This window comes from Musa acuminata, chromosome BXJ3-6, assembly GCF_036884655.1.
Source record: "Musa acuminata AAA Group cultivar baxijiao chromosome BXJ3-6, Cavendish_Baxijiao_AAA, whole genome shotgun sequence".
NCBI classification, from domain to species: domain Eukaryota; kingdom Viridiplantae; phylum Streptophyta; class Magnoliopsida; order Zingiberales; family Musaceae; genus Musa; species Musa acuminata.
In genome coordinates, this window is record NC_088354.1 from 9,354,226 (window position 1) to 9,598,675 (window position 244,450).

The 244,450-nt window shown below is 38.9% G+C and overlaps 32 protein-coding genes, 4 long non-coding RNA genes, 1 other non-coding gene and 1 pseudogene across 56 annotated transcripts; 23 read left to right on the forward strand and 15 right to left on the reverse strand.

The window, feature by feature from the left end:
• The first annotated feature begins 3,113 nt into the window (after positions 1 to 3,113).
• On the forward strand, positions 3,114 to 11,221 carry LOC135640254 (uncharacterized). Of its 2 annotated transcripts, none has more exons than XM_065154528.1 (13): positions 3,114 to 3,342; positions 3,582 to 3,691; positions 3,791 to 3,903; positions 4,612 to 4,641; positions 4,720 to 4,862; positions 5,461 to 5,637; positions 5,785 to 5,848; positions 5,950 to 6,057; positions 6,501 to 6,654; positions 8,044 to 8,133; positions 10,025 to 10,080; positions 10,393 to 10,450; positions 10,638 to 11,221. In XM_065154528.1, exons 2-13 carry the CDS (start codon positions 3,610 to 3,612, stop codon positions 10,931 to 10,933), a joined length of 1,371 nt encoding a protein of 456 aa, XP_065010600.1. In that variant the 5' UTR covers positions 3,114 to 3,342; positions 3,582 to 3,609; the 3' UTR covers positions 10,934 to 11,221. The 2 variants fall into 2 exon arrangements, with proteins under 2 accessions (XP_065010600.1, XP_065010601.1); XM_065154529.1 differs by having other exon boundaries at positions 10,695 to 11,221.
• Positions 11,222 to 11,248: 27 nt separating this feature from the next.
• LOC135640252 (AUGMIN subunit 6-like) lies at positions 11,249 to 21,910 on the reverse strand. 2 transcript variants are annotated; one of them, XM_065154525.1, is made up of 13 exons: positions 21,588 to 21,910; positions 21,433 to 21,489; positions 21,243 to 21,337; positions 19,838 to 19,988; positions 18,529 to 18,657; positions 18,237 to 18,396; positions 16,469 to 16,529; positions 16,160 to 16,394; positions 13,442 to 13,567; positions 12,834 to 12,989; positions 12,492 to 12,735; positions 11,874 to 12,341; positions 11,249 to 11,704 (listed from the first exon to the last, which is right to left on the reverse strand). In XM_065154525.1, the coding sequence occupies exons 1-13, from the start codon at positions 21,792 to 21,794 to the stop codon at positions 11,664 to 11,666; spliced, it is 2,130 nt and encodes a 709-aa protein (XP_065010597.1). In that variant the 5' UTR covers positions 21,795 to 21,910; the 3' UTR covers positions 11,249 to 11,663. The 2 variants fall into 2 exon arrangements, with proteins under 2 accessions (XP_065010597.1, XP_065010598.1); XM_065154526.1 differs by having other exon boundaries at positions 18,529 to 18,654; positions 21,588 to 21,879.
• A 669-nt stretch (positions 21,911 to 22,579) lies between these two features.
• On the reverse strand, positions 22,580 to 29,182 carry LOC135640253 (stromal 70 kDa heat shock-related protein, chloroplastic-like). Its single transcript, XM_065154527.1, has 8 exons — positions 28,539 to 29,182; positions 27,559 to 27,811; positions 27,366 to 27,445; positions 25,270 to 25,412; positions 25,063 to 25,161; positions 24,566 to 24,755; positions 23,505 to 23,903; positions 22,580 to 23,290 (listed from the first exon to the last, which is right to left on the reverse strand). Exons 1-8 carry the CDS (start codon positions 29,079 to 29,081, stop codon positions 22,889 to 22,891), a joined length of 2,109 nt encoding a protein of 702 aa, XP_065010599.1. The 5' UTR covers positions 29,082 to 29,182; the 3' UTR covers positions 22,580 to 22,888.
• Positions 29,183 to 38,166: 8,984 nt separating this feature from the next.
• On the forward strand, positions 38,167 to 44,732 carry LOC135641629 (uncharacterized). Its single transcript, XM_065157146.1, has 7 exons — positions 38,167 to 38,565; positions 38,993 to 39,253; positions 39,365 to 39,464; positions 39,757 to 39,877; positions 39,991 to 40,731; positions 41,501 to 43,505; positions 43,853 to 44,732. Exons 2-7 carry the CDS (start codon positions 39,055 to 39,057, stop codon positions 44,269 to 44,271), a joined length of 3,585 nt encoding a protein of 1,194 aa, XP_065013218.1. The 5' UTR covers positions 38,167 to 38,565; positions 38,993 to 39,054; the 3' UTR covers positions 44,272 to 44,732.
• Positions 44,733 to 45,430: 698 nt separating this feature from the next.
• Positions 45,431 to 50,969, forward strand: LOC135586098 (uncharacterized). 3 transcript variants are annotated; one of them, XM_065157614.1, is made up of 8 exons: positions 45,437 to 45,942; positions 46,784 to 46,813; positions 47,851 to 48,023; positions 48,169 to 48,232; positions 48,334 to 48,437; positions 48,885 to 49,045; positions 49,932 to 49,955; positions 50,712 to 50,969. In XM_065157614.1, exons 1-6 carry the CDS (start codon positions 45,856 to 45,858, stop codon positions 48,922 to 48,924), a joined length of 498 nt encoding a protein of 165 aa, XP_065013686.1. In that variant the 5' UTR covers positions 45,437 to 45,855; the 3' UTR covers positions 48,925 to 49,045; positions 49,932 to 49,955; positions 50,712 to 50,969. The 3 variants fall into 3 exon arrangements, with proteins under 3 accessions (XP_065013687.1, XP_065013686.1, XP_065013685.1); XM_065157615.1 differs by having other exon boundaries at positions 45,431 to 45,554; positions 49,932 to 50,969; XM_065157613.1 differs by having other exon boundaries at positions 49,932 to 50,969.
• LOC103987636 (furostanol glycoside 26-O-beta-glucosidase-like) lies at positions 50,784 to 56,260 on the reverse strand. Its single transcript, XM_009405990.3, has 13 exons — positions 55,958 to 56,260; positions 55,806 to 55,875; positions 54,539 to 54,597; positions 54,376 to 54,451; positions 54,184 to 54,261; positions 54,017 to 54,104; positions 53,610 to 53,859; positions 53,185 to 53,300; positions 52,864 to 53,084; positions 52,494 to 52,525; positions 51,822 to 51,921; positions 51,579 to 51,684; positions 50,784 to 51,156 (listed from the first exon to the last, which is right to left on the reverse strand). Exons 1-13 carry the CDS (start codon positions 56,219 to 56,221, stop codon positions 50,988 to 50,990), a joined length of 1,629 nt encoding a protein of 542 aa, XP_009404265.2. The 5' UTR covers positions 56,222 to 56,260; the 3' UTR covers positions 50,784 to 50,987.
• Positions 56,261 to 59,055: 2,795 nt separating this feature from the next.
• Positions 59,056 to 63,684, reverse strand: LOC135583270 (BTB/POZ and TAZ domain-containing protein 1-like). 3 transcript variants are annotated; one of them, XM_065155189.1, is made up of 8 exons: positions 63,564 to 63,684; positions 61,845 to 61,998; positions 61,491 to 61,547; positions 60,776 to 61,142; positions 60,557 to 60,693; positions 59,858 to 60,173; positions 59,441 to 59,757; positions 59,056 to 59,356 (listed from the first exon to the last, which is right to left on the reverse strand). In XM_065155189.1, the coding sequence occupies exons 4-8, from the start codon at positions 60,965 to 60,967 to the stop codon at positions 59,200 to 59,202; spliced, it is 1,119 nt and encodes a 372-aa protein (XP_065011261.1). In that variant the 5' UTR covers positions 60,968 to 61,142; positions 61,491 to 61,547; positions 61,845 to 61,998; positions 63,564 to 63,684; the 3' UTR covers positions 59,056 to 59,199. The 3 variants fall into 3 exon arrangements, with proteins under 3 accessions (XP_065011261.1, XP_065011264.1, XP_065011262.1); XM_065155192.1 differs by lacking the exon at positions 63,564 to 63,684 and adding an exon at positions 63,446 to 63,531; XM_065155190.1 differs by lacking the exon at positions 63,564 to 63,684 and adding an exon at positions 62,203 to 62,463.
• Positions 63,685 to 63,938: 254 nt separating this feature from the next.
• Positions 63,939 to 68,158, forward strand: LOC135641772 (probable aspartyl aminopeptidase). Its single transcript, XM_065157475.1, has 11 exons — positions 63,939 to 64,046; positions 64,142 to 64,277; positions 64,381 to 64,459; positions 64,747 to 64,949; positions 65,250 to 65,319; positions 65,785 to 65,880; positions 66,016 to 66,171; positions 66,347 to 66,523; positions 66,727 to 66,801; positions 67,007 to 67,147; positions 67,747 to 68,158. Exons 1-11 carry the CDS (start codon positions 63,971 to 63,973, stop codon positions 67,966 to 67,968), a joined length of 1,431 nt encoding a protein of 476 aa, XP_065013547.1. The 5' UTR covers positions 63,939 to 63,970; the 3' UTR covers positions 67,969 to 68,158.
• A 745-nt stretch (positions 68,159 to 68,903) lies between these two features.
• LOC135641773 (adenylate kinase 4-like) lies at positions 68,904 to 73,752 on the reverse strand. Its single transcript, XM_065157476.1, has 6 exons — positions 73,520 to 73,752; positions 71,403 to 71,548; positions 71,200 to 71,319; positions 70,905 to 71,072; positions 69,767 to 69,856; positions 68,904 to 69,418 (listed from the first exon to the last, which is right to left on the reverse strand). Exons 1-6 carry the CDS (start codon positions 73,632 to 73,634, stop codon positions 69,320 to 69,322), a joined length of 738 nt encoding a protein of 245 aa, XP_065013548.1. The 5' UTR covers positions 73,635 to 73,752; the 3' UTR covers positions 68,904 to 69,319.
• Positions 73,753 to 74,662: 910 nt separating this feature from the next.
• LOC103987639 (adenylylsulfatase HINT3) lies at positions 74,663 to 80,499 on the forward strand. Of its 2 annotated transcripts, none has more exons than XM_018826839.2 (7): positions 74,663 to 74,997; positions 75,902 to 75,957; positions 77,239 to 77,296; positions 78,602 to 78,668; positions 79,860 to 79,915; positions 80,013 to 80,066; positions 80,121 to 80,499. In XM_018826839.2, exons 1-7 carry the CDS (start codon positions 74,794 to 74,796, stop codon positions 80,274 to 80,276), a joined length of 651 nt encoding a protein of 216 aa, XP_018682384.2. In that variant the 5' UTR covers positions 74,663 to 74,793; the 3' UTR covers positions 80,277 to 80,499. The 2 variants fall into 2 exon arrangements, with proteins under 2 accessions (XP_018682384.2, XP_009404269.2); XM_009405994.3 differs by having other exon boundaries at positions 80,136 to 80,499.
• An 823-nt stretch (positions 80,500 to 81,322) lies between these two features.
• LOC135583275 (uncharacterized) lies at positions 81,323 to 82,735 on the reverse strand. Of its 2 annotated transcripts, none has more exons than XM_018826840.2 (2): positions 82,192 to 82,735; positions 81,323 to 81,593 (listed from the first exon to the last, which is right to left on the reverse strand). In XM_018826840.2, exons 1-2 carry the CDS (start codon positions 82,691 to 82,693, stop codon positions 81,547 to 81,549), a joined length of 549 nt encoding a protein of 182 aa, XP_018682385.1. In that variant the 5' UTR covers positions 82,694 to 82,735; the 3' UTR covers positions 81,323 to 81,546. The 2 variants fall into 2 exon arrangements, with proteins under 2 accessions (XP_018682385.1, XP_065009335.1); XM_065153263.1 differs by having other exon boundaries at positions 81,323 to 81,715; positions 82,192 to 82,732.
• A 1,961-nt stretch (positions 82,736 to 84,696) lies between these two features.
• On the reverse strand, positions 84,697 to 87,541 carry LOC135640013 (nicotinamidase 1-like). The gene is made up of 5 exons (XM_065154086.1): positions 87,344 to 87,541; positions 86,406 to 86,589; positions 86,148 to 86,281; positions 85,826 to 86,011; positions 84,697 to 85,119 (listed from the first exon to the last, which is right to left on the reverse strand). The coding sequence occupies exons 1-5, from the start codon at positions 87,503 to 87,505 to the stop codon at positions 85,042 to 85,044; spliced, it is 744 nt and encodes a 247-aa protein (XP_065010158.1). The 5' UTR covers positions 87,506 to 87,541; the 3' UTR covers positions 84,697 to 85,041.
• A 664-nt stretch (positions 87,542 to 88,205) lies between these two features.
• On the reverse strand, positions 88,206 to 91,901 carry LOC103987643 (uncharacterized). Of its 2 annotated transcripts, none has more exons than XM_009405998.3 (6): positions 91,815 to 91,901; positions 90,508 to 90,581; positions 90,116 to 90,421; positions 89,925 to 90,007; positions 88,563 to 88,647; positions 88,206 to 88,432 (listed from the first exon to the last, which is right to left on the reverse strand). In XM_009405998.3, exons 2-6 carry the CDS (start codon positions 90,560 to 90,562, stop codon positions 88,338 to 88,340), a joined length of 624 nt encoding a protein of 207 aa, XP_009404273.2. In that variant the 5' UTR covers positions 90,563 to 90,581; positions 91,815 to 91,901; the 3' UTR covers positions 88,206 to 88,337. The 2 variants fall into 2 exon arrangements, with proteins under 2 accessions (XP_009404273.2, XP_009404272.2); XM_009405997.3 differs by having other exon boundaries at positions 88,521 to 88,647.
• Positions 91,902 to 92,493: 592 nt separating this feature from the next.
• Positions 92,494 to 99,312, forward strand: LOC135640367 (uncharacterized). The gene is made up of 11 exons (XM_065154724.1): positions 92,494 to 92,623; positions 94,426 to 94,502; positions 94,685 to 94,760; positions 94,845 to 94,917; positions 94,996 to 95,047; positions 95,117 to 95,178; positions 95,709 to 95,772; positions 95,896 to 95,953; positions 96,052 to 96,138; positions 97,235 to 97,328; positions 99,002 to 99,312. Exons 1-11 carry the CDS (start codon positions 92,523 to 92,525, stop codon positions 99,092 to 99,094), a joined length of 837 nt encoding a protein of 278 aa, XP_065010796.1. The 5' UTR covers positions 92,494 to 92,522; the 3' UTR covers positions 99,095 to 99,312.
• A 148-nt stretch (positions 99,313 to 99,460) lies between these two features.
• TRNAT-UGU (transfer RNA threonine (anticodon UGU)) lies at positions 99,461 to 99,532 on the forward strand. Its single transcript has one exon. It is a non-coding gene; the product is annotated as a tRNA-Thr (tRNA).
• Positions 99,533 to 100,789: 1,257 nt separating this feature from the next.
• Positions 100,790 to 102,356, forward strand: LOC103987645 (fructokinase-1). Its single transcript, XM_009406001.3, has 4 exons — positions 100,790 to 101,310; positions 101,434 to 101,766; positions 101,841 to 101,957; positions 102,041 to 102,356. Exons 1-4 carry the CDS (start codon positions 100,924 to 100,926, stop codon positions 102,167 to 102,169), a joined length of 966 nt encoding a protein of 321 aa, XP_009404276.2. The 5' UTR covers positions 100,790 to 100,923; the 3' UTR covers positions 102,170 to 102,356.
• A 1,344-nt stretch (positions 102,357 to 103,700) lies between these two features.
• Positions 103,701 to 105,302, forward strand: LOC135639960 (cytochrome b561 and DOMON domain-containing protein At3g07570-like). The gene is made up of 4 exons (XM_065153996.1): positions 103,701 to 103,971; positions 104,042 to 104,444; positions 104,519 to 104,832; positions 104,918 to 105,302. Exons 1-4 carry the CDS (start codon positions 103,789 to 103,791, stop codon positions 105,149 to 105,151), a joined length of 1,134 nt encoding a protein of 377 aa, XP_065010068.1. The 5' UTR covers positions 103,701 to 103,788; the 3' UTR covers positions 105,152 to 105,302.
• Positions 105,303 to 105,857: 555 nt separating this feature from the next.
• LOC135641279 (uncharacterized) lies at positions 105,858 to 111,025 on the forward strand. Its single transcript, XM_065156572.1, has 8 exons — positions 105,858 to 106,220; positions 106,477 to 106,539; positions 106,635 to 106,730; positions 107,610 to 107,657; positions 108,884 to 108,955; positions 110,262 to 110,320; positions 110,496 to 110,586; positions 110,745 to 111,025. The coding sequence occupies exons 1-8, from the start codon at positions 105,888 to 105,890 to the stop codon at positions 110,904 to 110,906; spliced, it is 924 nt and encodes a 307-aa protein (XP_065012644.1). The 5' UTR covers positions 105,858 to 105,887; the 3' UTR covers positions 110,907 to 111,025.
• Positions 111,010 to 111,772, reverse strand: LOC135641280 (uncharacterized). The gene has a single exon (XM_065156573.1). It carries the CDS (start codon positions 111,684 to 111,686, stop codon positions 111,138 to 111,140), a length of 549 nt encoding a protein of 182 aa, XP_065012645.1. The 5' UTR covers positions 111,687 to 111,772; the 3' UTR covers positions 111,010 to 111,137.
• Positions 111,773 to 114,512: 2,740 nt separating this feature from the next.
• LOC135641233 (acetolactate synthase small subunit 1, chloroplastic-like) lies at positions 114,513 to 125,077 on the forward strand. Of its 3 annotated transcripts, none has more exons than XM_065156458.1 (12): positions 114,513 to 114,832; positions 116,049 to 116,262; positions 117,452 to 117,535; positions 121,226 to 121,294; positions 121,403 to 121,486; positions 121,585 to 121,734; positions 122,483 to 122,569; positions 123,084 to 123,188; positions 123,275 to 123,397; positions 123,523 to 123,621; positions 124,395 to 124,460; positions 124,707 to 125,077. In XM_065156458.1, the coding sequence occupies exons 1-12, from the start codon at positions 114,585 to 114,587 to the stop codon at positions 124,788 to 124,790; spliced, it is 1,413 nt and encodes a 470-aa protein (XP_065012530.1). In that variant the 5' UTR covers positions 114,513 to 114,584; the 3' UTR covers positions 124,791 to 125,077. The 3 variants fall into 3 exon arrangements, with proteins under 3 accessions (XP_065012530.1, XP_065012529.1, XP_065012531.1); XM_065156457.1 differs by having other exon boundaries at positions 114,515 to 114,832; positions 123,469 to 123,621; XM_065156459.1 differs by lacking the exon at positions 117,452 to 117,535 and having other exon boundaries at positions 114,515 to 114,832; positions 123,469 to 123,621.
• A 126-nt stretch (positions 125,078 to 125,203) lies between these two features.
• LOC103988371 (uncharacterized) lies at positions 125,204 to 128,047 on the forward strand. The gene is made up of 3 exons (XM_065156456.1): positions 125,204 to 125,332; positions 125,472 to 127,441; positions 127,988 to 128,047. Exons 2-3 carry the CDS (start codon positions 125,621 to 125,623, stop codon positions 128,009 to 128,011), a joined length of 1,845 nt encoding a protein of 614 aa, XP_065012528.1. The 5' UTR covers positions 125,204 to 125,332; positions 125,472 to 125,620; the 3' UTR covers positions 128,012 to 128,047.
• A 4,151-nt stretch (positions 128,048 to 132,198) lies between these two features.
• LOC135640410 (uncharacterized) lies at positions 132,199 to 133,566 on the forward strand. The gene is made up of 2 exons (XR_010497309.1): positions 132,199 to 132,514; positions 132,989 to 133,566. It is a non-coding gene; the product is annotated as an uncharacterized LOC135640410 (long non-coding RNA).
• Positions 133,567 to 134,494: 928 nt separating this feature from the next.
• On the reverse strand, positions 134,495 to 138,352 carry LOC135640409 (ankyrin repeat protein SKIP35-like). Of its 2 annotated transcripts, none has more exons than XM_065154807.1 (4): positions 138,198 to 138,352; positions 136,796 to 137,803; positions 136,221 to 136,653; positions 134,495 to 135,566 (listed from the first exon to the last, which is right to left on the reverse strand). In XM_065154807.1, exons 2-4 carry the CDS (start codon positions 137,428 to 137,430, stop codon positions 134,748 to 134,750), a joined length of 1,887 nt encoding a protein of 628 aa, XP_065010879.1. In that variant the 5' UTR covers positions 137,431 to 137,803; positions 138,198 to 138,352; the 3' UTR covers positions 134,495 to 134,747. The 2 variants fall into 2 exon arrangements, with proteins under 2 accessions (XP_065010879.1, XP_065010880.1); XM_065154808.1 differs by having other exon boundaries at positions 138,124 to 138,319.
• Positions 138,353 to 144,169: 5,817 nt separating this feature from the next.
• Positions 144,170 to 151,094, forward strand: LOC103987651 (uncharacterized). 2 transcript variants are annotated; one of them, XM_065154432.1, is made up of 9 exons: positions 144,170 to 144,323; positions 144,421 to 144,658; positions 145,015 to 145,173; positions 145,246 to 145,392; positions 145,596 to 145,767; positions 146,371 to 147,297; positions 148,946 to 149,229; positions 149,323 to 149,543; positions 149,796 to 150,092. In XM_065154432.1, the coding sequence occupies exons 1-5, from the start codon at positions 144,256 to 144,258 to the stop codon at positions 145,713 to 145,715; spliced, it is 732 nt and encodes a 243-aa protein (XP_065010504.1). In that variant the 5' UTR covers positions 144,170 to 144,255; the 3' UTR covers positions 145,716 to 145,767; positions 146,371 to 147,297; positions 148,946 to 149,229; positions 149,323 to 149,543; positions 149,796 to 150,092. The 2 variants fall into 2 exon arrangements, with proteins under 2 accessions (XP_065010504.1, XP_009404283.2); XM_009406008.3 differs by having other exon boundaries at positions 149,323 to 151,094.
• Positions 147,202 to 150,127, forward strand: LOC135640816 (protein RDM16-like; annotated as a pseudogene).
• Positions 150,172 to 151,162, forward strand: LOC135640817 (protein RDM16-like; the record flags this gene model as incomplete). The annotated part of the gene is made up of 1 exon (XM_065155583.1): positions 150,172 to 151,162. A coding segment is annotated over one exon (762 nt), but the record flags the coding sequence as incomplete, so codon positions are not given.
• A 736-nt stretch (positions 151,163 to 151,898) lies between these two features.
• On the forward strand, positions 151,899 to 169,941 carry LOC135640199 (E3 ubiquitin-protein ligase UPL7-like). Of its 2 annotated transcripts, XM_065154428.1 has the most exons (14): positions 151,934 to 152,091; positions 152,213 to 152,335; positions 152,974 to 153,211; positions 153,425 to 154,014; positions 154,660 to 155,643; positions 155,739 to 156,070; positions 159,773 to 160,051; positions 160,146 to 160,398; positions 164,642 to 164,812; positions 164,899 to 164,991; positions 165,430 to 165,537; positions 167,401 to 167,517; positions 168,913 to 169,002; positions 169,090 to 169,941. In XM_065154428.1, the coding sequence occupies exons 1-14, from the start codon at positions 151,990 to 151,992 to the stop codon at positions 169,171 to 169,173; spliced, it is 3,564 nt and encodes a 1,187-aa protein (XP_065010500.1). In that variant the 5' UTR covers positions 151,934 to 151,989; the 3' UTR covers positions 169,174 to 169,941. The 2 variants fall into 2 exon arrangements, with proteins under 2 accessions (XP_065010501.1, XP_065010500.1); XM_065154429.1 differs by lacking the exons at positions 164,642 to 164,812; positions 164,899 to 164,991; positions 165,430 to 165,537; ... (1 more) ...; positions 168,913 to 169,002; positions 169,090 to 169,941 and adding an exon at positions 161,508 to 161,926 and having other exon boundaries at positions 151,899 to 152,091.
• Positions 169,942 to 170,814: 873 nt separating this feature from the next.
• LOC135640200 (putative clathrin assembly protein At1g33340) lies at positions 170,815 to 176,542 on the reverse strand. 2 transcript variants are annotated; one of them, XM_065154431.1, is made up of 2 exons: positions 176,290 to 176,542; positions 170,815 to 172,130 (listed from the first exon to the last, which is right to left on the reverse strand). In XM_065154431.1, the coding sequence occupies exon 2, from the start codon at positions 172,036 to 172,038 to the stop codon at positions 171,055 to 171,057; it is 984 nt and encodes a 327-aa protein (XP_065010503.1). In that variant the 5' UTR covers positions 172,039 to 172,130; positions 176,290 to 176,542; the 3' UTR covers positions 170,815 to 171,054. The 2 variants fall into 2 exon arrangements, with proteins under 2 accessions (XP_065010503.1, XP_065010502.1); XM_065154430.1 differs by having other exon boundaries at positions 170,815 to 175,314.
• Positions 176,543 to 176,673: 131 nt separating this feature from the next.
• Positions 176,674 to 177,528, forward strand: LOC135639624 (uncharacterized). The gene is made up of 2 exons (XR_010496997.1): positions 176,674 to 176,862; positions 177,081 to 177,528. It is a non-coding gene; the product is annotated as an uncharacterized LOC135639624 (long non-coding RNA).
• Positions 177,529 to 186,688: 9,160 nt separating this feature from the next.
• On the forward strand, positions 186,689 to 197,620 carry LOC135639623 (CLP protease regulatory subunit CLPX1, mitochondrial-like). The gene is made up of 13 exons (XM_065153466.1): positions 186,689 to 187,595; positions 190,391 to 190,452; positions 190,626 to 190,726; positions 190,855 to 190,934; positions 191,398 to 191,448; positions 194,114 to 194,188; positions 194,267 to 194,344; positions 195,846 to 195,902; positions 196,293 to 196,363; positions 196,454 to 196,553; positions 196,672 to 196,839; positions 196,916 to 197,038; positions 197,143 to 197,620. Exons 1-13 carry the CDS (start codon positions 186,747 to 186,749, stop codon positions 197,374 to 197,376), a joined length of 2,049 nt encoding a protein of 682 aa, XP_065009538.1. The 5' UTR covers positions 186,689 to 186,746; the 3' UTR covers positions 197,377 to 197,620.
• A 141-nt stretch (positions 197,621 to 197,761) lies between these two features.
• LOC108953210 (uncharacterized) lies at positions 197,762 to 199,696 on the reverse strand. Its single transcript, XR_001978778.2, has 3 exons — positions 199,559 to 199,696; positions 199,136 to 199,314; positions 197,762 to 197,956 (listed from the first exon to the last, which is right to left on the reverse strand). It is a non-coding gene; the product is annotated as an uncharacterized LOC108953210 (long non-coding RNA).
• Positions 199,697 to 201,522: 1,826 nt separating this feature from the next.
• Positions 201,523 to 206,689, reverse strand: LOC135640644 (uncharacterized protein ycf45-like). 3 transcript variants are annotated; one of them, XM_065155319.1, is made up of 9 exons: positions 206,270 to 206,681; positions 205,483 to 205,545; positions 205,226 to 205,303; positions 204,714 to 204,934; positions 203,996 to 204,068; positions 203,612 to 203,896; positions 202,587 to 202,730; positions 201,950 to 202,000; positions 201,523 to 201,731 (listed from the first exon to the last, which is right to left on the reverse strand). In XM_065155319.1, the coding sequence occupies exons 1-9, from the start codon at positions 206,477 to 206,479 to the stop codon at positions 201,660 to 201,662; spliced, it is 1,197 nt and encodes a 398-aa protein (XP_065011391.1). In that variant the 5' UTR covers positions 206,480 to 206,681; the 3' UTR covers positions 201,523 to 201,659. The 3 variants fall into 3 exon arrangements, with proteins under 3 accessions (XP_065011391.1, XP_065011392.1, XP_065011393.1); XM_065155320.1 differs by lacking the exon at positions 205,226 to 205,303 and having other exon boundaries at positions 206,270 to 206,689; XM_065155321.1 differs by lacking the exons at positions 205,226 to 205,303; positions 205,483 to 205,545 and having other exon boundaries at positions 206,270 to 206,688.
• A 759-nt stretch (positions 206,690 to 207,448) lies between these two features.
• Positions 207,449 to 211,651, reverse strand: LOC135640646 (uncharacterized). 2 transcript variants are annotated; one of them, XM_065155323.1, is made up of 6 exons: positions 211,380 to 211,651; positions 210,255 to 210,308; positions 209,837 to 209,910; positions 209,376 to 209,493; positions 209,211 to 209,269; positions 207,449 to 207,756 (listed from the first exon to the last, which is right to left on the reverse strand). In XM_065155323.1, exons 1-6 carry the CDS (start codon positions 211,524 to 211,526, stop codon positions 207,750 to 207,752), a joined length of 459 nt encoding a protein of 152 aa, XP_065011395.1. In that variant the 5' UTR covers positions 211,527 to 211,651; the 3' UTR covers positions 207,449 to 207,749. The 2 variants fall into 2 exon arrangements, with proteins under 2 accessions (XP_065011395.1, XP_065011394.1); XM_065155322.1 differs by having other exon boundaries at positions 207,449 to 207,937.
• A 966-nt stretch (positions 211,652 to 212,617) lies between these two features.
• On the forward strand, positions 212,618 to 214,136 carry LOC103987658 (chlorophyll a-b binding protein CP26, chloroplastic). Its single transcript, XM_009406018.3, has 6 exons — positions 212,618 to 212,870; positions 212,952 to 213,036; positions 213,139 to 213,189; positions 213,267 to 213,387; positions 213,482 to 213,616; positions 213,706 to 214,136. The coding sequence occupies exons 1-6, from the start codon at positions 212,684 to 212,686 to the stop codon at positions 213,964 to 213,966; spliced, it is 840 nt and encodes a 279-aa protein (XP_009404293.2). The 5' UTR covers positions 212,618 to 212,683; the 3' UTR covers positions 213,967 to 214,136.
• Positions 214,137 to 217,650: 3,514 nt separating this feature from the next.
• LOC135640674 (peptidyl-prolyl cis-trans isomerase FKBP42-like) lies at positions 217,651 to 222,675 on the forward strand. Its single transcript, XM_065155361.1, has 7 exons — positions 217,651 to 217,807; positions 218,629 to 218,811; positions 220,320 to 220,409; positions 221,202 to 221,386; positions 221,603 to 221,725; positions 221,820 to 221,972; positions 222,203 to 222,675. The coding sequence occupies exons 1-7, from the start codon at positions 217,741 to 217,743 to the stop codon at positions 222,527 to 222,529; spliced, it is 1,128 nt and encodes a 375-aa protein (XP_065011433.1). The 5' UTR covers positions 217,651 to 217,740; the 3' UTR covers positions 222,530 to 222,675.
• A 2,962-nt stretch (positions 222,676 to 225,637) lies between these two features.
• On the forward strand, positions 225,638 to 228,153 carry LOC103988373 (ethylene-responsive transcription factor ERF022-like). Its single transcript, XM_018827487.2, has one exon. The coding sequence runs from the start codon at positions 226,339 to 226,341 to the stop codon at positions 226,816 to 226,818; it is 480 nt and encodes a 159-aa protein (XP_018683032.1). The 5' UTR covers positions 225,638 to 226,338; the 3' UTR covers positions 226,819 to 228,153.
• A 193-nt stretch (positions 228,154 to 228,346) lies between these two features.
• LOC135640870 (uncharacterized) lies at positions 228,347 to 235,061 on the reverse strand. 2 transcript variants are annotated; one of them, XR_010497482.1, is made up of 4 exons: positions 234,873 to 235,061; positions 234,565 to 234,781; positions 234,214 to 234,401; positions 228,348 to 229,731 (listed from the first exon to the last, which is right to left on the reverse strand). It is a non-coding gene; the product is annotated as an uncharacterized LOC135640870 (long non-coding RNA). The 2 variants fall into 2 exon arrangements; XR_010497481.1 differs by having other exon boundaries at positions 228,347 to 229,731; positions 234,214 to 234,781.
• Positions 235,062 to 236,096: 1,035 nt separating this feature from the next.
• On the forward strand, positions 236,097 to 238,201 carry LOC103987660 (probable protein phosphatase 2C 74). The gene is made up of 5 exons (XM_009406020.3): positions 236,097 to 236,610; positions 237,065 to 237,238; positions 237,316 to 237,486; positions 237,588 to 237,767; positions 237,842 to 238,201. The coding sequence occupies exons 1-5, from the start codon at positions 236,146 to 236,148 to the stop codon at positions 237,989 to 237,991; spliced, it is 1,140 nt and encodes a 379-aa protein (XP_009404295.2). The 5' UTR covers positions 236,097 to 236,145; the 3' UTR covers positions 237,992 to 238,201.
• Positions 238,202 to 244,450: the final 6,249 nt, after the last annotated feature.

The window sequence follows — 244,450 nt, forward strand, 5'->3', positions numbered from 1 at the left end:
AGCCACATCGTGCCTTCCGATGGTTCAAGTTAGCAAAGTCTTTATTATTAACTGGCCTTCCTTCAGAGATTGGATGGAGGCTAGCACATTAGCTTCGGTATTTTTTGCATGAGGGACCCACAACATGTTGAGTCAGGAGAATCTTTAAACTAACTATTGCATCTCGATAAGGTACTTGGCCATGGTCTTATCTCGAGTTTCATAGCTCCCGTCTACTTGGTTCACGACCAATTATTAATGATTAAATACTATCAAATTATGCTAGTCATATGTGTCTTGTAAGCCAATCACATGAGTGATGACACGTGTGATAAATAATTTTATATTAGAAGTTTATAGATAGAGACGTAAATGTGAATCTTAAGAAATTGATATGATTTGTCAAAGATTCATATTAAGTTAAAAAAAATATGGAGGACATGTATCACTAGCTAATATAAGTATGGTGCCACTTATGTTTATTCAATTGATGACATATAAGCCCTTTCATGCATGCTTGCCACCTTGTTTGCCAAACCCAAGTAATTAGATAGAGATTAAAGGAAAACTTAAGGATACTTACTGTAGTGTGGGTTTGAAAAAAGAATGGAAGAGGAATTGAAGAAGAAGAAGAAGAAGAAGAAGAAGAAGAAGAAGAAGAAGAAGCTTGACTTAAGGTTTTGCATTAATTTCCTCACATTTGAGAATCAAAATTTTCTAAGACAAGTGTTCTAACCCTATCCCATAGAAATCCTAATATCTATTTTCATTTTAATTCTATATAATTTAAAATATTTCAGCTTAACACCGGACATTTCTTTCATTTTGATACAAAACCATGAATCTATAATTTTTCGGTAATCTGACCTCTATGCATTGTTTTGGACCTAACTTTTAGTACTAAACTCTGATTTAGGCAAAGCCTAATACATTTGAAAGTAGACTCAAAGACCTTTATTATGATATCTAGATTGAATGATTTGGAGTTTAAATGTCTAACTGTAATTTCTGAACTTTTGTTACTTAATTGCTTATAAATTTCTACTACGAACTCAGATTTATGTAAAGTATGATTTATTGGAAACTAGACTCTTTCTATGCTTACCTAATTTGAAATTTTTGGAATACAAATGCAAACTAAAAACATTTATTTTCTTTGACCTTGTGGATTCAGTAAAACAGAGCTAATGTTTTTAGACCTTTTACTATGAAATTATTTGTAACTCCCTATTGTAAACTCCAATTCATGCAAAACTTGATTTACTAAAACTAGATTGACACATATTTCGAATGACACCTATTTTGTATAAATTAGAGCAGAATTGATTATCTAAATAATTCATACAATGTGCCTCTCATATTATACCAGAATTGAGCTTTGGTCGATTTTGCCTCTTCTTGTTTCTTCGCTTTAGGAAATTGATTTCAATAAAAATCAGTTGAGCTTTATATTATTATCTTAAATTTCTATATACTCTTATTCTTTAATTATTTGTATACTTGATTTTATTACATAAAGTTCATGTTTGTATCGCAATGTTTCATATAGGCACATGCATTCCGTTGTTTTGCATGTGTTTATGATATGTCTCAATTTTATTGTTCACTATACTTTTGTACTTCGGTGTTTGCAGGTTAAATATGAACATTTGTCAGAAATAGTAAAATGAGTTATGTTTAGAGCCTGCGATGCTCTACTGGCCCCCTATGACTTCACTCATACATGGGTGGATGGAGCTCCCAAACGTGGAAGACTTATGTTTGATAGTCATTCAGAAATGGATGAACCATATTATATTATAATCATATTTCACTTCTTGACATGATATCCAAAGCTTTGGTTATATGTATTCTATGCATGCTTTGGATAAGAATGAAATGAATGTGACATCATATGTGTCATTTAAGCTTCTATTTCATATTTGTTCTTTGATATGCTTTGAAATATTTTTTATGTCATGGATATGCTCCTTATGCTAATGATATGCTCCAATTAGCCTTACTCTATTGTTATAAATAAAATATGCTTCGAACGATACGACATTATAATTTTGTATTCGACGAGTGGCTATCTTTGAACTCTTGTATCATTGCCTTATATTTTGAAACCATATTTGTTTTAAACCGTTCTCTTTGTCATGGATATGTTAGTTACTTGTTGAGCCTTATATGCTCACTCCGTTGTTATATAATTTTTTTAGGATAGCTTGTTGCTCGCTAAAATGTTTAAATTGGGTTAAGGCAGTGAAAAGCTAGAAGATTTTTGGGCCAAATCTTTCATAGTTGAAAGGTGGTTGATCTATAAATACATTTTGTATGTAATGAAATATTAATAACAAATCTAGATTGATGTATCTTGTAAATGTTTGAAAAGTACCTCTTATATCGAGATTGTTGGGAATGTTAAGTTTAAATTGTGTAATGATATAAACATGTGGTGTATGTTGGTTTTGTGATTGTGTAGATTTCCACAACTATGGATTTATGATGTGATTATGGTTTAGTCGAGCTGGTTTTTTATTTTATGAATCATTAAGTGATATGATGTATGATTATAAACTGTACGGGTTTTATGAATTGTGGATTGTAGAGGTAAATTTTGACTTAGAATATTTTTTTAGTGGCCTCAAATTTATGTTTGGATCCTGGATTGTTTGTTGAATTATAAGATTATCAATTTTGAGTTAGGTTCATGAATAAGAATTAAATTTAGGGACATGATAGAATCAAGCAACAAAGTCAAAGAGTATCTCTTTCTCCCCTTGCTTGAGTCTGGGCAACATCAATGCTAATGGTATCGGGTGTATATTCTCAAGTAGAATTCGAACTCTTTTATAAGTCGAGTGAAGGAGTCGATCTAGAGAAATTTTAAGTTAGTGTACCACTCCCGTGCTAAGCCCTCAATGTTGTCATGAATGTATATCACATCATAATATTTAAATTATCGTAAAAAGACATCCAAATATAGAAATCAGTAATATGTTCAATTGAGTCAGTATTGTTATTAAAAGCTTCCAACGATGGGAGGCGAACGTTAGTTACGCGGATGGAACCAATGCGCGATTGGACCGAGATCAGATTTTAAGCCCGACTCGCACCCGTTAGTGCTCTTTCTATATAAAGCACAGTCCGGCGTCGCACTCGTTAGTCAAGAACCCTAACCGTCAGCCCTCCCGTCGTCCGGCATCTGTGTTTCTTTATGCCGCTGGTTAAGGGGCGCCGAGCGAGCGTAGATCGCCCTGGCCGGACGCCTCCTGAGACCAGCCAAATCTAGTTGTTGATCTCTGACCGAGCGGACTCCTACGTTCTCCCCTCGAGTTCGGCTCTTGTCAAGATCCGGTACTAGATCCCTCCCAAAGATCGGTATGGTCGCCGGCGATATAGATCTTTTGTCTTTTTTTTTCTCCTTCCCATAAGTATGTTTGAAACTTGCAATATTTGGGACATTGATTGATCTTTTTCTACCTACCTCTCTTTGGAGATTCCACAGCACAAGATTTTGCAGCCCCTACACCTTAATTGCTTTGTTATTCTTGTGTGTTCTATTGATCGGTTAATTGTTTTGCTTTTACTTACTGGTGAAATTTATAATTTCGGTGAAGTTTTGAGGCGCTAAAAGGTTTCAAGAAGATGCCACGGACAAGTGCATTGGAGTGCCCCGGATGCCCACCTTTGAGAGCCTTGACGACTGACGTGCTCGGTCTTGTAAAAGGTGGTCGTTGTTGCTTAAACATTACTCTTTCTTGAATGGCCTACATGGCATGCATTTCTTAATTACAACTCATGATGTGATATTGCAATGAGTTTTCAGTTGTTGAAGCTCATGGAAAGACTGGAATTCCAAAGGTGGTAGAAACATGGGGGCAGCCAGATGCTTCATCTTGTGTTCTTGCTGCTTCTTATTCTGATCGCAAAACTGATCCGGTTTGTTATCACATTCTTTGTCGGATATGAGTTATTATACATAAATGAATGCTATGACAATCTTAACTACTTAATGGGAGGTAAACAACCAAATCAAAGCTTATGTTAGTCTCCTTTTGGATCTTCATGGCTTCTTGGTAGTTTTGAAGTAAACCAGAAATCAATCTTATTAGTTTCTCTTGAATATTAATGAAAGCTTCACTAGTTTGAAGCTAATATTCATGTTATGTTCTTCTTTCTTAAATAAGCAGAAACCTATTTTGTGCCTTCACTTTCCAGCTTGAAAGTTTAATATGGATGATTAATGGAGATATGGTGGTTTAACATTACAAAAGAAAAGTGTATGTTCAAAGATTTTAGAGTTTGATTACGGTGGACAGGCATTCCTAAGTATTATACGAACTTTAATGTGATTATTCACGATTAGTTTGAGATCTAGGATCAATTCCTATAAGGAAGTTTTGTAATTCATTGGAACCCTGTTGTGGATTTGCGAATTCTGTTGACTATAATGTCACATTCTATTTCACATTCTTGGATTGGCATGTAATCACTAAAGATGTGTTTCCACCTTTCTTTCATTTGTTTGGAAATTCTTATATGTTACTCTAGTATAATTATATCTTTTATCTCATAACAGTTCGACATGTAAAATATTCTTCTACCTTCTATAGATGACACTTGTAAATTGTTTGCTGTTCTTTGCAGCTTTTGGCTGTTGCTCGCAAGAATGGTTTGGTAAGTTATCATATATGAAACAAGAGAAAACCCTCTTTTTCTAGGTTGTTGAAACATGGGAAATTTTATGAATTCCAGGTTGAGTGTCTAAATCCTATTAATGGAGAGGCTTTGGGCATCACTAAGATCGATCAACCCTTATCACTGGATGGCTCTCTTAATGATGATCGTGTTGTTGGATTGCATCTCTTCAAAACTAAAGGAATTGATGTTCCATCAAGGTAACATAAATAAATGCCATAGTTCATAGCTCATAGCAGATGTAGCAGTTTTTTTGAACTTGTATCCGAACATTTTACCAATCTGCTGTACCTAAGATATATTCTGTAGAAACTTGTTCATGTGAAAGAGTATCACAGATGGTTGAATTAAAATTTTAGCACCTGCCCAATTGGCATTTAGAGGGTCAAACCTATGATACTATCATGTTTAAAAGACTGCTGCAGGCATATGTATCTGCAGGATATTGAATAAAAAAGTTCAGATAGATTATTCTTGCTTTCAGCACATACTCCTATCTTTGACATCCTGAGGTTCCAATGTATATAGATAGTGAAACTTAATACGAAGGTTTATCTAGTGATTCAAGAGCAAAGCTTTGTGGACAAAGAAAGTTATATTAGAACTAGAAGAGAGGAGAACTAGCTGACGTATATTCACAATTATTTTGCATATGCATGCATCGGTATGCAAGAATGGAAATTCTGTACATCTATTGAGTAAAATTTAGTTCATGGTGGTACTGTTACTTATAAACTTTAGTTGTGATCTCGAATTGCATGCACATTCTTATATTCATTCAATCCTTATGTTTTTCAGGTCAGTTTCATTACTTACCTGTCTGGAAAAGGGTAATGCTTGCTTGAGGTCCATTCCCGTCAGTGATGCGCCAGAAAACTCAACTACTGCTTCTCATATTACATGGAATGTATGCTCTTCTGGTAAAATAATATGTTCTTCAGTGGATAAAAGTGAGAATTATGCCTTATTTGGAGGGTAAGTTTCTGTAAGCTGTTAAAGAAACGTATATGAGTTTGTTGCAATTATATTCATGGGTGACAGCCTCTTTAATAAAAATTTGAAAGGTTGTTATATTGCCTAATTTTGGCCTAGTACTTTAATTTGTGTTTTCTTTTCTCTCAGGAAGGGCATTGAATTGAACATGTGGGATCTTGGAAAATGCAGTAAGATCTGGAGTGCAAAATCTGTGAGTCACTTCATTCTTATTAGTGCAATTTAATGAGAGTTTCTGGTCTATTTGTATTTTGATTATGAAGATTCTATCGGTTTGCTCTTTGTCTTTTGTAGCCTCCTTCTAATAGACTTGGTATATTCTCTCCAACTTGGTTTACTGCTGCAACTTTTCTGAGTGAAGATGACCATAGAAAAGTTGTGGCTGGCACGAACAATCATCAGGTATGGCACTATGAAATATGTTTACTAGTTGTAGCTTACAAGCTAGAAAATGCTAATAGTTGGGAGTATAACTTTTATTGTAAGTCTTTCGACAACTTTTGCAATTGTTGCCATGAGATCGAGGATACATTTGAAAGTCTTAAGTTTGATTTTATGATAACAGTGCCTGACCAAACTTTTTTACAAATACTGCTTGCACATTTGGAGTGTTAACCAACTTGTAGTTAATAAATAGGTTTCTTCTGTTTATTGATTAATGTTGAAATATTCTTGACCATATGGTCTATCCTGGTTAATGAATCTTTTGTATATGGTTAATAGTTCTTGACCCATTGCTTTAGAAGTTGAGAAAATGATGTAAACTAATTACTCAGTCCGCATGAGATTCTAATGACCAGTATGCTGTTATTCTCTTATTTGTTAAAAATTATATCTTGTGATAGGTTCGTCTTTATGATACTTCAGCACAGAGGAGACCTGTAATTTCAGTCGACTTTAGAGATTCTCCAATTAAAGCAGTTTGTGAAGATCTAGATGGCTATACAGTCTATGTAGGCAATGGTTCTGGGGATCTTGCTTCATTTGATATGAGAACAGGTAAAAGTCATAGTTCTACATGTACACCACGCGGCTATGCTTTAATTTATTTACCTGATTCATTCATCCTCTTTTGTTTGTTGTTTTTTATGATCATAATTTCATGATTTTGAAATTTCATGTATGTGAACTGGTGAAAGTCATAGTTCTACAAGGTCACTGTGCAACTACATTGTTAATTATATTTAGCTGTTTTGTTTATTTCTCTTTTGTTTTCTTTTTTTGTGGATATAATTTCTTGATCAGATCCTTTCTCTGATTGCCGTTTAGTTATCATCTCATATCTAAGACTCTTTGATTCTTATAGACATTTATCAGATGTCTAGCTACTTGTTCCTACTCCCATAATAAACTAAGTCCTATTACCATAATGGACAAAATTATCTCGGTTTCTTATTTTATTTCATCGATAAAACCTTTTTAGTTTTTGGGCTGTCCGATGAACCTCAACTTGTTATTCCTTTATGGTCAAATTGTTGGAGTTAAACTTTCAGTAGAACAGAAAATTCTTTCAACCAGTTTTATGTCAGACAATATATGTGGCTACATCATAAGCAATTTTAGAAGCAATCAGCTGATGTTGAAGGCCTTTATGAAATCGTAAAAAAAGTTTGACTCAACATGAATTAAGAATATAGAACCAGGAATAGTCAGTTCCAACAAGGAAACTAAAGGTTTGAATGCGACATGTGTTGCAGGTATGGTATGCATAAAGGAAATTATGCTAACTTCTATATTACATAGTTTTCTCAGTTGATTACATGATCTTCTAATTTCTTTTCATTGTCAATGAACTGGCTCAACTATTCTTAACTATGTGCGGTAAGTAGTCATCCTCCTGTTTTTTGTGCAGTAATGCTTTCTGTCATTTCTGAGAAGTTCATGCTTTATGTTTACATTTTTGGTGACCTGTGCTCTTGGATTAAGGATTTGGTCCAAAGAATGTGAATGAAGTGAGCTCATTATCAGAGACGGAACTAGCTTGACTCACCTGGAACTTATATTTTCTGTTATTAACTCAGTTCAAGTAATAATATTTCATCTAATTAACTGAGTAGATTTTTCCAATGTGAGCTTGAAGCTAGGACATGCTTATAGCTGAAAAATCTTATTTAACAATTCAAATTCCTAGTGTTGTTAAAGTATTGGGTAGTACCATTCATTTTAGTTTTTTGAATTGTAGTATTTACCGTTATTCTGATGCTTTTGATTTTGAAATATCTGAGTTTTCTTGTAATGGTTTAACATTTGTATCACCTGTTAGACAATTAATAATTAGCTTCTATCAATGATGAATTGACCCCTGGTGATTCAAGTGATTCAGGGTTACTAATATTTAGAACTAACTCCTGATGTTGACTAGATGGCAGTTGATTTCCTTCTTTTCAGGAAAATTGATGGGATGCTTTATTGGTAAGTGCTCTGGAAGCATCAGATCTATAGCGAGACATCCAGAATTTCCTGTGATAGCATCTTGTGGTAAGAAGTTGTATACTGTTAATTCAACATATTCAGTCAACTTTACTTCTACCATGGCACAAAATAGTGTTTTGTTTCCTCGAAAAAAAGGAAAAAGAATAGTGTTCGATGTTGGAAGTTTTTAGTTTATAACTCAGATATACCAAATTTAATATATTTGCTGGTTTTCATTTAATGTAACTTTTCAAGCTTTCTATTGTTCTTTGATTTATTGAGTAACGATCCTCCATTTCAAGAGAAATCACTGGGTGCATACTGTTTCATCTTGAAGGTCAATGTTTGACACACTTTTCATGGTTTGTTGGAAGTTATTTTACAATCAACTTTGTTAAAGATAAACATCCTTCTGTTTGTGTTTCTAATGAAAACCAGAGTGTTATGTCTAACATACGGCCCTCATCCTGCTCATCTTCGACTCGGGTTTATAAATTTATTACCATCCCTGACCCACACAAAAAATTAATGGTACTAGCTGTCTTACCACTGTATGAATTTCCTATGAGAATACATGTATTATTATTGTCATATGCTTCAGTTATATTTGCAAGATAGTAGGGGGTTCATTTTTTCCATTGGGGTGAGATGGGATGGTGCAGGCAGGCTTGTGGTTGGGTTAGGTGATATCTGTTCTTGTCTTGGACTTAAATCGGTTTTGGAAAATTGTACCCCAATTCAACCGTGATTATGTCTGTTTCCCTGTCAAATCTGTTCAAACCCGACCCAGTTGAATTGGATTGAGCCATGTCCCCTGACCCTGCCTCATCTTTGACTCGGGTTCATAAACTTAGTACCATCTCTGACCCAACAAAGATTGATGTAGCTGTTATCTCATAACTTATGAATACATTTTCTACTATTGATATATTCTTTAATTATATTAACAAGATAGTAGGGAAATTACTTATATGATGTTGCTGGGGTTTTTTTTCTGGTGCGGTCGGATACGTGGAGAAGGATGGGGGAGGCTTGAGATGGGGATGGGGATAGGTGATATTGTTCTTGTCCTGGTCCTCATTAGTTTTGAACAATTATAACCCAACCCTGGGTCTGACATCGACCTTGACCCAATCCCCAATCTGATTGGATTAACCATTGGGGCTGTACACCACAGGCCTAATGTGAAATTCTCATTTCTAGCTATGTCATGTTGACAGATTTTATTGAAGAAAATATATCAATGGTAGCAGTAAGCATCATCAAGTTTTAGGTAGTTCCCACCTCAATAGACTCATCAGATGGACATCATTTGTAATATTTGAATGTGTTGTTTTGGAAGTTCTCTTGTTGGTAATTTAAAAAGATGATACATTCTGAAAAGTGTACTGCCATACTTTGGGATACTTGTTTGTGGTGACTTGTACCTTGCAAATTCAAGTTTACTTTTTACTAAATGTTAACTATAATTTTGAACGTGGAAGACGAAAGAGCATGGTTTGCAGTACCGGTCCGTACTGCCCGGTACGGGCGGTACGTACCGGTCCGACAGGCTTCCTGTACGTGGACCGCCTGTTACCGGTCCGGTACTGTAGCAGTACTGTATATACCGCTCGGTACACCTGGGTGTACCGAGCGGTATACCGTACCGTACCGGTACCGAGCCCATTGCGAACCTTGCGAAAGAGAATCTTTTTCTCTTATTTTGCTGGTCCTAGAGCTTTGACTGAAATTTCTTGTCATGTTTGAAACTGTAATATATATTCTTGCTATGAGTTTTTTTTGGTAAAACTATAGTTAAGCATGAAATATTTTTAATTTCATATGTCATGTCTTCACAAGCAATATGCCAAACTATGCTTTTGTGGAAGCCTTAGTTCTTTACTCGCCACATTATACATTAGTGTTTTGGTCATAGGTTTATATGGTCATGCTTAATGATGATATTGGTTTATAGGATTGGACAGCTATTTGCGTGTGTGGGATGCAAAGACGAGACAACTTCTATCTGCGGTATGCTATAACTACTATCAGTTCATAAATGGATCTTGCTTCAACAAAATTTTCAGTATCCATTGGCTTACATATAATAGAACATTTTTAAAGAAGGGAATTTAAGTTTGGTAGTGTTTTGCAAGTTAGTTCTTCCTCTTGGTTTAGATTCATGTTTCATGTAAAGCCCATTAATTTATAGGTTATACTGGGGTAACTGGATGCATATTGTAGAGGAATGCATAGGTTCAAGAACTTGTGCTTGCAAACAGTTCACCTTTTCTTTTTTGGTTTGTATAAACCTATCATTGAGTATATTTCTTTTTTTAATAGGTTTTCCTCAAGCAACATCTAACAAATGTGGTGATCGATTCACATTTCTCAGACGAAGGTATTACTTATTTAACAATTTGGATTTGACGCTCCAAATTCACATTTACATGCTCTATGGCTCTATACAACTTGATACTTCGGTAGATCCACATTGGAAATGAATGTGATATTAGTACATATAACTTGATTGACCTATTTCAAATTTTTGATAACGTCTCAAAATTCTTGTTAAACATGTTCCGAAGGCAATACTTGTGATCAACAAGCTGATCTACAAGTATGGGATGATACTGAAACTGTAGATAATGATGAATTGCCAATCTCTAGCGGTGAGAAAGCATCTAAAAGGAAGAGAGTTGGCAAAGTCAAGAAGAAAAGGAAGACTAGCGACCAATACGATGATGAAACAAGTGGAGCCCATGTATTAAGTCAAGCTGAATCTGAAGTCAATAGTGTCTTGCCTCCTCTCAAACAGGAAAAATCATCAGATGAGCACAGCAAGAGGCTCAAGCAGAAACAGAGCAAGAAGATTTTGCCATGAAGGAGGCATGGCCATCAAGAAAGTTGCGGTGAAGGATGGGTGAGTCGGTGATAATTCCATAATTTTTTAAAAGAGTGTTTTAGAATTTGAAGAGCTAATCAGATAAAGGCTTATGGATTCTTTGAGAATTTGTTTGTGCTATTGCATCGCACAAAGATGTTAGAATAGTGGTTTCGAAGGTAAAATTAATGTTAAAATAGTTATATGCAATTAGAATTTTGGTAGTTATACCCGAAGACTACCAAGAAAATTGTAATAGTTATATGCAATTAGAAATTTGATTCTCCATGAGTCATTTGTAGGCAAACTGATTGCTTGTGCACAAAACCTGATTCACAAAATACCGAATTATAACTTGCAGTCCATATGTCACCAATATTTACCCATGACGATAACAAAGATCTGACCCACAAATCCAAAACAAGCCATTGAAGGGTAAGGACATTTTGTTAAAGTCGGAAAAGATACAACATAATTACAGCTGCTACACACCGGGTAGAGAAAATGACACCATCATCAAAACAACCAACAACAACAGTGAAATCACATGTAAATTAGACTACATCACACAATTCAAGCTCGAATTAGAAACCCTTACATTTCAGTGGCTTAAGTTAGTCACCATCGCATCGCAAACAAATGTATGATGTTGGCCCTCTGACCAAGACTGCTGCATCTAACCTTTCTCTTCAGCTGCATATAATACCACCACCATGGTGGATATGGAACTCTAGTGTTCCATGAGAGCAGCATCAGTTTCAGATAATGGTGCTGCAGAAGAAAAGAAAAAGGTTGCCACAGTTAGCGGTGTAGTAATCAGGAACAAGAACTATGAGCAATGCACTCAGCCAACAGAGTGGACAGTGAAGACCAAAATCAACACCCACACTAGGCAGTTTGAAAAAATATACCAACACATGCCTGGAAATATTAACCATACCGAGCAAGTCCTCGTATGCATCTTGGAAGAATGATGATTCCAGTAACAATGGAGGTGAGAAAACTTGATCCAGAGTGTCGTTAACTTCAGGATGTGTTCTTTGTATTTTTTCAGTGGATGGTTGGAACAGCCTGGCCAGGTTTTTGTTCTCCTTCAGTCCATTCAATTTATTTAACATATCTGGAATGAAGCTTTGCTGGCTATTGGCATTACAGGAAAGATCTGTCATGTTCATCGGGGCCTGAACTTCTCGTGGCGAGGAGAAAACCAGTTGTTGATTTCTCCAGTTAGGAACATAGTCGATTTCTTTCTGAGAAGCAGCATCTGTTGTTGATAGAGGTATAAAGAAGTGTTCAGAACCATCATCACTGCTTCTTTCCTGCAACAATTCTGAGTTGCTTGATGAGCTTGATAGTGCAGCTTCACGAACAGAACGACGAATGTTGTGAGCATAATAATCATCAGTCTCTGAAAAATTAAACCACATGGAATAGTGAATAGACAAGTAAAATTTGCTCATCTCTATTTATTATGTAAACAAAGTAGAAACTGGATAATAGCTGTTGGTTTTCAACATCTGAAGATCGCCTCAAGTGGGTAATGGCTGAAGGCGCTGACCTTGTGCTTCACCATCTTCATCAATTGTAACTGGAGGTGAAACTGTTTTTGGGGCTGACAAAGTTTCCTGATTGGTTTGACTACCTACAGGATGCTGCTTTGGTGCTTGGTTGCCTTTCCCCAATGAATTTGGAGTTAGATTGAATAAATGAGGGAGTTTCAAAGTTGGACTACTGGAGACTTTCTCAATCTGAGCAGAGGAGAATTTAGAAGTCATCTCAGCAACTTCATCAGTCAACCTTTCCTGTTAATAAAATTTCAAATTCATTAGAAGTACATAGAGGCAAAAAAATTATATAAAGTTCAAATGTATGAAAGCATTAAAACAACTGGAGTTCCTACCAACTGTCTTCCAGCACTTTGGTACTGAACAGTTGTGCTTGATTGCACACTAAACCCATCTACCATGGTTGAAGAAATATTGTTTACTTCTTCAGTGAGATCTGAAATTGACATCTGCATTGCTGGAATGACTTCCTTTAGTTGATCAACAAGTCCCTGAATAGCAGGATAAGTTAATGTAAGACATGCGCAAAATAAAAAACCAGAACACCAGGAGAAAAGGAAAAAAAAAAAAAGCACGATTTTACACAAAAGGAAATGCCCACAATGTGATTAGAACTATTGATATGTTTCCTAATCACAGCCGAGGCATACACCACATACAAGAAAACGTGTCACATGGCCGAGAACCCAATGTAGATGAAATTGAAGGATTAATGTGAAGTTAGGGTTGAAAATATGGCAAAATACAGTTTTTTGAACAAAATTCAATTATGCTTTAAATAAATCCAACCAGATTGCTCACTTAAAATTCAGATAAGAACAGATCAATAATTATAAGAATCAAAATGCAAAAGGATTATCATAAACGTAAAGGGATAAAGGTCTGAAATTTTACAGAGAGGACTAGCCCCTAAATGATTAGTGTTATCCCGGTATCACTAGACCTGTATGCTAACTAAATGTTGGCGATGTTCTGCAAGAGTTGCAGCCAGTGACTCCACATGCCCACTGCTACTGCTGTCAGATGCACTACGAAGTAGTTCCGGGCCCTCCCCTTCATTAGCTTTCACCTTTAGCAGCAAAGGTTGAAAAGCAATCAGCAAAATAAACAAACAGGAAAAAAATCACAAATAAAGAATGAAGTCACTCTCTTAATAAACACATGTTATCAGACACCCAAAAAAACAGCAGCATTAAATAACATTTGAGACATTGACAGGAACAATACTATGGTAATAAGGTAACTATTTATAGAATATGTCAACTTTCAAAGAGAAATCTGAATTAATTGTCAAGATATTCATCAGAAGTTGAATGAATAGAAAATCATAGATAAATTTTGCTGCCTACAAAATAAATATATATTTTCTTACAGTTTCCACTTCACTATATAAAAAACTTACTTTTGGTCCTTGCAACCATTAATTAGCTTGCAAATGCTAAAACATTATTTTAATTGATACATCAAAAAATTATCAAACTGGTATTGAGACGAGTCAAGCTGGGAAAACTGATACAGTCACAAACGGCAACCGTGATCATGAACATACCATTACGTGGGTGTGCAGCAAGTTATTTGCCTGTTGAAATGTGGTTTAAATTTCTGCTAAGAAACTTGACACAAAATTGCCTAATTTTTTGTTTTCTTTTCTGTAACAAAACACTACTTGCCTCTCCTTGAGAAAATGCAACCACAAGAATCCACAAGTTTAGATTTAACAGAAGCCTTAGGGTGTCTTCATGCCACACATAACTAATAGTTTCAGCAGCATCTGATTCTAACTAATCCACAACTTGATTACTCCCATAGAGGTAATGATGCTCTAAAGAAATGTGTTCATCAGGTATATCCAACTCCAAGATGCCCATCAAATAGGCAAACTAGGATTATAGAAATGCTACTGTATCTACTCAAGAAACATCGGAGGATGAATTTCCCTATATCCATATGCAACATAATATGCAGCATGACTACCACATTTTACAATTTTCATCACTAAAGCATTAAACATTACTTAACAAGTATAATCTGTGTGAACTAAAGTAATGAGCACTTATGTGCCACAGCAACCATGGACTAATTATATAAGGTTCCACACCAGGAATCCCGGTGGTCACCAATATGGCCAGTGTGGATTTGCTGAAGTATATGCTGCTGGCTAACAGAATTCTATAACTTCAAAGGAGAATGACTGTATATCAAGTTACTTTTCAAGATGCAGTTATTTGGAAAAGCAGGGTTGCTCTGTATCCAGATTTATGATATATCTTAACTAAATGTAACGGAACATAGATCTACAGCACAGAACAGCTGCTTTAAGTAGAGGCATCAATTTCTAATCACATGCACCAAGTCAAACCAAACCCACTGGACTGTTTAGGATAACTTGTCATGAACATAGTTCAGAGCCTGGTCGAGAACTCTTGACCTGTTGGCTGGTTGGCTATGTTAAGGTCAAGCATACATTTTGCTTATAGCAATGTTTTAATTATATCTTCTTGAATCCCCTTCTGACATGCAAAACCAAATATGATCAACCACTCTGACCATATAGCTATATAGTTTGGGTCCTCAATCCTCATTTAGAAATCTAAACCCACTAGAAAATTGGCTCGATTCACATCAGCCTTACATGTCCCTACTATAACCCATCTCAGCGTGACTGACCCAACTCGTCATCACCTCTAGTTCAAGAATTTGTCATCTCTAAGTTTTGTCTCTTTTGCACAAGTTCATTTCTACATATACTCAACAAATATTATGTATGACCAGTGTGAATATAATTGTATTTATTCTTTGTATACAAAGAGATAATTCTCAAGAAAATTTATTTATGTTTATTCAAATCTCATGGGATGATATTTGATGACACAATGTCCAAGATACATGATACATTAAATGACATAACCGAAATAATAAGAAAAAGATCGAGATGATAAAATACATAAATGTCAAAATAGATAACATGATGTGATTAGTAGTTGGTTCATAATGAAAAGAAAGCAGAACAAAGATTCAGGATCCAGAAAAATATGATCAACCACTCTGACCATATAGCTATATAGTTTGGGTCCTCAATCCTCATTTAGAAATCTAAACCCACTAGAAAATTGGCTCGATTCACATCAGCCTTACATGTCCCTACTATAACCCATCTCAGCGTGACTGACCCAACTCGTCATCACCTCTAGTTCAAGAATTTGTCATCTCTAAGTTTTGTCTCTTTTGCACAAGTTCATTTCTACATATACTCAACAAATATTATGTATGACCAGTGTGAATATAATTGTATTTATTCTTTGTATACAAAGAGATAATTCTCAAGAAAATTTATTTATGTTTATTCAAATCTCATGGGATGATATTTGATGACACAATGTCCAAGATACATGATACATTAAATGACATAACCGAAATAATAAGAAAAAGATCGAGATGATAAAATACATAAATGTCAAAATAGATAACATGATGTGATTAGTAGTTGGTTCATAATGAAAAGAAAGCAGAACAAAGATTCAGGATCCAGAAAAATTATTTGACACATGTCAAACAAACTCGTAATCATTTAGAAATTTCAAAAGACCATGCCAACTAGTGGATAACTTTTGACTGTCAGAACCATACTGCAACTCAGTGTCTACAACAAATATAAACCTACCAAATTAAGCAACTGCTTATGTATACGTTGTAAAGCATGAGTCCAACGTCTAAGAATTTCAGCTACATCAACAGTAGGATAAACTCCTCCACCTTGATCATCCATCCTAGAAAGATCATCACTTTGCTCTTGGAACTGAGATGAGTCTCTTTTTTCCCGAGTATCTAACCCAGGAGAAGAGGTATGTGAATTTAGATCCATGGCTGCAAGCAAAGACGACCCAGAAATGCGGTACCTGGTTCAACATAACAAATTCTAAAGCAATGTTAAACAAAGAACAATGACTAGAAAGGATTTGTAGAGCTTCACCTATGCTCTCGATGAGCTATGAGATCCTCAATTGGGCCAGAAGCTAGAACTTCATGTTGGCCTGTACATTAGAAAAATATTTACAATCTCTAGCAAAGAAAAGAATTATATATGTGAAAACAAATAAAATAAGAGTATTCCATGAAGACAACCAGAGAATTATATTCAGAATGGCAATGACCAACTAACAAAGTGAAAAAAAAGGCAAAACCACCAACATTAGGATCACATGTGAGGTGGTCGTATCAGGACAAAATTAAAAGAAACAAAGAACATTGATGCAATAACAGATTAGTTTCATATAGCATATAAAACTGTCCAATACTCGACAAGTTCTAAAAAAGTTAATGATGGATGTATTGCCCATGGTTAATAAATGATGATGCTAGGGTTCTCTGATTTGAAAAGCAAGCATTAAATATCCCAATAAACAACACCATATTTGAGCACATGGAGAAGTCGGCAGAAAGCACTGCATCTGCCAATGAAATTGCTCCCAAGGGCATGAGAATGAACTATCCAACACAAACAAAAATCTGAATCTCAATTTGGTTTCGGATATTAGCTAGTGTAGTCAAAAACGTTAGGCGCCAAAAAGCACCATAGTCCCAAAATACCCAAGGTGCTAGGCGTTTGCCCAAACGAAACGTGACGCTCCCAAATATTATAATTTAAATTTTATATATCATAATTAATAAAAATAAACTAAAACTAAAATAACACATCAAACAACAGCAATAGAAATAATAATCGACATTTTACTACTGATTCACTAAGCAATGAAGGTAGCTGCTGCGCTCTCAAACATAGACAAACAACAAAGCAGGCAGCTGATCAAAGTTTAAATTGACAAACAACAATGAACTAGCAGCGGTGAACAGGGAAGAAGGCAGCAGGAAAAGGCGAAGAGTGAGGAGCAGAGGGAAGAGCGATTAGGGAAGAGGGAGGGCTACGATGAGGGCAGGAGGGAGACGGGGGGCTGCGGTGAATGGGGTAGAGGTAGGAGAGAGGAGAAGAAAAGGAGAGATAACTGGTTCAATTAAACCAATTGTCTCGTGTTTGGTTCGAATCAAGCTCGACCTGGCCTGAGCTGAACCAGGTAGGTGCCTGACCTACCAAGCGCCTAGGCCATGCCTGAGTGAAGACACCTGCCGAGACCAATAGGCATAGACGAGCACTCGGACCTCGCCTTGCCTCGCTTAGGCGCCTAGCCGAGCACCCGGGCACCTAGTGACTTCACCGGAATTAGCAAATGAAAAAGGTTTGGGTATCACAAAAGTGGTAAAGCTGATACATGAAACTCTACCGTTCATGTCTGATATGGCATTCTATGCTGCAGGTTATCTAATATATCTTTAGAAATTTAATGGTCCTATATTCAATAAATATATGCTGCAAGTTGTCTGATATATCTTTAGAAATTTAATGGTTCTATATTCAATAAATACTATCCAATACCACAACAGAAAAAATGTGATTTATATTTCAGCAAACAAATGTTTGAAATTTAAGCTAGAAGAAGGTGACAAAACTGAAAAATCTTCAGCTAATGTATGAATTTTAAAAAATTATTCTAACTTTATTCCAGAAAATCATTAAAGGACATCAGTAAGAGCAGCACCCATTCAACATTGTGTTAAACCAAAGCGAATCAATATATTACAATGTTAACAGAGAAAAACTTCCTTTGCAAAAATAACCAAAAGAAATCTATCATGCTTAAATCTAAGGTATAAGCACCAAATGGGAGATAGTGATTAGAAATTACTCTGCCGAGCTAATAGTGACTCCCAAAGGCGAGTAGCCTTGGAAACCAAGTGGGAGTTCTGATTGGAAGAACTGGAGATACGATCATCCCACATGTCCCCTTCCAACTTAGCTTTGTTTTTCATATCCTGGAGCTTTTCTAACTCTTGCTGCAAGTAGGCCTGGACGAAGCAAATTTGACACATCAAAAAGGAAAGTCAACAATATTTCTTAGAAAACAGAAAAATGGAAGATAGAAGAGCAAATTGGAGAACATATGCACATTTAAAGAACACATAGAAGGCATCTTCTACCTCTTCAGCACATAGACCACGGAACTCAGCTGTCATCTCATGAGCTAAGTTTGACCATGCAGCTTGCCTATGAACAGCAATGTTAGCATTTTTTAGGAATCTCCTTCGCTCAAGAGCTATTCTAGCCTGCTTAGCATAAAAAAATCATCAACAAAATAAGAGAAATTACAGTGAGGAAATATATTATACTGTTAGACAAACGTAAGTATAGAGGATATAGCAATCCATAGCCACCGATATAGGACTAGAGACGTCAAGTCTTGTAGGACCAAACCAAGTTTTTCAAAGCATGCATGGGCACAGGGCACCCTACAGCGAAAAGTTATGACCGAGTAGAAAGTAGCCCAAACCTGTCATTCAAGAGAAGACACGTTGGAGCATACCTGCCATTCAAGAGAAGACACATTGAGACATGGTCTTAGTGGCTAATATGAGGTGCACAGAAGTAATCATCCTTGACAAATTGGTTAGAAGTCAGGACAACAATGAACAACTCAGTCTGTCTAAGAATGACAAGTACATGCACAAAATTACGAACATGAAATCACAACAAAACAGCTCGGTAGGAGGACAAAGGATGGGTATGAAGTAAAGCATATAGATTTAAAAAGAGAGAGAAGACCTATTATCTAACAAGAGCACAGAAAAAAGGGAAAAAATAGTATGCAAGTTAAGAAGGTATATCAAGATAAAGGAATTAACAACTTTAGTATTAGCACATATCACTTGGGTGAACAAAAGATATGGAAACCATTGGAGCCAAGTAATTGTTTCAAAATTTCAGATATATTTTATCTCCATTTAGAGAAATGGTCGCCAACTTCCACCTTTAGTGTGGTTCCTTGAGAAAGATAATATGATAAGAAAATGCAAAAAACAATGGTCAGGGACTTTATCATTTTATCAACTCATATGCCATCCTCCTAATGTTTATTTACTAGAGCTCTTCTGATCCCTACTGAGTCTGACAACAGACATTATGCGAAGCAGACGACAATAATTGATCCACAACAGGAGGCAGCCTGATACAATTACCGTCAAGAGATAAGTGTTAAGTTCTTCTAGAATTTCAGCAGTCACGAATGAAAAAAACTTCAGATTTGCTTTGCAATCCATTTTCAATTATTATTTTCTTTATTTTCATGTTGCCGCATGCCAAGTTTTAGCACAATTAATGACGACTGCATGTTGCGTTCTAATAATTGGCTGAATTGGATAGTAGTTTAAAAAAAAAAAGTTCTAAATAGTAAGGTAAACCTACTGAACCAGATATTATGGAGCAGCAGAAGACATGAAATTGCTTGATCACCTTAGTCACAGGAAGTAATGCAGCAGCATGTAGGTATGAAACATCCGTCAGTGAAGCTGGCAATGGGTTAGAAGCCACATCAGCAGCAAATGTTCGCTTATGAACCTCCCGTAAGGCATGCACAGAAAGTTGCCACAAAAGCTCAACAAATCTGCACTCAAGTTCAGAAATATTTCAGATGTTTTTCACATACCATTCACGCTTGCTGCAGAACTACATTTCATTTTACTGAAAATAGATGTTTGCATACAAAATATATAGCTAGATAGGCAGTTATAACAGTAAGCAGTAAGTCAGAAGTATTTCAAAAAATATCAGCAAACAGGAAAATAGCAATTGCAAGAAGAAATTAAAATAGCTAACATTGTGCTAAAGTGACAAGTAAAAACTATGATTAGAGACAACAAATAATGTTTTTCATATTATCAGAACCATCCTTGTAAGGCATTCCATGTCAGTGAACAACACTATTTATTGTTTTTACAGGGTAAATCAATACATAAATTGATAAGAATAAGTTTGCAATTTAAGCATGAGAGCATCCTGCAAGCAAACTTCCTTATGATATATTATGAAGCAGATCTGAGTTAACTTGGACCCAAATCAGGCTCATGTTAAAGTCGACCAAGATTTGACTGTAACTTGCCAAGAAAAGGTTCCATTTGAACCAGAAACAGGGACAAAGAACCCTGTTTGGAGCAGTAGTGGATCATCCTGTTCCAGGCTCTTCTAGCTCAAGCACAGGACCTCGAAAGACGCTGATGCCATGTCATCTCGAGATGCATGTATATAGCTTGAGTATCGGTTCTTTATGTAGTTCTTTATATTAGGTCTTTTGAATTGGAGAAATGGTTGTCACAGTTGTCACTACTAACATTTTGGTGTCAGATCAACACTGATCCATCACGACTTGCAACATTTTAACATGTTCCATAATTCCATTGCAACTAGAAACCCTGCGATGGTCGTTCTGCACCATTGCATCGGAAGCTAACATACCAGGAACTTTTCTTGTCCTGATAAACTTGCTGGCAAGTGGCATGCCACGGTGGAGTTTCTTTTTGTTTGTGTATCACGATAACACCAACGAATGGTGCACCTAATAATGTCTACAACTGTGTCATACCAAAGAAGTTCCTACAGTCTATACGGGTTTGCAAGATATCTAAAGGAAACAGGGCATAACTTGGGCATCCCCTGCAACAACACCGCGGCTGGTAGCTTCAACAAGAATCATGTCCAATGAATCAACCACCAAGTCACATGTATCAAAGAAGTTCACCCCCCATGACAATTCAAAAGAATTTCAAACACACCTCACTAGACTAATTAGGGTCAAATCTTACCTCCAGTCTTTTCACAGAGACAAATAGGCAAAACCTTATAAAGGGAGAAGAACACTGACCTCGGTCCACAACAAGTTGCGAGGGAGGAAACCCTAGAATTACTCCTCGGTAGAGCCCCTTGCGACTCTAGCTCGCTTATTATCCCTTGTACAATCTTCAACACCAGGGCAAGAAACAAAATCATCCGCAAAATTAGTACAACAGCGAGACATTATAAAGATCCGCACGAAATAGACATCAACAACCGACCTTTCGGAATTCTCGGGACTGTGCGGAATCGAAGATCGGCCAGACCTTATCGAAATCCTGAGAAATCAAGAAAGTCACAATTAGCACAAACCCACCCGAGCAGATTTGTCCATAATCAAGAACCAGCGCGACGAGGGAGAGGGCGATTTGGTTGCCTTAGCGGACTGGGCGGGGCCACGGAGGGCGGAGAGGAGGAAGTAGAGCAGCTGCTCGCCCAAGCGCGGGTTGGAGTGGCGGAAATGACCCACCCTCGGGCTCCCACCGCCGCCGATGATGGCCGGGTCGAGACCTAGGAGGAGGCAGTTGGTGTACATTGCGCTCTCGAGCTCCGCCTCCCTCTCCTTCTCTCGTTCCGTCGCCATTGCCTCTTCGATCGCCTCGCTCCAAGATCTTGATGGGCTTTTGTTTTTGGTGTAGGTGATGTGAAAGCCCTCAACCCATGAAATTACGTATTTACCCTAGAGAAAAGCGGACATTCCATCAAAATAAAGTATTCATATATTTAACTACGGTAATAATAAGAAACATGAGGGGGTAAATGAGAACTTCCGCAGCGTCCGCAGAGGTGAAAATGACAAATACGGAAAAGTTCAAGCAGTACTCGACAAACGTAGCAGAGCGCAAAAGGGCGGAGTGATGGGAAGGAAATAAGCAAACCTCAGGTTACCTCGATCATGCGGGACCCACGGCAAGGGAAGGAGCGGATTGGTCCGTTCGAATTTTAAGAGCATGACACCGCGACCACCGGTGCGGTCACCGCCGGCTGCGGGCCCTTCGCTGACACTGACCGCAGAATTTTTATTTCATATAATCCAAATAAATTTTCTTTTATTTGGGCATAATTCCAGTTCTCTTCAGGTCATAACAAACGACAATAATGACTGAGAAATTGTAATGTAATCCTTTTGTCAGGAGTGATTACGATTTTTTACTTGCATACCAACCCAACATTTATGGAATCAACAATAAGATCACAAACTAAATGAGTATAGTAGTTATGTATTTTATATGTAACTCTCAGCAAGAACGTTAAATAGAGCAGAGGAGATCCAATCCAATAAATGTACAAACTGCTTTCTAAATTGAGCAGAAAGAGAAAATGGGAGCCCAGATTTACCAGGAACCTTGAATGGCCAGACGGAGAAGATTTGCGGGTGGGAATCTTTATCACACTTTTTTCACTAGTCGTCTCTTACAGATCCATGATTGACTAATGATCAAAATTAGTTTCCTACAAAATCTTGATGCACAAATAATTGCCTTTTGGGAGCTTTACCCTATTTTATGTACCTCATTCTATAATTCCATAACATACAAGGAAAGGTGGGATTAAGTTCCATACAGGCCTAATTCCCTAGTCCTGTGTCTGAATCCCCACCTGACCTGGGGAAACACCATACTCTATGCACAGTTTGTGGAAGTCCTGCTCACCAATATATTTACTGGAGGTGCGGCCTCACTTGCTGTCAGTAAAATCTGCATCAATCACATTACCGTTGTCGGGACCCGTGCCAGGTGATTCTGCAGAAGATCCAGCACCATCCGCAGAAGCAGGTCCAGCTCCAGCAGCACCTGGTTGGTTGTAAAGTGACTGCCCAAGCTGCATCACCTCCTGGTTCAGGGTAGCCATGGCATCCTTCATGCTCTGGGTCGATCCACCGGCAACAGCATCTTTAAGCTCCTTGAGCTTTGCCTCCACCTTTTCCTTGACAGAAGCAGGCACTTTATCTCCAAGCTCCTTCAGTTGTTTTTCGGTCTGGTAGATCACAGATTCAGATTGGTTCTTAGTATCGATGGCTTCCCTTTTCTCCTTGTCCTCTTTGGCATACTTCTCAGCTTCCTTGACCATTCTCTCCACCTGATCGATACAAGGTACATCAGATCCATACAGACAGAATAGAATAAACTTTTGCATTTAAGTTTCAGAATGATTTCTATAAAACAATGAAACGGTTCCAAGACACGAAGGCAGAGAACAAATTTCCTATCTTAAATATGCAGTTGGTGGATTAGATATTGTCACCATGCAGTAAAAGCTAATTTCTGCCTGAAGCGGTGAACAATGAGCATACCTCATCACTGGGCAAAGTACTAGCCCCGGTAATCGTGATGTCTTGTTTCTTCCCAGTGCCCTTGTCCACAGCAGTAACAGAAAGAATGCCATTGGCATCAATGTCAAACTTGACTTCGATCTGTGGGACCCCACGTGGGGCAGGTGGGATACCATCAAGACGGAAGCTGCCAAGTGATTTGTTGTCCCTCACAAACTCTCTTTCGCCCTGAAGAACATTTATCTCGACACTGGTCTGTCCATCAGCTGCTGTAGAAAAGACTTCTGATTTGGCTGTTGGCAATGTTGTGTTCCTGGGAATGATCTTTGTCATCACCCCACCCAATGTCTCCAGCCCAAGAGACAGCGGTGTAACATCTAGAAGAACAATATCACTGACATCGCCAGCCAATACCCCTGCCTGCAGTAAGCAAACAATACAAAGTTGAGCATAGCCTTCTCCAAATAAAGATCTGTAGTTGGTGTGACCTCCTACTTCACACATGTATATTTTCCTTCAGAGTCAATGCTAAACATAGCCTTTGAAATTCCATTACCTTATGAAGATGATTAAACATGTAAAACATCATTAATTAAATATGTAAAACATCACGCCTTCTTTCTCTTCATTAGCAGATTAAAAAGATGAATTTCTTGAACAGTCAAAATTATATACCTAATGGAGCATATCAGACATCAAAGTGAATGACAAGTCTCTTCAGTCTTAGGACAGTAATCCTCACTAACATTTCTTACATAAACTCTTTTTCTTATTCAACCAGCATTAGTTATGCCGACTTCAAGTAGAGTAACATTGTCAACAGAGCCTGTATCTCTCAATATGGCGTCAATGATATAGTACGAATCAAGCTGAGAAGGCTTCATGGGAACACATTGTATGCCAACCTAGGTGTTGAATTCTTAGTAAAAGTGAATCAAGATGCAGAAAAGAGCTACACTCGAAGGAACATGTCTAAAGATTTCAAGTTGAGTACAAAACATAATCGCTAATCTATTAAGCACATTTCTCTTTAAATAAAGATGAATTGCAGAAGTAAAATGACCAAAGTATGAAGGACAAACCTGGACAGCAGCACCAAGAGCGACAACCTCATCTGGATTGACAGTAACATTAGGTTCTTTTCCTGTCATCTTCCGAACAAGCTCCTGAACTGCTGGCATTCGAGTTGATCCACCAACAAGAATTACTTCATCTAAGTCCTTGAATGAAAGTTTTGCATCTTTCAGGGCATTGTCCACAGGAGTCCTAAGCCTGATAATTCCAAGTAGCAATTTGGAAGGGGGGAAATAAGAAAATATAAGTACAAAATCACACCCTAGAGCATGCTGAAAAAGACCAAGTACAACATTTATGCTGATGACACTTATAAATTGTGACCTGGAAAGTAGTTACTGTCAAGCAAAATCAGTTTAAAACAATAGAACAATTATATTAGTAAATTAGTATTAGGAGAAAATAAAGGCACGAGGGGAATGACAACCAGCATGTTACAATATTGGTTTGAAATTAAATATCTCAATCAGTTAACCTCATCCAAACATGGACATGTAGATGATACCTATCAAGAAGGTCGGAACACAATTCCTCAAATTTTGCTCTTGTAAGTGTACCCTCTATATGTTTGGGGCCATCAGCAGTTGCAGTAATAAACGGTAAACTGTAAGAAAAGAAAATATGTGAGTCATACAAAACCTCAAGTAAAAAGGAAAGAGATACTCAGAAGAATGATATTGCAAATGCAAACTTGATAGTAGAAGAACCTAACCTGATATTTGTCTGAGTCAAGGTAGACAATTCCATCTTGGCCTTCTCTGCTGTTTCAGTGAGTCTTTGAAGGGCCTGTTTGTCTTTCAAAAGTTCAATACCTTCTTCTCTCTTAAAGTTTGCAGCAAGCCAGTCAACAATTCTCTGTTCAAAACATAAGTATGTTGTATAAAACTCAATTGCAGAGAGCACAAGACTATCGAGAAAACATATGCACTGACTAGAAAAGAAAACACATGTAACACAGAACAAGAAAACATTTGCATAGAGTAGAAGTTAGACGCATCAACTTGTTTGAAATTCTTCCATTGATGAAAAGAGATTGAAGAAAAAAGGCCTTAATAGAGGCTGCACTTTTTGTAAAAGAAAACAATCAGTAAAGAAATATTTTCAAGAACATTAAATGAAACCTACAGAATCAATAAACTTTAATGGGTTAAGGTCCATCTTAGCCCCTGTCGTTTTGGTTATGGACCACTTAAACTCTTGTAGTTTACTCATGTCTAAAATAACTCATACATTTTCAAAAACGAAACATATAAGCTCTTCCCATCAAGTTTGAGTTAACAGACTTTAGAGTCTGTTTATATGACATGCTAACTCACAATAAACCATTAATATAATGACACATATAATTTAAATTTAAAAAATGATTAAGGTCCATTTTAACCTCTACGATTTTGGCTATGGACCATTTAAACTCTTATGGTTTATTTATGTCTAAAATAACTCCTGTATTTTCAAAAATGTAACATATAAGCCCCTCTCGTCAAGTCTAAGTTAACAGACGTTAGAGCATGCTTACGTGACATACTAACTCAACAATAAACCATTAATATAATGACAAATGTAATTTAAGTTTATAAAAAAAACTGAGACCATCATCAATGGCGAAAGAATGCGTCGTCGTGGAAACGACCATTAGCAATAGCATCGAGCCGCTGCTGCCTAGCAGGGCGATGTACGCATGTATCCTCTCCTGCGATGACGACGAGCTCAGGAGCTTCCGGTCCCGCCTCAGATGGATGAGCGTTGAACAATTCGACGCTAGGCACGCAATGATTTCCTGGTCCCTCTTCGTCCTCCTAAACGTCTTCGTCCCTACCGCCTCCCACTTTGTCCTCTCCTTCGTCCCCACCCGTCGTGCCTACAACGTTGTAGTCCAGCTCTCCCTCACCTCCACCTCTGGCCTCTACTACTTCTGTCTCTTCGCCTTCATCTACCGTTACAGTCTCCATCGCTTCCTCTTCCTCGAAATGATGGACTTTAATCATTTTTTAAACTTAAATTACACATGATATTATATTAACGATTTATTATGAGTCAACATGTCACGTAAGCAAGCTCTAATGTCTGTTAACTCAAACTTGACGTGAGGAGTTTATATGCTACGTTTTTTAAAATATAATGGTTATTTTAGATACGAATAAATCATAAGGGATTAAGTGCTCCATGGCCAAAACCACAAGGGCTAAAATGAACCTTAATATTTTTTAAAACTTAAATTATACATGTCATTATATTAATTTATTTATTGTGAGTCAACATGTCACGTAAGCAGACTCTAACGTCTGTTAACTCAAACTTGACGGGAGGGACTTATATGTTACGTTTTTGAAAACGTACGGGTTATTTTAGATACGAGTAAAGCATAAGAGCTTAAGTGATCCATGGTCAAAACCACAAGGATTAAAATTGAACCTTAACCCAGCTTTAATTAGTACATCATTCAAAGAATCCTTCTTCCCCCAACCTTTTTTTCTTATGTTGTTTCCGTCTTTAAAATGAACTATTTGCTTCACAATTTTGATTTAAACGACCACTTGAATGGGAAGCTTAATGGATAATTGCATAAATAATGAGAAAGTATCAACGTTGTTTTTTCCTGCTCGATCAATGCAATTTCAATATAATGAACAAACATTTTTCAATCCACGACATTCTGCGTGATAAGTAGTTTGTGAATCTAGTGAAACAGATTAGATAAAAACCATCCATCTAGTAAGTGAGACCGAGTAGTTATATGTGATAAATCAAGCTCATAAAAAGGCTTCCTACACAGATAATTGAGGTTCCTTAGAAAGAAATATGGCATACCTTGTCAAAGTCATCACCACCGAGATGGGTATCTCCGGATGTAGAGAGCACCTCAAACACACCATCACCAACCTCAAGAACTGTAAGATGATATTATAGAGATCACTAACTGATATGAGCTAACTTATCTGCACATTACAAAAAAGAGAACCAAAATTATTTAGACCAGTAGTAAACCAAAGAAAAAAAATACCTGAAACATCAAAAGTTCCACCTCCCAAGTCGAACACAAGAATTGTTTCATTATTTTTCTTCTCAAATCCATATGCCAATGATGCAGCTGTTGGCTCATTGATGATACGAAGGACATCCAGACCAGCAATACGCCCAGCATCTTTTGTTGCTGTCCTTTGAGAGTCGTTAAAGTATGCAGGCACTGTAATCACGGCTTTGGTAACCTTGTCATTTAAAAATTTAGATGCATCATCCACAAGCTTTCTCAAGACCTGAAAAGCACAAAATTGCTTTCAACATCGGACCATTAAAGCAACGCATACGTAGCACTGTCATTAGGCCATACAAACTAGCGAAACTAAGATTGCCAACTTGAACGAGAAAGAACTAAGGCTAGTTTCTGATAGAAAAAAAGTGTAAATGCATACACAGTAGACAACTATTTTTGATAATGCCAAGGTTTCTGACATCAAAATGAGACGTATATGCTATTTGTTATAATTCCCACTTATTTCCAATAAGAAAGCTTTACATTACGAATTTAAATGTGACTGTTCTGTCTCCAAAGACCATAAGTAACAATACTGTCAATTTGATAGAGTAGTAAACGTGTAACAATAGACAACTTTATGCAACAAAACTAGAAACAAAAATACAGATAAGACGCTTCAGGAGTGCATGTAGCAATGAAACAATGCTACGCGCTCCAATCATAACAACAAATAGAATAAAACTCCAATCTATCAGTTGGAGTTCAAAGGAAAGGATACGTAGGACGGAGGAACTTACCTAGAAGCCAATCACTGGACTGGAGCAAGTTCATAATAGATAGTATGAGACGAAGCAAAACCAACGGCAAATCGATCAATACAAAGAAAGAGTAAAACTCATGCCAATTACAGGATCCAGCAATGGATCAACCGAGTTGCATATCTTAATGCGAATGTAGACTAATGGCTTAACAGAAGCCAGAGGAGGAATAAGACTAACAAAATATACCTGAGCTGATATCTCTTCAGCTGCGAACTGTTTGCCGATGGCAGGGCAATCAAGCTTTACATTCCCGTTCTCATCCCTCACCACGCGATAGGAGACTTGCTTCGACTCCTCATCCACCTCTGACATCTTCCGCCCGATGAATCGCTTCACCGAGAAGAAGGTGTTCTCCGGGTTCACGACCGCCTGACGCTTGGCGATCTGACCCACAAGCCGGTCCCCGTTCTTGGTGTACGCCACCACGGATGGCGTCGTCCGCTGGCCCTCGGCATTAGTCACGATCGTGGGCTTCCCGCCCTCCATCGCGGCCACGGCCGAGTTGGTGGTTCCCAGGTCGATCCCCACCACCTTTTCGCACACCACGCGGAGAGGAGCGTGGCCGCCGCGGCGACGGCTGCTCCTCCGCATGCTGAGGCGGGCTTCTTTGATGTCGTTCGGACCGAAGAAGAGGAAAGCAGAGGAGGAGAAGGGCTTCTTAGTGGAAGGAAAGGTGGCGGAGGCGGCGGTGGGGGAGCCGAGAGCGTGTATTTGGGCGGAAAACGCCATCGACGATCGACGGAAGAAACCGTAGCCCAAATTAGACGATGAAGACGGAGGCAGAGCTCTGTTCTGGTTTTCGACTTCGGCCAGGGGATAAGGCGAGCAGAGGTGGAGTCGAGGGGTTTAATGGGCGGTTGGTGGAGGCACGTGGCAGGTTCTGGAATGTCCTGGGAAGGTCGAAAAGGTTCAGTGAGGTAGGAAGGCGACAACGGAAATCTCGAAGTCGCAACAAATACTGGCCAGTGTCGCTTAAGCGCATGAAATATTATTGCAGACACGCTGGCTTCGATCACATGAATACCCCAAACAAACAAATACTCACAACTGTCCCTTTTTTTAATATGAAATTTAATTGCCAACAGCTGATGAAGGTAGAGTTTGTGATTTGTTTGTACAACCACCATGCATCTTTTGCGTGGCATATTCGCAGTACAGAGTCTCCCAGTTGTTTCTCTGTTGGGGGCAAAATTAAAAAGAGATAACTAAAAGTATCGCTTTTATGAATCTAAGATAATAGAATTATGAACTTCATGTAAAAGGCTGTCGATTCTAGTAAAAGTGAATTTCATTGAACAATAATCTACAAGGTGATTGAATTCAATAATTCATAGAAACAAATAGCAGAATATATATATATATATATATATATATATATATATGTGTGTGTATATATGTATATATACATATATATACACACACATATATATATATACACATATATACATATACATATATATATATATGTATATATATATATATATATATGTATATATATATGTAACATCAATGTGTGTATACATTTTACATACACGTGATAATCTAACCTGACTTTCCGGGTTGCTATCATCTTCATCATCGCATGGCATGGGATGGACTAGCTAGTGGCGATCACTGAAAGAGGAGTACAAAGTTGAGATGTTCATTGCAAGAAGACAAAAAAAAATCAAAATATATGAGTGTCTTACACCTACCTACGATTAATAGAGCTGTAAATCACACATTCTATGTGTGGTTTCAGGTGACAGACTTTGATTGATTACAAGCAGAAAGCAGGTGCAAAACAATGTTGAAATGATATGGGACCGATCACCTTAATGGGTGGGGGTGGCAGAATCACTAGCGGCACTACCCAGCTATGCATGCGATCTGAACAGGTGTAGATAATGTCATGGTGCTCGTCATCGAAATAATTGCCGCTCCTACACAGCAAGGAGATCAGGGACTGAGGTGCTTGGCACTGAATCAGGGACGTCAGGATCCTTGGGATCGAAGTCATCAGAAGACAGCATCGGAGCGTTCCCATGTTCGTCCAGTCTCCCATCAACGTACACCACGTGAATTTGCACGCCTAGTGGATCCGACAAAGCCTTGATATATTTGTGGAAGCGATTATTCCCGTCACTCGTGGGCCAAATAGTCTGACGACGAATTCCTTATGCCTCAAGTTGTCTAACACGATGCACCTTAAAGAGGGGCAGAACTGCCCAGCAACAGCAGGCTATATTAGAGAACACGGAACGAAGAGAAGCAGCACATGGAATTCAGTAATGCTTATGCTTTAATGTTCCTCACTTGAAGTCAATTGTGTCTGATCACTTGAAGGCTATATTGAACAGCTCAACAAATAGCAAAAGAAAAACTATTCTGGATTGGTTAGCTAAACGATCAGAGGCCGTCGATCTCTTCTGTGTTAAAATGTTTTCTTTTGATAGAAGATAAGATTTTCCCACTATATGAGGAAATCTTATATATTCTGTTGAGGAAAATCCTCTATTCTGTTGAGGAAAATCTTATATATTCTCCCTCTTAATCCTGTAAATAGGAAAGGAACATGTTAATGTATTCAAGCAAGCTCTCTTCTCGCTGCCAATTCATCATTGGTGTTGCTCCCTTCCGCTACGGCATCTCTAGTGCTACTCATCAGCACTGCCCCACCTTTCTTCGTCCTGCCCCACCTTTCTTCGTCGTTGTAGCTATTTTCCTTCCTCTTCTGCTATAGTTTCCTCTTCTACTACAGCTTTCTCCTCTGTTGCAGTTTCCTCCTTTGCTGTAGCAGCATCAATGCAACATTGCTGTAGATTTCTTCTCTACCGTCGCAGCCGTCGTAATCGCAACCACGACCAACGTCGTTGAGAAAAGCGAAGCTTCGCTCTTGCCTTCGGCAAGCGACCAACGTCGCTGAGAAAAGTGAAGCTTCACCCTTCGGCCAGCGACCAACGCCGTTGCATTCCTAAGAGGCTCCGTGGTCAATCCTCATCTTCCTCATCGCGGTAGTCTTCGCTGATCTGTCAACATTCGACAGACTTAAGGAGAATGAAGGGAACGCCTGTGCCATCACAGCAACAGCAATCGCAGCAATAGCAGCAGCGATCTACACTTATCTTACTCACGAAGCCTCATTCTTACCGATCCAAGATTGGTATCCTTGTCAGGAGCACCATCTTGCGGGGGCATGATAGAAGATAAGATTTTCCCACTATATGAGGAAATCTTATATATTCTGTTGAGGAAAATCCTCTATTCTGTTGAGGAAAATTCTCCCTCTTAATCCTATAAATAGGAGAGGAACATGTTAATGTATTCAAGCTAAAGTTTATCTACTTCAATAAAGCTTCTTATATTATATTGTTCTTATCTTCTATTATTTCTATCACTGATCACTTAGAAGGCTATATTGAACAGCTCAACAAATAGCAAAAGAAAAACTATTCTGGATTGGTTAGCTAAACGATCAGAGGCCGTCGATCTCTTCTGTGTTAAAATGTTTTCTTTTGAAATGGTTAATTTCTTAAAGTGTCACTGAAGGCACTAGTATGCAGGGAGAATATGTTGATAACTTAATATAAAATCATAAAGAAAATTATCTAACAATATACTATTTGCATTTCAGAAGGGAAATTAAGATATTACTCACTGATATCATGCTTACCAAGTAAATTTCATTAAAGTTGGTCCGATCCTCACCAAACTGAGAGTTTCTGGTCTTACATTGCTCGAGACTTGCAAAGATATGGTCTATTTCATCTTTGTCTAGCTTTTCCCAGATATGCTGCTGCTTTGAACAACACAATTAAGCATGACACTTTCCTTGATGTTAGCTGAAAAACAAATATAATTTAGGACTACTTAATCATTGACATTGTAGAAAAAGCATATGAAAAAAAATCATTATGTGATCAGATAGGCAAACAGAAATCTCCTATAGAATTTTATCTCATCTTTTTGAACACGTCTGAAGGTAGCATAATCAGTGTCAAGAATCTGCAAAAGTCTCACTAGAAAACAAGATATAGTAAAACAGCATCCATTGAATTAATTGACGCTTATAGTCTGTTTCTAATGCTGAAAGGTTCTCCTGTGATAATGACAATGGGTGACAACAACGATTCCGAGTTTGTAACTAAATTTGACTACACATTACCCTCAACAATTCAAATATATATAAGATGAGCCAGAATACATCAATCAGCTGGACCAACTATGAATTTTCATACTACAAACCCCATTCTCAAAGGTCTCAAGAATCACATGCAAGAAATAACTCAAAAAGGTTACAATTTTTTCAGATGGGCTTGAAGGAATGTAAAGAAGATTAGTGGAAGCATCCAACATGTGGAACAAGGGCACCAGTATAAAACATTTGTACAAGCAAATCTACATGGATTGAAATTAATGTTCTCAGTGCCAGATAACTGAAACCATCAGAAGTCAAGGTTATTAGTTTATTACAATGAATCAAAGATATCACAGGAGGTAACATAAGATGCAGGAATCAGGATCAGAACAACCATAACTTCCAAGGATCAATTGTAGCTATAGCATATAACTGTCATGTTGAAGATTTATATACAAGAAAGAAAAACTTGAATAAAATGTTTGACGAAATTATAAACCAAATTGACTTATAGCTCGGAGATGCAGGCAAAAAGTGTTATGAAATAAAGATCCAGGAAAACAAAGACAGATAAAATGGTACAATTTTATTGTTCAATTCTATTGTAAGAGAAATAATGGCACGAATTTTCCTACAAGGAAAGCATGATGTTGAACTAACCGGATAGCAGACGAGAGAGGGGAAAGAACCAAGGCCAAATAAATAAGTATGTCAATCAAGTGAGAGGCAACCTCCAACGAGCCAAAGATACCAGCAAAAATAACGTATAAAGGCGGGAATAAAAGATCATTCTAGCTAACAACTCGCTGCAAATCTTGTGGGTTCCGATATCCTCATGCTAGAATGACCTTCACGAAAAATATTCCATAAAATTATGACCAGAATATCTGTTATCTTGGTGCTGGTGAAGAATTCTAAGAGACTCAACGAGAAAGATTCAAAACGTTAAAGGAATATTAGGACCCACAGAAACCAAAGATAGTCGAAATGGTATAAATACAGCTTGTAATGGCACAAGTTCTACTGCAAGAGAAGCGCAGTGCTACATCGTCTACATGGCAGTCAATAGAGGGGAACCAAGGCCAAAGAAATAAGATGTTATTTAAGCGAGAAACAACCATCCAGAATCCATCATAACATCAATAAACCAAGTTAAGCTGAAACACAAGATAGAAAGAATCAAGAAAACGTAATGCAAGGGACAATGACAGATCACAGACAACCAGAGGAATCAGGAAGCGAACTATGATAGCTGCAATGCAACTCCATGGCCTCGTCACAGCACCAAGATCTTGACAAAGCAGGACCAAAAGAATCACCATTCAAGATCCACTTACAATAACTCCAGCAAACGACATCAACCCGAACCTTGGGAAACAACAGACACGGGTTGCTGATTCAAGAAACCACCTGAAGCAACAAGGTAAGTGAAGCAAGAAACCTACCGGAGTAAGGCATTCAAGAAACCACCTGACGGACCAGAATCGAGCCAAGAGACGAGCGAATCACCTTATCTCCGTACTCCAGATCCCGCTGCACGTTCTGCTCGTTCCTCTTGGGTTCCACGATCTATTGTTTCGCGGGAACAATAGATGCAAACTCATAAGAGAAAAGCATTCGAGAAACCGTCTCAAGAACCAGATGCAAACTCATAAGAGAAAAGCATTCGAGAAACCGTCTCAAGAACCAGAAGCAACTCAAGAGAAGAGAAGAAGTACGAGATTGAACGCAATGATTGAATTCAGAAGTCGCTTCCAGAACTCGAAGCAAGTGACGAGAAAAGACGATGTATAAGATCAAGAGCATTACCTTAGCTACGTCTTCGAGTTCCTTCTGCCCGTTCTCCTCATCTCTCCCGGGAACCTCGATCTTTGGTTTCAGGGCAACAAGTAATTGAAACAAGTAAGCCCATAAGGAAGAATCGTTCAAGAACACAAAGAAGGCTGAGAGAAGAGGCGAAGTATGAGATCAAGAACATTACCTTGCCTCCAGATTGCAGCTCCTTCCGCTCCTTCTCCTCTTTCCTCTCGGACTCCTTCTTTCGTATCCAGAAGCAAACCCAGAGGAGAGGAACATTCACGAATCCGCTTCAAGAAAGGGAAGCAAATCAACAGAAGAGGCTACAGGATCGACCGCATTACTATCGCTCCATGATGGAGCTCCTCTTGCTTCTCTTCGTCCCTCTCGGGCTCGTCGCTCTCCGGGTTCGCGGAACCTTGGAGGGGACTCGACGTCGCTGCTGCCTCACTCCGCTCTTCGGGGATGAAAAGGAAGACTTGTATAAGCGGGGCAGGGGGGCAAAGGAGAGGCAAGGTCGAGCGATAACCAGCTTACCCTCGTGGTTGGGCTCGGAACCGCAGCACGTGGCTCGACCAATTTCACACGACCGACTTCTAAATATAGCGTGACCGTTTCTCGACTCCATCACAGTCTCACTAGCTATATCAAATATCCGGAGCACAACAGACTGCCAAGTGTAGTTGCACGAATATTAAAGCATCCTTGTCTACGGCAACCTAGTGCTAAGCGCATTTGCACGAGTCATGAAGCATTTTTAATTACAACTTTGGTTGGGCCAGTATCGCACCAAGTGTATTTGTGCGAATTTTAAAGTATTCTCGTTCACCACAGCCGACCTATAAGTGCACTTGCACGAATCTTAAAGCATGACAAGATCAGCGACACATGCCTCGACCGTTTCACACGACCGACTTCTAAAAATAGCGTAACTGTTTCTCGACCCTTGCTAACTATATCAAGCATCCGGAGCACGGTCGAGCGCCAAGCGTCGTTACACGACTATTAAAGCATCGGTGTCTACCGCAACCGAGTTCTAAATGCATTCGCACGAATCTTGAAGCATTTCAGGATCAACTTTCGTTGCTCGGATCAGCAACACATGGCTCGACCAACTCCACACGACGGACTGGTAAGCATGGCGTGACCGTTTTCGACTCTTTCACCAGCTACATCAAAATATCTGGAGCGCCGTAGGACGCCACGTGTATATGCACGAATCTTAGAGCGTCCTTGCCTTGCACTAGGTTCCAAGCGCACCTGCACGAATCACCGCGTGCGAAGTGGATTCGCACGGATCTTAAAGCATTCCAGGAATGTAAGTTGAGTTCAAGAACTCCGCCCTTCATCGCCACGCCGTGGACGGTGTCTTTTCCGGTGACCATCATCATCATCTTGTCGCCAGCGAAAACCGTACACGACAACGGCAACTCGTGATGCATGAGGTAGATATTACCTATCCTTCCTCCGCTGTGACCACACGCCGAAGACAAAGGAATGTCTTACACAGATAAGACACAGTGCTCCTCCTTTTCACAAAGGAATAGCCTTCTTTGTTCGTGGCAGACGAAGAAACAGTTTTGCTTTCACCTCCAACGTAAGCCTTTCCCATCTCCATCAACCTTTTCTTCTGCTGATGTGACTCTTAAATGGAGTATCCCATGTTTTCCGATTTCCTCTCTGGATTATTCTGTCTCTTTGCAAGTGTTGCTGAAGGAAAGAAAGATGCTAGATCTGTTTCCACATTAAATGCCAGTCCTCATGCCTCAAATATTCCTCTTTTGTTCGTATGCCAATAAGTCAAATTCTAAAAGTTAGAATTCACTATTGTCTCTTGAGTCTTTTGCTATCCTCCAAAGTCTCCATGCTTGGGCTTTGGTTTGTGCTCCTTTATTGGTTATTTAAATGGACTTTTATCATCATATTATTTAAGACTCTAAGAATGTGATTTCATGACCTTTGGAATATAGGATACTTAAGTGCTTTGACATTCGATAGTTAGTGTTAGTCTAAAAAGAATAAATTGTTAATTTAAATTATAAAGTCAATTCAATCGTGTTGGATTTTGAATTTTGATCCACTATCTTACGATATAAATGGTTGTCGAAGGATTTCTTATTCATAAATCGACACTTATAATAGGAGAAATATTTTTTGAATTGAAAATGATATGAAGAATATTTTTTATTTTTAATTTGTGTTGGCATGATAGATTTATTCGATCTATTTTATTGTTTTGGATAAAATTAAAATTTTATTTTTTATAGGGTTATAGAGAAACCTAAACATTTTTATACAAGTGGGGTGGGAATAAGAATAAATTACAGGAGTAGGAATCATCACCTCATTGACTCTAATATGCATATAAATATTTCTACCTCTATGATTGTGTTAATGATGTCAAATTCAACTTAAATAGGCAGATGTTTCAAGTTAACTAAGGAATGAGGTGTTGATGGTTTAATTAATCAATTATTTTTTTTGTTCCCATCCTCCTAGACTCAAACTTGTGTTGTTCAACATGTTCATGATTGGAGTTGGAGCTGTCTAACTTTGCTTACTCAAATATCAGAATCATTAGTTGCCATGTCTGCTCAAATCATGCAACATAACATGGTTGGAAGGTCTGCTAGACTCCAACTAGCCTTGCTCTTTGTTACCTCTGCAAATTACTCCACTAAATATGCAAGCTTGTGATGTTACCAATCAACCATGATAATTTGCATTTTGTGGTGGCATAATTACCAGAATGAAAACAGATGAAAGTGACCTAATCCTAGGGCCATATATGACAAAAGACTGGTTGTCATATGCATGCATGTCAAAGAAGTCAATATTAGTACTTTTAATACAAGGTTCTCTCCAATAATTAAATGAGTTGCAGATCCATCTGTCTTGTACACTTATTCTCTTTCAAGGAATGATGATAGCACAAGATTATCTTATCATGGTGGCTTGATAAGAGAAGAATATAGTAAGAAATCAGTGGAGGATGCTTATGGTGTTGACTAAGGAATTAGTTAGCAGTGTCTTCTCACTTTTGTGGGGTCTTCAAAGCTTCAATGGAGACCTTCCACAATAATATATGTATATATTTTTTCTGGTGATGGGGTCTTCAGTTGAGTGTGTTCTAATCAAGTCTTAAGCCACTCTTTATTCTACAACAAGCTTGATTTTTCTTTTTCTTTTTTTGTGTTTTTGGGTTCATATTAGACTATTTTTTATTACTTTTAATATGTATAATAAGTACTTTAAGAGTAGTTCTATGCATTAGATCTTCTACTCCCACTGTGCTTAGATCATATGAAATGGGTTTGAATGATTAAACTGTAACATATTAACCTCAAGCCACAATATTTTTATGTTGAGAGGCCAATGCTAATTTTCCTTTTTTGGAAGATTGAGTTACGTTTGTGATATCATCCATTAAATGAATAGAATATTCACTCTTTAGATTGAAGTCTAATCTTCAAACAAACTAAATCCAACTTAAATTTAAAGAAAAGTAAGTTTAACAACAAAGGAAAAGTAGAAAACATTGATTAGTCAGAACTAATTTCCTTCACATGATATTAATTTCCTATTAATTCACTTTATATTTTTTGACCTCATCTTCTTATAATTATAATTACGTGAAAAATTATGATATTAAATATTTGGTCCGAGTTTGAATCATAAAAACTAAAATTTCCATACCAATATTGTTTTTAATTTAAGTCTTCAAAATATGTAAAAAAAGAGACTAAAATATGAAGTTATTTTTTTTCACATATTATAATTATATTTTTCTCAAGCCTGATAGGGGTATTTTAGTAATTTAAATATTATTATTAAAAAAATAAAGAAAAAGAGGAAAAATAGAGAGAGGTGGTGGAAGTAGTAAGCGGCGGTGAACAGAGAGCGAAAGCGTGCTTCAGAGGAAACACAGCTACTTGGTGGGGGAAAGAACCAAAAAGCTAAAAAGAAAGATCGAAACCCTACGAGATCGGTGAGCTCTCGTCTTCTCCACCCCCCCGGCGTTCCACCCCTTGGAATCCCTTCTACATCTTCCCAATTTCCCTCCTCCCCCGACCCTTAAATCGTGGGAAAGCTGCTCGCTTGCCTCCGCGATCAGCACCGCCGCTCGATCCCGGCGCCGGTCGCTGAATGCGGCCCGTTCATGCCTCGAATTCGTACCGAACGGAGGCGGTAATCGGAAAAGTAGCTGGCTTTTGCGGGTGGCGTCGCCGTTGATGGAGAAACCCTAGGTGGAGGAGGGCTGAGCCGGGAGGAGATCGGAAGCAGTCGGTGTCTTTGGAGGTGAGAAACGATGACCTGTGGGGTTCTCGGTGAGGTGATTCCGTAGCTCGAGTGAGCTTCTCTGTGCTTTCGATAGAAGTTCGCCTGAATTGTTTGTTTTGTCGTGGCTTTGTGCTGAGCTCGAACCAATCATTTCTATTCGACGTATAATTTCTGCGGGCTTCGATCTGAAGTGTGAAAATGTTGATGTGCACCAGCTTGCATAATCTTGCCTTTTATTGCTATGTGGCATTACGCATTTAATGGTAGAAAGTAGTTAACATCACAGCTGAATCTGCCGATGGCTTCAATTTGGTTCTTTAGCGCAACAACAAAAATTGTCTCTTGTATTGCTCGTTTCGAACGTTGTAATTCTCAAGCTTGGTCTACCAGTCTATGTCATTAACGCCACAATTTTGTGTCTTCTTTTTTGGCATATGGCAACTAGCATTAGCGTGTGAGGAGCCGAAAGCAAGCCTGTTTGTAAGACGGGGACTGGGTAGCTGAAAGATGCCTCCTTCACCCTCGTTGAGGCGCTCTCCTGTGAGGGAGCTCAGGATGGAAAGTTCCCACAAGAGGGGGCACAGTTTTGAGAATAGATTTCCTCTCAAAGCCAAGGACGATGATCTGGTCCTGTTCAATGAGATGCAGAACCGTGAGAGAGATAACTTCTTGCTGCACCCATCCGATGATTTTGATGATTCCATATGTAATGTCCTTATTCCCCCCTTGATTTTTGTTCTTTAGCTTTTCTTGTGCTTGGATTTTTATTCATTCTCCTATTGCTGGACCATCAACTGTTTCTTCTCCACATCATCAGCAAAGTTGAGATATATTTCGGATTTCAAGCTCAACATACCAGCTCATGGAGAGAGCAGTGATCTACTTAATGCAGATGGTGAGAAAAATGACTATGACTGGTAAGTGCCCCCATGTAAGAGACTTTGCATATCATCACAAATTCTTAGCCTTTTCATTGTGTCAGTATGAGGCAGTTATTCTCACACAATGTCGAATGGGCTATTGCTATGTAACTAAAGCTAAGTGCTGGTTGTTATGTAGACAATTATTATAACCCCCATTCGTCTGATCTTCCTTTTTGAGTCAATTTTGGTATATTCATGCTGCAGTTAGATAACAAAGTCGTACCACCTGTTGTTGGTAGTTTAGCCATGCGAAGTCATGACAGGTTAATTGTTTGTCACCAAGCAGGCTGCTGACTCCTCCTGATACTCCCCTATTCCCTTCATTGGATGATGATGAGCCTCGACCTGTTAATGTGTCCAGAGGTAGAGCAAGAAGTCAACCCATTTCAATTTCAAGAACATCTATGGTAAGATCCTGTTTCGTGATATAAATCTTGTATGGGATACTTTTTTTTTTTAATCATTTCATCTTTTCTTCTCTTTTGCTGGCACTGTATTTGACATTCTTCTGTGGTTATAGTGTGAAAAGACTCCAAGAACAAACAGAAGCAGTGCGAGTCCACGTCGATCAAGTCCATCTCCAGGATCTAGTTATAATGTTGTTCATTCAAGAACTAGGCCGTCTTCAGCTCCTCGCTCAAGCCCACCTCATGTTCTTCGACCAACAACACCCTCACGAAGACCTTCCACTCCTCCAGCCAAGCCTTCATCACCTGCTCAAAGATCTTTGACTCCCACGTTACGTAGGATGAGCACTGGTTCCAGTGGGCAGGCATTTGCTGGTAAAAGGGGAACATCCCCCATAAAGGTGAACCGAGGAAGTTCTGCCTCCCCAAAGTTGCGAGGATGGCAATCAAGTCTTCATGATTTCTCCACAGATGCACCACCAAACCTTCGAACTTCTCTGACGGATCGGCCAGCATCACATGTGCGGGGTTCGCCTCCAGCATCTGGAAATGGAAGGAATTGTGTGTCAAAATTCGGAAGGCAGTCAATATCACCATCTTCTTCTAGAAGTGCCAGATCGTCACATAATAGTGAAGGAGATCACTTTACCTCTATTTGTAAGCCATCTGCAGCATCTTCCTGCGAAGATGATGTTGAATCACATGCATCCATGGGAGTTTCTCCTAATGCTGCTACAAGAAAATATAGAGATTTTGCAAACACTAGAGCTATGGGATTCTCCAAAAAAAATTCCAGATCTCCTTCTTCATGTTCTGCACCAAAAAGATCTTTTGATTCAGCACTTAGACAGATGGTAAGGTGTCATTTATTGCTTTTATCTGCTGTTCTGGTCATATCTTTGTTATGTTTGGTGCAAGCATTACTTTTCCATGTTGCATTAGCAGCATGTATGATCTCCCTATACTCAATTTCTTTTTTCGGGGGCTTCTGTTGGCCCTTGAACTACACATTATTTTAAATTTCATTTCGTGCTGCAATCAACCTGCCAGAATTCATCTCAACATTCTCATTTATCTATGTCAACTTTTAAAATACATTCTATTTCTGATCATTCTAATGCTTTTTTTGGTCTCGTAGAACACCCCTTGAATTTAAGGCTTGTCCAGCTATTGTGTATGTGGTCACCTTGCATGGATATAATGTTCTTGTCATTGTAATATATAATATATAAACATGAAGGTAAAAAGTCTTATGCATGTTATCACTGTTAAGAAATGGGAAATTCTCACGTGTTTTAAATTGCTTATGAATTTCTTTAAAACTTGTTAGATATTTTTGTGTGTCTTCTGATGGTTTGTTTACTTTGCTGAGGAGTACAACTACTTGTGTGTATGCACTTGGTATTGATCTGTACATTTTTCAAGTTTCTCTGTCCACTGTAGGAGTTTTCTCCATTTCTTAGTCTATTTATTATGCACATCTTTGCTGTTTGATTCAAAGCTTTGGCTATTATGCAACTTCTTGTGTTCTATTCATGCTGTCTCTGTTGTATATGAATGGAGTAAGTGAGAAATGTGCTTGTCTTTGCACTTACTGAATTTCTATATTCTATTTATGCGTAGGATCACCATAAAACTCCTCAAAACATGTTCAGGCCATTGTTATCGAGTGTACCTGCCACCACATTTTATGTTGGAAAAGCAAACAGTACGCATCGGCCCATGTTTTCTAGGAATTCTTCTCATACAAATAGTAGTTATGCAAGTTCTGAGCTTGGCGCTAGTGTTGCTCCTTATTTGGAGGATGGTGACCATGATCAGAGTGAATGGGAGAAGAAAAAGGATGCTGGTTTCCAGGATGAAGTCTTTATGTTTGATAAGTTAGATGAGATAGGCGAAGATACTGGTAATGACACTTGTGCTGCAAATCTTCAAAGTAGTAATGAGTTCTTTGATGGGTGTGTGACCAACAAAGATGGCTCTATTTTGAAGTGTTCTACAGGTGATGGTAATGCAGTAAATACAACAATTGCTTGTCCAGGTTCTTCATGTGCTGCTGAATGTTCTGAGATTGTTTCTGCAGAAAAAATGAGTATTTGCTCAAAATGTGGAAGAAAATTCATGGTCATTTATAAGGATATGGATGTGGATGTTTGTCAAGAATGTTCTGATGCATATGAGTTAATAGAGTCGGAGGAACCTGGGACTATTCAAGTCCCAATGCGAGACGAAGGAAATTACAAAATGGGCCATAAGGTGCAAAGCCAAATGGGAATGTCTGCACACTCTGAGAGTAAAAACGAACTCAGGCCTAGGCAACATGAACGAAGCAGTGAACAAGCAGTAACTAATTTCCCTGCAGATAGTGGATTATATTTGCTGGTGAGCGATAAAAGAGAAGAAATCCCATCTAAAGGAGAAGTATTCGTACCAGGTGAATTAAGTGCTTCAAGATCTAGTGATAAACATGAATATCAACAAAACCTTCCTAAACAGGAAGTATTTGTACCAGGTCAATTAAATGCTCCAGAATCTAGCGATAACTGTGAATCTCTGCAGGCACAGCCAACTCCCAGTATAAGCGACAAGGTTGACAACTCTGAGGGCACAGGCATTGCGGTACTTCTAGCGCATAGGTCAAGCAGCAGAAAGTGGCCTGTCATGCAAGGAAAAATTTTTTCTGCTGCAAATATACCTTTTTCCGAGCCATCTTATAAAAGAGATAATATGACTGCCATGAAGCGCAGTTTTGGAAGGGATAGTTCTTCTGCTTCTTCCTCAATTGATCTGGGATCGTCTGGACAATTGGATGGCCGCATTGGGCGCCAATTAAGCAGCAGGAAGGGTGAGATGGAAAACGTGACAGGTGAAAGTCATACTAGCGCCTGGGGTTGTGGTTCACATTCAGATACTAATAGTACGGTCACAGAAACACTGGTTCACCCTCAAAATGAATCAAAAGAAGTGTCTTGTAGTTTTGTCAAAGTCATTGAGAATGATGCTGTGGTAGAGATATTAGTAGATGCTCGAGAGCCTAGTAATTTCTTTGGAGATGCAGATTTGAATGCATTAGAGCATATATCTAAGGAGCAAGCTGTTACAGATGTATATTCAAATGCATTAGATCACACATCTATCGAGCAAACTGTTGTAGACATAGATGTATCCAACTATACTGGTGCATCTTTGGCATCAAATGACTTGTTACTGCAATCAAAAGAAGAACCTGGTCTTCAATTGCATGATACTACTGTATCAAATAATTTAGGTGAGAGCTGTGACTTGTGTGAAGACACTACCCAAGTACTTTTTAACAACAGCGAAAGCAACATTGAAGACATAGAGGCACCGGTTGCTACAACAGATTCATGTTCTATCGAAGACAATTATATGCTGAATGATACTGGCCATCAAAATGGTTTCTCTGGTGTTGCAACAGATAGCCCTTCTGCCATGATCTCGGAACAGCAAAATGATAAAGTCACTTTGCAGGATGAACAAGATGATTGTACACCTGCTCAAGTGCCAAATTCTGTCGAGAATTTTCAAGAAGGTTCAATTTCCACAACATCTGACAAAGATGTGTTGCTTTCTGAATTAGAATCTATTTCCAAGGATCTTTCTAATGGTACGTAGCTTTACTTGTTATTTCACATCTTGTGATGAGCTTTTCTAGTCAAATTGTGATTGCTTTTTGTGTTTATAAGTCAATATTTTTACTCTCACTATCCTGGAATGTAAAACAAATTTAATGTTTACTCTGTGCTTGATGAATTCTTGTCAGATTCCAGCTGTTGTAGATATGTGTTGTTTTTGCTTTTCCATCTTTTTTTCTATGCAGCTTCTTGGGATTTGTTGAAACTAGGAAATTAATTCTCTCTATATGGTGTTTTTACAGTATGTGCTTTGTCTAGTACACAGGACGAATATCTGATATCATTGTTTTCTTTTGTTACTGACACTTGCTTCTCACAGAACTAGTCATGACGGTCGAAGCTCCAAGGAAACAGATGCAAAGAAGTTTTACCCTGGAAGAAGCAACAGATACAATACTCTTCTGCAGTTCTATCATCCATGATATGGCCTACAAAGCTGCAACAATTGCGATCGAGAAGGAGCTGGCTCTATATGAGTCTTCTCATCAAGCAGTTACATTTGTGGGAAGTTCTGTTTCCAATTGGAAGGATTTGCGAAATATATCCAACAAATATATTCAGAACTCACAAAAGGTTAGACGAAAAAAACCAGAAACTGCTGAAAAGATGCCACTTACGGAGGTGGGAAACAATGTCAGAAACTCAGAGATTCCATCGTGCAATGCTGAAGCTCCGCAAGTGGTTGACAGTGTGAAGCCCCCAAAGCTGGAGTCGAAGTGCAACTGCACAGTGATGTAGGGAGTTTCTACTGCCTTTGGTTGATACGATCAACAATCAACGGGCAAATGCATTATTTGTTGGATTTCCTTCCTTCAGTATAGCATTAGCACCGGTTTCTATATTCTTCGGACGAGGAGGTGTTTATAATTCACGAGTAGCAGCACATGAGCTTCCATCTTGATTCATTCTCGGGAATATGCCACACAAACCTGTAAAGGGAATACCCCTGGCATCAGCTCAAGAGGGATCAGAGGTTTGTGGCATGCTTCCACTTCTTTCTTGCTAGATCGGTTGTATACTCTGATGCTGTTCTCCTGTCTCTTCAGGAGGAATGCGCCTACGGTATTCTTTTGTAAATTTTGTTCTTGGTGTGCTTCTTTATGGCTTTGAATCAGTCAAAAAGATCACGAGTTGAAGTGGCTGTAATGGTTAATGAACATTGAACACCTCTTTCATACCTAGTCTTTGTTCTTCGGAGAGGATTGTGATAGATTTTAGTTTTATCCTCTTATCTAATCGCTTCTTGAACAGCAACAAAACGAAATACAGGAAAAGCTTGCTGGCCAGCTTTTCGGTATCTTGATCCGAGGAAAATTTTCATATTTGTTCGTCAGGGGGATTAAATGTGAGTAACAATTTCTTTGCAAATTGAACTCAACAGCTGGATTGATTTGGTGATTTGAGGCAAATGGTTGATGAGAGGCAAATGTGTTTGTATATCTAAATATTTAAAGGGAGATACATGTTATATTAAAATTTCAGGATAATCCCTTATATTTTTGAACATGACCTTAGTTTGCTATTTATAATTTTTATTAATTCTTTAAAAAATATTATTTTATCATCGACAATCATAATATTATTGATTTTATTTTATTTTATTCTCGCAATCTCTTATTTCATCTTGCTCTTTACCTGTCAACATCATCGAGAATAGTATATTTATGTCGATTTAAATATAAAAAAGTTTTAAAATTAAATTATAAATAATAAAAAAGGGATGATAAATAATAGTAATATCTTAGCGTGACTCGTCCGCTGCAGCCCATTGTGAACTTTATTACCGGTTTTACCCCTCACTACAGCGACGATCGAGATGATTACCGAGACAACGCGGGCCGTCTGATGCGGTAATATATAGCTTATAGCATGGCAAACCAAACCAAAACGAGCCGAACGAGTTCAAGCCATGACCGGCCGTAATCAAACATCAAACCCCGAACCAAACGGCGTTCGGGATTGTAATCTCTGTTCCCTCCGCGAGGTGGTCTCCGAAGGCGGACGGCGAGCGGCCGCGAATGGTAGGTTCCTCCTCCTCCTATGACTCTCGGTCGCCCCTTTTCTCATCGATAGTGCCCGCCATGCTAATGGCGAGGCCCTCGTCCCTCGTCCCATGAGTTTATGGCGGGCTCGTGATGCTGAATCTGCAGCCATTCCGCATGAAAGGCATGCTGGAATTATCAGCTTATATTATGTGGTTTTGATAGTATTCCAGAAAAAGAATGCTAATTGCTCACTCCAAAAAGATACGGAGATGGAGTTAGCAAGAATATCTCTTAAACATGGAGACCGGAATGCTGATTGTTTACCCTAGAAAGAATTATGGAAAAGGCTCACTCTATCTCCTTGCAAACTCGCTCTTTACTGGAGAAAGAATTTTGGAGAAGGCCGATGCGGTTTACTTGCAAGGTCATTCCTTTATCACGACCCATTTATTGGTTTTTAAATATTCACCTTTAAAGTCGTATGCCACCAAGAAGGCTAATTATTCCTCCTGCGGGAGGCCAAAAGGAGGAAACGTTGTTCACCTTTTTCTAACTAACATCAATAAGCGTAGTGCTGCGACTTTGGTGTTAGTTTGATCTTGGCCCTCAGTTTTCTGAGATTTTAAGGACTTGCTTAGGATGATAATTGTTCTATTTAAGGCAGGTCAACTTTTGGTCGTTGATCTTGTGGCTTGTTGGATTTTTATTTGCTTGTACTTCTTTAGTGTATTTTACTTTATTTAATATAAGAATGTTCTGCATGAAAATTACATTAGGGTTGAACACATGGTTGTAAGGATGCTTGCAGAATTAGAATGTGTACCTGTTTAGGTCCAAGTTTGACCAGAGAAGGGTTTTTAATTATTTTTTATCAGATTTTGTTAAAGATGGATTAATGGCAACCATCAGTAATTGTGACAAGGATTTAAGTCGTAGAGCACACTCTACACCGCATCTTTGTCTGCAAGGGCACAACTGTATTCATTGAGTCTCTCCCGATCCCATATTGGCATGAGATCAATTCATTGGAATGCCCTTTTATGGTTATATGAATTCTTTTGACTAGAATATCACGTTGTATTTGTTGAATCTTGGATTATCATGTAAATTGCAAAAGATGTGTTGCCATTCTTTCTCCTGTGTTTGGAGATTCTTACATGTTACTGTAGTATAATTGTCTGTTATAACTCGTAACAGTTTGACACATGTAATATACTTCTACCCTCCCTGGAGAGCAGCTATAACTTGTCTGCTGTGCTTTGCAGCTTTTGGCTGTCGCTCGCAAGAATGGTTTGGTAAGCTATCACTTATCAAATGGCATGACTTTTTTCCTCTTTGCCTCAGCTGTTGAAATATGAGACAGACTACAAATTCCAGGTTGAATTTCTGAATCCTCTAAATGGAGAGGCTTTGGACATCACAAAAATTGATCAATTCAGATCATTAGATAGCTATCTTCAAGATGATCATGTTGTTCAGTTGTTAGTTTGCACGTCTTGAAAACCAAGGAATTGATGTTTCTTCAATGTAAATATAAAATAAATGTCACAGTTTGTAGCTTGTAGCAAATGTAATACTTTCTATGAACTTGCACCCTGTCATTTCACCAATCTGCGGTACCTCTTGCTAAGATAAATTCTGTACAAACTTGTTTATGCACGAGATAAGAAATAAAGGCCTGATTGTACATAATAAAGAAATTAACTCAGCTTTTTCTCTTGTACTTTTGTTGTATTTCACAACAAAAGGCAATTTGAAGAACATTGTCATCAAAGAATTAAAATGAGGTAGCTATGCAAACCAAGAAAGAGAGAGAATTTTGAATCTTAAATGATCGTCAAGTATTCTTAGATCACAAAAAAAAATTCTTTTCATGTCAGTATTAAAAATTGTTGAATTAATAGCCTTAGCACCTGCCCAATTTCCATTTAGAGGGTCAAACATGTGATGCTCGTGTCAAATACTGTTTTCTAGCCATATGATCTGCAGGACAATGACTAAAAGTGTTCAGATGGTAGATCATTCTTGCCTTAAGAACTTTTGTCTTTTTCATCCCAATGCTCCAGTATATAGACTGCTGCAACTTTAACCGAATGGTTTATTTTTGAGATCCAAGAACAATGCTGGTGCGCAGTTTATTTTTGGACAATGGAAGTTGTATGAGAACTAGAAAAGAGCGGAATTTAGCTGTTGCATAGTCACAATTGTTTTGCATATGCATGCATCGATTGAGTAAAATTCAGTTCAGTGGAGGTAGTGCTACTTCTAGATTTTGGTTGCGATCTCAAATTGCATGCATATTTATATTTATTCAATTCTTTATGTTTTCCAGGTCGGTTGCATTACTTGTCTTGAAAAGGGGAATGCTTGCTTGAGGTCTATTTCCTTCGGAGATGCAGCACAAAATTTGAGTATGTTTTCATGTACTACATGGAACATATGCTCTGCTGGTAAAATACTATGTACTTCAGTAGATAGACGCAAGAATTATGCCTTATTTGGAGGGTAAGCTTTCTTGAGCTGTTAGCAAAAATTTGGTTTGTCTTTTTGTTGGTTATATTTATGGATGACAACCCGTCAATAAATGCTTGCAAGGGTGGCATATGGCCAAACTGTTCTAGTAGTTCAATTTTGTTTTCTTTTCTCTCAGGAAGGGTGTTGAATTGAACTTGTGGGATCTTGAAAACTGTAGCAAGATCTGGACTGCAAAGCCTGTGAGTCATTACATTCTTTTTTATGCAACTTAAGAAGTATTTCTGGTCTATCTTTTTTTTATTAATAAGGTTCTATCATTTTTCTCTTGGTTCCTGTGAAGCCTCCCTCCAACAGCCTTGGTATATTCTATCCAACTTGGTTTACTACTGCAACTTTTCTGAGTGAAGACATCGAAAAATTGTGGCTGGGACGAACAATTATCAGGTATGGCATTAGAGGATCTTTTTCCGAGTTGTAGCTTACAAGCAAAAAAAAAAAGCAGATATGTGGAGTCAATCATTTTTACAGGTCTCTTAACATTTTTTCAATTATTGTATGAGATTGAGAAAAATTTTGAAAGCCTTAAGTTTGATTATATACTAAGGATGACTGGCCAATTTTTATTATCAACACTCCATGCATATTTTGCTCGTTAACCAACTTACAGTTATTGGAAAGTTTGCATATGCTTATTGGTTTTTCCTCTTTTTATTGGTTAGTGTTGAATATTTTGTCACCATATGTTCTATCTTTTGTATATGGTTAATACCTCTTACCTCTCTTTGCTCCAGAACTCAAGAAAGCGATGTAATTAATTGCTTATGCACTTAATTCTCTCTGATAATTAGTTTGACATTACTCTTATTTGTTAAAATTTATATTTTGTGATAGGATCGTCTTTATGATACTTCAGCATAAAGGAGACCTGTAATTTCAGTTGACTTTCGAGAGACACCAATTAAGTCAGTTTGTGATGATCCAGATGGCTATACAGTCGATGTAGGAAATGGTTCTGGCTTCTGGGGACCTTGCTTCATTTAATATGAGGACAGGTAAAGTCATAGTTCTACATGTTCGCTGTGTAGCTATGCTGTTAATTACAGTCAGCTGATTTGTTCATTCTCTTTTCTTTGTTGTTTCTGACGGTCATAATTTATGATTATGAAATTTCATGATATAAGAAAGTTTGCTAATTCTATTAAGCTGGGTTCATTTATTTCTCGTGGTTGGCAAGAGCAATGGCTCACGGTTACATGTCGAGAAGGGAGGGGGAACAGGGCTTGCGAACTTGAGCCCTAAATCTGTTCAATTATTTTTTCCTTTTTTTATTGGTCAGACTGGACCACCTGAAACTTGGGGCAGTCTGTGTCCTGATGTACACTCAGAGCGATATGTACGGCCCATTCGTACCGGTTTAGGTGTCTGCCTTGTTGATATCGAACAATATTTTATGACTGTAACGTAAGCAATTATCTGATAGTGAGGGCTTTTATGAAGTTCAAGAAAATTTTGAGATTCATCATGCATTAAGAACATAGAACCAGAACTATACAGTTTGAACACCTGTTATGGCATCTAAGGTTCAGATATGATTTTTAAGCATGTGCAATGTGTTGCACAAACAAGGGAATTCTGCTAACTTCTTATGATATTAGCTTGTTTCTTAATATTAATGAATTGAGTGGATTAATTTCAATGTGAGCTTGAGGTTAGGACTTGCTTATTGCTGAAAAAAAATTCTGAAGACTTCAAAAATTAACTGTGCTTTAGGTAAATCATATTCATAGTGTCGTTAAATTATTCGAGAGTACCAGTCATTTTAGTTTATTGAAATTTAGTAGCAAGCATTACTCTGATGCTTATGGTTTTGAAATATCTGACTTTTGTTATGGTTTCTCATTTATATCCCGTACTGACTGAGTAGATTCTTAATTTCAGGAAAATTGCTGGGATGCTTTATTGGTAAGTGCTCTGGAAGCATCAGATCAATAGCGAGGCATCCAGAATTTCCCATGATAGCATCTTGTGGAAAGACTTGTATCCTATTAATTCAATATATTCAGTTAATTTTACATACTTCTACCATTTTATTAAGTGCTGTTCTGAGTTTCCTCAAAAAATAGTGGTCCATATTGAAGCATTTAGTTCAGTTCAGTTCAGATGTTGATACAAGCAATATGATTGATCACAAACTATCCACATACAAGAAAATCTAGAGTTGATATAAAAGCAAGGTTTTAAAATAACTGGATAGACCAACCAAGCACCAATTAGAAAGGGCTGGGAATATGAGAGTTGGTTTCAGCCTGGGTACCTTGATAGACTTGGCATCTGATGGACATGATATGTAACATTTGGATGTATGGCTTTAGTAGCTTTTCATTGATCAATCAAAGAATGGTAGTTATTCTATAATGTTTGTTCCATAATGGTAGTTATTCTATGAACAGTGTTTTTTAAATGTACATATAATGGTTTTCCATTTCCCTTTTCTGCCTTATGCCTATCAGTCAAAAGTTGATATCCTTTCACAAGAACATGAAATTCTCACATCCACTTGATCAAAGCACTCTTTTCAATGGTATTAGCTTTATCAGGATGTTTTAACTCCTTTTTTATACACCCACCTAGAATGCTTTCATCTTCTGTCGTTGTTGTTTACTTATATGCATCAAATATTGCTTCATATCACTAAAACAGACCTTTTATTTGATCCAGCATGCGGGTACACCAAGATAGTTTCTTGGCAAAACATAAGCTACTCATGAACCACCATCAAATATTGCTTCATATCACTAACACAGACCTTTTATTTGATCCAGCATGCAGGTACACCAAGATAGTTTCTTGGCAAAACATAAGCTACTCATGAACCACCATCAAATATTGCTTCATATCACTAACACAGACTTTTTATTTGATCCAGCATGCGGGTAAACCAAGAGTTTCTTGGCAAAACATAAGCTACTCATGAACCACCACCAAACCAACAGTTCATGTTGTCAGGAACCTGCTGAACCATTTGGTTGATGTTTTGAGATGGCGATCGAAGCCATTGTCGTAGTCGATGTATGCCAGCCCGAACCGCTCGGTGTAGCCTTTGTCCCACTCGAAGTTATCAGTCAGAGACCATGTGAAGTGGCCCTTCACCCGAACTCCCTCTCTGCAATGATCCAAGTTTGAAAAGGTTAGAGTTTATCTAACTCGGTTTAGTGTTCTGCATGCATGATTTATTTGCAATTTAAACATGAGCTAAATTTAGATATATTGTGCAACGAATTCCACCATGGGATATTTATATTGTAAGAATCAAATCGGCCGAGACATCTAAATCCAAACCAGTTTAATCCACTTGTGCATGTGCATAAACCATGATAGTGCTACCAATATGAGTCATCAGTACCGGTCCAATAAATCACCAAAATCAGTATATTTGTATTTATATGATGACATAAATGAAAACATATGTCAACTTGGTCAGTCTAAGAACCAAGTTATTAAATAGTCAATTCCGGTTCTTTTTTATTTCTTATTAATGTGGGACTAATCTTCAGCACATTTTTTATTTCAATGGTATCGACATACCGAATGGCCTCCTGTACTTGAGCAAAATGGACCGCGAGGTAGTCTTGTCGATGTGGATCCTCACGAGCTTGCTCCAATGGCAAATCCTTGTCTATTTCAGCAGTTCCTAAAAAATACATCCACATTCAAATTATTAGTATCATCAGAATCGGTCTCATCTACTGGCAACTATCTGCACAGCTTTATTCTCTGATTATTACTTGGTTTCAAGTTCAAGTTCAACATATCTCAATCGACACTTACCATTCTCAGTGATGTAGATCTTTGGGTTGTTGTATCTCTTCTTTGTGTACAGTAGAAGTTCCTTCATTCCAGGAGGATAAACGTTTACCCAAGAACCATTCTGCATTGAAATCAGTAACAAATAAAATGCAAGGACTATAAACATGTAGGTGAGTATAATTCCTTCAGCTTTCTCATATTTTAAGCATGAGCCAAGAAAAGTAAGTAGTACAAATTTTACTCTTTATCGACCAGTATTTATCCATCTGATAAGATATCGACATTCGGATCAGTTGATTTTGCTCAGCACAATTCAAGATGTTTTGTTTCTTTTTCGGAAGTTTCTGATATCTCCCCACTTCTCAACCTTCTCTCTTTTTATCCTCCCCTCCTCTTCTTTCTCTCTGGCTCGGTTGACCCATACTAGTCCGACCAAGGATCGTTATGGATCCGAGATCAAGACTTAAAACCATGATATGAACAACAAAGAAATAAAGGAGATTTTAAATTTAAGTAATCTAAAAAGGAAAAGACGAGAAAAGAAATATATGCTTTGCTCTTGTGATAATCATAGGAGACCAATGTATTCATTGGATCACCAAGTTGATCACAAAGTGTCAGAATGAACTGGTTGCAGGCTATCATGATGAGACATGTTAGTGAGACATGTTAGTGAGAGAGCAGGATGTGTACCAGTGGACCGATAGGGATGCCATTCTTTGAATCTGCAAGAAGCAAAATAATTCATGATGTTGGGAGGAGTCAACAAGTACATTGCAAGCAAATATAAGACCCTAAGCATCTACATTTGAAGAAGACTATGCTAAAAATTGACTGATTAAAGAATATTTTGGTCAGTTGAACCATATGAGTCATTAGTATACATGGCTAATGCACGTGTTCGTTTTGTCCGATACATCTCTCAATCTTCAAAAAATGCAAATGATTTACCGAGTTATATGAAGAAAAGTAAACCCTAACGAAGAAGAAGAAGAAACAAGAAGAAATTATTTAGACGATATATACATATTAGGAAAAACATGATGAAATTTTATTGGCATACCAAATTGTCGGACGTATTGATCTTCATAGCTACTACCAGGAGAGTGATCTTGAACGATCGGATCATGTTGTGCATATCTTGAAGTATAGTAATTGATCCCAATGAAATCATAAGACCCTTTGATCATTTCGGACTGTGTGTGTGTGAAGTGTGGAAGTCTCTCCCTGACTAATGCTCTCATGATGAATGGGTAGTCACCATAAACCAACGGATCCATGTACCTGAACACAAATCATCTATGCATTTAGTGTATACATATATATGTATATACACACACATACATTATGTTCATAGTGAAAGACAAAATAGGTTTTCACCAACCATCCAAACATGAATTCTATGGCTCTATTGGCTGCCTCCTTGTCATGATGCGACTTGGAATAGGGTTCATACCACATGCTGTTCAAGGTAATGCCTATTTCACCCTTTTGTGTCGCCTGCAATGGAGAATTCATGATTAGTTCTCATCTCTTTCACATCCTAACTTCACGAAGTTTGATATCTTCTGGTCGAACCAGAGAGAACCATTTGTAATCTCCTTGATTCTGATTATTATTTTCCCATAAATGTATTGTCTTATGGTTTGTAGTCTCTACCTTATTATCTTGTTGCTTACTTGGTTGACCCTAATGTTATATAGTTTCTTACCTCTCTTTAGACTTGGTGTTAATATGATGTGAGAATTTATGATGTCAAAGAAGTTATATATGACTAGTAAAATAAGAGAGATTTTTGTTTTAGATTACCTGAAACTTCTCTTTGTATAGTTTGACAACTTCTGCATGAGCCAGAATTTGATTGTGAGTGACAGTGTAGGGTTCTGTGGAGGAATCACCTACGGTGCACCCAAACCAACTGGAGCATCTCCCAGGTGCATGACGGCCAAAAGTATACCCCATGCTGCTAAAGCTCCATGGCTCGTTCAGTGTGATCCAGTGCTTGACTCTGTCTCCGAATTCTTCAAAGCATATGCTTGCAAAATCCTTGAAATCATTCCTGTATGACGATAACAAGAAGAAGATGGAACATGAAGGATATCCTTTTTTTGGGGTAAGATAATTATGTCTTTCATGTATTCTGAGAGAACCATCATTAACATATGCTTGCAAATTCCTTCAAATCTATTAGACAATAACTAAGAGATTATGCTTACACAATCTCATGATCCCGGAAACCTCCGTATGCATCCTCTAATGCTTGTGGCACGTCCCAGTGAAACAAAGTGACAAAGGGTCTTATGCCTACACAACAATCATATGATAAAAACATTATCTAAAAAATACTGAAGTTAGTTATCGAATGGTCATCGGAGACTCGTACCATTTTTAAGTAACTCATTGATTAGATTATTGTAATAGTTGATTCCTTCCGGGTTGACACCACCTAACAATGTGCCCTCTGCAAAACAAGTTTTATAATCTCGATCAAGATATGCAAATTTACTTGGCAAAATAACCTATTCTTGTGTATGGATTTCATGAAGGATAGTAGAGCAGATGGAGAAAAGATTACTTGGCAATATCCTTGACCAGGAAATGGAGAACCTGTAGGAGTCCAAGCCCATTTCTTTCGTCAGTTTCACATCTTCCTGCAGTATGTTGTTGTTACTGTTTGTGTGCAAAGTGAAGAGTGCCATGAAGAGAGCTTGGCCTTCTTGGCTTCAGGAATAACTTACCTTGTACTTGTTGTATGAATCAGTTGCCTTGTCTCCATTGCTCCCGTCTTGGATCTTCCCTGGAAGACACAAAGTGTTACCGACAAGGTTCAATCTCTATCAAACCCTATCTGTCTGTACAATCAATCTTCAAGATGCTAATATTTACGTATGAGTGGAAATGATATCTTGGAGTGTCTAGTAATTGTTATATCATCTCCGGTCGGTTTTTGAAAATTACATTGTGACTTCTTTTATCAATCAGAGCTATCGAATTTAAAGATGTCAGATAAGTTTGACTATCGATAGATCACTATCGATATATCGAATCTTGTCTTCATTATTTATCATTTTACTTTTCAACTACCCAGTCTCATATCTAGTTGGCCTTTTGGAGACCTCATCACTATTTTATCTTTTTACTAGAAATTATTTTTCAAACTAATATGAGACTAATTATGACTTTACCAATATATGCAAAGGAAATAATATTTTTTAGATTATTTTATCTTTTTACTAGAAAATTACTTTTCAACTAACCAACTAATATGAGACTAATTATGACTTTACCAATATATGCAAAGGAAATAATATTTTTTAGACTATTTTATCTTTTTACTAGAAAATTACTTTTCAACTAACCAACTAATATGAGACTAACTACGACTTTACTGATATATGCAAAGGAAATAATATTTTTGAGATCTCATCACTATTTTATCTTTTTACTAGAAAATTACTTTTCAAGTAACCAACTAATACGAGACTAACTAACTGTGACTTTACCAATAAATGCAAAAGAAATAATATATTTTTAACCAAGAAAGGACAAACAAAGTGTAGTTATCATATGGCGAAGGTTTAAAGATCCAGTAGCATCAGAGGAATATGATTAGTGTCAATTGGTCCTCTCACATTTACAGACTATTTTAGCTGGCAAAACTAGTATCTTGTTTTCTCTCTTTTTATTCAATGTAGTATCTAATCCCATGATCTAAAGCGATTAAATTTAAACTACTTTGCTGGGAAAACTAGTTTTAAGACCCCTTGGGATCGATGTTGACACGACAATAAGGTTGCAAGTATCTAACGTACAGATCTTAAATCCTAATATAAAGCTTTTCGACCAAGTTTGCGGTTCTAGAGATTGCTAGGCCAACGTTTGTGCGTGGTAGAACTTGAACCGTACGTGGATTCGTACAAACCAAGTCCATCTTAGTTGGTTTCTTTGGCTTCTTTAGGAGATCTACGTGAAAAGGTGAGACACTGAGGAGTAGAGGTGGGATACCAGGTTGGTTGTGCGTGAAGGTGTCCCAAATGCTCGGTCCTCTCCCTCCTTCGTTCCATGCTCCTTCCACCTACACCATCAACTCATCAGGGCTGTAAACGAGAGAGAAGAGACGAAGAGGAAAGGAATGGGAGACGAACGAACGAACAAACCTGGTAGGCAGCAGAGGCAGCGCCGAAGACGAAGCCCCGAGGGAAGCTGCTCCTTCCCAGTGCAACCTTGGCCGGAACAGCGGTGGGGATCGTCTCCAGCTTCTCCCCCAGAGCAGTGCCATCCACAGCAGCACGCGGTGGCCTCTTCCTGCTTTGGCGAGGTAGATGTTGCTTAGCTACTGCAGGAGCTGTACTTCTTAACCTGACGGATTCAGCGATGGTGGCGTGGTAGCAGGAGCTCAGCGGAAGGCCTAGCAGCGCCATGATCTGTATGCGTTCTTGACGAGCAAAAGGCGACCTTTAGTCCCTCCACACCCCCACCCACCTCCACAACCCACCCCCCCCCCACCCAACCGAGGGTAATCTGGTTAATTACAGATTACCCCCTTAGCCGATTATTTTTAACATTTCGATCCTAATACTTTTAAAAATTATATTATAATTTTTATATTTATAAAAATAAAATATTTAATCTTATTTCTTTTCGTACCGTCGATTTTATTGACGAAAATATATTATATACGTTACTAGAAAATGATACAAACAAAGATACAAGGATAATTTCATAATACTATTTTTATCGATATTTAATTTTTTCATCTATAACTTCTATGAAATAAATAATCAAGAAATTAATAATTATGCAGTAGTCGACGGATGCGGATGAGACAGGATCACAAGAAAGAGATAATATTTTACTTTTCAATAAAACCATCAAATATATAAAGAGAAAGTGGAGCAATTGAATAACACTGATATATATTGGACTTGTGACGACCTAGTGGACCTAAAAGTGACTTGAGCTTGATGAGCAAAAAGTTAACTTTATCCCTCACCCCCACACCCTCGGAGGATAATCTGATTAATTACATATTACCCCCTTAGCCGATTATTTTTAACATTTCGATCCTAATACTTTTAAAATTATATTATAATTTATATATTTATAAAAATAAAAAATATTTAATCTTATTTCTCCTCGTACCGAAGATTTTATTGACGAAAATATATTATATACATTACTAGAAAATGATACGAAAATATATTATATACATTACTAGAAAATGATACAAACAAAGATAAAAGGATAATTTCATAATACGATTTCCAGCAATATTAATTTTTTCATCAATAAGTTTTATGAAAGTAACAATCAAGAAATTAATAATTATGCAAGATCACAAGAAAGAGATGAATATTTTTACTTTTCAATAAAACCGATATAAAGAGAAAGTGGAGTAATTGAATAACACACACATATATATATATATATATATATATATATATATATATATATATATATATATATATATATATATATATATATATTGGACTTGTGACGATGTAGTGGACCCAAAAGTGACATGAGCTTGATGAGCAAAAAGCTAATTTTATCCCTCACCACCACACCTCTGGGGGTAATATGATGAATTACAGATTACTCCCTTAACCGATTATTTTTAATATTTTGATCCTAATATTTTTAAAAATTATATTATAATTTTTATATTTATAAAAAATATTTAATCTTATTTCTTCTAATACCGTAGATTCTAATGATGAAAATATTATATATGTTATTATAAAATGATACAAACAAAAATACAAGGATAATTTCATAATACTATTTTTATCGATATTAAAATTTTCATCTATAAGTTCTATGAAAGTAACAATCAAGAAATTAATAATTCTACGATAGTTGACGGATGAGGATGAGACAGGATCACATGAGAAATGAATGTTTCACTTTTCAACAAAACCTCCAAGAAAGTGGAGCAATTGAATAGCATAGCTATATAATTTTTTTTCCCAACAAAATCTCTCTTATTTTTTTCTTTAGATGATAAAAATAGTTTTATAATATTATTTTTTAATCTTATTTTAATATCATTTATCATATGTGATAATACGCGTGGTACTTTCATCGATAAAATCAACATATAAGAAAAAACAAAATAAAATATTTTATTTTTATAAATATAAAATTTTAATATAATTATTAAAAATATAAAAATCGAGATGTTGAAGATAGACAATTATAAAAATAATGTATAATTAGCTGTCTTTCTTAGTTTATATAGGAATGACCTAAGAGTAGCTGTGACTGTAATCATGGTGGGAATGAAGCTAATACTCATTGAAGCTAATATGACGTTATTTCCTGCATTCATGAAGTCTTGCAACGCGTCGCCATGGATGTGGATGACTTCAATTCTTCACTGCGAACGCTGCTTGCAATTCGTGACAGTCTTCATTGCAGATCTCTTGAGATAATTACGTCCATCGTGATCTGTGCAGTCTTCTGAGATGAGTTCATGAATCCAAGGACATCGAACTAATCGAGTTTTCTCGGGGTAAAAGAAAGTGGCGGACCAACGTGAAACGCGTAGAGCAAAACACGGTCGGCCACGGTAGGTCCTCCGTGACTCCGTTTTGTTCTCTTATCCTTGTCTTCCTTTCCGTCGATAAGTTCATCGCCGTAAGTGCACCTCACGCACTTTTCTGCTGCACACCCCCAGCCCAACACGAGTTGTTTTAGCTGGGGAATTTTGTCGAACACTTGCTGGGCATTCATTGTTGCCATAGGAAGAACAAGATACGGACACTGGGCAAGCTTACTGTATATCAGATTTGGATTAGAACATGTGATGTCTGAAGAGACATGCGATCAAGAACAAGAGAACGTACCGTGAATAGTGCCTTGAGCTGCTCAATCGATGCCGACCTTTGAAGAGGGAGGACGGGGACAAGGCATGCTATACGAGGAGGGAGACAAGCAACCTCACTTACCCCACGACAGAGAGGATATCAAGAGGAAGCACTACTGGTCACCGACCACCGAGAGGAGGACTTCAAGTGCCAGCGGATATGATTCTGATGCACGTCACAATTGCAGCCAGCGAGATACGACGCAGCGGCCCAATTCCATTCGATCAAATTAATTTTGACTAATTTTGATCGAGATTTGAAGACGATTTAGCATATTATGAATCGATTCCAATATCACTTATACCCATCTCGAATCCCCTCCTGTCTCTAACTATTCAAACTCTAAAAACTACTCATGGTTAGATTTTTTTTGTAAAAATTAGTCAAAAAAAAATATTTTTCATATATATATATATATATATATATATACCTGGCTAAATTTACACAAGACAAGGATGGTGAACCGAAGAACAAAGCAACATAAGAGTTGGAGGAGCAACCAAGCGAACTACTCGGCTAAAGCTGCTGTTCTAGTTTGAATCCCCCGGATACAGTACCGGTTGTTTGTGCTTCTTCACCAAGTGGGACACAACTCTAGCTGAGACCACCTTCTTGACCAGCATCCCCCACTTGTCATCACCATCCGCTTCTTCGCCTTCCCTACGCTGCATCCTCCGCTTGAATTGCCTGTGGAATCACCAAGAAACAAAGACGAATGAGCTGGGTTATGTTCTTCTATTAATTTCCCAGCAGCACCAGTTGCACAAGTACATGCAGAGGGGAACTTCGCAGGAGGCGTCGTCGAGCTCGGTGCAGGTGGAAGCGTGGAGGCGGAGGAGCTGCCAGAGACACTTGCACCGACGGCACCAGCGCCTCTTCTCGCTGTCGCAGGCCGCCAAGTGGCGGACGAGCTGCCGTAGGCCGCGGCAGGTGACGGGGTTGGGGCAGCGGGCCCGCTTCTCCTCCCTGCCGGAGTGCCCCATCGCCGCGTATCCATCCTTGAAGATGTGGTGCAAGCACTCGTTGGTCTCGTGCAGCTCCATGTACAGCCTCCGTTCCGCCTTCCTCCTCCCCAGCCGTCGCCGTCTCTGCAGTCACACCATCGAAGCCGGAAACAAACCCATCAATCTCTCTCTCTCTCTCTCAGCTACAGCATCATGCCCTGCAAGAAACATGCGACGTACGCACCAGGTGGGCGTCCTCGAGGAACTGGAGGATGTCGAGCTCCAGCCAGGGGTCGTGGTCCTGGAGGAACCGCCAGGCCTCGGTCTGCTCCACCGTCGCGAAGTCCTCGGCAAGCAGCTGCATGCACCGCAGGTGCAGGCGGGGGGCGTCGCACTGCTGCGCCAGCACCAGCACGTCCACCACGCCCTCGGCGGTCAGCCGCGACGACAGCACCCGCTCACACGCGCGCTTCAGCCACCCGACCCCGTACGCGTGCGACAGCACCATCAGGTGCATCCCGTGCTCCCCGACGATCTCCTCCTCCGCAAGCGTCACGCACCTGCCGTGAATCACAACCGTCCATCAAAATTACTCCTTAAAATAATTTAAAGATAATTATATGTCCAATCTATTAAAAAAACAGCTCGATGAGACACGTCACACGTGTTCGGAGGAGAGATCGCTTGCATGACACGTCCGTCCATGCACAAGTGTTAGCTGCAATTCGACAGCATTTTCTCGAATAAAAAGTGTAAGACATCAGGAGAACGCATCAAAAAACAAAAAAAGCCTGTCCGCGAATAAGCTCTTAGTGATGTCACCTACACAACTCCTGTGCTGTGTATACAGTGTCCTAGACATTAAGAAGAGCGTTGGGGAGACGCAAGGGAGATCGGTGTACTACAAATTGTGTGAAGATTGGACGAAAAGAAGATACGAGACCTGGCGGAGTAGAGCAAACGGAGGAAAGCATGAACAGCATCGCAGGGAACGCCAAGAACGGGGATCTCCATTTCTCGGTTACTGCCACCTTTGCGTGGTCGGTGCAGCATGCTCTCCAGCACGGGAGATGCCGAAGCCTGCGCCCGAAGAAAGAAAGCGAGCATTGAATAGAAGATGATAGACAAGTGCATGTATAGGTGGTGGTGTTTCGTTTATCACCAGAACGGTGGAATGAGCCGGGAGTCGCCGCTGGCCGGACGTCACGATCCGGACATCGGTCGGCGGCGTGTCATCGTTCCCGGCCTCGAGCCACCGCCGGAACCCCGTCGGCGAGACGAGCGTCTCGCCGTGCTGCTGCTCTTCCTCCTTCATGATCCCATGCCAGCGGTAAGCTATGGTGGCGGCGTGCATGTATAAGGAGGCAGGCAGTGGCGGACGTAGGGGATAAGAATAAACGATGAAATGGCGAACATAGCCCCATAGTCTGCGACTCCAAACTCCGCTTGTCCGGCCTCACTGGCTTTTCGAGTGGGGCCCGCAACAACTGTTGAAGAGGTGCAAAATTGACGGTCACCAATTATTAAGCCTACAACAAAAGAAGAAAAAAAAGAATTTATTCGTCGGATCAGACAACACGAGATCATCATACTGATCAATTGGAAACTAATCCAAACTAATTTCAATAAACAAAAAAAAAAGAAAAAATAATCTGAATCAGTAAGCACTCACTGTCCTGGATATTATGAACTTCACGGGGATTTAATTCTACTTTCATTTTATCGTGTATATTTTTTCTCCAAATGAATTGTGATTCCACAGCTTTTAGAAACTTTGGGTGTCGCTTTGAGTTGATATATTTTTCCAAAAAGTATTTTTGAAAGCAAAAAAATTAATATAACTTCTATGAAAATTCTGAAAGCAGTTTATCTGAAACCTGCTCGCCACCGCAGTAGCTGAATTCTTCATCGAAGCTTCAGTGAGACGTTCCATCCTGCAGATAAAAAACGATGAACAGTAAACATCGGACAGAGAAGGAAAAAAGAAAAGCTTTCTTGAAGTTAATTCATCAGAATATTTATGAAGAAACCAAAGTCGAACTTCACAGAGTTGACAAACTGCTCTTCGTAGGTTGTGCGAGTTTTCAGGTCAAGTTGTCTTGCTAAGAAAACAGAGGAAGAAATCCTGCTTTCTCTTGGCTGAGGAAAAGTATCCAAGAACCAACCCTGCACTCATCAATCTACTACCAGTATATTAGGGAGAGGATGACCAAATAAAGGTCCTCGAGTACCTGCAGCTTGTTCCGGAGCTATTTGTCCAATGGCATCCATCATCACAGATTTCTCACATCAGACATTTCTATGATATCTCAGGCAAGCATCTAAAGTTTCCTACTTTTAGACACCGAGAACATGTTTGAGTGAAGCAATAGGCAATCCTTCAATCTACAAAAAAAATATAGTCAGCAAACTCAAACGTAGAAGTATCCTGTAGAAACACTTGAATAAAGAGCTTTAACTATCCATCAACCAAACAACATATCTCATGAAGCAAATGTTCTCTGACACACTACTATCAAAAAATTAAGACGAAAACAGCAACACGTATATATCCCGACTGATAAGTTCAGTGCACGATCAAGCCCTAACCTGACGGCCATCGTTTCTTCTTCATCGTCGGTACTCCCATCTCTCAACTTTTCATCATCGGAAATCCACAGTCCTCTCAGTCACTCTCCGCTGCCAAAGACATCATGATATACCTCTCCTTTGTTTCATTTTAAATAGTTGACCTATAGTCAATAGTTGATCTTCCAAGCACCTTACGTCTCGAGCATTTTACAATATCAAAGCATCTAGCAATTCGGGCTTTTCAAAATCGTCTTTTAACGTCTAGCACTTTTGACTACACTGCCACCTAAAATCGACCCAAATCCACCATCAATAAAACAGTCAATCTAGTTCCACACACAAGTATAGCTGTAAATAAGACCATCAAATATGCACTATCAACAAAACAAATGGTCCAAAACCAAATAATTCCTCAATAAAGAAGTTCACGCTTATGATTAACAGAAGATTTGAAGGTAAAGGATGTTGGTCATAAGAGAAATTTATGATCATCACCAAAGAATATTACCGGTCAACTATCAGGCACAATCAAGCAAACAAGAAAGCTCCATGGAAGTTTCAATGACTAGGATGATTTGCTAAAGATTTAATATCACTGATACATCAAGGATATTCAGCAAGGTGCAAAAAGATAACAAAATCAAGAATTCACTTAACACCATAATAGGGGAAGGAAGCACTCGAGTTTTTCCTTTGGTGAAGAGAAGAATCCATTAGCCGGGGATTGAAGATCTCAATCAGGCTGGTGACCGAGGCTGAGGGAAAAGTGAAGGACCTTTTTCTCTCACAGCTAGTTCGTCCTTCACTGAAAAAGACTCAGTAAGATATGACACTTTTTCCTCTGCAAAGCTGGTCCTATTAGGTCGAGTATTGAATGTAAGTAAACACGGATTGCAGGAAGAGAATCAATACAACTTCTTTACACCTTAGGGTTCTACCCATGTCCACAAGGCATATCACTCCAGCTAAGACGTCATAAATGGAAGATTGGAACAAATCTTGCGATAGAATTAACCCTGTCGAAGAAAGGGTGACCAAAGATTCAACCCAACGGAACTACGATCCTAGAAAACCCTAACCTTTGAACAAAAAACAGATCTCTTACAGCAATACAATCTAAATTGATCCCACAATATGCTAACAAGAACACAAGATGAATTTATAGAGGAAAACCGAAAATAAATTCCAGCAGCACAATCGAATCGAAATTAGAAATTTAACCAGATTAGTTTATGCACTTTGTCTTAAGCAATTCCCGTACCAGATTCGCCGGGGACGAATCAGAAAAAACCTAATCCTCGATCTGCCCACCATACGACGCAAAGAAAAGGAGGGCAATGACGACATCGAAACAAGAAAAGAATTGGAAGGAAAAGTACCTGAACGACGAGCGAGACAACCGCAGACAAGAAGCGAGTGTCGATCGGGTGGCACGTGCAGTTCTTGAAATGCCATTGTTCTCGGGAAGGAGGCGACAGATTTGTCGTCGAAGTATGCGCCAGATTTGTCGTCGAAGTATCAGATCGAGGAGGAAAGGATAAAAATAAGCCGGTCCAGATTCAGAATCGGTTCGATCGTCAAACCGGACCATTAAAAATGTGATTTGAGATTTACTTAAATACTAATTAATACCGTGCTTTGTATGCGTTATCAGATGAGATCGTAACAGTTAAAACCGGTATATTTGCCGATACGATTCCAGAGGAGTTCCTAACGGCTAACATTTCGGACTATAAAGCCGCTACGATTCCTTGCGTGGAGGTTCAACCCAAAGGCAGCGGAAGACATGGCGACTGTGGATCCGATCGCCCTCGACCTCGTCGACTTCCTCAACGCTTCGCCTACTAATTTCCACGCCGTCGGTAATCCAGCCTCATCGCCCGATCTCTCGCTTTGATCTACAAAGATCTGGATTCGTTTTCTTGTATTGATCGGGGGAAGATTTTTGTACTTGTAGATGAGGCGAAGAAGCGCTTGAAACAAGCTGGCTTCGCTCATCTATCGGAGAGAGAGGACTGGGTGTTGGAATCCGGGGGGAAGTACTTCTTCACGAGGAATCACTCCACCATCATCGCCTTCGCCATCGGAAAGAAGTGAGTAGGGTTAATACTTTCCTCTATGGCTTCCTTACCTGGATGCAAAGTCTCTCTTGATAGCTCTATCTGGTGGTATATTATATGCATTTTGGATCAACAGATATGTTGCTGGGAATGGATTCCACATTGTTGGAGCGCATACAGACAGCCCGTGCCTCAAAGTCAAGCCTGTCTCCAAGGTAAGCATTCATCTTGGTTATATACATATCCTTGAAGTTGTTCTTCTTACTGTGGATCAATTTCCTGTTTTTGATTATTGGGCTGGTTGATCAGAAAAATGTAGTAGTTAAAAAGAGTGGATCCAGAAGTTGATTCTTTATCCAATCATGTCTATGATTAGCACCACTGATGAAAGTGAAACAGTTTGGTTTGTAACTAATTTAATGAGAAATAGCTTTCAGGAAATGCAAGTGAGGTTATTGATATTTTTTATTGTACTTGATCATTGTGTAACATATTTGCTTAGGTAACAAAAGGAGGATATCTTGAGGTAGGTGTGCAGACATATGGAGGAGGACTTTGGCACACTTGGTTTGATCGCGACTTAACCCTCGCCGGAAGAGTGATAAAGAAGGAAGTGAAGGAGCATTCAGTAACCTACTCACATACCCTTGTCAGGATCGAGGAGCCCATCCTTCGGATTCCTACCCTAGCTATTCACTTGGACAGGTTAGTGTTACAGTTAACATTAGATATTAAATTGGTATTTTACGTGTTCTTAGTAGCTATGAACTGGACACTATGGTTACTTATGAAGTTATACATGAGTTACTCGCTTGTACATTGTCGGATTTGGACTTTGACTATTTGATGGCATGCTTGTTTCTGTAATTCTTTCTGATCATTTGTTCACTAATTAAGTGTTAGATTAAAGGGTTAATGACAGCTTAGAAGAAAAATTAGATCGGCGGTATGGAATTTGTTGAGGTTAATACCTTATGATATGCTTGTTTTTATTTTTGCTAACAGGAGCGTTACGGAAGGCTTCAAGTTTAACACACATAGTCATCTTGTACCTGTGTTGGCTACATCAATTAAGGTGATTTAATTCGCTAAATTTGACTTTTTGTGAACTTGATCTTGATTTTCTTCATTTGCCTACTATACATATGCTCTAACACTAATCAAACTTGTTTGAAGTAACTGTTGGGCTTTTCTCCTTGATGACACTATTTTAACATCGTTTGAACAAAGATTATTTTGATTGATGAAATATAGGTTACTGTATCTTTGCCATTTGGCTTGCAAACACAAAATTCCTCCAGGACCCTAGGACCATCATGTCCTTTCTCCCATGCGGAATGTCTGTTTATTACCTCAGCTGACCTTACTGGTCATTCAATTATCTGTTCCAGTCTATCTCAAGACTCAAAAATGATATGTATTTGATCAAAAACTTCCTAGAATAATATTTTATTTGCTCAAACATGTTCAAGATGCTGTTTGCTTCAATCTTTTCTGATTGAATAATGGCAGCTAACTATTGTCAACTATATATGTGCAGGGTGAGCTCCAGAAGCTTGTTGATCATAATAGCTCATCTGAGTCAAATGAGAAAACAAATGCTGATAACAAAAAACATCATCCAGTACTACTGCAGGTAAAAGAATGTTCTAAACATGCCTGTTTCTCTAACTGTGTATATTCATAACCTATGTTAGAAATACCTAAAGAGGACTGATGCATGCAAAATTGAATGTTGGAAGCTGACACAATGGTTGGTTGGTTTTCACAGCTGATCGCTGACCACGCTCATTGCCATCCAGATGAAATATGCGACTTCGAGCTGCAAGTATGTGATACTCAACCAAGTGTCGTTGGTGGTGCAACGAAGGAATTCATTTTCTCTGGAAGACTTGACAACCTTTGCATGTCATTTTGTGCACTAAAGGTCAGTTGTGGTGTTACTCATCGTTTGTGTGCAGCAGTGTTTCACACCACAAAAGGTGCACATGATTATTTCGATTTATTGCTGGGTTTTTACCTACAACGTCTGAAACTGATTGATACCGGAAACAGAACTAGAATTCTGTGTATGATTGTGCAAGGTTGCTCCCTGATTTCAGGCATTAATAGACTCCACCTCTGTTGAAAGTTCTCTTGGTGATGAAACTGGCGTAAGGATGGTGGCATTATTTGATCACGAGGAGGTCGGATCAGATTCAGCTCAGGGTGCTGGATCTCCTGCCATGTTGGATGCTCTATCAAGAATAACAAAATACTTTAATTCTTCAGATCCCACGGTACCATTTTCACATTCTACTCATATTTTCTGTTGCTTTTTCTGCTTTTGCAGACATATTCACATTATGCTTTTATATGTTGTATTGCTTGTGCATTACTAAAAATTCTAAACGTGAATTCGTTTGACCACAGTCTACCTAATTGTTGTCGGCATTTTCTGATAGATTAAACTATTTTTTTTATTCATCCAAAAAATTTTCAGTTGCTCGAGAAGTCAATCCATAGGAGTTTTCTCGTATCGGCAGACATGGCACATGCTTTACATCCTAATTTTATGGTATGTTCCTTTTAACTGATTTATATGTACACTCGGCTGCCTGCCGTAAGGCCTGAATGGTTTGCGATAAAGAATGTGACATCAATTTTGTTGTACCTCCTCCGCGATACTCTCGAAATACAATGTCAGTATGCTGTCGAGTTACCGACAGCAGTCGAAAATGTAAACGGCACTGATGGCTTCTTTTTACATGCTCTCCTGCCAGGACAAGCACGAGGAAAATCATCAACCGAAACTACATGGTGGTCTTGTGATTAAACACAATGCCAATCAGCGTTATGCAACAAATGCTGTTACTGCATTCATATTTCGAGAAATTGCGGAGATGCATAACTTACCAATTCAGGTGAGTTGATTCTCAAACTGGCATATTTTTGTATTAATAGTGATTACTTGTACATTTGGCCAAGCTATTTACAGACTTTTATTCAATGCAGTTAAGATATAATCTTTGTGCAAAAGATAATCTCTGTGCTTATTCAAATGCCTTTAAAATTAAAACTAGTGCATGTATAATGATCGATCCTGATCCTGATAGCTGCATGTATAAGTATGTGGAATGTGCCAGATGCCAAATGCGAAATCGATCTATTTAATGGCATTTTTGATAAGTTGGATTTTAATGTGCAAGAAGGAAATATAAATTTTACTCCACAAGTTTCTAACTACCACTTTGATTAACCTACTAATTAATAAGTAATAAGAGGCTGGGTCCATTTTCATCATTTCATGCAAAACTTAAATGTTTGATGTGCTTGTTCAGGCTAATGTTAGATCCACCTTGGTTAACTATTAGGCTATGGCATGATGAACTACAAACTGGCAGTTGATATTCATGAATACAGAAGAAATTCTAGTAAACTTTTCTTTTTTTTTTTTCAGCATAGTTATATGACTCCATGATTTAGATGTTACCACTTAGTTCTACCATTCTTATGACTCCAGGATTTTGTGGTTCGGAACGACATACCATGTGGTTCAACCATCGGTCCCATACTTGCAAGCGGTGTCGGAATCCGAACAGTTGATGTTGGCGCTCCTCAGTTGTCGATGCACAGCATCAGAGAGATGTGTGCAGTCGATGATGCCAAGCACTCTTATGAGCATCTCAAGGCATACTTCGACGAGTTCACAGAGCTGGATAACAAGTTGATCGTGGACTGCTAATCAATTTAAAGGATGATGCAACAGATGATGCCAAGTTCGGTGGTTACCTTTTCCTAAACTAATTATGTCGGGATGACATTCTGGGAACGATTAACTCAATGGGGTTTTGTCTCAAAAACTATCAGCTGTCACATTGAACTCCTATTTGATCATCTAGATGTCAAGAGTATCTCGTTACTACCCACCCTAACCTATGTTGGTTCTCTCTTTTGATCTGTTGGAACCAAATACTTTTGCTGATGTGCAGGGCATGTGGGGAGGAAGTAAACACACTGGTGTTGGTGCTTTGAACCTTCTGCCAGTACTACAAAGATCCTTCACCAGCAAGCCTACATCGAGAAATAAATACACATTTAGAGCAACCCTACAATTATCGTCTAGGTTTCCACAGCATCAAACGACACGACATGAACCCTTCAAGTGTTCCTCTTTTGTTTGATTTATCGTTTCTACTTCAAGTGTTCCTAGTTCGATATCAAGAAACTATAAAGAACGATAGGTTTTCGGTAACCAAATCAAGATTCCCCATTCAGAACTACATGTAAAAGGTTATAAGAAGGGTTTCATTGCCTCGATACAACTGTAAAGATCACAGACACAAAGCGAAAGAAGCACTTGGTCAAGATTCCTATTCATAACTACATGTAAAAAGTTACAAGAAGGGTTTCATTGCCTCAATACAACTGTGAAGATCACAGACACAAAGCAAACGAAGCATGCGAAAAGAAATTCCAATCATCTTTGTCTAGGAGACTAGTTCGACTACTGACAAACGGCAATCATCGAAAAACTTGTCTATAGAAGTGCAAGACTTGTTTATAAAAGTGCAAATTTATTTGGCTTATGGATGCGTACCTCATCTGATCGTATTTAGATTGAGAAAATGCATCCAATTTCCTGTCACAAATGTTAATCAGATTATAGCCCTACAGACATCCAATAAATTTGATATTGATTAACATAACTACGACAACTGTTCACAAACAATTTTCGATCACATAGCAGGTTAAAGAGGAAGATTTTTCTTCAGACAAACTTCCACACAAGGCAGCAATTTTGAAAATTCTTGAATCTCTCTATCCCCAAAAAAATGGGGTCAATGCTAGAGGGTCCGTGTTTCCAATAAATGGTACAATAAAATATTTTTCTTCACTCGGGAAAACCTTATTTCAGACTAAACTTGTACTAACACCATGAAGCACAAAAAAGCTGATGCAAACATTTCAGTGAATATTAAGAGTTATGGGTAGTTTGAAGCTGTGACTGATAGATGTGCGTCATGATTGACAAGGAAAAAACTGACTGATTATTCGTGACATCAAGTTGCAACGAGCCACCGAAAGGTTTGCACTCATGAAAGAGACTTCTGAATCTCAGAAGTAACTTCTTTGGGAGGTTTCTCAGCATGAAGCTGAGACACAACTCCCTTTTTGTTGTAGTAATCAATGACCTGAAATAAACAACAATAGCACACATATAATTCCACATATTAATACTAAAATAACAACCAAGAAGTTTGATGTACTTATCTATGTCATAAATGAATCAATGAAATCATATGTCATAATTAGAACCATCAAAATTATTATTGCCAATAATCCCAGATTGACTACACATGCACATGCAAATAGTCATATATCGGACGGCGGTAAGAATACAAGTACCCGATGACTTCAGTCAAGAAATACCAAGTAAAAATTTATATGCTGCTTACAAAAAGTATCATCCATTATGCAACAGATAAAACAGTTATCAGCAAAAATAATCAAGAAGATAATAAGAAGGAAAATCAACTTACCGGTTCAGTTTGTCTGTGGAAAGCTTCAAGCCTTGACTTGAGGACTTCAGCTGTGTCATCTTTCCTCTGAATCAAAGGTTCTCCTGACACCTTCAGAGCATAATTTTGAAATAACAAAAGAAACATAAGAACTAATTCTCTAGGACCAACCAAATTAGAAAAAGAGTAAATCACATCATGTCTCTTCTCCCAAATCTCATCAAAACTAAAAGATGATATCTAGTAAATATCAAATGCATTAATGTGCTTTGAAATGGATACACAAGGACACAAAAGCTCACAAGGAGATTAGATGTACAACACAGGTGATTAACTACTGAGGCAATTTCAAGAATCTTGCAAGGCTAAAAACTTCTACGATCAGCTTGAAGGCTAATTTGCAAGAATCATAAAATATTAAACACAAACATGATTATGAAAAATAAGAAAATTACACATACCAAATTAACACATATATGTTCAATAGAATATCTGTCTGCAAAAAGATTATCAATCTAGAATCTAAAAGGTCAAAATAATTCTTTTAACAAAGGGTGTCATGGGATTCCTACAAAGCATGTAAAGGTGTGCATAGGAAAGACCACCAAAAGGAGGGTGCAAATGGCCCACCCCCTCTCTCTTCCTCCCTTTTCTATTACCTCCCTCTTCATTCTCCAAATTTGTGACTGAAGTTCAGATTGACCAACCCCATTCATACGAATAAAATCATGAATGGTCAATCCGGTGAACCCATGATCTCTTCACTACACTGCAGTACAGAATAAGGATCCTCAAGAAGCACAGTTTAGGCAAGATCATAATGACATTCCGCAAGCTATGTGCAAACTGGCAGCACACTCTATATGTATATTCAAGCTCTATGCAATCCAGAAGCAGAAGTCATTATACCTTAACCACATACCTACTGTCATTTTGCATTAACCCAACTTTTGCTCGAAGATAAGCAAGAAGGCTCTAACGCAAAATTCTCCAATCCAACCAACCCACAACTAGTTTTTTGCAAGTAGGAAATGCAAATGCAATAAAAGAAATGTCCAACAGTAGCAACACAACATACATGGACCTGTGACAAAAACATTTTACATAACATAAACAGAACATGCTTTAGTAAAACAATAAACTTATTCCATCTGCTTACATCATCGATGCCAAGAACCTTTGGAGGAGCATATTTCGTATGGTAAGTCCTACCACTAGGTGGATGAATCCAACGACCAGTAATTCTCTCCTCCAGTATGGCATCATCAATCGCAAAGTTTAGCACCTTGTCAATCTTAGTACCTTGCTTGGTCAGCATCTCATCAAGCTGCATTTGGAATCAGGTGATGAAGGGGCAAAGTAGGTAAAAGCTCTGAAAATAAAGGACTTGTATTTAACTCATCAAACAATGAATCTAGCATTGGAGTGAAGAGAAAAAAGCATAGAAGACTTGCCTTCTCAGCTTGAACAACTGTCCTTGGAAACCCATCAAGAATGAAACCCTTTTGGCATGATGGTTTTTTGATAGCCTCATCAATAATTCCAACAACCAAGTCATCAGAAACAAGCTCCCCCTGGAATACCAAGAGCCACAGAATTGATCAGTAATGAAAATAACTTTTTTTGGTCCAAATTTCATTTATTTTAAGAGGAATACCTTATCCATAGCTTCTTTAGCCTTAACCCCAAGAGGGGTCTTAGCAGCCACAGCAGCTCTTAACATGTCACCGGTGGCCAAGTGACACAAGCAATATTCATCCTTAATAATAGGAGATTGGGTACCCTTCCCAGAACCAGGTGGACCTGGAATGTTAAAAACCCCATGAAAGTTGAACAGACACTTAGCACTCTTTCTACCCATGCATAAGAAAGTGGAAAGCGTGACGTCACCACGTATTAGCACCATAAAAAGAAAAAAAAAACAGTTCCTATTACCAAATATGCAAATAGGAAATCTGAAAAGATAATTTAGACATAGATGAAGAGAAGACAATAGATAAATCCTCTATAGTAAGGTCCAATACGACTTTGCGAAAAATATACTTTAATCATGCACAACAAAAGTGTTGAAAGTGAAGTCATCATAATGAAATTTTAAAAAAGAAACTAGCAGTTGTATCAGAACATCTGGCTTCTCTAACACTTCAAATAACAAGAAAAATAAGCTCAGACCAAAAACATAGAGTAAGACGCACAAGAAGAAATGAAGAAAGCAAACATTGTATTGGAAACAATGCCAAGCCATTGCCCTTGGATATGCCACATAACAAAAAGAAGAGGTTGCATTTTTCTTTTTGTTGATAAATGAATCAATTTTTTTTCATTCAACTGTATTTATGAAATATGATATTTTTTTAAAATTTTAGCCTAGCATTTGGAATATAAGTTTCAGCTGCTTTAGTTTTGGCTTGAAGTTATGACCAAGAACAAAAATATAGGAAATGCATGACCCCACAATTAGTTCTGATTGATGTGGGGGGGGGGGGGAGGGGAAGGTGGAGGGAATACTGTTAACTGTGTGTTGAGTATTTTAGGCTGGAAATTTTGACTAAGAAACAAAGGATCAAGGATACTAGATTAATATCAATTTCCCGAATGGAATAGTTCATGTCGCCTCTCAGACACAAACAACCATAAATATCCATGCACATCTCTTTCAAAGATTCAAACGAAATAATTTTAAAATTAACAACACCCAACAGTATAACATTGAAGCAAAATTAATCAAAAAACTATACAAGAGTTTTATATTTATATTTCTAATAAAAATATATTTACGATATTGCAACAACATAAACTCCAATGCTTGGTACAACATAGGGCATCCATTGAATAAAAAATAAGTACTACATTCCACTGCAAGTGGTTATTATTCACTTACTCGGTTTCAAACTTCAATTACAATTAACTTCCCAACGAGAGAACTAGAAAGAGAATAAATTGCAAATGGAGATAGTCAGTTTACGTAAAAAATAACTGATTCCGGAAATAAATACTTTTTGACATTCACATGGTCAATAATCCTATATTTTCTGAAAAGATGCATCATATTATCCGATGTATCACTTCCATCTCTCATTTCTTTGACCATGTGCTTGACGAAGTGGGTGATTGGGAGCACTACTTTAAGAAAAGAAGAGGAAAAGAATAGATCAAAGCTTTTGGAGTTCCTATATCTCTCATAACTCTTTGGTTTAATATTGGTCTTAAACAAAATTTACATGTCTCGACAAAACAAAACTTTTTCGAGAACAATATAAGAATCTGTAAATCATTATTTTTCGAGCAACCATGAATTTCGCCATTGGTCCCATCCAATCCATTGGTCATAATTTTGCCTCTCATGTCTACATGACATCTAGGACTAGCCGCATTCATTCCTCCACATAACAGTCAAACAATTTCAGTTTCCTTGTTTCAGTGGCAAAGCAGACATCCACACAACATATTCATCCCAGATGAAGCAGCAATAACGACAATGAACATAGACACCGTTCTAAATGTGCCTCAGAGCCCTCAGGATGAAATCATCCCTTGTCCTAAGTAATCATTGCGCATTTCGAAACCCCATTTAGCTGTTGTCGGGAAGCTAACGGTTGATTTCATCATTTCACACTTATATTCTTCGACTTTTCTTAAACCAATTCGTTGAACATATTCTTCCCGATTTCTCGTATCCACAAAAGGAGGGTAAACTTTGATAAGCGAAAGCGCATACACGCAGAGGGAGAATGCAATCTAACACAAAGAGGTTACGGAGGAAGGAACCGATACCGATGAGGATAAGCCGCTTGTCGGGTTTCGATGCACACTTCATTCGGCGGAGGAGCTCGGTCATCAGATCCAGCGACGGCACGTCCTCCAGATCGACACTCCCGCCGCTCGCCATGTCCGCCAATCCCTTCGCCGCTCCTCCCCCCGACCGATACAATCCCGCTTCGGCGACGACGACGCGGCAAGATCCATCCGAGGCGCCCCTTTTATCGACGACGTGGGAAAGGGAAAGGTCGATTTCTCCGTCGAGGGTTTTGTGCCGTATTCTATCCCGACGGTCCAACGTAAAGTACCCTATACCTTTCATCATAACCGTCCATCATAACAAAGAGAGAGGGTTAGTTCGAGATGGACAGTTGTTCGGTAGGCACACTGCAACGCGGTCGGCTACCAACTTCAACACCTAACCACAAATTTATTTATTTATTATTGACATTAAATAATTTCATGTAATTTTTTAAGCAGAGTTTAAACAGAAAATTGCGATTAGATAATTCATATAAATAAGCAATATACCAAATCAAGGCATTTACCAAAATTAGTACATTTCATAGAATTTGAAGACAAAATGTTGACCTCCACCTCAAAAATTGCTTGCATACATAAATCGAGCATAGGAGGCATCAAAAGGATTCATTATAATAAAAGAGTATGAAAGGATGGTTTAAGAACTCCATAAAGTAGAATGCCAAAAAAAGGAGGGTAGGAACACATGAAGATGGTTTATATCTTATGACTTTGAGGTCATTTACAAATAGAAGCTTCCATTGGTCATCAAGTCAACGGATCCTTTCTGAGTAGAACCTTCCGTTGGTTGTTGAGTCGATGGTCATATCTAATGTGCAAAATTATGTCTGCAAATGACAAAAAAAATATCCATCGCACATGATCTTATGTGCCAATTTATGCTTGAGAAAATAATTGTAAGATATGAACTAAGCTAAATATAGGAAAATTGCAATATATCAATTTCATAGTGAATGGGTGTAAGATTGTTTATTATATATAATATTATAATTAAATTTGCTCCTATATATATATATATATATATATATATATATATATATATATATATATATATATATATATATATATATATATATATATATATATATAAAGCTTATAGCGAGAGAATGAGGAGGTCTTTATAATTAGTTTCTCCGCCTGAGAGTTCTATCGGCCAGTCAGAAGATAGCTGCCTACCGCGAGACCACCACAATCCCATGGCGATAGCAGTCCGCCCGACTACGCTCTCCGCCGCTGATCTCTCCTAGATGGCACAACGCCGCCTCGCCGTCCTCGCCTCCCACCTCACCCAAACCGGCCCTGGCCCTCTCTCGGCCCTCGGCCCGCCTCCGGGAGTCTCCACTTCCCGCTGCTCCGGCGGCGGAGGCGGAAGCGGAGGCGAGACGGAACGGGGCGGGGAGAAGGGGTGCGTCTTTTGTCGGATCATTCGCGGTGAATCCCCGGCATTCAAGGTAGAGCCTTCCCTTTCCTTGATCAGTTCAGGTTCTCTTGACGCCGGATTTAGTTGAAAGGGATAGGGTAGGATAGGCTCTTATGCGATCTACCGCAGACGAGGCGCGGTTTCTTGATGGGTTTTGGTTCCCCATATGCCGACTCACATCCACGTTGTTTATTGGTGTTCTTCTTCTCAAATTTAACTGGAACCATTCGGCTAGTGGAGTCCCTCTATAAGACTCTGGCCTAATCTGAAGTGAACATAAGCTACTAATAATCATTCGTCAGCGGACGTTGGTAACTTAATAAGAGTGGCCTAGTTGGTCTGTTAATGGGGAGGAGTTAGTGTTGGGTGTTTGTTGCCTTCAAACAGGTTGAACAGGAACGGACTAATTCAGGAGAAACACAAGTTTTGGTAATGGAGCTTATACTGTTAGGGAATGGAATGTTAGATCGTAATGGAACAGATGGTTTTTCTTTAGCTTAAGGATGCAATTGGGGGACGAAGAGAGAACATGTTAAAACATTGCATGAACAATGTGAGAGGTGCTGTGGTAGTAGTGTGAGCCTTGAAAAATTTTTGTTCCAGGCACCTAAGAAAAAAAATTGTTGTACAATCTATCTGATAAATTTTGCTCAAACATATATTCAAGGAAGAAAATTAGCAACAATATACCTTAAGATGAAATAAAAGCTACGAATGAAGAAGAGCAAAATGGTTGACATATAATTAGTAGCCTTTTGTTAATCTTTGAATCATTTTTTTTTGTAACTGTGGTACTCGATCTAATATATTCACATGATGGGAATTATACCTCTTCCATTCCAAACACCAATCATAGGCTGGAAATATGCAACTTGGGATCTTTTATTATTTCCATTATTGATCTTGATTGCTTACTCTCTTTTTATTGTTTGCAGCTATATGAGGATGATGTATGCATATGTATATTGGACTCTAGCCCATTGAGCATTGGGTAATGTATATCTACAATTTTATGATTATACTTTCCTTGAGTGCAAATGTGCAATATAATTTTCCAAACTTAATGCTATGACATTCCAAACTTATGCTTTCCTTAAGTTTTGTATCGGTTTTGTAAACATTAAGGTCTAATGTTTGTTCTGAACTCTTCTATTTGCATTTTTTTTCCCTTTCTGTGAATATATCCATAAATCATTGGCTTATGGTGAGATATTCTTTTCCCAGTCCTGAGTAGGTGGAGTTAAAGATGGGTGGCAATCATTAAATTAAGGCTGTTAGCCTGATTAGACTTATTTATTGCTAATTATTGGGTGTATCAGTCAGGTCCTAGTAGAAGAAGGTTGATTTGCTAACATAGATTAAGGTAAAAGTAAAACATTCCTAGATACCATGCTAATCTTTTTCACCCTACAAGTAGCATAAAGCTGGACTTGAGCCACCAAACCAACCAGAGTTAACTTGTTTCAAAATTACATGATCTTGTACTAAGTTGCCTTTCTACGGCAATTGGTGATCTATTTAGAGTTTTGCGTTCTCCTTAAATTGCATTCCTGACTTGAAAATAATCCAAAATAGCCTGGTTGCTATAACTTAATATCATGTTAGCGCATTCGTTAGTGTTTCTTATGCACCTAGATTTTATAGGTTAATGCATTGTGAAAACAATTCTGGAGAGAACAAGTCTCTGCAAGTCTGATTTTTCAAGTTATATTGGGGGTAATAATGATTGACAGAAACAAGCAAAGATACTTAAATATAGCTTGGTTGGAGGCATCACTTATGAGCCAGGATTTGTCTCAGTGGTAGGTTGGATTGAGCTCAGGTGAAGTTCAATTTCCAGGTACACTGAGGATTAATCAGACCTAACTTGATTGTACCGAGAGAGTAATAGGGTAACCAATCTTGTTAAAATGCTTCATCTCCATCAGCCATCCTGACCCTTTTCTATCTGACCCAATTATTATAAAGTTTGGGTTACATGGCTCTGGTTAGGAACTCAACATGTTAGTGGCATGGACCGGTTCTAGTCTTACGACGACCTGAAACCTCATCAATTCATTACCAAACGCTATGTCTAATAAGCCATGCACCTGTCTGTTGCCTTGATGATAATAAGCAAGCTTATCAGAAGATAAAACTTGAAAACAGCTTGATCTTGGCATAGAAGTTTCAAATAATAAAAATGGGATCATACCCTAGTTTTTTTTGTAAATTATATTGTTGGATTTCTTTGGTTTTATATTCACTCTTCAGCGTCCTTTTTCTTGTGTAGGCACTCCCTTATCATTCCAAAGTTGCATGCTCCTTCACTGGAATCAACTCCACCTCCTGTGAGTTTCCTTTTTTATGAAAGATTAAAATGTTGATTCTTAGAGTAGTTTCAAGTGGTAAATTTTACTTATGGATGACACTAACTTTTCATTTGCAAGATGTAGAGTTAGGCTCCTTAACAAATTGTCAAAGCTGGTAGTTGAGACATTTATGATAAAATTACATTTTATAAATTGGTGATATCTCTGGTCTTGTGTGATTATTTTATGTTTTGCCTTGCTGATCTCACATTGTGGAACTACTTAGTTGTTTAATTTGTTTCTTCTGTTGATCTATCGTATTGATATGATAAAAGTTTCCAACTTTGCTAACGGATGTCTTGCAAATTTCTCTGTGTAATCTGCTTGAGGAGCCATACTGATGGTTGTGTTCATTTGGAGTGCAGCCCTTTAAAGCCGTGTATGTAGATGAACATTTAGTTACATATATCATATGAATTAATGAATAAAGTGAAATACAGTTTCATGTGTTATTTGATATCTGTTGACTATGCTAGTTAAAATGTTTTGCCTCTTCTTTCATTAATAAGTCCCTTGGTTTACGAGCTTGAATGGTAATCTTTATACTACTAATGGATAGATACCAAAGCTAAGAAATATTTCTTACCCCAGGTTCATGCCTTGGCGATGCACTAGCTGTGGTAACAGTGCATGCTGCATCACTGCCATTGGTTCAGGCTTGGAAGTGCATGCTCCTTAGAGAATAAATGAATCATTTTCTTATCTTTACTAGCTGTCCTATCAAAGAAAAGCCAGGTCTAAACTTTCAAACATCAAAAAATGTCCAATTCGTATTCTAGCTGTGTAACTGAAAAGGAAAACATGGGAAAACACTCATGGATTAAAGGCATCCATCTAAACATTCTGGACAGCATCGAAAGTCTGCAACTCTCTCTGCAAGATTGAAATCTTGCAATGACATTGGTATATTGTGAACTGACGTGATTCTTCGTCATGTTTTTTTCCCTAAGCTCTATTGATCCCTCGACTTGGTTTCTCATCTAAACACTTGTGCAGTCAGAATTTGCGTATACCTGTAAAATATGCTTTAAAGTTGACAAGCTTGAGAGAAAAGATGGACGGTTGTATCAGTTCAATTCTGAATTTGATACCTCTGGCTGAGCTCATAGTTTAACATCATCCTTTTCTATAACAAGGATTTCTATCCTTCTTACGAAGCTTCTGTTCATCATTTTTACGTACTTATGTCCTCATGGTTAAAGCAACTTGCAATTTGTCATTTAATGGAAAAAAGTGGAGAAGGATGTTTTGCCACCTAATGTTTCCATGTTGTTTTTGATGCAGGTGGTAGCAGCCATGTGTTCCAAGATACCAATTCTTAGCAGTTGTATCATGAAAGCTACTCAGTCTGGTAGGTGGAACATATATAAGAAATCTCTCCTGATTAAGCATCTGTTTTTCTTTTTTTATGTTTTATATATTGATGCCATTTAACTGATAGATGAGATAAATAGTACAACTTCCACTTTTCACCCTGATCAACAAATGCTTTCATTTTTCTTTCTCGGAGAGATGATACTGTGGAATGCCGATTCACCCTGGTCATTGTTGGTGCTTAAAATCAACCTCTGTTCCTTGGTTTTTGATCAAAGGTGTATTTATCAAATACTTGTTATTTATTGTAACAAATGTAGCTTGATTGTGCATCTGCTGGACACCTGAATGTTCCATTAGTTTTATTTGGACTGTTTCTAAATTTTTTGAATCTTAACACTATGGTAAGGTAACACCTACGCAACTCAGTTTATTAGAGTTTAGGTCATGGAGACCACAGATAATGCTACGTAAATTGATTTTTGTTGAACCCCACGTAGAAGCCTTGTGCATTAGGCCGCTCTTTTAACAAGGCAAGTCTTGGCACCATAGTAAGTCTTCCTCTGTGACTTGTGTAGCCAAATTTAAATCATGGAAATAACATCTTGACTGGGAAAATGACGGACATTGGCGCGATCTATACCTTGCACTGGTGGGAGACTCATGTAGTGGGCCCCTTTTTCACTGCTCTGGACCATTCTAATCCACATGGAATTTCTACTTTGAGCTTTCAACTAGGTGATTAGATGTATTTGAAAGCATTTTATTCTTGCTGCTCCAACTCCTGCTTCCATTTCGAGACAAAGACTAATTACCTTACATTTTGTTTTGCCATAGCCGTCATTTTTTTTTCTTTTTGGCTTTATTTTCAAGTTCTTCATCACTATCCTTCCTCACATTGTTTTACTCTCTTTTGATATAACCATGCTCCTGTTTCTTCTTCGTCGTAGTACCTGCTATAGATACTTTTGGCATCTTAACATTCTCAATATCTTCATTTTGATCAAGTTGAATATGAAGTCAAACTGATCTCTCTCTTCGGTTACCCACCACACACAACAGGACACATCATTAGGAAATATTCTGTTCCATATCTCAAGCCACCTGCTTCCGGAAATCATACCGTTTGTTCTGACTGCCCTCTGTTGATAGCACTTTTCTGATCATTTTATACAAGAATTCTTTTTGAAGTGTTTGGTTACATTTGATTTACTCGTGAAATTTGCAGATTCATTCAATTTATTGGTCAACAATGGATTGGCGGCTGGGCAAGTAATATTTCATGTGAGTACCCAATTATAAGTTAGATCAATAGCCTCAACAGATAGCATCATATTGTGATGGCTGTACATTTAACTGATTTAACCTAAATATGCTGCAGACTCATCTCCACGTAATTCCTCGGAAAACAGGAGACAAGCTATGGCCTTCTGAGGTAACACAGTATAACTCCGATCATTTTGCCGATGTTAATTCATTTACAATTCAGACGTATGACATGCAGAGTTTGAGAAGGCAACCCATCGAAGCATACCCAAAAATCGTCGACCTTGTGAATTCAATTCAAGATCTGGTTTGTTCTCTATCCACTGATAGCTGCCTATCTGATGCATGGATTGCTGCCAAGATTAGGAATCACAAGTGAATGGAATTTTGTATATATGCTCTGTGTTGTTATTGTTTATTCAAATTATATTAAACACAGCGATCATTTCTGAAGTCTGTAACGTGGGAATTAAAGATTGACAGCAAGTGCAAGATGGTGGGATTCTCTGAGCTCTTCCATTTCTTTTTCTTCCCACCAAAATACACTCATGTATGAACCGAGTACAGAGGTGACAATAAAACGTACCTATTTGATTTCTACATCAGATTTGTTTTCATTAGGGATTTTCCTATCATTAATTAGTGATGGGTTTAGCTTTATCACATCAAATGCAGAGTTATAATGTCGATTTTAAATTTAGGTTATTAATTCTAAGATTGATTTCTTGACATCATAAACAATAAAACTGGGACATGATGTGCAATTTTCTTACCAAAGCCAACAAGATTGGCAAAAATTGTTACAGAAGAAATGTGAATTCATCTTCTATTTCTTGACTAAAAAAGATCAGATCCCTTTGCAGGTTCCTACTGAGTGATCATTTGGTTGCCCTACATTGGCTACATGACAGGAAGGTTTGAAGGATCACAGTACTAGTGCAGGTAATAATGCCTCAAGCAAATGTCTAGAATTTGTACTGATCAGAGACATCAAAGCTCATGACCATGGGAATATTATATTTTTCACATCAGAAAGACCTGCTTACCACATGTGAACTGAGTCCATCAACAGTGACTACATGGAGACCCTGCCACATACAAACAAAACCCAATCAGACCACAATCTAGAAATTAATTACATAGAAACAAATGGGACCAAACAAGTTTGTCTCCATCCAGTCCACAATTATTCACTGGTTTCTTCTTCTGCTAGTTGCACAGAAGTTGGGATTCCTTTGTCTGATGCAACTGATGCTGACTCCAGTAGTTAATTGCAAGAGTTGGTGAAAAGTACATGTCATCCATCAGTTTAGAATTTAGACAATTCAAAGCATGCTTCTAATGTTGCAGCTCTACAACCAGTATGTACAGATTTGAGAGAGATTTTTCATAATAGAAAACATTCCACAAATGCACAGAAAAAACTTTTGGTAGGAAGCAGAAATGCATTTTAATCTACCATTAACATAATACATGAAACAGTATCGTCTACATGATGCAGGTCATACATGCTAGAAGAAATTATCATTATTCTCAGATTTCAGGACCACTTGTCTTCTTCTTCCTCCTGGATCACTGTGCCTCTGCTTCTTCAGTTGCATCAGATCTGAGCCTGGCTGTGCCAACAGACAGTGTTGGAGAGCATCATCTCAGGCAGCACAGAGTCCAGAATTTGCTCTGCCAAGGCATCGCACCACTGGTTGTTTGATCAACAAGAAATAATTTTGAGGTTACTCCATCAGTTGCATAGTTTGACAGTGCATGCCACTGTTTGGGCCCAATATTTCAGTCTTGCTTTAACATCTTCAGGATGGTCACCTAAAAATATTGAGGAAGAGAAGGGATAATAAAGTCAAGAGGAAACAACAAAGCAGTGTGTAGGTTCACCAAATATGGCATTGGATAGGGCCAATTGCATCTCTGCAAAGGCCAAGCAGATCACCAAAAGAAATTAACCAATATGAGCTAAATCACAACATATTTTTGGCCATGACTATTATTAGCTCATCATGCTATGTATTTTGTTTTTTCTGGAGTTTACAGGTTTTGGTGTTACCTCAAATTGGTCTTGAAAGAATCTTGAAAGATCAGTATTAGCTGATCATATAGAGAACCATGAGGAAAATTGGAGTTATTGCTGGATTCATTAAGTGGAATCATTCGTTACTAATGCATACGACCCTCCATAAAGTTCGGATCTTTTCTTCCGGATCGGAATCTCCCATCAGGGCAATCGAGCGAGATCCTCTGAAAACCAGATCTTTACGCGACAAGAAGAGAAGATGGAATCTTACCCGGACTGGAGATCTTCCAGTTGGCGACGGGAGGCGCAGCGCACGGCTCCGCCGCCACGGACGCTTCGCCCGCCGGCTCCATCAATCGACTCATGGAGTAGCATAACTCCAAGGCGGGGAGCGTGCCGCGGAGCTCCGGGATCTCCTCGTAGCTGAAGCCGAACCCCAGGTCCAAGCACCCCTTGAGCTCGTCCAGGTCGTCATCAGTGAGGCTCCTCGTCCTCCCGACGACGTCCGCGCCGTCCGCGACTTTCGCGCTACGACCCGCTCCCTCAGGCACTTCCACGTAGCCCTCGAGCGTGACTCCTCCGCCGGGGCGGCTCTTCCGCGGCCACGCAGCCTTCCACGCCTCTTCCAATCCCATGTCCTCCACCGCTTCTTCCATCCTCCTCTGAGCCTGCTTCTTCGTCTTCTTTTTCTTGCCGGCCCTCTTAGGACTCACGTTAGGGTTTAGAGTTGGGATCGGCACAGGGCACGCCGCTTCGTCCGATGAACTCCCCATCTCTCTCCGTCTCTTTTGGGGGCGGCGATAGCGTGGTTTTAAATGGGCTAATGAGGGTATGATGCCGACATAATGGTATTATGATATTGATACGGTATTATTATATGAGGTTGGATTTAATGGGTGAGGGAGAACGATAAAAGGATGGATTTTATTTATTTATTTATTTTAAAATTTTAATTTATTTTATTATATCAAATCATATATAGTATGAAGTTTTATTATATAATAATAATATATTAACCAATTTAGATGTTTTAATAAAAATAATGATAGAGTGATTTTAATTTTATAAAAAAGGAAGTGTAAAAATAATATTATTATCATAAAATTATTTATTATTATTATTAAATTATAATTTTTAATTATTTGAATCGATTATATGGATCTCTCGTCGATATTGAAATATATAAAAAAAATCATATGCTTACTTAAGATTATGATATTTAAAAATGTATTTATAATTTTATATTAAAGTTTTAAGGATCTTACTCTACTTTTTTTTACTATGTTCGATATTTGTTTATCCCATTTTAATTGATGTTTTCTCGTATTATCCTTTATTAAAATAATACTTAGTTGTCCATAGATAAAAGTATTTTTTTTCCCTACCTTTCTTTGTAATTTCACATATTTAACTCAATATTCTTAAATCTATTAAGTGCTATTGGTCTTAGAATTATCTTATAATTTTTTTTTAATCTTAATGATATCCGACGATCACATAAGACTCTTGATGTTTCAGTCATTTTAATCGTCACCTTTTTAGTTTATGAATGATATATTCATTGATCTCTGCATTTTGTTGAATAATTTATACAAAATAGATACTCATTGTCATATTATTCTTAAAAATAATTATATTATCATCTTTAAAATTTGATCATTGGAATCAGAACTTTAAGGTCTTTGAGGACAATGCGAAGAGATATGAAACGAATAATAAGTGAGAAATATCAATTGATGAAAAATTTGAGATGGAGATAAAGGAGCTGATAAACATTATTTATTTTCTTGAAGAATAACAAACAAATTATAAACAGGCAGTGTTAATTTCATCACTGCTTAGTAAACCAAGATCAACTTCATTAAGCAAAATTGGCATGCTTAATGATTCTAGAACTACGTGATTGAGATGTGAAACATGAATAAGAAGAACCACAATGCAAAAAAAAAAAAAAAATCCTTCATATCTTTAGGAAACATTTAATGACTCTTCTTTTCATCGAGTGCTCGAGAGGTTATAGCTTATTATCATCGTTGTTATTGTGTTACTACACAAGCAAATAACCCTAAAAAAAGATATCACAACAGTGGAAAGCAGCAAAGGATTGGAAATTTAATTGAGTGGCACGTATAGCCTGTGATATATTTTGTTTTGCCTTTACCATTATCAAGAGAGCATTTTAACGTGGTGCTTGTGACATGCTGCTGGCTTTTTAGTGACAGCTTTCTTGGCCTCCAACCTAACTGGCTCTCTCTCTCTCTCTCAGGCTTTGTCTTCTCTCAACGCCACATACAGCCATGTCCAAGTACAGGACCCGGACATATAAATCGCTGTCACGACGACATTGCTGTTCTGCCGATCTCTCCGGGCCTTGCAGGGAGGAGGAGGGTAGGGCTTGAAAGCCAGAGAAGGAGGTGACCACGATGAGAGAAAGAAATAATAAAATCTCACAGGATGAAAATGATCATCATATCTTACTCACAGGAAGAGGTGGTAGCAATCGATTGTATAAGAGTAATTTCATCTTTTGGATAATCTCATATTTTTATAAAATAACAGATATTAGAATAAAATTAAAAAAGCGACATTCTATAGAAAAATAAAAATAAAAACTGGAGATTTTTTTTTATAAAAATTACCCTATATATATATATATAATATCAAAATCAAAGAAAACAAGGAATCAGGTACTCCTTTTGAGCTGGTAGAAGCACAGCCGTAGTCGACAGCAAGGCCATGTTGACTGAGAGTTGAAAAGCAGGCATGGACACTAGTATAAAGCAAGAACAAAACCGTGCGGCTTTTGGCTAGAAACATGTTCTTCTACAGCAGACAAGTCTGAAACATTTCTCTGGTCTGCGCAAAGTACTTGCTCCTAATTTGGACCTTATGAACACATCATTCAACAATGTCACCATTGTGCTATAAAATGACACCACTAACACAGAAATCACACCGAGAATGAGATTCCAAATAATAAAGGTCATCCTTGATAAGAGTCTGTTGACCTTATTTGGCCTTGATAATAGGTCTTTAAATATATTACTCCACTTTTAATAAACTAGCCAAGCATCATCGAATAAAGTAAGTTCCGGGCACCTCAGGTTGCTGCTGCTGCTTATCAATCAAACGACACCTTGTGCACAATCCTTGCTCCTCTTGATTTTGCCACGTAGAGTCCTATATAATGAAGCACATCCTGCAGGAGCAGTAAGCAGAGCTCTATACTAAATCTCCAGCGTGACACATCATTAGTAGAGACGGGAATTAAAGATCGAAACTGTCACGCAATTCTAAGTAATATTTTGATCCTACCATATAGTATCAAAAGCAAGATGACAAAAAAGCAGGTTATGACATTAACTTTGTCAGTAAAGAAGCAATGCTTACAGAAAAGAGTAGGATTACGGTCCCCCGCGAGGCTAATAATGCTATTAAGATATGCACGCATCCTTTAGATATCAATAAGTCGACTCCAATGAAGGGTGTCTCTATCATGACATGAGCAGTCACTTCCACTACATCTGACTTTTTAGGTCTTAGTTCAATGTAAATCCTTGTGAATGAATCATCATATATGTATGATGTGGAAATACATGATTCTTTCAAGCTATTTCTCTTTCGTTAAGGACTGCAATGACTTGGTAAAATCCTCACTGCAAATTTAGAATTTTATTAGATGGTCATTGCTATTTGTTCTTATATTGGTAGCTGCTGTCAACAACTGTTCATCCTAAATTGCCTAATTATGCTGAGATCAACATCTAAGCAATTATCTTTTGCTGACAAGCTTTTCTTTTGATTACGGAAGAAGTCATAGTAATCTTCCTAAGAGTGTAAAGGTGTGTCGTCTCAGTGGTATGAGTGTAACATTAAACCATCCCTACAAGTTTAGGTGTTCAAACCTGAGGATGGGCCAAAGCTCCCTTGATATTTCTTGCAACATGAATTGGAAGGTCATGTGTTGCACAACCTCGTGCATAAACCACAACATCTTCCAGTGGTGGAACCAGGCCTATATTTCTAGCAGAGAGCGTGGAACATACAAAGTCCAACACGCAGATATCTGTGCATACTCCTACCACCAAAACCTGCACAATGGGATTAACAAACAATATGACTGTCATCCACATCTCCATTCTGGAATAACAAAAAGATCAATCTGCGATTAACCAGGAGTTATTATATATCTCAACAAATGTGTGTGTAGGAAGATCGATCACTTACGACTCTGATTTCATTTCTTTTCACCCAATCAGAGAATGCATTAGAGCCATCCTTCTCCATTGAACCAACGAAGCCATCAATACAATCTTTCCTTCTCACAGTAAAATTTGGATCCTTCTCCAGCCATTTCAGAGCTGCAGAAATACTTAAAAAGGAAATCAGTTGTTTCGAAGCTGTCAATTTAAGCTTAAAACTTGAGGACATGCACAGGTTTGAAAAGAAATAACATTCACGAATGCAAAAGGCAAGGAATAATACCAGGGACTAATCTCTCTTCGCCCGAACCGATGATACAATGAGGTGGATACGGAGGCTCGGGCTTGCCAGGATAATGGCCGTCGAGGAGAGCAAAGATAGGCCAGTTTCTGGCCGAGAACATCTTGGCCAGCTTTGCAGCCTCCTCCACCATCGTTGCTATCTGATCATTGGGCTCAGTTGGAGCCTTATATGGAGAACAGATCACATGAGATCAGAGGTATAAATTGTTCGACAAAATGTTTTCTACTTCAACAAAATAATCAAAACAAATACTTCCTATGCACGTTGAACTGATAAAAAACCTCAAATCGATATCAATTAACCATTAGGCTGAACTTGTATCGAATACTCACAAAAGCATCAGACTTTATAAAATGGAAGCGAAGCAAATTACACTTCAAAGATCACGCCTTTGCTTTTAGTTAGAGCTTAGTCCGGTTGAGTTCAGACCAAAGTTAAACTCTCGCCGAAGAGATAACGAATCAAGAAAAGAAAACTAACGCTAAAAGGACACAGATAAAACTGCTAAAGGGAAACAATTTACTGATACTAAAAAGCTAGACCTTCAGACAAACGAAAAAATTGGGAAGACACAAAACGTTCCAAATTCAACGATTAAAAATGTGTTCCATATATCAATATACATGAATCACAGAGAAGAATATGTTTCTCTTCATAACAACAAAAAATCTCGCTCATATGAACCTTCAATCGGACCAAACCACTCAAAAGTAACGAAATTTCAATGAAAAATAACTAAAATCGAAATCAGAAGATAGAATCTTACGACCCCCTACGCAAAAACGATCGGACCAGAGCACAAAGCGATATCACAACGTAAATCACAACGTATCCGACAACTCTCGCCGCACCTGTCGGCGGAGGGTACCGAGTTCGATGGAACCCTAAGATGGAATCGACTGGAAAAGGGGACGTACGAGATTGCCAGCTCCGACGGTGCAGAAGCCGTTGACGATGTCGACGAGGACGAGGCCGACGGCCCTTCCCTGACCTACCTCCGACGCCAGAACGAGGCTCTCCAAGTCCCCCAGTGGCATCTCCGCCTTCAACGCTGTCAACGCGCTCGTCTCCGAACCCATCGTCTCCGCCTCTCACCCTCACCTCCTTCGATTGCAGCCGATCGCTGCTATTTATCGACGAGGGATGCGGTCACCGCCACGGAGTACCCCAGCACGGGATCCTGTCACTGGTGGGCCGACGCCCGCGGTCGACCCAGCTTCTCACCGTTCGTCCCTCGTCCCCGAACCGAAGGCGGGTCCCCCGGTGGTCCCCGCACGGACCCAACAACTCACCTTCCGTGATGCCGTGTCAACCTACGGGTCTTTGAAGATGGCGTTCTCGATCAATGAGACCGCTCTCGAAGGTCAACGTCTGCACCAAACGGTGGAATCTTACTTGGGAAAATAACAAAGTCTGGAAATTGGTGGTCAAATTTTAAATTATTATTTTATTATAAAGAAATGATGTTATATCAAATAATTTCACATATAAAATACTCCCAGCGAATCAGAATCCAACCATTTAATATGATCAAGCAAAATGAAGGAAGCCATTTGACTCTAACATCCCCTGTTCGAATAAAACCAAATTAGAAATTAGAAATTAGAAGGATACTTCCACAGAAAGTTCGTGGAGAGGAAAAGAGAGAAGAAACCAAAAGCAGGAAACTGCACATACTTCCAAATGACTTGGCTTAGATTTTTTTTGTGAAAAACAATCCTTCTATTGGAAGAGCAAAGGAGAACAACTAATTCGCAGATAGGAGAAAATGATCGATTACGAGGCTGAAATAGTTCAAGCACTCTCAGTGGAACACAACCCTCATAATGGATGATGCATGGGGGCACAAATAATGCATCATCTAATTTTGATAGTATATACAACAAGCGACGTCAATGATTCATCAGAACTTTAGTCCTCCTCTTTCAGTTCAAGCTCAATTGGCCGTTCTAGAAACTGGAGATGATCCACTTCCGACTCAAGGAGATTGCCAACTTCTTCATAACCTGTAAACGCCAAATTCCAAATGTTCAATAAAGTCATGGCTATATCAGAAACATCGTGCTGGAAATTTAGTAAGTCGGAGTAACCTACGGATGTGCATCACTGGATAGGAAGGGAGAAAAGGAAAGAGACCTGGAGATGGAGATTTGGTAATGCAAGGAAGCAGCTCGGTTTCTAACTCCATAGTCTTTACATCTGTGATATCCTTGGAAAGCTCCTGACCAGCACAAGCAAGTATTTTATAATTTATTTATTGGAATAGGTAATCAGATTCAGCACTTACGATTTACACACTATTTAAGGAACTCTTTTATATCAATCCCTGGCTAATATATAGAATCCCAACTACAGTAGCAATGCAATAAAAATCCACTGACAAATATGTGTAGCATTTCTTAACTCAATAAAATTTGTCATACAAAGATGGAAAGGAACATAGTCCAAAGAACAAGTACAGACTGCTAGTGATGCTAAACATGAATGTTAATAAGCAAACCAATCAAGAGTTTCAAAACCAATGCTAAATAATGCTAAATATATGTTCTCATCTTCTGCATAGTTATAAATTTACCTACAGTTCCCTAAAGTGGCTAAAGGAAAAGGCAAATGGAAGTGATAGCCAAGAACATGATATTTGATACCACTATAGTTTCCTATAGTGGCCAAACAAGCCTTTGCATGTGGGTGCATATAAGATCCTTGCCACACAGTTCGTATCTTTGGGGTTAAACTAACTCGAGTGCGCATAATTAAACAAAAACATAATCATCATAAATTATGCATAACATGCAGCATAATGGCTCATGCCAACATAAATTGAAGACAGTTTTCTCTTCAAAATGCACTGTTGATAAATTTTACCAAATCTAAACAGTTTGAGCAGATTCCAGTTACATTTGGAGCATCCCATTGCTTTGTAACACCAACTCACGATTTTAAAATTAAGAAACAAATAATTTGAAGTCCAGAAACACATTCTATATGGGAAAGAACCTAAAAGGTTCTGCAAATTTTAAATAGCTAGTAGCAAATGTATTTAACAATTTTTTTTAGTCATGCACCTCAGAATTTAAACGAAGCATACTTCATTTAAATAAACAACATATAAAAGCACATGATCAGGAGTTATCCAAACTATGTCCTGATAATAATTTTGTGAGAACCAACACAAATTTTTACCACAAGCTTCAAATATTGAATTATAAATTTAGCTCTTATGATATATAAGAAAGAGGAGAATGTGAAGCTATCTACACAAACTGTGCATATAACATTGATATCGACAAAAAAATGATGCGTATATTGGTAGAATTTTACCACAATAAACTGTGGTAAACCCAAATGGTCTGACACTACAACCTCTGCATGTTTCAACTAAGTAAACCAAATGACAGGACTTTCTTGTTTGTTTACCTTGCAGTAATGTTCCATTTCTATCAAACTGCCCCATACATATCTAACATGCAAAACACGAAACATAGCCAAACCACATACCTTCTCTGGCAATCCAAGATCATATGAAGCGCTTAACCATTCATGCAAGTCAGACACGACCTTCAGAACCTTCTTGTTTATACCTATTAAAAAGGATGTGAACCAACTAAAACATTGTCGTTTGCCTAAATTAGTGGATGGAAAATATTTGCAATTCAGAAATAGAACAAAGGATGTGCAGAAAAAATTACGTTCTTCATTAATATCCTTCTCCAGCTTTTGTATATCGTTTCCAGTAAAGTGTGTCTGTTCAATTCCCTCCTTTGCCCACTGATGGCATCTCTTTATTTCCTCATCAGTGAGGGAAGTGCTCTTTGGGGCGTTCTTGATGGTCTCCCGACCACGTGGTGCAGACTTTTCTTTCAGGGCCAACACCTTAACCGGACGAGAAGCTGGAGGTTTGCCAGTATTTGAAAGATCCTTCAAGGCCTTGCGATCTGGACGACCAGATTTTGCTGGCTTTGGCAGGACACCTTTCACCTTATCGACATCTTTGCCTGCAAATTTGGACCTTTAATCAGTACATCATAGCCTTCTCCAATCGAATTTATTTGTTAAGATGTCATTGATATACAGTCAATACCTATATGGATATGAAAATTCTCATTTTGAATGGCAACAGGTGTTCGGTAAGCCATTAGCCCAAATCAATTTTTTCTGCATCCATAAAGTGAATAGAAGAGTTATATAAAGACAGTTAGCACTAACGATAAGAAATTTACACGAGTTACATACGAATCAGATGACAGTTAGCACCAGCGATAAGAAATTTGGTACGTATGAAAGAACTCTACTCCATCAGATTACTTACTTACAGGGACATCATTACATCAACAACCATAAAACTTGCAAGCCCAAGATCCAAATGAAACAACAAAAGTAAATTCAAACCCCTGCTTTTACGATAATTAAGCAAGTCCTAGAAGCTACTTTCACCAAAACATCATCTTCTTTATTCTAATCAGATTTACACATCGAGATAGGAAGAGAAAACCAGTGGCCGCAGCAGAGAAAGCAAACAATAAGGACGGTATCTAGACATCAATCTTTCAAACAGTTCCTGCGATACAATCATTTCCACCAAGATTTCATCTTTTCGAAGCAAAACCACAAGAAGATGAAAGATAGAAGATAACTAAACATAATAAACCAAGAAGGACAACAAGATCACGATCAGGCCCAACAGTTTTGGTCCTGAAAACCACTATATGAGTGAGCATATCCGAGGCACCGTGATCGAACGGACGGCAAGAGAACGAACCGATGGAAAAGGGGAAAGATTGTTTATAAAAGAAACAAGAAATTTCGTGAAACTTCCGTTAAAGAGACGGAGATCGAAATGGCGGCAAGAGAACGAACAGAAAACAAAGTGGAGAAATTATTTAGAATTTTCCTTGCCATGAATCTTCCGTAACATACCAGAGACAGCGATCAGACTGACGGCAAGAGAACGAACCATAAAAAAAAGGGGGCGGAGATTGAACAAAGAAACAAGAAATTTGATGAAATTTGCGTCCGGGAAGATATTTAAGACACGAAGATCGAAGTGGCGACAAAATTATTAGGGAAATAACAGAAAATTTCATGAATCTTCCAAACATATCCGAGACAGAGATCGAACTGACAGCGAGAGAACGAACCGAAGGAAAAGGGGAAATTTTGTTGGGAATAAGAATCAAGAAATTCTTGAAACTTCCGCGCGAGAAGATATCTGATACACAAAAATTGGAGCGGAAACAAGAGAACGCACAGTAGGAAAAGCGGGGAAATGACTCAGGAAAAGAACCAAGAATGTCACGATTCTTCCGTGCGAGAAGATATCTGAGATAATTCGGACTGATGGCGAGAGAATGAACCCAAGTGAAAGAGGAGAGATTTTTCGGACATTACCAGAGACCAGTCCGCCCTAAGTCCGGCCTTTGATCGGTAAACCCTAATTTTGTTCTTTCTCTTTCTGCGGAGACGACAGCCCAACGGTAACCAAAGTGGAGACGAAAGAGGGACGAGCGGCCTATTCAAATACCTATTGCAGGAGCACGTGTTTTGCACGTGTCAGTAAGAGTATTTCTCCCAAATAGGTGACAGTTGAGGGAATAAACCGTAAAAACTCTTCATTTCGTAACGGCTACATCCACCGACTCGATCAGCCCTGAAAACCGTCGGGGCAACGTCACCTCTCCCGAATAGGCCTGATATGTGGCGATAACTGCTGGCGTGGCACACATTGATGGATTCTCGTTCTCTAAATCGTGACTTAATTTTTTTATTAATGATGAGTTATATATATATGTATATTTATTATATATAAAAAATAAAATCACTTCATTTAGAGGAATATATACTTCAAAATATACATTCATTTTGGGCTAAAAATAGGATGTGACAGAAGTGGGCCCAGAGCGATTACCAATCACAAGGCGGGTATGTTGGGCACGCTAACTAAATCGCTTTAAGAAGGTTCTGAAAACGAAGGGTTGACAAGAGCCGCTGGATCTATCGGCTACCCTCGCATCCACCGTTCAAAGAGATCATAAAGATGCCCTCCGAAATGATCGTAAAAGACGGGGAAACCCTTCCAAATCGGTTCGCCCTCGCGAGATGGGGAAGTTTCGCGGTGATCTTCTTCTTCCGAACGCGCTCCATGCGACCCTTTGGATCCTTGTGGCCTTCGGTTTCCCCGCAGTGATATCCGCCATCCGGTAATTGTTCGGATGTCTTCGTCTCTTGATCCCTTACTTGCTTTCTCTGCGGTTTTGGGATCAAATGTTTCAATTCTTGTGGGTTTTCGATTTATCAATTCGGAAATTTTAGTGAATGTTGGGCTATCCGGGAAAGAAAGATTTCTTTGATCGTTTTTTGTTGATTATTAGGCAATATTTGCGTCTTCTTCCATAAGTATTAGGAGATCTAAAATTAAGGGCATATGAGCGTGTTTAGACTCATAGGCGGAGATATCGAAGTGTCAGGATAGGATAGGGACGTGTCGCTGGAGAAGCTAGTTCGATCGTTCATTGTGCATTACAGGTAACACAAAGGTGAAGGCATCAGAAAGGGAACGATGTTCTCGACTTTTCTAGATTTTTGGGCTTGAGAAGGCAATTGAGGAAAATAAGTCTTGATTTTGCTTTATATTAGGTTCCATGTCTATTTTGGGTCTTATTCGTTATGAGCAAAAAATTTTCTGAATACAAGTCAACTAGTCAAACAACTTATCTCATGCATATTATAGGACATGGATGAATTGTAGCCCGTCAGCTGCAGAGCATGTCGAGACAAGCTGACCCTACTTTTGGGTGAGTATAATTAAATGACGCGTATTGGAGACACCATGTATAGCACCTCAATTTGGTCTCACATCGAAAGTGGGAAAAAAACTAAGATTCTTATAAGGTTTTGATGGGTGTGTTATTTAATTTTAACTTAAGCATTTTGGACCATTGATTCAGGTCCAATGAAATTAATAGGTCACTTATCCCATCAGGTTGGATCATGACAATTGGTATTAGAGTCAAACCAGTATTTGGTATGATGAGAGGGTCGAGTAGGAAAGGGCTATTCTAAGTTATGTTGGGCCTTGATGAGGATATCAAACCATTAAATGAAGAAGATTGTAACACTCTGATTTTGTCCCACATTGAAAGTGAGCAAAAACTAAGATTCTTATAAGGGTCTGAGGTGTCTGATAGGTATACTACTCTTAAGTTCAGCTTAAGCATTTTGGTCCAGTGGTTTAGGTTCAATGAAGTGAATAAATCATACTACCCCTCAAGCGAATCGTGAGACCATGAACTCCAAGGTGGTATATATCTATTCAGTTAGCATGAAACAATGCATGAAACTCGGATCAAGATTTGCGGCTACCTTTTTTTTAAATATATATCAATGACTGATACACTGAGAAAGAGAGCAAATGAAGGTCATATCACATGAATATACAACATTTTTCCTTTGTCTTGAACTTCCAGAAAATTGTGTTCTCAATTACAAGTTGATAGTGATTGTCAGCTGCAGAAAATGCCGACTGTATGAATGCATTAGATGGAAACCTTTTTAGAATAACACTAGCACAGAGTTGTTCTTTAACCTTCTCATACATGCTCTAATAAGAAACCAAACATCTTTGTGGGGTGTTCCTATGTTTTCTTTGCAGCCAAAAAGCTTCATGGTGGAAGTTATTCTATTTCATTTACTACAATTTTCTACACAAAATAACTCATTCTTTTTTTTCCCATGCATTTTCTGAATTATCTACCTAAAATTACCTCTTTTTATATAGGTGTTATGCTGTATCTGGTATAAGGTTGTGAGTGTAGGTGGAAGTTTTAGTGGGGTAATCCAAAGAATTGTATGTGTGTATAGATATAAACATTTGTGTATGCAGAATTCCTCAAAACATGGCATGGTGAATAAGTCCCACAATGATGATTATAGGGCAATTTCCTTTGTTTTTCTTATTTCAGAAAGAAATCCTGATGTCAATTTTATCTGATACTTGTTCTAGGAAGGATATTGGCCTTGCAGAGAATCGTGTTTGCAGAAATACTGTTCAGGGGCGGTACTTATTATCAGATGACAATGGTAAGATTATGACTTCTTCAAGTTCTGGTGGGTCTCTGTGGTGTGTTAGTGTCGTACTCTTATCCTTTCACTGTAGTGTGGACAAGTATCTCTTAGTGATCTTTTTTGCTCCATGACTAAAATAGTAGCTTCAATTGTCAGTGACTTATCTATCGCTTAGAAGTAACTTACAAATATTGCAGGTTACGTATGCACTGCCCTTTCAGTTGATTCATGGACCAGATGCTGTCCAGTAAAAGGGGACCAATTTTCTTGTCAGTGAGTTTTCCTCTGCGATTGATATTGATTTGATCATCTGCCCTGAAATAAATAACTTTCTGAATCGATTTTTTCCTGCTCCAGGGGCTGCAACCTCATTTCACAGTGTTGCAACTCATATGAATACTGTGTATCATGCTGCTTAGATCCATCCAGGGTATTTTCTTTATTTCCCAATGTGCATTGCTCTCACTTAAATTGAAGTAGTTGATTCAAATGTATATTATTTTCACAGACTGACAAAGATCTTGCTATGAAGGTGAAAATTGCGAAACCAGTTACTGCAGGTAAAAATACAGACATACATTTGTTGATAACACATTTTACTAGTTCATTTATCTTCTTTCTATTTTTAGGCACTTACAGTAGTGCTTTTGATTTCTGTGCTGGAAGATGTCGACATAATTCTGCAAGTGTGGTATTGTTCTCTCCCATTAGTCTCTTTTCCTTTTGTCATCTCTACCAATCTGAATGGTACTATTTGTAATTTTTACTGATGGTAAATGGTTGTAGCTATTAAATATAGTTTTTAAGATAAGTTTTAGAGTGATGAAACAAACTTTTGCAATGTGAGGTTAGAACTTAGAAGTGAAAATGTTTGTTTTGAATATATGCATACTCATTTTCTTCTGATCGAGAACCCTTTTTGAGCATGACTCTCCACGTTAGCGGTGCATCCTCATGCCTGTTGGGATGTAATTTATCACGTGTGATATCAGGAATTGATATGGGTTCATGCTAGTGTGGTGCCTGTGTAAAGTATTTGGCATGTGGCTGACATAGGCATGACCTGAAACAGGCAATGCACATTGCATGTTATAGCTGCGAAGCAACCAAATTCCAGCATAGTACCATCTTGCACATGACATTCCATGGCTAAGTACAAATTTAATACAAGTTAGTCGAACTTGACTTGGTGTAAAAGTGGAATTGATTTGTTTGATTTAGGTCCATGAGAATGCCTATGCGAGCGACTTCCATCACTGCTTTTCACTACAGTCAAATTATTCAGGTACTAGCATTGTTTTACCATATGTATCTCGATATCCTCACATTCATCTTTTGTCGAAGAAAGATTTTTCTCAGTCAATATCGGTGCTTTCATTCACTTGATTATGATCAATATGTAAATTAGGGAGTACAGAGGTGACTTTTGAAGCAAGATTAGCTGGCATTAACATTGTCACTGGAAGGTGATCTTATCATGTGATTTTAAGACAGTGATGCTTGTTACTGTAATCTTGTTGATAGTTTTTTCAAGTCTTTAATTAGGGCACCATTTGATATATAGGCCGGGGGAATCCTGTACTATAGCTTGCAGCTTGAGGGGACAATCATGTGTTCCGAACAGGCTTTTTCTGCTAAATAGATGCAACTTGTAAGTCTTTTGTTCTGTTAAAATTCATTATAACTTTTTTGCTTTTCCTTTAAAAATTCTTCATTCTGCACTCGACTTGAAAGTAAATTAATTGTTGAAAATTGTAGGAGTTTTCAAAGTCAATAATCAATTAATCATAAATATAATCAATACCTTATATAAGAAGTACAAACGCTTTTCGATAGGCAACTAGTCAAAGTGCAATTCTCTTGCCTATGATGTTATATATTCTGGTCCCAGTGTTATGTATACTGCTGCACAGAACAGGCTCTGTTAATAATTTGGTGCTTTGGTTCTTGGCAAATTAAAGTGATAAACTAGAATATATGTAATAGAATTTGATGCTCTTTGGAAGTATTTGGTGGCATAAGTTAAATTTTAGACCCAAGGCCATGCTTGTACTTGATTGGTTATTTAGGAGTAAAAGAAATGGCATAAAACTTAGTTGGTTTGACTGCAATTTATCATAAGACATGCTAGTACTTGGATTGGTATTTAGGAGTTAAAGAAGTGGCGTAAAACTTGGTCAGTTTGACTGCAATATGATGAAGTCTTAAGACACGATTTCAGAATTCAACTATATGCCTCTTCTCTCTCTTTATCTCTCGTTTACAGTGCTATTTTATGAAATTAATCTGTGAGCTGCAATTCATTTGCACTTTTAGGTTTGTTGGTACCACGAATCATTCCTGACCCTCAGCTTGGTTCTTGGCTCTACCTTCACAATTTTATCTGTCATGTGAAGTATTACAGAATTTTCTTTTTGTGATTTTGTTGCCAATGATCATTTGTTGAAACTGACAAAACGCAGTTCTCACAAACTGCTTTTGTATATGACTCTACCAGGAAATCTTTTATATATTGTGAGTCAAGGATCAACATTCTCGTATATTCTTATTGAGTTACCGTGGTGTTTCTTGTTTCCTGTTTTTCGTATATGTTCTCTAGGACTTCATAAATGATGCGATTACAAAAACTATCATGTGATGAAGCCACTTATAATCCTGATTCATAGTAGTTTAATTTTTGCTTATGAATTTTATGATGGAAAACTCTTTGTATTTGCCATATCAAATGACATCGTGCTTTAAATCAGATTGCAGAAATATATGCTCTGTAAGGGTGGATGTTTCGCGAGCCTTGGGTCAGATCAACCTGCAGAAGTTGAAGAATTTGCTCCCAAGCACATGGTATGCCTTCATTTTTCATCTTTTAATTAACATCCATCAATTTTTATTTCATTGCTATTAAATCATAAGTTCTTTTTGGGAAATTAATTAACTAAAATGTGGTTGATAGTGGTCTACTTAGAAATTTTTGAATTTGAATATATAAATTTAGCATGATCTGCTCAGATATTTTGAACTTAAATATATACTTTTGGTATTCTCATGGATAATACGCCTATGAAGCTATAATGAGTTAAATCTCGATTGTGTATGGGCTTCTGTGAAGCACTGATACAGTTACAAGATATGCAACACAGAACAAATGTGCTGTTAGATCAGTTATCATTTTTACACGTATATAATATCAACACAAAAATCTCTCGATCATCCTGGCAATACCTGATTTTTAATAGTTATTTAAAAGATCAGTTGCTTCCAAAAAGTAATTGTGATTATCATTTTTCATATGTATCTAATACTGTTGCAGCATGCATCTTGAAGTGTTGATGTTTCATAAATAAGATTCTAGGGAATCAACAGAGAGACTATATCCTCAGAATTTAAGATAAACATGCAACATATGGAACAATGTTATACGACCTTGTTCTCTTTAAGAATTTGTTAGTTCCAATGAAATAGCATACTATAGTGCTGCTCTGTTTCACTTACCAAGTACCGGCTAGCTGAGGTAGCCAAATTGGATCCCTGTTTACGATATCTTGGACCATAAAGGTGTCAAGGTGGAATTGAGTTGAGTTACCTACAGAGCTGAGGTGGACTAGTTGAGATATCCTCCGAGCTGAAATCAAGATGTTCCTTAGTTTTTATGACCGCTGCTTTAAGGAAAATCTTGCAAAATAGAGGGGGGCATTGGAATGTGTCAGTTGGGGTCACCCAATGCTCAAGTTAGATTTCACTTTAAAGTGATATGAAATAATGTGAAAGAAATTTAAGAGCACAAATCCCATTAAGTAGGTGAGAGAAATAAGCCCAATTCTTTTACCTGCAGTAGAGGTCCCATTTTGTAGTGTCAAATCCTCACAAAACCGGTCGGTCGTAACACATCATCACCTGAATTAGATTGTTATTCTGCTGCGATGTTGCAGAAGGCATGGCAGATGACTGGACTCCAAGTCAATCGAGGCCTAGGAGGATTTGTTAGGTAGTTGCAACTGCGTTGATGATGTGAAGACTCGTCATTGTGTAGTGGTCCAGGCATCAATGTCTTACCTGTGCAGTTCAGGGGCTCATTAGCGTTCCCACATCACCTACTTTCTCTTCCTTCGATATCAGTCTTCTTCTATTTAACGATCATTTTTCAACAGAGTGAACAAGTCAAGCAGATGCTTTTAGGTAATTATGTATGGTCTTTGATGCAATATGGCTGCCAAAGGTAGCATGAACTCGATTTTTGGTGCTTCGTATGTGCTACTTCCTTTTCAACTGTATTCTGCAATAACCCGAAGAGATTTAAGAGTAAGTACATGGTACACACTCTTATGTTTTAGGTCTATTATGTGCTGTTCTACAAACGATTATGACAAGTGGGGCCAACTAAACCTATCGGTGCTTTATATTTTCTTTCCTTATCGATTTATTCTTTCTTTCCTATGCTTCTTTATTGATTTCATGGTTATTTTTTGATAAATGTGAGTCTGATAACGAGTAAGTGTGATGTTTCTCTTCTTTTGCAGAGCCCAGGAGCTTGCTTGTACACCCAAACAGAAGCTATGCTTTCATGTGATGGCTCACATCAACATACCAAGAGACTCTGCCCCTGTGCATGATCCACCGACAGCCAACATCAGTCTCAGCCATCTGCAAATAGCTGCTGTTAGAGAAGAATCTGGTTGTTTGGGGTTTCATAAGACCTCATCAAATACAAAGTACATGAGGATAAGGTGGCAGAAATGAGGTTTAGGATCCAAGAAAAGTCAGCCTAACACTGTCACTTTATTCAGTCTCCCTGATGTTGTTGTTCAAAATGTGATGGTGACTTCCTTTAGACGTGCAATTTAAAAGCCTCAAGTAAATTATTTTTAAGAAAAAAAATTAAAAAAATTTAGTTTTGTGTGTCATCGTTCAATATTTATTGGAATTAATTCATTAGTATTCCTTTATGTACAGGTATTGTGACAATGAACAGACATGGAGCCCTTATAGCTCAGTGGTAGAGCGTCAGTCTTGTAAACTGAAGGTCCGTAGTTCGATCCTGCGTGAGGGCAATTTTTTGTCTGTTAAATTAATCACAACTATAAATATATTTTAAAAATATATATATAATTGCAGACATCAAATTTTATTTTTATTTTTACATATTTTATGAATGTTTTTATTTTATTTTTAGGATTAGTTTTAAATCAAATCTTTTTTTTTGTTGCAAGATTTCTTCTATTTACTTAGCAATGCAAGTCATGTTTACTTTTAGGTTCTTTCCAAGAAACATCTTCCAATCGGTTGGCCAATACATATCTCTAAGTTAACACACACTATATTTCCAAAAATTAATCTTTTATGCTTTTAGATAATATATTTTTATTTTAATTAATTCAAATGTTTTCCAATATTCCTTTGGATCACTCATCAAAATAGTAGTTCTTCACCATTTTCTTTTCTCCTTTACAACAATTCATTTTCCTTATCCCCTGTTCTTTAACTTTACATCCACTGAATAATTTCGACATATAAATTACAATTTTTGGAGACATTTCTATCAATCTTCTTTTCAAGAACCGCAAGTTGTGCCCATCCAATTTTTGAGCACTTTCTTCCAAGTAACGTTGTTGTGCTTACAACTTCTTCCCCCTGACAGCGGTGCAAACGCCGCTGTAGATCTAGCGATCCATTCAGACATTTTCTGACATGACAACTGTCTCTCAGCAGTGTGCATTAAGTTAGCATTATTACATCCTCTTTTGAGAAAGGTTGATTGATGTGTATGTTTGGCATACATGGTCATGATCGCATTATATATTAGTAACCACATTTGAGTAAAAAATAAAATAAAATTTAAATCTCAATATGTCACTAAAAGATTTTTCTTAACTCTATGGAAAATTCAGATACCATCCAAAATAGGAAGACCATCCATCTTATGCCGCATCATGCATAAAAAATATTGCCTAAAAAGAAGAGATTTGAATCGCCCATGTCACTTTCAATGCCCTAAAGGGTCAAGCATTAATTTTTATATATTGTTGCAGTTTATTTTATCCATGTAATGTATCCATATGGCCTGCAAATTTCTGAAGTCATATGTGAGCAGCACTGTGTGTTTGTCCCCTATGTAATCATTATCCTCTTCCCACCCTCAACGATGGAGAGAGCCGTTTCAAGTGTTGTGGGGAAGAAGACTCATTGGGGCTCCAATTGATATGTTACTTACATGCCAATAAATCTATCAATTTAAGTTGTTGTCATGTTAATCATAAAAATGATTTATGAGATCGATCACAAGTCAAAGGGTGATCTGTACGTATAAAACCAATCACCTTTTCCTTCTTCCCCGTTTCTCTCTCTTTCTATTATATTACGATCACAAGAAGGCTGTTTCCTTGTGTTGCGTCCACTGTGGGTCTCGGTCTTGTCTCTGCTCGCTTCTCTTCAACGCAAAGCAATGGCGAAGGACCTGATCGTGTGCTTCGGTGAGATGCTGATCGACTTCGTGCCGACGGTCTCCGGGGTGTCGCTGGCGGAGGCCCCGGGGTTCATCAAGGCGCCCGGCGGCGCCCCGGCCAACGTGGCCATCGCCGTGGCCAGGCTCGGCGGGCGAGCAGCCTTCGTCGGCAAGCTCGGCGACGACGAGTTCGGGCGGATGCTGGCGGGCATCCTGAGGGACAACGGCGTCGACGACGGCGGGGTCTCGTTCGACACCGGCGCCCGCACCGCGCTCGCCTTCGTCACCCTCAGGGCCGACGGCGAGCGCGAGTTCATGTTCTACCGCAACCCCAGCGCCGACATGCTCCTCACCGAGGGCGAGCTCAACCTCGACGTCATCAAAAGCGTAACCCCGATCGGATCTCTCTCTCTCTCTCTCTCTCTCTCTCTCTCTCTCTCTCTCTCTCTCTCTCTCTCTCTCTATCTCTCGATCCGAAGAGCTCTGATGACGCTTGCTTCGTCTCCACAGGCTGCGGTGTTCCACTACGGATCCATAAGCTTAATAACCGAGCCGTGCCGATCGGCTCATCTGAAGGCCATGGAGGTGGCGAGACAAGCAGGGGCGTTGCTCTCCTACGACCCGAACCTCCGGCTGCCGCTGTGGCCGTCGGCAGAGGAGGCGCGAGAGCAGATCCTGAGCATCTGGGACGAGGCTGACATCATCAAGGTCAGCGACGTCGAGCTGGAGTTCCTGACGGGGCAAGAGTCGGTGGAAGACGACGTGGTGCTGACCCTGTGGAGGCCGGCGTTCAAGCTGCTGGTGGTGACGCTCGGGGAGAAGGGATGCAAGTACTACACCAAGGTATTCGATCACTTGTATGACCGAAGATGATTGCAGCACTACTGATTCTGAGCTCATGGCACGATTCGCTGTAGGATTTCCGGGGCAGCTTGGACGGGTATGCTGTCGACACAGTGGACACGACCGGAGCAGGAGATGCATTCGTGGGCGCCATGCTGAGGAAGATCGTCGACGACCAGTCTGTGTTGCAAGTGAGTGAGTGAAAGATGAGGAGAGGCTCCCTCTCGATGTGTAGTTCTTCATGCCGACTGATCTGTGGGTGGAATGGATGCAGGATGAGGGGAAGCTGAGGGAGGTGCTCAAGTTTTCCAACGCCTGCGGAGCCATCACCACCACCGAGAAGGGGGCAATTCCTGCTTTGCCGAGTGAGACTGCAGCAGTGGAGCTCCTGAAGAGAAACTGAAGCATTCATTCACGAAGCAGCTGCTGCTGCCGCTTCTTCTGAAGAGGCCATTTAAGAGCTTTGGATTAATGGCTACTATGTTTTCTCATATCTAATGTCTTTGAGTGACCTGTGCTTCTTTCTCTCTCTGTTCTGATCATGCATTCCAATAAATCTTGAAATAAAGGAATGTGACCAATCGAATGAAGCCAAAGTTATTTTTGAAATATTAGAAATTAAAGATCATTGTTTGAAAATTCTAAACAATAGCTCAAAACTCTATTAATTTTCTTAGGTGAACCTCTTTTGAAAGCTAAGATGGATTCTATTGCAACTTGGAATACTTATATATATGTCTATGTAAGAGGAAGAGGAAGAGGAAGAGATCGCCCAAAACCACTCAGCCCACAGGAAAAATAAGTAGGCAGGAACATGAGAGATCTCTCACCCACCCCCATTGCTGCAACCTTTCTTGGTTGATGGTGATCTCTTGTGGGAGAAAACATGGCCACTTGAGATTGAAAACTGTTGCTTGATAGACTGACTTTGTACTCACCTCAATCACTTTGTCCATTAAACAAGGAGAGTTGTTGAAATATACACATTATTTAGATATCTAAAAGATGAGGAGAGAGAGAGAGAGAGAGAGTGTGTGTGTCCAAAGAAAACATAAAGGATAATTTATCATATAAATTTTTCATAATTATTTTTTATTATATGGTGTCATTCATAGTCATTTTTATCTAAGAAGTTTTTTTTCTTTTTTTTCATAAATATTAATTTTATAATTATAAAATTCTTGAAAAAGCAAAAGACAGAAAGAGGAATAGATAGAAGGTGAGGAAGATGAGGGTGATGACATAGATGTTGAGAAGACGAATATAATAAAGAAAAAGATGGAAGAGAAAGAAAAGATAATTTAGAAAGCACATGTATAAAATGGATCGATTTAATGATAGAGTAAAGTGAAGAAAAGCTTCTTTCAAGTTTGATCATAGTGTTAAAAAATATTTATATATGAGAAGAAAATAAAAAGATAAAAAAATATATTAATAAATATTGAAAGAATCGAATAACTTAAATTAAATTAAATTGATATTCGCACATCATTTGTAAATGTTAGATTCCAAACACATAAATATTGTAGAGGTCAGTCACCTAAATCGAGCATCTCAAGCTCAGATCTTAAACAACACTCGTCTTATCATATTCACTAGTCGTTTCTGCCACAGACAAAAGTAATTACAACTCCGAGGCAATGGTCACATGCTGTGCACCAGTAAGCCATGTTCCCCAAACTCAAAGTACTCTCTCTCTCTCTCTCTCTCTCTCTCTCTCTCTCTCTCATAACAAAAAAAGCTTGTCATCAGTAAAGGTTTAATGGCAGAACCATATAGAGAAGAAGAAGAAGATGCCAATCCAGCAGTCAATCCACATGGCCGTGACAGGGAGCGCGTGGCCGCCACGCTTGTCATCGATTATACATTTAGATCAAGTGTTAATGGAGTCCGCACATCCCATGCTCATTGAGCTGTTCATGACTCGGAAGAGATGATGTATAAATGGAGTTGCACCATAGTATGTGCCACTTGAGCTGTGTCATGTGAACCTTCCTTCCACTGCATCAGCAGAGATAGAAGATGAAGACCTCTCTCGTTCATGTCCTCCTTATCTCCTTCTCCTTCTTCTGTCTCTTCTTTGTCGAGTCTCAGTCATCTGACTCCTGCGCTTCAAAGCTCACCGTCGCCCGTCTCATCCCTGTCATTAACACCACCTTCCTTAGCTGCCTCACTCCGCTGAGATCAGCCAACTTTGTCTTGAGAGTACGTATCCCCATCCCTGACGTGCTTTGTTCGAAGCAACGCTAACCTTCTCTTGTTCTGACTCCTACAGTATGCCAAGGCTGGTCCGGGCATCTGGAGCTTCGTCCTGTCGGCCGCCGACCCCAAGTCGTACGTCGCGGTCGGCTTCTCCGGCGACGGTAGGATGGTCGGGAGCAGCGCGATCGCCGGGTGGATTACTGGCTCCGGAGCCGGGATCGCCAAGCAGTATAGTCTCGGCGGGAAGAAGTCCAGCGGGTGCCCGCCGGACCAGGGCGACCTGTTGCTGCAAGGGACGCCGGTCGTGGCGCTGCAGTCGTCGCGGTTGTACCTCGCTTTCCAGCTCAACGTCGACCAGCCGCCGCCCTACCTCATCTTCGCGGTCGGCCCCGACAACGGCTTCCCCTCCTCCCCGACCTTTCTCTTGCCGGAGCATCGTGACGAAAACTCCATCTCCGTAAATTACACCGCCCTGGGTGAGTGCGTGCGCGTACTAGCCGGTGGGTGAGGTGCGTTCGCGTTGCAGCTGATCCATTGCATGTGCGGGCAGGGGTGGCGACCTCGGCCAGCGGCGGCAGCGAGGAGGAGGAGGGAGGCGAGGGGGCGTTCGGAGCGGAGAGGAAGCACGCGCTTCTGGTGATGCTGGGGTGGGGTGTGCTGATGCCTATCGGCATCGTGGTGGCGCGCTACTTCAAGAACTGGGATCCGCTGTGGTTCTACTCCCACCTGTCGATCCAAGGGCTTGGGTTCGGACTGGGCCTGGCCGGGGTCATACTTGGGTTCGGCCTCGACGACGACGGCATCAGCGGCGTGGGCGTCCACGAGGGCCTCGGCATTGCCATTCTAGTCGGTGGCTGCCTTCAGGTCAGTACACATCGGTAGTATACCAATTGTTTGACAAAATGCTTACCAGATATACCAATAACAAGCATGGCTCTAAACTCTGCAGGTGACCGCCCTGCTTGCTCGCCCCGGCAAAGCATCCAAGGTGAGGAAGTACTGGAACTGGTACCACCACTACGTCGGCAGGGCCGCCGTGGTGTGTGCGGTGGCGAACGTATTCTACGGCTTCAAGATAGCCGAGGAGACCAAGTCATGGAACATTGGCTATGGCGTTTTCGTGGCGGTGTGGGGGTTCATCGCCATATTTCTGGAGCTCAGAAGGTGCGCGAGCGAGGAGTGAGACGTGTGGAGCTGTTGCTGTCATCACCGAGGAAGAAATAGCTGTGTCGCTCACCGTGTTGGGACTGTGCGGCGTTGGCCTCTCTCTCTGCTTTCTATGTAAAAGAGTAGCGGTGATATGTTAATGTGTGTCCTTCAACGATTTACATCACACATTTTGGAATCTACTTTGGTTTTTGGATAATAAGATGAAATTTTCTAAATATTTAGAATAATTTTACATGAATTTTTATAAAGTTTTCTACAATATATTAGATTTTTTTATACTTTAATAATTTTTATAAGAAAAATATTATGAGGATTAATTACATATTATCCTTTATAATTAGTTTCCTTTAACATTCATATTTTATATATTTTTAAAAACATTAAAATCCTTATACAACGTTAAAAAGATAATTTTATAGGATTAAAAATTTAAAATAATAAGATTAATTTTTTGATAATTATAAGAGGTAATATATAATTAGTCTAAAATATAATAAAATTTTTTATGAATAAACATAAGCAGTGCAATTTTCTTTTTCTATTAATTATTTACTGAGTAGGATTGCAAATAATCAATAAAAATTAAAATTAGGCCAAAATGAGCCGAGCATTTGGGCAGGATGGCTCACCGGTTCATTTTTTGCCGGGTCGAACCGGACCGGCTCGCGTTGCACTATCCAATAAGAGATAGAGATCATGGTTTGGGCAAAGTTGGCATTTTACTTGGGAGCGCACGCGAGATTGCGGAGATGAGCGAGGGTTGGTGTTGCGGACGATCTTTGGCGCTCTTCGCTCTGGTCATCCTCCTCCCGATCTGGATCGCCCGTGGCTTCCAGTCCGACGAGTTGCTGCAGGACGACGAGGAGTTCGGGCTCGAGGGTGGCCGGCCGGCCGCCGGCCCCAAGCCCTCGACGAACCCCGTCCGGTCGCCGATCCGCCGGAGACCCGATCTCGACCCGCCATCCGGCTCTGCGGACTCGAATTCGGTACAATTCTCCCTGGAGCACAACCTTGGAGGTTCTGAATTCTCGCCTGCAGGAACTTTCACGGCCCGCCTTAAATCTTGGAGCCATGGAGGACAGGTCGGTGGTTCTTGACCTCTCCCCCTTCCCGTCTCCCACTCTCCTTTTTTCCGTCTCTCGCTGGGATCTGTTTCTAGCCTTTGCGCTTGGGTGGCAATGTTATTCTTGTCCAGTTGATTTCTTGTCGCGATGATGAGAGTGCTTATGGTGTCTGGGTTGATTGAATTATCGATGGATTTAGTAAATATAGATAGATGCCTTGAATTGACCTATGTTTTCTAAAAGATCCATCAGCTGATGCTGGACTTAATGACAGACTCTAACAAAGCTTCGGTTCTCGAGGAATGCGCTTACGGAAGGAGAAAAGCGAGCTTTTGAAGTAAATATTTTGTAACCTATTCCTTTGTGTTCTATGAGTAGGCATATGTGCTTTAGAATAGGCTTAGTGAAGATATTAAGTTTGTTTTCCTGCAGAGGCTACTGAAAGAAGACGGTCATTATACGATCAGAGTACCATCGAATGTGTTGAATCCTTCCGGAGAAGATTATGTTATTTCATCAGTCAGAGCTGTGAGTTAGCATTGCTTTATTTGCTAATCTTCCTGGTTTTTAAATTGTGTTTGCGTGATTTTCTGTTTTCACACTTTAGAGGAGTATGGATTTACTTGCAACATAGAAATAATTGTTGTTGAACCTAAGAGGCAGCAATAAAATGCAATTTTTTTGTCTGGACAATGAACAGTTATGAAAATACAGGAGTTTAAGATAAGATGAGATCCGTACACTTACATATTACCTTCTCTAGTTTTATTCTCTAGTGTAACTAGCTTTATGATGTTTGTTTTAATTCCTGTGGCATATTGGTAAGGGTGGGTCTAGCTACCCAACATCTTTATGTGGTGAGAATGAAATTTCAGCTATGAAATTTGTATTACCACCAACATTTACATTGTAGTTGCACTTTTTTTGTTTTCTCTGAGATGCCCAATTCATATGACCTGGCACCTAAAATCTTTGTAAAAGAGAAGAAAAACCTTTTGTTAGTAGTCCACCATTGTTCAACTAATATGCTTCAGAGCAGGCAATCATCAAATTTCCAGAATTGAACAGGAAAATCCACTTTATTTGTGTCCAAATTTACTACTAGGGTTGGCGTGTCCATATGAATAATCTATTGTGTCAGAATATGATGAAATTCCAAATTATTTGATTTCTTTATGGTTGTTTGGACTTTGTAGAACCAACTTTTATTAAGGCGCTATAATAGTTTGTAGAACCAACTTTTGTTAAGGTGCTATAAGAAAGCCAAGTTTCTGACTCATGTGGTATTAGTATATTGCACAAGAAGTCATTGTGCTTATTCATCATAGTAGTCTTGATGGATTTTCTTTTACAGAGCCATTTAGCACAATGATTATTATTCATCTAACTCTCAACTTTTTCTTCCAGCGCTGCATTCCCCGGGAGAGTTTGGATGAACACTTTGTTATTCATACGGTAACTGCTCTGAATCCCACTCTTTGTTTTGACATATATTATAAATGCTCAGTTCACTGTGGAACTATAGTTTTGAGTTATTTGTTTTCAGTTAGGTCATTTTCCCAGTTTTGGTGTCTTATATATTCTTAGAAATTTGTATAGTGGAATTAATCATGTTAAATACCAACCTGTAGGACTCCAATGGGGCAAGATTTACTATGGAACCTATGCTTTAGAAAATTTTACGGCAATAAAAAACCTGAATCTTGCTTAGGTCTCTTGTTTAACATTTATATCTCCATATCTTACGGATATCTCTATAATGTTGCTGGAGATGTTCATAAGCTATGAAGTGGCTATCAGATTCAGATTTGATTAGTCTTACTTCTATTGAATATAAAATAATTCTCTTTTGGTGTATTGTTCATTTTTTTTTTCTTTATATTATTGCCATCTGTGCTAGCATTCACTTTTGGGGCAATTCTGTGCCTTGTTTTCTTACTTTTTGCAATTGAAACGCTCCCAAAACGTTAGCTTCTACGGATATATATCGACTTTCTGTGACATGTCTCTAACTTATATTTATGTTTTTTGTTAAAGCGTTGGAGGCTCTGTTTGTAGGCTTCCTACTCATTATTCCTCTATTTAATTTCCCTTTGTGCTAGTTGGAACTCTCCAACATTTAATTTACTCATCACAATAATTTCAGTTCTAGATTTTATTGATTTTCTACAACTGTCACTGAATGATGAAACATATTGATAAATTTAATATTATAACACCTGTATTTTCTTGACCTCCTAAAAGTGTCCTTGTCCATTTTTTGCCTATGGTATCTCATATCCTCAAATTTTTTCTTACTAAATCAGACATTGTTATGGATACAAACCAGAATTCTACTTTATGCGTCCATATAAGAAACTATTAGATTGAGGGTTTGGAGGGATTTATTACCTTGTTGCAACTATACATAGCTACGATACAGAATACTGTTCTGTCTTATTTGTTTGGTGAGAAGAGTTGGTTATATACATTTGCATTGTCACTATTTGGCAATCAGGAAATATGATTGTCAGTATGTATTCAGCTTGTTTCCTGACACAAAGATGCTATCAATTAATCCATCCATTTCCTAATAGTGAAAGAGCTGATCACAACTTTCTAAAGTTCATTTAACTCAAACTTTCTGTTTCTGTAGATGACTGTTGCATCTTGTACATCATGTATTGCAATTTCTTTTACAGGATGGTGTGAACATCATTGCAGTTAATTATGGTTCTGCTGGAGCATGCCGATATCCTCGATTACTGAGATACGTATGTTCTTATCTCTTTTGATAGTTTATGCCCCCAAGTAGCTTTTAGAACTCTAAAATCCAACACTGGCAGTTCATTGTCTGGTAGGAGTGATTTATATTGGGTTTGTCTATTATATGAGATGGATATTATGGCTGTAATTGCTGTCAAGTGCTTTACAGAAAAGTAACACCAAAATCACGTCAAATGCTTTGTTTAACCCCATACCAAATCACAAATTGATAGTCAAATTCCATTATTTCTCTTAGATGAAAGTTTATTTTGGCTTGTCATAGTTGGCTTGATTTGCAGCTTACGCCAATTGTTCAGCATAGTTGTCACACGATAAAAGAACGTTGAATGAAACAATGAGAATAGTGATTTGCTGAGACTGAGTAGTGAACTTATGAAGTGTAATTGAGGCATTTATACTGCTGAAATTAAGATTATTCATAAAACGGAGTGAAATGGATAGTTGCTTTATTTGAAACAATTAGCTCAGTCAAGTTGAACTATCGTCATTGGGTAATAGTAAGAAGCTACAGATATTTAAATGAGAGCTAGATCACTGCTCAAGTTTCACAGAGTTTTTTGTTGACATAGTAAAATGTAGAAGTGAAACTAAAGAAGGGCAGTTATGTCGGTCTCCTGCACATAGCATAATTAGAAGAAAGTAACAACACAAACTGTGTATGTCTTGCTACTCTGTCGAGTAAGATCTGAACAAGTTGATGAGGTTAATCTATGTTATTAGTGCTCTATGTTACACAAAGTTTGATAAATAAATATTTTTCACAAAAAAACTTACTAGAACATTAAATTCTGGATGATAAGCTAGAATTCTTTTGCTATTTTTTCTATAGATACATGGACGAATGATCATTGTGATAATCGATAAGTGTGGTCATTGGCACTTAAATTTCCACGTGCCATAATTTTGAGGATTATGAAGGAGTTATATTCTTGGTGACTGTTTCTAGTTGTTTAGAATATTTTTTCGATCGTTATGATGTATCACTTTGGAAAACCATACGGTTACATGACATAACTCAAAACTTCTGAGTGATTTTACCTTTTCTCATTGCTTTCAGTGTTTCTGGGGATATGAACTATTTTTAAAAGCTTATGCTTGCAAAACATAATTTATCTCTGTTTGCGGGCTGCTCTATAGGTTAAATTAAGAAAATATCCATGAAATCATTATTAGAAGCAGATCTGATTCGCTTGAATCTTTAATTAAACACAGACGGATGTGGTTTCTTCTGCTGATATTGTTTTTGAAGATATTCATAAAGGGATAATCATTTACTTCTCATGTTGCTTTCAGCCTGCAAAATGGTCATTCACATCCTATACAGTCCTGAAGAATAGTGAGCAAGCTCCAAGGTAACCCATGTATATATAAATTTTCTGTGAATGAATTTGTTATACGATAGAATTACCTAATGATTTAATACTTGATATTGAAGTTCTCAAGTTATTCCATAAATGATGGTGGTGGGTTGTTGTTGGAAATCGTAAACAAGTTTGTCCATGGTGTCAAATTTCTTTATACTTTCAGAACTCCAACATTTGCCGAAGAATTGCTTGCCGGGGAGGATGGACTTGGTGAAGGTGTGAAGCCACCTGAAAAATCTTTTTGGGCTAAATATGTGAGTTGCCACCTTATTATAATCTCATTTTCTCAATTTCCCAGCATGTTTGTTGTAGAAAAGTGAAGTGTTGTTTATTTATTTATCAGCTGCTCATTTCTGTTTTATCAATACCCGACGACTATTCATTTCCTTTATAATTTTTGTCATACATGCAGTGGTTGTATTTAGTTCCTCTTGGCTTCATCGTGATGAATGCCATGACACAAGCCATGAACATGCCAGAGGAACAACAAGTTGCTGGGCAATCTACATCTCAAGGGCAAGTGGCACAGCGGGCACCAACTACTACTACTACTACTACTGTGAGAAGAAGATAGGTTGGAGGAACAAGACACCTTACAATAGATTATGTTTTCAGGTTTTCTTTCATATTGCCAGAATGCTGCCCATGTCAAGAATAGATTAAACATGTTTAATATGGAATTCTTCAAATCAACAGATCTCACTGATCTATTAGAATAAATAACAAATCGGAGTTACAGCAACATAAATGCATCTGCCAACAGCCCATACAATTAATTCTCTGCTCTCAAGCCACAACTATGGTCTCAGACCTGGAACGGCTGCCATGTACCGGTGGTATACTCCCCCTGCTGCACCTTGGCGCTTCCCCCATCCACATAGGCGTAGTACCTCAACACGAAGGCCAGCGCCATCACCACCCACTCCATGCAGAAGATGACCACGCACAGGCCCCCCACCATCCTCAGTATCACCGCCCCGTCCTCCTCCCTCACGTACGACTTGAGCCCCTCCGCCAGGAAGTCCGACGTCCTCGTGAACACCAGCACGGCGACGGCCCCCTGGAGGATGGCGGCCAGGACGGTGGCGACCATGTGGGCGCCGTACCAGCGGGTGGAGGAGCCGGAGGAGGCCGCCGCGCAGCCTGCGATCGCGGCGGCGATGGTGAGCGCCTGGAGGAGGATGAGGAGGAAGCCGCAGGCCGAGGGGAGGAGGCGGAGGGAGAGGGTGAGGAAGATGCAGCTGGAGGCGGCGCCCAGCAGCACGTAGTTGCTGAGGAGGAAGGCCTTGTGGGCTCGGCAGTGCGCCGGCGAGGACGCCTCCGGGGCCGCGGAGGTGATGGACATCATCCCCATCGTGGATCTGATTCACGGAAAAAGCAAAAAGATTCCCGCTCGACAACTGACCAAGAGTGAGAAGACAACGGAGCAGTAGTAGTGTGTCAAGGGAAGAGGCCCCGATGGCTGTATTTAAAGGCTCTAAGATGAGGCCTGGAATTCGACCGTTGGAAGATGCTGACGACACCTGGCGCGGGATGGTAACGGCTACTTTCACTCTCTATTTTTCAGTCTTCGTTCTGCTTTCTTCTTTCGTCGAGCGAGTCCTTTCGTCGGTTGGGGAATTGGACCGTTACTGGTGTGCCCGAGGATGTAGTAAGATTTAGAGTTTAGGTGTCGACCTGATCCGACCCGTAGCAGTTTATGGACGGATCGGGTTCGGATTGCACGAGCATACCTTATGTGATCGGATCGGATCTCTTTACAGGCCCTACCCGTGTTGCATCCTCCCGTGCATTGAACAGTCAAGAAGAGATCATTTGAGGTCGAGATGAGAGATTGGATACCCGTCTTATTTAATTGGCTAGATGTCAATAAATTAGGGACCCACGTAGTACAAGCACCCATTAAAAAGAAATTAAAGGTCTTGTACATTAATTAAATGATCAAAAAGATTTGATGATTAAATTCAAGGTATTGGATTATGACATGACGGGTCTTATAAATATCGACGGCCATGGAGGCTTCTCCCTCCTCGCCAAGTAAGGTTCTCCTATCCCTTCTCACCGATTATTCTTCTATTCTTTTCTCTTTTTCTTCTTTTGATCCAAGAAGCAGATCGATGGAAGAAGGTATTTTTGTTGATGTTCTTGGATCATCATGCGGATGGAGAATCCTATATCCTTGATGACGAATTCCACCGTAATCTCTCTCATTTGATTCTATAATCCAAGTCATAGAGAGATCCAAGAAGCAGATCGGATCTCTTTACGGGCTCTACCCGTGTTGCATCCTCCCGTGCATTGAACAGTCAAGAACATATCATTAAATGAGGTCGAGATGAGAAATTGGATACCCATCTTATTTAATTGTCTAGATGTCAATAAATTAGGGACCCACGTAGTACAAACACCCATTAAAAAGAAATTAAAGGTCTTGTATATTAATTAAATGATCAAAAAGATTTGATGATTAAATTCAAGGTATTGGATTATGACATGACGGGTCTTATAAATATCGACGGCCATGGAGGCTTCTCCCTCCTCACCAAGCAAGGTTGTCTCCTATCCCTTCTCACCAATTATTCTTCTCTTCTTTTCTCTTTTTCTTCTTTTGATCCAAGAAACAGATCGATGGATGGTTCATGGCCAAACGATCATGATGGATGAAGGTATTTTTGTTGGCGTTCTTGGATCGTCATGCGGGATGGAGAATCCTATATCCTTGATGACGGATTCCACCGTAATCTCTCTCATTTGATTCTACAATTCAAGTCATAAAAAGATATCTTCTCTCACATATTAAGGATAAAGAGTGATTCAAGCAGTAGTAAGAATAGTTCGAACACTGCTTGTAGTCGAACAAACTTGAAATCTCAATGCTCGATCTAACTCTGCGATCGAGTCCACTGGCCATACGAACATTTTCTTTTTGTACAATGTCCCAGCAACGCATGGCAATGAGATTCTAATGGCATCCAATTAAGAAAATTAGTTTATAATAAATAAACTACCTAAAAGCATTGCACGGAATAAATTTTTATTATAAGCTCAAAAATGATAAATAATATTAATTTTCTTACTTTGATGTGATTGAGGCTTCCCCATCGCCATACGTTGATGTGACATTGTACGAAAGGAGATGTTGCAATGGCTGGTGGATCCAATCACAGTGTCTGAGTTGAGCATCGGGTCTTCATCGTTCGATTACAAGCGGTGTATGAGTTCTTCTTACTATTTCAATCACTTTCGTTTCTAATCCGTGAGTGAGAAAAGAGGCGAGAAAAGAGGTGATGAGGGTAATAACGATGATGAGACTCGTGTGACGTCAGCTGTCCTAGACGACACCTCACGCCTCTGTTAATCTGACAGCACCTGGTCAACTCGAATCGAAACGTCGATCGAGATACATTAACATTCTGCTCAGACTCGATCCCTCGTGCCACGCCAACGTTGATATCAGACGCTACCAGAAGTACGATCCTACTCCCTGCAGGCAGTCACATTAGGCAACGGTAACTCCCACTATAAAAACCCTCACGCTCCGAGAAAAGGAAGGGGGAAAAAAGAAAAACCTCTAAGATTATCCATTGACTTGATCGTCGGAGGGGTCGGGTCAAGCCCCCCGACCCGACCTTGGAGCAGGTGCAAAGGCGGCGGTCATCCACCAAAGGCACAGGCGAGAGTTCTCTCCCGGTGAAAACGACGATCCCATCCCAATCGGAACACCGTGATCAGTCACCTCAACACAATTGGGCGGAGCGTCCCAGGAAGATCCCCGCCATCCGGACCCGAACCAAGCCGCGTCGGTCCCGAGACCACGACTTAAAGTTGTTTACCCCAACAAGAGGTGCCCTTAAATAAAAATATATAGGAGAAAATAAGATAAAAAGTAGCAGCACATTATAGCAATTTATTGGCCAAATGAATTTTTGACGTTTCTTATAAATACAAATGAGAGAACAATTAATTTTAGATGTGTTATGTGGCCAATTTTTGTGAGCTGCAATAGATGAAATATTCTAATATTATAATTACAATAAATAAATTAGTGAAAGAAGTTAAATAAATTTAAGGAAATAAAAAAAAATACAATTAATAATATTTTTGTCAACATAAAAAACCAAGAAAAACATATCTGTGATTTATGGGCAAACTCGTCAATTCATCGTTTCCCGACGTGCCTCCGACGTTTCTTCCATGACCGCCCATTGACCGCCTCTCTCTCTCTCTCTCTCTCAGTCGCGGATTCGCAGCCATGGCGGTCGCCACTTTTCGGCCGTCGTCCTCGATGATGACGAAACCTTTTGCGGGACATCGATCGCGCAGGGATTTGGTGCCCGGGAGGGGGATAACCAGGATCGGCGATTTACCCGGGGCGGTGGCGCTAAGATCGAGACCCCGGCGTGGGTTCGCGGAGATCCACGCCTCCGGCGCTGAGGATCGTAGCGGCGAGACGACGCCGCCGCCCTTGAGCCCTTTGCCACCTCCGACGCGTCATGACCCGTAAAGCTCATCCTCCTCGTTTACCTTTCAACGCGGTTTGGGTTCTTGTGGTGATCCGAGTTCGTCGTGTCTTGGTCTTGATCGTTTTGCCGGTTTTGTTCGATTAGCGGGCGGGGTTTCATTGCTTGCCTTTTTAAGTCGGTTTTTGTCGTCGTCTAGTTGTGATGCATGTTTTAGGAGGAGGAATTTGTTGGCTCACTAGCTTATCATGTTGATACGATCGAGATTGGCGCGGTCAGCAAGCATAATGTTGCAAAAAAAGATGAGAGTTAACCATCGAGGGTCTGGAAGCTTTAGACAGCCGATCTCTTATATAGGCACATATAAGGGTCCTTTTAACGGTTGTATCAGTTCATGCTCTTCCAGAGTTTCAGATGAGAAGATGGGCATCGATAGCATTGTAAAAGAACGTCTTTGTGTTGGATGAGTGCTTGGTGGAATGAACTGCGTTGTGGTAATTTCACACTGTTAATAGCTTTTTCTGAGGTATTGGCTACCGAGAAAATTTTTGTCTGATTGTGATTGCTTTATAGTTGTGAAGTGGTGATTATATGCAAAAGTTTCTTATTTTTATGTATTTTTTCGTATCATCATCATGGACCAATGTTTCAGATTATCTGAAAATAACCTGAATGATATATCGAACGGTGACCAAGACCAATTTTATGATTTAATTCAAATAGCTTGCCAATATCGTCATATGTATTTTCTGATTGTTGTTGAGGTCTTCGATAGCTAAGGTCCTAAATGCAATTGGATTGTAGATTCAGATGAATGCATTTGAAGGTTTTCTTGTTCCCTGAATTAAACTCATTTTTATCATGAAATTAGTGAGCAACGAAGTTTCTTTGATAGTCTGGCCCTATTTCCTCGTTCTCTATTCTTTGTATCTCCACTGATAGTTTTCTTTTATCTTTAGATTTCAATTTTGTCACAGACAGCTCTCCTATTCCAGATAAAAATCAAATATGAAGCTATCCAGTTTGTAGCTCCACAAAGCCATGAATCACCACATTATTTTCTTCCTTTTCTCTACCGTTTTTTTTTATGAAAAGTATATCTACATTTTCCCAATATTGTACCATTTAAGACCACTGAATTTGTTTTTACACCTGAAGACCACCAAACTTTGCTTGTTTATGTTTAAAGTTCTAGATGACCGTTATTCTTTATCAGAGTTGAAAGTCCTGTATGACTAGTATTTTCACTAATATAGGGTGAGACGCCATACAATTTCGGTCTTTGTTGGGGATGAAAGTGGAATGATAAATCGAATAGCTGGGGTTTTTGCTAGAAGAGGATACAACATTGAGTCACTAGCTGTCGGCTTGAATACGGACAAGGCGTTGTTCACTATATCTGTCTCAGGCACCGAGAAAGTGTTGCAACAAGTTGTCGAGCAGCTTTATAAGCTTGTGAATGTTTTAAAGGTAGTTTTCCCTTCTTATAGTAATTATCTTCAGCACTTGCATTTGCACAATTAGATTTCTTTTGAATTCTTGGCTTTAATCATTTATATTATACAACTACCCTACTTTGGTCAAAACTGCCTCCGATTGGAGAATTATGATGCCATGTCATTTCATCTTGAAGAAGCTAATATTTTTCATTTCAAATTGACTGGATAAGTAATCTGAAGTAGACCACCTTGTAAGCCATAATCTGGTTAAGCCAAATTATCATCATGCATCACAGAAAAAATATAGAGTTGTGGCTGTCAAGTTCCTCAAGGGACTTTTCATTTTGTTATTCAAGATGGTTCCAATGTTTGCAATCTTAAAAGGTTTGCAACTTTTTGCATTGGTACTGTATAGGTCAAGAATACTGGTCCAGTATGTTGAGTGTATATGCTGGAAAAGTCTGAAAAAACTAGAAAAACAAAAAAAGAACTGGTGAATACAGAGCCTATATCTTCCTATACCGGGTGGCACCGGCATACTATTACACTGTCAGACTGTCATATCTTCCTTTATTCGGGTCTGCATAGTGGAAAGCTATCAGACCAGTAATTACTGCCCATACTAGATTGTACCAGACGGTATTGCAAATTTTGCAGACGTTACCAAAATTAGTGGATGGTACCTGAAATTATTGCAAACCTTTCATTGGATATTTTGCAGACATTACCAAAATTAGTGGATGGTACCTGAAAGTGTGCTTCTACAGGAATTTTGGTCGCATTTTTTCTAAGTGGTCATCACCTCTTAGTGAACAAATTAAGCGATCAATTGTAGACATGCTTGGTCTTGCTAAAATAAAATGGTCATCTGTAGTTTTGTAAATCCTATTGCCTAAAATTTGGAATTGAGGTATGTCAAATTTTTAGTTGAAAAAATGACTTGTCATCAATTTCTTCATGCTTCATGACATCCATGAGGCAAAAGCTAGTTCTTCGGGCAGGAAGGATCCCTTACCTGTCCAGCAACAGCTAGTTTCTATGCCAAACGTGTAGATTTTACGATGTTCCTAGCATTGGGAAACTTAGTTTCACATATTTGAATTTTGTTCGTATCTATTAAACCTGGAGTTTTTGAAACTATCTCATTTCTATAGGTTGACTCAATAATCTATGTTGTCAAGAGTTCTTGTTATAATGGGTGACTCCCATGTGATTACTAGGTTGAAGATCTCTCAAGAGAGCCACAGGTGGAACGAGAATTGATGCTTATAAAACTCAGTGTGGACCACCACAGGCGCCCAGAGGTACATCCTTGTTATTAACTTCTGTCCTTGCTGACTTGCCAGTTTAGAGGGCTTTCATGAATACTTGGGTTCTGTGTAGGTTTAGCGAATTGACCACAAGTAATTTATCCATTAAGATCCTAATTACAGTTTGGTCCCAATGAGATAAAAGACATTCTTAACCAACTAGTGATTTGGAAGAATAGAATTAAGAAAATGTGGAAGAGAAAATGGAGTTTTATTATCATACATTGCTTGCTTATAACATAATTCCACCCATTACTGGACGGACACAGCATACGTCTAGAGCTCGTCATGGCTCCATAAGCATAACATATTCCATTTTCATTTATGGCGCAGGATGGTAACGACTACTTTTACTCTTTATTGTTTTATTTTTTATTTTTTTTCATCGTTCGAGTCCTTTAGTCGGTTGGGGAATTCGACCGTTATTGGTGTGCTGGAGAATGCAGTAAGATTTAGAGTTTAGGTTTCGACCTGATCCAATCCAAAGTAATTACGGATGGATCGGGTTCGAATTGCACGAGCATACATTATGTGATCGGATCGGATCAAATCGCTTTACGGGCCTACCCGCGTTCATCCTCCTTTTCTGTGGTGTCATGAACGGTCATCGCGCACCCATAACAACTTTGTTCAACGAACCGTTCGTCGCTTTTGCACGCTTGTACAGAGACATGACAGCATGTTTTGCCTTGGTTTTGTTTGTTTTTGCTTAAAAAATGTAAGCAATGACAATTCGCAGCGTTGTAGTGCGATCGCTCATTGCGCCGGGCCAAACTGCCTCGAAATGGCTCCATTTTCAGGTGCCAAGGCCTGTTTTCTGCAGATCGTAGTCGCACGTAAAACGTTAGCTATCACAGTACCCTGGAATACCCTGAGTGGCACCATGGGAGATGGAGCTTCAGTATAGTGTCGGGCATTGAACAATCTTCACAAGTTCACACGTTAACTTGACGGGAACTTGCCTTCGCGCCCGACGCCCGGTGAGCAGTTGTTTGTGGACTTGCAACGGTTTATTCTACCTTCTAAAGTCCTTGTTTTCTCATTCCTTTTTTTTCTCTCTTGCCCTCAAGGTGTTCGCTGAATTGCTTGTAAAGCTTCCCTTTTCGCGAGACGTTGGGACTTGTCCGTCGCTCGTTTTCAAACTAATCAACTTTCTGTTTCGCAAGTCCTTCGGGACCTATACAAGGTTGCAACTAGGCTGACTCTTTGTAGACGCATATGTCGCAAGGGCGCATCATGACTTAGGCAATCTCAGCTAAGTCCGAGGTGTTGGCGCAAGGGTGCTTCACGACTTAGGCAACTCTAGCTAAGTCCGTGACTTTGTCGCAAGGGTGCCTCACGACTTGGGCAATTCCAGCTAAGTCCGTGATAGTGGGGCCCATCCATGCCTTGCAGCGGTTTCCATTAATCGTTTCAGTCCAAATAACTTTTAAGGATTTAATATTCTTCGGATGTCTTTCCTAACAAAGCCTTACCATTTATTTATCACACAAGAGAACATTAAGAATGCAATGATTTATTTTTGAGGTGGTTGGCAACTACTTTGGTGCGTTGAACAATCGCGAGGTCATTAATGAGGTCAACATGAGAAATTGGATGCTCTCTCCGATACCCATCTTATTTAATTGGTCAGACGTCATTAAATTAGGGACCCAAGTAGCATAGTTGAGTACAAACAACTATCTATTCATTTAAAAAGAAATTAAAGGTATTGTACATTAATTAAATGATAAAAAAGATTTGATGATTAAATTCAAGGTATTGGACTAAGACGGATCTTATAAATATCGATGACCATGGAGGCTTCTCCCTCACCAAGAACCGAGCAAGGTTGTCTCCTATCCCTCCTCTCTGGTGATTCTTCTTTCTGTTACATTTCTCCACCTTTCTTCTTTCTAATTTTGATCTAAGAAGTAGATCGGTGGTTCATGGCCAAGCGACCATGATCGATGAATGTATTTTCGTTGACGTTCTTGGATCACTGTGGTGATGGAGAATCCTATGTTCTTGATGACGGATTCCCCCATCTGCAACACTGCATTAATCTCTTTTACCTCAATTCTCTCATTTGTACATCACTCGTGGATTCCATAATCCAAGTCATAGAGAGATATTTTCTCTCACAGATTAAGGATAAAGAGCGACTCAAGCAGCAAGAATAGCTCGAGCACCGTTTGTAGTCAAACAAAATTGAAGTCTTAATGCTCGATCTGACCCTACGATCGAGTCCACCGGCCATACAAACATCTTCTTTTTGTATAGTGTCCCATCAACGTGTGGCAATGAGACTCTAATGGCATCCAAATAAGAAAATTAGTATTGTTTTTCTTGTTATTTTTAGTTTATAATAAACGATTATTCTTTTGAATTTTTCTACTGCAATGCTGATAGGCAGTGATGCCGCAAGCAGATTTAGAGAAATAAACATGAAGTATCATCGGGTCATTCCGAGAATTTTAATGTCTCTAATTTCTTCCAATCTGCTTGCGGTATATCACTACCTACAAGCATTGCACTAGTAAAATTAAATGGAATAAATTTTTTATTATAAACAAAAATGATAAATAATATTAATTTTCTTACTTGAATGTCATCGAGGCTCCCCCATCGCCATACATTGATGTGACATTGTACAAAGGAGATGTTCGCATGGCTGGTGGATCCAATCACAGTGTCCAGGTCGAGCATCGAGTCTTCATTGTATGATTACAAGCAGCGTCTGAGTTCTTCTTGCTACTTTAGTCATTTTCTTTCCTTAATTTGTGAGAGAAAATCTCTCTCTACGAGGGGGTGATGGAATCCATGAGTGAGAAAAGAAAAGAGTGTCTTATAAATAATAATATGTAGGAGAAAACAAGGTAAAAGTAGCAGCACATCAATTTATTAGCCTTAGTCGTCTATCGTTGTCATGGAGTGGACCTTGACAACATAAATCGTAACATATTGATGTGCTGCTAGCATGGATCTCAACTCCATTTACCGTGACGTCCTATACTGACACAAAAGAAATCATAATCTTACGCATCAAAACCACATGTTTCACGTAAAAGATTCAATTTCATGTTATCCTGACTGATAGTTGTCATCTCCCAATAACACTCACAAGTTAATAGAGGTATTATTGTTGAAAATGGTAGGGTTTTCTAAATGAATGAATATTTTTCACTCGAATAGACATGTCCTTTCGAGTGAACAAGCATAACCTTTCATTCGAAAAGATATAACATTTCACTCGAATAGGCATTGTCTTTTCACCCTAATGAGTCTCTCCAACATGTATAAATATATCTCATCCATTCTTGTATTTATGGCATTTCATTGATCTTGTGAGTTTATAAGTGGTTGTTAATAATTTTGAATTGGCCTTGGGTTTTATGGAGTTATCAAATGATGTGTTGAATAATTATAAACTACACAAGTTAGATAATGTGTGTGAATGAGAATTGAATGCTCTTGGTGTCTTCAAATTTTATGTTTTGGATCATGGGTTTGGATTGTGGATGATTGAAAAATATTCTATTTTATGATAGGTTCGCACCTCTAGGATGTTATTTTGAGGGTGAGACAGAGGTGCTGGTCTAATGATGATATTGATGTTGCGTTTTTGTTTAGTTCCTTGCATCAATTTGTCTTTCTTCTATTATACTGTTTTATTCTCATATGTTGCTTGCTTTCTATCTGCAGGTGTTGGGCTTGGTAGATATTTTTAGAGCAAAAGTAGTTGATATTTCAGAAAATTCTATTACTATAGAGGTCATATTCATTTAACCTTCTGCTTTTGTGACAGTTGCAACATTATTTCTCTGTTCTGTTTTAGTTATGAGTATCTGAGGCCTAACTATTTAATATCTATGAGTGCAGGTAACTGGAGATCCTGGGAAAATAGTTGCAGTTCAGAGGAGCCTGAGCAAGTTTGGGATCAAGGAAATTGCTCGAACTGGCAAGGTTATGACTACAATAATTTTAAATGGTTGTCTCCTTTCTTGTTTCTTCTGGGCAAGGTTCTGAATTTGTTCTGAATTCCAAATTTGTTCTTCCTGTAGATTGCTTTAAGGAGGGAAAAAATTGGAGACACAGCCCCTTTCTGGAGATTCTCTGCTGCTTCTTATCCAGACCTTGAGAGCATGAGTCACATGGCTATACTTCAGTCTCCCAGTGGAACATTCAGTGACGACTTGGAACAATCATCTGGAGTTGGTTATCTTTTCCCATTTTTCTCAACAGTCAATGGCTATCAAGAAGTTGTGTTGGTTCTCCTTAGATTGACCTTATACTTCTGGAGGGGAGTTTTTACAATAAATTACATCACATGGAATAATTCTGATAGGAACAAATGCTGATTGGGTTTACGATAGAATCATATTTTACCTGACTTGCAATCATTTACTCATTCTAGTTAAGTACAAGGGGGTAATCAAAGGACACAAACTTACTGAAGGGTTATAATTTAAGCAAATATGATGTTTGGAGATTATAACATATTAAGAATACTTGTACCTGTCGGAGTTTGTTAAAACATTGAATATCTTTCAAACATGAATATCCTTAAAACATAAAATGGATTATGTATCAAAATTCATATGCACTGTTCTTTCTTTTTTTCTGGAGTAAATCTGGAAGGGAAAACCAACGTCGTTGTTTTAAATGGCTGAATGATTGAAATATAGAGAAGGTAGACCAAAATAAAAAGGAAAACAAAGTAAACAAAACAGTATCTACATAAAAGCAACCAGCCCACAGAACAAAGATGAAAAAAGTTCAAAGCTGGTTATAAGCCAACAAAAGTTGCCTGATTATCTCCTTCCAAACATTCCAACACTAGCTAAACATTCTTCCCATTCTGAAAGAGTAGCTATCTTTTAGATGCATTTTTTGTAGATTCACATGGATATTAGTATATAGCTTTGTTGAACAGTGAATGATGATTTATAAAAATTGAAGGGAGATGTTTATCCGGTGGATCCCTACAATGGTTTTGTGGTCAATCAAGTTCTTGATGCACATTGGGGCGTTCTTGATGATGAAGATGTAAGTTTACTCTTTTTTGCCTTATTACATTACACTATCTGTGGATAGTGTGATTAAACTCAATTCATTTTGTTCAAGATAGTGGAGATACCTGTTCTTTTACCTATGTTGAAGTCACAGATGTTACAATTTTTTAACACGATTGTTTAGGAACATGTATTTGAACCTTCACGTATTTGGATCGGTTCGTCAATTAGCTACAAACTGTTTCCAGTGGCTGTTGATGAGTTAGATCATTTGTGGAATGATGATTTAAGTTCATGTTTCAGAAATAAATTACCAAGTCTTTAGTGAATATCTGATTTCTCTTTTGGACTTTGCAATTTTTTTTTTATCCCAGCACATGGTGCTGGCAGGCTCCATGAGTGGTTTATCAGAATACTTTGAGTTAAATGTTCGAATTTCTTGAATTTATTATGTTATTGCATTTATCATAGAGGCTTGCTCTGCTAAAATTTGACATTAACTTATTTGAAGTACATACAATCTGTGCTTGATTTATATTTTCTCCCAGTCAAGTGGACTTCGTTCACATACTTTATCCATCCTCGTAAATGACATTCCTGGGGTCCTGAACATTGTCACTGGGGTGTTCTCTCGCAGGGGTTACAATATTCAGGTTGCTTGTTGTCAACGTTTGTTTACTTTTTTACTTTTTCTGGTTTAAATGTTCATGTGAATTGCTTAGACTCCCTTTCTTGACAGAGTCTTGCTGTTGGTCCAGCTGAAAAGGAAGGTATATCTCGTATTACTACGGTGGTCCCTGGAACTGATGAAACTATTGAAAAGTTAGTACAGCAGATTTACAAGCTTATTGATGTCCATGAGGTAAATTAAATTCAATGCCTTGACGAGCTGGCCCGAATTACATTCTTAGTCTCTTAAGTTGACACATTCAGGTTCACGATATCACTCATTTGCCTTTTGCTGAACGAGAGCTGATGCTTATAAAGGTTGCTGTAAACACTGCTGCCCGAAGAGATATCCTAGACATCGCTGAGATTTTTAGAGCAAAAGCTGTGGATGTTTCTGGTCATACAATCACACTTGAGGTTGTGTTTTCAATCAGCTCTCTAGATCAATACTTTTCATTCTGGTGGTGAATTTTCATTATTTACTTTCCATGTGGAGTGAGCAGACTGCTGCATTAAGCTGGTTTTGTTGAATCTATAATACAATGCTTAAACCAAGACAGTGGAGGCGGTTATCAGAATCACAATTTAGTTTCGCCTGATTATATTCTTTCAGTCTATAATAAAATGTTTAAACCAAGACAGTGGAGGCGGTTATCAGAATTAAAATTTAGTTTCGCCTGATTATATTCTTTCACTTAAGTTTGAAACTCCTAATACAATTTGTTTCTTATTGCTATTAAGTTATAGATCAAACCACATACAGTTACCCTGGCTTTTCAGATGTCATCATTTGTCTATATGGAACCACATATAGTTAGCCTAGCTTTTCAGTGGAGGCTATTAAGTAATCTTTTTAATGTGTGGATTTACTCTTGGGCCTTGACACCAATTCTCCAATTTTATTGCGCATGACCATATCCTCAATTGACCATGTTAGCCTGTACGCAGCTCTAATGGTTGGTGCATTAAACAATCACAATCCTGTTTCTCATTCACCTGCCAAAAATCTCTTAACTATTACATAGGATAACTATTTTCCTTTTTGTCCTTCAGCTTAACTATTTGTTTAGTTTAAGAGATCATCGTCTGTAGAACATACTCAAAAAATACCATGAACATGAAAGTTTGTTATTTGAATACTTATGCCAAAAAATGTGCAAATCATTTGACAGTTGTAACATTTATTGTAGCTCACTGGAGATTTGAACAAGATGGTCGCACTGCAAAGGTTATTGGAGCCCTATGGCATCTGTGAGGTATCATTCCTTTTATTCAGTTTATGCTTCTGTGACTTAGCTTTCAAATCATATGCTGGTCCTCGTCGGTTTTCTAACATGTACCAGATAATTCATCAGCCTTGGCCAGCTTCATTTTGTTTTAACTACACTTCAATGTCTGATTCATTTTTATTGTTGAACGATGTATATATGTGCATGCATCTAATTATTTTTCATGGACAACTGTTTGATCCAAAAACTTGTTTCTGGTCGCATTTGTCTCAGGTGGCACGAACCGGTCGGGTCGCTCTAATTAGAGAGTCCGGTGTTAATTCCAATTATCTACGTGGTTATGCTCTTCCGATATAGTTCCTCTGTTTTGCGATCAAATAGGCAGCCCGGATGTGAATAAATCGATCGCTTTTCCTATCAGAGTTCTTTTATGGTTCTCTTTTTGTAAGTGGTATAGATATCAAAGAAGATGGGAAGAGACCCCTTCTCGGTACTGTATCTGATTCCCTAGCACATAATTGTACTACCCATTCTGGAATTGATGTCCCAAATTGTATTCTTCGATTAGATCATGAGGATTTGGATGGGTGTTGATAAGATTATGCAATCCCAATTGTTATGGTCACAAGGGATTGGCTTGGTAACGTGATGGTTATATAGGTGGGTGAATTCGAATGCTATATGCATCCCTTTCTATTTCGTTCGATGTTTAATTATCATTTGCATAATATTTTATTTAATCTTCTAATTCGGTTGCTCTCAACACCGACAGGGCAAACAGATTAGCTCCAAAGATAGGGTTTTGTTTCGATTTGAGAGTTAGGGTCGGCGATCTTCTCCATCTCCTTCTTCCCCATGGCGCAACTCCGGAGCGGCGGGAGACGCAGACGCTAATGGCGGTACGTTGTTTTGGCCTTCTCTTGGATTCATTTTGTATGCTGCCGCCAACGGGCCGAACGGCAGCGTGGCGCTAAAGGGAGAAATCGAGCCGTCCATCTCATGCTGCCGTCGCCGATCTCACCGTCAAATTCCTATCAGTTTGGCGCCATGGAGAGCCCCGATCGTTTGAAGAATTCCTCCTCCCTGGACATGGCGATCGATTCGGGTCGAAAACCCGAGGCCAAGCGGAAAAGCCCGCCTCGTCTCGCTTTAAAAGAATTCCATTTTGCCAACGGATCCATTTCGAGATGGGGAAGAGGAGCTCCAAGGAGTGTTTGATGGAGAAATCGGAGGCCAACAAGAAGCCGACACAGAGTAGAAATCCATTGAAGGATCTCAACGGCGGCTCGGTTCCTCCTCCTCTGGGCTCCTCGGAGGCACCCACAGGGGGGTGCTTCAGATTCTTGCTCTCTCATTCCTCTGACAAAGAATCGCTAGCCCGGTCGAAGCCAGCGCCGATAACTCACCGATCGGCCCCTTCGAATTCTAGGAATGTACCCTCCAACTCCAAGAACCCTACGATCCCCTCGAGGTATCAAACCTTCCGAAAGAACACATCAAAGTCCGATGTTGAAGCCGACAAGCAGCTCGGATCGAGGAAAGCATCGAATCCAAGAAACGCGGATCTCTTTCAGCGGTGCAATAAGAGGAAACATATCTCCAACTGCAAGAATTTTGAGAAGTTGATGAGTACACCGACTTCGGCCACCATTCCTCCCGTTGAAGCATCCATTTCGCCGGAGGTTCCCGTGAAGGCCTCTGCAGTGGCTGTGACACCTGTATGCTTCGCTGCAGGCCATGTGATCGCCAGAGTGCGCGACCGGAGGAAATGTAGGGCAAGAGGCATACTTACCGTCGGCGGAAGGGAGCCGGAGGTTGAAAAGGTTCGTGTTGGACGTACTGATCGAACTCAGGCTTCTGTAACACTCCCTCCTCCTCCTCCAGCGGAGGCATCCATGCATTGGCTTTCTTCACCTTCAGAGAATGTTGATATGGCTCTCGATAGCAGTTTCAATTCTAGTTCTAAAGTTCTTGCCGCTGAAGCTTCTGTGGATTGGCTTCTTTCTCCTTGTAAAGATGGAGAAGGTATGCACAAAGATGAGTTGTTGATGGGGAACAGAACTTCACCTGATCGTGGATCTTGGAGGTTTTTTCCTGATAATTCTATCAGGGAGAAATCACCTGAACTCAGTGGGTTGATGAGCCTCGATTCTCCAAGTTTAGAAACAACACTGTCATCTGGTATTGGAATTCAGAAAACTCCTAGGACTGGTGGTAGTGTCAGTCCTTTCTCTATGATCCTAGGGATCGCAAAGACATCCAAAACCAAACGTATTAGGCCTCAGCAAGAGACGGGACGACATCATAATTGCTCTGTCTTAGAGAACTCGCTGTTTTCTGGGAACTCTTGGATTGAAGGCCATGTTACCGGCAAGCCATCATCTTTTTCGAGTTCAAGAAAGAAATATGATCTGGGTGATTTTAAGATGGATGCAATGGCAGAGTCTCTTGAAAACGTTAGCTTGTCACCGGAGCCACTAAGCAATGATACAAGTCGTCGAGCACCATTGCCTGGGCTTAGTTTCCAGTTTCGATGTCATACGTCAAACTCTGTAGATTTTAATCATTTGCAGAATCTCTACTGTGATAGGATCTCTATTGTAAAGGATGCTTCTGCTAAAGAAGAGGTTTTACCTAGTTCTCAAACAAGGGTATCGTGGAGAGAGGAACCTATCAGTAGGGTCTTGGAGATGGGGAAGTTGGATCACTGCCAGTGGCTTTCAGATTGTGACAACTTTGTTCACCATGAAGGACACAGAGGAGCATCCATTCCTGATCTTAAGTCTGACTGTGGAAGTAGCAGCTCCATTTTAAAGAATCCAACAGAACCTATTGCACCAGTTGGTTTTGGATATGTTGAGTTTGTGTCTGAAGCTAAAAGGAGTGAAACAGAAGTTTCTCCACGAGGACCTATCTCATGTGCAGAATCCATTGGCATGGAGGGGCTTGTGCTGGACTCTTCTGGTGATTCTGATTGGACATTGTTCTACAAAAACCACTTATTTGAAGTATGAGATGTTTTGCTTTTCTCACTTATTGAAATCCCTTGTATTTTAGAATCTTAGACCAAGTTTTTACATAGTCTTCAATTTTTTTTTCTTGGATGAACTATGAGATGTGATATCATGTTCTTTTCATGAATGCTACATTCCTACTTTTCTTGGATGAACTGAGTTGATATTGGGATACAAATTATTGACAGGGAAACAGCAGTCATCACATAAAGTAGCCTACTATAATGCTTGCAGGACTTGCTTTTATTCTGTCTTTGAATTTAGGCTCTTTTATGCAGGCTGTTGAAGTTATGCAGTTGGTATTTGGTAACTAATCTGCAATTTGCAACTATAGATGAATGTAATGGCTATCTAATACACTATTACAATGAGAAACCATCTTTTCAATGAGGTTTCTGACTATTTTCTCTTTAACACTGAAATAATCATTCTTTAATTGTCTATGTCATCTAATTTAATGTACAATAACTTTCTGAATCCTCATCATGTACCTCAGAGAAAAAGAAGTGAATGCTAACAATCATGTCTACCTTGGTCTAGGTCTTGAACATTGATCCCAGATAGAGCTTCCAATGTGGATGGGTGCAGAGCCTTTGAAGGTAAAATACTCTTCCTTTGAAGTATTATAATTAATAGATTACTTTTACAAGGAAGAAATAGATACTGAAAATCAAGATACTTGTTGTTAGAGCAGAGTATTACCAAAAATGTAATTCCTCATTCCCATATTTGATGCTTGGCTATGTGCAAATTCATTTCCCATGTCTGCCACAAAAATATATTGGACATCAAATAAGTTGATAATCTCGTTTATATCATCTGCAAATTCTCATGGTTACCGATACCAACATTCCATATTTTGCTCCTCTTTAGAAATCTTGCATTGTTAGAATCAGGTGAGTACACCAGTGGTTCCGGTTAACATGACTCCGTGTTCTTAAGCTAATCCTAGAATGCAAGTCAATTTAAAGTGTACATTCTGTTGTTTTTCTGTTCCCAATAAAAAGTTGTATTAAGCGCATGCTCGAGGAATAATATCGTATTTAATTGTCAACGGAAATAATTGGGAAATTTTCCTACGAGTTCTTTTCTCAAACATCTGGCATGTCCATTAAATATTGCCTAGAATTTGGGTCTTCTATCATAGATGGTGACATTGTCTTTGCTATCTTTTAAGAATTGGTGAAGCTCCATTGCACCCTCTTTCCAATTGATTTTTTTTTCATATACAAGATTCAAAGCTTTATTATGACAAAACATGTGACCTTGTGCTGCTTCAGAAACCCAGTCTCTGTTTCAGGAAGGAACATGTCACAAGAGCAAGGGACCTCACCAAATGGTATCAGCATTTCTATTTTAAGAATAATGGAGAAGATTACTCGCACATAGAAAGACATTTGGATCTGTCCAATATCTTAAAGATGAGGATGGGAACTGTCGAATAGGTCAAGGCCTGGAAGGTATGGCATGGAAACTATAATACTCTCTGGAAGTTTGATGAAATGAAAAACATTGACAATTTGCAATAAATCCAAAGGTTTTATAAGCTTCTTTTTGTATAATTTTATTTGCCACGAAGCATCTCAGAGAAGTTCTCAGATGAGATTTTTCAAATTTCTGTAATGAGAAAAAGATGCAGCTCATCATCTTAGAGTTAACCGGTAATTGACTGTGTTCCATCATCATCATCTTATAGTTGCATTCAATTGAATTGGATTGATCATGATGCAAATGTAATAATGGTTTGACCTGTTTTTAGTTGGCCCTACGCAGGAACACTAGATTCAGCTGTTAGCAACTACATGCTGCTTCTGTTGATTCCTAAGCAAGCAAGCCACAAGGATGGGTTTGCATGTCTCCAGATCTTCGACTGGAAACACAAGAACCAAGCCAACAATGTCAACCACATCACATGTGATCGTGGTGGATCTATTACTGCTGCATTAAAGTACTTGAATCGGCCACAGCTGTGGATACCCCCAGTGGATGGTTGACGAGGACTGCAGGACAAAAGGTGCCTTTTTTTGCACTCATCTTCACGAACAAGATCAAAGTGTTCACTGGAGCAACCGCTCAACAGCAGCAGATGGGAGTGGGTGTCTCATCTCCCATGAGAGTTGAGTGAGTGAATGCTGAGATGCTGTTCAAGACCAGGTTCAGTTCATACAGTTGGTGAAGAGCATCTCAGCATCCAGAACACAAACACACATGTGATGTGTTGTGAGGTACGTGGATCAAGGTTGGCCATCATCTCCCTGCTGCTTTCTTGTAGCTTGAAAATGATATCAAGGGCATAGCATAGACTGACACAATGGTGTCTCCACCATTTGAGGTAAACTATATGATTTGTATTAGTCAAGTCTCTTTTTATTATTTACATACCACTAATCTTATTCAGGTCACTTGGTATACTAGAAATCCATGCAATACTTATCGAAACTAATACTCAGAATTCCTTGCTGAGCCAATTAGTAATGTGATTCTCCTTTACACAGGATGAAACAGGAAATGGCACAAGAAACAGTGCAGAGAACATGGAGTTGGCATCTTCCACAGTACACAGTACAAGATCCCGTGAGTCCACTAAAGCTTGAACAGCCATTGAGGGGAAATCTAAGCTTTCCCTTCTTCACACTTTTTTTTTTTTTTTTTTTTTGTTCTCGTGGCGATTTTTGTGATCGTGCTTAATGATTTGTCGGATTTTATTTCTAATTGTCGTGATTTCTAATATCAATTATAGCCTTGTAGATGATGATTCGTGCTCGATGATTTATCGAATTTTATTTCGAAACCCGACCTAACTGCCGTGATTTCTATATCATTTATTACTTTGAAACTCTTAACTTAATTGTCGTGATTTCCATATCAATTATAGCCTTCTAGAAGATGATTCGAAATCCCCAACTTAATTGTCGTGATTTCTATATCAATTATAGACTTGTAGATGATTCCTATATGTACATGTGTGTACTGAGATCTTTCAGAAGTGAAAGCGAGATTGGAGAACCAAATCATGTGCGAAAGTGGTGGTGAGCAGAGTACAGAAAAGGACAAAGGGGAGCTGAGGGAAGATGGCCAAGTGAAGGGAACCTACAATGTCAACTTCGTCTTTGGCCCTTGGGAGCAACGAAACGAAACGAAAGGGAAGGCTTTGATTTGATGATCACCGGAATGAACGAAGCTTCTCCGTTTGAAGCTGACGATGGGAATCACTACTGTATCAGGAAGATCGGAAATAGATTCTTCTTCTTCTTCTTCTTCTTTCGTTTTTGGAACTGCTATAACCCTTCCCTTCCCTTCCCTTCCCTTCAAAAGCAAAAAGAAAAATATTGGATTGGATTGGGTTATGCTGAGTCAATCATTTACTATCTTTGCTTAGACCGACCCACGAGAAATTATCCATGGAGAGACAGACGTAAGACGACTGACTGTCTTAGAAACTTTCCATAGGGAGTTGTAAGACAATTTTATCATTGAAAGGGATATAAGAGTTGAGACAACTCTTGATTTTGAAAAAACCTTAGTTCGTCTAATCCTCCATTGATATGTGACTGTATACTAATTAGATATTAAAATTTTACGATCAGAGTATATTGAGACATATCATCGGTGACCTATTATTCGGTTCTCGAGCAAGACACGCTAAGGATTCGAGTTCCATTGGATTAGCTTGTTTCAATCTATGATCCTATGGAACTCGAATCCTTAGTGTGTCTTGTTTCAACTTCCCCCAAAGAGAGCTAGTAAGAACTAATCATCGTTGAAAGAGCTATGCCCCCGCATTAATGACCAGCGACATGGCTCGCCTCCGCCACCTCTTTTTCGAACGATCGGAGAAGGGATCATTCCCTGCCTGACTCAAAATGACAAAAAAGTCGGACAAAGAATGTCATCCGATGGTTTTGAATCGACACCGACCTCGGGATGATGTATCGGTACGTCACATCTATTAATGGAACCTGACGAGCAGGGTAGGGGGGACCCTCACCAATCCCCATCCTCGCCACTAGGTGCCCAAGTATAAAAAAACTCAAGCTCTAAAAATCAAACGGGGCCAAGAGAGTGAACACCACACTCTCCTAAATATAACTAACTAATCCACTCCCTATCTCTCTGACTTAAGCATCGGAGAGACCACGTCAAGACCTCTCCCAATGCAGACCTATCGTGCAGGATCCCTGATGCTAGTTGAGGAGGCATTACGAGACAACTCCCACGAGGAAGGTGATCTATCTTCCCACACCCCTTCCACAAGTAAAAAGCTCTCTACACTTACGCCCTAGGCCAACTCTACACAGCAGCCCTCCGCGTTAGCTCTCTAGAAGGGATCTACACTTTTGGTGTTAGATAGAGTTGAGCTGACTCATCAGTAGATGACCTCAATGTAACAATAATACTGAATTAGAATTATACATTCGTATATCTTTATTTCATCTTATATAATATAATAAATATTTATGGGTTATCCATTATGCCAGTTTAACATATAGTTTTGGTTTGTGAAGCACAAACTAGTTTATTTGTGAGATTTTAATCGAATTTTTTTCCCTAATTGTTTAAGCTTTTGAAAATTGTAATCATCAAATTAAGAATATTGATCGATGAATAAAAAATTCATGACTCATGTCACGATGACTTGGTTTGAGGATTTAGTTTTGCATTAGATCGAGGAGAATCTATGCCTACTCACCACAAACTCCCATATCTATGGACAGCGTTGCCTGTCGAGAATGAATAGGATGCAATGTATCCACCCCTCAACCTTCTACCATCTTTCGCTCTCATGTCCCCACCCACCCCACACACGTCAGAAGCGAGCAGCGGAAGCCCATCTGGTTGTGCCTTTTTACTCCCACGGTATATATCTCATCGCCGTCGATCGCCAAGCACCTCGTCGTCGACCTCCCCCTCCCCCTTCCCCTTCCTCCTCCCCGCCTCCTCTGCATGTGAGCAACTCAGAACACACACACACAGAGAGAGAGAGAGAGAGCATATGGACTGACTGATCACTCGTGTCTTCTTCATGACCTTTTATGTTACTTCGACTGGCAACAGATGGCAACTAAGGTATTGATCTCTCTCTTCCATTCTCATCTTCTTACAATGGGTGTTTGCCAACCCAATAAAATGGCCTTCGATGCTAAACCACCTTCCTTCTTCTATTTGCTGCAATTTTAATGGGCAAACCATCTCATGATGTTGTTGGTTGAGATTCTTATCTGGATTTTGTGTCTTACTTTGCTCATCCAAAGAACCATTTAGTTTCTTCCTAGTAACTGTTTTCTCCCCTCTTTTCCTTTGATTTTTTTGGGCAACAACTTTCAAGGAATTGATGTAGCAGACAGTCTTGGATCTACAAAGATGTTGCTCTGTTGATCTTCTCAGATGTTTTCTTTCTATGTGAGTGTAAACAATGATTCCTTGAGATTGCATGATGATCCTTCAGAGCTTTGACTTTTGAGATTGGTCTAATAAAATTATTGCGTTGTTTTCTGTTTCTCACCACAAAACTAACTGCTCTATAATGATCCATGGATTCAGGAAACTGGTGAATCTGGTCACAGATGCTAAAGCCATTAAATTTGCAGCTTCTTGTCCTCTTTTACTTTGACCGCCTCCATTGCTCATCTAAAAACAGGGTGAGATTCTACATGGATATTGATCATGAAGTGGGTGATTGTTTCTGAAGCTGCAAGCAAATTTAGCTCACAGAAAGCCAAGTTGGTGAGAGGTGGTGTCTCATGAACTGTTGACATCTCTGAGAGTAGTGTGTGTTCTGAAGCATCAACTCTACTAGAGTGCTTCAATGGATGGCAGAAGAAAGAGACATAGCATTGCAGCTACTTCAAGAACTAAGCATGGAGGAGTTGGATCACAAGAACCAGACCATAAAGCCTTCTCCTCCAAGTACTTCAGTGCAGAGTCTCTTCTGGTTCTGCTTTGCCTCACTGCCTCGTTGCTGATACTTCCAGTGATACTACCCACATTGCCTCCACCACCTCTTGCAGTGCTGCTGCTTCCAATAGGCATCCTTGTTTTGCTCATGATCTTGGCATTCATGCCCTCAGATGTAAGAAAGATTGCATCACCTTGTGAATAAATTGAGTTGGCCTTGTTCAGCCTTGATGTTTGTAGCAAAAATTTTCACAATATTCTTGTTCATTTTCTACAAGTTTTAAGATGCGCCAAAGAAATTAAGCTATTTAATGTGTTGTTGTTTCTAGCCTCACATCATAGGATTATTTCCTTTCAGAATTTTACTTCACAAATCTAAGTTGCTGGTCTTGAACATGCAATCTCTGGTTTCTTGATGTCAGCACCAAGAGATACTGTGTAAGAAACCAGTGACATTAGCATAGCCAAAGGAAAGAAATATCAGTGACATTAGCATAGTCAAAGGAAAGAGATATGTGTTCAAAATTCATATATTTGCAATCTTAGATACAGGTGAGAGCCTTGTGCATTTAGTATGTCCTTTTTTTTATGCATATAAAATATTAACAATGTTGGGATCTAACATAGTAATTTTGATTTGTCATCCAGTGGATTGATTTTGGAAGACAAGGTGACTTAAATATATGGATTTCTTGTTCTGTTTAATGGGTAAATTGTTTCTCCACATAATGATACAGTTCATTCAAGTCCAACTATACTTTATGATACACAGTATTCACAGCAAGCAATAGTTTGTTTGATTTATAGCACATCAGATAATTGAGGGTTGGCTACATCACTGTATTCCTGGAGACTTGAATAAGATTTATGATGCAGATGGAGCAAAATCAAGATCTTGTTGTTGTTGTTGTGATTATTGGGTCACCAACTTTCTGGTTGATTATGGTGTAAAGATTTCAGAATGATGTAAGGCTTCTTGAACCTTAGCTAGGGGTTTTTTCTTTATATTTTTACCCTTGTTCCAGTATAATATACATCTATCTTGCAAACAGTTAAACCCACAAGCATAAGTCTTTGTCCAATACACAATGCATAATGTGAGCATCTGACACTTCTTGGTTGCTGATGATAACATCTCATTAAACATGAGTGTGGTATAAACCAGTAGCTCTTCATGAATAATGCTCAGATACTAGTACTGCAATGTGATTACAAGCAGCAGATTCAACTTTAGCTTGATCAAATTTTCAAGATATACCCTCAATTGACTTGCCATTAAAATGTTCCATGCAACTCTTGATGCAGAAGCATAGAACACCAAAGAGAACACAGAGTTCCATTAGCTAAAGGGCTATAGCAAAGTCATTTATTGTCCCTTGATTCCGTGTTCTATCAGTAAGTTAAACTATAGTGGGGGGCTGGTGGTGGTTGGGGATTGCAGAAAGAAGGTCGGTAGGTGATGCTCCAAAACTGCCATAAGGTCTCCTGCCTGGCTGTTCTTGTCCACCGGCCTCCCCGCGACCTTGCTAGCTGCCTCCACAAGTTGCCCTCTCAGTTTCTGCGGCAACAACAACCCACCTGCCTTCCGACACTCTCTGTACAGCGATAGGTACGCTATGGCCGTCACCAGGGACGGCGGAAGATCCCTGAGACAGATGGGTGAGCCACCCCTTCTCAGAATCCTCATAAAATTCACAAAGTGGTTCTGCCCATAATTCAAGCCCTCAGCAAATGCTGCCTCCGACCAATGCTCCTTCAGAAAAGCTCTCAGGTCAGGGGCCACAGCCTCGTCACTGGACTCGGCAATGCTGTCAGCCACGGCATATGTTGCCACAGGGTCACCAAGGAAGTTGTTGCGCAGAAGGAATTCAACACCAGCTAGCGAGCCACTGCTTCTCTCAGCTGCTGCCTTTAGGATCTCAATGCTGAGGGCAGCAAGGACATGCTCTGGGATGCGTGGGAGAAGGTAAGCTGCAATACCCACCTGGCTGCTAGCGACGGAAGCAGTAAGTGCAATGCATAGTTCCATATCCCTACATCCCCGATCGACAAACCATTGAACTACCTGCATGCAGCCCCTCTCAGCAGCTCGCAACAAAGGACCAAGGAAGGCCCCAGCATTCCCTTCTTCCACCAAGCATTCCATGGTTCCAATCTTACAGTGGTGAGAGGCAAAGCCTAAGGCAAGTTCAACATCAACATCCAAGCTGTTCCTTTGAGCAATCTGGAGGAAGAAAGAAAAAGTGAATGTGAATCAAAACTTCCATATCCGGCTGAATCTAGGTTTATCATTCTATAAACTAATTTCCCAGCAGCTTTATTTAATTGGTCAAACCAAGAAATTATTTGATTCTGGTGTCTGGTTGAAACTCAAGTCGGAAGCCATCTTAGCCAGTAATTTGATTCCAAAAAAGGGTCCATTAGATCTTCAAAATAATTGTTTTGGCCATCTTTAAGGAAAGTATTCATTAGGACAGCTAAACCTAGTAAAACCACACTTGGTGATGGCATAATCTTTGCATCATGTGTAGTGACAGTTAATGCAACCCTTTCCACCTTTAGCTCCCGTGAAATATCCTAGAACCTATTCCTGTAAGAAGTCCAACCGTTGATTGATGGTTCCCTTTTGCTCACCAAAAATTCCAATTCACTTAATTAAGGAATAATTATAAAGATCAGCCACTGGTACAACGCATCAGGTTTGCCCATAGAAGAAATACTACCACATCTTCGAAAGAAATTAAGGTTCCTTGAAAGTAGAAAATGTTTCAACTACTTGTATCTTCCCTAGCACGTGGGGTGACGGATAGCCAATATATAAGGTAAAACAACTTAAAAGTAAGGCACTTCAATTACCAAACTAGAAGTAGATGAATACCTGTAGCAAGATTCGGACAAGCTCTGTACTTCCAAATCTTGAAGCCTCGAGAAAGCATTGGTTTACATTGTCCGCACCACCCTCCACTAGCATCCCAAGTAATCCTTGTATTACAGTTGCCGATATTCCAAATGCCCAACCCGGATCAAACGAGCTAGAGAATAGAGTAAGAGGGAAGCATGCTGCGTCAAAAGCTTCAGTAAAATCCTTTCCGGTAAGGCTGTTGCCAGCAAGATCTAAAAAGCTTTTGAAAGCTGACAACTGAAGTTGGACCTCAAAAATTGTGCTGTAATTCCTTCTATCCCTATCCTTTCGGCTCCGAGAGTGAATCCCAATGCACTTCAAAGCCCAGTCTGTGAACTTCTGGACCTTCACACCTGCTTCTGCCTTCAAAACTTCATCACCATGACATTCTCGAAGACGCTCATGCAACCTGACAAAAGAGGATGAGAAGGGCACAAGTTCATCATCCGTAGAACAAGATGCTACTTTTCCTACCACAAAGGAGATTATGCAAAGAATCACAATTATTCATGTCCAAGAACGGGAATTGAGATGGTTGGAGACTTTGATACCTTTGGGCCATGATACCCACTGTATCAGCCAAACTCATTGTTTTGCTCTGACATGCAGAAACACATGAAGCCAGAAACGATGTCCTGAGGGTAGCCCTCGTGAAGTCATTAGCTCCATTGGCGACGATCTTCTTGATCATCCCAGTAACACCATTCAGTTCTTGCTTAGTTGTCAAGAACCATATGGAGTCTAATGTTATGCACAGCATATCATTAAGAGTTTGTGGATCTGCCAACAGAATGAAGTTCTCAGCGAGCTCTAAATCCTGAGAACTCAATGCACCCTGAAACAAACGACCAAGCTCGATCCTGTCCTTCCTGCTGAGCTTCTTCTCCTGTTTATTTTTGTCCTTCCTTCGGATTTCAGATTCCATCAATCTGAACTTGTTGGTGCCACAGCTATAATCTTTGGAGGTCAGAGGGTCTTTTGTCGAGAGAGGAGCCTCCCTTGCAAAAACCACATTGCTTCCCTCACCCTTCTCGCCCTCAAAACCGTCATTACCATCCACGTACCAAAGTACACCATTTTCATCCATTACTATCTCTGAGCACAAGATGTCCTCTGGTTTACAATCTTTCACCAGATCTCCACAATCATTCTCATCGACCATCAAGATCTTTTTTTCGCTCTCCATTTTTCACAAAAACCAACCAAACAACTGAGTTATCGACAGCTTTTCCCCATAAAAATCCAACTTTTTTGCAACCAAATCCAGTCTCTCAATCAAATCGATCGTTTGCATAAGCAGCGAATCAACGCCTTTCAAGAGGAACAACGGCTAAAGGACAATTATTGATCGTTTCCGCACCGACAAGAACAAACAGTTCATAAATCCACCTCAAGTACCGGAAAATCTTGAGTTTCAGCAACCAATTCCACCCTCATCCATCACGATTCCGCCATCAAAGAAGCAGAACCACAAGGGAACATCATCAACTAAAAGAGCAGCGCAGACCGCTTAGCCCTAACACTCTTCAGCAAAAAGAAGATAAATCCACCGCCGGCACCTGAAAATAAATATAGCAAAAGCCTGAAACAAGAATCTGATTCATCCCAACCACCACACCATTAAACAATCACTAAAGAAGGATTTTTTAACGAAAGAATCCATGGCCATACAAAGGGGAACCCAAATAAAGAACGATTTTAGTGCAAAAGGGAAACGATGACTACAAGCACGAAACACAAACGAAGCGATCGAGAATGAAACTTCCTGACGACCGAACCCACGATCATATCAGCGAGAAGAAAACCAATAAAAAAGAGGTTTTTAACGCAGGAGCGAAGGAGAAAAGGCGGCAGAAAGCAGTAGAAAATGATTACAGACCGGAAGCGAAGATACGCTGCGTGGGTGTAAAAGAGAGGACCAGAAACAAGAAACGGAGCGGAAAAGAGGGCAACCTTCAGGACATGGAACTACGATGGGCGCAAAACGAGGGGGTAGGGAGAGAGAATGAGAGAGAGAGCTCAGTCCCAGAATCCATGGAACTCCTCACGGAGAGGGAGACGAGCCCCTCTTTGCTGCCCTGCCTTCATTCTTATAAGTTTCCAGCCATTTGAAACACACTTTAAAAGGAGAGAAAGGAAACAGATTACAATTTTTCTTATTCTTTTTCATTTTTATCATAAATAAAAATGAAAGGAAGCAGATTATTTTTCTTATCATCCTTCCTTTTACCATTAATAACTGGCAATTTATATATTTCTTTTTTCTTCTTATTATTTTCCATCTACTTGCAGTGATATTTTTCTCTTTCTCTTTCCTTTCTTATCAATAAATATATAGAGAGGAGAGAGAGAGAGAGAGAGGATATATATATATATATATATATATATATATATATTATATTATTTGTTTTTCCTTTCTTATCTCATAATATATATATATATAATCTTTTCTAATATTATATATATTTATATATATATATTATTTTCCAATATTATTAATATATCATATATATTATGAAGGTTCAGTCACCACCATGCAATGGGGCCCGCCACCAATGGGCCTTTTCTTTTACTGTGGTGGGACCCAGTCTCTGGGTTCCATGTGGCCCACCTCAATCATTAGAATACTCTCTCTCTCTCTCTCTCTCTCTCGTAGATTTTTTTTTTACCTTTTTTTCTCTCTCTCTCTCTCTCTCCCTCTCTCGTATGAAGCTCCCTTTAATTAAGAGAGCTTAATTAAAATTAAAATTAGAACATAAGTGTAAGTGTAAGCATAAAATAAGTGTAAAATTAAAATTAAAATTCTCGACAACCATCATGCAAATAATATAAGTGTAAGCATAGAATTAAAATTAGATTTTAATTAAGATAAGCTAATTAGGATTTATTGAATGCCAAAAAGGGCATTTTTGAGAACCCTAATGTCCTGCTTAACTCACACCATGATTTCCACCCACCAAAAGGGGCATTTTTTAGAGCAAGCCGCCAATTCCCTTCCAATTATTCGAGTCGGTGGGTCCTGCCTGCACCAACCGGGCCCCCCGTTGCACGTGGTGCGCGTGACCAATTGTCCCTATATAATAATTGCTTCTCACGTGCGAGTCAGGCGTGCGGTTGGTACAGAACGATCGTCACAAAGAGATGGGCTCGCCACGTCCGTAACGGGTGGCGACAAAACGAAGCTCCGGTAGCTGACAAGAAGCGACACGTCGTTGGTTTATAACACCCGTTACAAAGTTGATGCCCGTCCTATCCGATATCGAGTTGTCGATGATCGTCTTAATTATCATGACATCTAAGTGTGATCAATTATAATTAATTCATTTTGCCACAAAACAATGAGCACTCAACTCATAAAAATGCTTAAACATCATTAAAGCTTCTTCTTAGGGATGACTATTTGTTTTTGTCACTATATATATATACATATATATATGTATATATGTCATAATAAAATAACAGTGTGGCTGATGCTAATTCTGATGGCTAACAGTGCGGTGAAGTTGAGAATCTAAGAAATAGCATCGGACAGCCAGGGAGTGGATGGGCCCCATGGCATGATTGGCTATTATTTTTCTTCTTCTTCTTTTTCTTTTTGTGTGTGTGTATTGAGGAGGTAGGGGGTCATGTGTCATTCGTTGGTAATCATAATTATATCAGTTAAGAAAAGAAATAATTTTAAGATAGAATGCCAGTTGGAATGCTTGGGACTTATGATGGTGGCTTGTCACTGTTTATAGTGAGTCATAAAAACTTAGATGTTGACTGTTGTCACCAGAGAAATTGGGCACAATTATTATGAGACAATCAATTGAAATCAAAAAGAGAAAAACAAAAATGCTCCAATTTGGTAATTTCCACAGTGTGAAGGCAGCTCCTTTATTCATCTCTTGTTCTTCTGAAGCACAACAGCTTCATAACATGGAGATCAGATGCCTGCAGTCAGCTACTTTTTGTTTGGCATTGCAACTTGCAAGGCTGGAGCTAATCCCAGTCAGCAAACATGGGAGCTCTCTGGAAGAGAATTTGGAATCTTACATGGACTGCATGCAGACAAATATTTCCTGCTAAAGAATGTTTGGTGGAAAAGGAGATGGAATCTGATCCATATAAACTGAGATTGGTGCATCAGAATACATTTTATATATAGTTTTGTAAGATGGTTTTCTCATGAAATCTGGTTTCTTCTGTCCCTTGTTCTGTGTGCCAAAGAGTAGCATAATTGCTTATAACAAGAGACGGAGAAGAAAAGAAAAAGAAGCATGTCTGTCCTCTTCACCCGAGAAGAGTTTGTACTGGTTGTCATGGTCATTCAAGATCCTGCCAAAAAACAAATCTGTGTGCTGTTCATATTCATAATGAAACCAGATCACTGGCATCCCTGGGTTGAAAGAAAAATGTTGATGAGGTTCAATTACTTGGGTTTACTCCCTGTCAAAAGTTAAAATCAAATTGGGTCCATTTCACATACATTTATGAAAGGATCCAATCTAATAGTTAGTAGGTTTATGCAATGATTGAGGTTGAGATGGATTTCTCAACCAACACCCTCAGTGTCTTCATCTGAACAACCAAATGAAAGGGGCATTGCATGGCACATGCTCTCTGTGAGATTAGTCCTTCATTGGCACATTCTATCAATCAACAATGACTTGACTACTTCTCATTGTGCACAACTTTTAGTGCCAAGTCATAATTTATGATGCTGTCCATGATATTGCTGATTCAGACAAGTATTGTGGTCCTCCAAAAAAACTTGGATTAGGAGTGTGCAAAATGTTGATGTAGTCTCACAATGTGCTCTTGCTGCATGGTTATTTTAGTATCTACCCAGAGAACATAGAATCTTGGAGTAGAAGAGAATGGAGCAGGTCATGACAACAAAACCTTGTTTTTTTCTGGATGTGTTGCAGGTGTAAGGCATGGCCACCATGTTTGTGGAGTGCTGTTCCACAAGATGTTAGATTCTATCCAACTTGTACAAACTTATTTAACATATAGTGTTGTTAATAAGATAGTTGGATTATGGCTTCAGTCCTGCAGACATGCTAATTAATTCCTGCACAATCAAATTAATGGCTGATAAAGGATCCATCAAACTGCAATCAGGTAGAGATTACATGTTTTCCCCATCAAATATTTACTCTCTGCATGATACAGACCAATCTAGATTTAAGAACAATCACCCAAGAAGAGAACAGCAACTAAAGCATAGAAGCCTTGCCTGCACTCCTTTGCTCTGTTTCACTAGGCACAAATTGCATCTCAGAAACCTTTTCTCTTTCTGATATCAGCTGATAGATAGATATACACTGCAGGCTTTTGGAACAATTTAGCTTTTACCCTGCCTAATTTAAGTATCTACACATAATATTCTGGTTTTAATTTGTTTGGTTTCATATGGTCTTCTTCATTTCTTTTTGTACCATTTATTCTCCTCCAGCTGAAGTAATGCCTCAGCCTCTTGGATTCATCTCTTACGAGGATTCCATCTAAATTTAAGCCCATCTTCCACCACCGATATAAGCTTTTATTGGGCCTTTGGTCTTGATCTATGCCGCAGGATCATGAGACTCCTGCTGCAACTCAAATCTTTTGGTGTTGCCAGGGTTGGTAGTGTTCTATATCTTTTTTCTTCCCTTGATAAAGTGGTTCAAAACATAATTGTGGTTTCCTTCTTGAAAGAGTACGACAATCAACATCTACACTGCCAATAGCAGACATGGGGCTGTTGGTATGGCTTTGTTATGGACCTTGTGGACTTCTATTCAGGTGACTGTGCTACAGCAAACAATCAAATCTTGTCATTTGTGTTGGGCAGGTTGTGCTGTCGTGAAGAAGACATGGTTGATGTTAGGCAAAGGTGATGGGTGGGTTCAGAGGATGACTTTCCAGTGATAGTGAATGAGAAGACTTGGTCTGTCCTAGATTTGGCTGTTCTTTAATTGTGTTAGGATTTGCTGGTGTTCCTTTGTGATCATCTATTTGGTGCTACAGCAAACAATTACAAAACTGGTGTTGACTTTGAATGATTTTTCTTGTGAGCATAAGATGGTCATCAAAACATAGCAAATGAGCCTACCCCACTATATTTACATCATTCAAAATGCTCTTAATGCACTTTCTTTTTTCCTTATGAACTTGATGCCCTCCATAGGTGGTATAAAGCTGGGATCCTCCCACCCTTGCAAATTCTGTAGTCACTCTTGAATCCAATGTTGGCATGTTTCTAATATACATCCAATCTGTTATTTTTCATCATCCTTCAAGAAATTAACTCCTTTTCTGCACCAAAATTTGGCAAGTTCTTTTACATCAAGGAAAGAATCTGAATGATGGATTAGTAGGTAGTAATTCTGTTCTTATCCATCAAGGAAGACACCCATTACTTGCCCATCTTCCTTCCTAAACAGGATGTACAAATGAGATCATTTTGTTTGTGCATATTTACACTTATAATGTTTTCTTCTCAAGAAGAATTTGGGATAAATGTTCCCCAAAACATGGGATCTTATTCATTCTAGCTTGAAGCGATAACAACTCATCAAATTTGACACTGACAGCTTATACACATCCTACCTAATGATGAACACTAAAAACAAGTAACCCCATTGATGCTTGCTCAAAAAATCCAGTGGCTCATTCAGATGCTCTGCTGCATTCCTGTTTAAAAATTGAGAGTCTAGATCTAAAAGATTGAACCTTGAATTATTTTAGCTCATTCAGGGTGCTTCAGAAGCCATGGAGTCATCCTCATAACATAGAAATCTAGCTGTCTAGTCTAGCCCACTTCAAATTGGCTTCTTGTAGTTTCTGATGCCTGGACGCACTGCTGACAGTGTGATGGCAGATCTGAATTGTTTTCTTTTGATGTCCTGCATGCATTTTGAAGCTGAACCCTTTGTGCTTGCTCTTGTTCAGTATGTTTGACTAGAATTTACAATTCAGAACCCTGTGTTCTTCACATCTGAAGGCAAGCTGACAGATGTTCATGAACAATATCGAATGAAAAAGAAACTGAACCCTAGTCTTCCACAGAGATGCACCATGTTGTTCTTCTCCTGACCTTCAAACCGATAAAAGATGCCATCAAAGATTGAAAGGTGATGCAGAAAGCAAAAGGCTCGCTCACCATTACAACTTATTACCACAAAAGTGATGAGACTCATCTTTTCTGCAAGCTAATGGATGCGTTGAACTTCCAATGAAGCGAGGCTTTTTGGTCCTTAACTCCTACTTTCTGTGGCTAACCTTTCATGCAAATTGGGTCCTTAATTATGATCCTTTTCCATGGTGACTGAAGGTACAGTTTTTCTTTCTTTATTTCCTATTAAAGAGGTTTGTTCCTTGCCTCATGCGCAGCAAAAGAACCTGGAAAAACCTTCGAACTTTGATATCTTTCTCCTCCATAACTTGGCTTTCACTCATTCAACTACTTTCAGCATCTGGTATCACACCATGAAGACCCTTCAAAGCTCCATGACATGGTGGACCAAACCTCTGCTACACTCATCTCCTTCAAATTAGAATCGCAACAAAGAAGTGGATGAGCAGCAGAGAAGACACCAGGAAGGGCCCAGCATAACATGCCATCGGTGGGACCCTTCTGAGGTGGCATCCTAAGTTGCCACCATGTGGTAAGGAGCAGATGCACGTTCCTGTGGAGGACTGACTCGTTGGGACACCGGAAAGGACCAGGGGAATCCTTTCCAGCAATGGTTCTCAGAGTTACCTTCTCGGTGTACTCTTCCTTCCATGCCTCGCCACCAACAACAGTGCATGTGCTTCGTCTTCCCCACCCCTTCCCTTCGCCCCTTTAAAGCAAAGAATCCATCTTTAATGCCTGTGTGTGGAGAGAGCACGTGCTGGCCCAATCATGGAGGGTTCCTGCACCGGCACTGCATGTGCCCCAATCACTACCTGCCCACATCCATCATCCATCCCTTGCCTTCATGACTCCTCACTTTGAAGCTATCCATATATGAACTCTCTTCCTTAACACATCCACCGCATGCAACCATCTGACACAATGAGCAATGCTCCTTCTCCACCCGCCGCTACGTCTTGTTCTCGCTCCTGGTAAAGATTCACGACCGCTGTGTCCATGAAACTTGATCCTACATATGATAAGCTCTTCTTGCATGCCCGTACTGATGTGATCTGGGTTTGTCGGAAGGTCTGTAAGCGAGGATTCGTTGAGGAGGTACGTGAACTATGCGAGCGAGAGATGCATTCAGGAGCTCTTATCGGCCTCCGAGTCCAGCGATGGTTGGAAGGTCTTGACGTTTCGGAATGGCGTTGAGATCTCGAGGAGGAGCTCGGCGTCGCTGCACGTCTTTAGAAGCCGCTGGCTTCTCCGCTCGGTTTCCCCACAGCAGTTCTTCATGGTCGCCAACGCCATTGATGCCGCTAAGGTCAGTTCAAACACGTCGTTATGCTCTCCCTCATCTACGGATAGTAGTAGTTCAGAAAAGATGGAACGAGAAGACGAACTGTGTTGGGATCATTAGATCGGTAGGTGAACAATTAACTCATCCCACGAGACTCCACATGGCATGTTTCTTGGTAAGAACTTACATCGAGTGCGTTGCCGGACATGGATGTGATGGAGAACATCCACTCGAGTTTCTCAGGATACTCGAAGAAGACCATACGACCAGCTTGGGCATTCCCACTGTCTGCTTCCTGAGCTGCAAACTGAAGCCTCGTGCTATGATCTTCTCGAACGCTTGCCATATTGACTCGCACCATCTTCTCTCTTCCACTCCAGCAATGGGATCCGGATCTGGTGGAAGCAAAACACATCAAGGACCTCAATGACAACCTCAGGATCATTGCACTGAGGTTTGGTGACGCATCGAAGCCGCTCTTCAAGAAGCGAGAGTTCGTAGTCTACGAGCGCCGTGAGAGTCTGGATGATGGAACCCTAGTGAGACTCCTCTCAGCCCTGTCAGCACATCAACAAAACCCTGTGAACTTACACTCTCTGTATACATTATAGGTGGTGGCTGTGGCTTCTCTGCCTCATGAAATAGCTGCAGGATTGCAGCCAAAGAACGGTAATGCCATTCGAGGGCTGTTGCTTCAATCTGGATGGGTGGTGGAGAAGCTTGAAGATGACTCTTGCGTGGTGACGTATGTTGTTCAGGTAGGTAATCAAATCATACTGTTGCTCACTACTTTTCTGCATCTACTTTCTTCTCGGAAGGAATAACCCTGCAAACCATAAACCTAACCCTTATCAGATAAACAGTACATTGACATCCGAAATGACAAGTTGTGAGATTTCTTGTTCAGGTTCTTGTGGAATTCATGTGTTGCTCACTTGATCTTATATTTCTTTTACGGCAGTTGGATCCGGCTGGTTGGCTGCCCAAGTGTTTTGTGAACAAGCTCAACACTAAGCTGGTCATGATCATTGAAAACCTAAAGAAGTTGGCACAAACCTGCCCGGTGGACAGAGAAATGTGAATGTGGATTACTGAAGTTAGTAGTAAATACACGAGTAAATAAATTTATATAGGTATGATCTCATGTTTCTTTGTGACCTCCACAAAATCTCTACCAAATCCCACCCTAAGATCATGACTTGGAGATGCACTCATGCCAGCCATTCATTCACTCCACGAGCTTGAACTTTTAATGGAACCACTAACAATCTAAATTAGATGGATTTGTATGCTTGTAATTGTGCTAATAAACATGGATGGCAAAAAGTGTCTATCCGACATAAATTATCAGTGTAAGCACATCAAGGTTGACAGATGGCACAACTGTTGGATGATTTTATTGAAAACACCTCATATTTATTATTTTTTCTCAAAAGAAAACCCAATGACTTGAATAATCATGGTACAGATCGATTTATCCATTTAGATCATTGCATCTTATGATCATAGGGTGTCACCAAGATTAACAGAAAAAAGTAACATTAGAGTCGATGATCGAAAGATATTTTTAATATTATTCGAAACGAACGTATATATATATATATATATATATATATATATATATATATATATATATATATATATATATATATATATCAAATGTTTTCCACGTGCGAATAATTAGCTATATATATTTGGCTTCGCGATCGAAAGTCTACCCAATATCATTTCTGCAGAGCCTCGAGGTGAAACCCCACTCCAAGGATGGGACCTCCGAGAGGGATCGGTCGGGCCGCAAATCCTCCAAGAATCACGAGCGCGGACGCGATTCATCCGAGGATCATTACCGCGATCGGGATAGCACCCCCACCACCACCACGGTGGCATCAAGAACTCGGACGACAACCGCCACTACCGCCTCAGAGGTCTTTCACCCTCTGACACCTTCACCGACCCAGGCCCTGACCACAGCGAGTGCTCCTCCAGCCGGCCGCGGGACTCGGTTGATCGCAAGCGTTTAGAGGAGCGGCACAGCTACTCCTCGAATAAGCGGAAGAAGCACGGGGACGAGGAGGGTCTGGAGAAGAGCGGGAAGAGTGCTAGGGTTTCCGATGTGGAGAGATACGCCGAAAAGGAGAGGCGGCGTTTCAAGTTAATGGCCCGTGGAGGATTAAAATCGAGATCATAATGAGGATAGATTATATGAGAGGTACTCGAGGAGTAGGAGGGAAGACAGGTCGAGTGATAGGGAAGAGAGGAGAGAGGAAAAGAGGGTGAAAGGTGATATTATAAGTGATGGAGAAGATAAGAAGAAACCGAGGAAAGGGAAAAGATTACAGATGCTGTGAATGTTGAGAGGAAAAGAGGGTGAAAGGTGATATTATTAGTGATGGAGAAGATAAGAAGAAACCGAGGAAAGAAGGGAAAAGATTACTGGTGCTGTGAAGGTTGAGAGGAAAGATTCCGATGATGATGACAAATTTCTTCACAAGAAAGAGGCAAAGGATGAGCCTAGGTCTAAAGATAGGGTTACGGAAGGTGATGTGGAGAGATCCCGTGATGACAGGATGCTGGCTGTGAACTCGAAGAACAGAACAATTGATCAAGCTGAAAAAGATAACCTGGGTAATTTAGCTTTGGAGAAAGAAAGTAGCACTTTCAATGTAAGGACCTATTGGTTTTCTCACTTCCCTTTAATATATTTAATCAGAATTAAAATACAATGTGAGATGCCCTTTTTGTTTTGTTTTTTAATTTGTCATCTTATAGACAAAAAGAAGTTTGACTTTCTATCTAATTATAGTTAATGAAGTATCTTTATCCACTTCAATAAAACATGAGATTGACTTCAATCAGTTACCTGGCTTGCTTTAGATACAGCTTAAAGTAACTGAAGCTCTTGAGGGATTTACTGAGGCTGAGAAGAGGAAACAAATGTAGGACTAACAACAAGCTAACACATGTAAATAAGGAAAACCTTGCCACAATAAATTCAAATGAAAAATGAATTTTGTAAAATGATGAAAAATTACAATTGCATATATGCTGCATCCTGTGTACTGAATATGGTCAACAGGTCTATGAGTTCCCTCACTTTACATCCGCATGTTCCCTAGTTTGTCACATAGTATCTGAAATGTATGGCTTTTCAATAAGCATTGATATGGCATACACTTCATGTAATGTGGTGCTAGTTGATGCGCTAAGTCAAAGAAGCTAAAACTTGCATCAGCATGTTGGAATTCGGTATAAAAATCCTATTATAGCTTGTTCAAGGGTGTCTGAGATTTATCAAATCTAACTAAACATCATGCTACATGAAGTATATTTTTAAAATTATACACTTCTGATGATATTTCTGTGGACATCAATTTCACTACTGTTTTATGAACTATTTGTTGTTGTCTTGAAGTGATTGGGTCAAGGATGGTGATCACTAATTGGACCTAAGTTTTGGACATCATTAAATTTGATGTAGACTAGTTGTGTTATTATAATCTGAACAGTTCCCAATTCCAGAGGAATATATCGAGAAGATGTTGATTTCTTTAAGCATGTAAGTCTATCTCCCACATAAGAATTTGGTTTGTAAGTATGTTTGGTCAATTCGAGAGATGAAGTTTCCGAATCCTATAATGTTTCTTTCCTTTTGGTACTAGTTTGAACGCTTTTGTAGTGGAATAGCATCCTTATACTATTATTTTAGTCAAGAAATGTATGTAGTGTGATTGGCCAGCAGTTGTTTGTATAACTTTACATTGGCAAAAAATCTTGGACTGAATTTACAATTTGTTTCTGGCTATTCAAAATGAAAATTGAGTGGATGGTTTGCAACCAAGGTGTTTATAAAGAATAGGTGTCATTTGTGGTGCTATTGAATATCCCAGACCATGGGCTCAAGTGGTTTTGCTTGTTTGAGAACTTGAAATATATGAGCCACTAAGTACATAGATATCCTTATAATGTCATCATGTCCTCTTTTGCCAGTCACTAGAGAAGACTTACTGACAACTCCTTTGGCGATAAATAGTTTTCTAAATTCTATCACTCTATAATACTTAGACTTTATTTTTCTTGTTCAACTTGATGAGCATCAAGTTATCCTTCTTGTTAAGAAGTCAACTGTGTGATTTTGTCTTGATAGTCTTCTTCTGAAGTTTGATGTTTTAGTTGTACTTTATGATAAACTTTTTAGTTCCATTAGCTAGTTTTTAAATGTAATGTGTTGTCTTTTTTTTTGAAGTCAATAACTTTTTTTTTTCATGCCAGAGTTTTTGCAACCATTCCTATGAATTACTTGGGGTCTTGCAGGTTGTTGCCCAGGAATCATTCACTTTGGTATCAAAGGTTTCTACGAGATCTGCTGCATCTCACCGTTCTCTTCTTACCAAAGTATCTTCATTTACTACCACAAATGAAAATGCTGGAGTTAGTATTAGATCTTATGAGGTTCCTTCAAATTCCAGTACCGATGGCACAGAAACTTCAGTTCCTCCCAAAAGTGGCAGCTTGTCTCTTGATGCTTTAGCAAAAGCTAAAAGAGCACTACAACTGCAGAAAGAATTGTCTGAGAAGCAATAGAAGATTCCCTATTGGTAATTATACTATGATGTTTTCCTCCAGTCATGCATGATTGTTCATTCTCTCTTTGTGCAATTAATTTAAGTGTTTTTTATTTACATTTACAGCTAAACGAACATGTTAGCTTGAGCACTGCCCAGGTAGCATCCAATAAAGATGGAGGTAAAGTTCCTCTAGCAGGTGTAGCCCAACCTGGCCATTCTGGCTTGAGGAGTTCTGCCTTTGCAACCTATGTTTAGACAGTTCCAGGACAACCAGGGGATGCAACATCGGAAAATCTATCTGCTGCAGGTGGTATGGTTGTCCTTCCTGGGCTCACAAATATACGGTAAGATTGAAGCTGTAAAGCGAGCACAATAACTTGCTGCCGGGATGGGGTTTTGTCAGGACCCAGAGTTTGCACCTCTTATTAACATGTATCCTGGACAGTTGCCAGTTGACATGGCTGTAACCTGTGAAGGCTCCTGTTCTGCACTTAGATGCATAGGCTCCTCTTAGTAACTTGTTTTTTTTCCCCATCTTAGTTTTGATATGTGATGTATGCTAGTACTGTAACAACAAAGTTTCATTTTCGTTTCAGGTCAACATTAACAAGCAGAAGAAAGAAGCATTTCAAATAATTAAACCGGATTTAGATGAGCATCTACATCTCATTTTGATTAGTGCATGGGTTCAAATAAGACAAAGCTGTTAAGACCAAGGTAAATGGTCAAAGCAGGCAGAGATTATAAACTTCAAGGTGTGGTTCAATATATTGTTTTCTACTGTATCTTTTGATGGCACAGATGCCTTTGTTCTGTCAGCTTGCCTTTGTATGGGTGCTTTGTTCTGCAGAGTCATTTTGGGGAAGCACAATCAAAATAGTTGAAGATCTAGCAGACTCAGCTTGTGAAGGCAAAGGCGTCTTGCTGAGCCTGCCCCACCATCACCACTACCACCACAACCTCTAAAGCTAACAAAGAAAGAACAAAAGAGCCTGCCCCACCACCACCACCACCACCACAACCTCTAAAGCTAACAAAGAAAGAACAAAAGAAGCTCAGGACGCAGAGGCGTATTGTGGTAGAGTGAGACATGCAAGAAATGACCAGACAAGGCCTTTAGAGGCTTTTAAGTCAGAGGTCAAAATGAGCAACTTGATGAAAGTTCTTGCTTCTGAAGCAACTCAAGATCCAACAAAGCTTGAAATGGAGATTCGTAGTGCTGCTGCTGAGTGCAAACAAGCACATGTTGATAGAAACATTGCTCGCAAGCTGACCCCTGCTGAACGGTGTGAAAAGAAAGAGAAGAAGCTTTATGATGATCCCAATTCAGTGGAGACTTTTGTCTGTGTGCAGGATCAGGGACTTATCTCACCTCCAAACACAGGTTGTCCTGTGATATCCAAATTCACTGGAGACTTTTTGTCTGTGAATGCTCAGGAGAACCAACTGACAGGTTGTGCTGTGATATCAGATGACATTAGTGTTGTGGTTGTGGAAGGAGTTAGAAAATCAATAAAAAGATATGGAAAGTTGATGCTGAGAAGGGTAAACTTGGTTGCTGCAGTTGGCAACGAGGAAGAGCTTGGTGAGGAAACAGATGGCCCTTCTAACAGTTGTGTCTTGGTGTGGCAGGGTAGTGCTGCTAGAAAGTCTTTGTTGATGCTGGATTTCCACATTACTGGGATCTGGCTATCAACTTCTGGGAGGAACTGTTCCAATTCAGTAACTTGGTAGAGTTCAATTGAACCGTCCGTTCAGGTCGAGGACAGATCTTTAATTGCTGTTTTGGTTTTAATTGACAGATCTCTCCGGTTAATTTCATGTTGGTTTTGATGAATGACACGGTGTGCCTCTCACTCATGTATTTGCGATTCTATGTTTATCGTTTGCGTGTATCACAAGAAGACTATGCTCAGTGGATATGTTGTGAATTGTCTCTCACCCTAAGATCATTTTTTTTAGCATGTAGATCCTCCATTGATGATCATAGAATTGTCGCATGTCGAAGAGAAGAGATTGCCGTTTTTTCAGCATCTTATATCAGTCAGTTTTTACTGTTACTGTGAGTATAAAATCCTTCCCAGTGATTATAGTATGTTAACCTTACATTGATAAGCAGACAACTTCTTAACCACCTCGTTCTGATGATGCTTTTTGATGAAACTGGTTAGTGATCTTAATAAGGTCATTTGTTCATGAAATTTAGCTTCTCATACTTTGGTGATCAACATAGACGTGAATGCTCTGTTAGTAATTTACATCAAGGTTTGGCTACACTTGGTTGATGTTCAAGAGGGCTCGGGGAAAGCATAGATTGCAAATAATGCTCTCTCGATGAGTTAAAACTGATATCTCAGTAACAAAGAGATAAATGGATCGAAGAAAACTATATCTCATGATTATTATGGTATTTTTTGCTAGCTCCAGAGGATAAAGGATAATGAGGTTTCTTCCATGACTATGGCGAGGTGAAAGCTCTCATAGAGATCACAGGATATCATTAATACTCCTTTAAAATTGCATAAAGGTATTTCTAAAGTGTTTTTCTGAAGGTTTTCACTTATGTTTGAAATTTCCTGAACAGAAAAAAGAAAAAGAAAAAGATTGACAGGGGAGACTGACCGGGCAAATCCAGTTTCGGAACCCAATTCTTGGGGGACCCGTACAGACTCACCCAGAAACATCTCCGCATGACGTGGTGAGGCCGGTCGACGCATTCTATCAAGAAGTGGGTCCCGTGAGGAGGGACATCACCCTGGTGGTCCCTCCAGGTGATTCGGCGTGGCTAAAATGGCCGTGTCGGGGAAACACAAATATCGATTTGCTAGAGGGAACGGGGGCGGAGAGGCGAGCAACACCCCCGGCATGTCGGGACCTCCGCAGCAACGGCAGGTAAGTACCTCCCTCCTGCACCAGTCTCCGATTATTTCCCCGAGTCGTGCGATTTTCTCGAAAGAGTTCTTGGGTCGCCGACCTCTGATCCCTTCTTTCGGTCTCCTCGCGGTCGCCTCAGGTCTCGCTGAGGGGCGCGAGCGCTAAGGAGATCACAAGGGACGCCCTCCTCGAGAAGCTTGCCCACGAGAGGGAGCTCCGTAGCTACCAGCGCCGTGCCTCCGCCGCTGCCCTATTCATCCAGGTTGGTACCCTACTTCCTTTCTCCCTATATTTTATCTTTTTGAATTGATATCGTGAAGATTGGGAATTTATGCATCGTCGACTCGTCGTGATTTAGTACGGAAATATTTTATAAAATTTTTATATAATTTCTGGAAATAAGGACGTATCATTTCCTAGGAGCACGATTGGTCCATTGACAATTCCAGACGTAATTTTTTTAGTGGTCGATTAGTGCCAATGTGAAAGTAGGCGTCAGGTTATAATACTTGCAGAATTAGATTTTGTGTCTTACTTGGGTTATAACTCTGAAGTCATTGTACACTTTGTAAAAGGACGTTGTTTGTTAGCTCTGCTATGTCCACATTAGGAGGTAACGATAAATTTGTTAACGCAGTCAAATAAATTTTTCAAAATTTAACTTACGAATTGAACATCTGCATCCACATATACGCCACATTTTATGTGGCAGCCCCACAATGTGTTTGTGCTAAGTTTGTCTGAAGTAAATGATGCAAAATGCTGAAAGATGATTCTGCATGGGTCTCCCTCTTTTTCTTGTGCCTCATGTACAATTTGACTGGATTGCAATTGGTTATCCTGTGACTGAATCTCAACAAGTGATTTTAACTTGTTTCTGGTTTGTTACTTCTCATTCAGAGAGTCTGGCGGAGGTATATTGTTATCAAGAAGATCTCAGAACAGCTTCAAGAAGAATGGGAAGCATTAGCTGATCACTATGATGATCACATGACTAGTGGATGGATCTCCAATAATTTCTTAAGACCCTTTCTTTTCTTTGCTACTCGCTCACCGGCTCTGTGGAAGCTACAACTTAGGAATGTGAAATGTGTCATGAAATGTTTTGGAATTCTCTTACAAAGTATTAGCTCAGCTGGTATGCAGATTTTCATAGTCCTTGCATTCTGAATGAAGTTTACTACATTCTTATTTTGCACCATGGAACTTCATCTAGAAGAGGTTGTTTTGATGCATTCATCAAACAGAATCCCTTAGTAATTCCAGAACTTCTACATTTCCTGCCATTTCATGCCACGCTGCATGTCGAGATCAACACTTCTTGCTGACTTTTTGTTCTTGTGACTTGTAGATGCACAAAAGAACTTTTGTTTACTATCTGTGGGTACCCAGCAGGAGAAATCTAAATGGCTTTATCAAGCACAAAGGCTAGTTTCATTGTGCCTGTTTTTCCTTGCGGAGTGTGATAATTCCAGTCATGTGGGTGACCTGGTTCCACTTACAGCTCTGGCAATGCGCTTAGTTGTTTCTTTAACTGATATAAAAGGATGGAAGAATCTAAGAGCTGATGATATCGGAGATGCACATTTTGCTGTGAATAGATTAATTGGATTTATGACTACAAACCTTAGTGGTATATATAGCTGTTTTAGGAAGTACATGCTGAGACATGGTCCTCAGAATGCTTCCTGCAGGACAATTTTCTCATCATCAGAAAATAATCTCCTGATTATTGCAAGTGCCATGACTTTATCTTTGCGCCCATTTCATTTGAAGAGGTTAGATGTGAATGACTCCAATGTTGTTGATGTGAATGATGCTTCTAAGAAGTACTGTGTATATATATTGACGATTCCATATTTGACTCGGCTTCTGCCAACGCTACTTCTGCCTGCTCTTAAACATGAGCGTGTTCTGCTACCATGTCTCACTGTTTTATCGGTAAACCTCTACTCATCATCTGTTTGGTTTTGGAACTTTATTATGCATAGCTTCATACATCAAATAACTGTTATTTAGGTTATGTTTTTATTAAATCTGTCCAATACATGCCCTGGAGATGAGTGTGTTTCCTGTTCATCTAGATTTAGAATCCAAGATGTTTGTTTTATGATTCTTCATTGCATATTCTTGAAGTACTATCAGTAAGATGGATATCTTTATCCAATAAGCTTTTAACTTTATGACAAAGATATCTGCTGCCTTAATTAAATTGTTTTCAGGAACTAATTCCTTATACACACATATGAGAGGTTTGTGCAATTCTATCTCTCAAGGAGAATTAAGCATCTCCTCCTTAATAATGGTTCTGCCTATGCTTTTAAATACGGTGACACATATACCAGCGCACTGATATGTACCTATCATTGAAAAAAATGAGTCCCAACTAGTACCCATACATAGTTCAAAGAGGTCCTTGATCGTGCTGGTATATATTAGGCAGTATGTGTCGTGCTGACGGTTATTTGAAACCATGATTCTGTTAGTTTTAGCACAAAACAATTATCATCTATTAACAATATACTCTTGGTATAGTGACAATTTAGATATCATTCAACTAATCAATATCTGGGTAGGTGCTTGCAGGTTTCCAAGGATAAAATCTTTGATGAGATGTTGAATCTGGACCAGTCTGAAATGTCAGGTCTGACTGCCAAAGCAGTTCCTTCCTTGGGCTGGGCCCTTGCAAACATTGTAAACTTGTCTATAGAAAATAATGATTCTGGTGCTTCTGGCTGTTTTGTCCAAGGTCTAAATTGTCAACTATATGTTCATGCTGTTAACTGTATCTCAGAGAATTTCCTACATTGGCTGGAGAGCAATGAAGGATTGGTGAAAAAGGATAGTGATGATATATTGGTGACTAGTGACTCTTTTCCAGGAGATGCTGATTCAGATGAATGCACTCGTGCGATGTTCCACACTGATCTTCTTAGACCTGTGCATCAACAGTGGCTTCTGAGGAAGCTTCTGACCATGACAAAAGCAATTACTCCGGCTGAAGTGGCAGATTCTTTTGTAACAAATCAGAGCTTAGAGGATCCTAGGAACTGGAGTCTACAAGATGTCATATATTTCTATTATTATTTCCTTCGAATATTTTCTTTGTTGAATCCTGTTGTTGGCTCGTTACCTATCCTTAATGTACTATCCTTTACTCCCGGATTCCTTCTGGAGCTTTGGGAAATACTGGAAAGTTCTATTTCTCGTGGAACTGATCATGTGTCTCATGAAGTCAAACAATTCAGAGATGAACCTTTCGAGAGACAGACTGAAGCGATATCTGATACAAGGCAACCTCGAAATATGAAGGACAGTGGAAGTAAGTGGGCAAATGTGCTACAAAAGATTGCTGGAAAGTCAACTAACGAAACTCATGCCTGTTCAAGAGATGTCCCTCTATTTCCGAGCCAGTGTGCTGAAGAAAGCTACGACATATGGGATATTGGAGCTATGAGACAAGGTGCTCAAGGGATTTCGAAGGATTTGTCATGCATCTTGTATCTCTTTTGTGCTACTTATGCACACTTGTTATTAGTTCTAGATGATATAGAATTCTATGAAAAACAGGTAATTGATGCTCACTCACTTTCTAGGTTGTTTTTGTTTTTTATGTGAATCTGATTTTGTCCCCCCTTTTTGGTGTTTGCTCCTTTTTCCATTAGGTTCCTTTCACGCTGCAGCAGCAGCGAAGAATTGCAGCAGTGCTTAATACATTTGTTTATAATTCTTTGGTCCACAATGGAAATAGTTGCAGACCAGTGATTGATGTGGCAGTCAGATGCCTTCATTTCCTGTATGAAAGGGACTGCAGGCACAAGTTTTGCCCATCTTTTCTATGGTTAGCGCCTGCTAGAAAAGGTTGGTTTCCAGTTGCAGCAGCTGCTAGGGCTCATGAAGCTGCATTTTCAAACCTGCAAGGTACAGATACTTCAACCATTCCTGCGGTGAGCTCTATTCTAACAACCGTACCACATGTATATCCATTTGAGGAAAGGTATGGTGCTGATTGGTTTTAAACGAGAATATTGCTTTTCCAATGTGGTTATTGTTTTTCAAATCATATATCAATTGTTTTCAAGCCTTAATATATGATTCATTTTATGAAGCTTTATATCAAGTGCTGTGGTTTTTTGCTAGATAACTATTAGTCTTCATCGATTCATTAGTGCAGAGGGTGTCTAATGATATCATAGTAAGATTGTTCTTTTGCAACTTGAGTGACCAGGGTCTAAATCATGAAAACAGCATCTCTGCTTGTGAAGTAAGGTCTTGTGTATTGTCTCTCCTAGGTCCTGTACTCGTGGGAGCCTTGTGCACAGGACTTGATTCTTTCTTTTAATCAACTCACTATTGTATTTTTCCTGCAACTACCAATCAAGTTCAGCATCTCAAATCTATTTTATTGTAGATTATATCCTTACATTGACAAGTCACCTGGAGCTGATAAGATTGTGATTGGATCATTTACATTAGACACTAGGTTGCAAGAACTGTTTCTGTTGGCTTATAGGTTTGAAGAGTTGCAAGAGATTGTGGAGCCTTGTTGAAGTCATTTGATTGTCTAGAAGCAACAAGCAACTCCAGAAGAATACTTGTGTTTTTAATGATTCGTGTTTCATCATTTAACATCCGTACACCTCATACAGGATTGGCTTCTGACTGGTAGAGTGTGGTTTGTACATAGATTGGTATTTAGATCTATCCTTCAACAAGTTTCTTTGATTGTCTTTTCAAACACAAGCCTAATGAACCGTTCCACTTAACACTAATCAATTGTAGATAACAAAAATAAAAAAGACATGAATGACATTTTCAATATGATCAAGTAAAGAAAGCAAAAGAGCAGCCTAGTGCACGAGGTTCCCACCAATGTGGTCTTATTTTTGCAATCAGAGAGATTATATTCATAACTTGAAGCATGATAAGGCCCATCCTCATCACCATCAAGAATGAAGAGATGTAAAATTTCTTTTCAGATCTGGTGGTGCAGTAGTATAGAGGACTATAATAATCAGGACCTCTGGTCATCCTTATATACTTAAACATTGAATTTTTTTTCATTTAGCCATGTTTTCCTGTTAAGTGTCTGGTAAGAACCTAAAGCATAAGAAAGTGTCATTGCCCCGTTCGGTACATAGAACATTGGCAACCTGAATCTCACCTAAGTTTCTAGAAGGTTGCTAGCTCCAGTTTTGTCATTGTATGAATAAAATGAAATGAAATTTGTCACAGAAACTAGGGTAAGTTTAACTTATAAATTATTGTGAAACTTTAGGAAGATCGGGAAGAGGGATGCTTATTTTCTTTCATCATAATTATGATAACTCAGTCGAAAAGAACTATAGATAGGTGACTTATAGGATGTCAAACTTTTTGGCTGTGCATCAAGGGAAGTAGGAACATGTTTCTAGCACTAGACATGTAAGAAGAATTGATGTTACACGAACTGGAAACCTTAAAGTAGATTTCTTGTCATAAATGAAATGCATCTGAAGGATTTGGTTATTATGAATTTATGATAATTATAAGGTATAGAGACTTGGTTAAGATGGGGGTTAGTTGCATCTGGAAATTCACCTCTGCTCTTTATGCCTTTTATAAATTTATGGTCAATACTATTTCTACATGACCAGAAAACATAGAATAATTTTGGTTTTCTTATAGCTTTTCTTTTGAATTTTATTTATAGTCTATAATTCTTTTTGCTAATGTATATACTATATAGTGGCAGAGTTGAGATGATTTAAATGGCATTGTATTCCTCTAAATTGCTGATCCCTGAATTACTTGGTCCTCGGCCTGTCAATCATGCATTTGACCTTTGATAACAGGATGGATTTATACACATAAGAAATAATTATCATTTGCCTATTTAGTCCATGATTTCGTAATATCCAGTTTCCACTATGTTCTGGAAGCAGAATTTGATGTGACGCATTATGGATTGTTGCCTGGTACATACGGGTTTATTAACAAGTTCTCTGAGATAAAATGGTCATAGCATCCCTATTTATGATACATATTCAAAAAGTGAAAGGATGTTAAATGAATAGTGCTGTTCATAGATCAAATCAAGCGTGCCCAGGCTTCCCTTAATTTTAGGTCTTTGGCCAACTTGGTCCAGCCACATGTGATCAACACAAATGTGCACTGAGTCTGACTTGCTTCCGCCATCCTAAAGATTTAAACAATGTTAAAGCTGGGTTGGGTCTATAGCCCCTAGGCTTGGCTTAGTATAAACCCTGGGCTATTAGCACCCTTGGAGAAAGTTTACTTAGTCAATAGTCATCATCACTTCTGACATTCCATCTTTTGAAGTTAAGACCTTTAACAACTAAAAGGGTCCTTATTTGCTCATGGATTAAAAAAGAAGAGATTGTTTGAGATGAGAGGAACAACCACTTTTTACTCTCTGTTTGTATTATAAATGTAGACATAATCAGCAGATGTTAAATTTAACTTTCCTCTAGCCTTCTTCTCAAACAGTATTAGTTGTTAGTTGGACTTGAATGTCTTAACATTGTATTGAACTGTTGTCTGTGCTCCTGGTGAGATCTTACTAGTTCTGATGAATTATTAGATTGTTTTAAGCAGCGATTTCAATAGGCGCTCGAGTGAGGCGAGGCGAGGCCCGAGGGCCTCGCTTCATGTCCAGGCGCCTCGCTTCAAAGAGGCGCCACCTAGGTGCTCGCCCGAGCCTAGGCGATCGAACCAGTGTTTTACATTTGGTTCGATCTCCGGTGCTTTAGTTGGTTCGATCGAACCAACTAAAGCACCGATATCAGCCTCCCAACATCCATCTCGTGACTTCCTCAACCCTAACCCTGCTTGCGATTCTGCCGTTGACATTTCCTCTCTACTGCTGCTGCCTCTCTCCGCTATCGTTGCCTGTTTGTCGCTGCTCTCCACTGTCGCTGTCGTTGCTTGTCGTTGCTGTCACTGCTGCCGTTGTCACTATCACCCCTCGTCGCTCCCGCTCCTGTTACCGCTGCTGCTTCTCTCAGTCAGCAGTCTCAGTCTTACTCTTACACCACTGTCGTTGCTCGCTACTACCGCTATCGGTGTCGCTGCCACTACCGCTGCTTGCCACTATCGTCGCTCCCACTCCCGCTCCTACTAAATCAATTTTTTTTTTTAATTTTAATACTGCTATTTTTTATTTATTTGAAATTATTGTTATTGTTTTGAATTTTGAGATTTTTTTGTTAATGTGATATTGTGATTCTATAAGATTTTTTAATTTAATATCATATTTTTATTTAAATAATTATATTTATTAATTATTTTATATATTTTTATATTTTAGCGCCTCGTTTTGCTCAGGCGAGCGCCTAGCGCTTCGGGCGTTTTTGCACCTTGGTGCCTTTTCACGCCTAGCGCTTTTTAAATCACTGGTTTTAAGTCATTTGTTTCAGTATACTTCCATTGTGGATTTGTGATTTATCATTCACTATGCCAAAGAAAAAAACTTAACATTCCTGCCTTGGTTGATGTCTAATACATCCTTTTATTGACTATGCATAGTTGCTAGTTGTATTATGTTCTGTTGATGTTCATTTTGTCTTCCATTGTCTTACAACATTACTTTGCTAGTAACCACATCAAGAAGAGTTCACACAGTTTTACTTTTGAGATTAATGCTTATCCTATTTCTGTGTGGGATTTTCTTTTAGTTCATAATGATGCCTTCTTGCAGGGTTCAAATGTTTAGGGAACTCATCAAGTTGGACAAAGTTTCCAGAAGAGTGGCTGGTGAATTATCTGGACCAGCTTCTGGTTCAATTGCTATTGTTGTTCGTCGAGACCACATTGTTGAAGATGGATACAAGCAATTGAACTTCCTTGGGCCTAAGTTGAAGTCATGCATTAATGTTTCATTTATTAATGAAAGTGGTCTTCCCGAGGCTGGTCTTGACTATGGTGGTCTGTCAAAGGAGTTTTTAACTGATTTGTCTAAGTCTGGCTTTAACCCAGAGTAAGTCATATTTAATTTGTGCTTTATTTTTTTTTCAGATGCATCTCAAATATATGAAATCTAAAGGATAAACACTTATTTTTGGTTGGGGCAGGTTTGGTCTATTTTCACAGACATCCACCTCAGATAGCAGCTTAATTCCTAATATGGCTGCTAGATTGTTAGATAATGGCATTGAGATGATTGAATTCCTTGGTAGGGTTGTTGGGAAAGCACTTTATGAAGGCATTTTACTGGAGTATTCTTTTTCATTGGTATTTGTGCAAAAGCTACTAGGTCGGTATAGCTTTCTTGATGAACTCTCAACTCTGGATTCTGAACTCTACAGAAATCTTATATATGTAAAGGTAAATAATTTTCTTCAAGCTTTAGTCTCTCTTTAAGTTGTATGGTCTTGCTGCATGTTTTCATAAGTCAGGTGATGCTTGCTTAAACTGTTTTATTTAGTCATTTTGAGCCTACGTTTTGATAATAGATCATGGTCATTTTTATAAGAATACCTTTCAGCTATGTCGGAGAACAGATTTTTAAATATGTTGATGCTATTTAATTTCTACGAAGATTATGTACTAAATCAATATTATATTTTCAATCAATTTTTAAAAATGATTTTGATCTCAAGTTACTTTAGTTTTTCATGTTACAAGCAAGATTTAGGATCACTTTTACATATGTACTTCAGTAACTTTGTAATATTAGATTCCTGCAATGACGCATCATTTGCTATCGTGGTTTGTTGCAATTATATTTAGAAGAATTTACTTCCTTCCCTTGGTTATATGAAAAGTTCTAGATCTCTTGGCATGTATATAGGAAATCTCTAAGGACTACTTGGATGAAGAATAAAATCTCGAGTTTCAACTGATGCCTTACCTGCTTAGAATCATCAATCATTATAGGCTACAATGCTATAATCCTAATTGGACTAAATAATGCATCAGGTCTTGACTAAAATATCTCTCAAATTCACTGCTTTATGTTCATTTTAGAACTGGACAAAACCCCCAGGGTCCTTTATGTTGGTCGATAACAGCCATGTAGGGATGGTCATCCTAGTTAAGGTATAGTCGGTATAGTCTGACCCAGTGCTTTTAAAAGATGCCTAGGCTGTCACGGACAAGACTGTAAACGGGGTGTTTGATGTAATGCTCATGTATGTCCATGTCTTTCAGTTTTGTTCATGCTTTTCACAGCATGTAAAGGGCTGATAGTAGGCTTAGCAGCTCCATTTTCTTTGGTTTTGGTGGTCGTTTTAGGCTTGCAAACAAAGGTTGTATCATGTGGGCACTTGTGGGGATTTCGGTCTGTAGTGGACCATTTTGGACCCTTTGTTGTGCGGTCGTTCAGAGCTTGTGAAGTATGTTTGTAATTTACATTGACTATGAAGTGTTTGCTGAAATGATTGATTGTGGATCCCGAGTGAGATGCTTTCTTTAACTCGTTTTCTCTTTTGTAGGTCCTAAGAGACTATAGGAGGTTTCGGGGAGGTTGATCTTTGCGGACGGACACGCAAGGGTGCCGCACGACTTAGGCAAAACCAGCTAAGTGTGTGACAAGATGCTAACCTAGGCGCTCGGGCGAGGCAAGGTAAGGCCCAAGCGCCTCACGCAGGGTTCGGGCGATGCTCTTCAGTCGCCTCACTCGAGCACCTCGCATAGGGTCCAAGCGACTCACTTCATTGAAGAGTCGCCTGGGCGTTCGCGTGAGCTGAGGCACCGGGCGCCTTAGGCGAGCACCTGATTGAATCCAATGAGTTGAACCAAATTTTGGACTCTGGTTTGATTCAACAATGACTTGGTTAGTTCAATTAAATCTACTAAGTCTAATAGTAAACATTGAAACCCACCCCCTTCCCTCGACTCGCTCGGTAAAGATCTGCCGTTGCTTCCTCTGTAGCCGATGAAAAGGTCCAATCTTCCTATTCCACCACCGACTAAGTCCTTCGCCATCGACGTAAAGGTTCGAATCTTCCTCCTTCACCATTGCTTTTTTCATGCGTAGTTCCCTCTACCGCTTAATCTTTTATGTGCAGCTCCCTCCGTCATAAAGGGATAGGTTTGCAGCTTTCTCCGTTGCTATTGTCGCTCGGGCGATGCAAGGCGAGGCCCAAGCGCCTCGCACAGGGTCCGAGCGATGCTCTTCACTCGCCTCACTCGAGCACCTCGCATAGGATCCAAGCGACACACTTCATTGAAGCATTGCCTGGGCATTCGCGTGAGCCAAGGCATCGGGCGCCTCAAGCGAGCGCCTGATTGAATCCATATTGTTAACAATGGATTAAAACTACTCTTAACAATGGATTATTAATCCTTGGAACTGATAATTAAAACTGCTATTAACTATTGTTACCATATTTTCATTTTATATTATATATATTTTAAAATTATATTATATATTTTAATATTTTAATATTCTAGATCAACTCGCTTGACCTTGGCACCTTTTGGCGCCTAGTGCTTTTAAAAACACTGGTCTAACGACTCTAACCAAGGTTATATATTAGTCTGATGCCACATTCGGTCATCTAGTGGACCAATAAGGTACTGGTATTTCAGGTGGTATACTGATCTATATTGTTTGGTAAAGTTGAATATTATAATAAAAAAATAAATGAACTGATATCTACTGTTGTTGAGCCATATGTATTGTGTCAATACTTGATTGAAGTAGTAAAAATTGTTTAGTATGTATCTGTCTGTTTGGCATTTGAAACCTGAGAGTTGAGTCTAAGGCCTCATTTCTAAATAGGCCCTCAGCTCCAATATCAAGAGGAAGCTTCTGCTTTGAGTCAGTTTGTCTTCTAATATCTCGTATGAGTCAGTATCAGCCTTCCAACCTTCTCCCAATTCAAGGAGACTGCTGTTTTGTCTTCTAATTATCGTATGTGTCAATATCAGCTTTCCAACCATCTCCCAATTGAAGGAGGCTGCCACCTTCCTATGAACTCCTAGTCCAAGTAGAAGACTAGTTTGACAAATGTAGTTCATGTCTATGCTGTTCTCATCAGTATTCATCAGCTAGTGTTGAGGCGGCTGTCATGTAGGCAGGTAGGTCCAAGGCACCCTCTTTTCCAAGTGGTTTGACTCTGCCATACTTGAGTCTGGACAACATGGACTGACCTTGAAGTGAACCATATGTCCTGCCCCAAGCTGACCGATGTGATGTCTGATGTTCTTGTTGATGGCATTTTAGTGTCAGGTCTAAGACTCTTAAGTTCTGGGTGATTTAGGGTGACGCTGCTCCATAACAAATTTAAGTAGCTGTATCCTGGGGGCATATATTTTTAGCTTTACTCATACTGTCACATTATGATATTCCTAATTTTTAGTCATCTTTGTGGTGTGTTTTTAGGAGCCAAATTACAGATTTCATGAATATCAGTTTATATTCAATTATTTCTTTATAATGTGAGTAGCTTCCTAGAGAATGTCCCTGGCATAGCAGATGTCATCTTGAAACAAAATCTTCACAGCCAATTTTTAGTTTGGGCATTATGTTACATAGATATCTCCCTTTTCCGATATTTTTGCGTTCGAAGCACATGCAGGTCTCCAGTAGAACGTTGTAGCCTTTTGATCAGAGATTTAGGTGCATACCATATTGCAGCTGGTTATTGACTATGCTTGGCTTTGACATCTTAAGTGTTCACTCAAATGTACTCAGTAAGGCACATTGGAGTAAAGATTTAGGTGTATACCATTGTAGAAGCCAAGTTTCTCTTCTGTCTGTATATGCTTTAGGTTGGATTTTGGCACATTAACTTGGTAGCTAAGAGCAGGGTTTTGAATACTGGTCCATACCGGTGTACCAAGCTCTTCTAGGTGCGGTACATATCGGTATGTACCATCGATACACCAGGGCATACTGACGGCATGTCCTAAAACCTTAAAAATGCCTTCACCTACCATGTCAGAGCGTACCGGTCGTATGTCCTAAAACCATAAAAATGCCTCCACCTATCATGTCAGAGCGTACCGACCGGTATGCCTTGGTAATGGTCGAAATCCGAGGCGGTACTGGTCGGTATGCCTCGATATTGGTTGGTATGTCTTAGTACCAATCAAAACATTAGTATCGCCTGGTAGAGGATGGTCCACATACCAGTATCCTCTCGGACCAGTATGTACCGCCTGTACCGGGCGATACACATCGAAATTGAGGACCCTGGTTAAGAGTATATTTTTGTTGAATCTTTGATAGGGACTTCTCAATTTTGAATTTCTTTAAAAGCTTGCTCCATATCAATGGAGAAGGATTTTATGATACCTTTTTGTTCTTTCATGTTCAAAAGTTCAAAAAATATTAGTTGTCATAAAATGGCAAGTAACCTATAATATGCTGCCATTGAGGAACAAGTTTTGGAATCCATGCCATTAATAATTGGCACTTATTTTTCTGAGCTGACCAGTGGTATCAAAGGAGTTGACTGGTACATTTGCTTATGTTTACTTTATGATTATGATTGCCTTTGTTACGATGATGAAAATATTAATGTTTTTTTTGTTGATGTTGACACTGTTAAATTCATTTCACACTTCAGTATTACATGTATATTTAGATTGAAACTTTAAATATTCTTATATTCAACAGCATTTTGATGGTGATGTCACGGATCTAGCTTTAGATTTTACCGTTGCTGAGGACATATGTGGGAAAAGGATTGTCACCGAGCTTAAACCTGGTGGTACAAATATCTCGGTAACAAATGAGAATAAGTTGCAATATGTACATGCAATGGCAGATTACAAACTGAATCGCCAAGTATGTTTGTGGTTGTGATACTTAGGCATGTTATTTTATATTGCCTGTGATTACTGATACTTCTCTTTACCGAATGTATGATGCAGATACTCCCGTTTGCAAATGCGTTTTATAGAGGCTTGATTGATCTCATATCTCCATCTTGGTTGAGCTTATTTAATGCAAATGAATTCAACCAGGTACTTCTCCCTTCAGATGTGATGTGATAGAATTGTAACATTTTGTATAATGGCATTGACTCAGGGCACTTAAGAGAGGCCCAATAATAACATATAGAAAATCAGAGATGATCTTCATATTTAGACATCTTGTGGTTATCTGCAAAATTCCACTACATATTCTTACAATGTAATATCTTTCCGTCAGACACTTGAGGGATTCTTTTTATGGTCAACTCATGATGTTGTTGCATTATTATTTTTCCTATGTTCATGCCTGATGATAAATTATGCAGAAAATAATAAACATTCGAAGCTCATTGCACATTTGATTTGATCTGTTTCATCTAATGGAAATTCCTGTAAACAATGGACTTTTAAATTTGCTGGGGAACTCCTCCCTTCTTTTGAGAAGTTGGTATCCTGTGTGGTCTTATGATCCATACTTGCCTCATGCAGTTGCTTTCAGGCGGTATAAATGACTTCGATGTTGATGATCTCCGAAGCAATACAAAGTATTCTGGTGGTTATTCTGAGACAAGTCGTACAGTCAAGCTCTTCTGGGAGGTACTGATCTAATAAAACCAAGGGTTTTTTTATGACTAATCTGAAGTTCAACACGTGGGAAAACGTTACATCATTGCATTTATGTTTCTGGTTCTGTGCAGCATTCTTTTGTTGCCATGTTGGAGTGGTCAGTTAGCATGATCTCCTAAATCATATTCTGCATCTTAAGTGGTTTTCGCTCTGTGAGAAAAATAATATATAATGCACCAAGAGTCTTGGCTGTGAAATATAAACTAATGATGTTTTTTTTTTCAATGTTGGATGATCATTTGAGTGTTAAGGTGATCATTAGAAGTTACAATGTCATCCAAGGATCATTCTTGCGTATCATAAACTAAATGCTAGTTATTTTTTTGTCTTTTTAAATATAACTACATTAAATAGTCTGGTGTCATAGACAAATTACTTTCATAGATTGTTTACCTAATTATAATTAACAAAGTTCAATCTACTAATAGTAGTTGATTTCAGTTCAAGTTTATTTGACATGCCATTATTGAGAACAATGTCCAAAATGTTAATGTTGTTGAGCTGAGGACATTGAGATTGATAGCTGGTGTTACAAGGAATAAATAGATTAGAAAATGATTGCATACTTGGAAATGTATATATTGTTCGTTTAGGAGAGATGGCGGAAAGTGATTTAAGGTCGTTTAGTTATTTTTTAAGAAGACCATTAAATTTTCCAATAAGGATAAGTAGGGGAGGAAACCAAAGTAGTTTTGATCGAGAGCAATGAGAAATGGCTACACTACCCTGGACTTGTAGAAGATATTTAGTTAATTTGTTACAATTTGCAAGAAATCCATGTGTCATTTGTACCTTAGATATGGTCTCTTAAGGATCTGTTGCTTTGTTAATGGTGAAATGTTTTAAAATGGAGTTCAACCTTGGACACGACACTAACCACTCTATGTTGGCACTAGGCTTGATCTAGGCTTAATTTCTCATCAATCAGACTGTTGAAATTGCTTGAATAGGAGTTGAAGCAGCTTGGGACAGCTCTTTACGACTTGAGACAATCAACAAGAGGTGATATTTCAGCATTCTTAAGCACTTTCCAGCCCTTTTGGAACATCATAGTACCTATCTAACTTGGTATGATAGCAATGAAATTTTATCTCCATTGGTTGAAGTGTAAGAAAGGATCTCAATCCAAAAAGACAAGCACAAGAAGGTCATAGTGAGAAGATCGGTGAAGTGACTGTCATACTGTTCGTTACAGTAGGAAACGACTGGTATGTACTAGTCTGCCTGACAACTGGTACACTGGTACATTGACCAGCCCGTTTCGGGCAGCACAGAGGACGAGTGGGGTGTTCTGTTTTTTATGCCTATGTATCGCCTGATACAGTTAATACTTGATCGTTCTTGACCTGTATTGGTTAGTAACCATCAGATTTTGACCGTACCAGTCCAATCGAGCCAAATCACTTGACCATATTGGTGATACACAAGGGGTGTACTGGATGGTGCACCTTCGCTTCCTGCATGCTGCCTGAAATGGGCTGGTCAGTGTACTGGTTGTTGGGCAGACTGATATGTACCAGCTGTTTCGGACTATATCATGCAATATGACAGTCACTGGTTAGCACTTCTATAAAATATAGCAATTAATTGTACAATGGCACTAATTCGGTTCAGCTGATAGATCTTTTACTGTCATTGAACTCTATGTGGAGTAGTATTATTAGTAAGAGCTATCAAATTCCTTATATGGGTTTTGTTAAACTCTCTCAGGTCTTTACATCTTCTCATACCACTAATGTGATTGACATATATCTCTTTGCCGTGCATTTGTGAGTCCTGTTTGGACATGTCCATCTTTTCAAAAGGATTATCTTCTATATGTCCACCTTGCAGGTTGTGAAAGGCTTTAAAGCAATTGAAAGGTGCATGTTACTGAAGTTTGTGACAAGCTGTTCACGTGCTCCTTTACTTGGGTTCAAGCACCTACAGCCTGCCTTCACCATTCACAAGGTATTATTTTGCTTGAGGCTTTTGATACATCTAATCTCATGTAATCAGTAACTTGTACAATCTATATTAAAGGCTTTAATTTTAGAGGAAAAGATCTCTATCCTGGCTCAGGAAGAAGCCCACTGCTGGGTAAAGATTGGATTCTATGGCCCCGTCCCTGTTGGAATCTGAGACTTGGTTGGTTAACCTGTTACACTGTCATGCCTGGGGTCAGACTAGACCCATATGAGACTTCTAATGGCAATTTTAAGTTGTGAAATACTCTTTTACATAGCAATTATCATTTTCTTAAGTGTGGCGTTACTAAAGAAAATCCTTCTAGTAGGACCCTATTTACAGATTTTTTATTGTTTGTTCAAGGACTAAGGTAAAATTTCTGTTGGCGGGGTAACTGGGGTTGGGTTGCTGGTGTCCCTGTAGCATTGGTATAGCTAGGTGGTTCGGTGGCGGTCATGGTGGCGATGGAGGTTGTGTAATGGTGATGAAGAAAGAGATGATGATGTTGTTGGTGATGGTGGTGGTTGTGTAGAAAGGCAATCAAGTGGAAGAGTGGTGTGATGGAGAAGATTGCAAGATGGAGTGGAAAATGTCGGTTGGCCTGGTAAGTGGGGAAGAAAAGAGTGAAAAGATACAAATATTATTAGTGGTGTAATTAAGCATTTTTGTGTGAGATTTTGGAATGCTTGAAGTATATTCCATTTCTGTTATATGTTACTGATGGCAGTTCTTTTTCCGTTGTTACCTTGTCCTGTATATCAAGTTGCATATTCTGTTGAGGGGTTTAAACCAATAATGCAGAGGGTTATCTGCAATATAGTATCTCTTGAAGTTATTAAATATAAAGTGCTCGATGTCATCCATCTTTCCTGACCTTAAACGTTCTGGATAAAGATCCTAGGGTTTAGTTTTCCATGCAGTAAAATGCTTAGATTAATGACTTATTCAGGCGTATATTTAATTAGCCCAACAAAATTGAAGGTTAGTTTGGTTTTGGAAAATGCATACTTATAGTTGCCAGTTAGATCCTGGAATGTTATGGAATGGTCATATCAAAGTGACCTTGATAGCTTGAATATCTCCTCCATTTCTATGTATGGCCTGACAATGTAGGCTGACAATGTAGCCTCACAACCACCTTAAGCATGCTCGAGACACTAGGGAGAGCTTACGAGTCAGTTTCATGTGAGGCCTTTCCAACTATTTATCTGTTGCTACATAGATAAAAGTATGGGTAAAAAAGAGTGTTGATGACACAAATAGCTCCAGATCTCGTTCAAAATCTACAAGCAATTTGCTGTTTTATTACTGTTTGTTACACAATGAATTTGATTCTAATGTTCCGCCTGAAATATATTTGTTACTTAGTCCCAGCTGGTTTCCAATTTGTATGTTCAGGTCGCGTGTGATTTACCCCTATGGGCTACACTAGGTGGACAAGATGTGGATCGGCTTCCCTCGGCTTCCACCTGCTACAATACACTCAAGGTAAATGACAAGATGCATCTTCGGTACATTATTCTTCAAGTTGCTATCGCTGTTTTCCTAGTTAAACAACTACTCTTAATTTGGCAGCTCCCGACATACAAACGATCGAGTACGTTGAGGAACAAGCTTCTCTATGCAATCAGTTCAAACACTGGATTCGAACTTTCTTAACTGTACATCATTCGACTTGTGTAATTTGTATATCCTCCTGCACCCCCGTCCGACATCATGTCCAACAGGCTGTGGTAAAGTGAAAGATGTATATTAGCATTACCGCATCGCAAGAGAGATCAGTGTATGGTTGTGACCACAGGTGGCATTGCAATGTATTGTTTGAGGACTCGTCGATCCTCACAGACCGACCAAGGCATGTCTGTTCTGCTCTGTAATGACGTATTGACTTTGTCCACTCTCCTTGTGGTCAGAACAGATCGATGCGTGCAGGAAGTTATACTACCCTTCTCCATCTACGAGATGAGGAGTATGTTTAGAATATCTCGTTCCTGCTACAAAGTTGATGGGAATCCATGTTTGCAGTAGAGATTGGAAACAGCTTTGTTGGCAGCAAGAAAGGAAACAGAGAAAACCAGAGGACGCTTCGTTGACTTCGAGCATGAAGTTTGCACCAAATCTTTTCTAGTACTGTAAGACAAAATCGCATTGTCCAAATGAAAAAGGACCCAAGATTCCCAACACTATTAGATCTGTCACCTCATAAGCAGCACTGGAAGACATTGGCACTGGCACTGGCACTGCCAAATGGTGGGAGAAACCTTCACAGCTCATGAAGTGTGTTATGTAGTAACTCCTTTTATTCTATTTTTGTTTGTATCATCTAATCTGTCAAGCCATCAACAGGAAGTTATTTGTTTGGATGGATATACTATTCTCACCACTGAAGTCTTATCAACACACCTCTGCATTCCACCATTTTTTGAAGAGCTTATGTTGCTGCTAACATCTTCGATCATCTTTCAGTGGCAATTAAGGTAGCTTACTGCAGTGGAAGTGTATACAGAAGACGACCATTGGAATAGAGGTAAGAATGCCTGAGGAAAGCATATGATATTGCGAGTGACTTGATGTTCTCTTTTAAGTACATGATCTGTGTCGTCACTGGCATAACCTGCTTACCATCCAAGCTTCCTTTCTTTTATAAGCAGCTACACTAAAGGAAAAGGGTAATAATGACCCTGAAACACTCTTTGCTTCTCCTAGTATCCTTTATGGCAAAAGGTTAACAATGCAAATACATGAGACGATCAGAAAGAGAGCCGATGGCAATTTGGTGTAATTTCTGCAAATACAGGGCAATTTGAAATGTTTTGCCGATGTATATCGATGTGCCGATACATGATATACTGGTATGTATTAATAGTTCAACGAGAAAGAAAAAGAGGGAGAAGAGGAAGGGAACGATAGAGCAGCGGAGGAGGAAGAAGAAAAAAAGCAACGATAGTGTACTTAAAAGGAAGCGACACCAGCAGCAAAGTAGCATCGACGAAACAATGACAAAATCAAAGTAACAATGACAACGGTGAGAAAGCATCAAACAACAATGAGACGATTGACATTTTACACGAGGGCTTGAGCTCTAATGTGTTTTTTTTCCTTTTTAATACTGATTTGGATAGGGTCCTATCAAATTTTTTTAATTTTTTATTATATTAATTAGACCGTTTGAAACGGAATGATCCATGTATCAGCCCATGTCCGGACCAATATGTAACACCCGTTTTCGGACTAATATGTCCATATCATTTCAAGTGGTATGCTTTAAAATATTTCAAATCTCAACTATGATCAAATGCACAGTAAATACAGCTTTTGACAGATGAAACTAAACTTAAAACATATCTAAATAGTGCTTGATATGATTGAAAGATTATTGGTAGTATTATGGTAGAAAAATCCCCTCCTCCACATCAGGAAGACAAGATACCATAAGAAAGAACAAGCAAAAGCAAAACAAGCAAGTCCTATGAATACAGTCTCCGCAACTCCGAAGAATCACCATCCAAACCCATTCATCATGTCAATGTTTGGCACCACCTAACCACGACTCTCACCGGCAGAGCTGACACAAGTCGTCGAATCTTCCTCATCGAATGCAACCCATACTTGGCTTATCTTCGTCTCCAGCTTCCACAAAAACCTACTTCTTGATGCTTCGCTTTCTTCCACATTGTTTTCCTGGACCTCATTCTGATGCTGCCGCATGGATGATACTTGGTCTATGGTGACGATTCGAACGGACGGGAAGTCTAAGATCTTCCCAAGGTTTCTTCTCTTGCAATTCTCGTAGAACTCGTGAAGTCTGGGGGTTTGGATGCATGCCTCTTTTAGGATGCCGAGAACTCCTGAAGATTTCCCAAGTATTGCTAGCCCATCACAGAAGCTGCGATAAACACGAAAGCTTTCTCTCAGGATGATGTCGAGTGCTGACTGCATCACCTGGCTTGGCCATGGCGTCTCCTCATGCGGCAGGCAATCCATAGCCCGATCGAGAAACACTTGGCATCTCGATATCATGTGCAGGATCGATTCAGCTTCCTCTTCCTCGTGCGATTGCGGTGCCCCAATTGGCTCCAGCATACCGGCGTGGTTTATGATCCAACCCATCCTGTCTCCCAGAAACGAGGAGTAGCTAACGAGAAAAGAGTGAGAGCACCATGACAGATCCATCTCGAGCTCTCCCGACGACCACAGGGTGCCTATGTCCCGCTCGAATCGGCGGTCGCCTCCCCGGAGGAGGCGGTGGAGAAGCAGGAGGGTCTTCAGGGCCACCACCGGGTCTCGTGTGGCCGCCAGCCGCGCCGAAATCCTCCTCGAGAGGAAGGCAGCGGAAACAGGAGCGTTGGAGACGAGGAAGAGGATCTCGTCCACGTACCTGTCCTCGATGGGCACGTCGCCGTGGCCGGTGCACTTCGCCACGGCGACCTGTATCCGGACGAGGAGCTTCTTCTTCCTGCCGCCATGGCGGGCTTTGGACGAGCCCAGAGCTGCCCAAAGCTTGCTCTTCGCCGTCACGAGCATGTCCTTTTGGAGTCCAGGAGATGGCGTGAGGTTGCATGGGATTTATACATGCATGAACAGTGGAGAGAGGGCAGCCTAGGAGCTCTACGGATCTGTAGGGGCAAAGGAGAGGAAGTGGGTCAGGGGAGGGACTGCATGAGGGCTATATAGATGCAAGCATTCATGTCATCTCTGGGTCAGGAATTCTTCGATTCCTACAGAGTCAGAAAAAGATGGTGAGCAGAAAAGATCAAACTTTGCTGCTGTGGATTTACAATCCAAGGTCAACCCTTTGCGGCCATGGTGGGGGAATCCCATCTCCAGGAACAGGATTCCCCCATGCACAAAAAGCTTCCCCTATTGGTGGTTGGACTACAGGGAATTCCTTTGTCTCTGTCCATGGATTATTCTCTCATCAACATCAGAAAGCATGCAAGAAGATATGTGGGGGATGAAGGGCAACTTGACCTTGTTTACTGGCACAGAAATAGGCAGATGAGGCATTTTGGTGTGGAAATAATGGGTGTCATTAGCATGAATGGAGAGCATCAGGTTGACATGTCCTACCTAGTGAGAAGATACTTCAATGTCCATCTCCTGATGCTTGCTGTGAACTTTTACGACAGGTGTGTATTGGCCTTAACCTCAAACCATTTCTTGCCACTAAAAGTTTGAGCTCAGTGAAGGTGGGTTTAGCTTAGTGAAATAGCAAATGATAGCAGGACAAATCAAGATGTGAAAAGTGGCAGTCGAACAGGGAAAACTGACTGCCTAATATTCAATGTTGCAATCAGTACTACACAAACAGAATAGTACATCAAGTTGCAGGATGGAAAGTGATAACAGATGATTCTTGCCAGTGGAACAATAGACTACAAATAGATTGTCATAGATTGAGACCTAGAAAACAAATTGTAACTTTTTCAGCAAGTTCTATTTTTTGTAAGCTTCCTTGGGTATTTCTTCTTCTTGCTCAAATCTGTGTGTTTCATTTCCTTATTGATTCAATTCAGACATTGACCTGGATGGTGGAAAGTTAGGAGAAGGGGCTTTCTCAGGCACAAAGTTTCTTCCACTGCCAATCAGACTCTTTGGACTACTTTGACTTTATTGATCTCACATGCCTGCACATTGGCAAGGGCTGGATTTATGCTGGCCTTTCCCATATTTTGCACCATCATCTTTAGCTGCTTGTGTACTCTAGGAACTATTTTGACTTACTGATTTCACAGCCCTGCATATTGGCAAAAGCTAGATTTATGCTGGTCTTCCCCCATATTTTACACTAACATCTCCATCTGCTTGTGTAGGATCACAGGACAAGAGCATCTGTGGATGCATGTGAGGCTTTGCACCCTACATGGAAGCTTTAGAAGTACCACCATATGTCAAATAAAAGAACAGAGTAAGTGGATTTCATGAACATACAATGTGCCATATACGTTGTAAACCACAAATAGCACAGTCACTGGTGGGCACATCCCATCTGCTTGTGTTGGTTGAGTGTTCCATCAGCTAGTCAGCATAGATGATAATGTTTGCTTTCTTTAATCTTATGTTGACAAACACACTCTCTTTTGGTGTCAGCCCATTCAGACCCAAATTTTCTTGATGGCTTGTCTGCTTCAGATCACATCAACAAACAACCACTACAATTACAAAGATGCAGTGCAGGTGGTGATCCATGTTCTTCTCTCCTTGCTTAGGTTTTTCCAAATCCCTCACTTTTTCTTCCTCTGTTTTGTTCTTTAATCCTGTACTTCAACTCTCTTTCTCTCTCACATGCTTAGCCATTGATTTTATGAATCTCCACATCATTATCTAATGAATTTAACTGGAGGGCAATGATCATGCTATATGAATCCAATAAACTTGAATGGCTTAAATCTGGAACAGCAGAAAGAAATCAGAAGTTCCTTCTTCTACTTCTGTAGCAAATAATTGGCCTATCTATTACTATGCATATGCCATGGATCACCATAAATGCTGCTTATCTACCCATCCCCACTTAAACTAAGAGGATTTGAGTCAGTGTCATATCCTCCCTAAAGCACCTTTTAACAGCTTTAACCTGCCATGAATGTTATGGAAGATCGAAGGTGTATCAGTTTCTATGCTTTCAGCTGAATGCTTTAGGTAGTGGGCTCTGCACCCCTGTAAAGGAGCTCGCAAAGCCTCTCCCATGCTCTTTTGATGGATGGCATGCATTCAGAAGTCATATCTAGTGCTGCAGGAACATTCTCATGGGGATTCAGAGAAAATATATGTGACTGATGTGACCTAAAGATTATACTTTCTATTTGGTACAACTTCTCATCCATCTTTGGCTGCTGTGGGCTGGAATGAAGCATCATTGTCATTCTGCACCCTTTTGACATCTTCTATGAGAACACTTGATCTGATACCTTCTCCATCACCATCTTAATAAATAATACATGGTGCCAAAGGATGAGAGGCATTGTTTGATCCCCAAGTCTATCCACAGGCCTGCCTGCATGAAACGCAGCTAGTTTCTTAAGGGCATGATACTCCACTTCTGATGCCACTTTGCCAAGCATCTGATTCAAACCATATAGAAACCACCAAGCGACTTCTATGCTTCTTTCTCTTTTGCTCTTAACTGCACATGAGATCTATTTTATGCAGCTTATGAATCATCCTCCTTCCTGGTTCTCAAATCTTTTATGATTGTGACTGTACTGGTCATTTTATTACAATCCATTTGAAGTATGTTGAATTAAGAATCACATGTGGGCCTGTTCATCGTCAAGAATCATCTGTTATCACTTCCCATCATGCAACTTAATATATATATTTTTTTTGTTTAACATTTGTTGCATTATTGAGCAGCAGTTTCTGTCTTCAAATGCCACTTTTCACAATTTGATTTGTCATATATCCATAATGCAACTGCACTATAAGCTATCAAACCTTCATCAACATAGAAATCAGAATTAACCACCATTCTCATCGTTGCTGTTCCATCCAGATCCAGCTACAAAATCTACTTTGTGTGAGTGTTAGCTAAAACCCCTCACTGAATTCTAACTTTTAGTGACAAGAAACTTTCGAGGTTAAGGTCGGTACACATTAAACCTTCTACAAATCTTGAATGCCTAAGAGAAGCCAGAAAGAATTAGAAACTGCTGAAATTAAACTCACATCTGAATGTTAAATAAAGTGTGGAAAACCTTCTACGAATCTTGATGATTTCAGCTTGGCTCTCTGTTCGATCATGTACTCATTGTGAAAAAGACTTGGATGATGTTGTTGGCATTGATGTCGAGACAGAGTTTCCTTGTGACAGTCAAGTAAAAGAACAGATCAACAGATGAGAAGCAAGATATGTTAAAAGGAGATGGAAGGATAGCAGTGCCCCATTGGTGTTCAGTGAACATGGATGAACAGCATGAAAAGTTAGGACAGTAGTAACAAGAAGATTAGGAGTTTGTCCAAATCAACTTTAATGGATTGTTGCAAAGTCTGATCAAATATGGATATGCAGGGAGTTGGGCTGCCAAAATTCAGATTTGGTTCTAATATCAAGCCATGTTTTTTTAGTCCAAGGCATGCATAATTGTAGGAACTCAACAAGTGTTTCTATTCCCTATCTTACTCATTGCTTTTAACATCAAAGTTCAACATAGAAGGAAGCCTAGCTTCAGCCATGGTATGACCCAGCTTACTATTCCCTACTAATCTACTATACCAAATTAAAGCTACAAATCACTCTGTCAGACTAGGCAAGTTTAATACCCTTTTTTTTTTCTTCTTTTTCCGAAAGATTTGCATAGTGAGACGATTCTTCTTGTCAAGCAATAGCGAGCTAATTATAGCAAAAAAATAAACAACATTATTTTCTTCTTGCTCCAGTAATGAAATCTTTAGCTTGTTCTTGTAAACCCAAGCTATGAAATGCTCCTCATGATGAGAGTTAATTATCTAGCTAACAATGGAAACTTTGCCTTACAACCACATCCCCCTGCATCACTTAATACTCTTGTTGTGACCTTGTGTCTAACAGGTAGATGACTCAATTCACACAGAGTTCCCAAACATTGATAAGATCGAATGTTTAATGATTGAAATGAAAATTAAGAGCTATATGAGATGACTAAAGAGAATATCCTGAACAATCAATAACACCAAAGGAGTCAGCAATCACAAGAAAAGAAAACTGCACATGATCTAAACATGCTACAAAGACAAACAGAGACTACTTGATAGGATTACTTGCCTATAAATAAGAAGAACTAATCATAGGTGACAAACCTCATCTAATCATGCAGATGTTTGCAATGCTACAAGTCGCCCTTTGGAGATGTGCTAACAAATCCATTTTCACGATCGCAGTTGGTGGTGTTTCTGCCTCCACCAGTGTGTGCAGAATCACCAGCTGTCATTATGTTGATACCAACGATCTAACGGCGGCGGCTACCGGCGGAGACGACGACTTGCTGGTTGGGGCTAGGGTTTCGGCCAGAACGGGAGGGGGGAGACGCCCTCCGGTGCGCGGAGGCTTGGGGACGGCCCATGGGCCCGAGCCCTCGGGCCTTCTTTATAGTTCCCCGGTTCGGTTCTAATGGACCGGCCTATGGGTTTAATTTGGAGGCTTGGGTTGCTCAACCCAAATGCGCAAAAAAGAGGATGGAAATGACCAGCGGGCGAGTGACTCACAGGGTGGCCTTAAACTGTCGCGGAAAAGGGCTAAAACACCTTTGACGCAGAATTGGCCATATCGCCAACAGTACTGTGCCGCCGTCGCCGGTCACGAGAGGAAGCAGGAGGACGCGGATGGAGTAGAGGCCCGGCAGATTCCCCCTGAAAGGGGGATCGGCGGTTCTGGTAAGTGTTATTTTCGGTCGAGTTTATTATCTCTATCTTGTTCGTCCATCGGCTTCTTCGTTCCTCCTCCCTGCATTCTATTTCCGCATTAGGGTTTCATTGTGGGAGAAAATTAGGGTTTCGGTTAGGTCCAAAGCTTTTGTTCGTGGAGCTTGGTTGATTTAACTTCGTAGGACCAAGATTTTGGTTGCCGAGACCGATTATGTGACATCTGACAGAAGGCACAAGAGACTGATGCGCCCCTGGCTACTGGTTGGACGGTTCATGGTAAGGCTGGTGCCGAGCAACCACGCCTTGATGGAGGAACTGATCGCTCTGGCCTCACTTCTTTTCATGTCCTTCTATGTCATTGCCCCCTTTTCCCTTGGGATTTTGTGATTTCAAGATGCTTGTCTTTCTGAGACCGACTCGATCTCTTCTGGTCATTCTCCTCGCCCTTCTTCTTGATCAAGAACTCCGAGCTCTCTGCGATGGCGGAGTCACGAGGGCCTGCGACTTGTACTTTCCCGCTGTCGCCGGTCACGAGAGGACACAGTATGTCAAACCCTCGTGTCGATGTGAACTCTTGAAGATCAATCTATTATCCCTAGAATAACTTTTATCCATCGAGCGACGACTCTTTCACTCGACATGGATAGTAGTTTTTTCTAGTGATTCTTCGCTAATGATCTCCATGCTGTTGAAATAACAATTGATTGGCCTTGTGTAATTATTGTTCATAGTGAAGGTATTTAGATCAATGACCATCCGACACGTGACTATTGATGTGGTAGCCCAATCAACCTCGAGGGTGGGACTTGCCTCCCTTTTGTCTATCCATATGGATGTGAGTCCAAAGTAGGTTGTTGTGGACTGTCTCCTCTCTTGTTGCCTGCGTGGACAAAATGACAAATGGAGGTTGTTAGAAATCTCATGAAATATTTTATAGAATATTCTATCTCTTTGGTACTAAGTATAAAAGCTCGCTTTTAGTATAGTTACCAAGAAGGGGGATTACTTTTCGTCAATCATTATCACACTCACTTACCTCGGGTTACTAACTTAGGCGTAGGGATCAAGTGGGGAAACTCCTCTCAATCTTAGTATTGTGCAGGTGGCACCTCGGGAGCTTGGCGTTTCTACCTCAGAAGCACCTCGGTCATTCTTATGCACACGGGCCAGAATCATGTCGGTTTGACTAGGACTTAAATGATATTTTCCCATAACAGAGAGAAATAGTCATCGGTGGGTATATGATATCATCAAGTTCTCTCAAAGTTAGACATTGTTGGTTTAGATGATCAATATTTGATCCGGAAATATAAAAACATATCGCAACATTTGGTACAGATCTAGTTTTTTTATACATCCGAAAGGATATTGATGAAGTCCTATAGTTTTTTAATAGTGTAATTGATTGCTCACTCATTTGACTTAACCCATGAATGATCAAGAAAAGAGTAAGAATGAAATGCAATTGCATTGATAATGCTAATTCACTAATCATGAGATTTACATCGTATTTACACCACTGTCGGATTGACAATTGTTATGGAAAAATATTGTTGATGTCCTGGTTAGCTCGACGTGATTCTAGCTCATGCACGTAAGGATGGTCGTGGTGTCTCCGAGGTGAAAACGTCAAGTTCCCGAAATGCCACTTACTTGAAGATCGATGTCAAGAGGAGTTTCTCCACCTAATCCCGTCGATGTCCAAGTTAGTAATCTGAGGTAGGTGAGTGTGGTAATGAGTGATAAAAAATTGATCCCCTCCTTAGTAATTGTGTTAAAAGCGAGCTTTTATACCTAGTAGGAAAGAGACGGAATATTCTATGGAATATCTCATCGGGAGACAACCCTTAATTGCCTCTAATAATTTTTATTTATCCTTTTGTCTATGTAGGTGACAATGGAAGAGGTAGCCCACAACTGTCTGTTTTGGACTTATGTCCACATGGGTAGACAAAGGGGAGGCAAGTCCTATCCTTGAGGTTGATTGGGCTATCACATCGATAGCCATGTATCGAATGGTCATTGGTCCAAATACTTGCCCTACCATTTGTCCCCTCTGAAGGCATGCTTCGGAAGCTCCTTGGAGAGGGTCTTAAAGCGCAACATTTGCCCCATCTAACACGTTGATTTTACGCCCCTTCATCACCTTTTCGAGGGGTGTCAGGGTGCCCGATGTCCATGCCTCAAGCAATGAAGGGGTTTGGGAACTTGACCTCCTCGCCTCTGGAAACGAGGGGTGTCGGGGCGCCCGACCTTCATGCCTCAGGCAACGATGGGGGTCGAGGTGCTTGACTTCAAGCCTCGAGCAACTAAGGGGGTCGGGTATCTCGTCTTGCGCACCTCGAGCAAGCAGCGAGGGGGGCCATATTTCCTAACTTGCACGCTGTGGGCTGGTAGCGAGGAGGGTCGGGATAGGTGAGTGTGGTAATGTATGGTAAAAAGTGATCCCTCCCCCCTCCCTGGTAATTATGCTATAAGCGAGCTTTTGTATCTAGTACCAAAGGGGTAGAATATTCTATGGAATATTTCACAAGAAGACGAGACTTAATCGCGTCTAACAACCTCTATTTATCTTTTTGTCGTTGTAGGTGACAAGGAAGGAGGCAACCCATAATTGTTTGTTGTGGACTCACGTCCACGTGGGTAGACAAAGAGGAAGCAAGCCTTATCCTAGAGACAAACTGGGTTGCCCCATTGATAGCCACGTGTCAGATGGCCATTGGTCCAAATATTTTATCCATCACTCCCTAAGAATAATGGGCAATTAGGCTTGCCCACTATCATATGTTAATGCATTGGGAGAAAACAACGATCTCTTAAATTACTGGTTCATTGGTTATACCATTTCATATAGACCAACATCATATTAAGGAAACAATACATGGGATGAAAATTGAACTTCATTATTGTTAATATTTACATGAAAATAAATTTTCTATCCCTTCAATTATTATGATATACATGAACAAACATCCTTTTCTATATAAGATTTTTATGAGCCCACATGTAAGCTACTACTCCAACCATGAGCTCATAGTCGAATCCATGGGATGTCATTAGACATCATGTGTTGGCGAGGCCTCTAGGATCGTAGTCGATGCAGTGAAGGTGTTATCGAACATCAAGAAGGCATCGACCTTTTCCAGGGTCGTGAAAAAGACATCATCAGTGCAGTACATCTGATCACTGCCAAGCTTGACTGACAACAACGACAAAGCCCATAATGCTTCGAGCTCTTCCACAATAATCACAAGCTCACCTCCACCAACGTATATTGAAGATGGTGAGGCAAGGTGGCTTCATTTAATGTAATAGAGTCATCGAAGGAAAGACAAGTCTTTGGGGGTGTCACAATAGGAGCCAACATGGGATCTTGCACCACCGTGTTGGGAGCTTGGTAGATATTGGACCACTAATTCGAATCCCCAACTTACCATATTTGCTGCTGTTGCTTCTATCCTCCGCTGGATTCTATGACAAGTACAACCAAGTATTTGAATCCACAGCATGGCTTCTTTGACGATCATGCTTTACTATTGAGAGAATAGAAGATTTGTCTCTCTCTCTCTCTCTTTAGCTCAACAAAGCTACCACAGGTTATTGTCTCTATGGTGGCCTTCGTGAACGTGGATTCATCTCCGACTCATTTGTGCCGGGACTGTTTGAAGCTGCCACTGAAGATGGCCTATTGCGAGCTCTTCTTGACGTGACAGAGAACTTGTCTCTTGAAGCCGTGGGATACGGAAGAACACATCGTACATTGTCCACTCGGAGTTCTTTCGCTAGCCGTTGTTGAAGGATAAGCACCTCTTTTGCCCCACCATGATCTTGTGCTCGTCGACAATGGACTTGACGAGTTCTTGCAAGAATTGTTATTGGCCTTTCGATCCACATGTTAGTTGTCATTGTTCTTGAGCTTCCGCTTCACAAAGAAATAGCCCTCCTACTGATCGTTGTCGAGAAGATTCCAAAGCTCAATGTTGTAGATGTTGGCGAAGTCAATAGCGCGAACAGAGGTGTCCATCAGCAACCTAGTTGCTGAGGTAGTCAACCACTAGCTCCTCCGCAGACGAAAGGAACATATAGCCTCTTGGAACAAGGTCGACATGCTCCATGGATGACTCAAGTTAGTTTTAGGAGAGGAGAGAGGAGACAGACCCATCTTTGTCACACCCGCCAAATTAACATATTCAAGAGGCATGAACCTATCTTAAATCAAGAATATTATGATTCATCCACATTTCAAATTTCAAGATCCAAACTAATATTTGAGGACACTGAAAAAACATTCAAACATTATTCACATCTATAAAGCTTGTGCAATTTATAATCATATACCACATCACTCGATAATTCACATAACCCAAAGTCAACTTAACAAAAGATTAACCACACTTACAAATCTAGAAAGAAAAAGGAGAAGAAATGGTTTCTTGAAGATAAGAGGAGTGGAGATGAGGAAGGAGCAAGGGGAAGGGGAAAGACTTGGGTGGGGTTTCAATATTATGGTTTGACCATATGTACTCTAAAGGAAGGACCCATGCTGCTAAAACCTCATAGTCTTTCCTCTTCTCCCTTCTCCTTCCTTATCTTCTCTCCTCTTCAAGAAATCATCTCTTCTCCCTTTTCCCTCGTCATCTCCGCTCTCCTCTCCTTTTGAGGAAACCAAAGCTCGTCGCCCTCGTTTCAAGAGGCTACAGGTTTCGTCTACGAAGGAGCTGGTGGTTGACTACCTCGGCAACTGGGTCACTGACAAACCCCTCCTTGACCATGTTGTCACCTTCGAAAATGTCTATGACATCGAGCCATGGAATATTCTCGACAACGATCGGCAAGAGGATTATTTCTTTGCGAAGCGCAAGCCCAAGAACAGTGGTGACTTGTGTGTGGATCAAAAGGTCAACGACAGTTCTTGCAAGACAACAAGATCGTGGTGGGGCAAAAAAGCTACCTATATTTCAACGACAATCAACTGAAGAACTCTTGAGTGGACAATGTATGAGTATGAGATGTGTTATTTCACATCCCATGGTTTCGAGAGACGAGTTCTCGGTCACGTCAAGAAGAGCTCGCAATAGGTCATCTATGGCAGCAACTCCAAATACTCCCCATCGCAAAAGGGTCAGAGATGAATCCAAGTTCATGGAAGCCGCCATAGAGAGTCATCGGCGGTTGCTTCGTTGCGCTAAAGAGAAAGAGAGTTGAATCTTCTACTCTCTAAGCAGCAAGGCATGAATCGTCAAAGACGCCATGCTGGGGATTCAAATATTTGGTTGCACATATCATTGATTCCAGCGGAGTATTACAGCAACAACAACAAATATACAAGCTAGGGATTCGAATCAATGTTTTGACATCTACCAAGCTCCCACCACGTTGGTGCAAGATAATACAAGAGTCTAAGCATAAGCATAGGACATGACACTAACGTAAACATTATTACACCACGCAATACAGGAGTCTAAGCATAAGCATAAATTGATCCAACTGAGGAGGTGTCATCTTCCCAACTGGATGCCATCGGGACTATCTGCATATGTTGATGTGACGCCGGTCGATGGACCCAATCGTAAAGTTAAGTCATGCGTCGGATCTTCATTCTCGGATTGCAACTGATGATTGAGTTCTTACTACATGCTTGCATGTCTCTTTCCTTGATTTGAGAGAGAAAGTCTCTCATAGAGGGGAGTGAGGGACTCCATCAATGGTATGATTGAACACAAAAATGGGCTAAAATATTGAGCAATCATTTTTTGTCCTTTTAACCTAGAGATTGGAACATTGTAGGGATGGACAAAAATGTTGATCAATCATCCTTCATCTTGACTTGAATTGAACTCCTTGTAGTTGTTGGCCAAGCTTAGGATGACGGATTCCATATCTTTTAGCCTACAAGATGATGAAGGCAAGCCCCTAAAAGAGACGAGGATAAATTGTGGTCGCCACACGAATGTAAAGGATATTTTCTTCTGAATGTAAAGAATTGAAGAGAGAAAAACAGATATCGTGTTCCTCCGCTCGGCAGCAATGCTGATCACACGTTGTGCACAAAGGATCACAATTATGCTCATCGGCTACCATTGACTTGATCATGTAGCCATGACAACGAAAAACAAATTTTCTTCTCCCAGTCAGCAATAACCTCTCTGTTGTCAATAATGCTATCCCTAGCAAAATAAATCTATAGCCCTATGTATACAGTTTCTTGAATCATTCAAGGAAAGTGGTTGCTCCTTGGACTTGGCATATCCATCCTTTCCTTGGACTTGGCAGCTTCTAATACTAGGCCATAGCTTGCAATGCTTGTACTCGTACGTTCGACTTGCTTGCATGAAGCAGCTCCCCTGCATTAGCTAAGTTTGAAGGCACTAGTGTGTTGACTTGGCACCATCCGAGAATTCTTGTAAATCTCCTTTGTTCGATCTTTTAAATGTACTATTGTTTAAAGTAGCTAAGCCTTTCTCAATGACAAGGTTTTTTTGGTTTAGCATGCCTGTGGTCACGTGTTTAAATCTAAGAAGACGCTGGTTGGTAGGTAAGTGTTTTTGCCTTTATATTACACTTCCCCTGTCGATAGCAACATGGAAAATGCGGAGGAGGACCTCTGGGCCTCCCTCTCCCCCTCTCCTTTGGTGCAACGGGGGTGGTGCCTCGCTCTCCTCGTGAACCGCAGTGTCATCATCTGCATTGTCTGTCTAGCCCTAAGTGAGGGCATAACTTAATTAAATTGGCCATCCATCATAGCAATGGGGTGTCTTCCTCTTTCTCCTTGGATACAAGGAAAGAACATAATTGCTAGGAGCTATTGGCAGTCACCAAAATTAGAAGAGGCCTTTTGCAAACTTATTCGAATTGGCAGTATACATATTTCCTTATTCGAATCTATTGTGTAGCTCTGTTTTCATAAAATTTGGCTTTAGCATGGCTATAAATAAAATTCTTAATTTCAATAGTGCTACTAGTCTTGACCATGGTTCAGTTCGAAGCCAAACCGAACTGAGCTGGAATCGACCTGAGACAGTTGGTTCCGATTCCAAACCAATGAATCCAGTATCAAACCGATTAAATAGGATTAAATAAAAATAGATTACATTAAGAGTTTATGATATGGTGGTTAAATCCTTAAGTTTAAAGTCAAGGAACTTAGGTTTGAATTTTGATAAAGATATTTAGTTTGATTAAAAATTTTATTATTTTTGATCGGTTTTGTATGTTATTATACTTATTATGATTATACATCTATTTTTTAAAATTATTTTTTAAATAAAAAAATAAAAATTGATGGTCCAAACCAAAATCAGAATCGCCGGAACCAGAATCAGGCGATTTGGAATAAACCATCAACATTGATGTTTGACACTAATATATTCAGTGTTAGAACAACATATAGAGTCCGAGAGTATTATGATCAAATCCTATTATATTACTTAAAAAAAATTAATGATAACACAATAGATCAAATATAGAGAATTAAACATAATAGAAAATTTTTAGGGTAACATATTTACGTGCTCTTTATGGCTATCGTGAGAATTTGAGGGTAACATGCTTTTCCAGTCCCACTTATGTTGCTTGATGAGCATGGTTGTGTGATAATATGAGCGGACTGATTGCGTCTTAACAATTTGTGGCTGGCTATCTTTACAATGAATTAGTAACTAGAATTTCGCCCTGCACATTGTACTTGCCCAAGTGGTTTTCACATATCAGCAAATAAGTAATTATTGAGTACTGGTAGACAGTTGTTGTCACTCCAGACTGAATCGCGTATTGATGTCAGATAATTGTTTGCAATGCATAGTCCATCTATCCCAAGATGAATATAACTGTGCAGACTTTCCTACTTTTGTTGAAGAGGAAAAGAATATTTTGGCATTTTCAAAGATATATGTCTTGGGCATGCTCTTCAGCATGCACCTTTGTTCTATGTAATCCATTTGCCTCGTGCATAAGTATGAACAACTTGTTCTTGTACAGTTAGATACTTGGGAAATTGGAGATTGTAGGAAACCTTATTGCATCTCTTTAATTTTTCACTGAATTATTGGATAGGAGAGTCCTTTCGTATATTGGGAATTGATTGGTTAGTTTAATTATGTCATTGGCGCCTATTTCTGCAATCGATATTGAATCAAAGCGAGGTAACAACACTACACTGGTAGCTCTTTGTTCTAATCTATTGTGTAGCTTATGTTTTCAAGTCTAAGGATTGTGTTAAAAATTAATTCAGCAAAATATCATAAAATTTGGTTTTAACATTGTTATAAATGAAATTTTTAGTTTCAATAGTGCTACTAGTCTTGACCATGGTTCAATTTGAATCAAGATCAAACTAGAATCGATCTTAGACGATTCAATTTTGATTTTAAATTAGTGATTTCAGTTTTAAACCAAATAAATAAGGTAAATAATTTTTTTAAAAAATTATATATAGACTATTGTATGGTGATTAAATCTTTAAGTTTAAAGTCGAGTAATTTGGTATGAATTTTGACAAAGGGATGATTATTATTATTTTTTGTTATATCAATTTTGTTTTGTCATTATACTCATTAAAATTATTTATCTATTTTTCAAATTTAAAAAAATACAATTTGTTTCATATTTTAAAATTAAAAAAAATTAACGGTTCATTTTGATCCTTGGTTTTGAGAAACATGTTTGATGCTAGTATTCTAAATATTAGCACAACATGTAGAGCCCAAGAGCATTAAGATCAAATCCTATTATATTACTTAAAAAAAAAAATAACATCACAATAGATCAAACATAGAAAATTAAACATAATACAAAACTTTGAGATTGATCAACAATAAACTAATAATGCTTCAACCATATATCGAAGTAGCCTTAGCTATTATAACATAAATAAAAATCTGACATAGTTAAAGAAAATAAAAGAAAATACGTTTATCCAAAAGCTATTTTTGCCGCGCACCAACCAACAACAAAAAATAAATTAAAATTTGGAAAAACAAAGAATAAAATTCTCTTCGGCCTTCCATCGAACAATCTGTGGTTTAATCAACGTTTAGGTTAATATATAGGGAAGAGCAGAGCGAGAAAGTTACCAATTATTCGATGTGGGACATTAAATTTGGTCTTCCGTTTGTTTCCGATTGCCCATTTGTCGTTATGCTAATACCAGCGATCGAACGGCGGCTATCGTGAGAGGTGGCGATTTGCGGGTTAGGTCAAGGTTTCGGCTAGCGAAGACGCCGTCGGTTCGCGAATTTCCCCGTGGGCCGAACCCTTGGGCCAAATCTATGGGTTCAATTTGGAGGCAGAAGACGAGATTTGGTTTGCTCAACCCAAACTCCGACCCATCCGGTGGCTAAATTTTTGCTTTGCTTTTCCTCTTTTTTTTTTTCTTTGTAGTTATTATGCTTAATTGAAATTTTGAAGAAAAAGAAGAAGAAGACCTAATTATTAATTCGGATTGTATTGTTTGATATTTTTAGCACATTTGATGGAAAACTACTGATAAAATCATTCGAACCACATCAAGAAGTGGCAGAAAATTGCATGAAGAGGGAATGGTGTGAGGAACACAATTTTATCTTATCATCGAAAAAAAGAATGAACTATTAATCCTGGAATAAAAAGGACGGAAGAAGAGAGCGACTGACGAGGCCGTACGTCCACCCTATGCCGGGATCCTCTGCAAAATGTTGCAACAGAATTCTTCGATACTCTCCGATATCAGGTGTCTATCAAGGGTGATTTCTGTGGGACCCAACTGCGGAAGAGCTCGGTTATTGGAATTGTAAGCTTGCAATTTTGGATGATTTCTGTGGCCCCCACCGTGCTGCCTGTCGGTGTTATCTTTGACGCCCACGCCTCTCCTTCGTGACCCCCTCCGCTACGGCCCCCTCGTCGCGGTAAGCGTTGCGATGTCGGGGGTTCTCCGATGGAAGAAAGTCCGCGACTCGGCGACGCACGCCGCCCGAAACGCCGCGGCGGCGGTGAGGCCCCGTCCCGAGCCCCCTTGCCGCGTCTCCCGCCGCTGCCCGATCTCCGCCTTCGCCGGTGAGCGCCGCCGCCTCCTCCTACAGGCGCCCGCGCCCCCCGCCCTAGCCGCCTCCCGTCGCCGCCTCGGCCTTCTCCGTCAGGAGCGCCACAAGTGGGACGGCGGCGCCGACGAGTTCCACACCCGCCGCATCCGCGCCGAGGCCCAGTGCCCTCGCTGCTCCCACCACATGGACATCCTTTTCTCCAACCGCTCCCCTCCCTCCGTCGTCGGCGGAGGAGGCGGCGGCGGCGGATATCAGGCCGTCAACTTCTGCCCTAGCTGCAAGACCGCCTACTACTTCCGGCCCCACAGGCTCGCCCCTCTCGAGGGCACCTTCGTCGAGATCGGGCGTTTACGCGACCCCGAATCTGCCAAGGAGAGGGCAGATGACGAGGATAACGGGAGCCGGATCAAGAATTTATTCTGGGAGGCGCTAAAGTCGTCCTACGGTGGGGAGCCGCCGGAGAAATGGCCCCCCATGCCCGGACCGCCTGAGAGCAATGGCTTGGCAGTGCACACACCACCTGGCCCACCGTTCCCGCCGAACTTGAACGTGGTCAGGGTGGCCGGACCCGGTGGAAGCGGGGGAGGAGGCGGATCATCCGGTGGCAGTGGGTTCGGTGGAAAGGACGGGTGGGGCGGGTCAAATTTGGGAAAGAATTTTCCAACGCCGAAGGAAATATGCAAGGGGCTCGATAAATATGTAATCGGGCAGGAGCGTGCAAAAAAGGTATGATTTCTATCATTTTTTTGGCTAGATCATTCGTTATCAAGGGTCTTTTGGAATCAAGATTATAAGGGATCGATGGAAATGATTTTTGGCACATATTCCGTGGAATTTTGGGCAACAGAAACTAAATAAATATTCCTGTTGGTATAGATAGGATTAGCTTTTCTTTGCAAGACGTATTTATTTTCTGTAACCAATTCTTGATTCTGGAGCAGTCTTTCTTTAAAACTTTTTTTTCAATTTCTTGAGTTTGATAATAATTACAAAAGCTAATATGTTTGGATTTTGTTAGACAGTATAATTTAATTAGATTAAGCATCAGTTGCTCCATAAAACCATTATGATATGATATGATATGATCTAGCAAACATTCTGGTAATGTCTTAATTTCAAAGTCATTGTTTACTAGAGCATTACCTAGCAAAGAAGCTTTGATTCGTTATATATCATAAACTCCACATCATGTGACTTACCGGGCTTTTCACCCAACTGCATCAGGATATTATGATTGACATTATTTATGAATTTACGACAAGATTATTTTGTGACACCCTTTTTTTATGCTTCGGTACCTTGCTAGGTGAAAGTTTATTGATAAATTCAAATATCTTTTTTAGCATTTATCCTCAGCCTATGCCTTCTGCTTTCTGCCTAATCTTCTACTATAATAATTTGCATGTTCCTCTGTTTATTGAAACTCGGTGGAAAGAAAGTCATCCATAGAGTTGAGAAAGAAAAGGATTTTGTGTAATTGAGGACATGGCTAAGGAGAACTAAATAAGGTTTTATATGATTTCAGTATGTATTGATGTTTTAGCTTCTGTTGTAAGGCCACAAAGAAAAGGAAGTCAATTTGGATTAAGCATACAGCAAATGAGATTCATTTGCTGTATCTTTTGGATGGGATGATGGGTTGAAAAAGATTCAGAGATTTATTATTTTGCAATGGTTATCAACAGTGCATAGCTTCTATCTGTCCTTTATTGGTGATTCTTACTTCTCAGTCATTGGTGCCAACTAGAGTTATCTTAATGTCTTTCTTTTTGCCGGTTATTCTGCATATCTATGTTTTTGTGTGTGTGGTCTGACAATTTGTGGCATGCTTCTCATTTGTTGGTGCCATATTCCCAATGGAAAGGTTCGAAGTCATTTATCCTTTACTAACAAATAAGTGAATTCTTGGCAGCATTTATCCTTTACTAACAAATAAGAGAAAACCTGTCATTGTGTGAAGAAAGTGGTGTAATCTAGTCAACTTTGTGTTGTTACTGACTTTTTTCTTTGTTGTTGTTCTAGATAGGCTTACAATTGATGCAGAAGCAAGCATCCTTTTTTGGGAATAGATGTTATCATGATACATGAAAAATTATAGTGGATTCTATAGAACATCATCAATATTCCATCCTTATGGTGTATTATATATGTGGTTACTGGAACTAAGGTTCATTGTATCGCAGCATACCGCTTGGTATATGCGGTGCATGCTGGTTCGATAGGGGACCGGTACTGGTGTTACATTGGTATGCCCTCATGTATCATGTGTTGGTACGCTCGGTACAGTACAATACAGTTCGGTATGTACCATACTGACAGCTCATTGGTACACCGGTATGGACCGGTAAAACAAACCATGACTAGAACTATTATGAAAAAATGAAATAAAATTGCTAGATTTCTTTAATTTATCATATTTGATAATCTTTTTTGACTAGGCTTCTATCTCCTTCCCCTCCCTCCCCTTACTTGTTCCCTATCATTTTGTGTGTGCGTGTGTATATATACACACACGTGCTTGGTCACACTATTGACAAGAATCAATTAGCAAATTTTTCGTACCACAAGAAGTCATTTGAGTATATTTTCCTGTACATTCTGAGGGCATTTGTTTATGTAAGGGGTAAATGTATTCTTGTTAACTAGTTTATAGGATTTAATACAATTCCTTTAGAAGGTTTCAATTAAATTTATTTATGAATCCAACTGAATTGTTTAAGGAGAAAATTATTAGATGAAATGAGTTTATGACTGGAAAGTTAAGAATGATGGATATTTCAACTTTTCTTTTATTGTGACTTATGAAGCCATCTGCTGGAATTGCAAACCTGACAAAATTTTGATGGAAGTGCAAAGCACTCCTAATCGTTATAGAGAAAATTATTTGGAATTATAGTTCAATGTTCATAAAAAATTTGTATTGCCAAGATGAGAATGTTAAAATGGATGTGTGAAGTTATTAGGAAAAATAGGAAAATAAATACTTTTATTCGTGAACAATTAAGTATTGTTTTGATTGACGATAAGATAAGAGAAAATCATTTAAAATGATATCGACATATGTTTAGGAGATTTCCAGATGCGATGGTCAAAATAAGTGAAATGATTAATGTTAGTGATACAAGAAGAGGTAGAAGAAAACCTAAAAAGATCTTAATAGAAACTATAAAAAAAATATTTAAGTACTCTGAAGTTAACTAAGCATATGGTTTTTTATAGATTTCAATAACAGTAAAAAATCCATATAGTCGATTTCAAATAACTGGGACGTACGGTTTTGTTGTTGTTATATAGTTTTGTTAATCAAAAGAAGGAATTTATTGTCCAAAGAATTTAATTTTAAATATATATTTTTGTTGACAGACATTTATGATTGACATATTCTATTACTTTTATATTGATTTGTTTTTAGCAATTAGTTACTTGAGTGATGGGACATTAAACTTTTAAGCTTCTTAATATCTGATGCTGAATGTTTTAGAACTGTCCTTTACTGATCAATTGAGAAAAAAAAAGTGCAGGTGCTTGCTGTTGCTGTATACAACCACTATAAAAGAATATATCATGCATCCTTACAGAAAGGGTTAGTTATAATCTATGTTGTTATTTTTTTTAGTGGTGATCCCAGTTTTATGTTTCTGGCTTATGCTTAATAATTTAGAATATGTGGACCATTAGGGTGCACATCTTAGTGCAAGAAATTTATTTTTGTTCCAATGGTTCATAGTAAGCTGAGTATCCTTATTTAATATACAGCTCTGAAGCAGACCTTGGAAATTTCAACACAGAAGGCAATAATGATGATAATGTAGAGCTAGAGAAAAGCAATGTGCTCTTGATGGGTCCTACTGGATCAGGTATATATCTGGTTAAAATTATTTTTCATGTTGTGATGTTTTGATAATCTTGACATGCTTATTTAGTTTTATTAATATATTGGCTGGCATGTCCTCTCTGTATGACTGCTTATTTTGTGCATGGACAGGGAAGACATTACTTGCCAAAACTTTGGCTCGTTTTGTGAATGTGCCATTTGTCATAGCAGACGCGACAACATTGACACAGGTGAGTTCACATTCCCAACATGTGAATTCTGATAATCAGAATTTGTCATGTTAATTTTGCTGATTTGTTTCTTTGTAATCTGTATTTTTCAATTTTCAGCAAGCATGCTTGTGATTATGTTACAATGAAGATGCATACATGGCTCCTTAAATTGGATCTCATATTTAGCATGAAATCTTGAGGAAGTCAGCAGTCTGATTATTGTTTATGCTAAAACTTCTTATGGCATTCTACAAACGAGAATTGTTAAATGCTAAGTGAATATCTTTGTCGGCTTTAAGTATTTTCTATAGTATTTTTTTTAAAATCATTTCTGTAGTAATTAAGATCTTACATTTTTTTAATTATGAAGTAAAGAAACTACACAGCTTGGATACATAATCGACCCAGCAAACAAGTACCGTATCTTTTTTTTTTTGTTTGTCACTTCCATTGACTAAAACAGTCATCAATATCCTTGCAGGCAGGCTATGTTGGAGAAGATGTAGAATCAATTTTGTACAAATTGCTTACGGTTCGTTTCTCTGTTGTCATTTAAGCTACTTTACTAGTAATCTAATGCATATTACAGTGGATTTGACTCTCCAAACTATTGATTTCTCAATCTCACAGATTTTCAGTTTTCTTTATCTACTAATTTCAGTCATATTGTTAAGCATGTTTATATGGTGTTCATGGTTGTCCATCTGTAGCTAAGAAACATTATGTATGTATGAAGAGATGGAATGCAGTCATTATTTAGTTTCTTGTTTTTAGTTTGGTTGTTCTTTTTTGTGCTTAATTTTTCATGATCAAATGGGTCTAATTTGCAAAGCACATCTATATATGACAAATGATGTTTGTATGGCTTGCCCATGTTTCTGTTAGAGTCTTTGGGAAAAAAATAGTTTTTAGTAATTTAAGTGCATATTTCTTGTAATTGTGCGCTTATCCTCCATGTGTTGTTGTCAGACAAGGTAAATTTGTAATTGCCTTTAATCTATATGAATACTGCAAAAGATAAGCAGGATCTTTCAAAAGGTAGTTTGTAACTAGAAGAGCATATGATTCTTGTTGTAGAAAATTAAGAGAATTTTAGAACTTTCAGTATTGTCATCATACTGTTATGCCAACCTTGTATTCTTGTATACTTTCATGTTTCATTGTCATGCATTATATAATCTGTTTTTGTTGAATATACTGAAAACAGCAATCTCCTAGAGTTTTACTTCTCTAGTTCCTCCTGGAAACCAGTTAGCATGAATTATTCTTTATATTGTTCACAACATGCAGCATATCAATTATATTGTTTGTGACATGCAGCATATCAATTTCTTTTTTTTTTTCAATTTTTTTTCTTTGGAAAGAAATCGTATGCTCTCTCTTTTTATCATAATGTGTTGTTACTTGTTAGGTCTTGATTGGTACATGGTGGTTGATCCCTCCATACTACCAAATTATATATAATATATATACCACTCATATGCTTTTATCGTGTCTACAATCTCCTGCAACTTTATGGGTTATCATGTCTACCCCTCGTTTATATATAATATATTGCCTCAAAACATTTCATGATTTCATTGCAACAAAGTGTTGTGTTACTTTAAATAAAATCTTATTTTTCCAGCTTGCTTTTTTGTCTAGTCTTATCTGTAAATTCTGTTTGGTTCTGGATCTTATATGTAATGGTATTATTCTTTGAATGTTAAGTTCATCTTTTATCACCTAGTCATGTTTTGTTTTCTAAATTGTATTGTATTAGTTCATTTACATTGTTAATTGTTTCATTTTTTTCTCTCTCTATATTTTTCAGATAAAACTTATATTAAGAACTTAAGAAGCATAATCCACTGAGCCACATTTTCATCTGTCTTCAGTTTCAATTGCTAAGCATAATTTTTTCATAGACATCATAGTTTGAATTTCTTGTAAGTTGCTTTAGCCAAAGACACTAAACTTAAGGCAAACTACTTCCAAACTGTGGTCTATCTGATTGATCACATGTAGATGTGGCTACATAGCACATTGCATATGACCTGCACAATTTTACTGCATATCCGAAGTATGAAGCTGCACAAGCTGTCTGCATAGGTTAGCATATGCCTGTGTATGTCACACATGGCTGGCATATGCATTAAATTCAGATCTCATAAATTTGTCTTTTTAGTACTGTTTCTGTCATAACCATCATTGTATTTCTATAATACATGGTCCATGATAATATAAGCTATATGAGACTATCATATACATGTGTAGGTCATGCGTGTGGTTGGCATATGCATTAAATTCAGATCTCAAAGTTAGTCTTTTAGTACTGTTTGTCATAATTATCATTGTAGTTCTATAATACATGGTCCTTGATAATATGAGCTATATAACATTATCAATTATCACTCAGGCTTTTGCCTTATGTTATAACTTAAATCATTTAAATAGGTTCATAAATGAGGATACCCGTATTTCATAATTTCTTGATTTGGAAGTAACATAAATTCTTGCGAATTACTTGGATATGATTATATAGTTCTTGGTTGTATATATTTTAAAATATCTTTATATGGACTGCATATGCACATGTTTTGCACATGAATTCCTGAGCATAAAATGGTGTTATCTGGGTTACCCAGCGTTATCCAATGATCCAAAGGGCCAGAAGACCTTTAGTGACATTAGCCAGTCTACAGTGTTTTAGCTTTTAAAAGCCAAGATGCAAAGTTAACAAACTAAGATGAATTAAAGTGCAAGTAGGTAGTTCACATCTTGGTTGTGTTCCTGTGCCAGATAAATGGGTTGGTTTTGCCTCTACATCCTTGACCTCTCATCATTTGTGTTTTTGGATCAAGTCCAGTCAAAGTGGTCAAACTGAAGAATTGACTGAGCTATATTTAATCACGAGTCCCATCGTCAATCACAGGCTTGCTTTCTTGCTACTTTCTCTAGATCCTTGATGAATCCTAGAAAACGATGAAATCAAGTATTCTATGTTCATCTATTTGGACTGATGAGCAATTATTACACATCTATCCTTCTATTTCTTTTGTCCTCACCATTGATCTGTATTTATCACCCTTATTTCTATTGTTTATAACCATCCTTCACAGACTGATGCTTTGCTTTTAATATGATAATCTCTTTTTTGTTATTTTTCCCTCCTAAATATACCTTGTGCTTATGCTTATTTTTGTGGCAATATGTAGGTTGCTGAGTTCAATGTGCTGGCAGCTCAACAGGGAATAGTGTATATTGATGAAGTTGACAAGATTACTAAGAAGGTTAGGTATAATAACCATATATTGAATTGTAGGTTCGTTTTGTTTGCATCAGCAATCTTATGCAAGGTATCTATGCAGGCTGAGAGCCTGAACATTAGTAGAGATGTATCTGGTGAAGGTGTTCAACAAGCATTGTTGAAAATGCTAGAAGGAACTGTAAGTTAGGCATCATGCTCTTTTTCTTCAGTTACAAGATAATTTACAATCTCTATGCTATTTATGTGCTCTTTAAGTCTATCGTGAGAATTTGAGGGTAACATACGTTTCCAGTCCCACTTATCTTGCTTGATGAGCATGGTTGTATGATAATATGAGCATGGCTGATTGCGTCTATACCATTTACGATATTTAATGTTGAGGATATAATTTGGTGGAGTCCTGTCTATCTACAACTAATTGTCAAAAATATTGGAAATATACGACTTGCAGGTAAATAGGAATTCTAAACATGTGGTGAAGTCGAAAAGACGTATTCACTTTAAAGACTAGCTGATCTAAATAGATGATAATTGAATAGTAAACGGAGTGTGACTGAAAAGAATTGGCAACATACCCAAATAATGAATTCACAAGGTAATATATCTTATATGATCAAATATGGTCGTTAATTTGACTTCGCAAAATTGATCATCAAGTTCTGAACACTTTAATCTTTTCTTTTTCAGTATTTCATCAGGATGAATTGACTAACAAATTTGACCATATATATATATATATATATATATATATATACATTTTTTTTTTTTTTTTTTTTTTCATGATGGTGCATGTTGCTACTAAATGCACCAACAAAATTATGGCCGTTACATGGGATTTCAAAGTTACGGTACTTCTTTATCAGATAAAGAGACTTGTTTAATTGTACATCAGATGCATCATTGCTACTGTAAGTTCACATGATAAGGCCCCAACAATTTGTGGCTGGCTATCTTTACAGTGAATTAGTAACTAAAATTTCACCCTGCACATTATATTTGCCCGTGGTTTTCACATATCAACATATAAGTAATTATTGATTACTGGTAGACAATTGTTGTCACTCCAGACTGAATCGCATGTTGATGTCAGATAATTGTCCATCTCTTGTGCATGCTCTTCAGCATGCACCTTTGTTCTATGTAGTATTTTACATAGTGGATTAATTAATCCATTTGCCTTGTGCATAAGTACGAACAATTTGTTCATGTACAGTTAGATACTTGGGAAATTGGAGATTGTAGGAAACCTTGTCACATCTCTTTAATTTTTCACTAAATTATAAGATAGGAGAATCCTTTAAGTCTTGACAAAACTTAGTACCAACAGTAAGACGCATTGATCCATACCACAGCATGTAGTGACTCATGTTATATTTTGGTATTTCCTTAGTCAAAGATTTCATATACTAATTAGCATTTTTGTCGTTTAAGCAATTCAATTTTACATCTTGTGAGATCCTTTGGGCTTCAACTGGACCTGTGACCTCAAGTTTGCTGAAGAACATTTGCTGGCCTTCAGTGTGAATGGTTTTCTTCATGTTGTTTGTAGATTTACTGTTTTTAATGTGCATTGATGTCTGAAGTTCTTTCTGGAAGTTGTAGATTCTTGGGCCGAGTTTTGTGGATTGTGGATGTACTGTTTCTAATGCGCATTGATTTCAGAAACTATTTTTTCGTAGATAGTCAATGTTCCGGAGAAGGGAGCTCGGAAGCACCCACGTGGTGACAATATACAGGTTTGTAGACATGACATATATATGCATGCGAATAATGTTCTACATTCTAGCTAATTTTTTAGTTGGCTGCATGTTCACTTGTTTGGAGTCAAAAGCCTTCTGCTATATATATATATATATATATGCATGCATTGGTTACGAAGATAGGTTGACAAGTGCATAGTTGGGAGAAATGAAATCTGGGTAAAAGGTGTACGCTGCATTGTAAATTTACTCTTCGATTGAATTGGTTGTGAATTCAGTGCGCATCAATATTTTGCTCTCGGATCTGCCTGTGGCATATTTGCTTCTTTAATAATACTTTGCAACTGTGTTAGTTGTGGTTATTAGATAAATTGAATTTACCTTTTTTTCATTTCAGAAACTAATGCTTGGTTTGGTTATATGCAGATAGATACCAAGGACATTCTTTTCATATGTGGTGGTGCTTTTGTTGATCTGGAAAAGACTATTTCAGAAAGGTAGATTATGAACATCTGTGATACTCTTCAGATAGTACGGTACCTTTTTTCTGACTACAATGACTAGTTGTTTTTTTTTTGGTGGAACAGACGACAGGACTCTTCTATAGGTTTTGGAGCACCAGTCCGTGCAAACATGAGAAGTGGTGGGTTGACGAATGCTCTAGTGACATCTTCCTTGTTAGAATCCGTAAGCTCCAATAATAACTTCAATTCACAAGAAAATTGCTGTGATTATTACCACCAAACTCAATGTTTCAATCAACTATTTCATTACGTTATATGGTTCTTGCATGTTGCTTGCACAGGTGGAGAGTAGCGATTTGATAGCATATGGACTCATTCCAGAATTCGTTGGACGTTTCCCGATACTAGTTAGTTTATTATCTCTGAGCGAAGACCAACTTGTTCAGGTGTTGACAGAGCCAAAGAATGCTCTCGGTCGGCAGTACAGGAAACTTTTCAGCATGAATAATGTCAGTGCGCATATCATACATATTTCATTTGTGTTTCAAGAAAGAAAGCTGCTTGATCATACCAGATCGTGAACAGGTTAAGCTGCATTTCACGGGCACTGCTCTTAGGTTGATTGCTAAAAAAGCAATGGCCAAGAACACTGGTGCACGAGGCTTGCGAGCCATTTTGGAGAGTATGCTTATCGAGGCCATGTTTGAGGTATTATGCTCACCAAACCTGATATGCTCACCAAAGAAGATGAATAGGATTTTTTACTGACCTTGATTTTCCTGAATCTTAACTTATTGTGCACTTGCTTTTAGATCCCTGATGTGAAAACCGGCTGTGAGCGAATCGATGCAGTAGTGGTGGACGAGGAAGCCATCGGCTCTGCTGACAAACCAGGATGTGGAGCAAAAATTTTACGTGGTGATGATGCCTTGGAGGGATACCTTTCTGAGAACGACAAGAGCAGGGATCTCGTGGTCGAAGAAGTGGCAGTGGCAGGTGAGACGGAAGGAGAATCTGAGCTCACGTCGGGAGCCATGAGCATGTGATTCCCACTAATCACCATGATCTGTAAAATCTATACATGTCATTTTGCATTGATATAATGCACCCCACCCCCCCTTGTACACAATAACATTTGCATTAACACGAGTGGCATCAGAAGCCATCTGGGTTCCAACAAGTTTCCCAAAGTGGAACATGCAAAGAAATCTCTCTTGTTTTTATTCTTCTTAACCATGATGATAAGATTCAATGTATTAAAAGCATAAGATCTGAATGTTGTACCCTTTATGCCTTTCTATCTGAATGTGATTTGCCTGCTCGGTGCTTGAGACCAGAAACAGGAGCCAAAGGTGATTAATTTGAACTTATGCTACTGTGAACAGTTATGGTGGTTGATTAACAACACCAGGAACAAAGCAAGATCCGGTTAGCTCAAATGAAACAACAACAAGGATTCATCAGTGTTACTCTTGCCCTCTCTCTCTAAGACATCCCAAGGGCATGGAAAACTCCACCAGGGGTCACCTGCCCCAATCTCCACAGACTCATCTCCATGCCCCTCGGGGGTACACCTTCACCTTGCCCTCCCTCGTCCATGGGAATTTGCTTGGAGGAGATCCCCATCTGACATCAGACACGAACACAAACAATAAAAATTTAACTAAATTTTAGGAAGTCCTACTTCAGGTATAATTTAGCTAAAGAACTAGAAGGCCATTATAGTCTAAAATATAAGTTGGTAGAGTTGTAGATGTTTCTTTATATGGATTTTGTTCAATTTCAGAATTTCCCAAAAGAATAATGATGTTTCATAAGTTTGCTTCTTTTAAAAGAGTTCTAGTTTACTTACCGTTCGGATATAGAAAGTCCATAGATTAAAAAAAAAAACATTGACCTAAGATTGACATTGGGAGAATAAAGATATAAAAGTATTGACATTGGGAGAATAAAGATATAAAAGTATCGTTCAAGGCTCACTCATAATGGATAGTCTTTAACGACCGATTATATATGTGACATGTGCTAAACAACGTACCATTGTTCAAAATCCTCGTATAATCGGTAGTGTCATGTGAATTTTCTACCGAAATCGATAAATTATCGAATTCTTTGACTATACCACTTCGCTAACAAAGAGGGTTACCAATACAACAGGTGGATCTTTAATTATTCTGCAGCTTGCTTTCTGAAAACTTCAGTTCCAGTACTTCACATCCTAACAGCATCATTTATATTAATTCTCCTTACCCTACAGGTCCCCGTATCTCTCATTTGGTAATTTCATTGAATTGGAACTTTAAACAAACATAGTACATTCTTGCCCATGTTCATCTAAAAGTGATAATTGGTTCTTTGTCGATCTTTCATTCCTATACCTATCAAAAAGTTCAACAAAGGGAGCCTAAAGAACCATAGACCATTCCTGCCCATGTTCATGTAAAACTGATGGTTGGTTCTTTATCCATCTTTTGTTCTTAAACCTATCACGAACTTCTTTATCCATCTTTTATTCTTAAACCTATCAAGAAGTTCAACAAAGGGAGCCTGAAGAAAAGGCCGGTCAGACAAGATTCCCATCACAAATTTGGTTGACCTAACCTACATGGTGCCCTACGGAGGTATATACAATAGCTCATGATCCCCACACCCTAGCTAAGACCAGGGGTTTCAGTCCTCATAGAGTTCTAGATGACAAGAACTTGTGCAGCAACCAAGAAGTGAAGCAACATTTCTCTGAGATTGGCCTTTAACATTCCATGTTTCCATCAAAAGAAAAAGGAAAGGTAAAAACAAGAAACTTACAGCACAATCATGCGACCATTCGTGTTGCAGGGTTAGTGTGTCACCGACCAATTTCACCCAAATAACCAGTCAGCACCATCGACCACATTCTTCTGCGTCATGACAACGAAAGAAGTCGTTCGCCCTGCGAGTGTCTTCCCTCCACTCAAAATCCATGATGTCTTCCGGGCATTGCTTTTCTGAAGATCCAAAATAAATTAACCTTCATAACTAATCAAGATCTACCGACTCGAATTCTTTGGAGGGTTTATGGAAAAGTGAAAGAACTAAAGAAACGTTCTACTACCAGAAGGGAAACAAATGGTTCTTTAAAGACTGTTATCCTTCGAACCCTTATGCGAAGCGGATCATTCAATTGCCAGAAAACAACAGAAAGAAGAAGAAAATGTGGAAACGACGGGGAGGTGGAGAAAGAGGGAATACTTGGGCCATTCCCTGACGCCGGGGGCAGCGAGCTTGGATTCCGGTGGATTCTTCTCCATCTCTCTCTCTCTCTCTCTCTCTCTCTCTCTCTCTCTGGAGTCCGGTGGGTGCCTTCCACCTTAACCGCCCGTCTCTCTCTCTCACTCTCTCTCGTTCTTGTGGACAAACGCAGTGACTTATATATCGGCCGCCCGGTGATCCTAACCCTCGACCCAGATCTCTCGTGCCTTCGCGTGAACGGCAGAGATGAGTTTGATATAGATTGACGGTCACGATCGTTCGATAGCAAACCACAGAGCGAACCCGTTCTCGATTTCCCCGAAAAGCCTTCTTCTTTCATGTATGTATGTATATATATATATATATATATATACACACACACGCCTTGTGGATATATATATATATATATATATATATATATATATATATATATATATATATATATATATATATATATATAAGTTTAAATTTAAAAAGATAAATATAAACATTATTTGTTTTGAAGGTATATATATATACCTTGAAAACAAATAATTTTTATCTTTATCTCTGAATTTAAACTTAACACATATGTACGCACAAAATCTAAAAATTTAGACATGCACCCTTTTAATTAATTGCTGTCAGTTGAAACTCAAAATAATATCATCGTATTAATTTTAGAAGTATGCTCACACCCTTCCGCATAATAATATAATATCGATGTCTTCAAGAAATTAAGTATTTTAGAAGTTTTATGGATTTCTAAGTCACAGCTTTCCACTTAAAATCTTTCTTCAAGATTTGATTTATTAAATCAACACTGATCACATGCTAATACCATCCCTCGTCTTGATGGTAGCTTCCATGTTCTATTTCAAGTCGCAACTTTTCTGACCATTATCTTCGATGAAATCATTAATTTTGCAATCTAGAGCACGAGGTTTAGTGTCGTTCAATAAAAAAATTATGCATATCATACATTAATATTTATTTTTTTTAAGATAGTATTTAAGCATACAACTTTAGGTTAAATTATCAAAACATTTATAAGCTAAACTAACCTATACCTTCATAATCATACATTAACTCAATTTGACGATTCTTACCATGTTTATAATTAAAGAATTTAAATTATATAAATACATAATTAAATATTTAATGATATCTGATCGCTATGGAACACTCCGGTCTTAGTAAAATTTTTATCTCCTATCATTTTGGTCGCGCAATTCTTAAATCTTTATGGTTTATTTCGTATCTAAAATAATCTCTATATTTTAAAAAAATATAACATATATACCTTTGATATCAAATCTGAATTATAGAATCTACTTACATGATAACTCATAATAAATTATTAATATAATAATATATATAATTTAAGTTTTAAAAAATCTGAAACTTCCGTAGGAGGAGACATCATCATCAAAATGACCATCAATAGTAATACTAAACCGCTGCTACCTAAAAGGACATCGAAAGCTCGTCAACATGAGAGAGAACGTGTGCTTACAACATCTTACTAAACAACAGTGGGTCGATACTCGATATCATTGCCAGTGGTTACTTCCACGACGATGTCTCCTCCTACTAATGATAGAGATCTCAATTTTTTTTAACTTAAATTATACATATTATTATATTAATAATTTTCTGTAAGTTAATATATCACGTAAAAAAACTCTAACGTTTATTAACTCTAACTTGACAAAATATACTTATATGCTATATTTTTTAAAATATAAAATTATTTTAAATAACTTAAGAAATTGATGATCAAAATCATAAAAACTAAAATGTACATTAACCTTAAATTATATATATCATTATATTAATAATTTATTATGAATAAATAAAAAAATTTATATATTATATTTTTAAAAATATAAAGATTATTTTAGATATGAATAAATTATAAAGAACTTATGATTAAAATAAACCTTAATCCCTACTAAATACCATAGAAAAAGAGAGACAAGTCATTATTCCAAGGCCATTGCTAATCGGTATGTTGTAAAACAATTGCAGATAGTGTAACTCAAAAGACAAACTCAAAACTAAATTACAAATTAGACATGCAGAACAAAGCAAGGGAATACTCGAGAAGCACAAAAGCACATTATATCCCATCTCCGTCGTATGTTTTCCATCTCTCCACGACAACCTTGAACTGGTCATCTCTCTTCCTTATCTGCAAAATAAACATTCTTCAGTGCAGTAGTTGAAGTGTGTTGATCCAGGAAAAAGACAACTCCACGTTCGTTGTGGGCATGCATAACATAGACAAATAAAATTGTTTCACTACTTATTCCAGTTTACAGTTAAAATAAGACAGGAGCAGGTGAGTCATTGCTTTGGCAGAACTTTGACTAAAACTAATTGAAGATTAATTTTTGTTAAGCTTATTACCTCAACCAATGGCTTCTTGCCAATGAGCAACATATCGACACTCCTTTCTGTCTGTACAACCAAGAAATATTAGAGCAATAATTTGGTTCAACACATATGGCACCAAGACTTTTTTGAGTGTAATTACAGTTGAAGACCTTTAAGGAGCAGACAATATGAAATCGTTGATGCCATAGGAAAAATAAAATTTACGAAGATGCTCAGCAACAGGGGCGATCACAAATAACATCTTGATTAAATCATAGATAGAAAAACCAGTTATCATGATAAGTTCTCTACGGCAAAACCATTTAAATCTGATTCAATATTGATGACCATCTATCTGGTTTCTGACTACAACAACTTCAAATTCATACGACTCATTGAGTTACACACCCACCCACACACCATATGGCTCTTGTGGTTCCTCCATCGAAACTGCAAGCTAATACTGAAATGTGAGGATTACTAACATCCATCTCTAATTGAGCCGTCAACATCCCCGTGCCTGCCTGCTCCCTACAACCCTTCTTCTATGTGCCTCCAAAGGTTTAGTTCCATAGACACACATGTTTATTTTACTTTATAAATCACAGTATTCTATATGTTTACAGGTGAAGAAACTGCTCAACATGTTGTAACGAGGAAAATAACTTACCCGATGTGTAACCCAGTAGTTCCGTTCCCTCATTTCTATTAGGAAAGGAAATGTTGGTGGAGCCTTCCTCTCAAGGATGCTTTTTTGACTCCGTCTTGCTCGTGCCTCGTCATCTCCTAGAGTGACAGTCTCCACTCCACCAACCTGGATGTTCAATAATGGAAATATAAATGTAAGCCTGAATCTTAATCTATCAAGTTCCTGATATGGTAAGAGACTAAACAAGTGAATCTTTCAAGCAAACTGACACACATCAAAAGAAAAATTATGTTCAGATTAGTAAAGACATAAGTTTGCAGGCACAATTTTAACTCAAATAATCTCACAGTAGTATATGACAAACAGTGTGCCATGCAGCACAAATTAAATCCGGACATGGAAATCAATGAATGCAAAACTTTAGCAATGTAAAGATGTACTTTGAATGACAGATGCAATATAGACTGGACAGAGATCTATTTTTTATTCTCAGGTTACACTTTAACAGTAAAATGTAACTATTATTACTTTGGCCATTTCCAGTGGGTAATAACTGAAGCACAAAGGATGGCAGCTGACCTTAGTGAGCCACCATTTCTTTTTGCTATTGCACAAATCTTCTCAAAAATCTAAACCAAGAAACAATGTTTATACATCACCTCATTTGAACTAATCTAAACCAAGAAACAATGTTTATACATGACCGCATGTGAATTTTTCGGATGCCTTTGTGCAAAGCCTTCACACAGACTCTAAAACTATCTTTACTCCTTTTACAGAGATTAAATCATTCCCTTCTCTTCTCAGGGGCAAAGCCCAGACCATTTAATGCAGCAGCATGTCCATGGAGATCACTTAAGAGATGTGCATCAATGTTCATGAATGTTGCACCACCATAAGAAAAGGAATACAACCACACACTATGAAATATACAGCATGCTTGAACAGCTATGAGAAGGAAAGAATACACAGGATTTATCCACAGGGATGCTGACTTTAAATGCAACTGCTAATTCCAGTTTAAGCTAAACAGTATGTTTGAATACCAGATCAGATAGAGTAGGATTCTTAATGATGTTTGCCAATCGGTCTCCGTGAGCTGTGCCAATAAGCATCACTCCTCTTTCTGCAATTGAGCGACAAGCAAGTGCTTCAGCTTCTGTGCCAATCTCATCTACAATAACCACCTCCGGCATGTGATTCTCGACTGCTTCAATCATGACTCGGTGTTGCATGGATGGTTCAGGAACTTGCATTCTCCTTGCACCACCTATTGCTGCATGAGGAATATCTCCATCACCTCCAATCTCATTGCTGGTGTCCACAATCACCTATCCTAATCATCAGTGTATATATAAAGAATGTAAAGTGTTACATATCATAACTACAAACGTTAAACCAATAAGAACTTACGAGTTAGTTAGCTATACCACTCTCTTATGGAGTTCATCAGCTAGGACACGTGCAATCTCACGCATGACAGTAGTCTTACCAACTCCAGGTCTGATAAAATAGAAAAATAAAAATGACAGCAATCATATCAAACACCAATGCAATAACAAATACAAAAGCCCACAAATTCTGGAAATACATTAGTTTCAGCAGGCAATACAACATAGTGAATGCTATCAAATTGACATGTTAACATGATTATTTTGTGCCGATTCTTATAAAGATAATAGTTACTACTTTGCAGGAAAAACAAATCCATCATAAAAAATGCATTTATCTTCTCCATTTCTGAAGCCTTTTCTTTTCAACTCCTTTTCGGTTAGCTGGTCGAACCATCCCTTTTCATGTTAAATCATTTAGTTGAACTTAGCTGTACAGAGAACTCCTTATGTATCATGTACTGAAGATTAACAATAGAATCTTGCTTAGCAAATTCAATATCAACCGCTAAATCCAGAATATACAGTACACATTGATACTTACTCATAGCTGAGAAAGCATTAACTTCAAGGATGTTTTTTGCATTGCATAAGACCAAGAAAACAAAAGAAATATACTCAAAGAATCAATGAGAATGTCATTCTCTAAACAGTTACTTTCTTGATATATTTCTCCCCTATGTTGGCCATCCTTCTTACAAACTACATACAGAAATACCTTCCTAAGTCATGCTTACTAAAAGGATAAACAAAATACCTTCCTAAAAAGAGGATGCTCTCTCTGTACTCTAGGAGATCACGCACCATGTCAACATGACCACTAACTGCTCGACCAACTCTACAAGTCAATCCAACAACGAGCCCTTTCCGACTCCTTATCGCAGATATCCTATGCAAAGTACCTTCAATGCCAGCTCGGTTGTCTCCTCCAAATTCTCCAAGTGATTTTTGAGCTTCCTCCAACTCTTCCAGTGAAATCTGGAACACAGAGTATGAGGGCAACATAAGACACCAAGTGTATGCAACAGGATTCTTATCAGGAAAAACACCATACATGAGAAAAGCATTTAGATAGTATAACTAACTATAGCCTAATCAAACGAAAAAATAAGCAAGCTTTGAGAGCCACATAACATGAAAATAAAAGCCATAAAATTAGTAAGAACAAGTATGGAGAGTATCTGAATTAATGGAAAAGATAGCATGTATTAGAGAAAACATTACAAGAAGCCCATAGGTGTAAATGACATCACAAGCCACTACTATCACCTCTTTGTCCCTCAGATACTGCCCACCAGATTCACCAAGGAAACGTGCTTCAGGTCGGCGACCCAAATCCAGTATAACCTAATTATAAGATATGTGGAACACTGGGCAATATAAGCAACAACCTCATTATTATAAATTTTCAATTACATATTTTCTCATAATGAGTGAATTAAAGAAAAAACAATATAACTTAAGACTTCCATAATGTTCAAACAAGTGAAGCATGATCCATGTCACAGAAAAATGCAATCATTTACCTCTAGGAGTTGGTCTCTTCTAGGCTCACTTTGCAGATTCTCTCGCAGATCTCTAGGTAAAACCTGCAAAAGATGAGCTACCACGATTGCGCTTATACTCGCAAACCAGTAAGCACTGAACTGAAGCTAATGGCTGTCACGCCATTAAACCTTTTCTTTTGTCGACCATTGTAATTGTCATCTTCAATTTGTCCAAAATTTCAGGAAACACAAACCTGCTCATAATTACTGAAACGGTTGCTTTCTTTAAAAGGCGTTGACTCATACCCAAGAAAGACATCCACAAGTATGGAAGACAAAGAGAACACAGTTGGCTCAGCAATTGATTGCATTGTCTTTCACTAATTGTCATGATTGTGTGTAAATTTCTGGTCATTAAAAATAGATGTGTACTGACAATAGACAAAGCGCATGGGAACTTGAAGCATGACCAGCAAAAGCAAGTGATTATTGTGTAAGCAAACATATTTACTACAAGAAAGAAACTTAGGAGCCAGGGAGCTAATGCTATGTAATCAGATGGAATTACTCTTATCTATTCTCTCTCTCGAACCACACCGCATAACATTATACGAATTTGTGCAACGCTTAGTAACAACTATTTCCATCTCGAAATAACCATGAAAACATCGCCCAGAACATTAACCATGATCTTACTGCAACTTATCATCAAATTGAATCATTAGAAGTCAGGTCGGTCATTTGAAATTTCCATGCGTTATCCCACCTTTTAGAGTTCCCAGCACAACCCAGTAACAAGAAAGAACGAGGATCAAAGAAGCATCACCTCAAGAAGAGTGTGGAGATCGTCCTCCACGACCACGAATCCGTCGTCCGTCGCTTCGGGAGACGAAAAGCGCCGAATCTGGAGAGGGCTTCTTCGCGGACTAGGAGAGAAGAGGGCCAGACGCGGTCTGCAAGAGCTGGGGGTGAAATCGAAGCCAGAGAAGTGGGGATTGGGCGGACAAGGTCGAGGATGAACCGAGAGCACGCCCATTCTTGGGTGGGCGCCTCGCAGAGCCGTCTTTGGTCTCTTGCGAGGAGGAGATGAGGTTTATCGATGGATAAAAAATATATAAATAGAATAAAGACATGTATAAAAGAGGTCAAGAAATCCTCTCAAAAATGCTAATTATAATTATTTCTCACAAAAACGATTCAGACGAATTTTTTTAGGAAAACATAAAACAGTTTATTATGATTTTAAATTCTTTTTTTTTTTTTACTCGAAGAAGCTTTTATTTATGGAGAAAAAAATAGAACCATTAGCATTAGCTAAGACAAAAATTTCAACAAAACACTTTCTGCAGCAAAATCAAAGAGGAATAATTTTTTTCTTAAAGATAGAAAACATTTTCTTTAAAAGTGAGCCATTTGGGGGGAAAAAGTCTTAAGAGCCTAAAATCACAAACATACTTTGGAAAGTTGAAGCCTAAAAGTAATTTAAGTCGACATTAAACGAAATAAAATTACCATATGACTCTGCAACTTCGAATCATGATTGTCATACATATTTTCTATTTTTTTCCTTTTTTTATATTAAAAACTTTTGAATACAGAAATGCAATTAGATGGAGATTACTAGAAACAGAAGAGAGAGAGAGGATGGAAAACTGTATCTCATGAGCCAAGGATTTTTATTTTCATTTTCAGTATAATTAAATCTAAAACTTTACCTACAAAAAAAATATTCTTCAAACGAAAAACAACTACATTTTTGTGCTGCCTTAATTTCTAAAGATATTTGATAAGAATATGAAAAAAACACCTAACTGCTTTTCTAATTCTTATCACTTGAAGCACACATAATTTTATTCAGATTTCTAAACGATGGAAATAAGAATATTCACCTTGGTTCTTCTCCCCACCTGTGCCACCAGAGAACCCAAAATGCATGAGCAACAGTTTACAAGAATAATTGAAATTCAAATCATGTTCTACTTTTGAAGTGTTTTCATCTATATGATTAAGAAGAAAAATTCTTGGGCAACCTTGTCATATAATTAAAGCCAAGTCTCAGCAACATAAAACATGTCTTGATACACTTGCTTGATGAAGATGGGATACTCCAAAGAGAATGTTGCATTCTTCATACCTATATATCTACTATGGAGTAAAGGCATGAAGAAAACCAATGCCTCGTGCGAAGCCAATAAAGGGAAAAAACTAATAGAGCAGCACACTGGAAGATATACAGCATTCAACTTCACATGATGATCACTAATTTACAAATTATGGGAGAAACCTAGTGTCGAGAGTTCTCCTGTTCAATGCCTTCCCACCATTTTAAAATGGTCAACCATCACAGCCATCAGGGACACATGAGAAAGAGTTCAGTCATCAGATCAATAAACTTCCTTTTGAATCAGTTAAAGCTTAGAACTCAGTGTCAAAGCAAGCAACCATGACTTTTGAAACAGCTGATCTTGCAAAAGGAATATAACTGAGACTATACCTGTATACGTGAAAGGAAATGTAGAGTTATCATCAGAAATGCATGTATGGTCTAAAAATGAATTCTGTCAATGACCCTTCAAGTTAGAACCGAAGGATTATATTCATGTACCATGCATGTATCAATTATAACAGGATATCTGATCCATAAAATTTCCATATTATTGCTTTAGTAACCAACCGACCTATGATGCCCCCATTCAGGAACAATAGTAGCATGAAACAAGTCACAAAATTATAAAGCAAGCACTTGATCCAATTAATTGATTCAGTTGACATGCCTTCTATTTTGAACATTTCATATTCAGCAAGCACTTCTACTCTGCAAATTTGATTCGGTTAGTATGCTTCATTGCCCTGGATTCTGCAATCTTATAGTCTATTTAGCTTCCACATGAATGTATATATCTTTGTGTTATGTGATCATTGCGTAACAAATATTGAACTTCTTAAGAAGACATCAAGTACTTGATATTAAAGAGCTTATTTGTTCTTCTCGTAAGCCTTACATAATTCACCTGGCTTACGATCTCGAAAATCCCCTAGTTTTAGCACTCTGTAAGTCTTAGCTTTTACCTTAGCCTGAAGACATTCAAACCTTGATAGTCTTTCTCCCAGGGATCCCATGTTTGATGAGAATTACCAGAATAAGGACCTTCGCCCTGAATTAAGTCTTATCACTAATGTTGTTTGTTCAATTTAGACACTACAGGTATGCGACTCCAGAAAGAAAGCAGAACATATTGGAGGATGAGGAGACGGAACACTAAATGTATTTGTCAAGCAAGCTCTCCGTTTTTGTGGTCTGGTGGAGCCAAAGAGGATGTTACCTAGACCAGCTTAAATCAAGGAATCATATATCCCATCTTACCTAGAGATTTCTTGGTATGGCAAGGGAATATCCTCCCCAATTTTGCCTTGGCTAAAAATTCCCCGCACATTACAAGGCTTTAAATAAACATAAGAGACATAAAATTCTCAGACTTTATGCATCATGTACTTCATCCATAAATTTGATCCCATTATGTAGAAAGAGACTTGTTCGCTCAAGTGAAGGTTAACACAACCAGAGATGAAATTGCCTAAAATAAATCATGGATAAAACATGGCACGAATTTACCATGTGATGAATAAAATGTTTTAAACAGCCAACTGAAATGTACATCCACTTTACACAAAATTGGTGACACAGAATATGTTAGTTAAAGATGCCAACAAACATATAAGAGACAAAAAAGTTAACAACTACTAACTGAACATTGACATCGACTCACCAAATGAGGGCACCAAACTCCAGAATAATAGCAAGAAGTGTCAGGAGTTTATTGTGGACCTGTTTATTTGTAGTGTAGCAGTAATATAAGTCCATCAAATTTTTGTATGTTAAAACAAACATGAAAAGATAATTTATTTCACAAGAGAGTTAAAAGCATACTTACATAAAAAGCACAAAACAGAGCTATTATCATACTTGCTATGAATATAGATGTTGCATATATACGGACAGGATCAAGCATCATATCAATTTGTCGTTTGGGACCTATAAGAAAAGCTGTGCTGCCATACAAAAGAGATCCAACTTCAGGAAAGCTTAAAAAGTAAAAGAACCACAGTCATGGATAAATAGAAAAAAATAAACTGATTCCAGAAAACTCGATATATGTTGACCCTGAAAAAACCTTAGTGGTGTAGAAACTAAGAAGAATCTAATAGAAAATTTAACAAAAAGGCAACATATTAACCATCATCAGAATATAGAAGCAGCCCCTACTCGTATGAAATCCCAACACTGATTTAAAACATAGTAGCAAGATTCAAATGACCAAAACCCTATAAGAAACATCATAACAACAAAATCATAGGACCAAGGACTGTCACTTTCTGGAAAGAGGGTGCAGACCTTCCAAGCGCAAGCAAATTGCCAAAGGTGAATGTTATGCCAAATTTGATTGGATTGAAGAAAACAAGCATGGACTGTCACAAAATTTGGAAAAGCAAGGATCAGTAATTGAAAGCACAGAAAGCAGCAAACTAAAGAGATAAAAACACTGGAAAAAATACATAATGTTTTGTACTCGTTGAAATTGAAGACTTGTTACTAAACCTATTTCCAGTTTATCGTCCATTAATATGCACTAAGACAATAAATCATTTACTAATCTATAACCTCATATATACTAAAGGAAAGGGCATAAAGCTTTGTTTTACATTGATCACCAATATATGATGCAGATTATCTGTTATCATGACCAATTTATAATAATTGAACAGGTTGATTAATAGAAATAAAAATAACAACAGAAAGATGGTTAGATTACCAGGATCGTACAGGCTAGGCCTGCAGATAAACAAATGGCGAAACCATACAATCTCTGAGCAATGAGAAATAGCCAATGATCAGTTCATGTACCTTGAGAATCTCATATAAGTATAAAACTTCCAAAACCTCTACATTCCAAAGCAAATAATGTAGATCTAAGAGACTGTGCCAAACATCGCTAAACCAATGGGAAAAAAATATAAAAAAAATCAGCTAGGAAACAGCCAAATACGACATCAAGAACAAGGGCTTGGCAAACATGTAATCTAGCATGTATATCATCATCAAAATTTGCAACAAGCATCAGAGATACCACAATATCATACAGCAGAACCTGGCCATCATAGTGTTGACTCAAAGAACTTCAACCTGAAATCATCAGCTATCAACAACTAGAAATAAATGATGCACCACAAGTCTAAAACCAAATGTCTTCCAATTTAACAAAATGGTAGAAAATCATCGTAGCAAGATCCTCTCCAAATAAATGAACTTAAACGAAGAGCATAACACAAGCCCTATTACCGTGATATTAAAGCATGGCATAAGCGTATGTTTATACTAAATCACAGCAATGTGCATGACCCGCCAAGGGGCAACTAAGTTGCCAAAATTTCAGAATACCAAGAATGCATTAAGAAAAACCTCAAATTTTCTTGTGGACCGCCGAAAATCGTCTGCGAATCGGATCACAACAAATCTAGCAAGATTTCAACCGGGAGAGTAGCAAGATCCATGCAATTCTCAACTGGATCCAGCATCGAACAGAGTAGCTTCACGAAGGGTGAATCTCTTTTGGCAAAAGATTAACGGCCAAAGGAAACCCTACCGGATCTGTGAAAGATAGAGAGGATTCGACCACCTCAGTGATTCGGGAAAAGGAGAAGAGAGAGGACATGCTCGACGGAGAGGGTGCAGTTTCCATCAAATTCGTCGAGAAGGAAGAGGAGCTAGATCCCTGCAATTCTCAACTGGATCCAGACTCGAACAGAGTAACAACACCGAGATTGGATCTTTTGGGCAAAAGATTAACGGCCACAGAGAAGCCCTAGCGGACCTATGGAAAAGAGAGAGATAGGATTCCACCAAATCGGTGATTCGAGGAATGGGGCATAGAGAGGACCTGCTTGGTGGAGAGGGTGCAGTTGCGATCGAATTCGTCGAAGAAGGACGACGACTGTGCTTCTTGGGCAAGGGATTCCTCATCGGACTCCATTCCGACGAGCATCTTCGCCCTATCCAGCGCGCGGCTCATCGTCTCCATCATCATGGCTGCTGCTCCCGCGTCGTATTCGTATTCTTTTTCGTCGTCTTCAGATCGGTGCAATTGAATCCTCCAGGGGTTTTGCAACAAGAGGGCCGGAGGGCAGATTGTCAACCACGGGAGTCTCACGTGATTCCTCTTTATAATGTAACTTGGGAACTCCCAATAAATAAGAACAGTAACATTTTGGACCCACAAAAAGAAATATAAAAAACCCCCCAGAAGTTTGCCCCTTTGTTTATGATAAATTGATGGTGTCAAATATTCTTTTATCATGCTTTTTAAAATATAAAAAAAATGATACATGTATATATATATAATAAGTTCAAGAAAATAAGTACAATTTGTTGTTTTTTTTTTTTGGGTTAGAAGCCAACCCTATTAACTCTAGTAAATTTAACCAAATAATTTGTTGCTCTATTTTTCTTCTCTGCACATATGTCATATTTATACTCCATAAAAATTTCAAAAAACTATGTATAATAATTTATGTATGTTTGATATAATCTTTAATTATGTGTATAATGTATGTATGCACTTGCATTCAACCAATAAACAAATATCATTAGAGTCATGAATTATTATAAAAGAATTTTGATCCTCCATTATGAGGTGAATTATCATATGTGAATTGTCGCATGTTAATTGCAAATTGAGTTATGAAAACTTTGGATAAAGTTAAAGAAAACATGGGTTAGTTGCCAAAAGGATCTGCAAATTGCAGGTATAGATACAATTAGACACAGGAAAGCTTAATAATAGATTGCGAGTAGAGGAGGCATCAACATAACTTTTATTGCCTTAGGCACAGACAAAAAAGGCTCGTCACATTTTGACATGGCATGTGTGGAATCCATTGGCTCATGGCAGTGGTTGGACTCCATGAGAGCTCTGCTTGATCTACAATTGTCCCTCTTTCCACCACAAGGATTAGAGGCCAGGATTGAGAACATCATCTGCCATGTCACCACAACTTGACCAACCACAACTCGGCACTAGATTGGAATGGGAAGTGGCAGCCAATCATAGCCCTGAAATGCACATCCTACATGGCCCCACCACATCCACCAGCCCAACCATTTAGTCCCTCTCTGCTTTCCCCCACAGCAACTGCACAACCCCCATTCCTGCTGCTGTTCTTCTCGGGCCAAGGCTGAGACACCATGGCCTCCCTCGGCGTCTCCGAGATCCTCGGCACACGCCTCAGCACCGCCGCCCCACCTCGCTCCCCCCCTGCGCCACCTCCCTCCGGCTCTCCAAGGATCGTTGCGCTTTTCTCCAAGAAGTCTTCACCCAAGTCGAAGCCAGCCGCCGTTTCTCCGGTCAACGACGAGCTCGCCAAGTGGTATGGTGAGTCAATCTACCGACTCTTGGATGCTTCTCTTCAAAGAAGAATGTCTGACTGATACAATGCACGATGATCGATATCAGGTCCTGAGAGAAGGATTTTCCTGCCGGAAGGTCTGTTGGACCGGTCGGAGATCCCAGAGTACCTCACCGGAGAAGTCCCTGGAGAGTAAGTTGAAGTCAGATGAAGAAGTTTCCCTCCCTTGTTTAGCGCTTCACGTGCACGAGGGTCATCTAAGATTGAGTGATTTATGCTCTGACTTCCTTGCAGTTATGGCTACGATCCTTTTGGGCTGAGCAAGAAGCCAGAAAACTTCGCCAAGTGTGTGCACCGTGTCATTCTTCTTGCATGTCTGTAAATGAAGCCATCAAATGTTTACAGTATCAAACGATGTGCAGATACCAAGCTTACGAGCTCATCCATGCGAGGTGGGCGATGCTCGGCGCCGCTGGCTTCATCATCCCGGAGGCCTTCAACAAGTTCGGTGCAAACTGCGGCCCCGAGGCGGTCTGGTTCAAGGTACTTCAGCCATGCTTGTTCTCCACCCGTGTGTGTGTGTGTGTGTGTGTGTCTGTTGATCCTAAGCATAACCAAGATCCATGCTTGTTTGCAGACTGGGGCACTTCTCCTTGATGGAAACACATTGAATTACTTCGGTAAGAACATTCCCATCAATCTTGTTGTTGCCGTCGTCGCTGAGATCGTGCTCGTTGGAGGAGCAGAGTACTACAGAATCATCAATGGACTGGTATCTCAAAATTAAGTTCACCATCCACTTTCCGGTGTTATCTGCTACTTGCTGCAAACATCAACACCAACTCTGTCGCTCTCTCGTAGGATTTGGAGGACAAGCTCCACCCCGGAGGTCCATTTGATCCACTGGGGCTCGCGAACGACCCAGACCAGGCCGCGTTGCTCAAGGTGAAGGAGATCAAGAACGGACGGCTCGCCATGTTCGCCATGCTCGGCTTCTTCCTGCAAGCCTACGTCACCGGAGAAGGACCGGTGGAGAACCTCGCAAAGCATCTGAGTGACCCATTTGGGAACAACTTGCTCACTGTCATCTCCGGGGCTGCTGAAAGAGCTCCAACCCTGTGATTTGCCAAATGCTTTCCTGCAATGATTTCCATGCCATGTAGACCAATGAGATCAATCAGGGCACTGTAAAATGCATTTGAGACTCTTAGTTACTCCTATCTATATGAAAACTTCCATGCCTATTGTACCTCTTGTTCGTTTAATGGAGGATACCAAGTGCTGTAACTCCACTGAAATCTTGCGCCAGGAGTTAGACCTGCTGCCTGCTAGTTTGGTCGGTCCACAGGAGTGTGAGTCACTGCTTCTTGAAATTGGAAGTTCAACTTGAATGCTGCCATTGTCTGAAAAAAAATCAAAATGTTGAGAAACAGAAGGAACTCTCTATTCCCTGCTGCTATTTTGTGAATGCCAACAGATGGAGCTGCACATTGTTTCGGAGTTATATAATCAAAAAATGGCAAGACCTTGCAAAACTGTGTGAGGGACAAAGTGGAATAATAATTTGTACAGCATCAGGTTCTAGCTTTCAGATGACAAACAAAAAAGACATGGTTTTAATGCACTAGAACTACAGTCTTCTTTTTGACAGAACACAGTAACCAGAGTCTTCAATCCAGGTACATCAGACCTCGATCACGAGAACCTTCCACCTTCAGAATGGACTAATCCATCTATTATCAGGACCTTGCACAGCCTTCAAATTCTCGGTCTTAGACTGTAAAATAGATCATGAGAGAATCACTAGATGACAATTGAGGTAAAGCAACAATCAAGGATGAGCACACAATTGATGAATTCCCACGCAGATAATCACATTAAGAAACTTTTATGTACGATGAAGGGTTCCACAATCAAGATTTATTGAGTAAATGAAGAAAGCATTTCTGTTTTCAATCTGGAAGAAAGCAACTCAAAGTTTAGCAATCTCTAAATTTTTTGCATTTCACAACATGGCTATGGATCTAATAATAAATTGACAAGCAGACTGAAAGACAGCCAACAACAGGTACCAATACATCTCTTATATTGCATGATTCGGAGCAGAGTAATTTGTAACACCCAATTCATCAGCATCTACCAACTTCTGCCATTTGCAGTTTTAATTTACAGTTCATTCCAAAAAATACATTCAGTAATAATTACGGAATATAGATTGGTACTTGATAATCAGCTTGACAATCTGCTCTTCAAAACTAATAATTTTATCGACACAACTGAGGTATCTCAGACTATTACCAGTGTGATTCTGAAAATATCATGCTTTCTAAGCTGTAACCACATATACTATTTCAAAGTGGTTGCTTTGTTTAAAACATAATTCTCCTATAAATTTAATATTAATCCAAAAGCAACAAACTTAATTGCCAAAACAATAAAATATATATAGTGATTAACCATTGCAGTTGACAATAAACCAGCTAGTATGGCAGGAATATATATGTGTGTGTATGTATATATATATATATAAACTCATCACGCAAGACAACGGTAGTATTCGTAACAAATTCATTGAATATTCAGTATTACCTCAGACAGAGTTACACTCTATTGCTCAAGGAAAATTTCTCGATCCCGAAGTCCAAGCTCGACTTCAAGCTCATCATCCTCTTCAAACAGCTTCAGCAGACGGGCATGTTGCTCTTCTCTCTTTTTCTTCTGCCACATCTTGAATAGAAATAAGGACAATACAACAAGAGTGGCCACTCCAACGCATACGAGGAGCACCTTAAGCCCCGTGTTGCTAATGAAATTAGAATGACTATCAGCTTTTGTTGAATCTTTGGAAGGTGATGGGTTTTCAGACAAACCTAAGAAGAAGAAAAGTGTTCCTCAGGCTGAAAAACATTAAAATTGAGAAGTAGCAACAATTTTAAATAGTCCGAAAGTATCTCAGATAAACTAGAGGCACTAATCAAACACAAAAGGAAGTGAAATCGCATACAGTAAATTAATGTGAAGTCGAGCAAACTTAGAGATTCTTTCTATGTCCGCCAAGTAAAAAGTTCTTGATCTTTGCACACCGAAGACTGATGACGACAAGGGTAAAATCTCTTCACCACGTAAAGGCCATAAACATCTTGGTGACCAACAAAGGAAATGTGCTCGAGAATTATTGCAAAGATAAAACTTTCCATATCAACATGTACACGGAGTACTTTAAGTGAATGCCAAAATAAAGAATAGAAATTCTCGACATCCATGAGTCAGATCTTTAAAGTAATATTGCATGAAACGACACAAAAAGCAACAAGGTCCAAACCGGGCCATATATGATCTTAACAGACCAAAGAGTCGTGCACCTCCTCCACCCGAACCCTCAAGAAATCCATTTCATTTAGATTTGCCGAACATTGCCGCGGACTTGCCTAATCAAGAACCACCTATCAATGACTAATGCTCGAACCCTCAAGAAATCCAGACACAAAAACCTACCAGTAAAACCACAACATATCGAAAAAAAGGAAAAATGAATAAAGAATGACCACAACATATCGAAAACATCAAATTTTGTTCCCCAGTACACCGAAGAGAACATTCGGGGGCGATCAAGAATCAACCAAGATCCACAGGAAACCTCATCGTAGGCTACATAGTAGTTCGAATCCCGATAAGATCTAGGTCAAACCGAGAGGCACCGACTGAACAATCAAGAAATGGATAAATCAAAACAACAACAAAAAAACACTTTTCCCCGTTTAAATCACTCTCCGACGGGAACAATTGAAAGATTTCCGGGAATCGGGAAGGATCAAACCCGGGATTAGTTGCAGAGAGATCGAGAGAATGAGGAGGAGGAGCCGTCGCGTCGGTCTCCCGCTTCCGTCCCCGTCCATCTCTCCGGCCCACCCCCTGCCAATTGCTCGGCCGCTTGTAATAAAAATGAGAACACGCAATTGCATATATATATCCCTCAGAACTTAAAGGTTATTATTATTATTATTATTATTATTATTATTATTGAAAATATCGTAATCATAGTCCAATTATTTTAAATTCTCATTGATCTTTACTATTGATTTTATTTATATCTTTAGATTTTATGAAACTACTTATTTTAGTATTTTTGGATGTTTTTAGATCAAAATTAGGATTTTTTTAGTATATTTCATAATAGACTTATAAATCTTTCTTAAATATAATATAAATTTTGATCTAGCTGACCCAATCCAACAATGGACTGATTTGACTGAATGTATCTCAGTAAGAAAAAAATTTATTTTTATTTTTCTGATATCATGACATTTTGAATATTTAAAATGGACGAAGTTTTGAAAAGAATAATTCTCGATATTATCTTTTGTTTTATAAAGATAAATAACAAATATAGAATTCAAGTCTGATCCATCTTGATAATATTTTTTTATCAATTAAATTAATTAATAATTTTAAAAAAATATCGATGTTTAAGATATAAAAATATGTCAGATAAGATTTCAAATCTTTTGATGATCTGATATATCATTATTATTAGACCAATACTTAAAAATAAATCTCGACATCTCAAATATAAAATTTAAAGAATCTAACAAATATTTGAAAGATAATTGAAAATGAAAAAAAATTGAACACAAACATAAAAAAAAACTGATTTTAATTGTTGATGTTTTATCATTTTAATTGCGAAAACCACGTTTTGTAAGGAACAGGCATCAAACCCTCCCAACGATCGAATCAATCGAGGCAAAATCTAACCCGAACCGAACCGAGCCGAACCTTCTGGAAGTATTCTCGTCCACTATCTTTAATCGCCTCTTCTCGCGATCTCCGTCCTAATGAAAAGTCCTCTCCTTCGCCGCCCTTCCTCTCCACTCGATCCCCGGCCTCCGCCAGCTAATGGCTTCTCCTCCGCCGCCTGAGTCGCCCTCCATGGCCGATCCGGACGTACTTTCTTCTGCTTCGGGTAACTCCCTTTCCCTCCCCTTCTCTCTGTGCTGATTCGAATTTGACCTCGATCTCTCTTGTGCCGCTGGGGGAATCGGGAGCCGGATATGCTCTTATGGGTGGTGGAAGTAGTGTCCAAGATAGCGACTTGGTGCAAAGAGAGGAATTTCGTACCCCGCATGAACGCATCGAGAAGTGTTAACCAACAGCCGATGCTATCTTTAGTTTGACACTCGCAAAATCCATTATTTTTCTCGCAATAGATGGTCTTTAGCCATGTTTTTGCTTCTAATTTGTCATCACTTGCGTGCTGAGATCGCATTTCTGTCGTTTATGTATTCAGATTTGTGATTCGGATGCTTCATATGCGTGTCAACTTTACTTATTTACGTTCTGTTATTTCTATGTAGTTTTCTTGGGTGTCCTTCCTGCCATAAAAGGGTTACTGATAATTTACATATGATCGAACTGCTGATTCACTTAAGGTGGCGTTTTGATTCAACCTTGTCTTAATGCAGTAGCCGCACGCTTCCTACATCTTACGGTTTACCTTGTGCGTTTGCGTTCACTCCTGAGTCCACTTGGGGATGATATGTAGTAATCACATGGAACCCACTATTATATATCTCGTTGTTCTCGGAACAGACGTTTGTCACTAACTGGCTGTATGAAAATGCCTATGTTCTTATGCTTTCATCACTTGATGTGCAGCAAAATTACTTGACTGCTACCATGGATACATCGGTTGACATGAACAATTAGAGCAAATTCTTTTCAAGTTGTTCCTTTTTCTTATTTTATGTCTTAATTTTTAATTGTCACCTTTTATGAATTTGATAGGATCTGATGATGATAATGATATCGTCACTGAGGGTTCTGCATTTGTTCACAATGAGCCTGCCCAAGATGATAAAGATTTACCAAAAGTTGAGTCAGAGATGGAGGTTCTTCATGAGAAAGTCAAAAAGCAAATTATTAAGGAAGGCCATGGTCAAAAACCACCAAAAATGTCCACTTGCTTCTGTAAGTGTCATGCTCTTCTTGAATTCTTGTGTTCTTCTGTCATGCAGCTAAGCAAACTAGCTTGTTATCTGTGCAAACCTTGCAGCTTTTAAAAATTATCGTTTGATTATGCAAGTCATGTTTTGCAAGCATATAAAGTTGAAGTTTCTGTTGCCTTAGAGTACAAATCAGTCAGCTTTCTGGAATAACTATGTGATAACAACTACAAAACTCCTTTACTTTAAGTTGGTAAGGTTTCTTGAATGGTGAGATAAAAGAGTCATAATATTGTTCCGAAACACCAGATTAGGAATACTCTCTATTTATTTAGCATAAAGAACATATGTTGAGCTTAGCAATGCATTCAATACCATCTCACAATTTATTTTGCATTCATGTGCTGATCTTGTAAGCACTGTTCATGGTGCTATCTTGGGGCAAAAACTGAGCTGTTATTAAAATTCTTGAAGGTACAACACTTTTTACCACTGGATAATACATAAGCAAAATTTTTATTTTGGCCCACATGAAATTGCAGAGTATTTTGTTCGTTGCAAAATGCATGATTGTGAAGATAGAATTTATGTCACATCATGGAAGAGGAAATATTACTGCTGCAGCAATACAAAAGCAACAAATAAAAGAAGTAACAGAATGCAGCAACAAAAAAATTGTAGAACAAAGAAAAAGCTGAACTAAAAAACAAAGTAACGAATTTAAAATGAAGAAGAAACAACAGGGGCAGGTCAAGCAATCACTTACAACAGTGGTAAAGTGGGGAAAAGAAAAGATGAGACAAGGGATGATAAAATAGCAACTATAGGACAAGATCAGTTTCTTGGGTTTTCTTTGGGACAGAAGTTGAAGGAGAATCATCTTCTTCTTTGTTTTTCCTGATTGGGAGGTTTGAATTGAATATACAGTAAAGCGAGCCATCTAATGATCATTGGATCATTTCTGTGAATGAAATAAAGCCAGTGGTCTCAGAAGGCATGTTATTTTGTGCCTCACTTTTTTTATAAGTTGCATAAAGTGCATGTCTTATTGAAGCCACTGAACATGAACTGGTGAAGTTCAAATTAGGGTCTCAGTGCACCTTGTGCCTTGACATGCCTTGGCTGCATTTTTAAGGATATTGATGAACCATTTGGCAGAAGAATATCCGGTGTGAGGATGTTACGGATCATACAATTCCAGATCCAATCAACAGGATAAGACAATCTACTATGAGCTATATGTCTTACTAGTGATTCTCTTTTTTTCAGAAGACTATTGATTTGGTTATAGTCTGAGAGCTAAACTGTAATTTGTTTTTGTCAGTACTTGAACCTCTTTCAGAATATCATCTTTCATGGGTGCATCTCACTATCCTTTTCTCCTTTGCAAATTATTATGCCATTGTTTCCTTGGGTATGCAAATGCCCTCATTTAACTGTATGGTTGGTACATTTGCAAGACCAACATTAATCAAAGAGACGAAGAATTAGTCCAGGCTCATGTAGTCTTTCTAATGATATCTTATTATGCAGTGAATTATAGGGCATGGGTTAAAAGCACTTCACACAAGTTTGAAGATACTTGGCAAGAGCAGCGACCAATTGAACTTATATTGGGAAAAGGTACCAACCTTGTCTGGTCTTTTTTTTCTTTATTTTAAAAACTCTTTTCCTTTATCTTTTATATGGACTATAGATTTTATGATTCAATAGAAGGAAGATTTTATAAGTAATACATCTTCTAATAGGCATTTTCCTATTGCTGCTTCTTTCTTATTCTCCGTGATGTAGTATGTACTGTGGCGGAGTTCTATTGCCAATGCTAGAGTCTAGATACGTGTTGTAAAGTCATATCTTGTTCTTGGAAAACAATGCACTACCTTTTTCTTTTCCTTGATTCTTAGTATCCCCAACACCTATGTCTTGTGTTTGCATGCCATCTCAGATTGGCCTTCTGTTAATCATCTTTCCAAGTCCAATATTCAAATTCACTTCGAAGATATTCCTGGTCATTTTTTGTGTTCCTAGTTGAACGAGTTGTGGGCGAGATTTATTTAATTGGCTTGGTTGATGTGGTGAATCCCTATTAGTTAAGTATTGCTGGGTCCCTGTACATCCCTTTTGTTAGTTTAAATCTAGAATTTAGGTTTCTAATACTGTGTGTGTGTGTTCTGGCAAGTGCCTGACATGGTAACTGCAGCTTATATGTGATATATCCTTCTTCAATCGTTAGCATCATCTTTTCGAAACAGATGAAAAGTATACGTGCATAGTGAATTGATTTAGAGTTTATCAATATTGGTGATTGGAAATTGTACACATATTTTCCTATAGAAAGTATTTAGAATTTGTTCATTTGTAACTTCTCTGTGCTTGGTAGGTGGGATATAACTAACTCTGCTTATATTACAACAGAAAAAGCAGAACTGGCTGGTTTGGCAATCGGCATTGCTAGCATGAGGAGTGGGGAACGTGCACTCTTTCATGTGGGTTGGGAACTTGGCTACGGGAAAGAAGGAAATTTTTCATTCCCAAACGTCCCCCCTATGGCAGACCTTGTTTATGAGGTTGAACTTATTGGCTATGATGAAGCCAAAGAAGTGAGTTTGCAGCTTCTGCATTTTTCTTTGTTTGCTGATATTCCATATCGTTATTGCAGTAATTCAACCCAAAAAAAATACTGTAGTAAACATCTGTAATATTGTTACAATCTTGGTTTATTCAAACTTCAATGCTTAATCTATATTTGAACTTCAAGGTTCAGTCAGAAAAATTATCTCACTTTGGCATTGCTGTTTCATAAATACAACTAACAGGGAAAAGCCCGAAGTGACATGACAGTAGAAGAGAGGATTGAAGCTGCCAAAAGAAGAAAGGTGGAAGGAAATGATTACTTTAAGGAGAAAAAGGTTGAGGAGGCCATGCAACAGTATGAAATGGTTAGCAACTATAACTCTAGTTTGATGTATTCTCATTAATTTCATGTTATTATTTTCTGCAGGAAGTCTTGGCTTATTTTGCTTTCCTCATCAGGCAATAGCATACATGGGGGATGACTTCATGTTCCAGCTATTTGGAAAGTACAGGGACATGGCCTTGGCTGTGAAGAACCCTTGCCACCTCAACATGGCTGCATGCTTGATCAAACTAAAGCGCTATGAGGAAGCTATTGGTCAATGTACAATTGTAAGTTTATGTAGAACACTAGTAATATTTTTTCTTCTGAATTTGTGCTTGACTTTGGCTATCTTTGGTCGTTTTATTAATATGTGTATCATATTATTTTTTTACTTTTTGTTTTTCTAATCATAGATTATTAATTCGTATGTTGGTTTGGCTTTCATAAGTTAATAGTCTTCTCTATGCTTTATATTCTTGTTAGTTGTATTAATGCTGACCGCATTCATATCTTTCAGGTATTATCGGAGGATGAGAACAATGTGAAGGCGCTGTTTAGACGGGGGAAAGCTAGAGCAGAACTCGGTCAGACGGATGCTGCCAAGGAGGACTTTGAGAAGGCAAGGAAATATTCTCCACAGGACAAGGCTATTGTCAGGGAGCTGCATCTGCTGGCTGCACATGACAAAGCTGTTTATCAGAAGCAGAAAGAGATTTACAAAGGGATCTTTGGACCGAGGCCTGAACCCAAACCTATGAGGTCAAATTGGCTCGTTCTCTTTTGGCAGTGGCTTGTAGCTCTGGTTTGTCGCTTATTCAGGATCCACAGGTCTAAAGCAGACTAAACGTCCAGTAGGAGATAGTTATCGATTATGTATGCTTATTTGGGAACTATGGAAGTGTGGATCATATTTCCAAGTCTATATTTGTGTTTTTCTAATTGTTTCTCGTTGAGGATTCTAAAGAGAGAATCTTTGCTTGGTTTTGATTGTGTTCCGGCTTAATTTCCACTGCACATTGACAGTGTTCATGCTTGTGGACTTCACTGCCTGTTTGGATCAATTGGTACCATCTTCTAGGCATCAAAACTTTGGTTTGTGGACTGATTTGAGCTTTTGTGTTGAAACAAGGTACCCATGACAGGATTCTTGATGACTGACAAGAAGGAATCAAGAGGAGTCAAATGAAGCAGGACGTTGCACCAAAAGCTCTATGATCGTCTCAAGTAGGGTATAACCATAAGCTTCTTTGTTCTTACTATCTTGACTAACTGATGTATCTGCATCTGCCAAATCATTTGGCAAATCCATTTTCTAGTTGGCACAAATTTTAGAAACAGTTCATGGGTTGGTTACTTCTGTGATAGTAGCATCCGTAGACTATCATGCCACATTTGTAACCTAATCAAGCTTCTGAAAGTGTGAGAGCTGATCTTTTTTTTTTTGTTGTTGTGTAGACCATTAATTACCTTTCTATGTATAGACAGCCATCATGAAATATAGTTTGTTTTGAAGATATTTGTTGGTCCAAGCATCAACACCAAATGAAGGATGGCTCTTGTTATGGATTATCATTTTGCTGTACCAAACCCTTACCAACTGCTAGCATATTAAAATTGCCTATGCCCCAGTCAAATCTCTGATTAATGAATGCAATGTGATTGATGCCCCATCTTGAAGCTGCTGATGATGCAGTGAAAGTGCAGGTCTGGTGTATCTTATTTGTCCTGGTTTTTGTCTATAACATGGCTAGTAATTCTTCAAGGTGTTGCTTATTAGTTCTTGCAGCAAGGGAAAACTTGGGATTAGATCGAAAGATATCAGAGGTTCAACATAAGGCAGTTCACATCATATAACTGTGTCAGCACAAAAAGATGTTTGCAAAAGGTTGCTGTGTCAACAGGAACTGCTGCAAGAAAAGTGGTGGAAAGTGCCGACTGCCACCCATGAATAATAGATGGTGTGGGAGAAAGCCATATCCGAGCACGGAGCCAAAGGAAGAATGCTGCGAGAGGCAGATTCATGAACCTGCCAGTTTGGATTCACTCTTTGCCAATTTACATGATGCAAAAACACACAAGTGAGAGAAGACAGTGATTTCTTTCTTTTCTTCAGATTTCTCTTTCTATACTTTTGTGCAGACACCGATCGATCATCGCAAGACTACACTTGACAGAGTAAAACCTTAAGCCTTTAAGCCAGCAACAGTACCGGGAAGGGACAGGTCCTGAAGCCTGGCATACTGCAACCAGATGTGTGGTGGGGCTCACATGGGACCCATGTGCACCAGAGCCAATCATTGGCTGACTGACCTATGACTCACAAACACTCGGTCTTATCCCCTACCTTACTCTATGGTTTCAAGATTCACTTTAAAGCAATCTTCGATATCTTACCACTTGAGGAATATATATATATATACATATAGTTTTTAATAGCTATGGGACATGCAGCTGTTCCCATCACTGCATTAAGCTACAGGCTGTGATGTCCCATCCCCTGCTAATGACGCAGGAGGAAGCTTCCTTCTTCCTCTTCCTCTCGCCACCACCACATCCATTTACTGCACTCATCACTGCTTCATGTAATCTTTGGAGCCGATCGATGTCGACGTACTAATTCGCTCTGTGGAAGTCAACGAGAGGAACGTGGACTTACCTTCTGGCGTACGTATTGCCCATGCAAATATTGACGGATGAAGTACTTGTTCGTTAGCAATGGCATCAAAATGATGTTGCAGTTGGTCGGACAGCTGTCGAACAGTCGACGATTTGATGAGATTGACGAGCCATTTCAACCGTCAGTATTTGATGATGCTCGTTTTGATCATTTGGCTGACGTGGGATGCTGACCTCAGCTCTATCGTTGCCTGCCCTGCGTACTGATTGGATGTGGCTCTGACGTAGAGAAGAGTGCAATTAAGTTCGTGTCCTACCTGGAAGTATTTGTTTTATGGATGGAGATCGGCAAAGCCAATAAATAATGGTTGTTGATAATTGTTACGATGTGGGCTCAAATGAATTGGGGTGAATCGTTGATGCGAATAAAATAGAGGTTTTCTTAGTGTTGTTGATGAGATTGGCATCGAACACTTACTGCATGTCGGTATTGGTTGATTGATTGATTGAACAAACGGTCTTGTAGGACCCATCAATAGCAATCTAATAATAGGTTTCTAATTGTCATTGACGTCGACAAATGTGTCAATGGTCAAAAGATTTGCACTTGATGTTGACATACGAAATGACACACCACAAAAACGAAACAAGTTCACTTGGGGGTGTTTTGATTTATGCTAATCTTAGGAAAAGGGGATCTTGGCTTTTTCCACATTCATTTTTCTAGGTCAGCGTCCCATAACTTTCTAACCTACTTAACTCGATACCCGATACGATAATAAAATTAAAAGAGTCACGCTCGTGATACCAAAGACGGTTAGACATCTTTCGCTCGTTTTACAAGTTAGCTCCGTCGTTACTTCAAATCAAAAGGACATGAGTCTATCATGACAAGGGACACATTTTAACATCAAAAATGTTAGTAAAAATCTCCTCGTATAATAATTCTTATAGCATCTCAATGACCTTCTTTGGTTTTTGATAATAGAAAGAGAATTTTAGCCTAAAAAGAGAAACATCAACTAATAGGACATTCGATCACTTATTATGTTTTATAAATTCCATGCGAAGAATTAGGTTTAAGAATCAGACTCATTTCTCCATCAGAATCCTCCGGATTCTATGATAGTACAAGTAAACAAATGAATGTGATGGATTTTATCTCATCATAAAGAACTTCTATCTAAAATTAAAGAACAATAAAGTGATAGGATCGTTCCATCCGCTGTGGGTGGAACTCCTGTGTCTCGACTGACACACCCATCCATAAAGCGACACCTGTCCTCACGGCGGGGGGGGGGGGGGGGGGGGGGGTTGGGGCCCTGCCGACCCTCGCTCTCGGCCGCGCACCTCAAGCACACCACGGCTCGACCGAGGCACGTGACCCGGACCGGCGACAGGCCAATCGCCCCGAACCACCCGGCTCGCACGGCCATACGGCCCCAGCGAGGGCGTGCCGCTCTACGAGCGAAGGGATCCCCGAGCAATCCGACAAACACTTCATCCGCAACCCAGAATCCAGTTCAGCAAGCAAACATTAGACGAAGAAGAGGAGAAAGGAGTAGAGGAATCCAGCTGTCTCGAGGGACGTTTTCTCCTCCTAAAACAATGCCCCTCTCAAATTATTAATTCGACCACGAGACGGGCCTTATCCGTCGTGTACCTCCACTCCTGGTGCACTGCATCTGATAAATCCAAGGATACCCCCGCAATCATTTCTTTTGTTCCTTCTCTTACGTACGTTGGTGTAGATCCCGTATACCCACTGAGGTGCGCTCCACTGAGTCCTTCCAATTGACATCCGACTCGTATGTTGTTTCTCGATCAGATTTTTTTGGCTTTGTGAATGGACCGCATTTGTCTCCGTGCGTCTCCTCACATGTGTGCGAGTAATCTCATCCCGTTGCCTATATATATTTGCATAAACCATTCCCCTAATCTCATGTTATCGAGTCGTCATCGTCGTCGTCATCCGTCTACCTGGGCAATCTCAACAGTTTGAGTGTGCGAGCGAGCATAATAGATAGATAGATACCAATGGCGGAGATGGGAGCAGAGGCGGCGGTGCATTACCGAGGGGTGAGGAAGAGGAAGTGGGGGAAGTGGGTGTCGGAGATCAGGGAGCCCGGGAAGAAGAGCAGGATCTGGCTGGGGAGCTTCGAGTCAGCGGAGATGGCGGCGGTGGCACACGACGTGGCGGCGCTGCGACTCAAGGGCCGCGACGCGCAGCTCAACTTCCCGGAGTCGGCGGAGCAGCTTCCGCGGCCCCGGAGCTCGGACCCCGAGGACATACGTGCGGCGGCGCTGGAGGCGGCCGCGAGGCTCCGGTGCAGGACTGTTAGGGTATCGGCGCCGGCGCTGGAGCGGCTGGGCAACGACGAGCTGGGGCTGGACTCGCCCAAGATGTGGGTGGAGCTGGCGGAGGCGCTGCTGCTGAGCCCACCAGCTTGGAACCCTGAGGTGAGCGAGCCAGAGGAGTGGGAACACCATGCGTCCTTGTGGGACCCTTTCCTGTAGACCATCACATTTATCCCTCGAGATAATAACACCATCAGCTGACGTCCTTCAGTGTACCAAAGGGTGTACGTAATACGTAAAAAAGTACGTGATTGTTGATGCAAGAATGCTTCAAGGTGATAAATAATTGGAAGAGTACTCTGGCAGCTATCGTTGCCGGTCTGCGGTTTGGGGTTGCGGAGTGAAGAGAGACGAGAGAGAGTACGTCCGGCACGTTAGGCTCTCTCTCTCTCTCTCTTTCTCAGTATAGTACTGTTGTAGTCTAACAATGTTTGCTGGAGAGAGGAACAAATGTAAGAATCACCGTGCACAGTACGCGGAAATGCTGATTCATAATGCTCCCGTCTAATGTGCTTGACTGTGAATGGCGTGCATCAGGGGATTCAAACTATAAAAGGATGTGAACAAAATTATAAAGGCATCATCCCTCCAGGTTTAGACCAACGAATGGTGATCAGCTGCTCCACAAGGAGCTCGCAACAACAGATATTGAGCCTGCAATTGGTCACTGCAGCTACTCAAACTTTGTTTCCCAGCATCATTAATGCTAGATCTTGTTTTAGGTGAAGATGCACAGGGTGTTTCCCTCGGTCAATGGGTCCAACGTAGGTCAAGACAACATGGATATGGGACCTGCATTGAAGATAACGAAACAAGAATACGATTGTGGCCTCATGACATCTATATGTGGTAGGCACCAGGGAGAGCAAGGGACCAAAACTTTCCTATTCAATGGGTCACGCGTTTAAGGAGATGGGCCACCACCGCCACTTATCACTTGGTAAACAAAAATCTTGAGATTTCTAGAAGCTTAGGCTAATAGCTAATATGTTGAAACGAATATATATCAGATTATTTATAAAAAAAGGGCAAGTAAAACACTTAACACTTATTAAAAACTTCTGCCTATCACATTTGAAACCTCTAATTTGAAACTTACTGTCCTTATTAAAAAAAAGGACAAGCAATTATTAAAAATTCTGCCAAATCACATTTGAAACCTCTAATTGTAAGGATAATAAGCTTGTTATCAAAAGAAAGTGGTAAAACACTTAACACTTACTAAAAAGAAAATTGCTGCTGATTAGCTTAGTTCATGCAATCATGACAGAGTATGCCCTTCTTATGTTCATGCAATCATGGTAAAAAACTCGAGTGTTAATGCAATCATGTTTATGTTCTCGCACCAGAGAAGCTTAATGTATGAAGAGGTGTTCACAAGTCACCTTTCAAGCATTATTACTGGTTTGTGTTGTCAATCGTAGAGAGTAACATACAGTAGCACGTACCATTAGAGAAAAGACAACTTACAGATAGAGTACTAACACAGACAACTCATACAGATCTTCATATTTTGCAGCATATTTCCCCAATCTTACCGATTGCATCTTTAAAAACAGTGTTACCTGTACTTGTCATTACCACAGCATCATACTGATGGCAGTTCGTGTATTGTTTTGATATCTTGTTAAGTTTGACACCCATCAAAAGCTGCTTAGGCATTTCAGCTGCAATTGTAAAATACCCATGCAAAATATGAAGAATATTACTATTGCAGGACTAAAAGCTTTATCGAAGTAACCCATCATATTACGAAAAATCATATGAAACAACAATGAAAGATGGTCTTAAACCCCAACAAGCCGCAAAAGACAACTCGAATGTCAATGGAGCAGCTGCAGTCAAGATTTCAAAGAGACATGAGTAGGCACCAATGACTACCATACATCTGATCAGAAGCAGGCGGCCAAGAAAATTCAGGCCAAGGAAGGTCACTCTGGCAATAATTCTACACTCCCTGGTTAACCAACGTATCCAAAGAGAGGCATTGACTACTAGTAGAACCCTGATTGGTTAGTTGGCTGCTAAAAATAAACTGGTTGGCTGTTTCCAGGCGGAGGCACTCCATACCTGCCAACCCATGGTATCCATAACACACAGTTTGAGACAGGACCACCATAACTCTGCTGTGAAGAGTACTGACCACAACCAGCAGAATGCAAGCTCGGTCAAGTGCAAGAAAGCACTGATTGTCCAGCTTGACTGTAACCAAGGGCTATTTTCCCAGTGGGGGTAAGCAGCAGATGCTGGTCGAGAGTATCCATCTCTTGCTCCTGAAGTAAGCACATTTTCTGACTATAGAGATATGCTGACTGCAAAGGTGCGCTAGTACCAAATGGCCATGATTGTTGACCAGTTGTGTTTGATCCCTAAGATGGTCATGAAAAGCCTTAGACATGATTGTTCATTGGTTGTGTTTGATCCCTAGAATGGTCGTGAAAAGCCTTGATACATAAGATCTCCTGGCTGACTTGCTCTAGGTGGCCCATATAATCAAGATACTGCTTGAAATGGTCGATCATAAAATGTCTCACTGTAGGTATGATGCAGAGCACAACCAGAATGACTGCTTGGTTGTTGCCAGTAGGCCTATGAGCTTGCTCTGGCTGCAAGCTCATAGAACTGCAGGCTTGCTGATTGGTTATCATCTCAGCTCATAATAACCCAGGTTATTCTGATGGAAGTGGAATGTGGATAAGGCATTTGAGGTCCATAGTTTGGAAATGTGGTTGTCCATAGTTGTAGCTCACAGATCCATCGGTAGAGGCAAGGATAAAATCAGTAATAAGTAAGATGATTGAGTTTCAATTACTTGACCACTCTGACTGCAGTGACCATAACCACTAATTGCAAGCGAAGCTCTGAAGAGAGTTACTGGTCTCCGATCCCAGCCTATGCTAGTGCTGACTCTTGAAGGGGGCTGCTGAAACTAGCTGTTGAAAGGGTTAGGATATTGTGTTTTAGGTTTGGTGGAAACATACCTTTTTGCTGGTAACCATGGCGAATAGCCTGCTGCATCAGTGGTGTTCCGCCAGCTCCCCACTATGCGGACAAAAGCTTTGCTGACCACATCTGGATTAATAAATTCATGCACAGAGAAAGGACCAATCATTTATGTGTAAGGTGAATCCATCTGACTACAATCTCATAGAAGAATCATCTAACTACAATTAAGTACCAGATTTCAGCTTATGATTGTGACGAAATAATAATAGAGATATCCAAGAAAAAAGAGTAATTAAAGGAATAATAGAAAAAAAATACACAAGCTTGCTGACTATAGGTAGAATGCATATTTAACAGGGCAGATTGGTGGGTATGAAAATAAAGCAGACTGTTTGATATATTTGATGAATAAAGAGATGAGACATACCACAGTGTGCTCAGAAAACTTTATTAAATGAAAGATACAAGGTTTAAAAAGAACAAAAAAAAACATTATTAAGGGAGAGATACATGACCATATTAAAGTTATAAAGATGACAATTGCAACAATTATACTATTTTGATTCTGATCTTCATCTCATGTGATTTGAAGTTCACAATCATTTTCTAAAGTAAAAGTCAGCAAAGCAGAGACTTTGTTGTGGTTGGCTTAAGTACACAGTCCAACCTGTTCTTATGAACTGCAAGAAAGAATACTTAAAGAAGCTATCCAAAGTAAAAACAGCAGAATATAACCCTCAGGGAACAAGATATCTTCTCTAGCACTTCTAGGTAGGTCTGACAAGCAATAAATGGAATAATAAGCCATTGGGATGATTACATGGAAAATAGCTCTTCTTGGTCAAAATCTAAAGTTTTCATGCCTGAAACATGAGCAAACCGAATCCAATAGTAAACATGCCTTCCAGAATAAGCAAAAGTTATAATGATCGGGAATGTCCAGACTAGATTGTAAATCAGATTTCAGAGTTTAGTGAAAGAAATGGAGGAAATACTGACATGAACAAAGAACTATAGCTGAGTTTCAGGAGATAAAAGGATAGAGTGCAAGATTTATTTTGGAACATTTAGATTTCCGATATACCTCAAAATCAGAAAGTTACATATCCATAAAACAATTAACAAAAGCGATCTTGACAAAATGCTGCAGCTGACATCTTGAGCATTCTCAAATCAGTTTTGAAAACTTCAAAGAGGTAGGGTTCAGATGACAGCAAAGGTTTGAATGCCAAAATTATGATGACTGAGCCAAAATGTTTTTATGACGCCTATAAACAACTCATTCAGAAGCTTTAAAATCCTTCTATGTGCTCCCTTTTTCTCTTGCCATACTCTTTTTCAAGCAACACAGGATACTAGAAAATTTCTAAACATGGGAGAAGTGGGCATCACATTTTCTTAGCAGCCTTGAAACATATAGATGACATGCCTCACAAATGTTTAAACAAATCAATATGGGGGTAATTAGCTACTCCAGGAAAGGGATGCCAGTGGTTAGAACTTTGAAGATTCTCTTTCAACAGGACACTAAACAATAGTTCCAATGCATAAGATGAGAAAGACTGGTATTCTGGGAAATAGAAAGCCTTAATAAGCAATTACAAATACTTTTGCCATTTGCCAATAGTGATAAAATGAGATACAAAACGACTCAGTGGCACAAAATAAATGTGTTCTCTATCTAAGGGTTTCTGATCAAAATAAATGAGATCATTACATGTGCACAATACTGAAAGGCCAACTCCTTATAAAGGATTTTGTTAAACAAGAACAATTAGAAATGTATCCTTCCACACACTTAACTGACAAGCTATGTATGTTAGAAGGTGTTAAGAGACTTAAAGTTAATTAAGATTTCAGATATACAACAAAATCAGAAAGTTAGAGGGTGTTAAGAGAATTAATCTTAATTAAAAGCGAGAATTGAAACCTCTCTCATAATCACATGGGTGAAAACAATTGTAACCTATGGAATTTAGTGAGATTGGAGAGGTTACCATGATAAAGATCACCATGAAGGAGGATATTATGAAAATAATAAATCATTAGTAAATTAGATAGGATACACACAATAAAAGTATATGAATGTAGCCTTAACAATTAAGTTTTGTAACTCTCATCTATGGTCCTATAAATAGATGAGTTTTGTCATTAAAAAAAAGTGAGAAAAGAAAAGTGTAGAGAATCATCTACAAAAAATAAAAATTTTAATTTGCCTCTTATTTCATCCCTCAATCCTTCTTATCTAATTCTTTCTATCTTATCTTTTCTTTTCCCCATCAAAGTGGCATTAGCGCCAAATCAAAATGGCTAATAGCATGTAATTTCAAATGCTTCGCCTTACAAAAGACAACTACGAAAATTGAAGCATCCAGATGAAGGTCTTATTCAGATCACAGGTCACAAGGCAGGTAATAGAGAGAGGCTATAAGAAGCCTCAAGATGATGTTATACTTATGGTGAGCCAAAGGGATTTCTTAAAGGACATGAGGAAGAAAGACAAGAAGGCACTCTTCCTCATCTACTAAGAGCTAGATGAAGACAACTTTAAGAAAGTTGCGGCCACCGCCAAAGATGCTCGGGAGATTCTTCAAAACTCTTTCAAAGGAGTTAAGAAGGTGATAAAAATTCGGCATCAATCAATTAGAGCTGAATTTAAAACATTGGATTATGATGAAGTATTTGCCCCTGTTATCCGAATGGAAACAATTAGATTGATTATATCCATTGCCGCACAAAATAATTGGTCAATTTATCAAATGGATGTTAAATCTGTATTTTTTTAATAATTTTCTTGGAAAGAAAGTATACATAAAATTACCATTGTGTTATATCACAAAAGGGGCATGAAAAAAAGTTCTTAAATTAAAGAAAGCTTTATATGGGTTAAAGCAAGCACCTAGAGCCTGAAATACTAGAATTGATGCCTACTTCAAGCAAAATGATTATAAACAATATCCTTATGAAAGTGTCCCTTATAAGAAGATGAACAAAAATAGGGATATCTTACTTGTTTGCTTGTATGTAGATGATCTTGTCTTTACAAGAAACAACTCACTTATGTTTGGAGAATTCAAACAAACAATGGTTCAAGAATTTGAAATGAACGACATTAGGCACGTGTCTTATTTCCTTGATATCGAAGTGAAGCAAAGTAAAGAAAATAGCATCATTTCACAATAAGGATATATGAAGGAGGTTCTCAAAGATTCAAGATGAAAGATTGTAAGCCGATTGGCACACCGATTGAATGTAGCATCAAACTTTCAGAATAAGATGATGGCGATATAGTTGATCAATCCAATTCAAAAGCTTAGTAGGAAGCTTAAGATACCTGACTTACACGAGCCTGAATATTTTATATGAAACTGGATTATTAAGCTAATTTATGAAACAACCAAAGTCGACACACATGAAGGTCGCTAAAAGAGTTTTACATTACATCAAAGGTGTCATGACTCATGGTCTACACTATATTCATTTTCTAATGATTTTCAACTTGTTAGCTATTCCGATAGTGATTAGGTGGAGCTCTAGAATAACAAAAAGTACAATCGACTTTGTTTTTTATATGAGCGATACCGCTTTTGCTTGGCATTCGAAGAAGCAATCCATTGTGGTGTTACCTACATGTGAAGTGGAATATATAGTGACATCATCATGTATATGTCATGCTATATGACTAAGGATTAAGGAAGCTTTTAAACGAAGTCATTATTCACAAAGTCAAGCTACAAAGACAAATGTTGATAACAGGTCGACGATTGCATTAGCCAAGAACTCAATCTTCCATGAACGAAGCAAGTATATTGACATTCGTTATCATTTCGTTTAAGATTAATTCAAGAAGGAAGTTTCATTGGACAACATCAAATCCGGTAATCAAGTTACAGATATTTTCACCAAACCCCTCAATTAGGAGATGTTTTTTAAGATGAAGGCATCACTTGGAATGTGTGATAAAAATGAATTAAGTTTGAAGGGGTGTTAAGAGACTTAAATTTAATTAATAGAGATTATTGAAACGGTGAAACCTCTCATAATCACATGGGTGAAAACAATTGTAACCTCTAGAATTTAACGAGAATGGAAAGATTATACCATGATACCATGAAGTAGGAAATTATAAAAATAATAAACCACCAGTAAATTAGATAGGTTACATACAATAAAACTATATGAATGTAGCCTTAACAATTGAGTTTTGTAACTCTCATCTATGGTCCTATAAATAGATGAGTTTTGTCATGAAAAAAAAGTGAGAAAAGAAAAGTGTAGAGACTTAGCTAGAAGAAATAAAAATTTTAACTTGACTCTTGTTTCATCCCTCAATTCTTATTCTCTAATTCTCTCTATCTCATAATTTATTTTCCCCATCAAAGTCATGCACGTGAGCATAGTAGAAGGAAACATACCTAACAGCACAACCAAGAAAAGGAATGCGAACTGCTTGATGATTCATCGTTTAGAAACATGTCAAAACATAACTAACCGGAACCCTAATTTTTCCCACAACCTAACACCGAAGTAGAAGGTATGAAGGAGGAACGAAGAAGACCATGGACGAACAACGTAGACGTGATAAAATCCACCAATAACAATGATTACCAGAACCGACGATCTCTGGGCGGCTCGGCTATCGGACACCGCCACGTCCGTGGCCTCCCGCTCTGTTAACAGGGCATCATCATCCTCGCTGGGCTCCGCGTCATCTTGCTTCCTCTCTTGACTGGCGACAGCGGGAGAATACAACTTGCGGGGCCTCGTGACTCCGCCATTGCAGAGAGCTCCGAGTTCTTGATCGAGATAAAGGGACAGAAGAAAAGGTGGAAACAGATCGAATCGGTCAGAAAGATACGCATCTCATGGCCACAAACATCTTGAAATCACAAAACCTAAAGGAAAAAAAGAGGGGCACACGGGGGCAATGGCAAAAAATGACATGAAAAGAAATGAGACCAGAGACATCAGTTCTTCCAACAAGTCGTTGCTGCCCGGCACCAGCCTTCCCATCAACCGTCCAACCAGCAGCCAGTGTCTTCTGTCAGATATCACCTGATCGGCCTCGGCAACCAAAATCTCGGTAGCATGCAGTCCTACGAGGTTAATCAACCAAGCTCGACGAACAAAAGCGTTAAACCTAACCGACACCATAATTTTCTCCCGCGATGAAACCCTAATGCGGAATACAACGTAAGGAGGAGGAACGAAGAAGCCGATGGACGAACAAGGTAGAGATAATAAAATCGACCGAAAATAACAATCACCAGAACCGCCGACCCCGCTCTCAGAGTGAAGCTACCGGGCCTCTCCTCCATCCAAAGCCGGGATATCCGCGAAAGCCCACCGCTCCGCGTCCTCCCACTTCCCCTCGTGACCGGTGAGGGCGGGAGAGCACAACTCGCCGGGTCTCGTGACTCCGCCATGGGAGAGACCCGAGCTCTCGATCAGGGAGAAGGGAGAAGGGAGAGGAGAAGGGTGGGAAGAGATGGTCGGTGGAACGATTTAAATAGCAATTGGGCCGTTTGTGTCTCTCTTGGGCTATGGCAAAGTTGGGATTAACCATAAAATTATTTTTCACAAACAATAATTAAATAAAATAAATAAATTCGAAATAATCGCATCTCTACACACACCCGCCGACGAGTGCACTAATGAATGATATGGATAGGATAATATACGTACACATCAACACCGATTCCAAGAGCCCCAAATCTTATGATCTTTGATCAAGTCTTTTATACACGACAGCATTGCACTACGTCAAGCATAGGCATTAATCCACATAGTCCAAGTCACATGAGAACGTGTCAAGTGAATTAATTAACCGAATCGCCTTGCGGGGCATAGCCGGCTCTCGTTGGATTGTAGTATGAAATTTATGACTAGTCAATTTATTATCACTTCTAGATTTGTTAGGAGATTTGATCGTTGTGTCTAAGTCAACCAAACGTAATCCAAACCTAAGAGTGTAGGAGTGTTTGATGTAGTTACGATGTATCTTAGAGTTTGAGATTCGTGTTAATGGATCATAGTGTTGTCCTTATAAAGAAATGCGAATCACCTGCCACGCGTCCGAATTACTTATTACTGAGCATAAAGAGAATGGAACTGGGACAAAGTCTCCCTCAACCAAAACCTAACAAATACAAATCCGCCATTGACAAAACCTCACTAGCCTCGAATGACTTCTTCCAAGCAAATGAATCCAACGCTCATCGTTGTTCCCCTCACATCAGCTGTCCAAGTGACCAAGTCCGATCATATCTCCATTGAAGCCTTCCACCTTCACACACACACACATATATAACGGCGTTATATATATATATACATATATATATAACGCCGTATCGTACTAATGTTATGCTTGTAATAACAGGTCCACGTTTCCAATCATGCATGACAAAAGAGACTCGTTCATCCTCTTCCTCACCACCCCTTTATAAATGCCCTAACCATCCCTTCCACGGCCAAAGCCAGCCTGCCAGAACAGAAACCTTCGATCTTAGGTGAGCAAACACCAAGAAACCTGCAGAAGACATGGTGCATCCCGTCGAGGTCCAGTGCTCACTGTCATGTTCCCTTGTTCACCTGTTCCATGTTCTCAGGGAGTGCTACTCCACGGCTGTATGGCCCAGTACATCTCCTCTCCCTCCTCTGCCATCGAAGAGGCCTGCAGAGCTGTCTTTCGAGGCTAACAAGAGGTTGAAGGAGTGTCACCTTGATTTCTATTCATCAGCTGGCCAAGCAATTGATCAGCAAGAGGATGTAAAGAAGTCTCAGGTGCCGCACCTGAGGAAGATGAGAAGAAGACCAACGAGGTTATCCATTCCTGAGCCGTGCACTGCCTCAGGCTTTGTCGATGGTGATGAAGAGAAACATGTGAGTGAGAAGGAGTGGGAAGTTGAGGGGTGTGGATACTGGTTGGCTTGCAGGAGAGGTCACAGACCTGTGATGGAAGATGGCCATGGAATAATACCCAACATAAATGGAGATCCAAAACAGGTAATTTATCTTTCCTAATTCATGTAATTTCTGCAGTGAAATATATGATATATTGGTTTTATATGATTCTATATATTACTAGTTATTTGAGACTTATGATGATATCTTGAAGCAAATTGCACTCCTTATATGCACCCATTTGTCTCCATTTCAAGGTAGCCACATGAAGTACATGATGCGTATAGTTCTAAAAAATGAGAATGGGAATCATTTCTTTTTATTGAGTGAAGAAATCTAAGTCATATGATGACGATAAAATAATGAGTTGAGTAACTTAGAAGGTTAAGCTAACAAGAAAAAGTCAAACATTAGAACATACATAAGATTTAACACCACCCTCCAACGAACCAGTTGAAAGATTCCAACGCATGTATCCAAGTTGAAGATAAAAAGTATAAATTAATGCTATGACATTATAAGAGAAAAATCTCATCTTCTTTTGAATGGTTTGCAGGCATTCTTCGGTGTCTTTGATGGACATGGGGGTCGAGCAGCCGTTGACTTTGTCTCCGAGAAGTTAGGAAAGAACATCATATCATCTCTTGCTGGTCAAGACAAGCAAGAAATCCAACCGGAAGTGGCAATTAAAGCAGGCTATTTGACCACTGACAAAGAATTTATCAGCCAGGTATACAATCTCATCTGCCATTGCCACGAAAATTCCATGTGTCTTGATGAACACACAGTGGTTTCCTTCATCCGCAGGGCGTCAAGAGTGGAGCGTGTGCATCCACCGTTGTACTCAAGGATGGAGAGCTGCATGTCGCCAATGTGGGAGACTGCAGGGTGGTTCTGAGCCGGAGAGGGCTCGCGAAGGCGCTAACGAGCGACCACCACGCCGGAAGAGAAGATGAGAGGGTTCGCATCGAGAGCTCGGTAAGTCTTTCTGCATCAATACGCTTTGCATCCAGCTGAAGACGTCCATCTCAGCAGCTAATTCATCCCACAATCGTCTTCGAATGCATGCATCACACCAGGGTGGCTACATCACTTGTCGGAATGGCGTGTGGAGAGTTCAGGATTCACTAGCTGTGACCAGATCGATTGGCGACGCGAGCATGAAGGAATGGGTAATCTCTGAACCTGAGACCAAGACCATCAGGTTGACTCCCGACTGCGAGTTCCTAGTAATGGCTTCGGATGGGTTATGGGAGAAGGTAAACCAAGAGCCCGGCCTTACTCCTTGCACTGTATGAATCGGATCCTCACTCTCAATGTATGTATTCATCAGGTCACAGATCAGGAAGCAGTGGATGTTGTTCGGAAGCACAGTGAGTCCATGAAGCACTCATGCAAAGAGCTTGTGGAACTCGCTTGCAGGAGGGCCAACAGGGATGACATTACAGTCATGGTGGTGGACCTGCAACACTTTGCACGGTAGCGCAGTCAGACCGAGTTCTCCATGACTACCTCTGAGGAGCATTCACAGACCGAGAACGTCCGAAGAACACCGAAAGATAAGATTCATTAGAAGAATGGTGGCCGTACCATTAAGACATTTTCAAGATGAGTTGGTGAAGTCGACACTATACATGACTTGTTCAGATCGGTAAGACAGAAAGAATGAAATAATGTATTTTTGTTCTACCAATTATCGAGACGTAATAGTCTCTTTAATACAACAAAGCCTCAACCACCAAATGAAGAGTGACTCATTATTGCTCATCTTGACAACACAAACATCATTCTCAGAATCGACCGACCTCTCACAGCCCATATCAGAATTCTATAAGCATCATTAACATAAGGCGAATGAAAATATATTAAAGCTGATAACATATATATATATATATATATATATATATATATACATAATATACTTATTCCATCTCGCATGATACATCTACCCAAGATGAAGCATTCGAAAAGCTCGACAACCAATACGACCCAATGTGTTCTTGTTATGTATCTATATAAAACATAACATCTAAAGTGTCTAATGGAACCAACACATCTTTTTTACATTAGATTTATTCACCTAAAATAACCAACAAATCCTTCTTACGTCAGATTTATTCACCTAAGATAATAGGCATCTAAAATATTAGACACGATCAATACATCCCTTTTATGTATGATGTGTTTGTCTACGATGAAAACGTACGAAGCATCAAGGATAACTAACATGTTATTTTTGTGTGTGATATGTCAAACTCAAAAACTTTTACTAGTGAACATTTTCTACACAAATAAAGGTTTTCCTCTATTAATTTGTCTAAAAAAGGAATAAAAATAACAAATTTATTCACCTAAAATATAAAAAAAGCTTCTTTGTATGCTATTTTGAGTTTATAGGCTATAACAAAAATGAAAACATAAAATAAAAGTCTATAAATATAATACATAACCGTCATTGACTTTGAAGATGTAAAAATCAAAGAAAATTATAACTTTCTTGAATATTTCAATCCTAACTAATTTTATGAAGATCCAAATCGACTCAAACTACTTAATCTGTTGTTTTCCTCTCTTCAAATTTTCCTACCTCTAGAAATTTGAAGTTTCCATCTCAACACTCAACCATCCCATAATTTTATGATTTACTATAAAATCAGTAAATATATATTTCTTTAATAAATAAATCTAACATAATTAAAATGAATTTAACTTATTCTAATTCTGTCCACAATTTAAACTACTTAATTAGTTATTTTTATCTCAAGTTATCCAAATTAAATTGCTTTAATCATGCAACTAATAACAGACAAATTAATATTCTCAGACTCACCGACACGCTGATATATATATATATATATATATATATATATATATATATATATATATATATATATATATATATATATATATATATATATATATATATATATAGTGAGAGAGAGAGAGAGAGAGAGAGAGATCTGCCATCTCTTCTCGTTCTTCTCTTTCCGCTCGATCCTTTCCTCGTCGGTGGAGTCCATAACGCCCTGCTGTGTTCTCTTTGCAAACACTTCCACGTCGAATCAAGCGTGCCCCGTGAGGTACACAGGCCGCCATTGACGCTCCTCCATCGTTAGTTCTGATATGGCGGCAGTGCGTGAGTGTTTGGTCCACGCCATAGGTGTGCTCGGACAATTGCACTTTTTGAGCTCAAATCAGTAATTAAAACGTAAAAGAAAAAGGGTTTTGAGATATGACAGTGTTCGTGCAAGAGAGAGGACAACGAACGAGGTGAGGTTAAACATAGGTTAAACTTTTATGTAATATCCACTGTGTGAAACCTAAAATTTTTTTATTATAAGATTCTATTATATACTATTCTTGAGCCAAGATATATTATCTTGATGTTATTATGATCCTCTTATTATTCTAGAAAAGACTTATTATAAACCTGTTATCATTATTATTGATAGCGAAAGTTTGAGGTGGACTACGGTCCCGCGATTTTTTTCACATTGAGTTTTTCACGTTAAATATGTAGTCCTATTATGTGATTAATTTATTGCTCTATGTTGTTCTGGTTGATTATCATTTTGATATCTTGGTATTTTGATAAGGAACCAATTTTGATACACAAAAAGGGAAAAGAATTATTTCGTTTTAACATGTTTTCTTAACAAGTTAAATTTAACCCATCAAATTAAATTTAAATTAATTGATATGATTAAATTGAACTCGTCAAATTATTCCACTTGAAGACATATGATGGAAGATTTGCTTTATTGCAAAGATTTATATAAGCCTATCAAGGTTAAAGATAAACCTTCTATTATGGACGATGAGGAATGAGAAGTTCAACCTAGAAAAGTTATTGTCTATATTAGAAGATGGATGAATATAAATTTGCATGAGCATATTTCTAATGAAACCAGAGCTGATGTTGTTTGGCAAATGTTAGAAAATCTCATTGCGAAAAAGATAGTGGGAAATAAAATTTCTCTCATCAAAAGACTTGTAAATAGAATTTCTCTCCTTAGAAGACAGTGGTAATATTGTTGAGCACATAAGCCTATTTCAGAGTCTTGCAAACAAGTTGGTTGCTATGAAAATGAATATAGATGATGAGATGCAAGTATTATTACTTCTAACTCTTTACTAGAAAGTTGGGAAACGTATGTGATGACAATTTGTAACTCCACGCCAGAGGGGACTATAACTATAGATATAACTAAAGACAGTTTGATAAATAAATATGCTAGAAGGAAATAATATGATGAATCTTCTTCTAGTGTATTTGTTACTGGAAAACAAGAAAGACGTGGAAGGAGTCATAGCAGAAATTCACATGGTTATATTGAAAGATCCAAGTCTAGAAGAGATATTAAATGTTTCCTCCGTAATAGGCCAAGTCACATGAAGAAAAAGTGTAGATTTTGGAAGCGAGAACAGAATGAAAAGAAGAAAAATGAGAAAGAGACCAATACAATTACTGATGATATCATTATTGTTTGTGATGACGATTGTGTCAGTCTTGCAACTCAAGACAGTAACTAGGTAATTGACTCTGGTGCTTCATTTCATGTTACTTCTCATAGTGATTTTTTTTATATCTTACACTGCTAGTGATTTTAGTAGTGTCAGAATGGGAAACAGTGGTACATCTAAGATTGTGGGTATTGGAGATATTTGCTTGGAGACTAGTATTAGGAGCAAATTGATACTCAAAGATGTAAGGTATATTCTAGATATTTGTCTTAACTTGATATTTACAAGCAGACTTGATGATGAGGACTTTGTACACTATTTTGATGAAAGCAAATGGAAACTCACTAAAGGTTCTCTAATTATAGCAAGAAGAAAGAAGTTTAACTCTTTTTATGCCATGGAAGCTAAGCTACACAAAGGAGAGATTAAATGTTTCCACTATAACAGACCAGGTGAAGAAAGTAACTGGGTAATTGACTCTAGTGCTTCATTTCATGTTACTTCTCATGGTGATTTCTTCATATCTTACACTGCTGGTGATTTTGGTAATGTCAGAATGGGAAACAATGGTATATCTAAGGTGAGAATTGAAGATATTTGCTTGGAGATTAGTATTTGAAGCAAATTGATATTCAAAGATGTGAGATATGTTTCAGATATTCGTCTTAACTTGATATCTATAGGCAGACTTGATGATGAGAGCTTTGCACATTATTTTGGTGAAAGCAAATGGAAATTCACTAAAGGTTCTCTAATTGTGGTAAGAGGAAAAAATCTTAACTCTTTTTATGTCATAGAAGCTAAGCTATACAAAGGAGAGGTTGATACAATTCAGAAGGGTGAAAGTATAGATCTTTGACACAAGAGGCTTGGTCATATCAGCGAGAAGAAACTTCAAATTCTTGCTAGAAAGCAGTTCTTACTAGAGTCGCAAGGTACATATCTTAAATCTTGTGATCATTGCTTAGTTGGAAAAACACATATAGTTACATTTCATACATATCCATAATCTAGAAGATTAGATGCTATTGATTTAGTTCATACTAATATTTGTACTATGCAAACTAGAACTCATGGATGTGTTCTTTATTTTGTTACTTTTATTGATAATCATTCTAGAAAAGTTTGAGCTTTTGCTTTGAAATCTAAAGATTAGGTACTCGATGTTTTTAAGGAGTTTCATGTCAGTGTTGAAAGAGAAACTGACAGAAAGCTAAAGTGTATTTGAGCAGATAATGATGGGGAGTACAGGAGTCCTTTTGAAAATTATTGTAGGTTTCATGTTATCAGGCTTAAGAAAACAGTTCCTAAAACCCCTCAGCAGAACGGTGTGACAAAAAGGATGAATAGAACCATTGAAGAAAATATTAACTATAGTTGACCTGATAAATATTTCTCCATCAATTCCTCTAAAAGGTGATGTTCCAAAGAGAGTATGGAAAGGAAAAGATAAATCTTATATCACTTGAGAGCCTTTGGGTGTAAAGCATTTGTTCATGTTCTTAGGATAATAACATAGAGATATTGATAATAAAGCAAAAGCATGTATCTTCTTAGGATATAATCATAAAGAGTTTGGGTACAGATTATGGGATCCAATGAACAAAAAAATTATTAGAACTAGAGATGTTGTATTTTCTTGAAGACCAATTGTTTGATGATGATGATAATATTGAAAAGCCAAAAACCTCTATTTATATTCCTTGGAGTTTGGGTCCAGTTCTTTCACCTGTAGTTCATGATGATCATGGGGAAGATGAACAAGAAGATTGTGGTGAGAATGTAAGTGATGATACTCATACAATTGATGATGTTGAACCAAACGAACAAGCACCTCCACCACCAGTTGAGATTACATTGAGAAGATCTACTAGAGAGCGATAACCATCTATTAGATATCCTCTACATGAGTATGTTATGCTTACTGACAAAAGAGAGACAGAAACTTACCAAGAAGCTATTCTACATGAGCATAAGAATGAGTGGATTAAAGTCATGTAAGAAGAGATGAGATCCTTGCTTGAAAACCACACACTTAATAAAGTTACCTAAAGAGAAGAAAACTCTCAAGAATAAATAGATTAACAAATTAAGGACTAAAAATAATAGCTCACAACAAAGATACAAGGTACAACTAGTTGTGAAAGAATTCAGTCAGAAGAAAGATATTGACTTTGAAGAAATATTTTCTCATATGGTGAAAATGTCCTCTATCCGAGTTGTTCTTGGTTTGACTGCTCGCTTAAATTTAGAAGTTGAGCAACTTGATGTGAAAACAGCATTTCTTCATGATGACTTAGAAGAAGAAATTTATATGGAGCAACCAGAAAGTTTCAAAGTCAAGGGAAAAGAAAATCTGATGTGTAAACTTAAGAAAAGCTTATATGGACTCAAACAGACACCTAGATAGTTGTACAAGAAGTTTGATTCTTTTATGATGAGCCAATGGTATAATAGAACCACATCTAATCATTATGTGTTTGTAAAGGAATTTTTAGATGAAGATTTCATTATTCTCCTGCTATATGTTGATGATATACTGATTGTTGGCCACGATGATGGAAAAATTAAAAAGTTTAAAAGAGAGATAAGTAAGTCTTTTGCCATGAAAGACTTGGGATCGGTGATACAAATACTTATTCTTCGTCAAAGGAAGATTTAGTTATCTCAAAAGACTTATATTGAAAAGATTCTTATATGAGTAAAGCTGAAGCAGTTTGTTCTCCACTTGTATGTCATTTCAAGCTTAGTTCGAAACAATGTCCTACAAGTGAGAAAGAAAAAGAAGAAATGCCCTGAGTGCCTTACTTATCTGTAGTAGACAGTTTGATGTATGTTATGGTTTGTACCAAACCAGATATAACTCGTATAATTGGAGTTGTCAATCGATTTCTCTCTAATCCTAAAAAGGAATATTGGACAGAAGTTAAATGAATATTAACATATCTAAAAAGAACATTGTTCTTTCAAGTCAATTTTTTATTCTTTGTTTGCTGTTATATTCCAGTTAGAACATTAAGCTCTTTTAGGATGTGGATCATTTTATTTTTTGATTTTAAATATTGAATATTTCTTAAATTCAATTTGCTATTGCATTACCATATATGACAAAGTAATTTAATCGATTTAATCCTCTAGTAACTGATCTTAGTGCTAACCTCTTATGCTTTTGAGAAAAACATGCATGTAGAAACTCCGAATTGATTCGGAAGAGAAATCTGTTGGTCATTTGGGACAAATTGGTCCTTCACGTATACAAAGAACAATTTGCATTATCCCTGCAATGCAGCAAGAATAAAAAATCATTTTATTGTTTAAAAAATCTGATTCAAGAAGGGTATTGCTTAGAGATGCACCAACCATGTTGTAGGAAAATACTGAACTATGGTTGAGTTTTCTTCAGATGAAAATGAGTTTTCAAATTAGACAAAATGATAGTGTGCACCAAGGAACTAATGAACTCTTAACAATTCTTCAA

What these genes read in the sequence shown, in the direction of transcription:
- LOC135640200 (XM_065154431.1), bottom strand. Translation starts at nt 172,038, where the DNA reads ATGCTCGTGACGGCGAAGAGCAAGCTTTGGGCAGCTCTGGGCTCGTCC.
- LOC135640199 (XM_065154428.1), top strand. Translation starts at nt 151,990, where the DNA reads ATGGCCGTGTCGGGGAAACACAAATATCGATTTGCTAGAGGGAACGGG. An exon ending in ATGCAAATGAATTCAACCAG is followed by an intron (nt 164,992 to 165,429) that starts GTACTTCTCCCT and finishes TGCCTCATGCAG; the next exon opens with TTGCTTTCAGGCGGTATAAA. An exon ending in CAGTCAAGCTCTTCTGGGAG is followed by an intron (nt 165,538 to 167,400) that starts GTACTGATCTAA and finishes TCCACCTTGCAG; the next exon opens with GTTGTGAAAGGCTTTAAAGC.
- LOC135640253 (XM_065154527.1), bottom strand. Translation starts at nt 29,081, where the DNA reads ATGGCGTTTTCCGCCCAAATACACGCTCTCGGCTCCCCCACCGCCGCC. An exon ending in CTGAAGAGATATCAGCTCAG is followed by an intron (nt 27,812 to 28,538) that starts GTATATTTTGTT and finishes TGTGCTTTTCAG; the next exon opens with GTCTTGAGAAAGCTTGTGGA. An exon ending in GTGGTGATGACTTTGACAAG is followed by an intron (nt 25,413 to 27,365) that starts GTATGCCATATT and finishes TGTTTTGAACAG; the next exon opens with AGAATTGTTGACTGGCTTGC.
- LOC135641629 (XM_065157146.1), top strand. Translation starts at nt 39,055, where the DNA reads ATGCCTCCTTCACCCTCGTTGAGGCGCTCTCCTGTGAGGGAGCTCAGG. An exon ending in TGATTTTGATGATTCCATAT is followed by an intron (nt 39,254 to 39,364) that starts GTAATGTCCTTA and finishes CCACATCATCAG; the next exon opens with CAAAGTTGAGATATATTTCG. An exon ending in CAATTTCAAGAACATCTATG is followed by an intron (nt 39,878 to 39,990) that starts GTAAGATCCTGT and finishes CTGTGGTTATAG; the next exon opens with TGTGAAAAGACTCCAAGAAC.
- LOC135639960 (XM_065153996.1), top strand. Translation starts at nt 103,789, where the DNA reads ATGAAGACCTCTCTCGTTCATGTCCTCCTTATCTCCTTCTCCTTCTTC. An exon ending in CAGCCAACTTTGTCTTGAGA is followed by an intron (nt 103,972 to 104,041) that starts GTACGTATCCCC and finishes TGACTCCTACAG; the next exon opens with TATGCCAAGGCTGGTCCGGG. An exon ending in TAGTCGGTGGCTGCCTTCAG is followed by an intron (nt 104,833 to 104,917) that starts GTCAGTACACAT and finishes TAAACTCTGCAG; the next exon opens with GTGACCGCCCTGCTTGCTCG.
- LOC135583275 (XM_065153263.1), bottom strand. Translation starts at nt 82,693, where the DNA reads ATGGGGAGTTCATCGGACGAAGCGGCGTGCCCTGTGCCGATCCCAACT. An exon ending in CTGGAAGATCTCCAGTCCGG is followed by an intron (nt 81,716 to 82,191) that starts GTAAGATTCCAT and finishes CAATATTTTTAG; the next exon opens with GTGACCATCCTGAAGATGTT.
- LOC135640252 (XM_065154525.1), bottom strand. Translation starts at nt 21,794, where the DNA reads ATGGCGACGGAACGAGAGAAGGAGAGGGAGGCGGAGCTCGAGAGCGCA. An exon ending in AGTCCCGAGAATTCCGAAAG is followed by an intron (nt 21,338 to 21,432) that starts GTCGGTTGTTGA and finishes CTGGTGTTGAAG; the next exon opens with ATTGTACAAGGGATAATAAG. An exon ending in TGCATACGAGGACTTGCTCG is followed by an intron (nt 11,705 to 11,873) that starts GTATGGTTAATA and finishes TTTCTTCTGCAG; the next exon opens with CACCATTATCTGAAACTGAT.
- LOC135641280 (XM_065156573.1), bottom strand. Translation starts at nt 111,686, where the DNA reads ATGGGGATGATGTCCATCACCTCCGCGGCCCCGGAGGCGTCCTCGCCG.
- LOC103987636 (XM_009405990.3), bottom strand. Translation starts at nt 56,221, where the DNA reads ATGGCGCTGCTAGGCCTTCCGCTGAGCTCCTGCTACCACGCCACCATC. An exon ending in CAATGAGTTACTTAAAAATG is followed by an intron (nt 54,105 to 54,183) that starts GTACGAGTCTCC and finishes ATTGTTGTGTAG; the next exon opens with GCATAAGACCCTTTGTCACT. An exon ending in TATACAAAGAGAAGTTTCAG is followed by an intron (nt 53,301 to 53,609) that starts GTAATCTAAAAC and finishes TCTCCATTGCAG; the next exon opens with GCGACACAAAAGGGTGAAAT.
- LOC135639623 (XM_065153466.1), top strand. Translation starts at nt 186,747, where the DNA reads ATGTCGGGGGTTCTCCGATGGAAGAAAGTCCGCGACTCGGCGACGCAC. An exon ending in CATCTTCCTTGTTAGAATCC is followed by an intron (nt 196,554 to 196,671) that starts GTAAGCTCCAAT and finishes TTGCTTGCACAG; the next exon opens with GTGGAGAGTAGCGATTTGAT. An exon ending in TTATCGAGGCCATGTTTGAG is followed by an intron (nt 197,039 to 197,142) that starts GTATTATGCTCA and finishes ACTTGCTTTTAG; the next exon opens with ATCCCTGATGTGAAAACCGG.
- LOC103988373 (XM_018827487.2), top strand. Translation starts at nt 226,339, where the DNA reads ATGGCGGAGATGGGAGCAGAGGCGGCGGTGCATTACCGAGGGGTGAGG.
- LOC135641772 (XM_065157475.1), top strand. Translation starts at nt 63,971, where the DNA reads ATGGCGACTGTGGATCCGATCGCCCTCGACCTCGTCGACTTCCTCAAC. An exon ending in TGTTGGCTACATCAATTAAG is followed by an intron (nt 65,320 to 65,784) that starts GTGATTTAATTC and finishes ATATATGTGCAG; the next exon opens with GGTGAGCTCCAGAAGCTTGT. An exon ending in TTAATTCTTCAGATCCCACG is followed by an intron (nt 66,524 to 66,726) that starts GTACCATTTTCA and finishes AAAAATTTTCAG; the next exon opens with TTGCTCGAGAAGTCAATCCA.
- LOC135640013 (XM_065154086.1), bottom strand. Translation starts at nt 87,505, where the DNA reads ATGGGTTCGGAGACGAGCGCGTTGACAGCGTTGAAGGCGGAGATGCCA. An exon ending in AAAGAAATGAAATCAGAGTC is followed by an intron (nt 86,012 to 86,147) that starts GTAAGTGATCGA and finishes CCCATTGTGCAG; the next exon opens with GTTTTGGTGGTAGGAGTATG. An exon ending in GAGCTTTGGCCCATCCTCAG is followed by an intron (nt 85,120 to 85,825) that starts GTTTGAACACCT and finishes CTGCTCCTGCAG; the next exon opens with GATGTGCTTCATTATATAGG.
- LOC135641279 (XM_065156572.1), top strand. Translation starts at nt 105,888, where the DNA reads ATGAGCGAGGGTTGGTGTTGCGGACGATCTTTGGCGCTCTTCGCTCTG. An exon ending in GAGAAAAGCGAGCTTTTGAA is followed by an intron (nt 106,540 to 106,634) that starts GTAAATATTTTG and finishes GTTTTCCTGCAG; the next exon opens with AGGCTACTGAAAGAAGACGG. An exon ending in TTATTTCATCAGTCAGAGCT is followed by an intron (nt 106,731 to 107,609) that starts GTGAGTTAGCAT and finishes TTTTTCTTCCAG; the next exon opens with CGCTGCATTCCCCGGGAGAG.
- LOC103987660 (XM_009406020.3), top strand. Translation starts at nt 236,146, where the DNA reads ATGGTGCATCCCGTCGAGGTCCAGTGCTCACTGTCATGTTCCCTTGTT. An exon ending in GGGTTCGCATCGAGAGCTCG is followed by an intron (nt 237,487 to 237,587) that starts GTAAGTCTTTCT and finishes GCATCACACCAG; the next exon opens with GGTGGCTACATCACTTGTCG. An exon ending in CGGATGGGTTATGGGAGAAG is followed by an intron (nt 237,768 to 237,841) that starts GTAAACCAAGAG and finishes TGTATTCATCAG; the next exon opens with GTCACAGATCAGGAAGCAGT.
- LOC135640409 (XM_065154807.1), bottom strand. Translation starts at nt 137,430, where the DNA reads ATGGAGAGCGAAAAAAAGATCTTGATGGTCGATGAGAATGATTGTGGA. An exon ending in GTGGGTATCATGGCCCAAAG is followed by an intron (nt 136,654 to 136,795) that starts GTATCAAAGTCT and finishes CTCTTTTGTCAG; the next exon opens with GTTGCATGAGCGTCTTCGAG. An exon ending in TTGTCCGAATCTTGCTACAG is followed by an intron (nt 135,567 to 136,220) that starts GTATTCATCTAC and finishes TTCTTCCTCCAG; the next exon opens with ATTGCTCAAAGGAACAGCTT.
- LOC103988371 (XM_065156456.1), top strand. Translation starts at nt 125,621, where the DNA reads ATGGGGAAGAGGAGCTCCAAGGAGTGTTTGATGGAGAAATCGGAGGCC. An exon ending in ACAAAAACCACTTATTTGAA is followed by an intron (nt 127,442 to 127,987) that starts GTATGAGATGTT and finishes ACCTTGGTCTAG; the next exon opens with GTCTTGAACATTGATCCCAG.
- LOC135641233 (XM_065156457.1), top strand. Translation starts at nt 114,585, where the DNA reads ATGGCGGTCGCCACTTTTCGGCCGTCGTCCTCGATGATGACGAAACCT. An exon ending in ACCACCACAGGCGCCCAGAG is followed by an intron (nt 117,536 to 121,225) that starts GTACATCCTTGT and finishes TTCTATCTGCAG; the next exon opens with GTGTTGGGCTTGGTAGATAT. An exon ending in AGCTTATTGATGTCCATGAG is followed by an intron (nt 123,398 to 123,468) that starts GTAAATTAAATT and finishes TGACACATTCAG; the next exon opens with GTTCACGATATCACTCATTT.
- LOC135640644 (XM_065155319.1), bottom strand. Translation starts at nt 206,479, where the DNA reads ATGGGCGTGCTCTCGGTTCATCCTCGACCTTGTCCGCCCAATCCCCAC. An exon ending in ATCTCCACACTCTTCTTGAG is followed by an intron (nt 205,546 to 206,269) that starts GTGATGCTTCTT and finishes CATCTTTTGCAG; the next exon opens with GTTTTACCTAGAGATCTGCG. An exon ending in ACTACTGGGTTACACATCGG is followed by an intron (nt 202,001 to 202,586) that starts GTAAGTTATTTT and finishes TTGGTTGTACAG; the next exon opens with ACAGAAAGGAGTGTCGATAT.
- LOC135640367 (XM_065154724.1), top strand. Translation starts at nt 92,523, where the DNA reads ATGGGGAAGTTTCGCGGTGATCTTCTTCTTCCGAACGCGCTCCATGCG. An exon ending in ATTAACATTGTCACTGGAAG is followed by an intron (nt 95,954 to 96,051) that starts GTGATCTTATCA and finishes TTTGATATATAG; the next exon opens with GCCGGGGGAATCCTGTACTA. An exon ending in AATTTGCTCCCAAGCACATG is followed by an intron (nt 97,329 to 99,001) that starts GTATGCCTTCAT and finishes CTTCTTTTGCAG; the next exon opens with AGCCCAGGAGCTTGCTTGTA.
- LOC135586098 (XM_065157613.1), top strand. Translation starts at nt 45,856, where the DNA reads ATGGAAAAGGCTCACTCTATCTCCTTGCAAACTCGCTCTTTACTGGAG. An exon ending in AATTATGCCTTATTTGGAGG is followed by an intron (nt 48,024 to 48,168) that starts GTAAGCTTTCTT and finishes CTTTTCTCTCAG; the next exon opens with GAAGGGTGTTGAATTGAACT. An exon ending in AGATCTGGACTGCAAAGCCT is followed by an intron (nt 48,233 to 48,333) that starts GTGAGTCATTAC and finishes GTTCCTGTGAAG; the next exon opens with CCTCCCTCCAACAGCCTTGG.
- LOC135583270 (XM_065155189.1), bottom strand. Translation starts at nt 60,967, where the DNA reads ATGCACGCCGCCACCATAGCTTACCGCTGGCATGGGATCATGAAGGAG. An exon ending in CGGCTCATTCCACCGTTCTG is followed by an intron (nt 60,694 to 60,775) that starts GTGATAAACGAA and finishes CTTCGGGCGCAG; the next exon opens with GCTTCGGCATCTCCCGTGCT. An exon ending in CGTTTGCTCTACTCCGCCAG is followed by an intron (nt 60,174 to 60,556) that starts GTCTCGTATCTT and finishes GATTCACGGCAG; the next exon opens with GTGCGTGACGCTTGCGGAGG.
- LOC103987645 (XM_009406001.3), top strand. Translation starts at nt 100,924, where the DNA reads ATGGCGAAGGACCTGATCGTGTGCTTCGGTGAGATGCTGATCGACTTC. An exon ending in ACCTCGACGTCATCAAAAGC is followed by an intron (nt 101,311 to 101,433) that starts GTAACCCCGATC and finishes TCGTCTCCACAG; the next exon opens with GCTGCGGTGTTCCACTACGG. An exon ending in GATGCAAGTACTACACCAAG is followed by an intron (nt 101,767 to 101,840) that starts GTATTCGATCAC and finishes GATTCGCTGTAG; the next exon opens with GATTTCCGGGGCAGCTTGGA.
- LOC103987639 (XM_018826839.2), top strand. Translation starts at nt 74,794, where the DNA reads ATGGCACAACGCCGCCTCGCCGTCCTCGCCTCCCACCTCACCCAAACC. An exon ending in TCTAGCCCATTGAGCATTGG is followed by an intron (nt 75,958 to 77,238) that starts GTAATGTATATC and finishes TTTCTTGTGTAG; the next exon opens with GCACTCCCTTATCATTCCAA. An exon ending in CTGGGCAAGTAATATTTCAT is followed by an intron (nt 79,916 to 80,012) that starts GTGAGTACCCAA and finishes AATATGCTGCAG; the next exon opens with ACTCATCTCCACGTAATTCC.
- LOC135640646 (XM_065155322.1), bottom strand. Translation starts at nt 211,526, where the DNA reads ATGATGATGGAGACGATGAGCCGCGCGCTGGATAGGGCGAAGATGCTC. An exon ending in GCCTAGCCTGTACGATCCTG is followed by an intron (nt 209,911 to 210,254) that starts GTAATCTAACCA and finishes ATTTTGTGACAG; the next exon opens with TCCATGCTTGTTTTCTTCAA. An exon ending in AATTTGCTTGCGCTTGGAAG is followed by an intron (nt 209,494 to 209,836) that starts GTCTGCACCCTC and finishes TTTGTATGGCAG; the next exon opens with CACAGCTTTTCTTATAGGTC.
- LOC135640674 (XM_065155361.1), top strand. Translation starts at nt 217,741, where the DNA reads ATGGCTTCTCCTCCGCCGCCTGAGTCGCCCTCCATGGCCGATCCGGAC. An exon ending in GCTATGATGAAGCCAAAGAA is followed by an intron (nt 221,387 to 221,602) that starts GTGAGTTTGCAG and finishes TACAACTAACAG; the next exon opens with GGAAAAGCCCGAAGTGACAT. An exon ending in CCATGCAACAGTATGAAATG is followed by an intron (nt 221,726 to 221,819) that starts GTTAGCAACTAT and finishes TTTCCTCATCAG; the next exon opens with GCAATAGCATACATGGGGGA.
- LOC135640254 (XM_065154528.1), top strand. Translation starts at nt 3,610, where the DNA reads ATGCCACGGACAAGTGCATTGGAGTGCCCCGGATGCCCACCTTTGAGA. An exon ending in CGTGCTCGGTCTTGTAAAAG is followed by an intron (nt 3,692 to 3,790) that starts GTGGTCGTTGTT and finishes ATGAGTTTTCAG; the next exon opens with TTGTTGAAGCTCATGGAAAG. An exon ending in CGAGACAACTTCTATCTGCG is followed by an intron (nt 10,081 to 10,392) that starts GTATGCTATAAC and finishes TTTTTTTAATAG; the next exon opens with GTTTTCCTCAAGCAACATCT.
- LOC103987658 (XM_009406018.3), top strand. Translation starts at nt 212,684, where the DNA reads ATGGCCTCCCTCGGCGTCTCCGAGATCCTCGGCACACGCCTCAGCACC. An exon ending in AAGCCAGAAAACTTCGCCAA is followed by an intron (nt 213,190 to 213,266) that starts GTGTGTGCACCG and finishes AACGATGTGCAG; the next exon opens with ATACCAAGCTTACGAGCTCA. An exon ending in CCGAGGCGGTCTGGTTCAAG is followed by an intron (nt 213,388 to 213,481) that starts GTACTTCAGCCA and finishes GCTTGTTTGCAG; the next exon opens with ACTGGGGCACTTCTCCTTGA.
- LOC103987651 (XM_009406008.3), top strand. Translation starts at nt 144,256, where the DNA reads ATGCAACCATCTGACACAATGAGCAATGCTCCTTCTCCACCCGCCGCT. An exon ending in ACGCCATTGATGCCGCTAAG is followed by an intron (nt 144,659 to 145,014) that starts GTCAGTTCAAAC and finishes CTTCCACTCCAG; the next exon opens with CAATGGGATCCGGATCTGGT. An exon ending in TGGTGACGTATGTTGTTCAG is followed by an intron (nt 145,393 to 145,595) that starts GTAGGTAATCAA and finishes CTTTTACGGCAG; the next exon opens with TTGGATCCGGCTGGTTGGCT.
- LOC103987643 (XM_009405997.3), bottom strand. Translation starts at nt 90,562, where the DNA reads ATGGCTTACCGAACACCTGTTGCCATTCAAAATGAGAATTTTCATATC. An exon ending in GAATTTTCATATCCATATAG is followed by an intron (nt 90,422 to 90,507) that starts GTATTGACTGTA and finishes CCAAATTTGCAG; the next exon opens with GCAAAGATGTCGATAAGGTG. An exon ending in GAAGGATATTAATGAAGAAC is followed by an intron (nt 90,008 to 90,115) that starts GTAATTTTTTCT and finishes CCTTTTTAATAG; the next exon opens with GTATAAACAAGAAGGTTCTG.
- LOC135641773 (XM_065157476.1), bottom strand. Translation starts at nt 73,634, where the DNA reads ATGGCGAGCGGCGGGAGTGTCGATCTGGAGGACGTGCCGTCGCTGGAT. An exon ending in CAAGCGGCTTATCCTCATCG is followed by an intron (nt 71,549 to 73,519) that starts GTATCGGTTCCT and finishes TTAACATTCCAG; the next exon opens with GTCCACCTGGTTCTGGGAAG. An exon ending in CTAAAGAAGCTATGGATAAG is followed by an intron (nt 71,320 to 71,402) that starts GTATTCCTCTTA and finishes TTGGTATTCCAG; the next exon opens with GGGGAGCTTGTTTCTGATGA.